The 288,358-nt window shown below is 36.8% G+C and overlaps 1 protein-coding gene and 1 non-coding gene across 3 annotated transcripts; one reads left to right on the top strand and one right to left on the bottom strand.

Moving 5' to 3' along the window:
* Positions 1-47,853: 47,853 nt before the first annotated feature.
* LOC111758100 (small nucleolar RNA SNORA2/SNORA34 family) lies at positions 47,854-47,990 on the bottom strand. The gene has a single exon (XR_002792333.1). It is a non-coding gene; the product is annotated as a small nucleolar RNA SNORA2/SNORA34 family (small nucleolar RNA).
* Positions 47,991-54,860: 6,870 nt separating this feature from the next.
* Pik3c3 (phosphatidylinositol 3-kinase catalytic subunit type 3) lies at positions 54,861-174,146 on the top strand. 2 transcript variants are annotated; one of them, XM_003474000.5, is made up of 25 exons: positions 54,861-55,050; positions 59,253-59,441; positions 61,526-61,669; positions 70,666-70,795; positions 87,943-88,029; positions 90,500-90,595; positions 93,971-94,042; positions 95,586-95,690; positions 97,989-98,081; positions 103,879-104,064; positions 111,133-111,287; positions 113,492-113,582; positions 115,417-115,484; positions 126,508-126,613; positions 128,083-128,199; positions 130,688-130,819; positions 133,564-133,692; positions 134,509-134,578; positions 137,197-137,261; positions 137,868-137,952; positions 139,619-139,693; positions 151,201-151,369; positions 158,084-158,174; positions 164,312-164,437; positions 173,140-174,146. In XM_003474000.5, exons 1-25 carry the CDS (start codon positions 54,983-54,985, stop codon positions 173,152-173,154), a joined length of 2,664 nt encoding a protein of 887 aa, XP_003474048.3. In that variant the 5' UTR covers positions 54,861-54,982; the 3' UTR covers positions 173,155-174,146. The 2 variants fall into 2 exon arrangements, with proteins under 2 accessions (XP_003474048.3, XP_063087831.1); XM_063231761.1 differs by lacking the exons at positions 158,084-158,174; positions 164,312-164,437; positions 173,140-174,146 and having other exon boundaries at positions 151,153-151,310.
* Positions 174,147-288,358: the final 114,212 nt, after the last annotated feature.

The raw sequence follows: 288,358 nt of genomic DNA, 5'->3' as shown, positions 1-288,358 counted from the left end.
AAGCCCATGATATAAATAATTTAAAGAGCAAAATAAAAGACAGATAACAAAGCACAGCAAAACAGATCTTTTGCAAATAGGAAAGGCACCAAGAATGGGAGGGCAGGGGTGCAAAAAGAATTAAGCTGTGTTAAGTGCGTGTACCAACTTCCTGTGATGAATGCAATCATTATGTTCCACAATCACGTACTTGTGAAAGTTTAAAATTAAAAGAAAAAAGTCCAACTCCTATTTATTTCCTCTCCAAATTAAACACATTTGGCTCTGTTGAAACTGAAGGTTTCTTCTGGTCATGCATTAATTTTATGTGGTTAGCACTAACTTTTAACAAAACAAAAAAGTAGACAGGCTAAGCAGTGGCTCCACAAATGAGAGAGAGAGAAAGAGCTGTCTTTGGCACTGCTTACCAGAAACATGCATTGCTACCATTCAAATGTGATTCCATTGCTTTATCAAACTCATGTCTCATCTACTGTTAAGATTGCAATCTTCAGTTGGAATTATTTTGTCAAACTTCTTCCCGATTTCATAAAGCTATTTGGAAAAGAGCTGGTAAGCTTCAAATAACCAAGAAGACCAGAGATGCCACATTGGAGGTCAAAAGCACGGGACCAGAGACATCAAAGACGGCTCCTAAGTCTGCTCTAGCCTTTCCCCTGGGCACACACTTCTATTTCTGATTTCCTTTGCCCTTACAACCCAATCTGCCCTTTTCTTCTTGCCCTTTTTGGATTCCCTGGCCTTACCCTAATCTTCTTTCGGACACATGTCCCTATCCTATCAGATCTGGTGATGCTTCAGAACATACGCTTACAGCAGCTTAGGATAAACAGGAGAAAGCTGAACTTACTGAAAGGCCAAATCAAACAAGTCCTGAGAGAGATCAGCATCAGCTCACGGGGGATGAGCTAATGGGGCTGGCAAAGCCGAGACTGGCAGATTGCCAGCCTCTTGCCTCCTGGGAAAGGATTTTGGGTTTCCTGGGTGATGCTAAACGTTGATAACAGCTGCAGCGCCAGAGAAATGGGGGGCACAGGTTAGGCAAAATGCAGTGATTCTGGACACTCATCGGAATGTCTTAAGTCAGAGGGGGTCTGCTTACGGACTTGCCTACTTCATTGCTGTTCTTTTGGGGGGAAAGTGGAGAATATTCATCCAATACCAATTTCAGTCCTACAATTGTAGATGATGTTCACAGTCACTATCACTGTTTGCATCATTAGAAAATGACCAGACAAGGAGAAGGCAGCTGTGAACAACTAGGCAGCCAACTCTCATAAAGATGAATCCGACTAGGGTGATCTGATAAGACTTGTGAGATCCATTTTTTCCCCCATCCTAACGGGTAAGAGTTATTATACCTTCTGAAATCGTCAGTGTGATAAAGTAACCAATTGGAAGACACACTATTCATGCTTCACCCAAATGCACTAACTGGGTAAACAGAGAACCATGGCTCACACCGGCAACAATAAATTTAAAGTTAGTATTTCAGGTCTATATCTAAAGAATGACAGAACATCATCTCTCCTGATTCATCTAGCAAGAATGCATCATCCTTTTTCTCCGGATCTAATCAGGAACACTACTGCCATGTTCATTTTTCTTTATAAGTGAAAAGGCACAGAAAAGATTTAAGCTTTCTCTCCTACACTTTTTTTGACTTAGGGTAGGAGAGGAAGTGTGCTGTTCAAGAGAGAAACCTCAAATTCTGCTCACCCCAGGTATCCTTGTTTTAGCCAGAGTCCATTTCAAACGCTGTACACAAGTGCCATCTAGTGGTCATCGATAAATTAGCATGGCTCTTTAAGAAAACGAAGATTTTAAAGCTTTTCTCCAAAAGCCAAACATGTTTTTCCTCTCTTTTATTTAAACAGAATGATTTTTCCATATTTGCATTCTTTTTAGCGGAAATTATTTCTTCCATCTGTTTTTTTTTTAGTTGCAGTTGAAGCATCTCGACTCATTTTCTGTCAAAGTAGGATTCCGACCATAAAATGTAAGCTGGGGTTTTTATTCACAAGGAAACTTGATGAGAATGTTTCCCTTATTGCCAATCACTACTCTGCGGAATCAAATTGAGCAAACACGCTGCTTTAGCAAATATTACAGGGTTGAGTGGTGGCTGAAATGAAAGGAAAACGTGAGAATTGAAGATAGAACAAACCACAGTCTTCACCTTTTGTTGCTGGATCCCCATGACGTATAGAAACAGACACTCTCATCCCCAAATCAAAGGTCCTCCTGTCAGACTCAAACTCACTTTTCTAGCCTGATTCTCCTTTTTTATTCTACTATAAAGTTTATCTCCATATCAGTCTACACTGCCTCCTGTAGAAGGATGTATTTTGGTCTCTCTTCACTTGTTACTGTTGCCCCATTTCTTCAACCTGATATTTTTTCCTTTCCCTTTCCTGCTTATGCAACCCTAATGCTCCTTCAAGTTATATATTACTCTATCAAGATGTCAAAATAAACAAATTTTAATCTTGATTTTCATTGAGAACTGTATCAGTTAGTTGATGCTGTATAACAAATTCTCCCAAAAATTAGTGACTTTAAGCTATAAGCTTTTATTATAATTCACAAACTTGTGGAGTCGGAGGGTAGCTCCAGTCTCAGCTAGGTTATTCATATGTCTGTGCCCACCTGGAATGAGGCAGGCATCTGCTATTCTTGGCCTCAGTTTTCTCTCATATTTGTTGGAAAGTGGAATGTAGATCTCTAAGAGAGCCACAGTTAGGACAACTGGACATTTTCCTTTTGTCTTTCATCATTCAGCACACTACGTTTGTTCACACAGTCATTTGAGGTACCTGACAGAGCCAAATCATTCCAAAATATTTGGAAACTTGGAAGTGTAGGCTTGAAACTGTTGCTGTGTCAGTATCTTACTCAGTGGCCAAAAAAAAAAAAATCTGAGTGTGGAGAAACAGACCTCACTTTCTGATGATTTAGTATGAATTTACACTGCATGGTGTTTGGGTAAGTAAAGACAAATGGCCATGTGGGCAATCAGTCTGGCTCAAAGATAGTAAGTGCTTTGTTTCACAGTGAGGTGATCTCTCCACAGAACCTTACGGGGTATCTGAAACTGAGTTTGTAGTTATTAACTTATCATGTTCCTCAGAAGTTGGCAATTAGTGTAGATGCTCCTTCCCCACAGCACAAACACCAAGATTAAGGAGCAGAAGTCTAGAAAGATAATGTAGTGAAGCATCTTAAAGCCCTTGAGAGACATACATATAGATATAGCTGTAGGTATAGAAGATATAGATATAGATATAGATATAGATATAGATATAGATATAGATATAGATACCTGAAGAATGCTCCAAACAGTTGCCTACCTAATCTTGATAAATGTAAATATAGGTCATTTTGAAAAATGCTGGGTCACAAATACAAGACTTCCTATACAGCAGATGTGAACCAAAAGTCATGGAGACATGGTATGAACTTGTCTTGAATCTTTGACAAAAGGCCAGTGAAAATGTGAGCAGGGAGAGAGACTGAAGCAAAAGGAAACAAAATGTGTACAACAGGATGCCTAAAAGAGAGAAAACTACCCATTTTGAAGGATCTGATGTTCTGATGAGGTCGCATGCATTCAGGGTCTTGAACTCGCTTATTTAGCCCAGGCTAACCTCAAATTCACAGCAATCCTCCTGCCTCAGTCTCTCACATGCTGGGACTACAGGTGTGTGACAACATGACTAGCAGTTACTTCTTCAAAGTTAGTTACACCTTCAACAATTTTGTATGCTGCTACATAAAAATACATTGGCTTATTGTGCATTTTGAGCGTATTTTTTAGCCATGCATGATTTTATAATGTTATGTATTGGTCATTTACAAAATACTGATTCACTGAGTTATACAGATCATTCAAATCCATATTTAGTTACACTCTACCAAAAGAATCACATAATTTCACCACTGACACCATCAGAAAACTTTTTAAGTATTAAAAGCTGTCTTGAAATATGTAAGTGGCTCACACTGTTAATGTTTCTTTAAAACCTCAAATGTTGGCATTCATTGTTTTCTTGAAGTGACTTACATTGTTCATGTCGCTCAAATTCTCAACACTGAATAATTATAATTTGCCAGTTTGATTTCACACAAAATGTTTTCCCATTTTTAAAAGAAGCTGTCAGTTAAACAATGATAAATGTGTGTTTTTATGTAGAAGGGAGTGTCAGGAATGTTGATTACACTCTGTGTTCCTCTGGGTCAAGTGATAGTGGTGGCCTGGGGTCACATATCACAACAGGAATTTTATTTTGACCTAAATTATCCAGAAAAGCAGAGGTGAGACTTTCAAATTTAACAAATCCCAGCATCATACCATGATATACTAAGAGATTTATGCTTGCGTTTTTTCTGTGGTTTTTGAACAAAGATCACAAAACCAAGTAACAGCCACTGTAGGACAACTTTCAGTATAGTGTTTGGGCTTAATACTTGGTTAACAGAGTTTCTATAGGAGTCTTAGAAACATAGTCATGAGTGTGTTTTGTATGTTAATAAGGCGACTAGTGGCTGGGACTCTCTAGATACCTTCAACAGGAGGGCTGTTTGCCAAAAAGATCAACATATGTCTTTCAGCCCTAACTCTCCCAGGATTCATGGGTGTTACAAGTGGTCACTGATTTAATCAATTATGCCTATGAACTGGAACCTCCATTAAACGGCCTAAAAATATCAAAGCAAGTGGGTAAACACATTGAGATGCTAGGTGTACAGCAGGCCTTGAGGAGTGGACATACTTCAGTCCATGCATTCTTCCATTTGTCTCTTCCTCCATATCCTGTGTATTAAGCCAGTGGTGGTGATAGTACGTGAACTGTTTTCCTAAGTACTGTGAGCCATTCTAGCAAATTCTCGAGCCCAAGGACAGGGTGATAAGAACTCCTGCTGCACAGCCAGTCGGTTAGAAGTACAGGGGAGCCTGCAATTGACTTCTGAAAAGGGGGCTGACTCATGAGACAGCGCTCTTAACCCGAGGGGTCTGATGCTAATTCTGCAAATGTCACGATTGAATAATTATAATTATATATAATTATAATAATTGTTGGACACCCACTTGGTGTCCAGAAGGTTGAAGAATTGATTATTGGTGTGGAAAAAATCCCACATATTTTATAAGAAGGGTTGGGAGTGGAAACAATTCACCTAGAATTAGAAAACATTTTAGGCATCATCTAGTCCACTCTAAGAAGAAACTCTCTCCAGCAGACTTGACATGAGGTCATTCAGCTTCTGATCAAGCACCTCCAGTGATGTGAATCTCATAATTTTCTAAGCAGTGCATTCTACCATTCTCAGATAGCTTCAATTATTATGCAGATCTTCATATTAAGCCAAAATGTTCCTTGGTTCCATGATGCAGAAGAGAACGAATCTATTCTCTCTTCCGTAAGGCTAACTTTCAAGTACTTTAACTTACTTCAAATTTCAAAGACACTTTAAGCCATATCCTTCCTTACTTCACACACACACAAGCACACGCACGTACACATGCACACACATCCCATCGTGACATACCTTCCTTAAGACAGAATCTGGTTTTTTAACTACTCCTCCTCGCACAACATGGTTTCTAGATCCCTGCCACCCTATATCCTAGACCTTTCCTCCTCCCTCCTATGCCTGTGAAAATAAACACCACAACGCTATTTTAAAAGGTGCTGAGTTAAACATTTCTAGAGCAGAACCCATCTCCTCCCTGTACATTGATAGTGATGTGGTTTGTTTCTATGTTTGTTTTTCAAGAACCACATCAAACTGTGAGCATATGTTGAATTAGTCTCCAAATCAAGTATCCATGTCTTTTCCCATATGACCGTTAATTTGGCTTTGCTGTTTGATATATGCTGAATTAATTCTTTTAAGCCCATATGAAAGAATTTACATACCATATGGATAAATCTTGTACATTTAGGCCTACTCAGAAGGATCTAGACTATATAAATTTTTACTGATTTTAATTAAAAGACAGTGCGTACTAGGAACCAAAAACTAGTTTTTCTTCCCTGGCCATATGACCAGATTACCTTTCTCAATCTCTGCTGTTCTGTTTACAGCAATACAGCTGTAAAAATTATATCTAGCCAATTGAATATGAATAAAAAGGGTGTATACTTTAGAGAGGCTATTAGTCCATTTGTGCCACAACAGCAAAATACCAAAGAGTAAGTATTTTATAAACAACAGAAAGTTACTTCTCATAAATGTAGGGGTAGGAGTCCAAGGTCCTGATACTAAGGGGGTCAGTGTCTGAAGAGAGTTGGTCTCTCCTTTTAAGATAGTGCCTTTTCCTGCACCCTCCAGAGGGCAGGAGTGCTGTCTCCTCGCATGTCAGAAGGCAGGTCAAAGGGACAAACTCTGTCCTCATGTGTTAAAGGTAGAAGGGTAGGAATCTTCTTAGTACTATCACATCGATGACCAAGATTCAACATACTTTGAGGAACACATTCAGAGGACAGCAGGGAACTTTAGGGCAGTCGTGTGCCTGCTTCACACTCTCTTCCCAATTCTAATTTTGAATCTGACCATGCTGACAGCCATAACTATACTGTTAACAGGGAGGTCGTGGACACAACAAAGCCATGAACAGAAGGAGCTGGTTCCTGAATCTCTTTGCAGACAGGAGCTTCCTCCCCGCTGGAAAACTCACCCTGAAACTGCGTGAGCAAGAAATAAACCAAATCAGGGGCCTGTTTCTTTCAACGGCATAGCTTATGTTAATAAATACGATAGACTGCAGATATGAACTAAGATAATGTCTTTAGCCATATGTGGACACCTCTTCATCCTCATTATTTTTTTTTTTTTGTGCTTAGAATAATGGTGAGAAATGTAATATCCACTAGTAAAATTAAACTTTCCATATGTCCAGGCTACATTTCAGGTTAAGATATCTATTTTGTTTCCTAGAAAGTGCCCTACATCCCTGATTCTGGCCAGATTGTGCTTTTATCACAAGTAGCCCCTCTTAAATATCCTGTCCGTCTTCCCAAGCAGAGTCGACACTCTTCTCTGCCCTGCTCACACTAAAACACTGCCTGAGACTTATCTTTCCACTAACACTGTTCGCCTGTGTCTTTTCATTAGATTATGTGTTCCCAAGGAGAGAGATCAGGTGTTAATTATCTGTGTGTTCTCAGTGCTGGGTCACAGTGTCTGACACATACTAAATATTCAATAAATGAGAATCAATGAACAAATAAACACATAGGAACTTTTAGGTTGGACTTGTAAAAAAATATCAAGAGATGATGGCTTTAACATCATTAAGTTTCCAGCAGTGACAAACAAATCCTAAGTTTCTGAGCACAATTTATAGGACAATAAAGTAATTGTTTAACTCAAGGGTCTGTCTGGCATTCTGAAATCTGTGAGTTTTCTTTAATCCTAGTTTTGATGTCTAGAACTAATTATGGAGTCATAATTATCTGTAGTGAGTCAAGTTTCATATCACAATGAACAAGATTCTGAAAACCACAGCATGTTTGTAAAACTTTGCACAGCCTCTTAAACTCAAGATGGAAACTACTGTCTCCTTGTATTTTTTACTTGGTGTTTGATTTATTTAAGACTATTCATGACAGCCAGATGGTCCACACTAGTTTCAGGCAATTTATCACAGTGCTCAGCTGTTACATTATATCTATTTTTTAAAGGAGGAAAAAAAACACTTATAATTTTAACAGCGATAGAATAAGGACATAGGCCTACATCATAGCCTAGATGTCAGCTCACAAATCCCTGACACTTTAGGATCATTATCTGTGACTTATATAAGAGACTCAAATCCCATTCAATTATCTGTGAAAAACCAAAGCCCTCACCAGATTTTTCCCTAAATTTTGAGGAAGATGAGGGTAAGAGGAAAGAGAATACATGCGCATGATGATTTCTTGCTTGGAGGTCGTGCTCCTTATCTTCTCAGATATGCATTCTGTATTTTGTATCAAACTAACCCAAATGTAAAGCTAAACTCTTATTTTTCCCCTCAAAATTCTACCAGATGTTACTGATGATTTAGGGGAAACAGGAAAGGAAGCTTACTCTGAAGCAGCAAATGACCTTAAAGTGAATGTTAGCTTTTTAAGTATTGCTCTTAAACACTGTTTTCTCCCCTCCTCAGGAGCTGCTTTTACCTGCCTGTGTATTCTCCCTGTATATTCTCTCTGACTCTGTTTTCTTTCTCTCTCTCATCTCTTCATTCTGCTGACTGAATTTTTGTTTTTAACTCAGAAAAATGCATCTGTCCCATTTGTCGCTTGAGTTCCTGCAGACCCTATTAAAAGTCTCACCTTCTCTCTGCATCTCACCAAGATATGTTCCTAAATAATGAAAAAAAATTATGGAGAATTCTGGCACCATCTTTAAGACAGCAAAATTTTAAGCCTCATATGCAAATATACACTGGATAAAAGATTCAAAGAGGAAGAGGCAGAGGGAAAGACTGATGCTGCCTAGACTTTACTAATTTTCTACAGAAATTGGTCCAGGAACCCGCTAAGGCTACAGAAGACAGCCCTGCCTCTAGGCTCCCTGACCACTAGTCAAAAGCTCTCATCTCCACAGGTCCAATCACCAGCTTCTGCCACTGTGCAGTGTCGTGGTTTGGGTCCTAAATGTCCCCCAAAGACCTATGTGCTAAGGCTTGGCCACTACCTGTGCCCTGTCACTATTGGGAGGTGAAACTCAATGGTAACAAGTTGGGTCATTTGGAACATGCCTTCAAAGGGACTTTTGACCTGGTCTCCTCCTTCCCCCCTCCCTTCTTTCCTTTCTGTCCTCCTTTCTCTCTCTCTCTCTTTTTTTCTGTCTCTCTGGATTCTGATGGCCATGAGTGCCACAGCCTCCTGCTGCCACAGTCCCAAAACTGCAAAATCATGCAAGCATGGATTAAAGCCTCGGAAATGTGAGCCAAAATAAACTTTTCTTCCTTTTAAGTTTTTAGCTGAGGCATTTGTCCCAGCATTGGAAAGCTGAGTAACACCTGGAATAAGAACATTTTAAATTATTCTCTAAGCCAAATTAACCCCTTCTGGTCTTCATTTATACCTCAGTCTGGTACAAGTTTGCCTTTCTTGTTTCCTGATTCTGTTTCCTAGCTTTACGACCTATCGATACCTCCATCCAAGCCTACAGACTGTAGCTAATACCCACGTGTCTAGGATGAGGATTGCAATACCAAGTTTCACTAGGTCACTACACCAATTACCATATCATATTTATAATTTTAAAAATATCAGATGTTTTACATCTTAAACTAAATTCCTTTTTTAAAATCCCTGTAATACATCTTCTTACCTTATTTCACAGTTAGCAGAAAGAAATAGGTATTTCTTATCTTTACTTGTCTGAATTCACTGAGAGTGAAATGAACCTTGATAGAGTTTTAGATGTTGGAATAGGGAGGTCAAGAAAAGCTAGAAGAAGGTATATTGTTTAATAAACCATAACAGGGAGGAAATGCTGAATATTCACAATTTAAATCAGGTTGAACATTAAGTGATTAGCATTCAGGGATATCCTGAAATAGAATTATCAACATTTTGTCATAAGATAGCATACAATATGGATTAACATAAATATTTCTCTAAAGTATATCATATACACTTTAAGCTTAAAAGTTGGGCACTTCAAGAGGGGTTCATAATAGTTTAAACATGACATCGATACATCTTCTCAAAAAGTTCATAAACACACACATTCCAGATGTGCTGTCTTCCTGTTCCAGGCACCTGGTTGTTTCAAATCCTGGGTGTGTGGCTCCCTGCAGCAGGAACATCTGGGTGATCCACTGCATTCCTCCCTATTCATCCAAAAGTTCTGGCAGCTAGTAGCAGACAGATTGAAATTCTTCTCTTGAAATGAGCAAGAGCAGCCTCTGTCAGCTGAGTATTGACAAAATCTGTGAGGCTTTTACCCGCCCCTAGCTACTATCAAAATGTTATTTTCCAGCTGCTAAGTATCAGCTTTTTATATTATACCTTGAGATATCTATATTCAGAAAAAAATCAAAAATATGTTTAGTGAAATACACTTAGAGGAGTTTGGATTCCAGATAAAGGTATGGGACCATATACGGGGCAATCTGCTTGTGAACAGTGCACTATTTGACATCTGAAAGTATCTCTCATACTAATTTGTGCTTTGTGTAAGTAGGAAGAACTAGATCTGGTTATAGCTATTAACAAATCTATCGTGGTTCAGATTTGAGTGTGTCCTTATATTCTAATGGACAATGGAATACCAAACTAAGGAACATTCTGAGTTCTAAAGAATAAACATGTGTGATAAATTGTTAGATCACCTTGCACTAGAAACCTCAAGTAAATTACTTAAAGCATACCTATCCAAGAGCTGCAGTGCTTGCCTCTGTCTCCCCCAGCCACATCAGGGAAACTCCACGACAGCAGAGGAGAGGATGGAATATAAGGTAACAAGAAGTAGATACAAAAGAAGACAATGGAAAACCATCAGAAACCCACTTTACCAACTTTGATAGAGGTCTGTGAGGCATATTTAAATTACGTCTCTCTTTCCTGTGTCATGTGACACCCAAGTTTATGTCTTCACTCACATTACTGTGAGACCATTCCTCCACCCACCAAGTTCAACTCCTGAATCTTTTATTTCTGCATTTTTCAAATCTGTGTTTCCTTAGTTTCTAGCTTTCTTCTGGCTTCTTACCCCTTCTTGATTTCCCTCTTTTGTGAAAATTTTGCTAAATTTTATCATGCACTTCATATCTTAGTCCTTCATAATATCCTATAAAGATGCTTGTGTGCGCTTCAGTATCAACCTGTAATTCAGATCAACGCTGCTTCCACATCTTAGTACCAATCCTGTAGACAAGGCTGTGTACTTGCCAGCCTCTTCCTAGCTTCTAAATATTTATTTCATTTTCAGAGCAACATAAAGGACACTATTCGGTTAAAAAACAAACACACACATATATATATAATTTATAAGTATTAAAAATACAAACAAAATCAGGTGTAATGCTGCACTGTTGTAATCCCAGAACCTTGAGAGGCTCAGGCAGGAAGATTACAAGTTTGAGCCCTGCCTAGATAATTTAGTATACTTACTTTGAGTGGTGAGAGTTAAGACAGGGTCTTGCTATGTAGCTCAGCTTGGACTTGAACTCACTATGTAGTCCAAGCTGGCCTCGAACTCATGGCAATCCTCTTCCTTCAGCCTCCCAAGTGCTAGGATTATAGGCATGCACCATCGTGCCTGGCTCCTGGGTAATTTAAGGAGACTCTGTCTCAAAATTAAAAATAAAAAGTGCTGGAGATATATCTCAGTACAACCAGAGAACCCTGAGTTCAATCCCTAATACTGCAAAACAAAAAGGAAAAAAACACAAATAAAGCATGCACCTTATAAAAGCACATAGAAATTTTTTAAAAGGTTTATATTACTCAAAATAAAGTTTTCATACCAATATTACATACCAAGGGGTAGCTCCAGCCTGTGTATATAAATGAATATCTGCTTTTCCAACCCTGATTTACATGTCTCATGTCTTAATAATGAATGGTATATGCAGGATAAAATACATTTTACAAAAGCCTGAGAATATTTATTTAAAAAAAGATTAACTCATTTAAAAAATATCTTACAAATATTTGTTGAAAGATATTCTTTGGTTTTAGTGTTTTGCTTTATTTTAATGCTGACAACAACAACAGAAGGCCATCAGAGCAAAGATACATGGTGTTCTTTTCTGTGATTCCCAGAATTTCAGGGTCTCATGATGGCAATGATTGAGCTAGCAATGTTAATGACAGTAATAATGTTGAAAGCAGAGATATTCAGCACTGGTAAAATGAAGAATCTTATTTTTGAAATGGGTCTTTTAAAATTGTCATTCCTTTTTTCCCTCCCTTTCTCTACTGACAATAATAGGTAGCAAATCACGAATAATTTCAAACTGCATTATGTTTCTTGACACAGAGGACTGGATACTCAATCACCAGCTCTCATCCAAAGTGTCATGACACCCTCATCTGTCCATAACAGCCATAAAGCATTTTAGTCTCAGCACATGTAATCAATATTAATAGGAAAACTACTTTAAAATGTGATTTTTAATAAAACAGTATATTTAAGAATCTACTATAGACAATATCAGTTTCATTCATTTGCTTTCAAATTATGTTCTCCTAGATGGAAAAAAAATGAAGATATAATTAGTGTGCTAAAAATTGTATACACTATCTTTTTCTTTTGTCCACACCACAGTTCCATGGTGACACACTTTCACGTATCCTCATTCCAAATGTCCTATCATCTCATAAACAAGCAAAAAATCCCAGCATTCACGTCTGTCAAAATCTGAACTTAACAATATGCTTTCCAGTGGCAGAACTGGCACAAAAAATCTTTCATCAAAGTCTGGATCCTGAATTTTTGTTTGCAAAATATGGCCACCATAGAAATCTGCTAAAAGTGTTTGTTTTATCTAAAAGAAAAACAAAACCAGAACATGACTACATAGGGATTCAATCCGATATAAACCAGGTATAGACCAATCCTTTGAAAACCAGATAATTAAAAATACTCCTTCGTCACAGCCGTGCGTTAGAGTATGTCTTCCCTTTCCAAACTCTTTTTAGTATGTCCGTTTTCTTTTTAAAAAGGAGAAACTGCAAAGGGCATCCAAGCTTCTAAGAAATTATAAGACCAAAAAGGGAGACATTTGGTTACATTCGTACCTGCAATAGATTGCCCTGGATAAAGAACTGCCGATTTCAGTTCACACTGGGGAGAGAGAATGGGGACATTCTATAGGTAAAAAGGAATATGTCACATTCACACAAAATACTCAAGTTAAGTGAGGAAAAAAGTGATCGGGAAGAAAAGGAGAAAAAGGGCCAAAGAAACCTGTAGGTGCCGGGGTGAGACTGAAAGAGCAGAGACTGAATTGAGTTTTTAATTTTAAGAGGAGTAGGAATTAAATTCTGCACTAGAAAAATAAATCAAGGGAACTTTTATAGGGTGAGTAATACATTAATAACCCACAGAAAGAGCTGAGCTCTCAGGTGAAGCTGGTTCAAGGACAAAAGGGCAAGCTCCCACTCTCTGAATACTGTCAAGGGATCTCTAATGAATGCACGGAGCCAAGATACAGAATCTGGAATTCTTAGAGATGCTCGTCTGTGTCCTGAAAGTCTCTTGTGTACATCTCTGAAAGGCCTTATTATTGACTAATGAGCTTGTCTGAAACACCTATTTGCTTTATTATTTGCAAGCAAACATGCAATTATGCCTGAGCTAATATGAGATTCCAACTTTTCATTTTTAATGCTGCTTAGTTAACGCATAAAACCTTTCACAGTGTTCATGACAGAAGGTTGTTCTTTATTCTTTTGTGCTGGTGATTTTTTCAAAGGAAGCTTCACTGGATGTCATTTGCTCTAGAAACTTCTTTTCCCCTCCTTCCATTAGTGGAACAGTCTAATTACTGTATAATCAAAAAGAGAAGCACACACGGCCGCCTGGCTTCACCACGTCCACACAATGGTGCGGAATGCGTCTTAACAGTCCACTGAAGTGTCAGCGGCAAAAGTAATTGGAAATCAGGGGCTATTTCTTCTTGCACTGGTAGTGGGAGTTGTTCTTGTGCTTTGTTAATAGGCAAATCACTCTCAGGAGGTTGGGAGTCTAGACTTAGTTTGTAAAGACTCTTTATAATGTTTTTATAAAAAAAAATAAAGACACTGCCTTACTCCCTCCTAAAAATTTTTTTTCAATTAAATGACTTGGCATTTGAGGTAATGTTATCTAGTGTTAATTCACCTGTTAGGAAATTGCCTCTCTCTAGAACTTAGGGTTAATAGAGTGCAAAAGACCATTCTTATCAAGGGGTGGGAGAAAGGCGATTAATTTACACTATAAATTAAAACATAGAAAATGGAAAGAAAACAGACTCTGAGTTCTGGCCTTGCTCCTAAAAAGCTATTATGTTTTGTTGGGTTTCTTTCTGTTTTTAATTTGTTATTTTTATCCACGTTAGCAGGCCTCTAATCATTCCAGGCAGAACACACAGCATGGATGAAACTATACATGAAAGAATATGCTTCAGAAAGCAAAATTAATTGACATTGCAAGGAACATTTTCACAGAGTTCATGGAGTTACAGCTGTGTGGCTTCTATTCACATCACAGTAGAGTCATTTGTCTGCTTAATATTTGCAAAAGCACATTTTGAAAGGAAAAACTATGCAGTGCTAAGTAGCCTTGTTGACAAGCATTAATCCTCTCTGTCATATTTCACCTTTAATAAAAATAGTGATGCTAATAATGATTAAAATCCATCTGTACCACATTCAGAATCCTTGCAAAGCAATATAGGTCAGGTCAGAGGATGACCACCAAGAAGCAAACCTGGCAGTAATTATTTGTGGACCACTGCTATTGCAGATCAGTTATTAGAAATAAAGTGTCTTGTCAATTAACAGTAAAAATAACTGAAGACAACTACATAAGGTATTCGTTTTCATCACAGGAACCAAGTCTTTGTTCCTTACTCCACACACCTTCAGCATCTAATGGTCTTGTCCAATGCAAAACCTTAAACTTTTTACCTTTGTCTTCCTCAGCTTCTGAGTTCCATCTTCCATAATAGCGGGATAGATGCCTTCTCAGAACCCTAAAACTATATGCTTCAAGTCAGACCTAACCATTTTTCTACTCTTTCTCTGGTAATACCTGTGTTTTCCTCTTCTTTTCTTTCAAGGCTCTGACATCGGTAATCAAGCACAATAATCTGGTCTGACTGGCAACTGCTCACTGTAGAAATCAACTGTATAAAATGTATAATTGAGCAAATGCTCACCACTTACAAGTTTTGTACTCTTGCACATATTGCTTAATGTTGCAAGTCCTGATTTCCTCTTTTGTAAACTGGGTTGATAACTCATGAAGGCATAGAAGAAGATGCACATAAAGTACGTATCCCAGCCTTGCACATAATAGATACTCAGTAAACATTAGGCATCAGACCATTACTCCCAGAGTCAAACATAATCCCTGCAACTAAATACATACTTGTTGAACAGAATGAATGAATGAAGACGAGTTAGGCCAGATTGCCATCATACCTGGAACACCAGAACGAATCATCAATCAAGTAGCAAATTATTTTATGCATAAAATATCATGCAAGCATCAACATGATTTCCAGAGGAACACAGCATCTAGAACTGGTTTAGATTCCTCAGCATAGATTACACAGACCAAAGAGGGATGTTGAGTGTTTTCAGTAAGGTGTTAGAGAATATCACAAATATTAACACTCAAGGAAATATGGAATTGTTCCCATCATTGCTAATGGGATTGTCTGACTGGAGTTAGTTAATGACAGTTCACTTTTCCTGACATTTTCAAACTGACCCATGGCCAGTATCTACTTATTTACCCAGTGTATTCTGTTTTTAAAAAAAAACTTAGGAAAGGAAAAAAAAGAGAGAAGAGAAAGTGAGAGGAGAGGAGAGGAGAGGACAGGAGAGGAGGGGAGGGAAGAGAAGGGAAGCAATCTGTCAAGACTGTAGTAAAAAGTATTAGAAGACAGAAGAAAAATTTGTCCATGCTGAATTTGAAAAGTTGTAAGAAAACATTATAAAATCAATGAATCAATAGGATCAACACTACATTCAGAAAAATAAATGAAAAGAAATAACCGGACAGAAGAAAACTGCTTGGGAAGTGGGAGGGTCATTTAAAAATCAATTCGGAGCAGGGTGTGGTAATGCAGACCTGTAATTTTAGCACTCAGGAGGCTGAGGCAAGACGATCACCATGCCATGCGATTGAGGCCAGTGTGGGCTACATAGTGAGTGCAAGGCCAGTTTCAACCATATAATGAATATTTAAAATTATGTATTAAAAAACTCTACCACACTGTAGCTATGTAACTTTATATGTCAATTAACTTCTGTCACACTGCTGCCTAATCTTTGAAACAGTAATTTTAATACCCATTAAACATCTAAACCAAAAGTCTGAAATTCATAATACTACAAAAAGTGGAATAACCAATACCAGTGAGGATGTGAGAAGAAGGATCTGCAATAAACACTTTGAATAGCCGTTTGCAGTATCTAGAAGAGAAACTGGTCCTCAGATGCTGTGCACTGATAACTTCTCCACTGGAGAGCCCATCACATCCAAAAACTAGGACACATCTACAGCATTGCTTATAGTAAAGAAAGGAAAACTTGAATGTCTATCAAAAGAATGGGTCTACAAAAAAATATATATATATATTCATTAAATGGACTGTGCTAGAACACTTAAATGGAGCTACATGTATTACCATGAATAAATCTTAAAATTAAAAACATTGCACTGAGAAAATACATTACCAAATGATAAAAAGATATATTATTTTGTAAGCGTCCTAGAAAAGTACAAAATCATGAAATCATACACACAAAAATTAGGGTAGTGGTTTTTTGTCTGAATAAAAACAACAATAGCATCAACAAGGAGTGGACAGTGTGATATATGATCTCTTTCAAAAAAGTTGAAGCACATATGATAAATGAATAAGAGGTCTTACACTTGCTACTATGGAAACAGGAAGGCCTATAAAATCACATCATGCAGACCACTGTCTGGGGCTTAGAGTCACCATCTGTAAAATGAAGTGATTGCACCAGCTAATAACCAGGTTCTAGTCCAGCTGATAAATTGCACGGTTTGTGATAAGATGGATTCATAATGATAAGGTAAGCCAATGAACTTGTTCTCTGTCAGAGACGGAAGATGGCAATATAAACATAACAGGGAATTCTACAAAGCTTTCAGTATCAAGACAGGGTGGAACTGACATAGAGTAGACCTGTAGACCAATGTAGTAAGAACCGTGAACCCCAAAGTAAAACCTTACATGTATGGTCAGTTGATTTTCAACAAGGGTGCCAAGATTATGCAACGAGGAAAGAACAGTCTTTTCAGCAAATGCTACTGAGATAACTGGATAATTTTCACACAAAGGGATGAAGTTGAACCAGTATCTTAAAACTAACTCAAAATATATCAGAAAATAAAGGTCTAAGATAAAACTGTAAAACTCCTAGAAAAAAATAGGAGTAAACTTTTGTAACCATAGATTAGACAATTCTTAGCTATTACACCAAAAACTAAAGTCATAAAAGAAAACATGGGTACCATACAAATTTAAAACTTTAGTGTTTTAATGGACACCATCATAATAGAGGAAAGATAAAACGAGGAATATAAAAAAAGTTTGCTAATGATATGTTTTTACTTGGAATATATAAATAATTCCTATAATCTAGTGGTAAAAGTGACTATACAAGTTTTCAAATGGGAAAAATATTTAAATAGACATTTCTCATTATACTAATGAGCAATAAACATATGAAAAGATATTCAACATTATTGGTTATTGGGGAAATGCAAAATAAATTTATAATGAGATATGACTATTATATCTATAATCAGAAAGATAAACAAGTGTTGGCAATGATGAAGAGAAATTGGAAACTTCATACATTGATGGGAATGTAAATTAGGCAGTCACTTCATTTTTTAAGACAGTCACTTTACAAAACAGAATGGTAGTTCTTCTAAAAATTAAATATACTTTTTTCATATGAACAGAAGTTCAACTGGGTATGTACCCGAAAGAAATGAAAACGTGTGCCTGTGCATAATTTGTGCACACTGCTCATAGAAGCATTATTTGCAATAGTCAAAGAATTTGAATAAACCGAATGTTTATCAATTGTTGAATGGAAAAACAAATGCGGTATATCAATAAAGTATTATTAATCACAAAAAGGACTGAGGGGTTGACATATACTCTAAGGCAGTAAACCTTGAAAATATCACAGTGATTAAAACAAATAGAACATAAAGGTCACTGTAAGAGTGTGAATGTGTTCCTTTTAAATTCATATGCTGAAACCTAACCCCATGGTGATGGCTTTAGAGGTGGAGATCTTGGGAGGTGATTAGACCGCAGCGCCATGAAATGGATTAGTATTCTCATTAAAGAATTCTCAGATACTCCTTGTCCTTTTTATCATGGGAGAACATACCACCTTTGAATCAGGAGACTCTAGAACTATCAATGTCTTGATCTTGGACTATCCTACACAGGTCTGAGAAATGAAAGTCGGTTGCTTATTAGAGATAAAGTTTATGATATTTTCATATAGTAACCTAAATGAACTAATACAATCACATATCATATAATTCACTGTATATGACTCTCTCAATTGGGTAAACCCATAAAAAAGAAAAATAGTTTAGAGATTTTCAGAGAATAGTGGAAGGGGGAGGATAGAGTGATTGATACTGGGTTTCTTTTTGTAGTTATAAAAATTCATTAAAGTTAGCGATAATGATTAATGTGCAATTCTCAGCATACTAAAAATAAACTAAATTATGTATTTTAAAGGGTATGCTTAAGGATGTGCTTTTTATATCTTGATAAGCTGGTGCAAGCAGTGATTGAAAGATACTGTGAATGTTTAAATTTTAAAAATTATTGCAGAAAAGATATCTTGTTAAGAATTAGGGGCAAGTATTCGAAGGGGAAATATTTTGAAAGGAATTAACAACAATGTAATGTGTATTTTACTGTAATAATCACCCTTCATTGATCAACCATTTATGGACATTTCTGCCAAATAAAAGCATTGTATTGTGACTTCATCCACCTTATCAGTGGATCTGGCACCATCTGAATTCTGACTTTTCCCCAAAGTCAAAATGACCATGAAGGTGAATGTTCTGAATTGATGCAGTTATTCAGACAGCACACCTAAGACACTCATGAAACAGGATTTTCAGAACTGCTTCAGAAAATGACAAGGAAGATGGGATCAGTGTGTTCAAACTGGGGGTAGGGGAGAGGGATTTTAAAGGAGATTGATGGCAATGTGTCCTCTACTGTAAAATTTTTTAAAGTTAAATAGTCCCTATATTTTTTTTTAACACATCAAATACTTAAAATTTAAAGGAGAAATATCTAGGTTAAGTTTTACCAAAAAATAACTCAATTGTCACAACTTTTAGAATAATTAGAATTTTCTCAGAAATCTCCAAGAAAATACCTGGTATTATTGCTAGACAGAGTTTCATTCCCAGAAGAAAATATGTTACAATCTATCTTTACACTGATAGACATATTTTTTAATCTGTAGGCATGAGACAGGGTATCAGATTTCTTCCAGTTTTATTCAATACTGAACCTAACACTTCTATTATCAGATATTGATCTTTCTTACATTTCCCTCTTGGGCTTTATTTCTAAACACAAGATGTATTTTCTTTTTTATTTGATTTGAGGGCAACATGCAGTGATGCCACATTCCACTGTAATCATAAAGGAAGAAGTTGTTCCACATAGGTAGGCATTAAAAAACAACACATTTTTCTGCACCCAAACCCATATCACATTTTTCTTAATCATACTTGATCAGAACAGGGTTGCTGCATACATGAAATTCCTGCACTTGGGAGGCTGAGGTAGGAGGTCACTGCAAGTTTGAGGCCAGGTCTACATGGAAAGTTTAAAACCAACCTGAAATACATAGAAAGACACTGTGGAGGAAAAAAAAATTAATTGCAATACCTCAAAAATACTTAATTTCTCTAATTTTTGAAACATGGAACAATAAACATACCTATCTATGCCCATTCTAACCAGGCATGGTAGTACATGTCCATAATAACAGCACTTGTGAAGCTAAAGCAGGAGGATTGCCATGATTTCAAGGCCAGTTTGGGCTATATATATAGTGAGACCCTACCTCAAAACAAACAAACAAATAAATACCCACTCTCAGAAACACTCTCCATACACTATCTGATTCTGTACTGAGTAGGGATGTCATGTCTTTCCAAGTACAATAATCATGTCTATTGTCACTGAAGAATAAATTCTATTAGAAATTTATGCTTTCCACCATCCTCTTACTTAAAATGATAAAGATATGGGGGATGACTTTAGGGACTAAGGAAGTACATAGAAGCCAGGAACAGGATTTCTACTTTGACTTATTTCCTCTACTATATAAGTAGAAACATAAGAAATTAATGATCATTCTATTAGTTTCTTAATCTTTTTTAGGGATATAGTTTAAATAAAGTTAAAAAATAAAAAACAAGTAAATAAAGTTAGCACATTCATCTTCCTGTATCATCCTTACTTAACAAGACCTTCTATTAATTTATTTAACACTTTTTATCTTTGACTATTACATATAAAGCTTGGCTTCAATTTTTTTGAAGAAGGGGAAGAAAAATCTGCTGATAAAATTTTACCCTCAAACTAGCTAACATTCATTTTCCTTCTACAGTCTCCCAATATCTCAGTGTTAAAATATCACAAGTTGAGATCATGAGTTCAATCCCTGATACCAAAAAGCGAACAAACAAATATAAATATCTATAGCTATCTATCAATATATCTATCTATGTATATATATAAAAATCATAAGCAAAACTTCAGTTTTTTTTCATGTACATGGTAGGAAATAATCAGATTATCAAGTACTAGAGTAATAAACAAATACTTTGGAATCTCAAGGTTCATGGTCACATATTTCTTTACAGGTATGCTATACATTTGAGTATACCTGCTGTGTTGACTCTACATAAATAAAAATTATTGCTACAAATTATGTAAAAAAATCTAATCTTAGTAACTAAGGTAACTCTATGTTATGGATGCAGTAGTTTTTTGCATTTTTGTTTGTTTTATTTCTTTGATTTTTACTGAGACTTTCAAGTACTTGTCCTGCAATGACGTATGAGAGTGAGCCATGATAACCCTATCATAAATGGAGCACGAGCAAGAAATAAAGATTTGATAAGTGGCAGATAGCTCAAAGTGATTTTTTGCCATGTCACCTACCAACTCTGACTAACACAAATTTTGATTCTAAAGTTGAAATAAACCTCTATGAAAAGGATGTGTAAGTATTGAAGGGACTTCTGGGAAGATGGTGCAGTGGTGGGCCTGTCCTTAGGGTTTGCATCTAGATGCCCCCCCCAAGCCTCATCAGTCATGGGAGTGGGATTCTAGAATTAGTAACTGATAGTCCAATGACAAGTGTGAGTGCTAAACCCACCCTGGGGCAATAGCCTACATACACTACAAGGGAGGGAAGTAGGCTTGCTCTCTTGCTTCTCCCTCTTTGTGCTTGTTGTTTTTGCTATCTTCCACCACCATGAATTGTTTCCCCTCCCCATGCCACCCTGCATTGCAGCCAACTGATTATGGACTGAAACCTCTACAACAATATCCTGCACAAGTCAAGCTGAAGAGCTAGAGTCCATGGCAATATCCTCCATAAATCCAACGGGAGGCCTAGAGCCCACAAGAATATCTCATGCAAGTCTGTATCAAGGATCTGCACTGGGAAGGCCAAAAGGTCAGTGATTAAAGCTAGGAAATCTGTGCCAGTAGGATGAAAGATCTGTACTACCAGACTAAAGGATCTGCACTGGAACCAGAAAGTAATGCTCAAGATAAGAACCAGAGCTCCCCTGAAGAGAATAGCAACCATCCTTAGTGACAGTGAAGACCCAAACTCACTTGATAATAGAACAGGTAAGATTATATCAGGAAAATCAATGTGACAAGCTTCTCCAGGACAATAAATATCATCTTCCCTCCAGTTTGTATGCTGTTGGCAACAGGGACTTCCATACTCAGAACCACACTGATTCAGTTAAGCTGGGTGTTGCAAGTTGACCATTAATTAGTCCACCATATACACTGAGAGTCAAGGGATGAAAAAAAATGCTCCATATGACAGGAACCCAGGAAAAAGCAGGTTAGCTATTATATTTGCTGACAAAATATATTTGAAGCCAAGACTCATTAAAAGAGACAAAGAAAGTCACTTCAACCTTGTAAAATAAACAATCAAGCAGAAGAGATAACAATCATAAATATATAGGCATCAAATATCAGAGCACCTAACTATATAAAATAAATACTAATAGACATGAAAAATCAATTAATACAATTGTATTAGGGGGTCTCAGTACTCTACTGTCACAATTAGACCGATCAGTTAGACAAAAAAATCAACAATGAAATATTAGAACTGAACCAAACTTCTGCTCAAATGGACTTAGTAGATGTCTACAGAGTGTTTCACCCTACAACATAGGAATGCATATTCTTCTCAGCTGCACACAGCATGTTCTCAAAAATAGACCACATACTAGATCACTGAACATACTTAAGTAAATTCAAAGGAATTTAAATTATACTATGCATATTATGAAACCACAGTGCACTTAAATTGGAAATCAATGTCAAAAGAAACTACAAAGGGGCCAGGGATTTAGCTCAGCTGCATAAATGCCTGCCTGGCAAGCACAAGGTTGCGAGTTCAACCCCTGGTAGCAAAAAAAAAAAAAAACCAGAAACCACAAAAATTCATAAATAGATGGAAATTAATTAACACTTTCTTGAACAACCAATGGGTCCCAAATGAAATTAAAGAAAACAGCAGCTTTCACAATGGCATGAAAAAAAAAAAAAAATGAAATCCTGGGAATCAATCTAATTAAGGAAATAAAAGAGTTCTACATTGAAAACTGTATTACTCTTTAAAAAGGAGCTTGAAGAGGACATCAGAAAATGGAAGGATATCCTTTGCTTTGGGTAGGAAGAACCAATACAGTGAAAATGACCATACTTCCAAAATTGCTATACAGATGTAATGCAATTCCAAACAAAATTCTAACAACGCATCTCACAGTATTAGAGAAAACTCCTAAATTCCTAAAATTCATTTGGAACCAGAAGATACCTAGAATAGCTTAGAGCAGTTCTGGGAAAGAAAGGCAAAGCAGGAGGCATCACACTCACTGACTTTAAATTATACTACAAAGCTACTATGGTTTTCTGGGGTTTTTTTCCAAATCCATTTATTTCAAAGAGAAAAAAGAATAAAATTTCAAAACATGTCAATCAAGGGAAAACTACTGTGTTAAAACAGCATGGTACTGGCTAAAAGCAGACCTGAGGATCAGTGGAACAGATTAGAAGTTGCAGAAACAACTCCAGACATACTTAGGCACTTTATCTTTGACAAGGCACCAAATACCTTCACTGAAAGAAAAATAGTCTCTTTAATGAATGGTGCTGTAAAAACTGACTTTCTACACACTGAAGATTAAAACTAGACCCATATACTTCACCATGTACTAAATGGATCAAAAATCTAAATATTAAAGCAGAAACACTATATCTTTGGGGAGATGGAATAAGTAAAACAAAACATTAGTGTAGCAAAGGTTTTATGAAGAAAACCTCAACTGCACAGGAACTATCACAAAGAATCAACAGCTGGGAACTCATTAAAAAGCTTTTGCATACCAAGAGAAACCACTAACACAGTGAAGAGACAATGCACAATGTGGGGACAAATTTTTGCCAGTTGTTTTTCAGACAAAGGGCTACTACTTAGAGTATATAAAGAGCTCAAAAAAATCAGACCCCTCTAATTTAAAAACTCAGTCCAAAATGGGGATCTGAAATGAATAGACATTTCTTGGATGAAGTAGAAATGGTAACTAAATATATGAAAAAATGTTCAATATCACTAGTCATTTGAGAAATGCAAATTAAAACAGCACTGAGAGTCCATCTCACCCCAGAAAGACTGACTGTTATCAATAAATCAACCAATAACAAATGCTGGTGGGGCTGTGGAGAGAAAGGTCCTCGTGTCCACTGTTGGTGGGAATGTGTACTGGTGCACACACTGGAAATCAGTGTGGAGAATCTGTAAAAAAACTAAAACTAAAGGTTTCATTTGACTCAGCTTTCCCATAGTTAAGCATTTCAGTCTCAATTGTTTGCTATGTAACTTTCCAAGCCATGAATAATATATTTTCTCACATTTTTATTTCAAATTTACATCCTCTTTGGATTCAGTCTTGCAAGGGAGATAGTTTAATGAGGTAAAACAGGACTAGCCTGATAAGTAAGAAGACTGCTCTGAAAATGTAATTTTACTGCTTTTTGTTTAGAGACTTTGAGCAAAGAACCTATCCAGTTTGACTATCCATACATATATTAATTTCTATGAACATTTAATAAACAGTGTTTCAAGCAACACCAGAAGAGATCATTTGGTTTCGCCTGGAGCCCAAAAGCAGAGAGTTGGCAGATACGTGTCTCAATGAAGGAAGGGAAGGTTTATTTCTTATAGCTCTTGGAGATTTCAGTTCATACTCAGCTGGCTCCAAGGCAGGGTGGCTTGGCGGGGCATCAGTTCATGGCTGGCTACAAATAGCAAGACAGAACTGCAAGAGAGACACACCTTCTTCCTGCCTTTACATCATATGCTGGCTCCACCCGTAGGTGGGCGTACGCTTACATCACCAATCCAAACACTAGAAAATGAGTCAATCACAAACACTAGATTTGATGGAGTCCATAACTGCAGGAGGCTTGGGGGCCACTGACATAAACCATGACAGCTGCCAAATTTTAATAATATGTTTAGACCACATATTTTAAAATATATATTCTCCCATAAGAAACAAAGCTGTATTAGTGTAAACCCCAACTTTGTTGGTCACAACTTTTACTGATATTTATCACCTGGTCATACTAATGTTGATCTTTCCTATAAGAACTCTGTGATCCTAACCTGGAGGTAATTTGCCTTTTTCCTTTTGGTGCCACTTGAACATTTTAACTAGATACTTAATAAATTCAAATGGGATAAATTAAGCCCAAACTGTTTCCTTGTTTCAAAAAAGCATACCTAAAAGGAAGAATGAAAGAAAAGGAAGCAAATATTTCAGAAACAAAAGAGTACCTGCAAAGAGTACCTTGAAACGTAATTTACAAGTGGACTTCAAACTGCCTTAGGGGTCTGGGAATGTGGTTCAGTGGTAGAGCTCTTGCCTTGTACTTATAAGGCCATGGGTTCAATCCTTGGTCACTACAGAAAAAAGCAAAATGCTCTAGCATTTTTTTAATTTAAAAAAAAATTGGCTTGAGGATTTAGCTCAGCAATTCAGGCAGCACCGGGTTGTGAGTCTGATCCCAGGCACCAAAACAAACAAAAAACAAATAGGGAAAGTTACACATTACAATGTACTTTTTCTCTACCTGGATACTTTTGTTTCTTTTAGCCAGTACCTATAATCATAGACAGTGTGATTCTTTGCACTCATTTTAGTTGGTATCCACTCATCTCTTTATAGGTTTATAACTTTCACCAAATTTGAAGATCATTCAGCCTTTATTTCTTTAAATAGTTTTTCAGTTTTTCCTCTGTTTTGATGACTCTCATGATACAAAGTTTATCTCAGATTCTTGAAACAATTTATCTTTTTAAACTTTTTTCTTTTGGTTGTTGTTGTTTGTTTGTTTGTTTGTTTTGAGACAGGGTTTGTTTCATTATGCAGTTTAGACTGGCCTTGAGCTCACTTATGCAGCACAACCTGACATCAAATTTGCAGCATTACTCCTGCCTCCTCAGCCTCGTGAGTCTGGGATTACAGGTATGCATCACACCTTGACTTTCAGACTATTTTCTTTTTGTTAAAGTAAAATTTATGATCTGTCCTCAAATTCTCTAATTCTCTTCATCATCTCTACTACTGAGTCCATGTAGTAAGATTTTAATTTCAATTATTGCATTTTTCAGTTCTTTTACACTCCAGTCTTTAGTGTATTTTATGAGCTTTTCTTTTTTGGTAAGATTTTTCTGTATTTATTATTTGCTTCAAGAGGATTCATAATTGTTGAAGCATTTAATGATAGCTGCTTTAATGTCTTTGTCAATCAATTTCAATATACCATTTATCTCAGTATCCATACCTGCTGATCTTTTTTTTTTTTTTTTTCATTTAGGTTGTAATTTTCTCTTGATATAAAGACAGAAGATTGGGTTGTGGCAAAGCTAGGTGTGAAAGTAGGCACAGTCTGTTAATCTGAGGTCTTGGAACACATGCACAGAACAGTTCCCAAAGTCGTGCATGAGGACTTCTCATGAGAACTCAGGTGATCTTCCGTAGGAAGATTTAGACCCAATATCAGCTTGAAGTGAGAGATCCCAACACCATCTCTCAGGACTCACGTTCTCATGGGTTTCCTCAAGATCTGAGTAGTGTAAAAAGACACAAGTATGACAAAGAGCTCACTGTCATAGATTTCCTCATAATAACCCCCTCTGTGTCCTCTAGGGTATACTTTTATCTTGTTTTTCCTCTTTTACTCCACTAAACTCACTCTACAAAGCCAATTTCTTCTTCATTCTTTTTGCTTTTTGAAATAAAATTTGCCACTACTTTTTTCCTTTTTTCATTAATTCTTTTTTTTAATGTGAGAAGAATCTGGAATCCAGCTCCAGAGGAAATGTGAGAACCCCAAAATGTGGCACTGCTGTCTGAGCAAGCCACTTTTAGAAAGAAATGGCCTAATAACTGCATGACAAATTACTTTTTAACTACTCTTGTATTTGTTGACTATTGTAACATTCTGGATCCTACTTAAACTTTTCGAGTCATAAGACCAACAACAGAAGTGTAGTGAGAGGGCCAGGTGAATGTCTACATCCCACTTTGCTTCTCCCATCTCCGCAGGCCCACCCCTGCACAATGCAGAGCGCTGACTCTTGTTGCTTCTTTGTAGAGAGGTGTTCATTTATTTCTTCTGATGGAGAAGAGAATTAACAAAGTTCATCTCTCACTCTGATCAGCCTCCAATGGGACACAAATTTAACCCAACATAAGTTGGGTCTCCCCTGACCCCAGTTGAGTGTAGGAGAAAGTACACAATGCCAACAGTGCATGCGTCCTACCAAGTCACTTGTTCTTGTTTGATGCCAGGTTTGGGAAGGGGAGTGGCAGGGAGAGAAATAGGGTACAGACTAACTTTGGTTTGCACTGACTTATTCAGTCTCATTAGGAATTCTTCATCTGGCCTCAGTGGCAATAGCTGGGCTGTGGAGCAGGGAAGCACTGTGGTCGCTGAACCTTCTGCTCCTCCATCTCACATGCTCTCATTAGGTCTTGCTGCTCCCTGGAAGGTGGAGGCTTAGCCTGCTGTTGGCCTTGCTACAGAGTAAGCGTGCTGCCTGCTTCACTAGGCAGGACATGAAACATCAGCCTCTTATTCAGTCCTGAAGGAAATCTAAAACACTGCTTCTTGTTTTCACAAACAGAAAGGTGGGACTAGGCAAAAATCAGCTTCCTGCTCTCTGTCCCTCAGAAGTCACAGTGGGAGTATGCGTGATCTTTTTGTTCTGTACACCATCGTTTTCCTAGTTGTCTGAGTAAAGGAAACAGGTTTTTCTTGGAGTTTTTCTACCTTTGCGTGCTGACAGTTCCTGGTTGGAAGTTTCTGCTGTGCCTCTTCTAGGATATATAAGAATCAAAAAAGAAACACAGGAAACTCACCAACCCTCAAGTCTCAAAGTCCCTCTCAAAATTCTTCCCACAATTCAGAACCCATCGCTTTCTTCCCTTCATTCAGAGTCTTTTTATTCTTGTTTGTTCAGTTATTTATAGGATTTTCCAGTGGAACTATTTTGGCCAGAATCAGAAGTTCAGCCTGTAATTCTTTAAATCAGACAGCTGACACATTCCCCAGATTCATGGGCGGATGCCAGCCTGAGTAGCAATCTCACCAAGCAGACTTTGAAGAAATAAATGAACAGATGAGCCATGCAGTCTCAATCGCTGACACTTGATTTATTTATGCATTTTTTAATTGTTATTTTTTGAGTACTGGGAATCAAACTCAGGACCTTGCACTTGCCAGGCAGGCATTTGTGCTGCAGAGCCATATCCCCAGCCCTGTCACTTGATTTAAAGAGAAGTTTCATCTCATTGTCATCTGTTTTCATGTGATTTAATATAAACACCTTTTATTTTCACTTTGACACAAAAAAGACATTTTACCAACAGAACTAGACAGAGAAGCATAAAAACATTCTATGTTTAATTATAATATATATATAAATATATTTCAAGATACTAAAAATAAATTGCTATTAACCTAGTGTTAGACTTTCCTTAAATCTAATTTAAAACTTTTTGTTGGTGGTGGTAGTTTTGGGGAGGTTTTGACACAGGATCTTGCTATGAAGTTTACACTGAGTTCAGGCTGGCCTTGAACTCACTTATGTAGCCCAGACTGTTCTGAAACTTACAACAGTTCTCCTATCTCAGCCTCCTGAATGCTAGAATAAAACTTTTTTTCTTTAACTTTTAAAGAACATTTTATAATTTTATTAGACAAGAAGTACATCTTATTCTAGAAAACTTAGAATAAAGACTAAAGAGAAATTGAAATACCTTTAATATTACTATTAATATAATGAGATATTCTATGTCTCCAGTATTTATTTATTTATTTATTTATTTTTTTTGGTCTATATACATACATTAGATTCATGTAGTATGTATAGATTTTGGGGGTGTTTGTTTTGTTCTGTCTGGTAGTGTGGATAGAACTCAGAACTGTTGCAGTGAGCTACAAATCCAGGTTTTTATTGTTTTTATTGTTTGCTTGCTTGATTGATTCATTGATGATTGAAACAGGGCCTAAATTGCCAGTGTGGGCTCAAATGTATCAAGTTCCTACCTCAGCCTCCCAAAATGCCAGGATTACATTCATGCCCCACCTGCTGATAGGTAAGGTTTTAAATTCTGCTTTTTTTTTCATCCAATATTATACCCTCAGTATTTTATTATGGAACTAAAAAATATTGAGAACACTTATTTTATTTGCCAGTAGAGTTATCTTACAGATGAATCTGATTTTTTTTTTTGAACAATCCTCTTTTGAAGTTTCCTTGTTTGTTTATTTATTTACTTTTATTTTTGAGACAGAGTCTCTTGATGTTGTTCAGGCTGGCCTTGAGCTATTGTGAAGCCAAAGCTGGCCACCAATTCATAGTGTTTCTCCCACCTCAGCCTTCCAAGTTCTGAGATTACAGGGGTGTTCCACTATCTCCAACAATTATTTTTATTCTTATTGCTATGAAAAGTGCTGCAAAGTATAATTTTGAGCAAATGCTTATCTTTATAACATTGTAATTTCTTAGGACAGATTGTTTTGCCTTTAATCTTTATTCTGAAGAGCAATTTTACCCCATATTGTTAATCCCAGTACTTTGGTCTGTGGAGTAAAGGTGCAGAAACAGTTAACTTCGCAGTTTTGACAACATAAAACATTCAAAAATATATGTAGTTATATTGAGAGTGAGAACTTTATGTTTCTGGTGCATATTTAAATCATCATTTCTATGTCTCACAACTTTGATAGTTTTTTTTTTTTTTACTGCTCTCTACGATTATTCTGAATTGGTGATGAGTTGTCTCTAACAGACACATTTGATTCTTGCTCTGAGATATAACATTTCATTTTCCTTTGACATAATAAATATCACCTTTAAAATGCCCTAGAATATGAGCTTGTTGCTTTTCTACTTTGGGTTTCTCTTGTTTGTGGTTTTATTTCTTTATGATTTCATGAGAAAATATATGCCATATAAATATTTCTGTAAGAAATAGTCTGTAGGAGAAACATTGTTTTACAACGTGAGAACAGTCATAGGTACAATGTAAGTCAGTGGCATATTTTACTTATAAGAACTACATGATTCTTGAAGGCAAAATTGTTTATCATTACAATAAGCTTCAGTGAAAGTGGTATGAGAAATATCACAATAAAAATGAGACAAATTGTGTGCATTCTGATGATTTGAAGATGAAAAGAACCTGGTTGTAGATAAAGTCCTTCATCTCCTAAAGTGTTTCATGGTAGAAAAATATTTGGGAAAAAAAGAGTTTAAAGATTAAATTGTTTTTATTTTTCATTGGTCTTTTCTTCCCTAGGAAAATAAAGGCAATATGACTGTTTGTAGCCGCAGACCTCTGCTGTAACTGGAATGATAAATAAGTGGAGCCAGGCAGAACCCAAGGTGGTTTGGCGTTTGAGCTGGGAGTATTGCGTTTACACTTTCCAAGTTTTCTTTCTCAACTTGTGACTCTGGGGCTGAAATAATGATCTCTTTTTTCCCTTTAAAATAAATCTTTCTCTGCTTCTAACTACCAGGGGAATATTATAAAAACATTCAGAACTAACATTACAGAGCTAACATAGCTAAAAATCGTGCATCAGCACTGTGAAAAGGACTGTAATCCCAGAGAGCCAAAAACTCCAAACATTGTCAGCAGTGCAGGGCTCTTTACTGTTGATTCTGAGAAACAGTAAACTGGGGTGAGGGGTGTAGTTCTTGCTGCACATTTAGCAAAAACAAACTTACAGGAGGGCAGGATGGAAAGAGAGGGAGCGGAAACACAGTGTATGAGAAACACTTTCTGGTGTCCCTGTGTTTCTCCTCACCTTGTTTTCTCACAAGGTAACCTGCACTCCTATAGCGATGAGATTTGGCACGAGGGAAGGTTAAGAAGACAGAGGTCAGCTAGAGTGATGTATCGGTAGAAATTTCCAGACTTCTGGGGCAGTCTCTGTGCTGTTTCATTCCCCCAGAGAATATAGTGAATGGTAGACTTTAATTTTACTCCACTTGCTTTCTTAGTAGATGTGGCCCTGGGCAGGGAAGTTTAAAGAGCTCATGTTGAAAAGGCAACTGGGACTGTCCTCCCCACCCCACTCCACACAGCTAAACTAAATGCTAAACTAAATGCCACCATCTTACAAGTTCTCTGGCTCCGCTTGCTATTGTTTCTTTCACTGAGTTTGAAAGTGTGCTGCACATCTCAACCTCAACACATCCCAGTTTTGAGGTTGTATTGAGGCCTTTGCACTGAGTTACATCCATAGTCTTGTTTGTTTGTTATTTTGAAATATAGTCTTGCTAAATTGCTGGATTGCCCAAACTTAGCTGGAACTTGCATTGCTCCAGCCACAGCCTCCCAGAGTCCTGAGATTATAGCTTTGCACCACCGGTGCAGGTGAAGGAGTAGGAATTATTTTTTGATTACTCTTCACCTAATAGAATCTTTGAAAAGATCCTTGAACAGTGGCACAGCTGGGGAAGACAAGGGACAGATGAGACTGTCCACAAGTGACACATACTTTGGACAAATCCGAGCCACATGAATTCTATCTAGGCCACTGTCCTTGAATTTCTGCTACCTTAGATACTATCTGTCATGTAGTAGGCATTCAACAGTAATTATAACTGCTGATATTTACTGAGCAACTACTGAGCCCCGGGCATTGTTAAGCAATTTTACATGGATTAAAAAAACAAAGATGTACAAGAGAAATGTAATTTGTCCAAGTCATCAGTTAGATGGGAATAGTCTAACAATAGCCCGAGTCACAACTGTTACCCTCTTGTTCTCTGCAACCTCACCCCACACTCTTGGTGAGCACTGATGAGAGGTGTTGGGACCTTCCATGTCACACTTTCCAAACAGATGATGACTTCTTTTGATAGGTGTGATCCAGGACAGCTTTTAAGTTCCTTGTAGGGGAAGCTAAAGCTCTTATGTCCCAAGACAAAGTTGTTCTCTCAGCTCACTTATAATTCAGTCATGGGGACCACTTCCTGTCCCCCCAAAAACACACCTCTGGGGTGCCTGGTTCATAACCTTGGTGCTCTTGGCCTCAAGAGGGCTATAAAAAACAAAAAGCTGATCCTTTACTTATACTTTTGCCACAGTGATTGCAAGTTGGCAGAAACTCCTTTACTTTTAGGCCTTTTTCACTTTGTGGACATGTCCTTCTCTCAATCTGTCTTGAATGGTGGCCCAAGTACTTCTGGTTCACTCTGGTCCACCAGCATCTCTCTCTACCTTCCCACTTGACCCCTTAGATGATGCACATCCTGTCTTTACTGCTCCTCCTGCATTTCCCAATTCCAGGCCATCCAGTCCTTTAACCACAGGTCTCTGATCTCCATTTCATTCTCTTCCTGTTCCTCACCCCCAGCAGTCTTTAACTCTTCCTTTACTCCCTCTCCCCAATCTCAGACTCCTTAACTCAAGCCATTTATCCCATCAAATGGGTCCTCTTCATTTCTTTCTCTCTGCTCCTGTATCGACATTCTCCTTGCTGCCTAACCATAGTCGGTCTTGAGCGATTAAGCCACCTAGCAGGCCACATTCAACCATCATTTTGCAACCCCATACCACATGGTCTGCCGCAGCCATCTTGCTGCAACTCACATGAAGGATGGTTACCATCTTATGGTTTTCTGCCATGTGACAGTGTGCCATCATCTTGTGACAGGTCACAGAGTAAATGGTCACCACCTTGTGGTTCCTCATCATGGGATCAGCAGCAGCCATTTTGTTGCAGGTCACATGATGACCAGTCCCCTCTTGTGCTCGCTCACCATATAATCAGCAGCAGCCATCTTGTTGTGGGTCTCATGGTAACCAATCCCCATTTTGTGCTTCCCTCTCACATGGTGACAAGTGGGCATTTTGTGGTCAGTCACTCAATAACTGCCCACAAATGCATGCTTCTCAGTGGCTTCTCAGTGGCCTCCCACTCCACAGCCTTCTCAGCCTCTACCCCTATTCTCTCTGTGCAACCAGGCTAGTCCTAAGGGACTAGTTCAAACTGATGTCTCCTTTTCCCTTGCTGACCTACCTCAGATTAACCATAAATTCGGTTCCTTTTCTGCTATTCTTTTTTCAAGAGATCTCTGTTAATTAACCTACAAAAAGGTTCACACTAGTCTATTTATTATAGTTCAAATTGGCCAAATATATTTGAGTACACTCTGATTTTGTAAGATGTTTGTCAGTCTGTATGTCTGTTGTCTGTCTGTCCAGTCTGTTTATACTGTGCAGATCATCTGTACATGTTAGTCCACTTGTCTGCTCTGCAAACAGCTGTTCCTTTTTATTTGAGCTCAATAATCTTTCTCTTTTCCTTTTTTTTTGCATTTTCAGATCATTCAATCAAGGTTTATTTGGGTTTTAGATTTAAGAAATATGCTTCCACCTAGGTTGCCACTAGCTCAAAATGATGCTAAAATTGATTAAGCAAAATCCCTTAGGATGAGGAGAGATTGGAAAAGACTTCAATTGATGGATAAGAAAGCAGCTTCCTGGTGATTTTAACTAGTTCTTGTTCATTAATTAGAGGCCCCAATAATCTCCATAGCCTTATGGGAGATACCCCAACTCAAGTTCATATGGCTAAGACAATTTATTGTTGCTGATCGTATGGTATATTCGTGCCTTCAAATGTAAAATTGGGATTGTTTATGATGGAAAACATTTTCTTTCAGATCCAGACATTTGCCTTTTTCATGTACTCCAGCCAGGAGATCCAAGTCAAACTAACATGAGGTCACCAGTCAAATGATAATTTTTAAACAAAAATTTATGTAATGTATATGTTACATATATGCCACTAAATGTAGAGATGCTTAGATATTAAGGAGTCCAAACAGTGTCATAAATTTCTTCAATGACATCCTATTATAGAACACGTGTTACAAAATGTTATCTCAAATGTTAAAACACCCATGGTTAATTTAAAAAAGCAGTTCCTTTTAATGTTCCAGGTTAAGCTTATTGCCTCTACTATACTGTACTATTATCGATATTTTTTTCTGGACAACTAAAATTTAGAGATAATTATAAATTCCTTTTAGATTTCTTTGACTGAGACCTACCATATCTTTTCCCCAAAAAAGGTTATATGATACATATTTAGACCATAATTAACTATACTCAACAGGCCTTAATTGACATTGTGGCTGATCTCTCTCCTAAATAAAAAAAAAGGTAAATTTAATGAAACAGGCCATCTTCCCAAATCAGATGGCAGTAGACATTATAACAGCACAAGAGATACTTTTGCAATTGTAAAGCCTAAATATGTGTATGACAAATCAATGGCATCCCTGGACCTTATCCTTTTCCTCCTTATGGGAAGCCATTACTAAAACAATGCTCATAAATATCCTGTTGATTCTATTATTTGGCCCCTGCATACTTAATTGATTCTTTGTCTTTGTCTCCTCTAAACTTAAAGCTGTTCACCTACCCAAGATGAAAATTCCTGCTATCTACTAATTAAAAGCTCTGCAAGTATCCCTGACTGCCTTACAGCAACTTCAACCCCCTTATGCCTAAAGAAGCCAGATCGGTCATCTCCCACTATCTCTCAAGGTAGTTTGAGTTATTTCATCAGAGGAAAAAAAGGTACAGACAGCTGAGTCAGTTAAAAATATTTTAGGCAGTCAGACAGGGCTAGGGCCTCAAAGGAGCCAGCACAGAGGACCAGCTGTCTTGTAAACTTGGAGGATACAGATACTTCCCACTGTGGACCAGATCACAAGACAAGAGGTTAAATTTGGCCCTCAAACCCCACAGGGATACCTCTTAACATGGCTTTTGGTGTTTTTAACAACAGAAATAAAACTCTGAGAGAGGAAAAATAACAATCTGATCTTTTAGCAGTGGCACTTGGAGCTCTAAGACAGGTAAACTGAGACATAGTGGAGCTGCCTGATACCCTCCTGGACCATGCTTCAAGTGTGACAAAGTGCTGGTTAAGAGAATGCCCCTTCTGCATTCTCAAGGTCCATTGGAAGAGCAACTGTCCTAGCTGCCAGAGAGTGGTAAGCTATCCTCTAATTCCTTGCCCTCACAGAAGATCTCATCATCTTGTCACTGGCTGATCTACTTGGACTTGCTGCTGAAGACTGATGGGGCTGAGGGCCCACAATGTCCATTAAGGTAACCTTCTCAGAGCTTCAAGTCTCACTAGAGGTCTCAGGTAAGACATTCTCTGAACTTGTAGACATGAAGTCCATGTAACTTCTTCCTGAGTTTTCAGGCCATTAGATTAAATCCTCAGTCTCTATAGTAGATATTGACAGCTGATATGGATTAAAAATTGGTGGTCAACAACACCAGCAGAATTAAATCACCTGAGGAAAGTTTCCAGCATAAATAAAGTCATGGTGGAGAAAAAGAGCAAGGTGTTGTGGGTTTTCCTATGTGTTGCTGTTTGAGATGTTGGTTCTCCTGGAGGAGCTAGCTCATCATGACTAGCTTCCCCAGTGTGAGTTTAACCATTGTCATCAGAGGAGCTCAGGACCTTGTTGATAAGAGTGACTGTAGTTCACTTTGGGAGAGCTCTGATCCTTACATTAAGCATCTGGCTCCAGAAGGGAAGACATGTGCCATTTAATCTCGAGGACAAACTCATTATACAGGCTTTCTGGCATGTACTTGACTGTGCTTATCATCGGAGAAGCTCAGGGCCTCTGTGTCACTGAGGATGGCTGTGGTGCTTTTCAGGACAGCCCCAGTTCTTTATTATGAGCATGACTTCTCAGCTCCAGTGTAGAAACCTCAAACTACCAGCACAGCTCCTTCACCCTGCTGACATAGACCATCTAGCTTCTACCACTGACCTTTGGTCCTCCCCAGCACAGATCCATAAAACAGACTGGCATGTGTCCCTCACGTGGGCTCTAGACCTCCAGTTGGATTTGTGGGAGGCATTTTCATGAGCTCTGGGTCTTCATCTGGACTCATGCAAGAAATTGCTGTGGGATTCAGGCCCTTGGCTGAATATTCTATGTCTTCAGTGTTGTGGATAGATTTCCTGCACTTTCTTGTGTTAATTCTGGATGACCATTATAAATAATAGTATAAACTATGTGTCCTGATTCTAATTGTTCTTTGCATAACCCCTGACTACAACAACTACCAACCTACACAGCCTGTACAAACAGGGCTTATTCTCTGCATGTTCCAAACTCTCTTCTTCACCCATAACCTTCTGATAATAGCAACATATCCCACACCTCTTTTCGGTAGGGTTCTTCACCAAAAGCTTAACTTCTCCTTTACCTTCTCCCTCCCTACAGCTCCATCCTCCAAACATCCTCACAGTGCACCACAAAGCCATTCCCTCCTCTTTCTTCTTCTCTGGTTGATCCCACAGTTTGGGATACCTCCAATCCCACCTTGCACTACCTATATTATACCTAACTTAATTTGTCTCAAGGATCCTTCAATTTTTTCCTTGGGTACCCCAATATCCTATAGCTGCCAAACATTTATGGGGACTTAAACCTATAATCAAGTGTCTTTTAGACAATTGTTTTCTTATACCTACCCATTTACCCTACAATACTCTCATTATCCCAGTATTCAAGCCTATGATTTCTATCATCTAGTATAAGACCTTAGGGTAATCAATGACATTGTTACCCCAATTCACCCTGTGATGCCACACCCTTATACTATGCTCTCTCATATACCTCCCTCTACCACTCACTTTACTGTTCTAGATCTTAAAGATGTCTTTTTTTAACCATCCCCCTACAACCTGATTGTCAGGATTCCTTTGTATTTATGTCGATTGGCCCAGACACTCTCAGGTCTCAACAACTTACTCCGCCTGTCACCTCTGTATTAGAACCTCTCCTCAGGGACACACACCACCCCTTTCTTTTCTACTCATCAATTTCACAGACACACCCCTGGTCAGGACTGGCAGATAGATTTTGTACACATGCCCTGCCACAAAATTTTCAAATATCTTCTTACCTTTGTCTGTACTTTTTCAGGATGAACAGAAGCCTTTCCTGCAACCAGGGAGACTGTTGATGTAGTTACTAAAGTCCTGTTAAAAAAAACTCATTTCAAGGTTTGGTCTACCTCAGAGTACCCAGTCAGATAACAGTCCAGCCTTTACTTCTCAGATCTCTCAACAAAACTACAACCAAAGTGAAATGGGCCTATCTGGTCTTCCTCAGAACTCTGGTGGTCAAGGTTGCTAGACTGTCACCCTTGTTCCATGTCACTCAAGCTAAGCAGTACCCTCCCAACTCAACACATCCTGAATGGTCATCACATCTCCTATCTCCCTCCCATCTCCATCTCACCAAGGGCCCACAGCCACAACTTTTAGGCTGAGTCATGTTTTGTTATCCTATTTGGTTCTTACTCCTTTACATGAGATACTCCCCGGGTCTAGGCTCTCGTCTCCCTTATAGTGACACAGACACAGCCCTCCCCATCCCTACTCTATAATTTCCCAAGTACAATTCAACTATCAGGCCTTACATTTCTCACGCTTTCCATTCTCTCCAGCTCAACCTCTGGACCAAAGACAAATCCTACCTACACATTTACTTTTACCCTTTCAAATGGGAGAATAATTGCCTCCCTTAACTTCACCCCTCCCAATTCCATGCTCATTTTTCAGAATCTTCCTCACCATGACCCTGAAGGAATGACACATTCGTAACAAGGGTACCTTTCCTTCTACCTGTCCTGGGTCCTTTCATTATGATAGTGATCTGCCTCCTCATAGCACCTTGTATTTTTTATTTCTCCAATGATTAACTCCTTGTCCTGCCTAAAACACTTGGTACCACCTTCTACATGGGCATCAACCTTGGTCCCATCCACCCCTAGGCCCAACACAATGTTCCTGTCCAGCAGGAAGTATTAAGAGACAGTCTTCACCTTTTCCTAACAATACAAAAATGGGAATGAAAGGTTCTAGTCCTAGTATAAATTACTGTAAAATTATGGCAGTGGTCAAATATGGTGGAAGACCAAAGAAGAAATGGTTACCACTTCCTCCACAAAGAAAATTCCAATCAGTTCCTCATACATCAATGAGCATCCCATGCTCCACTTCTGATCAGAGATGCCTCTTTGTATCCAGTCAAAGACAGTCCTACCACTATCATTTGTGTGTTCCTTTTCATGCCTTCAATAAACCTGTTCTTATCTTTTTTTTAACTCTTTGCTTCTCTGTTGCCCCTGAAAATTATAACATAATGAAAATAGGTAGTTATCTTGATCTCTCCTCATTGTGATAGCTAACTGTGATTGGAGCTAACCAATAATCTTAATGTAGGATGCTAAAGAACCATTCATTTTATCATCATCAAATTGTACTTAAAATTTATTTATATTGAAGTTCTGTTATAGCTTGTTTTGCTCTCTAGAAAGCTAGAGCTATTTTCTGAATTCCTGAGTTAATGATCTGAATAGTGAGACTTAATCCTTCCCCCTGTGAACTTGCTGTTTTTCATAAGACTGACTAGCCTGATTCTATCACAGGCTCCATCCCTTACTAGCTGCCTATTTATAAGCTAAATAGCCAACTATCTCTTATAATGATGGGAAACTTTCCAAAAGTTCATGAAGAGCCCCATGTGCCAGTGAAGGTAAAAACAAAACACACAAGATTACTATCAAACTACCCAAAGCTAAAGGAATAGAACGGATCAGATTTTTGCTCATAATTCCAGTAAGAAACCTACCATGTGACTCCCTGAACCTTCAGAACAATGAAGCAGTCCATTTCTATTGTTTATGTCACCCCATTTATGTTACTTCATCGTGGCAGCCCTGGCAAACTAACACCCACCCTTTCCACTGTGTTGTATCTCTTGCAAGCCATCTTCCCTTGAGGAACCCAGACTGTCTTCTTTGCCCTTCTCTTTTCTTTATCTGCTCACCATAATTATAAAGTACCATGTTGATGCATTCTCATGGAGCTTTACTTCCCACCTTTATCATAGTTATTTACAAGTGATTTTTGTTTTTTGTTAAAGTTATGTACTATAGAGTAGTTGTGAGCATTAAGTTAACAAACAATGAGACAGCATTTCTAGGGGTATTACAATGGAAGATTTCTGCAAGTCATTGGTCATATTTTCATTAAATGATATATTATATATAACCTTGTTTTAAGTATGTTTATGTTTATGATTAATGATAACTTGTTTAAACTGTGTAGTTCATGAACTAATATTGAAAGCCTGGTTAATAGTGCTGTACTTAATTCCTAAAGAGAAATAATCTAACACAAGTAATTTCTCCATAATGCATGTCACTGCCGTGTTATACTTAGTAACATCAGACTGCCGTGTTCTGTAGTTGGTCATTTTAAGCAGCAAAAGTTCTCAACAAAAGACACAAAAACAAAAAAGCAGAAAATTTTTTAAAAAATAAAATGGTTTAAAATGTTGTGAGCACTGAAAGAATCAGGCCAAGTTTGATCTTCTTTGGAAACATACACATTGTCAAATTCTTTGTTGTTGGATTAGAGAAGATGGCAGCTTGCTAGGTTGCTGGGTGGAGAGCCTCTCTGGAAAAACAGCTCAGATGCTGGAATTTGACAGCATAGGGAGGGCCAGATGAGTGGGGAGGGACTCTCATGAACCCAGGAGGAAACTGAAGTGAAAAGAAAAATAAGAAGAGGAAGGAAAATCACAAGTGGAGGGCTGGACCCCAATGCACTCACTGAGACCGGTCTGTGCTGTGCTAGGAGCACCATGGAGTTGGGCAACTCAAGGTCGTGCTGAAGCCACAGCCTCCAATAAGGAGAATTGGTGGGTCCTGGGCCTTTGGCAGGAGGATGAGAGGTGCAGCGTGGAGTGGAGCCAAGGTGGAGAACTACACTGATTCCTGGTGAGTGCTGGAGACTGGGTCCAGCAGTGGATGTTGCTGGCTGGAGGACATCTTGGAGTGGGGCAGAGCCTGGTGCCGCGGTGGCATCAATCAACTGACCCCGGCCCAGAGAGGACTGGTGGGATCTGCTTGGGCTGAGCCACACCCCTGGTTGGGACCAATAGCCAGGGACAAAACTGTCCCAACCCTGTGACATCCACAAAGCACAGGCTAAGTTGCTGAAGGCATTTGTGGATTGACTGGCTCAGGGGCTAGAAGCTAGCCTGCATCATCCCTGTGTGCACCTCAGATAACAGCAAATTGCAGAGGGCAGCAAAATCCCAGTTGTCACGCTTCACAAAAACCATAAGCAATATGGAGAGGGCCAGGGACCTCCACAACACACCTGTCTGAAAGATAGCAGAAACATGACAAGAGATAGAAATTTTAAAAAGCCTCAAGCCACTGACCCTGGGAAAATAATCCCAAGAGAGGTAAACATGTAAGAGAACCCATGCAGCAATCATGCAATATTAGCCACAATAACAACAGACATAAAGAAATACCTTTATGACCTCATAGATGAAATTCTAATTAAAACTGAAATTCTAATCCAAGTGAGGCAAGATATAAAAAGATTAATTAAAGAAATGCTAAGCCCCTCCCAAGAATACACGGATAGAAGAATGGAGGAATCCAGAAAAGGAAGAGAAACCTTTGATGAAGACTATAAACAAAACCTAAAACACATGAAACAGATCCAAAGAAATTACCAGGAAACTAAAAACTCCATTGAAAGCTAGCAAAATGCCTTGACAGAAACTAAAGTTAGCCTTTTGAAACTTGAAGAGAGATTTATAATGTGTGATTGTGAAAGAAAAGACCTATTACAAACAAAGAACCAGGAAGAAACAATTCAAAGTCCAGAAGACGACAAGAGGGTCTATAACTTAAGAATAAAAAAACATGAGTGAAGAGTAACCAACCACAAATGAATTACAAAGACTATTCACAGAAATAATTAAGGAAAACTTCCCAAGCATAGGAAAAAGAAATGATATCCAGATAAATGAGGCATATAGAACTCCAGCCACCTACAACCAAAACAGATCTACATTCAGACATATAATAATCAAGATCCCAGAAATCCATCACAAGAACAGAATATTAACAGCAGCCAGAGAAAAGAAACAGATCACCTATAAAGGAAAAATCATCAAAAGAATGATAGACTTATCAACACAAACTCTCAAGTCAAGAAGAGCCTGGGAGCAGAGCCCAAGCCCTGAAAGAAAATAACCTCCAACCCAGATTGATGTACCCTGAAAAACTCTCTCTCAAAATTAATAGAGAAATAAGATATTTCCATGACAAGGAGGAACTGTGGGAGTTCATGGGCCACCAATTCAACCCTACAAAAAATACTGAAGGACATTCCAGAGAGAGAGACGAAAAAAAAAAATACCAGGATTTCAGCAACAGTGACAGAGAGGTCTCAATGAATGAGGCAGACAGTGAAATGAAGGAGTAAAGTAGACAAATAATAGCAAAAACATAGAATAGCTGAGATGAGGCAGACAAGGTAAGCTATAATCTTTAATATAGATAGCCTTGATACACTAACAAAAAGGAACACAGGCAACGTAGATTAGGAGGTAGGATCCAACAAGATGCTCTGAATGGAAAATACACTCAACCTGAAAGAGGGTTAATAAACTGAAAGTCAAAGATGAGAAAACTATACTCAATGTGACAGGGAACCAGAGAGAAATAGGGACAACTCATCCAGCAACTGCAGATAGGTTGGAAAGTCATGACACTTTTGTGCAGTATAGAACTACACAGCTGGAAGGAAGGAAAACCTTGTGGCTTTAGTAGGTAAAAGAGTACAGCTCAAGATCAAGTGCAGGGGTAAAAACGTTCAGTAACACTCAGATAGATAACAAGTTGACCCTCTAATCTAAAAACTAAAGGAGCTAGTGGGACCCAAAATATACAAAGCATCCTGAAAAGGGGAAAAGAGAGAAATTGCCTTAAAAAAAGAAAGCAGAGGACATTGTTAATAGTGTATCAGGGTTTAAAAGTCACAGTAGTCTTATCGCTCTGTTTAGTTTGATTTTATTTTGTTCTGGTCTGTCTACTCATATTAGATTTGAGGGAACAGACATCTATCCCGCAAATAGCAGGTTATACCATGGTAACTATCCTTAATTTCCTATTAACTTAAACTGAAACCCTGTATTACTTACATTGTCTTACTAAGACTGATATTTGAAGCTGGTTTTTTAGGCTGATGTTTTGCCTTGACTGTTTTTAATTTGAATTTGGTGTGCTTGATAGTAGCAAGTCTAAGAGTAGAGGCAACTACTCTGAGGATGACAAGATGTAAAAGATACCCATTCTGCTTTGATTATTAACTGCTTTCAAAGTCCTACAATGTCTGCAAAGTTGTGTTTTTAGTAAAATAGCTATGTAATGCTATGTTCAATTATATTATATCTGATGATGTAGACAATTCGATTCAAAATAACAAGAGAAAGCATAGTAACTACTGTAGATCACCTAATATTGTGGTCTTATATGTCTTTTGGGTTTCATGTGTTTATAGGAATATGTTTTGTTTCATCTTGCTTTGCTTTGTTGCTCCTTCTAATATAGAAAGGATAGAAATACATGTTAAGACTCATGTATGCATACAACCAATAAACAGTTTATGAGAACTGATATTATGACACATTATGAAATGAACAAATACTTTGAAGAAAAAGAGACACTACAGTACCCAGTGCTGATCCAGGAGTATCATAATGTGAAACCCAGCAATGCTATTATTCTTTGCTCAGAGTGATTTTTTTGTTGAACAGAACTGGTTGCAGTCTCCCTGTTTGAAACCCCACATTAATGCTCCAGTTTCATATCTTTGAATAACTATTTATAAGAAGACAATATGTAAATATAAACTAGTGATTTCTTACTGTTTATTCTTTCTTTGAAAGTATGTATTATTTCTACCCATTTTCTGTTTTGTTTAGTCTTTCTTTAAATAAAATTTTTTAAAAAAGAGCAAAAGGAGGGAAGGGTAGAAACTACTGTCAGTTTCTTATTGTCTTATCTTGAACTCTTCCATTGTTTACATAATTTTATTTCGTTTGTCTTTGTTCTGTCTTTTGTTAGATTTTATGCTTTCAGATGGTAAGGGTAGGTATTTTGAATATAATGGCAAATATGGTAATCATGGTTTCCTATTATATTGTTTTGAAGTCTTATAATGCTTTCATTCATTGGTCTGATTTTATTTTGTTTTGTTTGACTTTATTATGTGAGATGGTATGAATGCTATTTTGAAGAAAACAAGACATTATGGTAGCTATTGTTGATTTATTATCATCTTGTTTTGAAGTCCTACCATGCTTTTGTTCTTCTGTTTTGATTGGTTCTATCCGGTTGTGTTTTATTTGATTTCATTATGTATGATGTTATAGACAATTTTTTTGAGGAAAATGAGGTATTATAGCAGCCATTGTTCATTTCCTGTTATTTGGTTTTGAAGTCCTGTAATGCTTTCATTCTTTTGAATTTTTTTTACTATATTGTTATATTTGATATTATTGGGTTTGAACGTATGCTCAACTATTTCAAAGAAAAGAGACATTATGTTAGCTACTAAAAATTTTTTTTGTCATTTTGTACATGTCTGTGAATAACTACAAACAACTTCACTACTACACACAAAGTTTAGCAACTTGGCAAATTCACAAGTTAAAAAAAATCCATGAATAATGAAGCTCAACTACATTTGTGTATCACAACAGTATTTCAGTAAATGAAATAAAACATATATGATTATAGTCCCACAAGACTATTATGGATCTGAAAAAGTCTCACTAAATAGTGATGTCCTAGTTCTTAATAATGTTGCTGCATAATTGTCTTAGTTACTTTTTATTTATTGTAGAGACAAAATACCTGACACTCAAAGTTAGGGAAGGAAAGGTTTATTTCTTACCTTGGAGGTTTCAGTCCATACTCAGTTGGCTCCAAGCAGCAGGGTGACATGGTGGGGCTGCCATTCATGGCTGGCTGCAAACAGCAAAGCACGAACCAGCAAGAGAGAAAGACACGCCTTCTTCCCACGAGTGGGCAGGTGTAGCGTTTATATCACCAATATGAGCACTGGACAATGAACCAATCAAAAATGCTTGATTTGATTGAGTCTATAATTTATCAAGTGTTAGTGGTGATACTGGTATAAACAAACCCATATCATATTGTGAATTATGTAGAAGTATAGCATATAAAAATCCAAATAGTACATAATACTTGGCAATGATGATAGAAACTATATTACTGGCTTATGTATTTACTATAATGTAATAATTATTATTATTTGTAATATACTCTTATTTATAAAACTATTTTATTGTAAAACAGTATGAATGTTACACAAACAGAAGCCTTGTATAGTTCATGTTTCTCAGCATCTCTTGATTACATCATTTAATTTAATATCACCTTTTTTTCTTATGGGCCTAAGAGCAACAGTGTGTTTGTCTATGTGAGTCATGGGTGTGTAGCAGGCTATACCATCAAGATTTGGCTAATTCTGCATGTGTTGCACAATGGCATTATTGGAGGGGGGTAATCAAGAATTGAACTCAAAATCTTGTGTTTGCAAGGCAGGCACTTATGCACTGAGCTATATCCCTGGCCCCCACAAAAAACAACACTACCCAGCATCCCATTTATAGGAATGCCACATTATTAAACCAATTGTTTACTAGACTTGGTAGTTTTGTTTTCTCTCTGAGATTATTCAGAGAGGACAAAATCTATACTCATCTATCTATTTTCTTCCCAGCTCTATGCCTGACCCACAACAGATGCCCAAGAAATACTTGTCAAAAAAACTAATGTGTGGCAGGTGCAATAAGTGTGTGTGCTGTTGTGCTATAGTAAATACAAAGATAAATTAATTTTGATTCCTGCCTCCTACTAACGAATGCAGACATGCACTATGCCAATAACTGTGGGGTTTCCAGAATTTGGTCAACTTGTGACTGAAGATCAAGAGGGCTAAATGGAATGAGCTGGCTCTTGAAGTCAGTGAGAAAATGATAAAAGAGGAGAACATGTAGGGAGAGGATAGAACATAATCAACAGACATGTGTGGAAATCTAGCTGGTACAGAAGATTGTAGTTGGCTGGAGTTCAAAAGGAGAGTCCACTATGGGAAGCAATTGTTTAAAATGCAATGATATGAGATGAAGTAAGAATCTGAATGACTAAAAGTGACAAAGCTTGATTGTTATTCCATTAATGTGATTAACCATTGAGCCATTGAAGGATTTTGAGCAAGGGAGGGATGAAACCACTGTGATATGTAGATTCTGATAGATAGATAGATAGATAGATAGATAGATAGATAGAGGAAAGAGAAAGAATATAAACATGGTAGAAAGGATGGAATAATCTCTTATCAGAGCTTTTTAGAAACCCCTGTCTGTTTTTGTTTCTGTTTTTTTGAGACAGGATATCACTGTGTAGTACTAGCTGGCCTTGAACTAGTTTACATACGTAGTCCAGGCTGGCTTTGAATTCACAGCAGTTCTCCTGGCTTAGCCTCCTGAGTGCTGAGATTACAGGCACGTCTCACCATACCCAGTCCCTGCCTCTTTTAAGAAGCTTAAAATGGCACTTGAGGGATGGCCTTCAAGAAACTCAAAGACATTTGGAACAGGATGGAGAAAGGGAAGAGTAGAGCAATGAAAGCAGATCACACCTGTCTAGGATCCTTCAGTCATAAACTCACGTAGGTCCCTGTTAGTGCTGCTGAAGTCCTTCTCCGTGAAGTCTTCTGTAGACTGTAGCCATGCACCAATCTGAGTTTTCAGTATTACCCTTTGAAGTTCACTTTATTTGCTATAGAATGACATTTCTGCGTCTTTTGATGAAAGGAATGTGTGATAAAAATAAGTGCTACTCAAGGCAGGTACGGTCTCACTCTCGAGAAAGGGAGATTCAGGCCTCCTGAACAGGTTCACAGCTACTCAGAGCCTTCATTTCAGTAAGAGCCCCTGGTGAACTGCTTGCTTTCTGACCTGCACAAGTGTTCCCTTCCCTTCTGAGAACTGGGGCAGCTGATGCTCATTCTGCACAGGTTCCATGACTGAGAGTTCACCTACTTGGCAAAATTGATTTACAACCCCATCCCAGCCATGTGTGAACTGTGCCAAGTGTCAAAAGTTTGCACCTGCCATGTGTGTTCCAAGCTGAGGTCAAACAAAATCCCTCTATGCCTACTTTGATTCTCATTCTGTGAGCAGGTATCCTCCTTATGCGTTATTGATTGTCCTGTATTTGCATTTCTGTACTTTATATTGGTGATATCAATATTTTACAGTGGGCTTTAAGTGAGGTGCTGACGTGCTGTCTGGTGTGTCCTTAAGCATAAAAGATTGTGAGGTGTCTTGTAGAGAAAAGACTTGTGTTAGAAAAGCTTCTCTAAGGCATGAATTAGAGTGCCATTGACCATTAGGCTGAAGTTAACCAACAGAATATATTAAATAAGATGTCTTTATATAAAAACACACATAAGTTTATGTAGTCATCATTTAATAAAAATATGATAACAGGAGGTTCACAGGTATGTAATCCTTTATTTCCCCTGCAGTGGTGTTTCAAGAGTTGTTAATTCAGTGTTCACTATAACTTTGTGGAACACAACTAGCACAAAGTCTGTCAACTGTGCTACTACTGCTAAAGGCAAAGGTATGTGCTGAAGAATATAGGAAAAGAGAAGGTATATTACTCAAGCTGGTATCTTCAAATAAGCATTTAGAGAAAAATAGTGATCATTTAATTAGCTGAGGTAACACCTAGCTAGGTAGTTCAAGCTGGGTTTGAACTCACAATGCTCCTCCTGCCTCAGCCACCCAAGTGCTGGGATAATAGGCATGTACCACCACATCCATGAAGTCAGGGGTCTGGAAGAATTACTGTCTTAATTACTTTTTACTCATTGCTGAGACAAAATACCTGACGATCAAAGTTGGGAAAGGAAATGTTTATTTCTTATAATTTCTGGAGGTTTCAGTCCATACTCAGTTGGCTTCAAGGCTGGGTGGCATGGCAGAGCCCCAGTTCATGGCTGCTGCAAACAGCAAGGCAGAAACCAAAAACCTTTTTCCTGCCATTACATTACATCTTGGCTCCACCCCTAGGCCAGTGTAGCACTCACACCCCCAATCCAAGTGCTAGACAATGAACCAATCACAAATGCACAATGCAAATGCATGAGGCCTGGGGGCCACCAACATAAACCATGACAATTACTTATGCCAGTAATTGCTATCTATGAACTCAGGGACTTGGATTTCCTCTTTTGTTTCAGAGATGTGAATCTGGCCTAAATATACATACACAAGCAGAAAGGCACACAGGTCAGGCCTATAAAAGGTGTGCAAAAAACAAGAGCCATATCTCTGCCCTGTGGATTGTGTAGATACACAAGTAAGCAGAAATCAAAACTGCAGACAAACAGAGTATGGGCCCAGGACATATTCATTGCAGTGAATGTGTAATGTCTAAAGTTATTATCATTATATAATATTTATAGGATAAATTAAGTAAGTCTCTTTCTGGCCTGAGATCTTATAGGAGAATTGCATGATGACATAAAAGGGATATCAGAAACAATACTGCATGTGGACAGGCTATTTTCTCCCTGGTGACACTGAAGAGGCTAGTACAGTACTTAACATAGTTGATGGGACATTTTATTTATTTTTTTAACTTTTATTTTTACTTTAAAAGGGGTAAAATTAAACACAACGAAACAGAACAAAATAGGACATAAGAAAGCACTGTAAGAGATATAAATTTCAAAGCTAGACTACCTGAGATCTTCACTATCTATCATATTGTCTCTTGTTTTCTTCCAGATAGTTGTCCATGTCTTTGCATACAGAGAATCCATACAAAACAATATAGTGTGAATCTGATCTGAACAGAATGAGGAAGGTGTTGTAGGTCTTCAAAACCAGATAATAGGGAAGTCACTAATGGCTGATGTAGAGTCTCTCATTCTCTTCAAAATAGCTGTCCATACTTTCATGTATATTGAAGTTCAACAAAGCAAAACAGGCAAGGAGGGGGGGGGGGAAGGCGTTGCTTGGTTTCCTGGTGCTCCAGGTTCCAGCATGGCACAGGTCCCAGTAAACAACAGTGGCTCCCAGCCTGGGCCACTGAAGCCTGCCATGCTCACAGCCGCTCATGGAGGGTTGGGGGGGATTGCTTGGTTTCTCTGGTGCTCCATGTCCCAGCATGGCAAAGGTCTCAGTAAATGCTGGAGGCTCCTGTCCTGGGATGACATTGCCTGCCATGCTCACAGCTGCTCAACAGCAGCGGGGAGGGGTTGCTTCAAGCTGTTTCTTTCTGATGAATTGACCATTTTACTGCCCAAGTTCTGAAATGGCCAACAGATCATAGAAAGACATCTCTTTAGGCTCCTGCTTGAAACCAACCATGTCAGGAAGTTGCTGGCCTTGATTCAGGGACAGCTGATGGGACTATTTAAAAATTTTTACTTCTTCCCATTGTATTTATTAGTGTGTGTGTTTGCAGTACATAATGTTTACATGTCATGTGTATAGTCAGTCCATGTACGTGACACATTTGATTACTTTTTCCATCCCCTTTCCCTTCCCTTCTTTCTCCCTCCATCTCCTGATCAAATGCTCATCTAAGAAAGATCTGTCTCCCTACTTTCTATGTAACCATGTGGTGAATTTAACAGATAGATTCCAAATTCTCATATATGGCAGGTAAGATTGCAAATCAAACACTCAATGGTGGGGGAAAAGCAGCTATGTTTATTAAAGGCACTAACAGAGAAATGGTGCTAGGATGATCGAAAAGGAACACTTACACTGCATAAATAAACCAGGTTTTTAGGCTCAAGCACAAGAGAAAAAACAAAGTGGGAGCATGTGCTTTGGTTGAAGATTCTACAGAATGTTCCTAGGGTAGTGACTGAGCTGAGTGGGTGGACAGAAGTGCATTCCTCAGCACCAATAACCTATCTATACTATTGTCATCTTACTTTTATTTTGCTTTTTATTTATATTTTGGGTTTCACATACAAGAGAAACCATGCAATATTTAAGTTTTAGTGCATGATATATTTTACTTAACAATATAGTCTCAAGGTGTATCAACTTTCCCATAAATAACTCAAATTTATCTCTTATGGCAGAGTAGTACTCCATCGTGTGTAAATATCATATTCTCTTTATCCATTCCTTGGTTAATAGACATATAGGCTGCATCTAGGATGTGGCTGCTTTGAACTAAACATTTAGTTGTTGATTTGTGCTGCTATAACACCTGCAGAGAGGTACACACCACACTGGGCCATGCCATGCCATGCCACTGCTCCGCTGGAACATGTATTCCTGGCCACCCCAAACCCAGAGTTGGTAAACGAAGTAAAGAAGTGGAGTAATTCAAGTTTGCAGCAGAATCAGATAATTTAGTTCTTTTCATGCTATCAAGATTTCACTGGTTTGGAAAATCTGTTTCACATCAAACCTCATGCTTATTGCTGAAATTATGCCACAACCAGAACACTTGTGACAGTTTATCTTACTGCTACCTTCTGCTGATGATTATAGATTTCCACTTCAATGATTATGGTTTTTTATTGTTTGTTGATATTAAATTTTCTTTTCTTTTTTTGGTACCAGTGACTTTGCACTTATCAGGCAAGCGCTTGAGCCACTAAGCTAAATCCCAAGTGAAATTACATTTTCTGTAAGTTTCAATCATTCAATGACAATTGTGCTTAGGAACAAATCAAATCTGGTCTTTTGGTTACATGTTCAATTATAGGTCAGTAATCATGTTTTTGTTAGCTTATATTGTTAAATTTTCACTTGTATAATTTTTTTCTTTAATAATTAAATTTGAGAACTTACCTTTGGCTAAATATTGTGCATTGGTCAATTTTTCTTTTCCATATTAAGTAGCTCTTTACCTTCCAACTTTTCTTTGAAAGTTTTTTTTTCTTGTGACTCCTCAGTATTACTGCAATTTGAACCTATTTTGATGATGTCCTTCTTAGCTTCTGCTAGGTTTTTTTTTTGGGGGGGGGTACCAGGGAGCAAACTCAAGACCTTACCTTTGCCAGGCAGGCACTTACACCACTGAGATAAACCCGTGGCCCAATGATGTCCTTCTTAAAATGTGGCACTTAGGGCAGAGCAAAGATGGCAGATAGATAACAGCTGGCTACAGAAGCTCCTGAGATAGTCAACTTAGAATTCAACAAAATACAGAGTGGGGAGCCCTAAACAGAGGGAGATGAATTCTCTCGTCCCAAGAAGAAACTAAGGTGAGAAGAACCAATCAAACATACAGTCCTGGTGCTACTATTGGAACAGCAAAAGGTTCAGTGCTCCCACCGCAGCAGGTGACTTGCCGAGCCATCTGAGGTCCTGCTGCTTTGACTCCCTGGAGGTGCAGTCACACTGAGTTTGGGGGTCAACCAGCCAAATGCAGAGCTGAGTTAGCGGGGAGCCTGCATGGACCTGTGGTGAGTGATGAGAGTGGAGCCATTCCACAGAAAGGGGGGCTCCGGAGGATGAAATTCTGGGACTGGGCAGGACTGGCAAGTACAATGGGCAGCAGTGACTTCAGTCAGTTGTTCTTTTCCTGAACAAGATTGGTGGAGTGAGCTAGGCCTGAGTCACACGACCTGGCTAAGACCCAATAGGTTATCCAAGGTCAAGTCCCTGCAGCGGTGGTGCACACTAACCACACTATAAAGCCTCAGAACTTTGGCTGATGTGGAGGGGAGGTGGTACACAGTAATACAGTGGAGGCCTCAGCAGTTTGACTGATCCGGAGGGGAGAGACCAGCATACACTGCCCCTGTCTGCAACTCACTAGCACACTATAGTGGGAAGGGTCACCTAGCCAGTGTGCTTCAGAAGAATTGTAACCAATGAAGAAAGAACTGGGGCCTCCTGGAAGAAACAAAAAAGATGGGAAGAGGAAGCAACAACAAAAAGTCCCCAGGTCCCAACCCTGAGAACATTGACCCAGGACAGGAAAATACAAAGGAGAATGAGAACAGCAAACAAGCAATATCAGACATGGCACAAGTGGACATAAAAAGATATCTTATGGACCTCATAGATGAGTTCAAAAGTGAAATATTAAGCCAAGTAAAGCAAGATATAAGAAGACTAATAAAAGAGATGCTAAGCACCCCTCAAGCAAACACAGATGGAAGAAGGGAGGAACTCAAACAAAGGAGAGAACCATTTGATGAAGAATATAAACAAAATATAGAATACATGAAGCAGATTCAAAGAGATTACCAGGAAATTAAAAACTCTATGGAAAGATGGCAAATCAGCCTGAAAGAAACTAAGGATAGATTATCCAAACTGGAGGACAGGTTTGCAATGTGGGAGTATGAAACAGAAAACTTTTTAAAAATAACAAGCAATCAAGCAGTAACAATACAAAGGCTAGAAGATGACAAGAAGATCTACAACCTGAGAATAAAGAATGTGAATGAAGAAGCAGGGATATAAACAAAGGAACTACAAAGGCTATTCACAGAAATAATTAAGAAAAACTCCCCAAACATAGGAAAAGGAAATGATATACAGATGTATGAGGCATGCAGAACTCCAGCCACCTACAACCAAAACAGAGCTACACCCAGGCATATCATAATCAAGATCCCAGAAATTCAATATAAGAACAAATATTAAAAGCTGTTAGAGACAAGAAACAGATAACCTATAAAGGAAGGCCCATCAGAATAATGGCAGACTTCTCCACACAAACCATCAAGTCAAGAACAGCCCACTGTTGTTCTTGACTTGATGGTTCTTGGAGAGAAATATTCCAAGAAAGAAAATAACTTCCAACCCAGATTGACATACCCTGAAAATCTGTGTCTAGATATTAATGGATAAACAAGATGCTTCCAAGACAAAGAGGAACTTGGGAAATTCGTGACCACCAATCCAACTCTACAGAGAATACTGCAGGGCATTCAGAGAGAGAAAAGTACTAGAATTCCAGGAAGTGGCAGAGAAGCCTCAATGAATGGAGCAGAAAACAGAATGAAGAAGATAAGCAGACAACTGATGGCAAAAAAAGAGTGTAACAGATATGAGGCAGAGAAGGTTGGTTGTAATCTCTAATATAGATGGCTTTGATACACTAAATTAAAAAAATAAAGAACCACACGTGTAATAGCTCAGGGGGCAGGGTCCACCGAGATGCTATTTTTGGGAAAAATAATTAACATGAAAAAGAGTACATGGACTGAAAATCAAATATGAAAAATAATGCTCTATGTGACAGAGAACCAGAGAGTAATAGGGGCAACTAGACCAGCATTTGTGGGTAGGTTGGAAAGACAGGCTTTAACAGGTAAAGGAATACAATTAGAGATCAAGTCCAGGGGAGAATAGGTTTGGAACCACTTAGCTAAATAGCAGGTTTCCCCTCCTCCCCATTTAAAACCAAGGGTCTTGGCCACACCCAGAAAAGCACAGTGTCCCTTGGGGAAGTGAAAGGGGAGGGAGAGTCTTTAAAAAGATTGCAGAAGATATTTTTAATACTGTATCAGGATATAAAACCCATATTACTTGCACCACTCCACTTAGATAGATTTTATTCTTTTTTTGGTAGATTTTATTGTGCCCTAGTTTGTATACTTACATTAGATTTGAGGGCACAGACAGCTATCCCAAAAACATCAGGATATAGCACAGTAATCATCTTTAATTTCCTGTTATCTTAATCTGGAGGCCTGTATGATTTATACTGTTTTATCATTACTGATCTTAGTTAATTTTGGTTTGTTTGATTGCCATTTGGTATCAACAGATTTTATTCAAAACTGATATGATTGATGATCTCAAGTCTGAGAGTATTGGGAACTACACTGAAGATGACAAGACTCTGCAATACACATTCTGGTTTGATAACTGCCTGCTTTTGAAGTTTTATACTATATACAAAGTTGTGTTTTTATTAATACTGTTATGTACTGATACATTCACTTATACTATGCCTGATGATATAACCAATTCTATTGAAGATAACAAGAGACAACACAGGAACTATGGTAGAACTCCTTGTACAACGATCTTATATGTCTTTTTGGTTTCATGTGTTTATAGGAATATGTTTTGTCTTGTCTTGCTTTGTTTTATTTCTCCCTATTAATATAGAAAGGATAGAAATACATGTTAAGACTCACGCATGTGTAGAATCTATAAACAGTTTATGAGAACTGATCTTATGACACATGATGAATGAACAGATACTTTGAAGGAAAGGAGACACTAAAGTACCCAGTGCTGATCCTGGAGTGTCATAATGTGACACCCAGCAATAGTATTGAACAGAACTGGTTGCAGTCTCACTGAATCCCCACTTTATATGCTCCACTTTGGTATCTTGAATAACTATTTGTAAGAGGACAATCTGTAATCATCAACTAGTGATTTCTTAGTTTTTTTTCCTTGAAAGTATTATTTCTACCTGTTTTCTGTTTTGTTTAGTCTTTCTTTAAATTAAAATTAAAAAAAAAGACACTATAGTACCCACCTGATCCTGGAGTGTCATGATGTGAAATCCAGCAATATGATTATTCTTTGTTCAGAGTGATATTAGCCTGCTTTAATTTGTTTAATCTCAACATAAATGAAGATATGGATTACTGCATGTATGTTTAATTGTATAGGATTGACAACCACATTACTAAGTTTTTGTTGGATAGTTGAACAGAACTGTTTGCAATCTCGCTGCTTTAATTCCCATTTTATATGTTCCACTTTTATATCTTGAACAACTATTTGTAAAAGGACAGTATGTATACATTAACTAGTGATTTCTTATTGTTTTTCTTTGAACGTATGCATTACTTCTATCCATTTTCTGTTTTGTTTAGTCTTTCTTTAAATAAAATTTTTAAAATTTAAATAAAATTTAAATGTGGCACTTAGAAATAAATATACAGAAAATGGAGAATTTTATTCAATGTTATCAATAATAAACAGTCAGTAGGACTTTATTAAATTTAGCAGTGTATTAGACTGAGAGGAGAAAGCTACTAAAGTATATGGCATACTATTCTTGTATTCAAAATTTTACATTTAATCATAAATGAAGATTACAACCTTAGATTATATCAAATAAGAAATATAAGCATTCTAGGAATTCAGAGTGTTCAGAGATCTATGTTCTGGAAGTTTCTAGGCTCTAATTAGTGTTGGGTCTTGAAAACTACATTGGATCTGAATATATAGAGAGTGTGCAAGCACTATAGCACTTCCTCCAAAACAGAAGTATTGTAGTGCCAGAAAAGAAACTCAAATTTTTGTGGGGAGGTCCAAACTTTCCCTCCTCATTAGTGCAGAAAGAGAAAATCTTTGCAATAGAAAATCTGTGATCAAATCTCCATTTTGGAAAGGCCAGTGTCACTGAATTTGGCAAAATTCTCTTTTTTAAAAATTTTTTTTGTCTTTTTTGAGACAGGGTCTCTCTATGCAGTTCAGGCAGGCTTTGAGTTCACTTTGCAGCCCAGGCTGGTCTCGAACTCAAAACGATCCTCCTGCCTCAGCCTCCCGAGTTCTGGGATTACAGGCGTGAGCCACCACACCCGCGAAATTTTATTTTTAATTTTGTGTGTGTGTGCTACTGGGGATTACACCCAGGACCTTTGCACTCAGTTAAGTCCCCTGTCCCTTCTCTTTTTTGTTCCTTTCCTTTTTTCCTTCCTTCTTGTAAGTAGCTACATATATTGAAGTTTACAAGACAGTAACGGGAACAGGGAAAAGGATGCTGGCAAAGAAGGAAAAGGAAAAAGGGATTCAAATGCAAAAGAGAAAGAAAAGGGCTGAAGTGTGAAAGGGGAAAGGGGCTGTAGTGTTTAAGGAAGAGGGAGACTTATTTATTTTTATTTATATTTAGTTTTTGTATCTGCAATCAAACTCGGGACCTCGCGCTGGTCAGGCCAGGCACTTATGCCATCGAGCTAAATTCTCATCCTAACTTCTGTAAAAAAATTTTTGGAACACAATATCGCTAATTCGCAAAACCTCCCAGGTGTGTGTGTGTGTGTGTGTGGGCGCGTGTGTGTCGGAAGAGTGTTAGATCTATCTGTCCGCCTCGATTTCAAATACAATTCAAGCGCAAACGACGTTCTTTTTCTTAAACGGCAAAAAAGTTTTGACAAGACAGGAAGGCTGGAACCCTGGAATTTTGAAATGTAACCGGATAGCTTTATTTCCGGAATCGCATTTACCCTTAAGAAAGATGGCTCCAGGGCACGCATGCGCACATAGGACGCTTGGGCGGAGAGTTCCGGCGCGTCCCATTGCGCTCCGCGCAGTGATTGGCAGCCGGTAGCGGAGGGGCGAACCGGAAGCGCCGCTGTAGCGATACTGGACTGGTTAGTTTCTGGCGTCTTTCCTCTGCCCCGCTTGCAGCTGTAGTTTCTGCGTCTGCCTTGGTTACCATGGGGGAAGCCGAGAAGTTTCACTATATCTACAGTTGTGACCTAGACATCAACGTGCAGCTGAAGATGTAAGAGTAGCCTGGGGACAGGGCGGGGGGCTGCTGGGCTGGAGCGAAGGAGGCAGGGCCCTGGGCTGTGGGGAGGGAAGGTGCTGACTCCCTCAAAGCCAGGACCGGGGGCCAGCGGGAGTGCTGTGCACAGGGAAGCGGATTGTAGAGGGTCTGGGGGGAAAAGTTTGAGGACGCGGCCTCTGGGAGGAAGACAGCATTATGAGTAAGCTCTTGGTGACCCCTCCCCTCCGCCCCATAACAAGGAGAAAAATCTTAGCTGGTGATATAGTCCAGTGGCACAGCGTCTATCTGGCAGCGTCTATCTGAGGTTCTGAGTTTGAATCCCGTTACTGATACAGGGGAATGAAATTCCCGACCTACTGTGTGTCCGGTACGAGTTCGTGTTCTCTAAAGTCGAAGAATGAATTTTAGGAACAACGGAGGTAAAGAGTAGAAGTATTTATTGAGTGAGAGAAAGTTGTCCGAAAAGAAACAGAAGGGGTCCCGAGTGGGTTGCCAAAGATTCTGTATTTTCTCCGGATTTTTATAGAATAAAACCAAGAGGTAAGGCGGGTGTAAAGTTGGGGAAAACTGGGAACTGGCAAGGCATATTGGCATGAGATGGGAGAGAGCTATGGTCAACCAATAAGATTGATCGTTCAGGTAAATTGGGGGGGGGTGACAAATGGGGAAGCGAGTCACATAGAAGGCCGGCATTCTTAGAGCAGTGACACTTCCCTAGGGATTAGAATGGTGCCTTCTGACTTCTCTAGGTGATGCAGACTTACTCTTTTAAGGATTGTACTTAAGGGTGTGGTTACATTTGTTTTGCCTTTTGTCCTGAGATATGGCCCACAGCAAGAAGAGTATGTCTCCTCCAAGGTCATCAGACATCTGGTCCTCTTTGCTGGCTTCTTCCAGGGCCTAGCCCTGTCTGACTGCCTATAATATTTCTAACTAGCTCAGCTGCCTGAAACACTATCCCCCCACCCCAAAACAAAACAACCCCCTCAAAAATCATAATTCGAGTGTTTGAAATTGTTCAATGCAATTTGCTTTTCAACCATTTGAGGGAGTTATTATTATCTCATATTACACATGGAGGAATTTAGGTGAAGTCTTAACAAAAATAAGGGGAGGACGGGCTTTACTTTTGAAGAGAGTTAGCAGGTGGAATGGACTTCGTATACTAGTGGGAGACAGAGAAGTAGATGATGATAGTTGAGATTAAGATATGCAAATGCGTGTAATGGTAACAACACAGGAGTAATGGAAGAATGGGTTGACAGGCTTGTTTGACATTTTTTAAGGCGGAGAAACTGAGAGGGGGTGGTAGATGAAGATACCAGTTGCAAAGGAGCCAAGTCTATCTGAAGAAAGAGTCTTGGCAGGAAAACCTTTGGGCATCACTTTTAAACTGAAAAGTTTGTTTTGGTTGTTGGTGATACTGGAGCTTGAACCCAGGGCGTTTGCACTGAAATGCATGTCCAGCCTTTTTTTGTTTTGAGACCTTGTCTTAGCAAGTTGCTAAGTGGCCTTGTCTGGGATTGAACTTGTGATCCTTTTTCTCACCCTCTGAGAGAGCAAGAGCTATGAGCATGCCATCTTCTAATGAGAATAATGAAACAAAGGTAACAGAGTTGGAAATTGTGTTCTTTAGTAGGTGGATGGATAGGAGATACTGTCAAAGCCTCATTAGGTTATTAATCACAACATAATTCATAATCAACAGTTATTACGTATTTTTACTTAATATCAACAAATACATGTCAAAAGGCTATGTATTTGACATACATGATAAATACATCAGTGCTGACAAGACCTGGTTGCTTCAGATGTATCAATGCACTTTTAAATAAGACAACTTGTTTGAAGTTGAACTCATCTTTAGCTTAGTACTCTCTGATCTTTCTGTATTTTCTTTTATTCTGTTTTGGTGATTGTAAACATGATCCATTAAGTTTGTTAAAACAGAAAACTGTGAACCATAATGAGGCATCTTACCTTCTCTGTTCAGTTAGTCACGTAATTTTCTTGAATGTATTTGCTAATCTTGGTTGCATTTTCCCCCATCTCCAGTTTTAGGATATTCTCTTCATTTCTATTTTGATGGCAAGCCTTGTAACTTGATCTTCTTGCTTTAGTCTCTCTCACCTTTGTGGTATGTTCTTTTATTAGCAAAAGTATTATAAAGACAGTCTGGTTACATTGTTTTCATAGTTCATTTCATTAACAGATTTTCAAACTACTATTTATGTCGGGCTCTGTGCTGAATTTGGTTGCTGTTGTTCATTGTCTGAGCTCATCTCGGTCTTTAGCTTCTCGTCTTTCATTCTCATCTTTAGCTTCTCTCCCATAGCTTTACCTATGCCAATTTGCAGTTCTCCAGACACATCATCTTGCCCATTTATCTTTGTATATGCTTTTGGTTCTTTTTTAAACCACTTGATTAAAAAGTAATTGAAACCATCCAATTAAAGAATAATTTTTCTTCATTGTGATATATGCTATCTGATAGGAGTTAATCCTAGAGGATGAACACTAGACTTAGCAAGGTGCCTTGCTGGGTGGGGATTATACAACAGCACATAATAGGGTTTACAAGTGATAATCCAGAGAATATTCTTTGAAATAGTGGCTCATATTAAATCTCACTCATGTAATAATAATGATAGCGGTAGTGGTGGTAGAAGAGTTCCTAGGGGTGATCACTTCAAAACAGAGACCAGAAACACTTGTATAGGTGAAGGTTTCCTTTCCAAGCAGAGTCCTAAGGTGGTGCAGGGTATGACCTGAAGATACAAATGGTGTATGTTTTATGTTCCTTTGAAGCACCTTCCGATCTCTTCACTCTGGTCTCCTGTAGTGTTTGTGCTTACTTCAGATATCTGTCTGGGACACCAGGCCCCCGCTCAAGGTCATACTGGATGCTTCTGAGACTTTGTCTTTCTCTGGGGGGAAGAACATTGCCTTTGGGGTCTTTGACCTTCTTGCTTTTTATTGTATCTGTTATTTATTTTGTGTCTTTAGAAAGTAAGTTTGATCTGTTAGTCTCTACTGTCTCATTTTTAAAATGAGAATACGCAAAAATTAAGAAAGACTATATCAAATGATCAGCATAGTATCTGACATAATCTTGATGTCCAAGAAATATTTTTACTTCTTCAATAGTGTCCTGTGCATATCTGTGATGACTTATAACAGTGTACTTTTAAAAAATTCTAAGTAAAAGTCAGATAATGCATGAATATAATAAAAAAATAGACTATAAGAATGTTTTCTCCTCAGAATCAGTGATTTAACATTTTCCTTAAAATATTTTGTTTTTGTCTTTTAGAGATAGGGTCTCACTATGCAGTTCTGGCTAGCTTTGAACTCACTTTGTAGCCCAGACTGGCTTCAAACTTGCAGTAATACTCCTGTCTCAGCTTCCCAAGTGCTGGGATTGCAAGGATATGCCACCACACCTGTCTTGATTTTGTTTTTGCAATTTTTTTTTTTTTTTTTTTGAGACAGAATCTCTATGTAGTTCAGGCTGGTCTTGAACTCACAGTGGTCCTCCTGCTGCAGCCTTCTGAGTGCTGAGATTACAGGCAGGCATCACCATGTCTGGCAATTTAACATTTTCTTACAGTATTTTGTTTTTCATTTCTGGGCTCCTGTGTTTACTATAGCAAACATTTGTTGTTAAAAAAAAATAATAAAGATAAGTGATCAGTTTGAAAAAAATGAAACTTAAAGCCTAGAAAGCTGATGACTTCTTGGAGTTTGATTGAGTTGATGGTAGTATGATAGCTGTATAATCCCAGCACTCTGTGGAGGCTGTGAGAGGAGGAACACAATTTTCAGCTCAGCCTGGACAATTTAGGAACATAGCGAGACCCTATTTTAAGAGTAAAAGGGGTGAAGATGTAGCTCAGTGCAGAGTTCCTGGTTTAAATCCCCTGCCCTGGAAGGAAGGAAGGAAGAAAGAAAGAAAAAAAAAAACCCAAAATTGGTGGAAGGGTAAAAAATTAAACCTATCATAAGGAAATATGATGATGAAGATAGATTGAAACCTTTATCTGATATAAAAGTGATTTTAATTTTATTTACAGGAAAATGTTCTTTAGGTAGTGTTGTGGTACTTTGATAGATACAAACTTTTTCTTAGTCTTTCTTGTGTATAGTATGTGCTTTAAAAATATTTGTCTAAAACATTGTCACTGTTGTGTTTTCAGAGGCAGCTTGGAGGGGAAGAGAGAACAGAAGAGTTACAAAGCCATCCTAGAAGACCCGATGTTGAAGTTTTCAGGGCTGTACCAAGAGACCTGCTCTGATCTGTATGTTACTTGTCAGGTGTTTGCAGAAGGGAAGCCGCTGGCTTTGCCAGTGAGAACATCCTACAAGGCATTTAGTACAAGATGGAAGTAAGTTTTTTTTTTAACATGGATTCTAGACCATTCATCCATTTCTTTGTAGATTATGCTAATCGGGGCAGTTTAATATGGATTACAGAGGAAATTCTTAATTTTATACCCATAGCATTGGTTAGTATAAAGCAGTAGCATGCTTAAAGAGTCGGGCTTCGTGGCGCACACTTGTATTCTAAACACTTGGAAGGCTGAGTCAGGAGGATTGTGGATCAGAGGCTAACCTGAGGCCAGCCTGGGCTGCACAGAGTTCTAGGCAAGCGTGGACTACTTAACAGGACCCTGTCTCAAACAAGAAAACTATTAAACCTATAAGTACTTAAAATTGCAGTTAGAGCAGAAACAAATTGATGTTTGTAGTCAGTGTATTATTTTGATATGTCTAACCTGATATCTGAAACTCAGATCTGTTGACATTTGTTTGGATAAGATTTTTATTATTTTCCATGTGAAATTTTTTTTTGGTTCCTGGTTTTTTCAGCATTATACATTAGCAAAACACTGTTGGGATGCTGGGTAAATGTAGCTTTATGAACACACACATGTTCTTTTTCCAGGACAGTACTGTGGGTCCTTAATCTGATCTCTTGATGCTGCTTATTGAGTAGACTGGGTAGGGAGCTTGCAGCATTCAGGCAGTATTTCTTAACACTTGGGTAGTGGCAATGCTGGATACGATTGTGTGCTCTTAAGGAAGGAGCTTGCACTCACAATGTGTACCAGAGGCAGGGCATGGCCACGAGTACGATCATACTGTGCCTTCGCGAGTAGGACCTCTTTGTACCATTTATTGCCCTGTCTGGGCGGGAACAGCATTTTGGAAGGAGCAGAAGCCTGAGCCTTGATCTGGCTCTGTCAAAACCAATTACTATACTACTGCAATTTCTTTGGTAGTCTTTTTGTATCAAATAGTATATGTGTATCTTATGTCTATGTATTTATTTATGTTTTGGTTTTTGAGACAGAATCTCATGATATAGTTGGAACTCACTGTGTAGGCTGAGCTGGCCTCAAACTTGCTGCAGTCCTGCTTCAGGCTCTTGAGTGCTGAGATTACAGGTGTTATGCTACCACACCTAGCTATATTTTGGGGAATTTAAATGCCATGTGCTGTTTTAGGGAATAGAAATATGCTCTCATTACTATACTATTAAAAATAAACATCCCTTAGTGAGGTAATATATATTGAGGTATTTTGAAAGCCTAAAGTACTAATAGCTAAGTGTTGGACAATATTAATGAAATAATTTTAGGAACCAAAACATCTCTCATAAGATATTACACATCTGTCTGGAGTAAACTGGTAACTTCTTTATAATATAAAAGTGCTAGACAAGCCAAGCATTGTAGCACATACTTGTAATTCTAGCACTCTGGAAGCTGAGGCAGGAGGCTCGCCATGAATTCAAGGCCAGCCTGTGCTACATAGTGGATTTAAGGTCAGCCTGAGCTATATATTGAGACCTTGTCTCAGTCAGTCAATCGAGATAGACATGATTAAGAAAATGACTGTTTGGTTCAGAAATTTCTAACACATTGAAATATTTTCTCAGAATTTTTTTAAGCAGTTTCCTTCTGTCTTTTTTTTTTTTTTTTTTTTTTTTAGGTAGTGGAGATTGTATCTTGGCCCTTCACATTGAGCTATATCTCAAGACTTTATTAAAATGTAATTTATTTTTTATATTAGTACATATTTACATTCATCATGAAGATGTAGTAGATAACACTTGTCTTTTTTTTTTTTTTTTTTTTGGTATTTTTGAGACAGGGTTTTACTATGTAGTTCAGGCTGGCCTTGAACTCACTTTGTAGCCCAGGCTGGCCTGAAACTCACAGTAATTCTCCTGTCTTCACCTCCCAGGTGCTGGAATTACAGGCAACCTATGTGTACCACCATGCTCTGCAACAGTGTTACTTTTTATGAGCTCTATTGAAATGTTTCATATCTTATATTTCAAGTAGCAAGATTAAGCTGACTACTAACCTAATCTTTTTGGACCTCTTCCTCTGGTCAGATCTTTTGTGTGTGATTGGTTAATTAGAAAAACATACATGTGCTTATGTCGACTTTATTTCTATAGCTGGAATGAATGGCTCAAACTGCCTGTGAAGTATCCTGACCTGCCCAGGAATGCCCAAGTGGCCTTGACCATATGGGATGTGTATGGACCAGGAAAAGCAGTGCCTGTTGGAGGAACAACTGTTTCTCTTTTTGGAAAGTATGGGTGAGCATTCTGTTCCATTAATATTCTGGAAAGTTGTAGCTTTCTGCCTCTTTTGTCTTCCGCGGGGCTTTAAGTGACTTTGCAGTTTGGTTTTCTACATAAATGCTGAGTAAGTACATGGGATTTTTTTTTTTTTTTTTTTTCTTTTTGAGACAGGGTCTCGCTATGCAGTTCAGGCTGGCCTTGAAGCTCACTTTTGTAGGCCAGTTGGTCTCAAACTTAGAATGAGCCTTCTGCCTCAGTCTCCCAGTTGAGATTTCAGGTGTGTACCACCTCACTCGGCTAATTCAGGAGGCTAAATTTCATACATATTTTTACAGAATATGCAGATAGATTAAGAAGCAATTTATAACACTGCCCTCAGTGCTTTGTAATGTTATTTCTATTAAAAAAGAGAAGTCATCATGAACTGGGACCATGTTTTGGCAGATGAAAGTATCTTGTGTATTGTAGCTGTTTTTTTACTGTTTTTTTCTGCTTTGTTATAATAATGGCAAAAAGGGTTATAAGTGGATTTAAAAGTCAATTTGCTGATGACAGTTTGATTGTAATTAAGGATTTTCTTTTTTCTTTTCAAATAATAGAAGCTCATCATTAAAAAACAAGAACTCATCGTCTAGAAGGATATTTTTCTTTTCCTAAGACTGGGGAGGGGGTGAGTTTATTTAGGGGATTATTAATATTCTATTATTATTTCTGCATTTATAGATTAGACTCTTTCCCTGAAGAACTTGGTCTTTTAAACAGTTAGTTATCCCAATATATGATTTATATAAAAAGGTATATAAGTACTTAAACCCTCTTTCCTATTTACCAGTTTTAAGAATAATCAGTGTATATTCTGGTGACCCACAGAGGTGATGATGATTGATGACTTTTTTGTGCTTGACACATTCAAGACAAGGCTGTGTTTCCTATGTCTTGTGGCTGGGTGGCTCTGGTTTGAAAGTGTTATGCTCTCCCCCAGCTTGAACAGAGGTACATGCATAAATGTCTCCTTAGGTGACTTACTAATTTTATTAGTAAGAAGAATGATACAAGTGATTAGATGGGACAGTGGTTAGTGATTAGATGGGTGGTTCAAGCCAGTAGGAAAGGGTTCAGTTTCATCATGAAGTTTCAGTCATAGATATTTTGAAGCTTGTTTTAGTCCATTGCTTTCCTCATTCTTAGAAGTCCTATTTTTGATCAGCAAAGCAAGGTTTCTCAAGTCATCAGTTTCAGAATTCCAGTGTACATTTTGGTACATTTTAAATACACAAAATGATAACATTCAGGGAATTTGTACCTGTATATGATACATCTTGCTTCTTTTTTTCCCATTTCCTTCCCCTCTCTATTCAGCCTTCTCTGTATTTAAAAAGCTTTTTTTCCATTTTTTTCTTCTGTTCTTTTTTTGTTTTCTTTTCTTCTCCTTTGCTTTCTTTTCCTCTTGCCTTCTCTTGTGCCTCTTTCACTTGAACATTTTCTTCCCATTTCCCAAGATCTATTGTACATTTTGGTCTTTATTACACTTTTCAGTTTCTCACACCAGAGAAGCAATGCAGTATTTAAACATGTCTTTCCAGTTAATTTCACTTAAGAGTGTGGTCTCAGGGTACATCCATTTGTCTCAAAATACCTCAAACATATCCTTTATGGCAGAGGATCATTCCATTCTGTAAAAACTCATATCTTCTTTATCCATTTATCAGTTTATGGGCATTTTGATTGTTTACAAGATTTAGCTATTACTAACTGTGCCACTACACATGGGTGTATAAATATCACTATGATATGATGCTTTTAATTCTTTTGGGAAGATATCAAGAAGGAGAATAGCTTTATTGAATGGAACCTATAGTTTTAATTTTTTGCAGAATCTCCACACTGATTTCTACAGTGTTTGCAGCAGTGGTAAAAGGTTCCTTTTTCCCCACACTCCTTCCAGCGTTTGCTATTGGTTGATTTCTTATACTAGCCATTCTTTCTGGAGTGAGATGGAATCTCAACATTGTTTTATTGCCATCTCTCCAATGACTAGTGATGCTGAACATTTTTTCATATATTTCTTTTCCATTTCTATTTCTTTATCTGAGAAGTGTCTATTTCAGATGCCCATTTTTGAATTAGGTCTTTAAATTGGGTGAAGGTCTGATTTTTTTGTTTTCTCTAATTCTGTGAGATATGCTGTTGGATTTTGTTTAGGAATGCATTAAATCTGTATAACATTTTTGGAAGTATAGCCATTTTCACTATATTAGTTTTTCCCACCTAAGAACAAGGAATATCTTTCCATTTTCTGATATTGTCTTCAGTTTCTTTTTTTAGAATACTATAGTTTTCAACATAAAAATCTTTAAAAACAAAACAGAACAAAACAATATAAAGGTCTTTGACTTTCTTCACTAGTTGATTCCTGGATTTTATTTTACTTTTTTGGATGCTGTTGTGAAAGCAGTTATGGTAATTGCTTTCTCAGTGAGTTTGTTTCTTGTTACTGTTTGTGTACAGGAATGCTCTTTATTTTTGAGTGTTGATTTTGTGTCCAGCTATGCTACTCAATTTAGGTTTTAACAAATCTTTTGGTTGAGTTTTAGGGGTCTTCTATGTAGAGCATCATGTCATCTGCAAACAGTGATAATGAAACTTCTTACTTTCCTGTCCCTATTCCTTTTTTTTCTCTTGACTGATTTCTCTGGCTAACGTTTACAGAGCTATAGTGAATAAGAGGGGTGTCTCCTTGTCTTGTTTCTGCTTTTAGAGTGAATTCTTTCAGTTTTAGTCTATTTAGTATGATGTTTGCTATTGGTTTGTTATAGAAGACTTTTATCAGGTTAAGATAAAGACCGTCTATTGCAATTTTCTGTATGATGTTTATCATGAATGGGTGTTGGACTTTTCAGTCACTTTTTCTGCATCTGTTGAGATGATCATATGGTTTTTGTCCTTGGCTTTGTTAATATGATTTAGTATATTTATTGATTTGTATTTGTTGAGCCATCTTTACATCCTGGGATACATCCTACTAATCATAGTATGTAATAATCTTGATGATTTGCTGCAGTCTGTTTGCCAGTATTTCATTGAGGATTTTTGTGTCTGTTTTTTAGGGAGATTGGGTGACAGTTTTCTTTTTTGGTTGGCTACTTCTCTGGTTTTGGTATCAGGATAATGCTTCCTTCCAGGAATAAATTTGCAAGTATTGCTCATTCTTGGAATCTCATTAAAGAGTTGGAGGAATAGTGACATTAGAGCTTCTTTAAATTTCTTATAGAATTCAGCAATAAATCTGTGTAGGCCTGGACTTTCCATTGTTGGTAGGTTTTTCATTATATCTTTAATTTTACTGAGTGATATTGGTTTATTTAGAATTTTTATATATTCTTTTTTTTATGTAGTACTCATACTTTATTAATTGTAATGAACGAGTTAGAGATGCTTCCAAGGAGATAGAATGTATATATAGATTTTATGTCGATGCTATGTCATTTTATATAGGCATGACAGTGTCTGTGAATTTTAGTATACTGTAGGGTGTTGTGCATACTCACAGTCTTCTTTCTGTTCACTAGGGCTGGGCTGAGGCTTGAGAATCTGTATTTGATCCACAGGAAGCTGGATCCTAGGCCCCAGGCAAAGAAGGAGAATTTTTATATATTCTTCATTCAGCTTTGGTAATTCGTATGTATCTAGGAATCTGTCCTTCTACATTAGAATACAGGTTCTCAAAACATTGATCTGGATTTCTGCAGAATCTGTAGTGATTTCACCCCTTACATTTCTAATTGTATGGATTCAAGTCTTTCCTTTTTTTTGATAAGGTTAGCTAAGGATTTATCAATTTTCTTTAATTTTTCAAAGAATCAATTCTTTAATGCTTTGGTTCTTTATATTGTTTTCTTTGAGTCCATTGAATTAATTTTTGCTCTGATCTTTATAATTTCTTCCCTCATAGGAGTTTTGGGCTTAACTTGCTCTTGTTTTTCTAGAAGTTTGAGGTTCAACATTAGATTGTTTACTTGAGCTTGCTCTGTTTTTTGATATGAGAATTACACACTACAAATGCCCTCTTAGTACTGCTTTCATTGCATCCCCTAAGTTTTGGTATGTTGTATTGGTGTTACTATTTCATTGTAGAAACTGTCTAATTTCTTCTTCAATTTCATCTGTGATTTGTTGATTGTTCAAGAAGATATTTAATTCCCATATATCTACGAAGTTTTATGGTTTATTTTTGCCATTGATTTCCAATTTCATTGTGTGATGGTTTGATAGTATGCATTGGATAAGTTTGATTCCTTTGCATTTACTTAAGCATGTTCTATGAGCCAGTATGTGGTTGGTTTGAAAAACACTCTATGTACAGCTAAGAAAAACTGTCTATTCTGATGTCAAAAAGAAACACTGTAGACATCTACTAAATCTATTTGTTCAAAAGTTTAGTTCAGTTTTAATATTTCTTTGGTGATCTTTCTTGTCCAGTTTATCTTTCTATTTGGCACAGTGGGGTATTGAGATCCCCTAATATAATTGTATGAGTGCTTTTTTGATTTTTCACATCTGTTGTTTTATATATAACTGTGTGCATGACATTTCGTGCATATACGTTTGTGATTATTATCTGTTCCTCTTAGGTTGTTTGTTCTCTTTACAAGGATGTAGTGACCTTTTTCTTAATTAGTCTTGGCTTGAATCCACTTTGCTTTTTTCTGTTGCATAGAATATTGTTTTTTTATCCTTTGACTTTCAGTATATGAATTTCTTTTTGAATGAAATGTGATTCTTGTCTACAGCATTTTATTGGATCTCACTGCTTGATCCATTCTGCCAGTTTCTTTTGTCTTCTGTTTAATTACTTGCCTTGCCTGGTGGGTCAATTCTGTATGAGTCGTGGATGTGAAGTCCTAGTTATCTCTTGGGAGAATGTCCTTCAGAATATTTTGGAGCGCTGATTTGGTGCTCATGAATTTCCACAGATCAGGTATTCTTTGTCATGGAAGTATCTTATTTCTCCATCAGTTTTGAAACATAGCTTTCAAGGTACATCAATCTGAGTTGGACGTTGTTTTCTTTTAGAACTTGAAACACTGCACTCCAAGCTCTCCTAGACTTAAGGGTTTGTGTTGAGAAGTCTGCCGTGATTCTGATTGGCTTTCTTTTATGGATGATTTTTTTTTTTCTTTTCTCTGACTGCTTTTAATATTCTGTTCTTAAGTTGCATTTCTGGAGTCTTTGACTGTTATATGCCTTGAGTAGGTTTTTTGTTTTTTGTTTTTTGCACCAGGGATCGAACTCATGACCTAGCGCTTGCCAGGCACGTGCTTATACCACTGAGCTAAATCCCTGGCCCTTAATGTAGTTTTTTGATCATGGCTAACTGGAGTTCTATGTACCTCACTTACCTTCTTTCCTGCCAGGGAAATTTTCAGCCATTACTTCTGTGATTACTTCTGTTCATGCCATCCTTGCTATCTCCTGCTTTTTCATTGACTCCAGTCAAACTTATGTTATCCTTTGATGCATTATCTGGCAGCTGTGTGATTTGTTTTTCATTGTTGTTTGCTATTTTAAAGAGATCTTTCTTTTGCTAACTGCAGTCTGGTCTTCTATATCTGAGGTTACTAAATGCAATGGAAACAACTATGTTACTCAGTTTTAGAAATCAAAATAATGAAATCAGTTGATTTTTAAAGTAATACTAAATCTTTTTATTTTGCAAAATAAGCATAGTTGCAAAAACTATTCTTAAAATGGTTCTGTTTATATCTAGTCAGATGTATGGGGATTTCATCTCACTATCAATTTAATGTGATGAGATTTTTTTACATTAACATATTAGTTTTTTTTTTTTTTTTTTTTTTTTTTGTGTCTTTTTCCTTTTTATCGGTACCGGGGATCGAACTCACGACTGCCTGCTTGCAAGGCAGGCGCTTATGCTGCTGAGCTAAATCTCCAGCCCCTACATATTAGTTTTTTATTTTGTAAAATTTTAATTAGGTAATTAATATTTTTTGAGTCAGGATCTTGCTGTATAGCTCAGCCAGGCCTTGTACTAGCTGTGTAGCTCAGGCTGGCCTTGAATTCATAGCAGTCTTCCTGCCTCAGCCCTCTGAGGTTTGGGATTACAGGAATGCACCTCCATGCCTAGCAACATTTTCTTTATTAATCAGTCCAGGTTTGGCCACTGACCATATTATTACATTATATTTTCATATAGGTATTTGGATACTTTGAACAGTGGGGAAGGAGCAAGAAAACAGTAGATCACCAAATCTAATTCTCCAGGGGCAGGCGCTTAGATTCCCCTTCATCTCTAGACGAAGGAATTCTAAACAACCCTCTGAAGCAACTTCTTTCTCTCTCTGTGTCCTTGGGCCTTCCCTAGAAGGTAACGTGAGTTGCAGTAGAGACAAGCCGGGCCTTCCTGTGAATACCGTGCACTATAGCGCCTGTCTTCTGGATGTCCCATGATAGAGCAGTGAGTAGACATTCACTTGTGCTCCTAGGTTACTGTTAATACTTCTCTGTGTGGTGCTGCTGATGGCCCAAGAAGGCAAAACACCATGAATCTTCTGAGCGGCCTCGGCAGGAAAGCTGTAAATATTTTTACCACCCCTCATCAGAAGTCATGTCACATGCCACCACAGTTCTCTTGCCTTAGACTATATTTTCCTCAGATGTTTTTAATGCAGTAAAGTGTAATACCAGCGCGCCCACCTTTTCCCCTAACGGCTCCTAGTATGCACTTAGCAGCTTGTAAAAATGGTGCTCAAAGCATCTATTATTGTAATCTTGTGACTACTAGCTCTTCATATTTGCTGATATGTGTTTTGTATTCTTGACTCTATGAAAGAGAACTTCTTACAGTGTATTTAGTGGTTGAAAGACTGACCTGTTAGGATAAGGCTAGAATGATGTAAGGTTCTGCATTTGCACATCTAGCTTATCAGTTGTGTAGTGGGTAGCAGATGGATTGATCATCAGGCTGCCGTAGTCGAACTGTAGGTAAGTTTCAGCATTCTCGTGCAGATGGTTTTTCCAAATGTGAGTTGTGAAGTCAAGGCAGTTGCTGCATTAGTGGCTTGGCACTGTAAGCTGCAACAGCAGCAGCTGTTGCTGGGGCCTCTCTTGGAAGTGAAGTAGGGAGCACTGTGTGTTCTGTCTTGCTCATTTGGCTTAATATCCCACATGGATACGGTGCCCTAGGCATCTTCTGCTTTGCCACCTGAAGTCTGTGTAACTCTGCAAGGTCCATTAGTGTCAAAAAAATGTAACATGTACCCTTGATCAGTGTAGTCACTTGGCATCACCCTCCCCTCCCCATTCCCAGTCTTTAAATCTCTTCTCCAGATCCATCCCAAGATACCTAAATCATTTAGTGAACTGACTTCCTGCCAGATGTGCTTATTTTTGCTTCAGTTAAATTCATCCAGTCAGAGTATTCTCAAGAGGCCAAAAGGTGGGGAGAAGGAAGGGAAGCCTTCTGTTTCTGCAGGGACTTCATCTAAAGTGGTGTCATAACCTCACCACACTCACAGCCTTAAAGACTGCTTTCTAAGCAGGTCTACTGGTCATTGAATCTATTACAGTTGAAAGGGAAAGAAAATTATAAAAAACATGTGAATGTACTTTTCTTGTAATTAACTCTAAAAAATTTTTAACATAAAAATTGGGAATTTGATTCTTTATAGTACCTTGCATTTTAAAAAATTTAGTCTATAAGCTTTCAACAATATAGTTGCTAGATTACCTTTTTTATTGCCAACTTTAGAGACTTTATAACAGATATGGTCCTTAATTTTATTGTACTAATGTGCTTGTAGCTTTATAGCTTCCTATCTAAATGTTTATGGCACTTTATAAAAATTCCCTTGATTATTTCCAAAATTTTCCTTTAGTCAGAACACTGTAAGTATTAAAAATTTTACATAAATGTTTTGCAGCTTAAAACTTTCTTATAAAGGCTGAACAAGAATTAAGTTGAAAATGTGTCTTTCTTTAAAAAAAATTGCTAAATACATGATTATGTGAAATGCTTTAAACTTCATGTTCTCCTACACATATTTCTAATGTTTTTCTTCTCATTGCAGTTAACAACTTGATCATTAAGCTTTGGTGGATATACTGTTGGGGTAAACTTACATGAAAAGTGTTACTTAAAAACATTTGTAAAAGGACAGTATGTGATCTCTAATTATTCATAAATACAAAATTCAGAAACTTTATATTGGCATAATGGAATCACATTTTTTTTTTGTTTGTTTAGGGTTTTTTTTTGTTGTTGTTTTTTTGAGACAGGATCCTGCTATGCAATTCAGGCTGGCCTTCAGTTCTCTTTGTAACCCAAGCTGGTCTCGAACTCACAATGATCCTCCTGCCTCTGCCTTCTGAATGCTGTGATTACAGGCCTGCACTACCACACCTCATTTGTGCTGTGTTCTCAGTGCTTTTTAATCTAAAATGATTTATTTAATTTTTGTAGTTATTCTGTGAGGTATTCTCTTATTAATCTCACTTTGTACACGAGAAAACTGAGATACTAAGAGGTTAGATTACCTTACCCTAAGTCGCATGTGTAATAGATGGTGTGGTCCTGACTCAAGCCATTGTACACTGAATTGTCACAGGAAAAAGTTGCTTCCAAAGGTTTTCAAATTTTAATATCAGTCCTTGTAAATGTGGCATTATTTTGTTGCCTAGCAATCTCGCCTCTCTTATGAAGATCTCCACTGAAACAGTGAAGTGGCACATGATCCACTGTCAGTCCTTTGCCCCTTCCAATCAGGTTCCTCTAAAATAGTTCTGACAGCTTGAGGGAGACAACAATAGTATGAGAAAATGAATGTTTTTGTGGGTTTTAATTGTTTAGTTCATTTCCATAAAACCCACCGGGGGCTGAAAGGTTGGTATCAGAGAAATGCACTTACTGTGTAAAATGCTTTGTTTTCAGGAATCTAAAGTTTTCTGTAATGAACTGCTTTCACTTACCTCTTCCGAACGCTCTTTTCCGCTAGCATGTTCCGTCAAGGGATGCATGACTTGAAAGTCTGGCCTAACATAGAAGCAGATGGATCAGAACCTACAAAAACTCCTGGCAGAACTAGCAGCACTGTATCCGAAGATCAGATGAGCCGTCTTGCCAAGGTAGAAAAGACTTTTGAAACTAGTTGAATGTTCTAAATGATGTCTGCAATAGCTTGCCACAATTTTATGAATTTTGTCAGAGTTTTGAAAATGTAAATTTTAACTCTTTAGTAAGAGTTTTATTGAAATATGATTCACATCCATAAAATACACTCTTAAAATGCACATCACATAGTTGTGTAACCTCTGCTGTGTAAGTGTAGAGCCTTTTCATCACTCCTAAACTGTCCTCATTAGGAGTCACTTCCTCTGCTTCTTTTCTTTATGCTCTGTGAGTTCCAGACATTTTATATAAATGGAATCACACACTGTGTGGTCTTTAGGTCTGGCATCTCCTCAGATGTGAAAATGCAAATCTCTTTGGTGATAGTTTCAAGATTAACCATCTACGGTTTCTGGTGACATTGTCTTGAAAACTTTATGGTTAAGTAGTCTAAAGCGCCTCTATCTTCATTTTTATAAGCAGGTTGAGTTATTGTCTTTTTCTGAAGTTTTCAAAATAAAAACATTTCAATTTTTACTTAAATTGCAACAATTTATTTTGTGCATGCTCTTATGAAGTACTGTGTAAGGTTGCTTAAAGTTTCTTTTATAGTTCTTTTGTTAAGACTTTCTTTTAATTTCCACATGTATTTTTTTCCTTTGCAGTCTTATTGGTGAATGACTTTTTAATGTCTAGAGGAAGTTTTGATGCCAACCTTTTTAATAGCTTTTTGCTTCTATCTTCAAAGTAGTACTCAACAACAAAAATATTTGTGTGGGTAGGCTTTGTGCTTCAGTGTAAGAATTCCCATTACCATGTCTGCTTTTTATATTCTTTTAAGGAAAAAGGATCTCATATCTACCTAATAAGCATATTGAACTGACTACTGATCTTCTTACTCTGTATTTAAAATTTATAAAATTTAATAAAATTTAATGCTCACCAGCTTTTCATTCCAAGATCTTGATTGCATTCTTGCAAGGCTGTAAGGAAAGTTCACAAACTTTTTGTATGTGTGTCTTCTCTTTGGTTTTATGTATGTTGTCAGTGGTCTTTGATTTAAGCTATTCCCTGTGACTTTTGTAAATGTCAAGTAGTTATTAGACATTTTATTAGAATCAGCTATTTATAAACTGTTGGTTACAAATGTGTGAAACATAGTTACATCACAAATACTAGAGGAATGTGGATTATACTGCAGAAGCAGAAGGTCTTAAATTGTCTTTTTTTTTGAGACAGGGTTTAATAGCTCAGACTAGCCTTGACTCACTGTATAGCCTCGGCTGGCCTCAAACTCAGCCTCCTGAAGGCTGCGATTACAGGCATGCATCATCACACCATTTAAATTATCATTTGAAGGTTGAATTATAATTTGTATTATAGATGAAATTCTAAGTTTGAGGAAGGAAGGGCAAAGTCAGGAGATGTAAAATTGTATAGTTGCACAATTTATGCACTTCTCAAAATATTTGGGTTTATGTTTATATGTTTTAAATTTCTTTTTCCTGTTTATTTTTGTTTTCTTTTTTTTTGTTTTTTGAGACAGAGTCTTACTAAGTTCAGCTGGCCTTGAATTCACTATGTAGTCAAGGCTGGTCTCAATCAAACTCATGACAGTCTTCTGCCTCATCCTCTCAAGTACTGAGATTACTACAGACACGTACCATTACACCCAGCTTTTCCTAATTATTTACGAAGGAGAGTTCAAAAATAATTTTACAACTGGCATGGTGGTGTATGCCTGTAATCTGAGAACTCAGAAGGCTGAGGCAGGAGGATCTTGAGTTGGAGGCCAGCCTGGGTTACATAAATGAGTTCAAGGCTAGCCTGTACTACATAGTAAGACAGTCTCAAGAAAAAAAAAAAATTATATGACTACAACGTTTTCAAGCATCAGTAGTATATACTGTATAAATCATTGGAATTTTTATTAATTGAACTTTTGGTTTTTTGAATGTAGCACAGTATTACAGTACATATTTCTCATTTTCGTATTTTGACTGAATGTAAGAGACATCTTGATAATTATCAATGTGTTTCTGATTCAAGCACTAACCCATTAAGAGATATAGAGGTTCATGTTTATACTTTCAGTTGTCTGTGCACATTTGCAAGACTAGATAGTATGACTGAGCATAAAGAGAGCTAAATAAGATGTTGGAAAGAAGCCCTTTTAATATTTTTGTTAATTGCTAACAATTACCATCAACAGTCTTTAGGGTATAGCAAGTTGTATCCCACTTTTTCAATAGATAGTTATTTAAAGTTTATGTGCTGTGTTATTCATAATTGTTAACAGTTTTCATAAATCTTTACTTATAAATCTTTAAAAGGGAGTAAAAACTAAGAGGAATAAACATGTTATTTTTTTTCTCATAGTGATATAGGAGAATGAAACTCTTGACCAGTATTGTATGTCCAGTACGAGTTTGTGTTCTTTAAAATCGAAGACTTAATTTTAGGAACAATGGAAGTTAAAAGTAGAATATATTTACTGAGAGAAAGCAAGCTTCTGTCTGGGAGACAGAGAGGGTCTGTAGTGGGTTGCCAAGGACTCTGTCTTTTCAGGGACTTTTATAGAGTAAAATCATGAGGTTAAATGAGTCAAAGGTGGGGAAAAATGGGAACTCACAAGGTATGCATAAGGCGGGACAGAACTGTGGTCAACCAATAAGGTTAAGTGCTCAGATAAAACTGATTAAATTAGGAGCAAATGGGGCAGCAAGTCACTCAGTAGGCAGGCATCTTAACAGTGCTGACCCTTCCTGTAGGGGAGTAGGATGCTGCCTTTTGATTTCCTCAGGGTGATAGGGAACTATTTGGACTGTGGAGGCTTAGGATGTGGTTCTATTTGCTTTGCCTTTTGTCTTGAAATCTGGCCCACAGCAGGAGGTGATTGTCTCTTCCAAGGCTACAAGGTTTCTGAACTTCAGTTCTGGCTCCTTTGAGGGCCCAGCCCTATCTGACTGCCTATAATATTTTTAACTAACTCAGCTGCCTGTAACAATAGTAATGTGAGCAAAGTATGCTTTCAGATTCTTTGAGCCCTAATAGAACTGTACTTTTAATTTCTGAGTGAAGTGGAGACACCAGATGTGATAGTTTGCTGTAGTGTTTACTTCCTCAAAGACTAAGAAGAAACCATCAAAATGAGTAATTAAGGGAGAAAATGGGTCCTTTTTGTAGCATTGCTAAGGAACTACCTCCTTAAAACTATTTATTGCTACTTTTAGCTGTAGTAGTTGTTTTTTTTCAAGGAAGCAGCTGATCATGCCTTTGAAGAAAAATGAGTCTGAAAAATGATTTAGACTTGATAGGATTGGAAGCTTGGGCATTTGGAATCACTTTACAGTGAGAAGAGTAGTGTAGTATGAGTCAACAGTTTGGCCGTTAACAGTTCAGGGAAAATTATTTCTGAGCTGATAAAACCAGGAGTTTAGAATGAATGATTTCTAGAGTCTGGTGTAACTCCTCATATTCTGTGAGTCTGAAAGTAGCGATACAGCTAACTATAACGGGGATTATTTATTTACCCCAATTTATAATTATCACCTTGCAGAGTAGAGTTTTGATTATCAGGTTGCAATTGTGAGTGTGTTGGACTCCTGTCAGTTCTTTGCTTCTATGGTGTGTAAGCCCGAAGTGATTTACAAGGCTTTCCTAATGTGAATGATGTGGTTATGCTCATAGGTTTTGTTCTTGTTTAATTAGTGACTGCTTTACATAAATGTTTTTCACAGGCTTTCAGAGTAAAAGCTCTTTCTTTTTTTTGTCTTTTTCCTTTTTACCGGTACCAGGGATTGAACTTACGACTGCCTGCTTGCAAGGCAGGCGCTTATGCCGCTGAGCTAAATCTCCAACCCCTAAAAGCTCTTTCTTTAACCAAAGCATGATCCATTTGGCTTGCCTTGTAACAGAGAAAATGTGCTTTGATACTTGTTGTCTTAGTTACTTTTTACTCTTCACTGAGACGAAATACCTGAAGCCCAAAGATGGGAAAGGAAAGGTTTATTTTTTACAGTTTTTGGAGGTTTCAGTCCACACTCAGTTGGCTCCAAGGCAGGTGGGTATGGCTGGGCCGCGATTCATGGCGGCTGCAAACAGCAAACAGGAACCAGCAAAGAGCAAGACACACCTTCTTCCTGCCATTTCATCACATCCTGGCTCCACCCCTTTGTATGTGTAGCACTGACACCATCAATCTAAGCACTAGACACTGAACCAATCACAAATGCACAATGCAAATTCATGAGGCCTGGGGGCCACAGACATAAACCATGACACTTGTTATGATCTTAACTTGATAACTTATCAGACTATACTTTGTGTGTGTTTTTTGTTGTTGTTATGAGCCAGGGTCTTGTTCTGTAGTTCAGGCTGACCTTGAGCTCACTGTGTAGCCCAGGCTGACCTAGCTCTGTGGTGATCCTCCTGCCTCAGCCTCTTGAATGCTAGGATTACAGGCATGCACCACCACGTTCTGCTCCTAATATTTACATTTTTATCTCAAAATTACACTTATTTTTTTCTTAATATTGTGTCACTATAGTGTTCCTAACTCTCTCTGACCTTTAAAAACAATTTCTTGTTACAGTGTCATTCTCTTCCTGAAAGCATGAAATTGGCTTTATTGTAACAGTCTTTTAAAAACTGGGTGTGCTTCATGCTTTCATTTTTATACCAAAGGAAAAGAGATGATAGATGTGATGCTTATATTTTGTACTCTACTATTTTAAGAAAAGAAATTAATAACTAGGTGTAAGTGGTTAGAACTGGATGACTTATTTCTGCTAGACTTTGATTTTCCAGCCCGTGAATTTACTATGATTGTATGTAATTGTTGAGAAGGTAGTAGGCTTCAGAGTAAAAGGCGTGCATAAATCTAAATAATAGCAAAGTGTGGTTGCTCTGCTTTATACCATGAGCCCAAATAAATATCTTAGTGGCAATTTTCAAACAGTAGTTTGAAAAAGTTTATTCAGTTATAGACAGCTTCAGTTTTGATTGCCTAGGGATAATGAGACAAGCAGGCTGTGAAATGAAGATTAACTATTTAAATGGCCTGTGAAAAGATGGTATTAGGTAATTATTAAGCAAAGAACTTCAACTCCAGGCTTGACTTAATATTCTTACTCTGATTTATTGCTCAGCAATGAAAGTTGAATTCTAACTACAATATGAGTAACTGAAATTTAAAAACCTGCTTTCAAAGTTTGAGGGTTTTTTTGTTGTTTTGTTTTTTAAGGTCATGTATATTTAGAATGCTTTCAATGGAATTAATTTCTCTAATGGCTTTATTTTATGAATATGTTTAGTTTTTCTTTGAGAAAATGTGAGTATGAAAGAGGAAACAAAACTGAATAACATGCAGGTTAGGTCTTATGTTCTATAACTTGGATGGCCTAGAGTTTTAATAGAGAGCAGCGAGAAATAAGTATATTAAACTATATCCCTCTTTCCTCATTGTCTTCTGTTTCTCGTGTCTAAATTTTCCTTATTTTTTTAATGAATAAAATGTGTTTGAGTTGATGTGTAAAAATCAGTAACCAGAGGACAGACTTCTGGGGCACTTGCTAAGCCTTTAATGTCTATGAGTGAGACATTTCTTGATTGGGGGCATTTTTGAGACAGTTTGCATCCTGTTCCTGTTTACTTCATTTTTCAGCTTTGTCATACAAAAATTGTATAGCTAGGATACATATACACCTGGGGGTTTGGGTGTGGCTACCAACTTTAGTGTTTGACTTATGATTGAATACATGTTTTTAGACATTAAAGGTTAGTACAGAAGCATATTTTTTCACTGTCTCTTTTTCATTTTAACTTTGTTTAATGTCTTTAGAATGTGCTTTAGTTTCTGCCTGTTGATTAAGAGGAGGCCAAGATGAAGTAACAAATAGATGAGAAATACATTGTATTTTCTGTGACACAGATAGTTTTGGGAATATTAAGGAGAATATAGATAACCTGAAAATGTGGTAATGTGTAGGGATTTTGTGGGGCTGAAATTCTGAGTTCCTGCGAGTTCTAGGAGTGGAGTTCAGATTAACCAGTTCTTGTATATTTTTAGTTCAGCCAGGGATAGTTTCTTGAGATTAGGCCCATACTAACCAATTTGAGAAATTATCTGTAATTTAGAGCTCCACTGTCTTGTATGATAGCCATAAATCACATGTGGCAATTTAAGTTAGTTAAAATGAAGTAAAAAACGTGGCTGTTTTGCCGTCTCCCCTATTCTAGTGCTTAGTAGCCACTCACAGCTAGAAGTTGTCTGTTACACAGTGAAGATTTGGAACTTTGTCATTATTGCCAAAAGTCCTGGACAGTACTTATCGGGCGTATAGTTTCCTCATTTATAATTGGTGAGTATTTTTTAATAACCATATTGTTTACGACTGGTAGCCAGAACACTTTTTAAAGATACCTTGGAGGTAAAACTAGTCTTGAAAACGTTGATTTCTCAGTGAGCCATAAAGAACTAGCCTGAGGAGCTGGAAAATTTTATGAAATACTTCTCTCAGCTTTGGGAAATGTTAGAAGAATTTTTTTTATAGTTTAGAATTGACAATTCATAGATACTTTGAATATTACGAATAATATTTACAAATAATAAGTAAAAACAGTAGAGATAAACATAGCAATACATTTCTTGTCTTAAATTAATTTTTTTAAAGAGCGACTAAAGTTGTTTGTTTATTTATTTACTTATATTTTGGTATTCCAACTCATGATTTTGCACTAGCCAAGCAGGCACTGTGCCACTGAACTGTATCCTTGGCTCAAGTTGTTTATTTAAAATTTTTAAGAGTATTGTTTGACCCATTGCAGCTTTTGCCCTTGAAAGAAAACACTTTGCATTAAATGAGTACTGTTCTGAGGTGTTAATTAGAGAAGCTCAAATGAAATTTTAACTTTATGGATATGGACAAGTCCCCTTCATTCCTGCCAAAGTTCACTTTTGCAAGTGAAAAACCCATTTCTAAATATTGGGGAGCAAAAGAAGTATATTTTAGATTCTTGACTGTCATTATTATTAGTACCATTATGAACAATAATAATAGGTATGTTGATGGTCACAATGCACCTAATGTATAAAATGCTCTAATATCTACAGAACTCCTTAGCTTAGAACTGAAATGCACAGGGTTTATTATGGTTTATAGCTGAATAATTTATAGCTCAGATCCTTGTGCTCAAAGGTGAGGATTTGAAAGGCAAATGAATTATTGGGGCCATTATAGCTGACTTGCTGTTGCGGGAGGCCAGAGGTAAATCACTGTGGGTATGACCGGAAGGGTGCGGCTCCCTTCCTATCTCCTCCCTGATCCGATGCTTCTGGGCTGCCTTGATGTGAGAAGTCCTTTCCTGCACCTGCTCTCTTGCCTTGGGGCCTGGAAAATATGGACTGAGACTTCTATGGACTGTGAGCCAAACTAAATGTTTCCTCCTTTAATTTGCAAGAATTGAGTATTCTATACCAGTGAGTAAGAAAGTGACTAAGACAAAATTTAAGGTCTTGGCTTTGGAAACCTTTTCTTTTTCCAAGTCCCAGTTACGTTTTCTTACTTAGTTGTAATCTTGGACTAGCTGGTTAACATTTACTGACTGAGCCATAAAATCTTCATTTGTCAAGCAGAAAGGTAGCAGTATTACTTTTATGGGTTATTAAGAAGACTAAATTAATGTGACATGAAATATTTGGGTTTTTTGTTGTTGTTGAGTTGAAGTCTTGCTATGTAGCGCAGGCTGACCTCGAACTGGTAGCAATTCTCTTGCGTCAGTCTCTTTTAAGTGCTGAGATTACAGGTGTACACCCAGTTATTTTACTATTTTTGCTTTAGTTTTAGCTGTATGTTGTGGGAGACATTTTATTTTATCCTCATCTTCCACATTGTTGAAACTGATATCAAACCTAATATTGCTTACTCGCTGCTGATGTTTGAGGGACTAAAGGAATGCAAAGAGATTTTGTGTGGAGTTGGGGATTGAGACAAGGTCTCACTTTTACTTATTATTTGTCAATTCAGCCTGACCTTGAATTTATTAGGTAGCATAGGCTGGCCTTGAACTTGAGGCAATCTTTCTGCCTCAGCCTCCCCAGTGCTGGGATGACAGTTGTGCACCACCACTCCCAACTTGGAAAGCAATTTTTGGTAAAAGTAAGGCTTGCCAATTTGTAGTTTTAAGAAAGATGATTGGTGATGTGAGTTTCATTCTAAGATGGATATCGTTTCTTATTAGAAAGCCTAGAACAGATTATCAAATTGATAATTTATATGATTTTAAATTTAGGCCTATGTGGTGTTTTTTTTGGTACTGGGGATCAAACTCAGGATCTTGTGCATGCCAGGCAGGCACTTGTGCTGCTGAACTAAATCCCCAGCCCCTGCAGTTAGATGTTAAGGCAGCAGGGAACTTGAAAGTGTCCAGGTAAGTGTTTTGAAAAAAAATGAAATCATTAATTTTTACTTTAGTGTTTTATAATTAATAGAACTATCAAAACTAAGCAAGATACAAATGCAGTACTACATTTTTTAAAAATAGGAATTTAGCCAGGTGCAGTTGCACACACTTGTACTCCCAGCACTCAGGAGGCTGAGACAGGAGGATCCTGAGCTTGAGGCCAGCCTGAACCACATAGTGAAACTCTGCCCCCAAAAAAGACCAAACTATATATAAATGTGTACATATATATATGCATTTGTCTCTTTATGGATATCTCAGTTGATTTCCTATCTTGATTATTGCAAATAGTGCTGCATTACCCATGGACATACAGGTGTCTTTGTGACATGATTGGTTTCCTTTTTGATATGTGTCCAATGGTAGCATTTCTGGAGTATGTGGTAGTTTTATTATTAATTTTCTGAGGACTCTCAAACTTTTTCATAATGGTTGCTCTAATTTACGTTCAAACCAATAGTATATGAATTCCCCTTTTTCTACATTCTCTGCTGTCTTTGTCTTTTTGATATAATGGCTGAGGTGAAATTTTATTGTGGTTTTGATTTGCATTTTCCTAGTGAATTACTTTCAGTTGATTCTCTATATTAGGACTTTTCTTAAAAAGCTAATATTCTTTATAAGAAATATCTGTATTTGATTAAATCCTTAATTGGTTAGATATTTCACCCAAAGAAGGTATCTTTTTTTTTTCTGTAGTTTGCCCACCTAACAGTTTAAGTATATAATTGAAATAGCCTGATAATCTTTAGTTTTCCACCTTCCAAATCAGTTTAACTTATGAACTGCCATCAACTACGATGGGAATTGTATATACAGTACAGCAGTGGCGTAGCTAGAGCAATTTGGTAGTGTGAATGTATTGTCCATGATCATATAACCCACACCTAGGTAAACATACAACAAACAAGATAATTACAGTGGCTATACCTCTGTGTATTACATTTATCACTTATCCACAGCCTAAAACAATTGAGATTTGACTGTATAGCAATAAGTACAACTATGAAGAATTTCATTTCCTCAAGAAATATAAATACACCTCTATGTATTTTGAGTGCAGTTAATATATTTAATCATGAATAATAATCTCTGCTTTTTAAATATTTGTATCATAGAGGAAGGAAAATGGTGATATAAGAGTTTACAGAGAAATATGTTACTTTACAAACGAAAACACAGAATCCTGGGCATAAAATTTGGTTTGACAAAAGAAGCTCATGTTGTTTTACTTCCTATCTCAGATGTATTATAAATAATATTAAGAAAACTATGGTAATTGTGGAAGTTTTCCAGGGTTATCAAACTTTTCAGTGGCATCCTTGACATAATCCAAAATAACTCTTCAGTGTCATAATTTTAAACAAATTATGTTAACTTTTAGAACTGTAGCTTGTTGGATTTGATTTTGTAGTCATCCTTTTATGTTATAACAGAAATGTTTGGGAATATCTTGTAAATTTATTTCTTATACCAATATTTTTTTTATTAGTAGAAAACTAGCTTGGCTTAGTAACTTTTGTCTAATGCTGACAAAACTTCCAGATTTGCCTTTATACCAGTGTTATCAAGTAAACTAAATTAGTTTTTCCAGTGTAGCATTGAGCCCTAAAAGAGTATTGATTTATATTCTGAAAAATCTATTGTCTGTCCTTACAGCTATAGTTCCTGCCAGAAAAATAGAAAATAACATGGTTTAAAACTAGATTAATTGTTGAGAAGTTTAACTAAATGAATTTTTTATGAGGGAAATATTACTCTTCCTGAATAATAAGATTTATGTGTTTGAGAGTAAAATTGAAAATTGTGGCTAAGACTTCATTAATCAGGAAGATAGAAAATCCTAAAAGACTCCTCTGTATGCTGTAAGTTGAATAGGCATGTGCAAGCTCTAGTATATATATTTATGTACTCCTTTTTAAATCTTAATTGCCAAAATAAATTCTTAGCTACAACTGCATTTTATCTTGTTATAAATTACTGCATAGCTTGTATTTGATTTGATACATGTAGGACTCAGTGTCAATGCTTTTTGAAAAATTACAATGTTTAATTATTGAAATCCATGAGAGTGCTGTAACATGTCTTGCAAATATATTGGCAGGCCAGTAATGATACTCTGTTTAAGTATTTATTAATCTCAGTTCTATTCTAGAGCCGTGGAGGTATTAGAAGAGTTGAAGCCTTTAACTTGAGGGAATTTAGAGTAACAAGTATGAAATGCAGCCCAGTGTAATCATTCTAGAAAAGGTAGTCCTGGTATGGTAGTGAGTACCAAACATTGTCATTCAGGTGGCTGTATTCGCATATGTTCTGTGTGTTCCAGGGTTTATTTCTATCAGGTGACAGGCACATTAGTTTTGCTGCTCCTCCCTCACCCTCGCTTCCCGCCCCTGTCTTCCTCTTGCCTCCCTCCCTCCCTCCCTTCTTCCAAAGACTCACTGTGTAGTGCAGGCTGACCTTGAACTCACTGTGTAGCATAGGCTGGCCTCAGACTCACAGACTCAGTCTCCTCAGCCTCCTGAGTTTTGGGTGTATAGGAACTGGGCTGCTTTTGTTTATTTTAATATATGTACTGCTAAGTGTCCTTAAGTGTCAGGAAAAAAGTTGAATAAAGCACAGCAATAGCCGATTATGGTGGTATATACCTTTAATCCCAACACAAGAAACTGAGGCAGGAGAATTTCTGCAAGTTTGCTGCAGCATTAACTGCATAGTTAGGCCCTGTCTCCAAAAAATTTTCAGAAAGTACCACCTTGTTAATTTTTTTTAGTTTTTTTTAGAAAAGCATATGAATGTCCAAATCAAGTATTGTATCTTTCGCATTACTTTTTTAGTTATATTTTTGAAAGTTTATTTTACAACTCAGATCTTGACATAAGGTTTAATGCCTAACCATGTAAATTTATACTTCTATGAAGTTTTATTAAAACACCTTGAAAAAATAACCTTATATGGTTATATGCTTTTATAGTTTAAACTAATTGGACAGCCCATGGAAGAAATAAGTAAAGAGAAAGAGAAAAAGTGTGCAGTTGTGTTAATACTTGGTTTTCATTTTAAATGGTCACGCTAAATTAATTATAGGCAGACCTGTATTTTTTGAATTTATTACCAAGGAAAATTACCTTAACATTATCCATATAAAGGCTATCTTTTAGCAGTTTTTTCTTGTTGTTATTGTATGGTTTTTTTTTGAGAAAGGACCTCACTGTATAGTTCAGACTGGGTTTGAATTTGCTGTGTAGCTCAGAGTGGCCTTGAACTCCATGACTGTCCTCCTGCCTCAGCCTCCTGAGTGCTGGGATTATAGGCATGGGCCACCACACGTGGTCAGCAGTTTTCTTAACAGATCTCTCCACAATTAATTTTTATTTGCTTGGTTTTTGGAGACAAACACTTACAGTGCAGGCTGACTTTGAACTCACTACAGTATGTAACCAGGCTGGCCTCAGACTTGCTGCGATCAATCCTCTTTCCTCAGCCTCCCAGGTTTTGGAACTACTGATACGTGGCACAAAGTTTGGCCCCCACAATTATTTTTTAAATAATTTTACATTTTAAATACCTTTTGTTAGTATTTCTTATTAAGGAATAAATATCTTCTGTACTGATTAAATGTTGTTAAACACAAAGCAATGAGAATCCCCAATTTAATAGCTAGAGACAAGAATCATGTATTCTAATTTAAATATTTTTACTGAATATCTAAATATTTACATGAATGTCTATGTATTTTTAAGTTCAGATCATAATGTGTTTGTGTTTAATATAATGTTATATTTATTCTTATGAGTACCTCAGAGTTGTTTTAGATCATTTAAAGTATGTCTACAACACAATTTGTACATATGAAGATTTTGCACATTATAAACATCTCACAGTCATTTCAGTGATCGAATTTCAAATTTTTTTCAGTTCTATGCAATACAGAGCCATTACTCACTTTACATTTTCTGTTGGTTTCAAGTGAAAAGTGAAGATTGTGTTTTTTAATTATTTTCAGGAGGCTGATTTATACTTATCTTGTATTTTCAAGTTATCAGATAGTCTTGAAATATATGTAGATATTTAAAATCATGATCAAAGTTTTAGGAACATCTTCGAATTCATTTAACCAGTTTTGCTGTTTCACATGCTTATATAAGTCTTATGTCTAGTATTAAATTCCTTGTACAATAATACTACTTAATAAACACAACTAACTTACCTTTTTATAGCATATGTGAGCTTGGGCATAGCATCTAGTCTTCCTTGATGAACACATTTGATTGATGGGCGCTGTAATGATGAAGGGAATGTAAGAAAGAATATGGGAGAAACTGACTAAGGTAGTTAAATGAAGTTGAAGATGCTTCTCTCCTATTTCCCTTTCAGTCTGTGTCTGTCCTTTGGTTCCCATTTCAGTACTTCCCTACAAAATCGTGGGCCGACTTGAAACAAATGTTGTTTTTCAATTCTTAGCACTCTTTTCTGTCTGTTTTGACTTTATTTGTAAAACCTTAGATCGTCATAAATTCAAGAAAGGTGATCACCAGTGTAACATCCTATGTTAGTATGTATAGATCGTCTTCCTCTCTAATCTGAACACATTTGATTTATTTAGCAAATGAATCCTGAAAGTTGCTATCCTATTCTCTGATGTCTGGGGAGATCGAGTATACTGACATGCTAGTCAACAAGCTGTTTCCTCTGCTTAGACGGTTTCATCCTGTTTGATGGCTGGTTCCTATTCTTCAAGTCTTTATTTAAATATTATACCTGTGGAAGACTTCAACACATACTCCCTCACTATTTTTCTCATGTCATTGTTTTGATGTGTAGTTACATCTTTCTGGACTTACCTTGTGAATGACTCACTATTCTACCCTGCAGTTCTATGAGGGCAGAGAACTTGCTTCATTCAACACCTCTGTTAACCTCCAGGGCACAGGATAGGATGGAACTGTTGCAACAGGCTCAGTGACGTATCTGTGTTGACTGTGTGGAAATACTGGGCAAAACTGACCAAGGACTGGAAACCTTTCTCCTATTTTCCTTTTGAAGATTACTGCCTTCTCCTAATTCTTCATAGCTCTTGGGCAAAATTCCAGAATTGAGAAATACTTATGTTCCATTCTGCTTGTCATTGTTTCACATAGAATTCCATTCACTAAATGTAAGTACTTACTAAAGGATGAATGCTAGATTTTACTGGTATTTATAGCTTAACACTTAAGAAACTTACACTCTAATAGGGCAGACAAAATAAAGACCAGGGAACTATGAGTTGTGATAAAAGTAGTCCTTCTGCTCCTACGGAGTGCTATTTGACAATCCTTTCCCCTGCTGTTCTAGTCTAGGTAGAGTACAGCAGCACGTTGACCTACTTTTAACTGTCTTTGGTACCTTTATTAAACACCTGCTGGTAAGAGGTATCTTCCTCAAGCACATATTTCTCTTTCTATTAAACCTGCTAATACATAATTCTTACTCTTAAGAAGTTTCCTGGGCATGTTGTTATTTGAGTCTGAAGATTCTTTTATTGAAATAGTTTGTACAACCCCTTGCTGTTTAGTCCTGGAAAAGTTAGGGCTGAATAATTATGACACTATTTTTGTGACAATGGACTTCTCTTCTGAGCTCTATGTGGTGTCTAGTGAATTCTTTAGAAACCTGTGTTCCTTACAAAGAGTGAATGGTACTTTTGCTGATTTTTTGACCTATCTCTTTGCTAAAAAGTGAGGATTATTTCTTCATAAGCAATTTGAAGCAGATTGCAGTGCTTTTACCCTACTGTTTAACAAAATGCAGATTTTTTTTCCCTTTGTAAAGATGTAGGTTACTGACATTTTCAAACTCTTCCCACCTGTCCCTTTGCAACTAAATGATGACTTTTCTAGTTGCATGTTGTTGTAACCCGCTAACCTAGGGGTGGTTTGTTAGTGATAGGTAACAGAACAAGTGGCTAAAAGACAGATTTTTCTTTTTTTTTTTTTTTTTTTAGAAGACATTTTGAATGATAATTACTCAGTTCTGCAAAAATTTAAAAACACTAATTTAAACAGAAATAGGTAGAATTTCTACTGTTACTCTCACCATTTTGTGGTTACTCTTGCTTTCAGCAACTGCCTTTCCTTATCAAGGCATAGATTTCCCTCATTCTTTTTGGATCACAGCATTTTAGAATGTGTATGTATTTAAATATGTATATATTTAAATCCTAGTACTATATAGTTAACAGTTCCCACTGTCAGTGGTTATTTGCATTCTTTTATGTCTAATTTTTTGTATTACAAATAATTTCACACAGATGTGAATGTCTCTGGGGTAATTTAAACGTGCATGTGCTCCATTATGACTACCAATTTAATACTGCCTTACTGATCATATATTCTTTGATAGCCTTTCAGAAGGGTGAGAAAGGTGATATTTGATATTTACATAGGAAAAAACTAGATCTATGCTGTGGAAGGAATAATATGTACATAAATTCTGAGACCAGCATAAATGCCTTTGAAACATTTCTGATTCGTCTGAATAATTTAGTAATAGAGGAAAAATTCCACTACATTCTCCAATATTTAAAGTTAATTTACTATTGCTAGCTCTTTCTACCTAGTAGATTAGTAGGGATCAACTATTGTATCATAAATATGGAATGTTCAATAAATGACAGAAATTAGTCAAGCATAACTCTCCAGTGGAGAGTAGATTGCAAAGACTAGTAGAGGGGAAATGGACTTAAAAAAACTGGGCTTTACATCCTTGCACTGTCACTTCATGGTGGTAGTTGATAATCTGCAGACTGGGTCAAACTGTCTGCTTTTAAGACTGTGATTATAAAGTATGCCACGAATTTGGCATATGTATTTTTTCTTCCTGTATAAATTACATAAATCTTTTACCGATTTATACTGTTATTCTGTGCAAGCAAAGGGTGTACCTTGATCCTTTATATTTTTATTTGTGTTAAACACTCCCTTGGAACATGCAGAGTGAGAATGTAAGCCTTTAATGCCTCATTAAATAATAAACTACTTATCAAGTTTTAGGTCCTTTCACTTATTTGAATTTTTAACATAAGAATAGAATATACTTTCATTTTATTGATGCTGGTTAAAAAATGACAATTTGAGCCTTAGGAACCCAGGTCTCCCTCTCAGTCTAGCACTTTCTTTTTTAGGTCACATTGCCTGAGGATCTTCTTTTAGTTCCCTTGTAACTATTTTCTGGTCTTTTGTGTTGTTAGCTTGTTGGTCTACTAGTCTATCATGGGTGACAAAATACTTAGTTTCATCTTTATGAAGAGAAAAATGCCAAGTAATTATTATGTTTTTATCTATTTTTATTTAGAGATTGCTTTAGATAGAAAGGAGTTTATTACTCTGAAGAAAACCAGATTGCTATTTTATATCTCAGTGAACCTCAGTCTTTTTGTTGAATGCTATTGTTTTATTTCTGAAATAATATGACCTCATTATGGTAATAACAAGGAAGATAAAGAATTTTGATGAAAATTTTTAGTTTATGACATCGAATAATTGATGGTAGTGTTTGATTATAGATATACTGTCATGATATGACCAATGAGGAGACAAGATACAGAGATTGATGTCCAGTTTTGCTTTATGCCATATTTGTTTAGGAAAAAGGTTTTGACACATTACTAAAGCTAGTATTTAAAAATGTGCTTTCTTATTAAGAAAAACTACTTATAATTTGAGGACTTAGAGAATTTACCTTTAATATTGTGGATTTGAAGAGTTGATATATTCTGTAATTTTTGAAAACTAAGGGTAAATTTATATATGAAAAACCTCAGGATTGTATCAACAGCAGATTTAGAACTTTGTCTTTTATCATTTTTTCCTAAAATAAAACCATATATGTATTTGTATGTGTCTAAATCCTAGAGTATTACTTTATGGGTCCCAGGGAAATGCTTTATTGTCTGTAACTATCATTTTTCATAATACTTCTTGTATTAAGAATGGGAAGAAAAGATAAAATGTGATTTATTTCCTTTAGAGAAGCTATTCTTACTATAATTCCTCTGTTCATACTATTTAAAATATTAAGTATAGAGCATGTATACAAATACTATTTAAAATATTAAGTATAGAGGATGTATACAAAATATTAAGTATAGAGCATGTATACAAATAAAAGTATTTTCAGGAAAGACTTTGACATATGTTATACCAAACATGTAGGCCTTTTAAAATTTTTTTAAAATTATTTTTTGTAAAAAAAAGAGAATTTTTTTAATCAAGTTTCTTAACTTGTTAGTTGTTTTGTTTAAGAATATTGCATCTGTGAAATAGAGTTTTATAAGTTGAGCATTCTTTTTCTGAGTTACTTGAAACCAGAAGTATTTTGCATTTTGGATTTTTTTTCAGATTTTTGAATGTTTACGTGTATATAATGAGATATTTTGTGATTGGGGACCAAGTATCAACATGAAATTTATTTTTTTATGTATACTTTACGTGTATAGAATGTAGGTAATTTTACATATTACTTTTAATGGACTTGTTTTGGCCATGAGATTAAATGTGGAATTTTCCACTTGTAATGTTATGTGGCCTTCAGAAAGCTTTGCATGCAGAGCATCACAGATTTTCAATTTTCAGACTAGGGGTCATTAACCTGTATCATTCTTTATCTTCCTTCCTGTTAGATCTATGTTAAGATTTTCTCCCTTTATGTTTTTCTGCAGCTCACCAAAGCTCATCGACAAGGACACATGGTGAAAGTAGACTGGCTGGACAGATTGACATTTAGAGAAATAGAAATGATAAATGAGGTGGGTAGGTGACTCTTTTCTTCCCAAATATTCTAGATCAGTAATATTTGAGAAGAATTTCACAAATGGGTTATTGTATGCATATGAATTATCGTAATAGATGGGAGACTTGGAATATCTGCCTTATATTTTAACACTGAGTTATGAAGTATGTAGTATATATCCTACATGTACTAAATATCATATAAGGAGAACTCGTGAAGGCATCATGCCTCACTTGCCCATTTTGATTATGGCCAGGCATGTTTAAGTTCAAGTCAATGGTGGCTAAGTTTCCCATCGGCATGTTGCCACCTCTTCGTTTACCACATAACACTTTTAGGAAATCCCGTCTCCAGTTAATGCATTGCTTGTCTTACATACTATGTATGACGGTACCTTTGATCAAGTTACATGATTTAAGGAATTGATTTTTTTTTTCATAATTAGGCCAGTTTTTTTCATCTAATTAAAAGCTGACTTCAGTGAGTCCTTCTAAAAATTACTTGAAAATTTTTGTTTTTAATATATTTACTCTAAAACACCAAATGTTTGGCCTATCAGTCTGTGTCTAGATAATAAAAATAACAATTAATTTAATTAGTAGAGAATATCTGTGTGTAGCTTATTATGACCAAAGTAGTATGTAACTTAATTTATAGTCTCTGAATACTTCTCAGCAAGTAGAAGGAGAAAGTTTTAATTTTACAGTGAACTATTGTTTTTTAAAAATGAAATAAGTGGTAGTTATGTTTATAGTTCAGTACATTAGATATCTTTTCTAAATTTATTCAGAATATAGTCTTAAGTCAGAAAAGTTTTTCAATTTGCATAGTAGTCACATTTGGAAAAATTCTAATCATACTACACAGTCCATTTTTCTGTACTTTGGCCTCAGTAGTCTGAGTGCAGGAGTTTTAAGTTGGGGACAGCACTTTGCCAGGCTTTTCTCACCCTCTCCTTTCACTGTCTTTAAAAGATAACAATCATTACCATTGCCACAGTAGACTAGTCGCCTTTATAAAGCTGAACAATCGAAGTAACCTGTTTAGATCTTTATGATTTCATTCATTAGATTTAAAGCTGTTTATAAAAGCTGTTTAGGACTAAAACTTCACTTTTTTATTTTCCTCAAATTCATTTTATTTCAAAGAGAATAAAAACTTTTCAAAATTCAAAACTTGTCAATCAGGGTGACAATGGTACATACATTGCACATTTTCATCCCCAAATCATTCACCCAGAACACAAGACATCTGAATTCAATTGTCTAAACAGTACCAGCATAAACTTTTCTCTTCAGTGAACTCAGAGAAATCAGTAGTATAACTATATATATATGTATGTATATGTATAGTTTCTTTCTAGCTTTTTTTAAATGACACACATTTATTTTTTCCAGTCAGATTGTACTGGTAAATTTTAGATACACACAATGATCACATTCATTGTAGAGAATTTGTACCTGTACTTGTACATAGTATAATTTGTTTCTCTTTTTTTACTCCCATTTCCCTACCCTTCCTTAGGACACCCGTTTATATAAAGAATCAATTTGTTTTTATGTTGAGTAAAGAAATAACTATCTCCAGTATGCTTAAAGTATTGATAAAAATTTACAAATGACAAGCTGTCCTAAGACCATTTTCAAATTGTGAAATGCTTGTAAAAGTTATGTTTAACTGTAATCCCAGCACTCGGGAGGCTGAGGCAGGAGGATCGTTGTGAGTTTGAGACCAACCTGGGCTACAAAGTGGGCTCAAGGCCAGCCTGAACTGCATAGAGAGACCCTGTCGCAAAAAGACAAAAAAAAAAAAAAAAAAAAAGTTATGTTTAAAAGGCCTCTTTGTCAGCCAGGTATTTAGCTCAGTGGCATAAGCATCTGCCTGACAAGCTCAAGGTTGTGAGTTTGATCCCTGGTAACAAAAAAATAAAAAAGGCCTTTGGTATTTAGGTATATAATTTTAAAAAAATATGTGATATCTTACACTTGGTTTGTCTTTAGTTATATTTTAAGGTTGAACACTTCTTTGCTTAAAATTTTTAAGTATAAAACATCAGCTTTAATTTTTGAAATAAAACATCTCAGGATATAAACAAAATACTTTGAAGATTTTATAACATAAAACCCAAACTTATGGGGTCTGTGGATTTAGCTCAGCAGCATAAGCACCTGCCTTGCAAGCAGGCAGTCCTGAGTTCGATCCCTGGTACCGATAAACAGTTAAAAAAAAAAAAAAAAAAAAACCCAAACTTATGAGTAAACCAAAAACTTAAACTTTGCTGGGGAATTCTGAGTAACAGATATTGCTGAATAGATGCTACCATTTTTATGTAATAAAATAATAGTATTATATAAAATAATAGTATATATAATGAAAAAATTGATACAGGTTGTACTTTGTGGATACATGTATGAATGAATTGGGGAAAACTGTTCACTGATCCTTTGAGAATGTTGAAAATGATCAGTTTTTGTTTTTCTTTTTAGAGTGAAAAACGTAGTTCTAATTTCATGTACTTGATGGTTGAATTTCGATGCGTCAAGTGTGATGATAAGGAGTATGGTATCGTTTATTATGAAAAGGTATATTCCTTGGAATTGTTTATGGTCTGTAAAGTAGAGGGGAGGGGAAACATTTAAAAAATTACTCTTGTTCCTGCTGAGATGAATTATTTGGTTGTAGGATAGCAGCAGACAGCTGTCAGCAGCAGCTGTTTATGTGAACACAAATCAAATCTTATAGCTACAACAGAATTACAAAAGCCAATCGTTCATGTAATGCAGTTTTGTGTTACGAAATTTAATAAGTACACAAGTGATTAAAAACTTTTTAATTATTATGTAGGTCAGTGAGTGGGACACTAATAGCTTCATTATAATTGTTATTCATTTGAAAAATAATAGTCATAGTTTTGAAGTAGTAAGTTCCTATCAAAGTTAAGAGCATGTTTGTTATTGGACTATATATAAAATATGTTTGAATTCTATATGTGGCACTAAGAAGTATACATATGAAAGACTTCATTAATGAACACTGATTTATGCACAAGTAAGAAACTTGTGTTGCCCTAAGACTAATTCAGTAACAAATCCACATTTATGAATTTGCTATGGTCTGCTTATTAGAAGAAAGAAAGTAATTCTGTTTGGTAGGTAGCTTCTTTATATCTGTCTTGAAGAGCCTCTGTTTAAATAATACAGACTTAATTGTATGTATATCAAAACCGCATAAGTAAATACCTTTTATTATCTTGGAAATAGTATGCAAGTGAAATAGACTTTCGATACATTTCATAATAGACTAATATTTCTTCTGGTATATAAATAAGTTTGTCTGCAGTGCATTTGTTCATTAGAAGCAAGACTTCGAATTCCATTTATACTTTAGTGTCATTTGTTAAGGCTGGCATAAATGATATTTATTTTTTTGTAACCATAGATTGCTATTTGAAAAGAATGGGGTTTAAATAGTTACAAATCACAAATCATGTTGTAGTATTTTCTAGTTAACATACATACTTTTTTTTTTTTTTTTAGCTTGTATCCTTTTCTTTTTAGTGAAAAAGTAGGAAAAGTTAAACTGTTTCAGCTTTTTATATATAATATCCCTTATATGGTATTCCTTAGTTATAAAAGATAAGATGATAGAGTATTTAACATTGTTTAGTAATTTATTAGGAAAACTGTCAAAGGAAAATATGAGTGAAATTTTTATCATCAATACTTTTTAATAAAATCATAGTTTGTATTTTATAGTACATGAAGTTTTATTGAAAAGCAATTTTACTGTTTATAGGGAGCTTAGCTTGCAAAAATATGCTAATAGTCATGGGACTCTTAAACATTGGAGATGTGAAGAATCTTTTGAAAGACAGCTTTGATAATAGATGAAATAATAACAGAAGAGAAATTACAAAAATTCCAAGTATTTTAAAAAGGTTCTTGACCCCTTTCTACTGCTTCTAGAAAACTGCTTATAAATTAATGCCTGTCTACCCACCCTGTCATATTTCCACTTAGTGTAAAGATTGCTGGGCCAGTGTATTGAATCTAATGGAAATAGACTTTCTTGTCACCTGTCTTTTGTGACAGATAGCCTTACTGAAGATTGCTTGTCACAGTTGGGCTGATAAATGTGTTTTCTGGTGTTGTGACTGAGAACAAGCCTGTTAAACAACAGCTGAGGGAATTGGTGGTTTTCTGTAAGACTCAATTACTGAACTAACATAGGTTCGCAATACTTCCCTTTTTTCAGTCTTTCCTGATTTTGTGCACTTACCTAAAATTGAAAATATACTGGCATTTGGAAATTGATAGAAAAGCTCAATGCTAGGTATATAATTGTGAGGAAATGAATTTTGACCTTAATTAGTTTAGCATTTTCCAGTGTATTTTGCAGTACATTTATTATACTCAGTTACCTTTCTTGTCTGAATTAGATAAAAATAAAGGCCAACATTCTTCAAAGCTGATAGTACCAAAAATATGTAACAGCTTTATTTCTTAATATTCTTAATATTCTTGTTATTTAAATTTACATTGCATCATGCATCCGAGAAGCCATATTGGTATATCTCTAGCTGTTGCATAAATTTGAGGAACATTTTAACCCCACACTTAAAATTCTGGTTCTTTAAATGAATCTCAGTTTTATTTTATCTGATTAATTTATTGTTGGTGTATAATTCTATTATTTCTTGATGTACACATAAATGGATCAAAATGCTTACTTTAAAAAGTTGACCCCAACCAAAAATGCAAAACAGGTTTCAAATTGTTTAGATTTCTCAGTATTCTTCTCCTAACCCTGAGGCAGAAGTCACATACTGCTCATTTACATGCTGGGATTTCTGACTCCAGTTAAGGGGCTGGAAAAGAAACTCCTAAAAATCCCCAGTAAATATGTAGAATTTTCTCCACAATAGCTTTATCTGGGAAGCCTAAAATCCTACCTGGAAGTGTTTTTATTTGTTTTTGCTTTGTTTTGTTTTTTGGTGAGTTTCTTATCGTGAGTCCAAATCTCCAAAAGCACCTTCAAAAAACAGAATCACCCAGGAATGCAAGTATGCCAGGAAGTCCAGTCAGCTGGATACAGGCACCATGTACATAATGGACAAAGAAAATTAAGGACTAGGTGGTGAGCCTTGCCCTTGTGTCACACAGTTGGAGGAAGTGGCTGCATCTTAGGAACTTCAGGTTCCACTATTTTCCCTGTCAGCCAATCTGTCTGCCATGTCTCTGCTAATCTGCCCAGCCAAGGTCCCTAGGCAAATCCTCCCCTCTCCCCAGGCACTGCCTCTTGTTCTTTGGCTTTCTTAGTGAATTGCAACTCTTTAGCTGATGACTCCAGCAGAGCATAGTCTGGCATCTTTCCAGAAACAGAACATTTTTGCTCCGCTTTCTCCTTTGAAAGCTCCCCTTTCTCCAGCCTAGATTCAGTGGTCCCGAGCTTGCTGAGTTAACTTGGGACGGATTTGGGTGGTGAGAGCAGTGCTGTCCAGAATCCCAGACTGAGTGGATTCGGCATGCCAACACCCAGCACCAGGAGCAAAGCTCCTCCCTCTAGGCACAGACACTGCTGCACCATGGAGAGAAGCCCCAATCACAGTTTTAATGCTTTATAAACTTATCAATGTCTACAGATTTTTCAGATTATACATGATCTCTTTTCATGTATTTTCATTATGCTGTGTGGTTTCTTATACTGTTTGAACATTAGAACTTAATAAAAAATACATACTATTGTAATATTATTTTGTTCAAAATCTTGTAAGTGTTGAAAAATGTGAAAAATTAACATTCTATGATTGAAAGACTATATGAATTTGTTAAGTGAATGATATTTATTAAACAGAATTAAAATATTTTAAACTGTAAAATACCATGTATGGTTTCATGAATTCAGTCTAAAGTTTGTATCTATCTCTTTATTTTGCTTTTTACTGTGTTGTACTCTAGGATGGTGATGAATCATCTCCAATTTTAACAAGCTTTGAATTAGTGAAAGTTCCTGACCCTCAGATGTCTATGGTAAGTTATTAGCAGACCTTTTTTTATTAAAACATTTTCTACAGAATAGCTTTTTAAAAAAAAAAAAAAACACAGGAATTGAATCCAGGACCTTCTGCTCTCTAGGCAAGCACTTTGCCACTGAAGTATATACCTGGCCTCTACAGAATAGTTTTAACTTAAATCCACACAATGCACTTTTTTAAAAGCCATTTCATTTGTCTTGAAATGACTTATAAATCTGTTTCAGCTATTTGGAATGAGGTTCAGGTAGAAATTTTCCAAGGAAAACTGACATCTGTCTTAGTTCCTTTTTTCTTATTCTGAGACAAATACCCTATCCCCAAAGTTAAAGGAAGAAAGCTTGTTTGGCTAATGGTTTATAGAAGTTTCAGCTCATAGTGTGCTGGCTCCATGCCCCAAGCATGGCAGAGGGGCAGAGCACATAGGCAGAAGGCATCGAGCAATAACATTCTTTCTGTCCCTTATATTTTGTGGGTAGCACTCGCACCCTTAACCCTAGTATCACATCCTTGATCCTAGATCCTTCACCCTAGGGCCAGCCTCCTTTGAAAAGCCCCACCTGTGACTACGTGGGGCTTTAGGAGGACATCTAGGTATAAGTCTAGCAACGTCCTAAAAATAAGGCCGGCACAATTATCGTGTTGGGCAACATTTTATCTGAGTTACTATGAAGCTTTTTAGAAATATACTATCTGAAAAATTAATCCTATAGAAGAAAAAATTGTATACTTAGGATTAGAGAGACAAAATGAATGAAAATTTAAGAGTAGTCAAGATTGTTATAAAATAAGGAACATTGTAGGTACTACAACTGTTCAGCAAAAGGTTAGTATATAAAGAATGCTTTCTATTTTTTCTTTTATTAGGCCACATTTTACGTATACCACCAACTGTATCCCCAGCCCAAGTATTACTGTGAAAGTTCAAGGACAAACACTCTGAAATCAGAAATTACAAATAGACATGAAGAGAATTCATACATACAATCAACTAATAAAATATAAGCATGTATAGTTGCTGTGTTGTCTTATGCAGTAATAGTGTGGTGAGAAGTACTGATTTTGGCCATGGATAAAATAGCAAACACTGGGTCTTCAAGGGCTGGGGAACAGTGTTCCCCATCTCGGAAACCGAGTATAGATAACTGTTACAATGATAGAATAATGAGGCCACAAGGTCTCCTGCAGCTGGATAGGAGGGAATGTTTCAGTCTGGGTTAAGGAACAGAGCAAAGGTGAGCATCTTGAGTGCGTAGAGAGTGGAAGGCAGAGGCTTTAAGAAGCTGGGATGACGTTTGTGTACTATCGTACCTAGTGGAGCTTAAGCCCTACTAAGTTCCCCAGTGTCAGTGCGTACCTATTTTTACAGTACAGGGCAATAGAATTGTACCAGAATAAAATCATAAGTATTATAATAAAATATTTCTAGGTAGATAACTGTTTACTTTTCCATTTCTGACTGGCTACTGAAGACTTGGTTGGTTGGTTGGTTGGTTGGTTTTTGGTGATATTGACACTCAATATTTTAAAATAATTTATAGGAGAATTTAGTCGAGAGCAAACATCATAAGCTTGCCCGGAGTTTAAGAAGTGGGCCTTCTGACCATGATCTCAAACCCAATGCTGCTACAAGAGACCAGCTAAATGTAAGAGTGTTTATAAAAATACAAATGTAAAAATAATACAGTGGCTATTTTGATTATAACTGGTATCTATGTATTTATTTATTTTCCAAATCAATTTCATTTTAAGGAGAAAAAGAAAAAGAAAAGAACCTAAAAATTTCAAAACCTGTCAGTCAGGGTCAACAATGCTACATATATTGTGCATTTTTATTCCCAAATCAGATAGCTTTTTTTTTTTTTTTACTTTTCAGATGTATGTTTTTTCTAGGGTAATCCACTACATAGTTTCAACAGTGTCACAGCTGCACGTATTACTTACCCTTCTGTTAACTGGTACAAAATACCCATGTGTATAACCATCCATTTCCCCTTTTGCCCAGGAATACTCGCTATCAGCACTTAGAACAGCATTTACTCAAACAACTCATAAATTGTAGTCTTAACCTTACTCCCACAGTTTGCCACAAAATATCTCACTTTTATTTTTGCACCACTAACATATCCAGAGTTTTTGGAAACAAAAGGTATTCTAGTTATTAGAGCTTTTTGTTTTTAGTGTGATATTTTTATATACAGAATATTTTAAGTCTTTTTGGGGTGGGGATGAAATAGGGTATCATTGTGTAGTTCTGACTGGCCTCAACCTAATGGCAAGATGTTACTCTAGCCACCTGAGTGCTGGGATTACAAGTGTGTGCCACCATGCCTGGGGTTCAGTTCAGTTCAGTTTGGGATACAGTCTCACTATGTAGTTCAGTGATCCTCCTGGGAGGCTGAGGCCCCCCAAGTACTAGGATTACAGGTATATTCCAGAACCCATAGCCAGTTATAATCTTTTTATTCCCCTTCCACACCAGCTGCCCTGGTAGCTTTTTTTTTTTTTTTTTTTTTTTTAATCCATCCTCCTTTCCTTTCCTTTTTCCTTTCCTTTCTTTGTTACTTTTTCCTTTCCTTTCCTTTATCCTAAACAGGAAATGTATTAAAGGAGAAAAGGTTCATTTTGACTCATGACTGTGGAGGTTTCAGTCCATGTTTGACTGACTATAAGTCAATCAGAATGGCAGAGGAAAGCTGTTCCACTTTAAGTAGCCAGAAAGCAGAGAGCAAAGGGAAGAGCTTTTGGAGGCAGGCCTTCAGAGACCTATTTCCTTCAGCAAGGCCAAGCTCTTTAGTGGTGTTGATGAGATTGGCTTTCTGTCATCTAATTACCTTCTAGAAACCCCACCTGAGAGTATGAACCTTTTGAGGAACCTGATCCAAAGTGTAACACTTGAGGCTTTTTAATTGTTTGGATACTTTTAGTAAATGTATTAGCTCTAGCTCTACACGGAGCTCTATGTAATTTTTACTCTTGTGATAGTATCCTTAGATCATAGCCCTAAAGACAGTGTTGTAACCTTCTAGAGTGCCCACACTGCAACCCAGTGCTCAATTATTTACCACAAGGCATTAACACTGCAGTTAAGCCTGAATGTTGAGGTTTTAGTTTAGAATAAACAACTGTTATCCTATGCTTGGCTGCTGGGATGACTTGGTTCGTGCGCTGACAGAGAGGGCTCCACTCACTGGAGTACACAGGCCATCGGTTTGTTGCCATGGCTCAGACTCTGCCCAGGAGAGAGGAAGTGGTGTGTGTAAAAATGCATTGTTGTGTGTATTGATTTCACAAGACAAGGGTTTGTTTTGGTTTTCCCTTGTTTTGTGATAGAGTGCATTAGTTGTTCTATTTTTAGTTGAATTAAAGGAGCTCTTTTTGCGGGGGAGGGTGCCAGGGATCAAACTCACAACTTCATGCTTGCCAGGCAGGCAGTTGTGCTGCTGAGCTATATCCCCAGCTTGCTTGCTTACTTATTTGTTTATTGTTTATACATACATACATACATATATACTTGGGATTAACTCATGACCTCTCACTTGCCAGGCAGGCACTTGCACCGCTGAGCTAAATCCCCAGGCCCTTGCTTGAACTTATTATATAACTGCGACTGGCCTTAAAGTCATGGTGATCTTCCTGTTTCAGTCTCCCAGGTGCTGGAATTTCAGGACTGTGCCACCATGCCAGCTGATATAGTTATACATTTTTATATGGAGTATGACTTTCTTTTCCCTCCTCTTATATCCTAATATTTTTATATCCTCTTATTTTCCCCCCCTCTTATATCCTAATGACATATATTTTGAATGGATAAGTACAGAAAACTTAAATCTTATTTGGCTGAAAAAACCTTCTCCATGGTAGTATAGTTAATAGACAAAGTTTTTAAATACAGTGGAAATATATAGAAATGTATTTGATAAAAGTACTTGTTTTTCTTGTAGATTATTGTGAGCTATCCACCAACTAAGCAGCTTACATATGAAGAACAAGATCTTGTTTGGAAGTTTAGATACTATCTTACTAATCAAGAAAAGGTGAGTTTCTTAAATATTTTTGTATGTCAAAATGATATACAGACTGCAACTAATGATCAAGATGAAGTAAAATCGAATTATTGTCAGCCTAAAAAATGTTATAGATCAATATATTTTTATTGCTATATATATATATATATATATATATATATATGTACTGCTTTGTTAAAAAGCTAAAAAGGTACGTACTTAAAGACATACATTTCTGTTTGTTGATTCATAGGCAATGTCTAAGTGGATTTTCAAGCCAGAGGCTTGCATTTGGTTTCTGACACTACAGCTTCTATGTGTTAGTAGACTAAGGCAGATTACCTTGTTCCTTGTTGTTCTAATGATGACACCTTGCTTTCACAGGCTGGAAAATATAGGTAAAATATCAGGTGAATTCTAACTGTAAATGAATGGTGATTCTCTTTTACTCTTTGAACCTGGGTGATTAGGAAAATGCATTATTAGAGGAACTGTAGGATTCTGGAGGAGATGTGCCTAGGGTGAGAGAGAAGGAGGAGTGTAAGTGAGAATGAGGAGGCTGAGTTGGGAGTGGCTTACAGCTCAGCCCACAGGATAAAGGCCAGGTGAGAACTGGAGGCTGTCTTTTCATGTTTTATTTTTTTAGGAACCAGGGATCAAACAAACCTCACACTTGCCAGGCAGGCACTTACACCACTGGGCTAAATCCCTAGCCTGAGATTGGCTTTTCATAATCAAGTCCTGAGTGGACAGAATTTCTGCAAAGAGAATTGTGATAAAGTCATCAACACTAGACTTAGATATGGTGACCTGGTTTTGAGTATTATCACTAAGAAGCTTTTGACTGCAGGTGAATTACTTCATCTATCTAAGCTTTAATTTCCTCATATTTAATATAAGGTGACTATATGATAGTGAATTTTACCCATCTTCTGATTCTGAAAATACTTTGTAAAGTCTTAGGAAAGGGCCAATTATTAACTCTTTTAAGTATAAAAATAATAGCCAGATTTATTAAACAACTATTGTGTGCTAGGTTTCTTTTAAATCCCTCAGTAGCCCTACAAGGTGCATATTACTGACAGTATGTGCCTTAGAGAGATTAAGGAACTTCTGCAGAATCCTAAAGCTTACGATATAAATATAATGTGCTTATATTTAGAAGTAAAAGAGAAGAGAGTCAGTGAAGATGGGAAAGAGAACTGTAGAGAAAACAGTAGCAGCATCAAGTACAAGAATCTGCTATTGTACTGGGGAGGAGCAGAGAAGCATTAAGAAATTAAGGTCTGTCAGGAAGCTGTTAGTAATTATGTCAAAAGGGATTACTGTATTTTACAGTATGTTTAGTCTTTAATTACTTTGGCTTAACTAGTTTTTCTATAGTTTCTAAAGATAAAAATCTGCTTATACCTTAGCTTAACTCTTTAGCTTTTCTTCTTTATCATTTGTTGAAGCCCCAGGAAACTATGTATGAATCATATTTATTCTTCTCTTACCCATAATAAGAATGACAGAAGAATTTTGTATTTATTTTAGATATGAATGTTATTTTCTTCATCTCTAAAAAAAAGGAAATATTGATTAGCAGAAACACAGGTTTGTGATTTTGTGTTCAGTGAAGATTGTGTTAGTATCGTGATCCTGTGTTTAGTGAAGAATAACCTTGGTCACAGAAATTACATCTTGAATTCAGCACAGTGTCATCTAAAATACACACAACAAGATACTGAATTAAGCCTGTTAGGAAGTATAGGTTCAGGAAGCATAGAATAGATTTATGGAGCAGAGCTGCCTTAGATAGAAAGGCTTGGAAGAAAAATTGTTTGTTTAAACAAGTAGTCATTTTCCACTGAAATACAATTACTTCCAGGTATGTGCAAAAGAAATAAAATCCTCAAGTGATATGAAGTGTGTGACAAGTTTCATTTAAGTAGTTGATTTCAAGTTTTCGAAAGGTGGGCCATGAAGCTTCAATTCTCAGGACACATTATAGTATTCTTACAATCACTAGAGTAGAGTGAATGATAATTTTTAATGTTCAGGACGCTCTTGAGAGTAAACGAAATGTATATTGGCCTGAAGTGACCAGAGGAATTATTCACACGGAACATTTGTAATAATGTAAAATGGGTTTTGTAAATACACACACACACACACACACACACACACACACACACACACACACCTATCTATATACTACCTGTTCATTTATTTAAATTCTTTAAATGTCAGGTTCTCAAAAATTGTCATTTAAGTTATATGGCATTTGAGCCCTGTGGCTGAAAAGCCTTCCCAGAGACAAAGCAGTGCTTAGAAAACAAATTGGAAGAGATTGGCTCTTATAAAGGTATACTTTTAAATTTTTGATAAAATTTGAGATTTTCTAAAAGTTATTTTTGTATAAAAATCACCTAGTCTGAAGAATGACAAAGTCAGTGTTCTCGAGGTGAGGGATGTTTCACAAAGGAATGGACTTAGTTGTGAGGATGTTCCAGTAATGTTATTATTTGTTGATCAGTATTTATGGGAAAGAAAAACATGAATGAAGCAAGTTGTTAGGCACAGGAAAAAGCAAAGTTTGAAAGGTTATTTAAAGAAAAGTGGCATCAAATGGGCTTTGAATTCTACCATTGGAATAGGATTTCACTGGTAACAGGAAACCACTTTAAGGAAGACAAACTAGGTACACTGGAGCAGTTTAAAGAAAAACAGACTTTGTTAAGGAGTCTGAACATAGGGATTTATACTGCAGCGTTGGAGGGCAAGGCAGTGAGAAGGGAGGAAGATGTTTAAGTTGTATTGGGTTAGGCCTAAGTCCTGGAAATAAGGGGATGTGATAAGTGAAAGGAACAAGGAGGGGAGATCTTTTCTTTTTATTATATTGGACTGAAAGTATTAGAAGTGTGGTAAAGGGCTGGAGGTTTAGCTCAGCGGCATAAGCACCTGCCTTGGAAGCAGGCAGTCGTGAGTTCGATCCCCGGTACCGATAAAAACGAAAAAGCCAAAAAAAAAAAAAAAAAAAAAGAAGTGTGGTAAAATAGAAACTTGTAATAATTGAGTTATATAGAAGTTAAAACTAAAAATTTACATGTATGTGATAAACACTGGGTTTTTAGCATTGAAGTGACCGAGATTCTAGAAATAGGAGATAACAGTACTGCAAGAGGTTGTCAGCATATTTTTATTGACAAAGCAAGATAATAAATATAGAAAAATTAATTATTTCATGGGAGAGTCAACATGTTAGAAATACAGTAACAGTAACAACTGATAATAAAATAATAATTTATCCAGTATTATATATGTGAAATGCTGTTTTAAGTATTTTACCTTCACTAATTTATTTAGTCTTCACCATAACTCAATGAGATAGGTGTATTGGAAGTTGCTCCAGATGACTCAGCTAATAATTCATGAAGCCAGGAACTAGGATTTAAACCCAAACATACTGAGTCTGAAGCCACAGAAATAAAATTGCATCAGAATCCTATATCTTTATATGGGTCATTAAATATCATCATCATTACCGTCTTCAAATTCTTACATTTTGTTTCTCATTCTTTTCTTGTTCCCTTCTTCATTCTATTCCTTATTTTAGTAACATTTAGCATTGTAAAGCTGAGAAAGTTTTTATACAGTGCCTTAAATTCCATGCCAGCAGCATGCTCTATAAATCCTACTAATAGATCTATAAATCTGAGAATCTCGTCGTTAGATTGTTTCAGTTATTGAATTGAGTACATTGGTGTGCTATAAAATTTGCTTATGAGGACATACCTGCACATTTCTATTAAGCTTGCTGATGTACTGTGAAATGGAAAAGTGTATACTTAAAATGTTACTTGGTTTCCACATTCAACCTAGAAATACATTTTAGAAGTGAAAAGTAAAGGCATGGAATGTTAGTAGGACAATCTGTCCTATGTGAAGAAAGGGAACGTTATTCTAAATGGTGTGATGATGGGATACACGAACAGTACAGCTGTCTGTGGGAAATGCAGGCTCCAATTGTAGAGATTGCAAAGCCAACAACAGCATTGGGCTGTTGGAAGAACTATTTAAACCACACTGGTACAGCCGAATCAACTGCTAAAGGAAGAGCTTACAACTTCAGAAGATAATTAAGTTTTGATGTGTTGACCTTAAGTTGCTGAAGAGTGTAAGGACGGATTGTAGACTGAGCCTCATGTACAAAGTGGGTCAACCTGGCTGAAGCATGGAATGGTGATGAGAGTTTATGAAGCACTTTAGATTGTGATGCGAAGTATAAATGAAATATTTTGAGAAAGAAAGGCCAAGAGGTTTTTTTTTTTTTTTTTTTAATATACAAAACCACATTATAAAGTTGTGATAGTCAGCTGCAAATATTGGGAGAGTTGTCTGAAAACTGACCAGTGGAAAGAAGTTACATAAAGATGTTTTTGTCCTCTGGCTTGTTTTGTTTTAAAAACAAAATAAAAAACGGTATACTGGTCCATAAATGTTACGGGTAGTTTCAAAGGTATTCACTGAAATTAAATACTGAGTCTGTTTGGCAGAGAGGTTGCATGGTAAATTTCTGCTAACAATAGATTTGTGTTAAGTTCACTTAAAAAGTGAGATTCTAGGAGTTTATGTGAAATATTTAGAAGAGAAACTGGTATTGAAAGTCTTTGAAGGCTCATTTTATTTTATATAGATTAGAATTTGTTTTTTGTGGAAGTGGACTTTTACCTGAGAACGTAATTAGTTTACTAAGAAAAAGATTTTACTTGGACAAAATCAGTAATTTACAGTTTTAAATTTATGTTTGTTTAAAAAAATGATCTGCAAGAAGTTAAGAAAAAGAGGAAAGTGTTTTTGGTTCTGCATTGAAAGTGTTGCCAGTAAAGAGAACTGGCAGTGGATTATACTGAATGAAAAATAAATCTGTCTGTTTCTTAAAAGCATATTTTTTGTGTAGCCATGCGTGTTATATGCAAAGTAATCTACATAATGGACATTATGTGAAAACTTCAGTCTAAGTAAGTCACTAAAGTGCTGAAGTCAGCCTAATCAGACTTTTCTGTTGCTATTTTAAAAATTAAATTTTTATTAGTTCATGTGTCCAGTATAGAATTATTACATTCATTGTGGGTGCTGGTGGCTGTACAAAGCACATCTTAGTGCTTCCCTTCCCTGCTGTTTCCTCCACCCCGCCATCTCTTGGTCCTTTTTCCATTTCCGGAAGCTTGATTCCCACTTCCTGTTATCTGTGTTACTGCTTCTATACTGATCATTTTTGTGCTGTTTGTTGAGCTTTTGTTTGCTAGCATTTTTCTTCTGAAGTAGTTACTTCTCAGAGAGACAGATGGTACTTATTCCCGTTTTCAGTCCTCAATTGTGACAGTGCAGTAAAGACAGTGATTATATCCTGGGAAGATGACTGAAAGTGAGACTGCTGCTGGCAATTTCTACCTTTGCTTGTTTGCAGTATTTTGTGACAAAGTGTAGATAGTAAAATGAAAATTATTTCCAAATTATCTTAGAGTTCATAACACATATCTCAACTATTTTCATGTTATGAGGGCTGCAGTATTTTAAAACAAGCAAAACGAATAAAAGCAAAAACAATTTAAAATGATCCTTACTTGCAGCATTTTTGACCTGGAAAATGTAAGATTACAGGGAACAAGTTTGCATCCTTTTCTGCAGTGTTTTGATTTTGTTTTTATATAGGAAGTCTGTTATTAACTTTTGACTCGGCCATCAAAAGCATTTCCAAGTTCTACCTGGTCACAATTGATCTTTCTTATCCCTTGCAAGAGGTGGTTGTTTCTAATGAGAAAAAATTTTTTTCCAACTTTAGGCTTTGACAAAATTCTTGAAATGTGTTAATTGGGATCTGCCTCAAGAGGCCAAGCAGGCATTGGAGCTTCTAGGAAAATGGAAGCCAATGGATGTTGAGGATTCCTTGGAGCTGTTATCCTCTCATTACACCAACCCAACAGTGAGACGTTACGCTGTGGCCCGGTTGCGACAGGCCGATGATGAGGTGCGCTGGGGTGTTCCGTACTCCACTTTGACTAAGTACATTTTAAACTGGAGCCTACTTATAGCCTGTGCGGGGGAGGAAGAAAGAGGAAGTGCATGCACAAGGGAAATTTTTAGATGGAAAGAGGATATGCTGCTTGTGTTTTCAGGAGTAAAATTAAAATATTCCTCCAAGGACTCCTCTGTGAAATGGAAATTTGCTTCCTGATCTGTTACGTGATAGGACAATTTCTCCCAAGACATTTACCTGGCAGCAGAGCTTGTACTGCTCTGTCTGGAAAAAAGAGTTCTAATGAAAAATGGTTTAATGCAGCACTATCTAGGGAATAATTCAGAACCCCTCTGTCAGTCAGTGTACAACAAGCCACATTTAATTATAGCCTTGCAAAACCATTGGGGCTGTTAAAGCACAGAGATGCATGGTCATCTTACTTTCCTTCATTCAAACTCCTCCTTTATACTTGCAGCTGCTGACAATTATGTGAACATGTAGATTTTTCCAGAGTTTGCTTTGAATCCTCTAGAATGCAAGGACTACAATTTTAAGCTGAATATTTATATACGTGTGAGGTCATTAGAAAAAAGAAACAGTGGATGGCGCAAAGTATTAACAGATTTTGAGTTTTTTAATTCCTAATGAATTAGGTTAGTGGAGCAATTTCTTAATTTTTCTAAAGCCTTGGTAGGCATATAAATAGCTATCCCATGAGTCACCTATTATTGATTTTCAAAAAACAAAACAGTATAATCATTTTGAATTAGTGACATCTGAATTTCAAGAAGTAAATGAAGCATTTAACTAAAGTTGATATCTTGCATAGTTAGTAAATTTTAAACAGTACCATGAATAGTATAGCGAACCTTCAAATTGAATTCACCTGTCCTCAGCAGTTGTCAGTTTACCGTATCCTGTGTTCCAGTATATTTTTTTGAGACACATGCTGACTGCTGACCGACTGGCTATTATCTCAGGGTTCTGTTGACTCCATCTGTGTGTTCAGTAGTTTGTTATAATGATTTACAAAGCTCAAGAGATATTACTTACTACTGCCTATAGTTACAAAAGATGTATACACATTTATACTACTCACTACATAGCTCTGAATTGCCTTAAATTTGTTATGTTAACCCAAACTGGTCTCCAACCCCTGCCTCAGCCTCCCAAGTGCTGGGTTATAGGCATGTGCCACCACAGTCAATTTAGAAGGACATTGTAAAGGATGGTGAGGTCCTGAACACCAGAACTTTTGTTTCCGTGGAGTTTGGGATATACCATCTTACTGTTTCAGGCACATATTGTTGTTCACCACCCCAGAGCTTTTTAAATCTTGCCATGTTAGATTTTTATGTGACCTCATTACAGAGATATGATTGATGAAACCATCGAGCAATGATATTTAAGTCAGTCTTTGATCCCTGTTCCTAGAATTTAGAGGATGGGAATAAGGTTATAACCCTAGCTGGGTATGGTGGTGAGCTTCTGTAATCACAGCACTCAGGAGGCTGAGGCAGGAGGATCCCCAAGTTCAGGGTCAACCTGGACTACTGTCTCAAAGAAACCATCAGTAAATAAAATTGTATCTCTTAAATTACCTGACTGGTTCCTCCAGGAACCAGCACACATCCTTAGGGGCTTTCCAAAAATCACTTCATTTACATAAACTCAGTGCAATTGGAAGGGGCTTGTTACTCTTCTTTCACCTTAGTGATCTTACCACTTAGCCGATCGTGAGTTTAAGGATCTTCTAGGAACCAGGGACAAAGACCAAGTGTATTTCACGTGTGACAGAATCACAGGTAATCACTTACACGTGCTTACATATATTCTCTCTGCACTTGCAAGTTTATGCATCATGTATAATTTCTCATAATCAGTGTGTATGTATGGAGGAAGAGAGAAGAGGTATACACACTTCAACAGTTCACCGTACTAACAGTGACCACCACTTTGAGCACCTCTTATAATTGTGAGGGTCAAAGATAACTTGTATTAATTTCATGGTTTCTCAATAAATTTGATATTGAAATATTTCTACAAGTTTTTCTTTTCCTGATGGATACATTTTTTTGGCTTGCCTCTCCCCACATACACACCCAACACACACACTGACTAAATTGAGGAAACATGCTGATATCCATCATGTAGTTAAGAATATATACTTAGTGTTGAAAACAATACTGTATTCTGAACTTTATGGATATCTTTCTCCTAATCTAGGTCCTTAGGGCTCGAGGAAAAAGAAAAACAAGCAAAATTTTCCACATAAATACTATGTGGCATGGGCATCTTCATAAGGAAATAAAGATTTAAAAAGAGCATGCTCATCCTAGGGTTCATGAAGACTAGAAAGTCAAGAACAGTGTGATAGGACAAAAGAGTTAGGGGCTTTGGGAGAGCAGGAGCTGAAAAGAACAGGCTGTGTCTTCTTGTGCTTCTCAGTGTCCCTCCATTTGCTAAGGTAGCAGCCTTGGTGTGGGGAGGACCCTTCTGACATGACGGTCTTAGAACCTGCTTCAGAGGTAGACACAGTCATTTCTAACCTGCTGTTTTTCAGGATTTATATATTCTACCCAAATATGTGACCTAAAATATTTGAATGCTAATGTGCTGTGTTTTGGTGCAATTTATTCTAAACCTTGTTACCATAGAGGTTTCGTATGTGTCTTAAACAGAGGTGTAATGCTCTACTGTGAGTTTATTTTATAATATACTTGAGCAGTAAACATCTTTGGAAAGGGAATTATTTGCAGTCTTTTGCTATAATTGCATTTTAATGAGCAGACGTGTGTGTGTGTGTATGTTTGCATATTTATCATAATCTTGAATGTATAGCTTGTGTTGAAATCACTGGTACAAAAGAAACAGGCTTTTTACATTAGCTGATGATTCATGCCTTGTAAGTCTTGAGTTGTGCTGGTATTAAACTAAAATAGCTTCATAATACTGTGTGATTAGACAAATTCTTTTTCCCCCCACAATTTACAATTTTTCTACTTATTCTTTCCTTGAAATTTATCACTTTAACCCCACAAAACTCCTGAGTTAAAATTACTTACACCTTTATGATATTGAATCTGCTCTCAGCAACATGATTTATTAGTCATGTTTGTTTTATGAAAACTTGATGTATTTTTAAAAATTAGGTTTATTCTATGACAATTGTAGTACATCCTTTGCTATTTGCACTATTTCACTGCTTTGCTTATTTATATTTGTGCATGAAAGGTAAAATGAAGGAGTGGCTATGGAGAGAGAATGAATGAAATGTCTTTTCATAATTGGAGTTAAGCAAGGAAATTGAAAAGTACAAAAAGAGAAAATATTTCACATTGGAAAGAGTTTGGAGTATTTGTAGGTCGTAACAAATGCATCTCTTAACCAAGCGTGTCTATGTGAAAAGTACTTTAATTCAGTAGGAAATCAAAAATCAGGAAGTGATTCTGGCATGGGGTTTTGCCTTTGCACTCTGAAGCATTAGAATTAACTTATTTTTAAGAAAAATGGTGATCTCTATCTATAAAATTTCGCGGTTCTTGAGGAAAAGATTTACTGAATATCTGAGTTAGAAATGAGACTGTGTACTTACAAACACACATATTTACATATATTGCTTTCTTTTGTTTACTAATATACCTATGTACTCCATGCTGGGAGAAATTTTATGTATTACAAGATATGACTATATAATGAGAAAGCAGGCTTATTCTTACTGTTGTTATTAATTTATATACAGTTGAAGGAAAATATACAGTAGTTGAAACATAGAATACCAAATGATCAAGAAAATCAGATAGTAATAATAAATGACTCTAAAAAAGTAGTCTTTTAAAAATTTTCCTTCCTAGGAATTTAATAATAATGCAGCCTTTTGATTTAATAAAAGATTAAAGCTTTTCTCTGCTTGGGAAAACACCCAGGTGACACATTTAGCAGTTGGTAATGAAGACTAGCAGTAAAATTGAATGAAATGTTGTTGTAGTCAGGGGTTGTGAGGAGAACAATTAGAATCAGGACACAGAATTTATACTGTCATTGTATGATGGTTACCCAGAGTTAATAGAAGGAAGTGCAGGAAATTACCCACAACACTAAAGACAGAATATTCAGCCAAGGGCCTGGATCCCACAGCAGTGTCCTGCATGAGTCCAGATGAAAACCTAGAGCCCATGATAATGCCGCCCACGAGCAGGACTCATGCCAGTCTGTTTTACAGATCTGTGCTGGGAAGACCCAAAGGTCAGTGTTGGAAGCCAGAAAGTTTATGACAGTGGAGTAAAGGAGCTGTGTGGTAGGTTGAGGGTTCTATGCTGGAGCTGAGAAGTCGCGCTCAAAATAAGAATCAGGGCTGCCCTGAAAAGTACCACAGCCATCCTCAGTGACACAGAGGTCCTGAGCTCCTCCAGGGATAAAGCACAGTCAGGTACATCCAGAAAGCCTGCATGATGAGTTTGTCCTGGAGATTAAATGGCACATGTCTTCTCATAGAGAGCCAAGAAGTGATACTCAATGTAAGCACCAGAGGCTCTCCAACAGCTCAAACAGCAACACTTAGTGAAATCCAAAATGCTTAGCTTTTCCTTCTCCATGTCTCTATTATGATGGCAACTTTCCTCAGGTGGGACATCTACGCTCAACACCCTGCTGATTTAATCCAGCTGGCGTTAAGTTGACCACCAGTTTTTAATCCATAACACATGTCCAGAAAAATGGCAGTTGATATTATTAATATTGATCACTTTTTATTACACAGTATACTCTTTTTTTTCCTGAGGGAAAAAACTTAGAGTGATTGGATGCCATAAATCTCAAATATGGTAATAAGTTTATTAGAAACAGAACACTTATAGAAGTGCTTTTATACAGTGCACTTGATTCTCCTGACCAGTGACTCTGTCATATGTAAATAAGAATTAATCATTCAGTTAACTGTTTAGTACATGGTGAACATCATATGTAGTACTCTGTTTGCTTAGAGATTAAAATTTTTACTGTGTTGAGATGGGATTAAAATTTTGAGAAGAGAAATGTAGAGAAAGTAAGTTGCTATGATGCTGTCTCTGTCCTCATGGAGTTATGGAATAGTGGAAATGACAGTGTAAATAAACAACTAATTGTGCGTACTGTAGATACTATACATAGGCAAGGAAAGCATAGGCCATGAAGAATTCAGTGGACATTGAATGTGGGTTATAGAATAAAAGAGGAGATTCAAGTTGAATTGGTAATCTCAATACTCATAAATACCTGCTTTTGAATTTCACTGACTAAAATTAGGTGAATGGCAGTTGGAATTGTAAGATAACTGATACATCTTTTTCCTTGCTTTCTTTTTTTTTTTTGTTTTGTACTGGGGCTCAAACTCATGACCTTGCACTTGCTATGCAGGCGCTTATACTACTGAGCTAAATCCCTGGCCCTACATTTCTTAAAAGTGTATATTTTGCTAGTTTATTCAGTTTTTAATTATTTTTGAGTAAATTTGCTAGCATTTCCTTAATAATACTTGAGAGACTGCATTTATAAAATAACACAGGAAACATTTTCATCATTACCTTAGTCTTTACACTCAGAGAAACTTAGAAAAGTAAAGGCTATGTTGTTGATACATTTTTACCCTAATAAAGCATGTGGAATTTAGGTTTAGCCATTTATTTTCTTTGAGCTTCTTTTGGGAGTTGGCAGAAGCAAGCATTTCCTTAAGAGTATTAAAATGTGTTTTATAGAATCTTCCATTTAAGTTGCAAAGTTCTCTAGAAGTGAACTTTCAAAGAAAAAAATCAAAAGCTTAAAAAAGCTTAATCAGGAAAAATCATGACATAGAAATGTTTTTAGAACTTGAAAATTTGAAGTCTCTTATGTAATTATTTGAAGCATACAAGGTCAGATTGAAAAGTAGCAATGAATGTTTAAATAGAAAGTTTAGTTGCCTGCTTGGCAAGGGCAAGGCCCTGAGTTTGATTCCTGGTACCAAAAACCAAAAAAACATTTTATTATAATATTGCCAATAATTCCTATCAAATGAATGCTCCTTGCTTCAAACATACTCACCCTTTCTGAAGCAGTTCTGGAATATTTTGAGTGTGCTTAGTCTCACTGGCACAGCTGTCTTACTGCCCTGAACTGATTCACATGTCTACCTCTCTCGGTCATTTTGATGTTGAGGAAGTGACAGAGCCAGAAGTCTCATGTTGGTGGATCTGGTGAGTTGGGTAGATGAGGACCCACTGGGATGTTTTCACGAGAGGAGCCTACCTTTCTCTTGGTGGCACATAGCAATAGTGTTTACCATATTTCGTGATCATCTGTTCACAAGTGAGGACTTCAGAGCTGCTTCAGAAAATGGCAAAGACTATAGAACAAGAGTGTTCAAAGAAAGTTAAGGTTCTTTGAGGGGATTAATAGGTCTTTTATTGTGTTTAAGTTTTTATATTTAAATGTTTACTGTATAGTCTGAATCTTTTATTTAAATAGTAACTATACTTTGATCACACTTTGTGGAATGTATTTATCTGTTTCGCTGGGGGAAAGAGGATCCATGTTTGATTACTGTTTTATACAAACTATCTCCATCTGCCACTGTTTTTCTGGTTTAATATTTTAGCTTTTCAGAGGCCACTACATTACACTGGTGATTAGACAGCCACTTAATTGTGTGCCACTTTCTCTTCTGTAATGTTCTTTTATTAGCTGCCTTAATCCTCATGACTTTATCTAAGTTTTATGCTGTTGTGTTCATTTTGTAGCTAAGAATGCACTGGGTGTCGTGGCACATGCCTATAATCCTAGCATTTGGGAAGCTGAGGCAGGTTGATCACCATGGGTTTGAGGCCATTTGGGGCTACATAGTGAGTTCAAGGCCAACCTATGCTGTATAACAAGACCGTGTCTCAAAAAAAAAAAAAAAAAATGTTATGAGGCACCAAGAGGTATTAAGTAACTTAGTAACATGCCAAAGTTAAAATAGCTAAAGAGTAGTAAGTAAACATAAAACATTTAGAAATAACTTGTGTCTGTATTCTGTTTTTGTTTTTCTAATGTTTGCCTATTTTGTTGTTGTTTGTGTTCCAGGATTTGTTGATGTATTTATTGCAGCTGGTCCAGGCTCTCAAATATGAAAATTTTGATGACATAAAGAATGGATTGGAACCAACCAAGAAGGACAGTCAGGGTTCAGTGTCAGAGAGTGTGTCAACTTCTGGAATAAGTTCCACAGAAATTGATAGGTATGGATATTCAGTAAGGATATATTTCAGATTTTTTCACTGTTTTAAATTGTCTTCTCAGACTTTTTCTCTAGATGTGCCAAAATTATCAATGAATATAACATGTGCATTTATGAAACACAACTTAGTATATTAGTGAGCAGTATTGTGTATGCTATCAAATCCAAATACCTATAGTAAAGTCTCAACTCCACTGTTTATTATAAGCTATACAGTTTTGTTTTTGTTTTGTCATTGTCGTCATCATCGTCATCATTATCCTAATGCCCCTCTGTCCTGTACTGGGATTGAATCCATGCTTTGTGTTGACCTACATCTCCAGCTCTTTTATAATTTTGAGACAGGCTTTCACTAAGTTGCTACGTTGCCAGGACTAAAGTCAAATTTGTGACCCTCTTGACTCAGGCTTCCAGAATGCTGGAATTAGAGGTGTACACCACCAATCCATCTATTAGCTGTGCACAATTATTAGAGTATTCTTTATGTAGCTCCACATTTCTCCCCTTAAAAATACAGTAGTAGTAACCAATCCTTATGGATTTTCTGAAGATTAAATAATTTCAGACTAATTTACCATGCAGAAAATTGTCTAACACAATGTGTTCAATAAGTGTTAGTTACTACTATTCATGTTCACAGAAAATGAGGAAAGGGACATTGTAGTGGCCTCAAATAGTTATGAGAAGTTGTATATTTTATTAGCTGCTTTCACTTCTTCTGTAGTCATACTAAGCATATAGCATATTATCTGGGTTAGAAGCCCGCTATTAACAATAACAGTTACCAAAGCCCAACTGTTATCCTTGACCCTATGCCAAGTGATCCACATGCATTATATTTCCAGTGCAACAGTTGAGTGCTAACCAATTGGCCACCAGAACATCCCTCATTGTAACAATCTCTAAGGTTGGTATTCATATCCTTAATTTACAGACAAAGGGCAGGATGAGAAATTAAATAAATCACCCCTGTCTTTTTCTTAACAAATATTAATTGACTTCTAAATGGAGGCAACTTGAGGATATCCTCATAAGTGAAATAAATCAGACTCACATTTGTAAATATTATATTGTCTCCCTTGTGTGAAAAATTAATAATAATAAAAAACTGAAAGAGTAATAAGACCCAAAAGGTACAATGGGTACTGTAATAATGAAAAAGAAAGAAAGTGGTGCTCAAAAGGAAAGAAAACTGGGAAAGGGAAGGGAGAAAATGGAAAAGATTGTATGTATGTAAGTCCACACATATAACTGTATGTGTATGTGTGCAAGATAGATAACTATACTACTAATTCTCTGTTATTCAAGACTTTTTGACAGGATGAAAACTAGACCATTTTTTTCCAAATGTGAGGAATGCATAGGAGGAATCAATAGTAGAATTCTTGGCTCCCAAATTGTGGTGTGTTGTTCATGAATTACTCTGTGCAATTTTTTAAGAAGATAAAAGAGGTGGCGGGTCCAGGGATTTAACTCAGCAGTTTAAGCGCCTGGCTGGCAAGTGTGAGGCCCTCGGTACCCCGCACCCCAACAGAGAGGTGGAGGTGGCCATATATACTTGGGAAATGCAGATTTAATGTTAAATAGTCTTGAAAAAAATAGGCCCCATGTGGTGGTACACACCTATAATGTCAGCACTCTAGGAGGCTGAAGCTGGAGGATTACAAGTGTTGTCCCTGTTTGGGCAGCCTGTCTCAAAATGGCAGAGAGGTATAGGCCGTATAGTATGAAGGCCCTGGGTTCAATCCCCTGAGCCATCCAAAAGAAAAAAAAAAGGAAACCCAATACTCATACTAGTTATTAAAACCTACATTAATATATGCATTTGTTTTTACTCTTGATATTGCTGTGTAATCTTTAGCATGTAGGTCTTTTCCCAGAAGGTAGTATGTGGCTCATGTTGAGCAGGACACACTAACCATATGCGATTAAATTGAGCTATGCTAAAACATGTTGTTTTCAGCCAGGCACACCTTAAGCCCAGCTAGCTGGAGGCTGATATGCTAGGATCACAAGTTCAAGCTCAGCTCGGGCACCTTAGTAAGACTCTGGCTCAGAATTCAAGAAGTAAAATGAAACGTGCTGCAGATGTTGTTCTGGGCAGAAGTCCCGTGTTCCACCCTCAGCACCCCCAGATGCTCACGTGTGTTTTCTCGTACAGACAGAGTGTCTTGCATGTCAGTGATGTTTCCTTTTACTTTTCAGCTCTCAGATTATAACCAGTCCTCTTCCTCCTGTGTCTTCCCCTCCTCCTGCCTCTAAAGCAAAAGAAGTTTCAGATGGTGAAAATCTAGAGGTTAGTACAAAGCCTTTGAAGCTGACTGTAGGAGAGACCCTACCAAATAAACATCTTACTTTGGTGTTTAAAGCCTTGATTTTGATTAATAGACTAAATATTATAGCTTTGTTAAATAACTTGTTTTATGTTGTACATTTATAACTTCTCCCTTCACTATAATGTACCACATATCTTTAATTCACATCATTTTATTGGTGCTGTGGGTGTATAAATGAATTCATGTGGATTGTGAAAATGAACTAGGCTTAAATATTTTATTAGACTCAGAATATTTACTTTTTAGCATATTTATGAGCATTACTGTAATTGTCATTGTTCATGATTACATTGTACAAATATATGACTTTGATACCAGGATAATATATGAGATCTTTTTAAAACTTATACAGATAGATTTATTTTTGAGGTTAAACAGGCTTCTCAGGGTAGAGCTATGTTGAAAAGTACGTTAGGAAGTACACTGCAACACTTAACCTTGTATGTACTACCCAATTTGTCCTCAAGACTTCTAATTTAATATTCTAGTGTCCTAGTGATGAAAACTCTTAATACATGCTTTGATGTTAAAAGTTCAATTTTTACATATATTAGTTTATAAATTAATAACAGTGAATCTTTTTAACTACTTTGTACCTCTTGATGTAACAGGCATATTTATCTAAGGAAAGAATTTTTAATCTGTAATAGAATCCTTATGTGAGTGCTAAGAAACCATTCTATGGTGGGCTAATTATTTTGCCTTTTCAAACTAAACATTCATTCGGTGATTAAATCAGGCTGTCATCCATGCATAGATTTTGGTCCTTGTATGATCTAGGCACTAGGGTTGATGCAGCAGAAAACAACACAGTCCAGCTATGTGGCTGCGCGAAGCCAAGGTCCTGGTGCTGCATGGATAATAGTCATACGTCTGTTCATATTAGAAGGATAATGATGCCTCTTTTATATTTTGTTTAGTTTAAAAAGTTTTATTAGTATATGTTTGCAGTACATACTAAATGTACCCATTACGGGAGTTTGAAACATACATATAGTGCATCTTGATCCTTTTTTTTATTCAATCTTGATCCTTTTTATGTCCCTTACCCCTCCCTAGCTTCCCCATGCCTAGATCCATTTCCTACCCCCGAGAATTTCTTAAATTTAACTTCTTGTTGCCTACACTCTCACCATATACTGTCTTAGGTAACTTTGATAGCATTTTCAACTAATCTCAGGTTTGTACGTCTCATAATGACCAGTTATTTTCATAAAGTATAAGTCAGGCCATCTTACTTTCCCATTAAGATTTTTCTTCCCATGTCTGCTGCTTTTTAAATGAAGTTCATACTCCATATTGTCAGCTTTAAAAGGTTTTATATAATTTGACCTTTGTCTATCTTTACTTTAGTATTCATTATATTTTAGCTATACTAAAATATAATGGGCCCTTGAAAAATTTTTTGAACAAGCCAAACTCAGGATCTTTTTATATGTAGCGTTATCTTGGACTCAACCTAAATGTGATGTCCTGTTTACTCTCTTTTGTGACCTATTCTATATTATTTCAATGACCATTTCTTCAGTGTCTGTATCTCCTACCAAATATTAAGCTCTTAGGAAGACAGTTAACTGTAAACCAAGATATCTTAACCTCTTACATATTGCCTGATAAACACTTGGTGGGTGCATTGGTGGATGGATGAGATGGGTGGGTAGCGAGGGTGAAGAAAAATGTGGAAGAGTAGACAGACAGTTGGAAATCTGCATTACAGCATAGGATATACAGAAGAAAGCTGATCATTCCAATTAGTAGTGGGTTATTATATATACATTCCTTTAATTCTTTCAGCAAGATCTGTGTACCTTCTTAATATCAAGAGCCTGCAAGAACTCGACGCTGGCTAATTATTTATACTGGTATGTGAAAATAGTTTTTTTTTATTTTCTTATTTCCAAAGACTATTTTTCCCATTCTTCAAATGTAATGACAATTTAACTTTAAATATAGGCAATCATAAAGAGCCTAGAAAAAGTATTTATGTTTACTTAAGTTCTTTTGTAACTGTATTCACAGAATAATGCTTTTTAGTATCAGTACTTCTCTTCTGTTTACTAAATTTCCACGAGCTAGGGTAACATATTTTTATAGTTTGGTCTGTTTGATTTTTATGCTCTGTAACTAATGTATGATCCTTTATAAGTTTTCAAAAGTGTATTTTCACTTTATTTACCAGAATATTGGAATTATGCAAAAATACAAAGTCAGAGCTCAAAATTACCTTATTTCCTTTTCATGATGAAGAAACTGGCAGAGGCATGCTCTAACTGAACTGAAGCCCTGATCTAGGATTAGATCATTTACCACTTTATGGTTGGCAGAATATTTTCAGTGACCTTTTCTCATATTTCCTTCTGTAGTTACATGGCTAAGTATGACCCTCTGTTTTACATGAGAACAGTATGCTCAGTGAGTTGAAGAAAAGAGCGAACTAAGGCAAGAGAGACTAATTGAATTCCAGACACAGCTGTAGGAAACTTGGTTTCACTTATCTGTGACAGATCCTCCTTAAATGTTAAAAGATAAACAGCTTAAACCTAAATGAGAGATATTTTGGCTCAATAGAAGTAAACACTAGGGTTCAATACTATTTATATGAGTCTTACCAGTTTTACAGAGAAAAACAAAGGGCAGAGCCAGTTGGGTGAGCTTTACTAGAAGCCTAGAAGCCTTTTATATTTGAGAGAATATTGAAAGCTGTGTATAACTTTTTAAACTTCTTGATATACATAGCTTGTTTAATTGTAGAAGTGATCTCTGATCTTATCTTACTGCTTAATTTACAACCTTAATTTAAATAGTATAAATTAATTAGTGGACATCTGTTCTGAAAGCTTATTATTTTTGAATAATAATGAGGCATTTTGCTTTTCATGGTGAAATTAAACAAAACACTCTTTTTAGACTTGGTTTGGAGAAACTGTTAGGAGTCTAGTCAAGCTTTAACTTTGTTCTCACATTTTCCATACAGTGTTATTCTAGATACTCTCCTGTATCCAAAAAATAACTAAATCAGATCACTCTTTTTAACAAATATAGTGCCCATTAAGAGTGTTTGTTTGCACCTTTATTATTCTGTTTACAACAAAAGAAAAGTTACTATCAACAGTTTAACTGCCAAATCAATCATTTTTTCCCTCTTCTGGAACCTGTGATTTATCCCCTCTCCTCTAAACTTCAGTAGTGGGAAGAAAAGTAGTTGTTTACTTTAAGTTAAAGTTTAGTATTCATACAAATGCCTTTCCATCACATTAAATTTTAGTATACCTTTGAAAATATTGGCAGAATATTCTGGCTAATTGGTATTCTAATTTTCCTTTGAAAAAGTTAGCTAAGGGTGGTAGCACACACCTGTAATCCTAATCCCAGCATTCAGTAGATTGATGCAGGGAGGATTGCTGTGAGCTTCGAGGCCAGCCTGGCCTACAAAGTGAGTTTAAGGCCAGCCTGAACTGCTTGGTTTCAAAAAGACCAAAAAAAGAAAAGTTTTCCTTAGAAATTCTCATTACCAGCTGGGGATTTAGCTCAGTAGCATAAGCGCCTGCCTTGCAAGTGCATGGTCTGAAGTTTGATCCCCGGTACAGATTTAAAAAAAAAAAAAAAAAAGAGCTCAGAAATTCTCATTACCAAATTGCTGTAGCATTTATTTGTTTGTTTTCTGAGACAGGATCTTGCTTATGTAGCACAGGCTGTCCTCAGACTCACAGCAGTCTTCCTGCCCCCGCTTCCAGTGTGCTGAGATTACAGGTGTACCCCACGAGGCATGTGGCACATGAGTAACCAGCATCCTGGGAGACTGAGGCAGAAGGATTGCAAGTTCAAGCCCACCTGGACAATTTAGTGACCTAATAAGATGCTGTCACCAAACAAAAAGTCGAAAGGAAGGAAAAAAAAACATAAAATAACTAGATGTTAGCTAGCTAAAATAACTAGATGTTAGCTAGCTTACTGTGAAGGCTAAAGGTCAATCCCTCATACCATCCCCCACCCCCCAAATAGGGCCTGGTCACAAGTTTTTAAGTACTTGAAAGCTTCGTGGATGTTTCAAAAGTTACATTTTATGTATTCTTTTATTCCTGGGAATTGAACTTAAAACCTCACGCTTGCCAGGCATCCCCAGCCCTTTATAGATATTTTTGTTTCCTTACAATATTTGTAGAAAGTTTTCTCTGTGGAAAGTAGCCAGTACTAGACAAACTGTATGTTTATATACTGATCATGTGGTGTTTTGAAATTATACATATTGTTGGATTTAATTGTAGAACAGCTTTCATTGTAAAATACGAAATTAGTTTTGATAGAATCTTTAATCTGTTATTTTATGTAGGAAGAGTTTTCATATCATTCTGAAAGCAGCTGAACAGGAGGAAACCACTGCCATAGATGAACACTTTTCAGCAATGCAGCAGTTTCTGTTTGGGAAAAGCACTTGATTTTTTTTCTATAGTTAATAAAATGCTGCCCCAGTTCCCAGACTAGGTACATTCCATCAGACTGAGATTTGATTTGTGTTTTCTCCCTGTATCTCTGATTCATTAGAGTAATAGTATGTGCTATGTCTATTCATTCTGTAAGGGATAATTATTTTTCCCATATTTGTAGTCTGCACATTACACATTTAGAAATACTCAAGGGGAGAAAATATGTTGGTGTGAAATCTTGATTTTGGTAGACATACTGCTTTTGTGAATGTAGGAGAATAATATGAAAAATAATTTTAAATGGTTTAAAATGATCATTCTCTATTTGAACATGGAAAAAAGAATAGTATAAAAATGTTAATGAGATGTGAGAAATTAAATATTCCTCAGTAGGCTTACTCTATTATAATGAATGTATTAAAATATAAACCTAACCAATTGTATTATTTCCTTTGAACATTTTGAAGCCCTTTTTTCATTTGTTCCCTTTCCAGTGATTTAAACATGATTCCAGCTGTAGCTAAATCCATAGGGGTCTGTAATTGTGGAGACACTCTTTTTAAAATGAATTGTGTCAACCTTTTAAGCCACAGAGGGGAGTTATAGTCTTCAATCTGTAAAATGTTGGGCATCTGAATCTATAAATTGTTCCAGTTTTCTTAGTTTCATAGTCATTCTAGTGCGTCGAAATTGAAAGTAAACTTTGGATATTTTGACATGTTTTCTATAACTTCTAAAACCTTTCAAGGTACTAAAAGTTATTTACTCCACAAAATGAAATTGCCGGGAAATGGGTAGCCTCACTGATGTCATCCTACAGTGACTACCCAGACAGACTTGTCTGCATTCTACTTTGAGGTGACAGCTTTCAAGGGAATACTCGAGAGTGCTTTCTATAAGCTAGACTATTGGTGTGAACAGAGAACTGAGAAATGTTTCAAATCTAGGATCTCTCTCTTGATCTAACCTTTCTCATATTTGGAGATGATGCAGTCATTCATATTTCAGATGAATTTGGTTTTTGTGGGTTTTTTTTTTTTGCAGAAGTTTGACTTGAATAATTTTTAGAGGTGTTTGCTACTTGACCCTTATCTTGAAGACCAGTGTGTACTTCAGTCACAGAAAATAGTTGCAACCATACTGTTTAGTTGGTGGCCATGAAGATCAGAAGACAGCATACCACAGTAGGGCTTGTATATTGTAGCCATCCATATATTCGTTTGTAAATGAGTCTGCTGTATAATGAAAAGAAACAAATATGCAAATTTGATGGAGTCAATCAGGAACTTCAACCAATCAGGATTGGCTTTGAATAAGGGTCATATTGCCATTTTTATAGTTTAGAACCAAGGTTTTTTGACATTCTTAGGATGTTGTTCTTAAATGACCAAATACTCTAAAATATCATGAATGGAAAACATGTTTATTTCTTAGCCATTTGAGGCTCATTAATGTAGTTGTCCAGGAGAACTTTATGCAATTATGTAAATGATGCTCAGTGCTGTATAGATACCTACCGAGCACTTGAACTATCTAGAATATGACTGAGAAACTGAACTTGTAATTTTCATTTAAATAGCCTATGTTTATTGACATCTCTGGAAGGTCTGAGAGCATACTGGATTCAAGAGTTTTTTGATTTTTTAGCTTAGAACTCTTGGTGGGAAGATGATATGGTGGAACCAGTATTATGGTTCAACTTCTCACACAGTTACAGCAAATTCTGGGTTATACAGGTTTGCTAAAACATGTTACTAGAATACAATATTGTTCTGAGAAATGGAGGGGCTCATTGCCTTTGTTTAAGATCATACTGGGTATATCTAGAGATGCTTAGTTTTTAAGAGTGTGGCACCTGGCATCACTTTCCAAATAACCTATGTAGAGTCCCAAATGTGCAACCGGCAGACTGGAAACCATTATCTCACCACAAGCTGTATGAGGGAGAGGCTTAGCCTGTTCTGGGAAGTTAGAAAAGGAAGAGCTTGTTAGCATCTACAAAGACTTCCTGGAGAGACAAAATGCCAGCTGCGCTTGAAGAACGGTGTTGTAGTCAGGGATTATGAGAACAGTTAGAATCAGGACACAGAATTTATAATATATGTTTTATGATAGTCTCCCAGAGTTAAACACAGAAAGTACAGGGAATCTGTCCACAACACTAAAGACAGAATATTCAGCCAAGGGCCTGGATCCCACAGCAGTGTCCTGCATGAGTTCAGATGAAAACCTAGAGCCCGTGACAATGTCTCCCAAGAGTCTAACTGGAGGTCTAGAGCCCATGAGGAGGACTCATGCTAGTCTGTTTTACAGATCTGTGCTGGAAAGGCGCAAAAATCAGTGGTGAAAGCTACAAAATCTATGCCATTGGGATGAAGGACTTGTGTTGGATGGTTGAAGTTCTATAGCAGAGCTGACAAGTCATGCTCAAAGTAAGAATCAGGGCTGCCTTGAGAAGTACTACAGCCATCCTCAGCTACACAGAGATTGTGAGCTCCTCCAATGGTACAAACAGTTGAGTACATACTAGTAAGCCAGCATGACAAGTTTCTCCTGGAGATTGAACAACACACATCTTCCCTTCTAGAGCCAGGAGGCATTGCTCGATGCAAGGACCAGAACTCCCCAAAAGTGAACCACAACCATTCTCACTAAAAAGGTCCTGAGTTCCTCTGATGACACTAGTCGAACTCCCACTGGGGAAGCTAGTCATGACAAGCTCCTCCAGGAGAACTGGTGGCTTAAAACAGCAACATTTAGGAGAACCCACAACTCCTCACTCATCTCCACGTTTCTATGCTGGCAGCTTCCCTCGGGTGAACAATCTACACTCAGCACCATACTGATTTAATTCAGCTGGTGTTATGTTCACCACCAGTTTTTTTTTGTTTTGTTTTGCTTTTAATTTAGGAGAAAAAGAAAAAAAAAGGGTACAATTAATACAAAATTTAAAAAATAAGCAGTAAGAAATCACTAGTTAATAGATTACATATTGTTATCTTAGAAATAGTTGTTCAAGTTACAAAATCAAAGCGTATAAAGTAGACTTTCAAACAGTGAGAGTGCAAACAGTTTTGTTCTATGATCCAAAAAAAACAGTAATATAGTTATCCATCTTATACACCTAAACATATATGCAGTTATAACCATTAGAGCACTTTCTTTTCTTTTGTACAATGACAGTTATACATTTTGGGTTTTATTACTCCCATAGTTCTTATATTACTTTTTTTAAAGAGAGTAATACCAAATGCGACATATCAGAACAGAGTCAGTCAAATCAAAAGGATGGACACAATAGATAATGGAAAAACAAAATACAAGGTGATCAACAATGGTTACCATACTGCCTCTTGCTATTTTAAGAAGAATTGCCAGTTATAATAAAATTGAACAAAACAGTAAAGAATAAAATCAACACATTGGAGACATTACAGGACTTTAAAAGAAGATAATAGTCAACCAGAATGGGTGTCATATTGAATCTTACTGTCTCCACAGTTTTGCCTATACTTTCGACTTGGTACTATCAAGCAAAACAGAATAGGGGATAATCAGTCAAAACAAGATGGTGAGGGCAATACAGGATTTCAAATCAAGTTAATAGGAAATCAAAGTAGGTTACTATAATGTATCCTGCTAGTTTTTACTTATTTTCCCTTAATTAAAAAGATAAAAATAAAAAAGTAAATAATTTTAAAAAGGGGGGAATTGAGATAAGAGAGGGCATACAACAGAACAGCGCAGGTCAAAATTTAACCATTTAAGCAAAATAGTGTTTCACCACAAGATATCCTGACATAAAAATAGTTACCACAGTGTCTCTTTCCTTGAAAACTTTGAGTATAACTTCGTATACTGTAGCACCAAACATATCAAGACACTATAAAACCATTCAAGAGAATGACATTATTACAGGGTATTTAGAACCAATTAACAGAAAATGAACAATGGTTTCTGTATAATCTTGTCTATAAAAGTTTTTGCTTATATTATCATGTATAATAAAATCCAATAAGATACAACCTTTTAAGACCGATGGAGGCAGAAGAATACAAGTTTGATGGGACTTCAAAACAAGATACTAAATTAGCACTAGCTATTATGATGTCTTGTTTTCTCCAAAATAGCTGTTCCTACCATCCGATCTTCTCTGCCTCGTTTCTGTTGAGCTCTTTTTCTGTCATTTGTTGTCAGTTTGTCTTCTTCATTTCGCTTTGTGCTCCATTCATTGTGGCCTCTCTGCCACTATTTCTGGAATCTTGGTATTTTCCTTTTTTAGAATATCCTGCAGTATTCTCTGTAGAGTTGAATTGGTGTTTGCAAATTCCCCTATTTCCTCTTTATCCTGGAAGCACCTTGTTTTTCCATCAATTTCTAGTGACAGTTGTGCAGGATATATCAATCTTGGCTGGAGGTTATTATCTTTCAAAGCTTGAATTATTTCCCCCCACGCTCTTCGTGATTTGATAGTTTTGCCGAGAAGTCTGCTGTGATTCTGATGGGTGTTCCCTTGTAAGTGATCTGTTTCTTGTCTCTGACGGCTTTTCATATTCTGTTCTTATATTGGATTTCTGGAATTTTGATTATTATATGCCTGGGTGTAGCTCTGTTTGGATTGTAGGTGGCTGGGGTACTATATGCATCATACATCTGAGTATCTTTACCATTTGCTAAATTAGGGAAATTCTCTTGGATTATTTTTGTGAATAGCTTTTGTAGTCCATTTGTTTGTGTCCCTACTTCTTCTTTTATGTTCTTAATTCTTAAGTTATAGATCCTCTTATCATCTTCTAGCCTTTGTATTGTTGCTGTTTGTTTTTTTTGTTATTTTTAAGAAGTTTTTCATTTCATGCTCCCATATTACATGTCTGCCCTCCAGTTCAGATAATCTGTCCTTAGTTTCTTTCAAGCTGTTATGCCAGTTTTCGATAGAGTTTTAGTTTCCTGGTAATCTCTTTGAACCTGCTTCACATATTCTATGTTTTCTCTATTTTCTCCATCAAACAGTTCTCCCCTTTTTTTCTGTTCTTCCATTCCACCATCTGTTTTTTTCTTGGGCGGTGCTTAGCATTTCTCTAACTATTATACTTATATCTTGCTTCAGGTCATTAATAACTTCATTCCTGAACTTGTCTATGAGGCTCTGGAGATAGCGCTTTACGTCTATTGGTGCTGAGTCTGATATTGCATGTTTCTCAAGATTGTGGGCCGAGGAGCCTTTCTTGTTGCTCTCTTTTCCCATATTTTTTGTTCCTTTTATAAAGTGTATGTAGGAGGTCCAGTTTCTTTCTTTGTCGGTTACAGTTTGTTTGAATTACGCTGGCTAGGTGTTTCCACCCACTGCAGTGTACTAGGGAGACACAGACCTGGGCAGCCTATGCTGGGCCCGCCCCTCCAGGTCAACCTACTGAAGGCTTCACTGTTAGTGTGCACCTCCAGGTGCTGGAATCTGGTTTGGGCTAGCTTACTGGGTCTTAGTCAGCAGCATCACCCAAGCCAGGCACTCCCCACCAATCTCGCTTGAGCGGGGAATATGTGACTAAAGTCACTGCAGCACCCTGTTCCGGCTAGTCCTCCTGATCCCAGTATATCCTTTGCTGAAGCCTCCGACTCTATGGAAGGGTCCCTGATCCGATCACTCGCCTGCAGGTCGATGCAGGGCTCCCGGCCAGTTCTGCTCTCAGTTCCATTCACCGCTTCCCACTCTCAGAGCTTTCGCGCCTCTGTCCTTTCCACGCAGATTGGGACGCAGCAGCGGCTGCAGGAAATTCAAATCGTGGCTTCCAGTGGCACAGGCCCCAACTTCCATGCTGAGACCTTATCTGTTCCTGTTATATCACTGGGATTGCGTTTCCACTTGGTTTCTCTTAGTTTAATTTGTTCCTGGGTTGGCAAAGTATATCTCTCCTTGCTTAGGACTTCTTGCCGGGCACCATTCCTGCATTTTAAGTGCGGTTTCTCAGAGAGCCTCCGAAGCTGCTGCTATCTATCTGCCATGTTCTCCCAGAAGTCTGACCACCAGTTTTTAATCCATAACACATATATAGAGTATAGAAAGATGAAGAAAGAGGAAAAGTTATTTCTGGATGGAGCTTGAACAAAAGCATAAAGTACATGCATAGGTACTTTACCAAGTTGACCTGCCTGAGGTAAGAGTGAATGCCCTGGACATTGAGGAAGGTTGGAAAAGAATATTGTCTACAAAATCTGTTATAAAATAGTAGAAAAGGGTAATACTGATGTTCTCGTTCATAATGGTGGGAAATAATGAAAACATTTTAAATAAAGGTTTAGGATGATTAAACTGAGTAATAAGTAATTTTCTTTTAGAGTTTAACAGGACAAATATCTGCTGTTTGATACCAGGTGGGGCAGCATAACACAGAAGCATCCTTAAGAGGCATTTATTAGGAGGATTCAGAAGGATCTGGTGAATAATGGAGTATAGATATTGGAGGCAGCAGACAGTCAACTAAGTTTGGCTCTGAATCACGGATCACAAGTTGAACACAAAGTGTCAACCTAAGTTTAAAGCAGAACTTGGTCCTCTAGCTTGAGTGCAACCCCTCTTTTCCATTTTTTTTTTTAATATTCAGATGATTCAAACATATTTCTTGCCTGCCTTTTGAGAAACATAAGTGGTGAATTCTGCTATTTGAAAATTTTCATCCCAAGTGCTTGGAATATTCATAGTACTTCCAGTCAAGGTAGAGAAAGGTGCCATTTAGTTTGATGAATTCAGTTTTATACATACTCTGTTAAAAGGGAGCAGCCGTATCTTGAAAAGAGGGTCTCATGTAAGAGCAGACTGCATAAAGATATGCGAAAATAGACCTGAGGTGTATCTTGGAATCTTCCATTTACTTAGCAATAAAATAATCATTATTATAAGTCAGACATAGAAGAGCTGAGGGTATAGTAGAGAATAAAACAGTTAAGCTTTCTACTGTTAATGAAGTTTACCTTGTTACATGAATGAATAGAGCTTTCCCACAAATAGTATACTAGGTAACAAAAAGCATCCATGATTCGAGACTTGGGAAACATTATCATTTTAGGAGGGTTGTTTTTTAAGGATAAAACAGGGTGAGAATCAACTTAGTAGTATGAAAAAGTTCTTTCGTGGGACCCCAGAGTCCTGAGTTCTGGTTTCAGCTCAACAATTATCTTGTGCCGTATGGGCAAGAAAAAGTGTTTCTCAGTTATATTGTTGACAAACTATGGAAGTTGGTGTAGATTTGTATTTTTTAAGTTATAGTCCATTGAAAGTATTTAAAATTTAACAACTTTGCATTTGTTATTTAACAAAAACAAATAGAAAAGTATTTTTAAAAAGTGAACATTAAATATTAGTTAACATTGTTCAGAGTATTGCCTTTAGTTTTATGTATCTGTGTACACACACATTGCAGTGTGTATCAGGTTGTGATATCAAATGTTATTTGCTATAACAGTTTGCTCCCATCAGTACATTTGGAAGCCCTTGATTAAATGACCTCTGACTCAGATTATTGCTTGTTTGATTTTTGTAGTTGTATAAGGAGTGTAAGTAAATGTTTTTATTATCTATAACAGAAGTAGAAGGAACTTTCCTAGAAAATTTGAAAACTATATGTGAGTTTTCGATAAATGGGGAAATTGGATAAGAAAAGAAAAATTAAAATTTTATTCGTCTTTCAAAAATATGCTGTGAGAGAGAGAGCTCCAGAATGATTTTCAGAACAAGAAAGCTTTTAAGTAACACCAAAAGTATTACAGTTGTAAAAATAGTATTTTTTCTTGAGGTACTTACTCTATATGTGGACATACATGATTTTGGAATATATTACTGATTTGTTTTGTTTGTTTATTTGTTTTGTCTTTTTGAGACAGGGTCTTGCTGTGCATTTCAGGCTGGCCTTGAGCTCACTTTGTAGCTTAGGCTGCCCTGGAACTCGCAACAATCCTCCTGCCTCAGCCTACCCAGTGCTGGGATTACAGGCGTGAGCCACCATGCCCAGCTGAATTACTACTCTTATGTACCTCATAAAATAAGAGGAAGAAATGCTTTGCCTTGATGGAAGAATTTTTAGAAAATTTAGGATGTTGCACAGTTAAAAGCGTTACTACATTAACTTTTTATTGATGGTTGTATATGTTGCTCATTAATTTTTCACATTTGTTTATTTACTCTTATTTGAGATAGGGTCTTGCTGTGTAGTTCAGACTGGTGTTGAATTCACTGTGTATTGCAGGCTGTCCTTGAATTTGTGATGATCCTCCTGCCTCAGTCTCCTGTGTGCTGGAATTACACATATACACTACCACGCCTGGCTATTTTTCATTTTAAAAGAAGGGTGACAAGCTGAGTTTCATTACCCACATTTATTTTTTGCAAATATGAATTAATGTATTTTAGTGAAAAAGTATACTTACCAAGTGAATCTGAATTTCTTTCACATGATCCGACTATTTTTAGGTACGTGATAGTGGAATGTGAAGACCAAGATACTCAGCAGAGAGATCCAAAGACCCATGAGATGTACCTGAATGTGATGAGAAGATTCAGCCAGGCACTGCTGAAGGTAGCTGTTTAATGTGAGGCGACAAATTGCTGTACATGTGCCATGCTGGTGCACTGCCTGTTTTATTATGTCCCACAAATGAAGAGTGGCTTTTACATTTTCAGATGGTTGAAAGTCAAAAGAAGATTGGTATTTTTGATACATGGACTAACTTTTAAGTTCCCATTTTATGTAATGTTGATACTTTATCAGTACGTAATCACTCATTCATTTACATGTGGTTGGGCTTTGTTTTTCACTGCAGCAGCAGCTGAATAATTGGAATAGAAACCAAAAGGCCAACAAGATAAAATATTTACTCTTTGACCCTTTATAGAAAACTTGTTGATTCGCTAGTGAAATAAGCCTCTATGTGGAGCAAAAGGAAATAATATACTCGCTTTTAAAATAATATACTCGCTTTCTGTTTTCTTTATCCAGACTAGGTACCTTCTCAGAAATCCAGCCGTAATCATCTTGCAGATACTGTCTGTCCTTTGTTTCATCTACAGGTTTTAAAAGCTTCTGAGGCTGGTTTTCTTTGTGCTTCTAAGTTTTTGATTCTGAAAGCACTGTCACAGCCAGCCAGCAGAGGGTGCAAGGGCAATGAACACAAAATGCATTCATTAATCTGGCTTTTCTTCAGAAAATTTTACTTTATCTTTTGTCTAATGTTTCATGCTTCAGGTTTGCAAAAATTTATCTTATTAGTCACTTTGAGACTAAGTTTGTAAGTAGTTCTCGGGGCACAGAGCTTTTCACTATCAAACTGATTGACAGATTGGCCCTTGGTTCTGTCTTGTAACCTCACTTTTCATCCTATGAAGCCATTCCAGTTTCTCTGAGCCTAAATTTTGTCGTCTTTGGCATGGGGATATTTCTCCAACTGCCTTTACCAGATTAATTGCGAAGATTAAATGAGAAAATATATTTGCCAATGTTTATGAACTAGGAATCACTATATAAAACTTAACAGATTTTAGAGGTGTTCCCCCTACCCACCCAACATGAAATACACTGGTATTTGGCTGTTTCCCTTTCTTACATAGATGATTTAGTTTCTTGAAGATATCTTTGTTTCGGCCATTTATCACCAATTAGGGTAATAACAATATCTCCCTAATGTAATTACAATGAGGAGTAAAGTATATCAATTCTAGCACATTTCTAGCATTACCAGTTTTCAGATATTTATTGAATCAGCGAGTTGCAGCATTTTGTGTAATATGAATTCTGTCTTGTCAGGTAGTTATGCAGTGTGTTGTTTTGGATTGATCAATGGTCTGAAGACACAAATGACTTCCAAGTGTGAATGAATGGATTGGTGATGCTTACTTAAAATAGTGGGTTTCCCATTACCTCTGATCTCTGAGTCACAGTAATTAATAACTTTCAGTTTTGCTTTGTGTTGAAGTTTATGGCTATTACAAGAGCTACAAAGATCATGATGGTGCATAGAACTAATTTTCCTTTGCTTTGATTCCCTTCAGGGTGATAAATCTGTCAGAGTTATGCGTTCTTTGCTGGCTGCACAGCAGACATTTGTAGATCGGTTGGTGCATCTAATGAAGGCAGTTCAGCGTGAAAGTGGAAACCGTAAAAAAAAGGTAAAACTGCAGTGTGCTTTGTGCTTATGACTAAAAGTGACATAAAGTACTCAGTTTTGAACTCTATTTCATTGGGTCAGTACAGTATACTATATGAATTGGTATGTATTTGTAATTACAGAAACACTTAAACACTGATTATACCTGTTTCAGTTTACATATATTGATATACTTTACTCCTCATTGTAATTACATTAGGGAGATATTGTTATTACCCTAATTGGTGAAGTAGGAAGCATAGAGAACTTAATTTGTCCAGTGCTGTACAACTAACTATTACAGTGTTGGGTTTATGTGTGCGCGTACATACTGAATCTGTATTATTGATTCATAGTGCTTTATTGGCTCTGTCTTAAAATCTTTGCATTTTAGAATATAGTGTATATAATATGAAAAAGTCCACTATAGATTGTGTAGACCACAATTCTGAGACAAAGAAAGTTCTGAATAATTTGCCTAAGTTGCAGAATTGGTTGTTCTTGAGAACACCTGGCTTTGTGCCAGTTATCCCAGTCACGGCATTGATCTTCCAGGCCAGATGAGTAGAACAGTATCTGTTCTCAGCATCTGTTCTTTTTAATGTCATGTTTTCTGTTTAGTAGCTTGGGTTACAAGAATTCACTAGATTTTTTCTTTCCTTATCACATTAAGTAATAGGCAGATCTTTCTTGATGACTTTTGTAAAACAAAGCAATATATCTCACTGTTCCTCTCTAGACTTGCAAAAGAATACTTAAGAAAGGAAAGGATGAATTGAATCAGAAGTTCAAAGCATGGGGGCAGACCTAAACAAATGCTACTAGAGATAAGAACAAGGAATAATTATTTACTGAGATAGAAAGTACACTGAGGGAAAACACATTTTTATCAAGCTGTCCTTTTTTTTTTTATTGAGAAGAATCCTAAACCCTGGGCAGGTAAATCAATCTTGCCAGCCATCCCCTGTGTGGTACCTTCCTGGTGGAAAGCAGTGTGATCCCAGTGCCCACCAGTAGAGGGCGTGTCAGTGTGTCTTTTCATGTTAGCTGCTCCACTCTGGTTGCTTTTGATGAGATTAGAGATCACAAAGTGAGAAAGAATAGTGTTCAGGACCCTGTTGCAGTAATGAAAAAGAAATGGATATGTCCATTTGATATTAAATATTCTATTTTAATCAATTTCTAAGTGATGCACTGACAAAAGTTAAAATAGCTGTATATTTCCTAGCTTTGGTATATGTGACCATCCATTTGAGTAGGGAGATTTATTGACTTTTTCATAAACCATATATAAAAATTCATACCAGTTTTCAGTTGATTTTTATATTGAACTTGTCATTCAAAAGGACTTATGGAATATTACTGAAAGAACATTTCTGGGTAGTTCTTAAAACAATTTTTTTAAACTTCCATCTCTCACTGATTCCAGAACTCATTGCTTTTATGCATACAACTAGCATTACAGTTGAAATACTTTATGCCCCGGGTGTTGGCAGTTCAAGTTTTCACTCTTGCAGGCACAAGCTCAGCTGTTAAAGAATACAAAACTCTCCTAGCTTTCAAATGAAATGGATTCCTCCTTAAAATTGAATATAAGGGATTCTGGAGATTTCACCATGACTTGGACTTCTCGGTATCTAACATCTTGGCTCAATTTAGCATGTACAGGTTCTAGAGGAAAAAGGAATGATAATGCTATCTTAGGAAAGTGGAATTAGAGAGTCTCAGTGAAAGTAGGAGATAGAGCTCATCAGAGTCCTCCATATGAATTCAGTTTCCTCTTTAAACCCCAAAAATGCACTGGGATAAACATAATGTAATTTTCAGATAATATTTTGTCATGCCAAATTAAGCTTCAAAGGAAATACATTTTTGTCTGTAACTTTGTAAATCCTTTGGAAAATATATTGAGTCTTTTAAGCCCAGCTTGAGTATATTTCTTGCTCTTTCCCAACTGCAGCAAATGAAATGTTTTCTCTATTGCTCTTACAAACTTTACTTGGTTAAGAGATTACTCCTTTTAAATAACTTTGCAGCTGTTGTGTGGGTAACTTTTTTTTAAATCGGTATCGGAGATTGAACTCATGACTGCCTGCTTGCAAGGCAGGTGTTTATGCAGCTGAACTAAATCCCCAGCCCCTGTGTGGGTAACTTACAAATGTTTTTTGCATACATACGTTTGTTTTCATATACTTTTATGGTGCTTTGCACATATTTTCAAATTAATCTCAGAGGGTCACCCCCTCTCCCCCGATTCCTTTTTTGATGCAGTCTTACTCTGGAGTTCAGGCTGGCCTTGAACTCAATATGTAGCCCAGGCTGGCCTTAAACTTGCAGTGATCCTCTTGCCTCAGCTTCCTGAGTGCTAGAGTTATAGACATGCACCTCCACATCTGGCCTAAACTCAGTTTTTATGTCTACTATGTAAATGCATAAACACTACATATAAAGTAGTTTAAATGTAAAATGCTTTCCCTTTTAACCTAATCACTGATTTTAACTTGCTGTAGAACGAGAGACTTCAGGCATTGCTTGGAGATAATGAAAAGATGAATTTGTCAGATGTGGAACTTATACCCCTGCCATTAGAACCCCAGGTGAAAATAAGAGGAATAATCCCAGAAACGGCCACTCTGTTCAAGGTAAGTGTGCCAGATCTTTAATATAAGCGATTGTAACCTAATTCTTTAAAAGGAAAACAGAAATACTACCTTGAAAAATTAGTACATTTTTCAAGGAATTTGCTCTTTCTCAAATTGGGGAATATCCCTGCTTATATTGATAGAGTAAAATGCTAAATTGAAAAAGTACCTTTCATTTATTAAGACTTTCTGTGTTACAAATAACAGGCATTTTAAAAAATGAAATGTGTAAAATATTTTTAACCATAGAATTCTTTGAAGTAATGCTTAATCAGAGTCATTTGTTTTCTCCATTTAGGCTATCTTGTTTTTAATAAAACAAATTGCAGTGCAAAACTTACATATGCGTTTAGTTCATAAGTTCATATGATTAGGTTTGGGGCCTAGTTAATCTTTTAATATTTCTCAATGCAATATCTATTTCAGTGAACTTTAAATGTCTTTCTTACATTTTCAAGGGCAGCTCTCTTTAGCTTTCTTTTGGCTGTCCACAAACTGCCCAGAGGACATAGTAGTGCAGTTGCCTTTTCTCAGCAGGGAAGTATCACAAGGCAGTGCGTCACACCCGCTGCGCCACGCTGTCTGCTGCACTGAGCGATCCAAGACGTGGTCTCAAGACTCCAGTGTTGGGAAGGCGTAGGTTATGTTGAACATTACTCTGCATCACATAGTGCAGGGGCTAGCGTTGCAGGAGAAAAAAGTTCAGATACTTATAAGAGGTACATTGTCAGGGCCACCTGTTACTGTAGCCCAGCTCATGCACCTCACGTACCTGTGTATAGGTTTCATAAAAGAAACTAACCCTGCAGTACATTAGGGAGTGGTAGTTTCCATTCTTTAAAAACAGTTTATAGTTTCTTCAATTTTTAAATCTTTCTTAAAAACCATGTCATTTGTTTTGAACTTCATTAGTAAATTGTCCTCTGCAATTTGAAAAGTCCTGGTGTCACAACAAATGTATTGAACTAAAGAAAGCTGTGCACAAGGCAGTGTGCGTGCATCAACTGGCGTGTCTTTGGGTAGCACCGACTGGCTTCTAATATTTCTGTTCTTTCAGGACTAAGAAAAGCAGTGAATTTAAAAGGGTAGTTTTATCACTTCTGTTTCATACAGGATTAAAAAAGAGTAAGAGGCTGAGGCAGTAGAGTGATCATGAGTTCAAGGCCAGCCTGAACTGCATAAGTGAGACCCTGCCTCAAAAAGATCACCCCCCCAAAAAAAGCCAGTTGTGTAGAAAATCTTTATTACATAACTGTATCATTCTTCATCATTTGCGAGCATGTATGGCTTTGAGAATCTGGTAAAAGTGATGAATTATGCATTGTAAATTGTCCAAATCTTTATACATGCAAGCTCCTCAGCGCTGAAAAGGTCAGGGACCCTTTTTTTCTAGTAGTTTTCAAGAATATCATGGACATTAACCTAAGCACCAAAGCTACATCTTCACAAAGAATGGACTGTTTATGGCGCTGAAATTAGTTCAAGTACGTAGGTTTTGTCATCTGCTCACTTTATACGTCAAGTGCAGAGAAATGATGGCAGTAACCCCCCTGCCTGTCATTTGTCTTTAGGAAGATCTCTTCCAGTGGCTCTTCTTGAGCTGTTGAGAACTAGAACTCCAAGTATTTATAAAATACATTTCACTAGGTGTGATGAGTATATACAACTTTAAGATCAGAATTTTAGTTTCACTAGAGTTTATGTGTTCTAAAATACATTCTCTGAAGTATTTTCATGCCTTTCCCCTCATTATCCTCTAGGAATGTTTTAAAGTATACATCACATGAGAGAATTTTCTAGTAGACAACTATGTGCTTCCCACTTCATCCCATCGTTAGCATTTGGTTTTGCTTTTCCATGTATCTGTTCATCTCTTATAATACTTTTGGTGCTGTGATTTTCTTGGCTTGTATAAATTAGTTATTACTATTTGATTTTTTATTTAATTATTTTCTTTGGGTTAGTATCAATTTCTTCTTACTATGATTTCCTCTCAGTGGCCAAAATCCATAGGTAGTTTTCCTCAGAAGTTTTCTGTTTATGTCACATAGTGGTCTCAGGATGCCACTTTGTATGAGGTGTTATGTAGCCTGTCTCTGTGAAGAGAATTTTAGGGGTTGATTTAAACATTCGTAAACTAATTTAGGGATTTCAAGCAATGAAGAGAAAGATGGTGGAGAAAATATAAATATGAGAGATCTGACCTTATAAATGCAGTTATGAGTCTCAGAGCTGCACAGATAATGACATGTAATATCACTGCAACCAGAGTCGTTGCTGTTCACTTTTTGTGCTGCATTATGTTCCCTTACTTCCTGTAGTGTATCTCAGTAATACAGACAATGGTGGTGTGCAAACATCCGTACTCCTGGGATGTCCGCTTTGTGTCAGCCATAGTGCCAGACCTTTCACCTCTGTGGTTTCTCATTTCTTCAGCAGAGTAGATATTTTCTTTACTTTAAAGACGAAGCAACAGAATATGCACAGGATCATTCCAACTGTACCTGACAGAGCCTGGGTTCGTGACTGTTTGAGGCAGTGTTTGTTCTCTTTCCACCATTCAATCCTCCGTTCGCTAGTTCATCATTCTCTTCATGGCTCCCTACTAGATCTTACTGCTATTTTGTTTCTTTAGTTCCTGTTACTGTTCTGTTTACCTTATGTGTCAGCATTTCCTCTATGTGTAATAAGTCTGCATTCATGAATTTGTATCCAGATTTTAAAACATTCTTTTCCTTTTCCAGAGTGCTCTTATGCCTGCACAGCTGTTCTTTAAGACAGAAGATGGAGGCAAATACCCAGTTATATTTAAACATGGAGATGATTTACGCCAAGACCAGCTCATTCTTCAAATTATTTCACTAATGGACAAAGTGAGCATAACTTTTATGTCATATAGGGACACTTTTCATTTCAGAGAACTGTGGTTTAATGTGTAGGCTATTTACAGGAACAGAAGTGTTTGTAATGTTGTTACTATATTCAGTTGACCTTGAAAAATCTGTTTTCATGCAGTATTCTTTGGAATGGCTATGATGATGACTGTGGAACTGCATGTATTCCATAAAACTGTTTCCAAAGGCCAGGTGTGGTGGAGCACACCTGTAATCCCAGCACTTAGAACACTGAGTGAGGAGGATCACTGTGAGCTCGAGGTCAGCCTGGGCTACAAAGTGAGCTCAAGGCCAGCCTGAACTGCATAGCGAAACTCCTGTTTCAAAAAGACCAAAAAAAGTTTCCAAAATAGTTCTCACATCAGACTTAGTAATTCCTAGTAAGTTTATTACGCTTTTTTTTTTTTTAATGAAAAGCCTTGTATCTCTGGTGTTTGAAAGGATGTGCTTCCCCTCATTTGTTTGTTTCTGAGTTCTAAAATATTTTAAGGACAAAAAAGAGTGCATAAAATAGTAGAAATCTTACTATCATTGTTGAAAACTGATAATAGAAGTTCAGAGATAAAAATCTTGGCATGCAAGCGTCTGATGACAGGCGCAAGGTCCTGAGTTCGATTCCTATTACCACAAAAAATACTGTCATGCCACCAAAAATTAGTGTGTTCTAATGATGAAAGTTAATGAATTTAGTTAACATTACATTAAGTTTACCCCCTAAATCTTTATTAAAGTGTTATAGTATTTCTGTGCAAAACTATTTCATTGGCTTACTGTATTTTATCTTCTGTTCAAAAGCTTTTACGGAAGGAAAATCTGGACTTGAAATTGACACCTTACAAAGTACTGGCCACTAGTACAAAGCATGGTAAGTTTATGATTGTTTATTTTAATGTCCAGTGAGTGTGCTTTTTTTTTAAATTCGAAAATGCTTAAGAATGATAGGGATTTAAGATCCCCTGGGTCAGCCTGCCTTCTTTCCATTCTTTTTCCTTTTCTCCCTGTCTTCTGTCCTTCCCACCTTCCTTTCCTCTCTCCCTTCCTGCCTGCTTTTCCTTTTTGATCTTGTCCATCTGTTTGTTTTCCCCTTCCTCCTTTCCTAACCCCCTTATCCTTTCCCCATTGTCTGTTGCCTCCCTCATCTTTCTTTCTTCTTTCTTTCCTTTCATTTTTACTTCTTCAATTATAAAGCAGCATACTAGAAGAAATAACACTGTTTGTATTTCTTTAAATTCAAATAGGTGCATTTCATACTTTTTGCATAATTGGCTACAACCTTCCTGGAAAAGCTTTTCACTGTCTTCTGCTCGTAAGAGCCACAGCTGAATTCATTTTTATGTATTTCAGCTGTGTATGTAGATGGGTGTATTTACATGTGTATATGTGTGTGTATATATATGTAGCACTGTGAGTCCTTTTATGATTAAACAATCCTTGAAAGTTCGGTAAAAGTTTCCCTAAGAATGTTTACCTGATGTTTAATTTTATAGTCTTATGCTTTATGTCTGTAGTTACTTGGAGAAACAAAATAGCAGTTTTACTTGTTCCCCTTTCCCCAGCCACCACCAGATCCATTTGATTTTCATCACCCTTTTGATTTCCCCTGAGGATGATATTTCTAAAGGGGCACATGTGTTTCTTTTCTGCGTAAGTTATCTACTAGCTTTCAAGAGACTGGACCTAACTTATTTATCTGTTTGTTTGTTTGTTTGTTTTAAAGAGGGTAAAGCAGAATAAAACCAATGAAAACAAATCAGTGCAAGAGATAATAGTCCTAAAAACATTACAAAATCAACAGTAGTTACCATAATGCCTTTTGATGCCTTCAAAACAGCTGAGGGTAACTTCGGACATAGTAAAAATCAAACAACAGAATAGACAAAGTAAAATCAAGACAATGATGCAATAAAGGACTTCGAAACAAGCCAGTAGCAAATCCAAAATGGCTACCATTATGTATCTTGCTTTCTTTGAAGTAGTTGATCCTGCCATCGGATTTTGACATAATCAAATGAAACAAAAGAGAATAAAACCCAACCCAGCAAAACAATGGAAATGATATAGGACTTCCAAAACAAGACCATAGGGAGTCAACAACAGCTACAACCCTCAGGAGATCCCTCCTAGATGCCACACTGCGTGTCACTATCCTCTGAACTCATGATCAGACCACTGGCCCTAGATCTGCAATGTCAGTGAGACACCAAAGCACCACAGGCATCCAATTGCATTTCACCTCCATAGCTATCATCACAGCCGTGTTTCTCTGAACAAGCCATTTGCTTATAGGGATGTGGAAGTCTGTGTGGGTGGGCGAAGGTTGTGGGATGATACTTCTTGTTTGCCAGTCCCTGTGCCAGAAGGATCTGGCTGTTCCAGTTCAGCAGGGGTCTGTGCATGACACTGGTTCCAGACTGGGTTTGCTCACTGATGTGTCCTTTGTTCTGTCTACCCATTGTCTGAGAATGTCACAGACTCATAGGGAGAGGCTGGGGTCTGACTATGAAGGGGTCCATGTGTGGTGCTGGTTCCCAGACTGTGGGCCTAACTCTGAAGTCCTTGAATTGTGTGACTCCCACCTGCCCACCTAGATAGAGCCTCTTTCATTTTGGCATCAGAAAGCATCAGCCACCCTAGCTCCAGTCTGTCTTCTCTAAGACACCATCCTCTTCTGTTCTCAAACCTCCAGTCGAGTTAGGGTCACTGTCAGCCATTCACTCTTACACAGCTTTTCCCATTGGCGTTACTATTCTTGGAGACATGCCTCAAGTGTCAGGTACCCTTTGTTTCCTCTGGAACTGCAATCTTCAATTTCATGGTACTTGGTAATTCATGATATTTCTCCAAGTAAAGCTTTCTAAGCATTAAAAAACGTAGGCAGTGTTAAACATCTAATTTTGCTTCCTTGGCATGTGTCTTGCTGCACCATAGAAAAACAGTAAATACCTGGTAAGTTAATGCAGCGTATTCTGTGTTTGTGACATGAGAATAAATGAGATATTTCTTACTCAGAGTGATTATAATTTTCATGCAAATTGTTTTAAAGTAAGGCTCACCCATACCAGGTAATTGTCTATAATCCTGAAATACTGTTTTGATTTTTTTCCATATATTATTTTATATTCCTGATTTCTCCATATTTATCAGACTTATCCTCATTCATGCTCACATACTGTTCCCTTCTAATTTGTTCTGTTAGTGTAAGGGATGTATACTTTCTTGGGTCATTTCCAGGAAGGGGCAAAAGATGGAGTGTGCACTAATGCAGCCAAATGAATACATATTAGGTTTTAGGATTAAGTGATCACATATCAGATTCTAGATCTTTCGGAGTGATTTTAAATTTACCCCAAGCAATATTTGTGATTTCTTGTGAAACTGCAAGCTGTTAGAGCTGTTAGATGGGGAGTTACCGTCCTAGATGAACGCGCTTCTCGGCGGAGCCTGCTGGGTCCGCTCACTGCGCTCCTTTCTCCGTGTCTGCAGGCTTCATGCAGTTCATCCAGTCGGTTCCTGTGGCCGAAGTGCTTGATACAGAGGGAAGCATTCAGGTACAGTATCAATTTTAAATACTTACACAGTGCATAAATAATTCTTTCTGCCAGTACCCACTTTTTATGAAGAATATATGCAGTCTCTATCCTTTACAAGTTTCATTTGCTATTTTTGTTTAGAAGTGAACATTGTTCAGAGTTGGAAAATCTTCCATACTGGTACAATTCTTTGACCAGTGCATGGCACATAATTGAGGATCAAGAGTTAATTGGTGAACCATAAAAGATAATAAAAGAGTGAACTGAATAAAAAAATTTAAGGATGTGTTGTTTTATATTTCAAAGTATAGAAACACTGTTATTTACATATCATTTGACGTTTTTATTATTTCCAATTTTTGTTATTTCAAATACTGCTAAGTGACATTCTGACTCATACATTTTTTTTTTAAACTGCACTCGTATGACCACAATCTTTATTTGTTTGGAATAGTGTGTCCCATCAGAGGAGAGTCTCTGGACACTCTGGTGCAACTGTTGAACTCATACCGTTCTTCTGTTCAGTCAGCATCTGACTGTCTTGACTGCCTTTTGAATTAGATACTTTGTTGATCATCACAGTTTCAGAATAGTTCATTTGTAGGTAAATAATTGTCTTTTCAGAACTTTTTTAGAAAATACGCACCAAGTGAGAATGGACCAAATGGAATAAGTGCTGAGGTCATGGACACTTACGTTAAAAGCTGTGGTAAGTTGTTCAGGCCGCCACTTTGCATGTATATGTTTGAATAAAGAAAAGCTGGCCAGCCCGATATTGCTGTATTCGTGTGTACTGAGAACATGTTAAGAGTTAAGTGTTCCATAGAGGAAGAACATAGGAGGCAGAATGGTGGTAAAAGAAGTCAATAATTAGCATTTTGACGTAATAGCAAAGACAAGGTTAAATTCTTTAGTGTTTCACCTGTTTTGTAATCACAAGTTATCTCTGCCTAGCAGCTGTTAACTTTGCCCTAGGGTTTTCCTGTTCTTGAGGAACTACAGGTAGGCAGACTATGGAGAAAGTCTGTAAGAAAACAATGGATTGTGCTTTAGTTAAAAACTTGCTTGAACTAACAGCACTGTGTTAAGAGAGAGCCTCTCAGAAATGGGGTTTTGGTGTCAGTACTTACACTCCATCCTTCGGAGTAAGAAGTAGCGTACTGATGGGATTAATTTATATTCTTCTATCACGTGTGTTTGTCTTCATGAACATATTAAGAATTTAAAAAACTAAATTTTAGTTAACTAAGCTAAAATAATTTTAAAAACTAAGAAAGAATTTAAAGAAGCCAACCCTAGAATTAAACTTTGAGTAGTATGTGGCATATGAGAATTAATACTTGTTTAACATAAATGCAGTATTTAGCTTTGTGCCCATATTTATATGCTGCTGCTTAAGCAAACAAAGCTAAGAGAACAAGTTGGACATTTAACAACTATCTTTAAAGCTGCGTATTATTTTTTCGTTTAGAAATTGTTTTCGTATTTTATTTGATTTCACATTCCTGTGATGTAACATTTAAGATAGTTTTGAAACTCATGGAACCTGAGTCAAATGATAACTTTGGTCATGAACATGTGGTCAATCTTATTTTTATAGATAAGCTAAAATAAACTTACTTTTGTAAACACTGTTTTACAACACTAGAATTTTATAAAGGCCATTACATAGTTTTATATGTTTGCAAGTTATATTATTATAAATTTTCTAATAAGAAAAATAGGTACAGTATGAGAAAATAAGCTACAAAAAATTGGCATTTGCAAAATTCTTAGTTTAAATAATGGCTAGACTTCTAGACTTTAATTGAAAATGGCAAGCAGATGCCCAGCATTGATAGTGTAATTTTTCTTAATAATTTAGAAGATTGTTGTGTGAACTTAATAAGTAGTAAAGACTACTGAAGAGAGTGCATTTAGTTTTCTATCTGGTGGCACATCATGATTGTTTTTTGTACTAACCATTTTTTAAAAACGTTTCGTTTACTTTTGTTCTTTTGTAGGTTATACAGTTAAAGATTTTGAGCTGATTGACAGCTTATTATATAGTTCTGTAAATAAGTCTTCGATGTCATATTTTACGTATATTCAATCTGAAATGAGAAATACTAGACACATAATTAATTTTTCTGAAAGCTACCTTAACTTTTGATACAGATATCTTTTATAATTTAACAAAATTCAATAACCCTTTTTTTCTGTAGCAGACAGTAATTCTTTTTTGAGTTTCAAATGATAGAGTTTTAATAGATCCAAGCGAGTTATAGATTTGAGAGTTTAGGTGAGAAGTCAGAGATAAAAGGAAAGTAACCAGGTTGCTTAGAAACTCACTGGAATGTCTCACCTGGTTTGTGTTGCTTTCCCTGCTGCTGCAGCTGGGTATTGTGTGATCACATACATACTCGGAGTTGGAGACAGGCATCTGGATAATCTTCTGCTGACAAAAACAGGTAAGAAATAATGGCGATCAGCAAACATTTGTATGCCAGTGACTTAATCCAGAATCTACTGAATGAAGTAAGTTGAACGAGTGAAGCTGAAGCACAGCATCTTTAAAAAGTCCCTGTGGGTGCTACTGTGGAAGAAAATTTAGAGGTCCTCTCATCCCCTGGAAGAATCACTTTAGTAACATAGCAATCCTACAGATGATGCCCTAGACCAGTAGTGGCACTTGTGCCACAGTGGGCACAGAGAGGCTTCTCTGTTGGCACATGAGCCAACTCCAGCAGCCAAGCATCAAATATTCAACTTTAATTTCTGGGTTTGCAATTTGTAGTAAATAAGTTGGTTTGGGGTTGAGTTTTAGCACTTGGTCTCTAAAAGGTTCGCCATCACTGACCTAGACTTTGTTTCTATATTTGCAGTGTATCTTTGTGTAGAAAGCCCATACTCTGTGCAGAGTGCATTCTCTTACTGTGCTTTCTCCTCCCAAAATATGCTTAATGCACTTTGAAGTCCGTCTTTGGTTATTTGCTTTTCCTCTTGGAGTTCCATCATTCTTAAAGCTCCTTCTTGCTGATAAGTCGTTAACCTTATATCTTTTGACATGGTATCTGCGCACACAACTTCTAACCTTGAAGTTCTTTGTGTGAATCCCTTGTTTTTACTTCAGAATTAATTAATCCAGTTGCATTCCTGAAATAGTAACATATTAGTTATAAAAACTGCCCCTCAGAGCTGGGGATTTAGCTCATCGGCATAAGCGCCTGCCTTGCAAGCAGCCAGTCATGAGTTCGATCCCTGGTACCAATAAAAACGAAAAAGACCAAAAAAAAAACACCTGCCCCTTTCCCCTCTATCTCACTAAAACCTCTTCCTTTCTTCCTTTTCCCGTATCACTAACAGTATCATCCGCCGGATTGCCTAGAAGTGAATCTTAATATCTCTCTTGGTCTTACCTCACATATCAAGCCTATTGGAAAATCTTATCTACTTCTCACCCCAAGAGAAGATCATGAGTTTGCCTGCTGTCGGGTTTCTGCCACGTCAGCACAGCTCTTGAAATTCCTGGTATTGAGGGGAGATGGAGGTTTAAGAAATGGAGACCAGTTAGAATGCAGGTGGAGCCCTCTCTCCTGATGGAAGAAAAGGAACCATCCAATGACTGCAGAGCATTTATGTATACAGTCAGCAAGAGGTTGATAATAGGTGAATCCCCTCTCCAGTGGGAGAAGGACCTGCCTAACAACTTGTTTATCTAGCTCGCCTCAGGCACTCTGTGTTCTCAGGCTGGTCTTGTGTTTGTTAGCCTTCATATAATTGAGCTCCCGCTCAGCTGCTCCCTGCTCGTTTCCACCATGCTACCCTGTTTGAAGCCATCAGTATATCTCCTCCTTTATTCTTATTACTGCATTTTCTTTGTAATACTTACCATTAACCGAAAGTACAGTACTTTTTTTGTTTAATTCAACAAATGTTTACTGAGCATGTGTTAGATGCTGGGAAGATAACAACAAGGACAGAAATCCTCCCACTATTGAGTGTGACTGTCATCATCTCCCCTGCAGGATGTAAGCTGTGAGAGAGAAGTTATTTGTCCTTCCAGGTTAACCTCTGTGCCTGTGATCCATGAACAACACTGTTAAAAGTGTTCAGTAAAGCACTGTTGAAGTAAAAATGAGTAAATATTTCTCAGCTTCTACAGAGCTATTTTTTTGTGCTAATTAATCCAAGTTAGCTGTTCTAAGTACTACTAAAGTTGGTCTCTCAAGTCAGGTGTAGGGATGCACACCTGGAATCCCTGCACCTGAGCTGAGGCAGGATTATTATGAGTTTGAGGCATGCTGGACTACCTAGTTAGTTCAAGGCCAGCCTGAACTACATAGGGAGACCGTGTCTCAAAAAAAACACACAAACAAAAATTAAGTTGATCTCTCATGTAAGGACATTTTTTTTTGAATTCCAAATTATAATAGCCAGAATTTAATGTAATATTTCAAGTGTAGTCTAACTACTAATATAATCACCCTATTAATTTTTCAGGTAATATAACACCTTTTTCTTTTGAATTTTGAAAAGTCTTCTCTGTGTTGGTACTAGTTTTAGGAGTAAAATTTGGAAAAAGTAGTTTACTTACTGTACTCTTTTGGCTTAGGTCTCAATTGTTTTTGAAAATTAAACTGTCAAATTTCAGAAGCAGAGGTTTTAATTAGGCCATGTATGGTGGCACATGTCTTTAATCCCAGCACTCAGGAGGCTGAGGCAGGAGGATCACTGCTAGTTCGAGGCCAGCCTGGACTTCATAGTGAGCTGAAGGCCTATCTAAACTACATATCAAGACCCTGTTTCAAAAGTTGAAAAACAGTGGCTAGGAATATAGCTCATAGGGATAAAAAGCTTCCTGGCAAGCATAAGGTCCTGAGTTTGATTTCTGATACCCTCCCCCTGCCAAAAAAAAACTTTTTTTTTTAAATTTTTCATTTTAAATGATGTTTCACATTTGTTTCTAAATATCAAAAACCTTAAAATATGCTACATAAGTGATATATTTATTTTCTTTTAAAACAGTAGTTCAGGCAGTTCAAACAACAAAAACCAAAAAACAGAAGTTCTTGATTTTATTAATGTGCTCTTTAATTATTTCATTCATATACATTGTGCAGTTAGAATTTTAAGTCTTCCTTACTAGGAAAAAAGCTCTCAAATTCTCAATTTAGTTTGAAGAAAAGTAGACTACAGGAGATAGGCAGATCATGCTAAGCTGAATACAGATATAATCCAGTTATCAACTTCTGACCATTTATAGTTGAAATTTTGTGTGTAGGTATTTTATGCAGCAAATCAGTGTTTCAAAGTAGATCCATGTTATACTGATTGTATATATGTTATAATGAGATGTCATATAACTTCCCTAAAGTGAATTTTGCTTCTGGTTTATTGTAGGAAACATATTTCAGTGCTTTTACTTAAAAAAACCTCAAATGTTTTGATGTTTTGCATCCATGTGCTTTTAAAATTGTAAATTGTGGAGTTTCTTAGGTAACTGTCCAACCTTTAAACAGCCCGGGGACATTTTTTAACTTTATTGAGTGATGTAGCTCCCATTCTTCAAAATAAAACATCTTCGTCTTCTGCTCTCAGTTGCCACCCAGGGAGGGTTAAGAGTGTGGCTCTGCTTCACGGTGTAGTGAATGTAATTGAGACCAGCACTGAGCCCTCTGTGCCCTGTGGCTGGCCTGAGAGATGCTCAGACGAAGGACACACCCAGATTTCATTTCACCGGTGTCATTTGGGGCCTTGCCCTTGTCAGACTATTCTCCCTGTAAAAATAGAGGAGACAGACAGGATCCAGCTGAGAATTGTTGGCACACGTCAATGAAAATTATTAACTGAATGGAGCATTTCAAAATCAATTCAAAGGCTGTGTGCTAAAAAGCCATGAGGCTCAGCCACAGGTTTCCCACAAAAGTTTCTTTTGCCCCCATTGTGTGGCTTTGGATGCTTTTAGGTTCGTGGGACTATTCTCAGCTTGTGCAGCAGAGGGCACTGTGTATCCACCTGAAAGTGGCAGCCTGGCTTTTCGCTGCTGCTGTGTGGTCAGTTGCAACAGTGTTTTCTTGAATCAGATTTGAAGCAGATGCTGTTTTACTTTTTAATGAATTACTGTAGTATTCTTTCAGCAAGAAGTTAATAAATTTAAAGTGGTGAGGAATTGGATGATGACTTTCTTCTTGGGCTTGAGATCTGTAAAGGAAGCCTTAAGTTTGTTCAGAGTAATCAGTTGTATTTGGTTTGGATTTACTCTGTTTTTTTTTTTTTTTTTTTGGTAAACATTTTATTTTGAGGATTTGATGGGGATAAAGGCCAGGATAACTGAAAAACTTGTTTATTGCTCATGGTATACAGATTTTAAAATTGAATTAGTATATAAATGATTTTTTAAAAACTCACAAATGAAAACAGGGAGCTAGTGTCTTTATTAAGTAAAAATAATCAGTTGTAGATCATCCTAAGATTGTTATCTCTTTCAGAGAGAAATAAAGCCTTTTTGTGTCTCTTGGCACTAAAGAGGAAGATATTTTGAGTATTTTTTGTTTGGGGTTTCTTTTGGTGCTAGAAATCAAACTCACAACCTCATGTTTGCCAAGCAGGCACTTATGCCACTGAGCTAAATCCCTGGCCTATCTTGAATATTTTATAAAAAAGTTCAAGGAAAAAAAAAAAAAAAAAAAAAAAACCACCAATGCCATCCTAATAGGACTTTTTTTTTTTTTGGTACCAGGGATGGAACTCATGACCATGTGCTTGCAAGGCAGGCACTTATGCCACTGAGCTAAACCCCTGGCCTAACAGGACATTTTTCTCTAAGTGTCTTCTATTCTGATTATTATTATTATTTTGGTACCAGAAATTGAACTCAGGACCTTGTTTTTTCCAGGCAGGTGCTGTGCTGCTGAGCTATATCTCTAGCCCTTCTATCCTGCTTTTTAAATCATATTTTAATATTATGTAACATAGATGGACTTTTTTTTTTTTTAATTCTGGGAAAAAATTCCACATCACAGTTAACGTGTGAAGCTCACTTCTGGATAACTTTGTGTAACTTATGCCATATATGACTTTCCTAAATGTATGAATAACACTAAACTTTTCTCCTGGTGGTGTTTTAAAAATGAATAAGTAAATTATATTTTCCATGTTACCTTTGTTTGCCCTTAGGGTTTCCATGAAAATGTTTCATGTCTAAAAACATAGTTTACCTGTGGCCATGCTGTTTACCCCTGTAGATCCATTATCTGCAGTTGGTATCTACATAAGAAGATTTCCCTTGCCATCATTCCTTTTTCATCCACAAATAATTTTCACTAATCAGTTCTTTCAGGCTTAACAATTAGACCATATCTTTATATGCATCATTTTCTTTTAGTCATTATTTTTAAATCTTTGATCTATTGAACGTTACTTGAATATTGGGTTTAGGAGAGTCAGTTGTATATTTACTGAGACCTGGCGGGAAGGATGTCAATAGTTGTTGTAAGGGTGCTTTTTAAAAAAAGTTTGTTATAAGAAAATGTGATTTCTTCCCATGTGAAGCAGTAAAATAAGATAGTTATTATACTTCATACACCTAAGAGCTGAAAATCATCTTATGGAGAAAGTAACCTAGGCTAGGTTACAAAAGATGTACTGGACTTGTATGGAATGCAAAGGGAGAATAACATTCATTCACTGAAATAAGCATTATCTTCCCACATAATATGTAGGCTAATTGCAGTAATTTGAAGTCCGATTATGAAGGAAAGTCAAACTACTTCTTTTTGGATCAACTTCTGTATGACATAGCTTAATTAAGTTATGGGAGTGAAACTATAGACTTAAATATACTATACATTTAAGTTAGATGATTTTTGTTTTACTTTTTTTTTTTTAGCACAGTATTAGAAATGAACCTGAAGCTTTTGCACTGCGCTGCATCCCGCCTGTTTAGTTTGAACAGGGTCTTGCTAAGTTGCCTAGCCTAGGCTCATACTTGTGATCTTTCTGCCTCAGCCTCCCAGAATGCTGGTATTTCAGATCTGCCCAGCATACTGGACTAGGCGATGTATTCTAAAATGATTGTGGATACTGTATTTGTTTTGCTTTGCAGTGAATAATTTTTGGCTGGGTGAATTATAACCTCCACAAAACTAACTAAAGTTGTGAGCTGTGTTAGTACAAACAAGACTAGAAGTGCCCAGACTTCAGCCTATGCTATAATAATGTTCTCCCAAGTTCTGTATTTTATAAAAATACAGATTCATGAGCACCAAGCTCAGAGTTTCTTGACCTATTTAAATTTGCTTTTATACCAAAGAAAACTATCTCTAGTACTCTAAAGTTATTAGAATTCTCTTTCCTTTTAAAGTCTGTGTCTGTTTGGGACTGGATTCATTTCTTTTGGACTAAACAAAACAGCATACAGTGAAAGCAGGAGCAACTATGAGAATCCATCTTTCTTCCGACAATGCCCACTTCATGTGGTTTCAGAAACTATTTTCCATAAAAGGATTGTTATTATTTTAAAATAAATTGATATTTTTAAAACTCACTTTTAATTTCAAATGCAGTAAATATTCATAGGTACAGTTCATATAGACAGTGTTTTGCGAGATACTCAATTTTTTTGTTTTAAGAATGAAAAAAATAACAATATAGAGTTTCAAAACAAAATAATAAGAGGTTAACACTGGATAGTATATTGCATATTGTTATCTTCTGGGATCCTGAGACCACTATGCTTCACAGTTACAAATTGACATCACTGTGTTTCATCTTCAGGGGGTTATTGCTCTGCTTTAGACATTGAAGTAGTTCTTTAGAAGACAGGAATATTGCACGACTAACTCTTTATTGGTTTAACAGTGAGAAAAAATGAAAATGTGTAACTTTAATAGTTTTCGTGAATGGAACTAGAGTAGTCAGTTATACCAAGTAAGACATGTTTCCCCTTTTCATTAGTTTAATAGTTTGAAACAATTAGATAATTGAAATGTCTATACTAATCTTAATTTTTGTATACTTTAAATTGTTTCTGAAAATACATTGCATCATTATTGTGCTTTTGACTGTGAGAAAACCTCCAGCCAACTGTAATTTAAAGTTTGATATGTGTTGGGAGTAGTGTGACTGTGATTTTTAGGGGCTGGGGATGTAGCTCAGCGGCACAGTGCCTGCCTGGCAAGCATGAGATCAGGAGTTTGATTCCCAGTACCAAAAACAAAACAAAAAGATGCTGAGGTGAATGTGGTTTCTATAGAAAATGTTTTGATTTCAAAATGTGTGTTTAATTATAACAGTATAATTCTTTGCCACTGTCTGTCTTACTTTTCTAATGCTGAGACAGAATGCCTAGCACCCAAAGTTAAAGGAGGAAGGGTTTTCTGTAGCTCAAAGTTTGTAGAGATTTCAGCTCGTAGTTGAATGGCAAGTAGTTACAGCAAGTGAGGACAACAGCCCTCTTTCTGTCCCTTAATTCTATTCAGGCTTGCCTATAGTGAGAGTAGCCCATATCAGGATGGACCACCCTTAATCTTGTCAGTGCACTGTGAATCAATCTCTGCATCACACATTCCAGTGACCTCTGAAAAGCGACCTTTGACTGCATGAGGCATTCGTTGCATGACATCCAGATCTGAATTGTAATAGCCACCCTCTTTGTTTTTAAATTTAGTGGCAAACTGCAAGAAAGGTACATTCACATAAGAAATTAATGAATTCTTAGAGGAAAATTGTAATCTAAATGTGAAAGTCGAGGTTTACCATTAAATATTTTTAATTTCTATAGTATATTTGCTTTCATCCAAGAATTTCAAATGTCTTGAGCTACAGGTTTTTTTTAGTGTTTTGAAGGTAGTAAAATACTACAGAACAAGATGGAACAAAGCCAATTGAGACAATGCAGTGAAATTGGTATAGAACTTCACAGCAGGTAACTGGGATAACAATAATACCACATATATCTCTTCATCATCACAATAGTTGTCCTTTTAATCAGGTGTAGCAAAATCAAACGAAATACAGATCATTATAGAACTTATCAAAACAGAATATTGAATAGAGCAATACCACTAATGAGAGCAAAGCAAAACAGTGTTTTGCCTTCAAAGAGATGGGTAGAAGGCAATCCCCCTTATTTGCTGTATTGCATATGGTCAGACCTCTGGTCATTTGCTAAGGGGGGTGGGGGGAATGGGATATTTGATTCTCACCCAGCTTGCTGGTAGGCTCACGGCCGTGCACTAGGGAGGCGAGCTGCTTGCTTGGTTTCCCAGAGCCCCAAGTTCCAGCATGGCACAGATCTCCAGTGACGCTGGTGGTTCTCACCCTGGGGTGGCCTCAGCTTGATTGAGCTACAGTTTTATAAATAAGTTTATATAACTTACACAGATAACAGGACTATTTATTAACACTTCAGTTTATATGTCATGTTGGGGGAAAAAGATGGTAATTGTAGGCAGCAGTTTGTTTCACATAAGCTTTACTTCTTGACTTTTTAGGAGGAAAGATTTGAATAAGTCCTTCTTTAAATTTTTATACATTATTTTTATATTTCATAGAGTACATTTTTTAAGTCTTTCCAAGTTACGTTTACAGATAATTAACTTCTGAAAACAATTCTTTCTGCTATGTATGAAGATGAATTTTCTTAAGACATTAATATTCTTTTTTCATAATACGTGGCTCTTTGAACTTGTAAAGCATTTAATGGTTTCACTGTTAGATACTAAATCTATTTTGCCTTTTAATGAGGCCATATTCCCATTCTTTTGGCATTTTATTCTAAGAAGAATAGAAACATAGGTCGGAAATTTAGCTCAGGGGTGTAAGTACCTGCCTGGCAAATGCAAGGTTGTAAGTTCAATCCCCTGGTACCCCACCACCACCAAAAAAAAAGAATAGACGTATACCCTTCATTTGTAAGCAGTGATACATAGCCAATATTGGAATTACAGTAATACTTGCAATGGAGTGAAGAAGATTGGACTAGGTTCCATATTAAATGTGTGTTGCCCATTCCTTAAAGCACGTGTAACAGCAGTTTTGCAAAAAAAAAAAAGAAAAAAAGGTTGATCAAATTGGCCATCTACTCAAGTGCTCAGTATCATTAGGAATTATACCCATAACAAAACAATATTAAATAATAAAATAAGCCAGGCATGGTGATCCATGCCTGTAATCCTTGGGAGGCTGAGGCATAAGTATCTCAGTGAACTTGAACCCAGCCTGGAGTACACAATGAGCTCAAGGCCAGCCTGAATTGAATAGTGAAACCCTGTCTCAAAAAAACCCAATACATACGTACATACACATGTGCATGTATGCTATACATCAAGCTAAGAAGAGTTCATTTACATGTGTACTGTTGTGAATTTTACATCCCTTTACTTGAAGGAAAAAATGGTATATAAAGTTATACAATTATTGGGAACTCTGAAATGAGAATTGAGCAGTAAGTGATACGCTTTTCTAGTTGAACAAAGAATAAATATGTAGTTGAAGGCCCTGAAATCCTTAACAAAAGTTGATTGTTGACTGTTTGGCAACTCTTGAAATATTAAAAGAATAGAATACCATCCCGTGGGAACTCGAAGAGAGCAGATGATACTTTTAGAGAGCAATACAGTTACTAAATTTTGTTTTCTAAAACTAGTTTCTCATATTTTTGGAATCGTAGACTTTCTACTAAAATATGTTATATCTATGGATTTCTCAAAACCCCCATTTCGTTGTGCTTAGACAACTACTAAAGCCTATTTGGGGGTTCTGAAAGACTTCCCTCCCCTGCCCTCCCCTTCCCTTCCCCTCGTCTTTCCATCCCTCCCCTCCTTTCCCCTTTCTGCCCCTTTCCACCCCTTCCCTCCCCTAGTCATTTGATAGTAGGATTGGAGATTGAACCTGGAACTTTGTACATTCTAACCATGTGCTTTACCAGTGAATCAAACCCATAGCCCTTGCAAAGCAGTTTTTCATTTGTGAGTGATCCGTAGGGAACGATGCACATTTAAAAGGAAATTAAAACCCCTAGGGCATTGGTGATGAACAGATGATTTTGGTACCCAAGTGAGCATACAGAGCCCTCTGTGGGCAAGTGAGCCAAGTCACTCCAGCATTGTCTCAGTTGCCGAGCATCTCAAAACAAAACGCCAAATGCAAGCTTTTATTTTTCAGTAAAATCTGTATCATTGAAAGCATTGTTATTATGTTTTAAGACTAACGATGTTAACCTTTGAATTATTTTTTCTGAACTAAAACCTTGGTATTCAGGTTGGTAATTGCAGTGGTGGCACTTTGTGATAAACAAGTCAGTTTCATAGCAGTTGGGTGCTTGGTCTCTAAAAGTTCAGCAGGGTGCTATCTTTCATGTGAGTAACATAAAACCTGATACCAGCTTCTTGCACATCTAAAAGATTGATGTCTTAAATGTGAGTACCTTAAAACTAGATACCAGCTTCTTGCACATCTACGTGTAAGAATGTAAAACCAATTTATAAATGTAATGGTTGATATACTGCGTCAACTTGAGAAGTTTAGAAGCTTAGCTAAGTGACTCAGCAGTCCTACATCCTAGGATGCAGAGGGCATGCCTAGGGCAGCTATTTACAGCTTGGCCTGGGATGTTGTAACATTGATTGTGTCAATTTGAGAATTTTTTTTAGAAGTTTAGCTAGTTGACTTTGCAGGAGCCCATGCACTTCACTCTGTAAGCACCCTGAGCCTGTGTAATAGGAGGGCATGGAGATGATGTGAAGGCTGCATCTGCCTTGGGAGGGGTGGCCTAGATACAGTATAAGGGAAAATGGCAGAAATGCTCAAAAACTCAGTAAATTTAACTCAGAAAGAAAGCTTTTGCTTAGCACAGTTGAGTGGGAGAAATCAAGTCTCTAAAATATAAGATGGAGGATAAATTTCTATATGAAATATATCATAATGCAGTATCAGAATGACAGTAGGCAGATTTCATTAGAAAACATTTTGATATAGCTTTTTAAATTAATTCATTCAGTAATGAGTCCCTACCATCGGTCAGAAACCATATTGAGGCTGGGGATACAATACTGTACAAAATAAGACATAAATCCTGAGTCTCTGCCTTGTAAGGTCTTATAGGATCCGTGCAATTGTTTTTGTGTGTGTGTGTATTTAAATGTATCTGTACTGTATGCCTACTTGTAAATCACAGCAAGTGTTAACTGTGCTGAGGTGAGTGATTCCCTAAAGTGATGTATGACGTTCTTCCGTATCTGTCCTGTGAAGTTAGGACTTCTTTTGACAGGAACGGCATACCTGTCTGTGTTCAGGTCTTGCCAGATGTCATGCTGTGTGTGGTTTCCTATTTTGTGACTAATGAGTGATACAGATTAATTGAAAATGGTTTAAAAGAAACTAGCAATGTAATTTGAAACTTGAGGGGTTTTTTGTTTGTTTGTTCATTTGTTTTTTGGGTTTTGGGGGTTTTGGTCATTTTGAAGGAAAGATTCACTCCGTTCAGGAATATGTAAATAAAATAATAGTTTTCCAGGCTGGGGATATAGCTTAGTGGCAAAGGGCCTGCTTGGCAAGCACAAAGTTGTGAGTTTGAACCCCAATACCAAAAAAATAAGTCTTCCTCTACATGTCACGCAGTTCAACTAAATTGATTAGCGCAATAAATTTGCCACTAGATTTTAATTATACTGATTGCTCAAAAAGTTGTACATAATTTGGTTTTAGAGACCTAAGTTCTATAGGATTTAAATTTTAATTATTTTTGTTTGAAGATTTTAAGTTTAATTTCATTTGACTATGACTTATATTAAATTAAAACATGCTTTGAAAGACAGACTCATACTTGGAGAAACAGAGCCAGATGATTAATGGGCTTCTTTATGAACTAATATATTTTATGAAGAGGCATTGCTTATACCAATCGTATTACATATCTCCTTCCCAGTTTTTAAAGATTACTCTGGAAACAAATGAGTTTCTTGTCAACATCCAGGCAAACTATTCCACATAGACTTTGGCTATATTTTGGGTCGGGATCCGAAGCCTCTTCCTCCTCCAATGAAGCTGAATAAAGAAATGGTAGAAGGAATGGGCGGCACCCAGAGTGAGCAGTACCAGGAGTTCCGTAAGCAGTGTTACACGGCTTTTCTCCACCTTCGAAGGTAAGCTAATGGTTTGCTTAACACGTAAAATTCTGGTAAATCTGTTTTACAGAGCAAATGAAAGTGTTATTCATAAGTGTGCACTCACTAGCCTTACTTTTTCTAAATGCTACAGGTAGCAGTATTTTTTAATGTGCATTTTGTATTTATCTTAGTAAAGAAAAAGATTCAGAATGTATTGATTTCCCACTAATTATCCCATTGTAAAAATGGGATTCCAGCTGGGAAGCTAGAATCATACAAAAGAAATCAAGCAGGCAGGTGAAAGTCAGGGGCTTGACACCATTTTAATGCCATGCGTTTTTTTTTCATCCTTTGAGCTTTGGGAAAGAGAAAGAAGATGACTTTCTCTTCTATTCAGATCTTCTTGAAGGCAGTCCTGCAGGGTTATTGGCAACATATTGGCTCTTAAAGAATGAAGCATTTAAATTATTTGCAGTAATATTAGTTCACTCATTTTTGTTCTTTTAGTGCCTTTGTGAACCTCAGTTTTAGATGCTCCTCAGGAGCATTTATAAGTTTGTTTAATGATTAAATAGTAAATCTAACATATAATTTTGTCTTTGATTTGACACCTTGTCACTCAGAGTACTATGAAAAAGTACTGATTTTTTTCCTGCCTCCTTTTTTTTCCAGTGCATCTATCTCTGCTTCTTTATTGAACTTTATTTAAGACTGAATATCATGTAGCATCAGGAAAAATTTATGTTTATTAATCATGGCTCTGATAATTAGTCAAAAATGACAAGATCATTTGACTTTAATATTTTTACCCTCACTATACAAAATAAATTTTCATAGTCTAGCAGAAAATTTATCTTCCAGGTAAAAATACAACTAATATGTAGAATCGTCTGTGCCTGTAGGCTATTTCCTTATCTTTGTAACCTCAGTTGCTTAAGTAGTGCTTGGAGCATAGATTCATTGGACATTTATTGAATGAGATCTCTCAGTATTTCTATGAGAAGCTTCAAAAATGCTACACGGAAGTCATGTTTCAGAGTGGTTAATGTTGCTTGTCCCAGGATAATTACTATCCTTTCCTAATCCCATTTCATTTTTGTAGTTTTACTTTAAACTCAGAATTTTTCATGTGTCTCAACCTCTATACCATATATTTCATATTTTAGTTAAGTTATTCTGTCTTAAATAGAAACTGCAAGTTATTGGCAGTAGCTGTATTCACCCACATTATTTATGCTTTCAGTGGCAGAATGGCACAATTTCATTACTCAGAAATAAATACTAAAAGAATAATGAGAAAATCAGTAGTTTTTCCAGTTCGCTTGGAAATGCAAAAATACTTTCAAACGATTCTCGGTACAAAACAAAACCGAAAAAAAGTGCTTTTAGAGAAATGAGAGTTCTACTTTATTATTTGAAATTTTTAAATTTAAAGGTAACAGGATAGTAGATGGAACCCTGATGATCTCAGTGAAGAGGCAAGCAAGACGTTAAGGAATAATGACTGAGAATGTCAAAGGTTTGATAGTAGAAAGAAAACGATATATTTTGTAAATCACATTGCTAATGAATTACTAGTAACTTAGTAAAATGAGAAAATAAGCAGGTTATCAACATAGAACTCAAGTTACCTTTCATTACAAAGGATTAATTAAAATAATTGAAGTTTTCTATTTTAAAAAAGTCACTACTTTAAGTAAGATGAGGTTGATTAAAAGTTTGATCAGCACTTTTTTAGCATGAAATACAGATACTAAACAATTTGTGTTTAGGATATAAAAATTTTCTTGTAAGTTAAAAGTTTGTTTAGAGTTCCTTTTGTACTAAGACTGAATGGTTACTGTTGTATTAGATGAAAAGAATTAACTTGTTAGGTAAAAGTTGGTTTGGAGTCCCTTTGAACTAAGTCTGTGAATGATTACAGTTGTGTTAGATGAGTAAACATTTAGTAGTTTAATGATTTTCATGTAATAATATTTTACCATTTTTTATTAATTAGTACGTATTTAAATTCTCATGACAACAGTAGTAATACTGAGACATTTTCAAATGTATGTGTCTAAGGGAAACATTACCTTTTATTCTGTTCTATCCTTATGCAAATAGAGCTTAATGATGAAAACATACAGTATTTTTTGGTTAATACCAGCCAGGCACGATGGCACAGGCCTGCAATCCCAGCACTCAGGAGGCTGAGGCAGGAGGACATTGCAAGTTCAAGACCAGCCTAGGCTACAAAGTGAGCTTAGGGTCAGCCTGACCTACAAAGTAAGACCCTATCTCAAAGCAAACAAACAAAACCTTGCAGTACCAAAAGTAGAAAGTCATTTAACCTTATCAAGTAAGGTTCTTATCTCAGAGGATATTTGACAGGTAACCAAATATCAGTGAATTTGTTCTCATTATCTTCCTCTTTTCATTAACTGCCTGGTTTCCTCTCCTTGAAATAGAGCACTTACTAAATAAATGATGTTATATTATTCAACTAGTATGTATTAGATGAAAGTGAATATCATGTAGGGGAATTAGCCTGTGTGCAAACACCACTTCATATAGTTAAGTTCATTCCTCTTTTCAGTATTGAAGATTTTTCCTGGAAAATTTAAACTATCTGTACTTGACAAATGTGACCATAATTGTTGGTATAAACATGGGTCAGAGAGTAAGTACATTTTTCATGAACTCTGTACCAAGTCTCTTCTTTTTCATGTCCCTATATAGAGTGCTTGTCTATGGCTTGGCTCAGTTTTGCACATTTTCCCACCCTATCAGTTTTTATACTTAAGGTTACTTTGTTTCTCCATACTGGCTTTAAAGATTTTTGGTAATCTTTGAATATCGTTTGCTGTGGAGGATATTAAATGAGTACCCTACTTAATATAGACGTTCTATTTTAGTTCAGTTATTCCATCTTGAATGGAAAATGCAAGTTAGTAGCAGTAGCCATAAAAGAAACACACATTCTGTTTTCGAAAAGGCAGATGATTTAACATAAACCCTGGCTGTTTACTACCTGGAGTCTGGGGCAGTGAGAGGGGACACTTCAGGTCCCCATCGGATTTAATTAGCCTAATATTAGGGCGAGATGTTGATGTCTTAAGAAGTTTCCAAGGTGAATCTAATAAGCAGATGGTTCAAAACTGAGTCTTTTATTCTCCACCTCCCCCATGTTATCCTATGGTAGATTTCTCAGGTTCCTCTCATGACAAGATGGGAATAAAATTTATAATCAACAGAGTATGAATAATTAAAGATTAGATTGTCAGATGTGATGTCACAATCATCACATTGTGACAGCTAGCACATTTCTTGTAGCCTTGTCAAGTGGATCATTTAATTTTCAAGGAGAAGGGTTGGGTGTGGTGTACCTGTTGCTCCTTATGGCCGCTTCCAAACCATTTCTTTACTAGCATTCTAGAGAAGAAAGGCACGCGCGCGCGCGCACACACACACACACACACACAGCCCTCTATTGAAAATCACTATCAGACATATTACCCACAGCTAACCTCCGCCTCTGTCTCATCACTGACAACTTCATCGTCTTCAGCATACACAAGGGATTGGCCTCTTGGGAGTTGACATCCTTCACAGAGAAGCCTTGGCTACACCTTCTAAACAATAATAGTAGATCTCCTTCTTTCAAAAAGTCTCAGTCTCAGAGTTTTTACTCTTAAGTAATACTTTATGTCCGCCACCACTGTTTTTGGTTGCTTACTTTCTTGTTTTTAAGACAGAGTCTCCTCGTGTTGCCCAAGTTGGTCTCTGATTCCTGGCCTCAAGTGATCCTCCTGCCTTTGCCTGCCAAAAAGCTAGGACTGCAGGCTTGCACTCCAGCCCTGGTTTCTTAGATGTTTCCTTATTCTACTTCATTGCTATGTGCAGCCTGGTCAGTTTGCTACCATTTATAATCTGCCTTATGTTGTCTTGTTTACTCCTCTGAATTTTATGGCCCCGATCTATAATCACTCTTCTTACCCTTTCTTCTATATTCAGGAATTTGCATACATCCTTATATTCTCAGCTGTGGAAATCCTAAGTCTCAGAACTTAGACTCAGAACTTTCTACCTTCCTACTTCAAGTGTCCTAAAGAATATCTTATACTACTGAAGAAAATCCAACAGTCTTTTCATCCTCGCTGGGTTTAAATCGGTGGTTTTCAGTTTGAGGGTTTGTGAACTTCCCCCTCCCCCTGGGGACACTGATGAGCATCTGAGTAGGTCTTTGCTTTTCCTACTGAGTCAGCCTGTTGCATCCCTGAAGAGACCAGCAGTGTTGCTGAACAGTGTACTGCTGCCCTGATGCTCCAGGTTCTTCACAACATGTCTTCATTGACTTCTTTTTTACTCAGCCTTCTTCATAAGGTTTCCCTGCCTATTTTGTTAGTAGTCTCACTTTATCAAAATCAATAACTTACATCAAATCTGTACCAAATGTTTTGCTGATTTTTTTCCCTCTTTTAAAATTACTACATACTGACCCGTGTAGAAGTTTCTTTCTTACATAGGACTTGATGCTGAATCTTTTCTTTCTCATTAAAGTTTTTCCTTTCCATTATTATCTAATACTGTCACTTTAAGTATGATTCAAATGCAGATTCAAAATCATACAGCCAGCTCTGATAAGCCCTGTGAGGACTATTTAATCACTTAATCGACATGTCTACTAAGAATACCGTGAGCATGTTAAACTTGGTCAAAAATGGAATTTTTGTTTCCTTGCCTAAAATTTTACTCCTTCCTTCAGCATATTCTATTTTACTGAATAACTAGTGTCAATTATTTACACATTATCTTTGGTGACATTCAGTCCTTCTGTCCTCTCACCCTGTCTCCACTAAAACAGTCTTATGTAAGTATCAATTAATATATCCTCAAATGTGATCTGCTAGCCTCTGTATTGTTTCTTTTCTGCTTGAAGGTCTGTTTTATGTTTCCTTTCTTCCATTTGTGTTCCCCACAAAATGCCCAGTTGAGATTGTTTTAAATGCCTGTCACAGTTTGTTCCTGAACTCTTCAAATTCAGTTGTTTCTCATTGCATTTGGAATAAGACTACACCTTCTTCATGTGGTCCTCTGTCTCCCCACGCTACCAGTCTCCGACTCATTTTCCTCATTTTGTTTTTTGGGGCATGGTTTTCATTTTCTTTTAAAAATCTTTTTATCAAGCAGACATAAAATTGTATTCTTAATCAGTTTATTGTATGACTTCTTACCTGTAGAGACCTTGTTTGTTTGCTTCACCACTGTGTCTTTAGTGCCTGGAACAATGTATATAGTGACCACTCAGTAAGTATTTGTTGGTTGAATGAAAAAAATTGTAATGGTAAAAGTGGAACACCTGTGGTTTACATATATCAGTTCTTACAAGGAAATTAATTTAGAGGTACGCTAAATTGTTTATACATGATCCTAACTATTTCTTTAAGGGTGTAAATGGATTACAACCAATTTGATTACAAGATTATATCAAATTGGAGATTTTTATTAGAGGCCCTCTTGACTTATGGGTGGGATACAATTTAAAAATTATAAGTAGACCATTTAAAACTCATTTATATATATAAAGTCATTTTTATGTACAAATTCAATTATCATTTTAAGTCAGTATTATACAGCTTTTAAATAACAAGTTGCACATTTTAAAATTATAGATAGGAAATGGCTGGAAGAGAAGTGATGCAGCACTGAACGTGTACTGTGTCCCCGGAGAAGACAGTGCAAGGCACCTGTAGTGACACTTGTCCTGAAGTTGGCTAAGAAACACTGTCTAAAACCAAAACTTCCTAACCTCACGTCCATTCCCAAAGTCAAACCTTAATTATTTTTATCATGACTGACCCAGAGCATAAGTCCAAGGGAAAATGAAGTGATGTAAGCCCCATATAAGCTCATTTACTTGTTTCCCAGGGCAGCTGCACCTCCATAAATATAGTAAGCATTTGAAATAATAATCTTCTTGTTCGAGAACAAAGGAAGACTTTTGAGGATTAGTGAAAATAAACTGTTACTTCCTATTAGAGGCTAGCAAAGATATTATTATTTCGATACCTTATCCAATTTTAATATGACTGGGTATATTAAAGTTTTTTTTCCCTTCATTTGGAATTACTTAACATCCAAATCAGACTAATTCCTAAAACCTTGACTAGTACCCCCAGAGTGTGGTCATGCTTGGCTCCATGAGCTGTTCTGTCTCCCTTTCATTCATTTAATCGACATGATCAAGAAGTCTAAGGGAAGTCCCTGTTTGTCGTTGTTTACCAAAGATGGATCTTCAGTAATATCAGATGCTAATTAAATCAAAACTGGACTATTCTCTGATCCCATCTAGAGTGTATTTCCGTGTATGTCAAAAGTTTGTCCATAATAAAGGATCTAGATTGTAGTGCTCTTAAAAGACTGAGAAGAAGATATTTTTTTCAAGACTTTCATTGAAAAATCTTAATTGTCAGTTTCGAGTTGTTTTCTGTTGAAGCAATAGTGAGTATTCATTAGTAAAATCCAAGTGTTACCACTTGTAGAATTGCAGGGTTGTTTTGTTGGGTTTTTTGAAAGAGGATCTCGTTGTGTAGTTCGGGTTGGCCTAGAACCCACCATGTAGCCCAGGCCAGCCTTGAACTGGTGGGGTGGTCCCTAGTGCTGGGTTACAGGTGTGTGCCACAATGCCTGGCTAGAAGCATTCTTGATAGTAGAAAGAAACGCTGAATTCTAACTCATTGCTATATATTTTTTGTTGCTTTTCTTTAGGTATTCAAATCTGATTTTGAACTTGTTTTCCTTGATGGTTGATGCAAACATTCCAGATATTGCTCTTGAACCAGATAAAACTGTGAAAAAGGTAATTTTTGTATATCTTTAGGTATCACTGTCTGCTGTTCATATATAAAACATGTTAGGATTTTAACAGCCATTTCCCCTTATATCCCAGCCCGTAGATTATTAACTAACATAAATTCAAAAAACTTCCTTTGTATAATTTTTTTTTTTTACATTTCATAACGCAGTCATCTCTCACGTCTTCTGGAAGCACTTCAGTTGTGTTCCTTTCACTGTCTGCAGCCATAGTCACAGGAAGTGATTGCCGTATGTGGAAAGAGAGCTCACTACTAAAATTGTTCCTTTACCGTGAAAGTTTTAAGTTTTTCTTTAATTTGCAAATAGATACTTGATTCCTGGTATCCCCAGGTGAAACATACGAAGCATATGGTAACGTAGATGGGAAAATAGAAATTCTATCCTTCCCATCCGTACTCTTGTTATGGGGGCTTCTTCCTGTGTCAGAGGCATAAGAGACTTGCTTCTAAACTCGGCCTAAAGAGAGAGCAGCAAAGGAAAGCCAGCGTGTGGATGATGAGCTATTTGCTGCTACCTTAACCTTGCATTCTGTCAAGGGATAGGAAGAAGAATGGATATGTAAAGCACATTTTTTACCCAAAGGTATTATAAAATGGTGCTAAACACCAAGATGATTGTCATACTGAACTTCAAAGAAAGATAGTATAGTTTTTGTTTTGTTTTGTTTTAACTTACAGAAGGGTGAAATCTCTGAAGGACAGTAGCAGTGTCTGAGATGGAGTTGCTGTGATGTTTGAAAATATTAGGCGGCACCAGAAAGCCCTAATTTCTACTATGACTGACTTTGAGCATTGTTAAATACCTCTATAATTTACCATGAACAAGACTAATTTTTTTCTCAGTTTATACATCTTTAGTAAGCAATGAGAGAAATTTTAAATGTTTTGCTATTTAACCACCTTAGGAAGACTATAATTTTTTAGGATTCTTTTTTCAATAAAGCAAATAAAATACTGATTTTTTTCATTTATTCTTTTATCCACTAGCACTAGTCAATAAAATTTTCTTTTCCTCTAAGAGGAAGGAAATGGACCACTTTTCACACTCATTTTTTGGCATGTCCTATTTTTTTGTCATTTCATTAATGTTTATTGATTAATGCTCATCTGTCAAGATACAAAGTTGGTTGGTGAAATTTTCCTTAGCTATAATCAATGACTCCACCAGATTGCAAATGTGGTTGCTGTTTTTGTTTGCATCTGCTCTATTCAAAGTCTGTGTTCTGTTTATTTTAAATCCATTCATCTTATCTCTGTTATACATTCACTGTTCCCTGACTACAGAATATTCAGAAGTCATTTATGAAATTTTAACAGTATTTGTCAAACTGAGTCAGACAGTTTCTTTGGCCAGTTTTATTAGACCTTTGCAATATGTCTATTCTAGGAGATTCTGATAATTCCTTTTTTTGTTACCAACTATAGTACTGTCTTTTAAAACATAAAGCAATTTATTTTATGAAAAAAAAGTAAAAACAAAAGCATTAATCATTTGGCATACTAGCACTCTTCATATTTTTATTCTAGTTTCAATAAAGTTAAAGCATTTTAAAAGTATATTTTAGTATATGTTTCATTAAAGGTTTCTGTGCTTTCTGATATTTTATCAAGAATGTGAAATAAGCAATTGTACCTAAAGGTGACATTAAAATCTGAAGAGTATTAGAAAATTATGCTGGAATTAGCTGATTTTTGTGCTTTGGATTGATATTTTATTCATGTAGATTTTTTTTTACTTGGATAAAATAATGATTTCTGACATCATTTCAAAAGGTTACAAACTGGAAAATTTTTTGTCTTGGTCTCATGAATCAAAGCCAGTTAAACAAAGCAGTGTCTTTGAGACTGAAGCCTTGTAACAAGTACAGACTCTTCAAAATGAGTGATCAAAACGAAGTTCAATAATAATCTTTTTTCTTTTTAATTTGGAGTATTACTTTCTTTTCAGTTTTTTAGAAACAATTTTATCACAGGTGTTTTTGTTAATCAGAGTTGGTAGCATGATTGTCCAGAAATACCAAAAATATGAAATTGAGTTAGTGAGAGTCAATCCCAAAATACAAAAATGTGATCAAAATATTTAGTGAATGTTTAAATATTTTTTAAAAATAATAACAAACAAAGACACCTTCTTATCACTTCCTGCTTCTTTTACACACACCTCTCCCTTCATTCCTACCACTGTTGAAGCAGTTCCGGAAGTCAGGTTCTGAGCAGCCTTCCTTGCCCTCTCACAGCTTCCTCTGTGGCCTGAGTCAGTTCAAAATGTTCAGCTCACATGGCTGTTTTGACTTTGGAGAAAAATGAGAAGTCCACGGTGCCACACTAGGTGAATAAGGCCATTTGGCAGAAATTGCCGTAAATAGTTAATCAGTATGGCATGATCTGAAAGCACAGCAATTGTTTATTTATAAATAAAGATTACAGTAAAAAACTTTGCACCATTAGTCCACTTCAAAAATATTCTTCCTTGCTCTGAGCACTTATGCCATTATTCTCAGCAATGCATATTTTACTATAAGTTAAAACATTTCTATGTATGGCTCCCTAAAGTGTGGAATTACCTCAGCTACCAGAATGCAAAATCTAAAATGAATAATACCAGTTACCAAAGATTTCTCAGAAGAGCAGAATGAATAGCCAAGGCTCTTGTCTTTTAATGATGGTTGTCATTCAGAACATCATATTAAATTCTCAAAAAAAGATTATAGTTTTAAATTAACCTTCAAATTAGAAAACCCTGATCTATTTGATAATCATTATATATTTACACATTTTTAAAAGAAAAATAAGGTATTGAATTTCTGGTTTGTAAAGTGTGTCCAAATTGAGGTCCATGAAGTTAAATTGGACGGAAATTTGATAAGGCAGATCTCTGCTTTTAAAGTAAAAATATCCAATGACTGATTATTACTTGGTAAGAAATAAGACCTTTCAGTTAGATCGGAACACTCATTGACATAGAACTAATAAACTTGAGAAAGGTTCTCTATTCATAAGTAAACTTGAGAAAGGTTCTCTAATCATTCATAAGTAGCCATTCTAAGGTCCTTTGGTTATTACAGATGAATTGTCCAAGGTTTCCTTTAAAAGTTACGCCACCAAGGGTATATTTTTATTAAGCTTTCTTTTGGGTGTGAGGTGCCAGGCTACAATGAAAAACTGTTATCTGTAATTAAATGGTGTTAAGTGTAAAAGTCATCTGAAAATGGGACTTAAATACTCAAGAGATTTGCTATTGTTGCTTAAAAGGTCATGAACAAAGTGTTCTTATTTGCAGTTGCTGTAAAATTATTTTGCTTAAATGTTAGAAGATTTTACTTAAATATGTTAAGGGAAATACAGTAGTGAGGAAGTTAAAGAAATTTTGAACAAAACAATGAAAGCCACTGAAGTAAGCCCATCTCTTTCCCAAATCCGTATTAAGTTTTTACAAATCTTACAATGCAAAGCTATGCAACACTCAAGTTCTCATCTGATGGAGAAGCCACAGCCAGGAACTTACTGAGCAGAACATTCAGCACCATTCAGTGTTTGAATTTGATTTCAGTGAGTTTAATTGCCTGCTAGAATGAATTTACAGTGTCTGTAAAGTACAATTCAAGTTGTATAGCATATAGTAATCGCTAGATTTGTGAAGAAACACTAATGTGACACAAAGTCAATGGATTAAAGAAGCAGTCAGTAGAAAATCACCCTGAGGTGACCAAGATGTCACAGCAGCATACCAGAAAAGTTCTTTAATGTACCTATTATAAGTATGTTCAAAGTTTTAAGAGAAAATAAATGTATGATAACTACATATGAGGATCTCAACACAGCAAAACTGGAAAGAAAAAAGAGAAATGGAAGTTCTGAAGCTGAAAGTGTAGTAGCTAAAATTAAATGTTAATTGAATAACAGATTGGATGTGCTGTTAGAAGGTATCAATAGTCCTAAAGATAAGTAAATAGAAATTATATAAATCTGAGGGAAAAAGAGAATGGAAGTTGAAGTAATTCATACTGAAGTGGATTCATAAACAATATAGGAATCCAAGCAGCCAATTTGATAAATTTTAGAATTTTATTAGCTTAGTTCGGTGACCACTCACATAGACCCCTGTTTCAGAGTCCAACTGAGTAGCCCTGAACTGGAGGGTTGTAGGACATTTAAAGCAGAAAATTACAAAATTAAACATACCTATTGGAAACCAGTTAGCTAGAATCTTACATATTAATTTTGGTTGATACTGGTATTCTGCTTCTTTGTTTAGCAGATTAATTTATTTTTTAGAAGATTAATTTTTTTCTCTTATGGGTACAGCTCATTCTGCTTTTCTCATGGGATTTGTACCCTGAGTAATTTTTCACTCTACTGGGTCAAATACAAGGCATGAGTCAAATACACAGGCACAGGAGGGCATCAGTTATGCCAGGCTACAGCACATCCCTTAAGAACCTTGTGGACAGTAGCAGGTAACCTAATTCAGTAAATGGCATACCAAATAACTATTTATATGTCATTAAACCTCTTTAAATAAGATGTTTTCATTTTTTAGTATTAAGTACATATTTGCTGTGCATAATTCAGGCACACAGTTACGTAAAGGTTGGGTAAGTCAGGTTAAAGTTTTGTTTGGTGTTTTCTTTCTTTCTTTCTTGTTTGTTTGTTGGAGATAGGGTCTTGCTAGGTAATTCAGGGTGGCCATGAACTCACTGCATAGGCCAGGCTGGCTTCAAATTTATGGCTGTCCTAGTGCCTCAGCCTCCTTAATGCTGGGATTATAGGCGTGTACCACCATGCCTGGTTTGCTTTGATTCTTGGGCTCTGTAATTTTTTATATCCTTAAAAATAATTTCAAAACTGTCAGACATGCCGTTTGTATGTAAAAATCAAGGAAACCAAAAGCTTAAACTCAAGGGACATGGTTACCATTATCTGAGATCTAAAATGAGAGCAGGAAGTGGCTGATGACAACCCTTAGCTCCAGCTCCACTAAACTGCCCTTTCCTTCTTTCCTTTGTATCTCTTTTATCCTTTGGCTGTTGACTGTAGGGTCATGTGGTATATATATTTCCATTCAGTACACAGAGTTGGGCTATAAGTCGCTAGACTGTGCCTCCTTGTATCTAACTTTCTAGTAGTTAAATCCCAAACTCAAAAGAAAGTGCTAATAGATCATATTTTATCTCCATGGGAATTCTTAATCTACTTTTCAAAAACTTGTGGATGATTTATAATAGGAAAAAGGAGTAAAATATAATGGTTATATATAATGCTATGAGAGTGCCCCTTATCATCACTGAAGTGGCCTTTGAATGGTTTCATAAGTTCTTTGCTGCAATTTCTTGGCATTACCTGCTTCTGGGCCATCTGGGAGTTGAATGAAATCTTACATGTATAGTGCTTTCAAATATACATGTTTTGTACAAAGTAATCATTAGTAACCGTGGTTTTTATCTTTTAGGATATCAAATATACAGATACATATACACACTAACTTTTTTAGTACTTGATGCAAATTAACTATAAATGTGAACTAAAAGAAAAATTCCCCTATCATTGGAAACTAGACCCAATGAGCTATCTTTTGCAGAAGTATAGGGCACTATGATAGTAAAGGAGATGTTTTAGAAGATCTAGTTTAGTGTATTTTGCCACAATTGACTAGTTCTTATGAACTATGACAGAGAAAGTGGGAAGAATGTTAATATAATCTCATCTTGTTACATCCATTTCATAATAACAGTGATAAAGTAACAGACATTATTCATAACAGTGCCAGTTTGAATCACACAATGTTTCTAGATCTTGACTTTTTTGGGGATGGAGGAACCAGGAATCAAACTCTTGACCTTACACTTACCAGGCAAGTGCTTGAAGCCACTGAGCTATATCCTTGGCCAAAGATCTTTACCTTTAAAGTCTTATCTTTGGATTAAAACCATTTTCTCTGATTTTGAAAGCAGTATGCTAGCTCAAAAGGCTGGCATTTAAAATTCCGTTTTTAAAAAAGTTACAAATTATTTGTTTGACATAGAAATAACTTACTTTACTATCTGTCAGTTTTGTTCTGTCTGTTTAAAACATTATCCTTGTTTTTCTTCATTAGAAAGACTAATACACAGTTGCCTTGTAGGTTCAGGATAAATTTCGTCTGGACTTGTCGGATGAAGAGGCGGTGCATTACATACAGAGTCTGATTGATGAAAGCGTCCACGCTTTGTTCGCTGCGGTGGTAGAACAGATTCACAAGATTGCCCAGGTGAGTGCTCCTCTGGCAGCCTCTTCCTCTTGGTGTCTCCAAAAACTGCTCCTGAGTCTTCAGAGGGCCACACTTTTCACCTCTCAGCAGCTTGCTGAAATGAAGTCCTATGTGTGCGAGATCAACTGCAAAACATCCACTTTGCTTAGCAGTGACTAAGTTGAGGAAGACTCACATAGACAGGAGTGATGGGTATGTCTCCCTCTTGGGAGCAATTTCAGGTTTAGCAGAGTCCTTGGCAAGTTAGACATAAATCATAGCTATGATTATATAGGGAAACTGTTTCACACCAGCTTGTAAGGATGATCATCATTGGCCCAAGGATGTAGCTCAGTGGCACAGCACCTGCCTGGCAAGTGCAAGGTCGTGAGTTCAATTCCTGGTGCCAAAAAAAAGTTTTATTTATGAATTTCATAATATTTATGAAAATTTTTAACAAACAGAAGAATTAGACTGTTTTCCTTGTGAACTCCTTTCTGACTCTATACATTCACTAAATATATTTTCCTAGTCACCTAAACTCAGCATGTGTGTTATGATTCTCCAAATTCAGTCCAAATTCATTATGTCACCAAACCTTTTCAGTTCCTTTGATCATTTCTTTATGTCTGTCATTTTCTGACTCAGTGATATGTTGGATAGTTAAAAGTTTTTATAACTCTTCCCTCTATTTAAGTCTGTTTTTGAATATTTATTCTCAATGTTGTGACTTATTATATTTTGACAAATTGATGATTTTCCTTGCTTTTTAAAAGTCTAAACATTGTCAGTGTTTCTTCATGACCTAATAATGATGTCCAGTCTCTAACAAATGAGGCTTTCTAGCGTGCTGTGTTCTAAGGTATTTCCAGGCTGTTCACTGATATTCTCTTTGAATATCTTGTTCTCTTTTTCTCTTTTTTATTTTTTTCTCTTTTTTATTTATTTCAAGGAGAAAAAAAGCGCAAAATTTCAAAACATGTCAACACTTTGTCTTTCATCTCAGTGATTACTTTGCATCTGCCATGTTTTTAGCTCAGAATGTCCATTTTCTTTTTTTGTTGTTTTTGTTTTTTTATTGTTTGTCTTGTTTTGTTTTTTTGAGACAGGGTCTTGATATGTAGTTCAGGCTGGCCATATGCTCACTTTGTAGCCCAGGCCGGTCTCTAATGGGAATGATCAGCCTCCGCCTTTCAAGTGCTGGGATTACAGTACAGGAGTGTGTCACCACGAGCAGCTCCGTTTTCTGAATAACAAACTTTCTATAAATTTGTGCTCGGAAAAATCCAGAATGCTGTTCTTAATTAAGATTCGTCTTCCTATGACTCTTTTTAGTCCTTTACACCTTCAACATTTCATGATAAGGCTGTGATTTGATATCTCAGTGCCATGAGACTCAGATTTGAATTCTGTCATCCTGCCAGTGTGAGCCATTAGTCAGACATGCATGGCTGTCTTAAAAAATAGGTGCCACTGTAGCTGAAGAAGCAGTCAGTACGTTGACATTTGGTGTACGCTGCACCGATCAGCTACCTTTATGTTAAACTGTTTTAAAGAATTTCAAGAATATAAATAAATTTCTTTTAATGTAATGAAAGAAACTTGTTCATTAGTGTAATAATTTTAAATTGGTATGAATAGTATTAATATTTATATTTGGGCAGTAATTAAATTCAAGCAACTAACAAGATTTGGTCCATTTGTAGCCTTAATTAATTTTATTAGTAAGAAGACCAATTAAAGTGATTATACCATAAAGTGTTACAAGCTACCCAATGGGACAGTCTCCATGCGCCATGGGTAATTCAGGCCAGCACAAATTTTTTAATAACAATTCCACTAATATTTGGTTTCTACTATAGATATTTGGGTTATATTTTAACTCCTAAAATGTGAAGTTCTTAATTGCTAGAATTTTTCTTTCTGGCTTGAAAAACAGTGTATTTTCCCTGAGCAATCTGAATTCTGTTTATATATCATAACTGCTACCCTCTGCTTCATGGGTCATAAATCCCAACCATTTAGCAAATGTAAACTGTGACTCAGTAGGACTGACTTGTCCAAGTCAGTCATTTTTGTTAACTAATGGTAGATTTAGTAGAGTATTATACATTTATTGGGGTAGGGGGTCCCAGAAAGGTATAATGATTTACTCAGTATCATATGATTAAAAAGAGGCATGAGAACTAGGTATAAACCCAAAACTTTTGACGGTTACATTTATTATGTTTGAAACTATTTCTCTTGAGCTATGTGTGGTGATTCACATTTGTAATCCCAGATCCCAGTGCTCTGAGGACTGAGGAAGAATTGGGAGTTCCCACACATCCAGGACAATGTAGCAACTTACTGAGCCAACTGTCTCAAGAATAAAAATAAAGAAAATAATAAGAGCAGGGAATGAAGTTCATTGTAAATGACTTCGGTTCAGTATCCAGTACTATGAAAGAGAGACAGATGGAGAGAGAGAGAGAGAAGGAAACAGGAAGGGAGGGAGGAGGAGAGGGAAAGGAAGGGAAAAGTCATTCTATTGGATTTTGTTAATTTTCATTATCTTGTTCACCACTATATTACCTGTCAGAGAAATTTTTCTGCTTGCACCTTCCATCATCAAGTTAATTTCCATCTCTCCGTATATGCACTTTTTCTTTTAAGCTCAACTAGTTATAATGTACTTGGGGTCAGAAACTTCTTTTCTTCATGTTTCTATATCAAGGGATTTGCCCTTCACAGTTATTTATATTTTACTTTACCCAGTCCTTATCTACAATTGTACACATTTTTCTTCTATTTGATTTTCCTTGTTCCATACTTAGAGGTCCTAGTTTTTCTCCTTCATCTCCTGGTCAGTTACAATAAATAAAAAGCTAAACCTTTACACATGATATTAGTGCTGATGCCTACTGCCACATTTCTGTTATCAGTTGCTGAGTAACCAGCTTAAATTCATGGGCTTAAGAAATAATAATGCTTTATTATTTCTTAAAATTCTTCAATCAGGAATACTACTGAAGCCCAGCCATGGAGTGATTTGTGTTGTTGTTCCTAGTGATCTCAGCTGGGTTCAGTTGTACAGCTGCATTCAGCTGGTGGTGGGTGAGGCTTTTCTGGAAGGCCCAGCTGGGATGTAGCCACATGTCTTGTGGCATGGTGGTGCTCCATGGAGGGCCTCTTCTGCTTCTCTCACTTCTTAGTGGTCTGATCTGAGTTGGTGCATGTGACTGACTTCCCCGAAAGTGAGTATAGAAGTGACGGGCCTCTTAAAGTAAGTCATAAGGACACCTACATTCACAAGGAGAAGAAACAGAATGTGCCTCTTGATGAGAGGGGAGGGTTTGTATGCAAGGGAAAGGAATTAAGTGTGGATCTTTGAAGATTTAACTGCCATTCATTTAATATGCTCCAGCGTAAAATTTGAACCTTCAAATTCTCTTAAATGAGCTAGTGGCTGGCTGGCTGGCTTGCTTGCTTGCTTTCTTTCTGGTACTGAGACTCGAACTCTTAACCTCATGTTTGCCAGGCAGATGCTTGTGCCATTGAGCTAAAACCCAGCCCAAGGCATACTTTATTTTTATGGCCTAGAAATTCTGTCACTAATTTGCATAAAAACTTAACTTTGTTAGCAGATCTCAGAATACAAGAAATAATTTTGTTAATTGTATCAAAGATGGAGTATAGCTGGGCTCAGTGGTGCATGCTTACAATTTTAGCACTCTGGGAAGCTGAGGCAGGAGAATGTGCAAGTTTGAGCCAAGGTTGGGCAGTTCGGTAACTTAGATTCTGTCTCAAAATTGAAAAATCAGTCCCCAACACGGGGGAGGGGGAGCCTGATTTAAATGGGGCGACATCATTATTTGGGGATAGTAGTAATAAAGAGGGTCTTGGTTTGCCAGTATCTGTGGGCCTTAGTTTCTACATCTTTGAAGTGATACATATAACACATCTTAACTCTTTTTGTGTCCTGTTTCCTTCCCCTTTCTTTCCCCTCCCTCCATCTTTGGTTCTCTTCCTATTTGCAAAAGTCTATTCTCCGTATTTCCTATTATCTGTCTATACTTTATAAAGAAATACATACAAAAATATATGATTTTTTCCCTTAAGAATTAATAGTAATCAGACATGGTGGCACATACTTGTAATCCCAACACTCAAGAGGCTGAGGCAGGACGATTTCCATGAGTTTGAGGCTGTTCTGGATTACACAGTGAATTCAAGGCCTGCATAACAAAACCCTGTCTCAAAAAAGAAACAAGTAATGCTAATAAAATACACACACTCAGATTCTGTTGATCAACTGATTTTTGTCAGTCATACTGTTTATTATAATGATGCAATATTGCTAATTGATTAACTGGTATATATTTTAACACATTCTAATTAATATTGTGCATTATTCATCCAAGTTACTAAAAATGGGGATAGACTGATACGTGTTAACAAAAGTTAACAGCTATTTCAACATTAGAAAATTATATCCTAAGAGAAGAAAAAGAATTGTCAGATATAGCTATTACCCGAAATACTGAAAAGGCTATTTTCTTCCATCATGCAATTTCTTGGGAAGGGTAGAGATTAAACACTGCAATATTAGTTGCCTAGCAACACCTGCCTATTAATAGTATAAATTTTCCACTGAAAAACATTTTATTTGGGTCATTGTCTTTGAAATTATATTATGAGAATTGTCTTCTCTGCAAAATGATATTTAAAGGGCTGGTCTTCTTAGGAGGCATAAAGGTCTCATCGTGTGTATTACCTACAGTTGTAAAGCATATTGCCGTGTGTTTCCCCTCTGTGTGATTTTCCATCTGTATCTCTCTTCACTGACCAAAAGTGTGGTGCGTGAAGTTGGCTTTCATTCATCATACTACATATTAAAACTAATTGAATCTCTGTAGATTAGATCAGAGGTGCATTTTTATACAGAATGATGGTAAAACAGTATGAGTACATTGAAGTTAGGAAATTTGCCTGATTTCTAGTTCAAGATACTAGAACACATCATTGCTGACCATTTACAAGAGTCCTTAGTCAGGACCCTGCTATATTACAGGAGGAAAGTATAGGTCCAAGCAGAGGGGCACAGGAATACATAGTCATATGTTCTTAAAGACCACTCACCTTAGCTTAAAGGGAAGAGCCAGTGTTGTGGGGCTGGGGGTCAAAACTAACAAAAATGAGAGGGAAAACTAGAAAAATGGTGTGGCTTACTCTGCTTGAATTTCTCCCTGGAGAGCCTGTGCTCTGTAATCAGTGTGAGAACTATGTATACACATGTGTCTTCATTTGAACTAGGTTTTTGTGCACCTTCAGGAAAACACTGACCTTTCAAAATTAGTACTTGTACTGATAATAATCTTATATTATATTTTAGAATTTTGAGTTACTATTTCATGGGTCAGAGAAATTTCATTTTAAATGTTTTCAATAATGACAAATGTAATTAACAGTAAATATTAGTTATACTTCCCGATCCTAATTTTTTTACTCTTAAATAAAATACGCCATAATATCTTTATTTGCGAACCTCATTCGATGTTTGGTTTTGCATGATAAATTAATGAAACTAAGTACCATATATAAGCTAATACCCTCTGTATAAAAGAAAAATTGTTACAAGGAGTTTCTTGAGGGTCATATGTCAGCTAATGCCCACTGTATTAAAGGAAAATTATTATACACAAGGATTTGTCTTTTCTTTCTTCAAAAATTTAAAGTCCCATGTTTTATTGTGTGGTATTATTTTAACTCCTGATGGTAAGCAAGCAGGTAAGTAATAAATATAGTGTCATTTTCTGCCTAAAGCATAAACCCACTTTTAACAAACATATAATTAGCTTAATAAAATGTCTGTAAAACCCCATTTCATTAATTTATCATCCTCCTTTAAAAATGAAGTGGCATTTACGCTTTAGCTGTGACACAGCTATCTGAATGTGTAAATGCAAAACAAAAGCATTACACATTTAAAGCATTATTAATATTCCTGTTAAGTGTAAGTATAGGTCTCTCTGTATTTTGTTTTTGCAATATTAGCTTTCTATTTTTTTCCCTTTTTTGATGACTCACACATGTTCATGTTCTCTTGTTTTTGTTTTTTGAAACTTCTGTGTATCTATAATTGATCTCTAAAAACTAACTCCTAGGTACCTTACTTAAGTGCTTTCAGCTAAAGTCAAAAGCCATATATCCTTGAGTACTGCCAAGTGGCCTTTGCTAAGCCAGCGCTGTGACTCCATGCTTAATATGTAGACTCTCTCTAGTCCTCTTTGTCTTGGCCTTTGAATGTGTGCCTCTGTATAACAACTAATATCTGCTTGTAAAATCATGTTCCACTCTGCCTGCTAAATGCAGAATGACCTAACAAGAAGAGGAGAGACTGTCATTTCTGTGTTTCCATTATATGGTCTTCATTTAGCCATTAGAGAACAGGACTATAACATACTTTGTGGACCAAAACAAAATCACTGAATTCTGTAGCCATATAAAAATCCTTCCTTAAAATTAGTTTTTAAATATAGTAATTTTCCAAAGAGCCAGATGATTCCCCTATTAGTGGTTTAAACAATGCATTAACCATTATATCATTCAAGACTATTTTATGTCATTTTATATCTTTTCTCATTTATTTGGATTATTTTGATAGGAATAACAGCAACAATAATAACTAAGAAAACATTAAAAATGACTGCAGCCTGTTGAGTATTTCTGTGTACTGTCAAGTACACTTTCTGTGTCTCCTTCTCTAATTCACATACTCATGAAGTAGTTATGCACAAGGCCTGCTTTACAGGTGAAAAAACAGGCTAATCTGCAGCAGAGCCCAGATTCAAGCATAAACCTGGAATTGGGGAAATACATACAGGTCACTGCTCATGTTTCTCTTCAGTTTATAACTAAATTTTAAATCATTACACGTAACAGGTTTTGTTATGAGCGGTGTTTTTAAAAATTTACTTGTAAACTTAACAAATGATCTCTTTATCTTTTCTTTCCTTAATCTTTTATCTGATCTTCAAAAGAAAAAAATGAGCTGCTCAAACAGCCAAGAAAGTATGATATATAAAGGGTTCACTGGGAACAGTTAATCTGCAATAAATATAATACATAAGAGGTAGCATTTATCCTGCACATTGGCCCGTGCAGCTTATCTTGTTACACTGCAGTTGGCGCTGCTGCCCAGCTGCTCATTAAAACCCAAACAAGCAGGCACTGGCCACAAGATAAGGTCGAGGTCCTCTGACTAGTTAAGTATTGGAATAGCAGTCAGTGGACTGCTTGTTTTCAGCTGAAATGCATTACCAGTTTTCATTCATGCTCCTTGGCTTTTATCTTTCTAAGAAAGGTTTTCTAACCCGCAAGTATATTCTTTGGTACGGTTTGGCCCTGTGTGCTTCACTGATGGCTTTTATTGGGATCAGTTTTATACTAACCATTCCTTTGCCCACTGTGTGTTAGGTTAAACCTTTAGTAACACTTCAAATGTATAGGAATTGGAGTGTTTTGGGATTGACTTTGCTACACAGTATTAATTTTTCCCATAGACACATTTTGAGGTGTTTAAGAAACACATGAGAGACCATCTATTCAGGAGCAGCATTTTTCTCTCTCATACAAACATACTTATACACACATGCAGTTTTTACTTCTAAAGTGCTTCCAGGATATTCAGACTAACAGCATGTCACTTTAAATTATTTTTATCTTGAGGCACGGTCTTCCTAAGTCACTTTGTTGTTCAGGATGGGCTCATACTTGTAATCCTTCTGCTTCAGCTTCCCAGAGTGCTGGGATAAGAGACATGTACTAAGTACATCTAACAGGTCATTTCTTTAAGAATCTTATTTTCTCTAATACTACATTAGTGAATCTACTTAACTTGCAAGTTCCATGTATTTGCGTTAGAAATAAATCTTGCCATATTCTTTCTCAAAATTGCCATTTTCAATGGTATCACATTAAAATCAGTCAACATCTTGGGTAATGTTTATACTTTTACATAAACACAAAGACACAGACACATTTGTCAGCAAGGCTTTTTTCCTTCACTTTTTCTCTGGGATACATAATAAGATGAAGTTCATAGAAACAACAGAAGAGCGCATGCAATGTGGATGACTTCATGTTTTATTCACCAAGACCAAGAAATGTTGGTTAGTGTTACTTCTGTCTGGTTCCCTAATATTAAACACTGTTACTGTGTTGGCCCCAAAATAACTGTTCTCTGGACTTCTTCAGTGCTTTCAATACTACCTACTTTGTTTTCATTTTCAGACCATGTGTGGAATTCAGTGGTCACACTCTGGAATCACTCTAAAACAGTGCAGTGGGAGCACCTACACACTGCCTACTGTATCGGTCATCTAGCTGCCACAGACAGCTGTAGAATTGTGTCTTCCTGATGCTGGATGTTAGTCTGTCTGTCTTTTTTCTGTGTGTCTGCCTTTCTTTCTTTCCTTCTTTCATTTTCCTACCTCGTCTTCTTTTTTCTTCCCACATTTGTGTTATTTTGAGCTCACAATCAGCAAACAGCTCTTCCCTCAGTATTTTCTTACATAAATTGATTTTTAACCCCTTCCTTGGGGAATCCTGTACATTACAGTTAATCACAATTCACTTTTCATTTTAGTAGAAGTCTTTTAGAAAGTATAGATTACTGTTTATCTTTCTTCATGAATGGTAATATGAATTATTTTCCTTTTATTTGTTTTTAATTTTTGTAGTACTGGAGGAAATGAACCTGGATTTGGGCTATCAAGCTGTTTGGATCAGTAAGATAACATTAGAAGCAACCAGTGTCTAATGAAGACTTCGGTGTAACAAAGAAGGAAGAGAAAACTTCTAGAAGTGACGCGTTGCCTGAATTCCATGTCCTTGGACGTCATTGTGTAAATATGGTCCTAATGGACTTGCTTTAAAATTTGTATATATTTGTTTTTTAATGTATACATTGTTAATAAAAGACGTGATAAGTTTATTCCAGGATTATATATATATTATGAGAATTTTGGAGGAATTTGGTGTTGAAATAGTAAAGCATTTGATGTCTAAGCTTCAGGTGTCATTGTCACCCCCACATTTTTATGTCAAGACATCAGTTACATGAATGTGGATTAATTTTTCACCTCAGAATTAGTTTTATTTTTCTTTCTCTCTCTCCTTCCCCCCCCCTTTGTTAACTAGTTTTTTGCTAATTTACGTATTAAAAGCTTTATTTTTAAATTTACTTAGGTTTTCTGCATTGTATCTCATTCTTTTTCAGTTGAAAGATTGCCTAAGACTTTGAGGGGCTCAGGTGCTGTCTGCCATCATGTGGGTCTGCACTTTGCCGCCCTGGGCCCTGGCCCTGTAAACCACTGCCACAGCAGTGCTGGGCCACTTTGCGACTCTTTGTGCTGAGATGCAGCAACCACCGGGAGAGTCGCAATTCAGAGAGAGCTGTGTGGCTGCCACATGCAGAAGTGGAGAAAGAAGGCCAGTTAGGGGCATCCAAGCAAAAATTACTTGTATTTCAGAAAGGTAGTCATTTTCTTTAATACTCTATTTTTTTGGACTACTGTTCACAGCTTTCCTCAGTTAATTGTGTAAAGAAGAATATGAAAATGTAGTAATCTGAATATCAGACCAAAAAGTAGTATGGCCAGATTTTAGTACTGAGTGTGATATTTTTACATATTCATGTGAGAAAAAATAAATTATCTTTCTTCAATAAATTCTTTTTTGATGCAAACTGAGTTGTGAGCTTTTTGGAATAACTTACCTAGACATGTTAATGTAATACATGTTGTCATAAGCAAAATAGTATTTATCTTTTAAGACTAAAGCTTCACTAATCAATATGACTTTTTCGCCTCATGGTACTTCAGAAAAAAGGAATATTACATAAATGATATGAGCAACCCAATAATTTTTATAGCTTAATGTGTTGTATAATCATATGAGTTTGTCTTAGAAAAATAATATTCTTATACTGCTGAATAAATGTTAAATTCCAAATGGCAAGAAAGAGGGCAGCTTTCTGCCTTTCTGTCCTTTCTTACAGGACAGCTTCTGAGAATTTCATCACTTACAATAATGTTTTCTCTGAGCTTCCCGATTAAAATAAGATTACCAGCTTATGATTGCAAGATATCCTAGAGACATGTGGCATATAAAATATACATACAGGTTAGAAACATGGTAAAAGACCTTTGTTAACCATCTTAAGACAGGCCACACGAGAAACTATTCCAGTCTGGGACCCAGTGCTCTGCGAGGCCCACCACCAGACTGAAACAGCCAGACCCCAGCCTCTTCCCATGAGTCAGCACCTTTCACAGACCAGGGGTGGAGGCAACGAGACCACACCAGCAAGCAAGCCCAGTCTGGGAACCAACGCCACATGTGGGCTGCAACTGGACTGGAACAGCCAGACCCCAGCCTCTCCCTGTTACTCAGTGCCATTCTTGGACTGGGTTAGAGAGAACAGGACCACACTAGGAAGCAAGCTCAGTCTGGGAACCAGCAGCACGCGCGGGCTGCTGCTGAACCAGAACAGCCAGACCCCGGCCCCTTCCAGCACACGGACTGGCAAACAACAATCCCCCTCATCCCTTGCGCCATAAGCAACTGGCTTATGGAGAAACACAGGCTGTGATGATAACTATGAGGTGAAATGCAATGGGATGCCTGTGATGCTTTGGTATTTCACTAACATTGCAGGTCGAGGGCCAGTGGTCTGATCACGGGTTCAGAGGATAGCAGTGCCCTATGTGGCATCTAGGGAAGGATCTTGTTGACTCTCTGTGGTCTTGTTTTGGAAGTCCTATATCATTTCCATTGTTTTGTTGGGTTAGGTTTTATTCTCTTTTGTTTCATTTGATTATTTTAAATTCATTGACAGGAATAGCTATTTCAAAGACAGCAGGATATATTATGGTAGCAATTTTGGATTTACTGTTGGCTTATTTGAAAGTGCTTTATTACCTTCATTGTTTTGTTTTTATTGTTTCTATTCTGTTTGATTTTTACTGTGATCAAAGTTATTTGCAGCTGTTCTGAAGGCATCAAAAGGCATGATGGTAACTATTGTTGATTCTGTAATGTTTTTAGTCCTGTGTCTCTTACACTGGTTTGTTTTGATCCTCTTTTAAAAAAAATCTTAAAGAGAGTTTGTATCTAATTAGCAAGATCTATCCTCCACTTTGCTTTTTCTTTCCTTCATTTATACCATTTATGTGGCCCAGTTTTTGATCCTTTTATGTATTCAATTCTTTTCCTATTTTGTGTTGGCATATCCTCCAAAAATTTTTTCTAACTTGCTCTGTTAAAAAATGATCTTTTTATCTTCTGAACTTCTGGAATTATTTATAGCTTTTTAACTAGCATTTAGTGAAATTGGATATTTTTGTTATAATAGTTTCTCATATTTCAGATTTTAGTAGACTTTTGCTAGCAAGGGCCAGCATAGTAAATATTTCCAGTTTTGGGAAGCCCTCCATCTGGGTAAGAGCAACTCATCTCTTCTGTTAAAATGGAAACACAGCCACAAACAATAAACAAGTGGGCACAGCTAGATATGACCAGGCTGTTACTGGCCCTTTCTTTTTAACTCTTTGTAAGGTAAAATTGTTAACCTTTATAAATTCCAGAATTTGCATGGATATTACAGTAGCAAGTATTTCTAGTGGGAAAGTCCAAATAAATTATTTTATACATTACTATTAAATTCTGGTAAGGGCAAACATTGAAAGAGCATTGATCACAAGTAAACATTGTATTCCATATAACTTTATGAAAAACAACATGAGAAGAATGTGAAGTGCATAGGAAATCAGTAGTCTCCCAAATCTTTAATTTCTTCCCAGGCAAATGTTGCAAGGCCCCCCAATTCTGAGTAGGGAAGTTTCCTTGTTAAGTTTCCTTGGTTCTGCTCCCTGTGGCAAACCCCACAGTTCATATTCCTGCATGCAGTAAAAACATAGTGACCAAAGCAGAAAGTTACCCTTTTGTCTGATGTAGTAAGGGCTCATTGCCTACTTTTACTCAGCAGAACCACAGTACTGTCCATTCTTCTTTACTCCTCACCTATCTTCCTTCAAGAAAGCTTATCATCCTTATAATTCTTTATCAAAATCCCTTTCTGGAAAACAATGTGCAGTGGATGTACCATTGTTGCCCCTGATTGGCGTGCTTTGAAATTTCTCTTTTAACTTTTTCTTCTAGAAATTACAAAAAAAAAAAAAAAAAAAAAAGATTTGGAGGGAAAAAAAGAAATCCTCTTTTAAATGCAATTGAAAATTTCTTGAGTTTTTTAAAGCTTAATTAAAAACAGCAGACAATATTGCAGTTCTTGTACTCAAGAAAATGAGAACATGTCCACATGGAAGACTCACATAATTTTTCTTAGCATGACTCATAATGGTAGAATAAAAATGGAGCAATTCAAATGATCATCAACTGGCGAGTGAATAAAAATAATGTGATATATTCATACAATAAGATAACAGTTACCAAATGAAAGAAAACCACTGAGTAATTAAGAATTTCAATAAATCTCAATATATGTGTTTTTGTTGTTGTTCTGAGAGTCTCGTTGAATAGGGCAGGCTGGCCCTGGAATCCAGGTGATTCTCTGCCTCAGTCTCCTGAGCACTGCATTACAGTTGTATGCCTCCCTTCCAGTTTGTAAATTTCAAAAGTATGGTGCTAATATTTTAAACACACCACCCACACGTAAACAAGTTTTAAGTTCTTTTCTTTCAATCACTTTCTAGTTACTAGATCCAACACTGACACACACAATTAAAGGAAGAGAGGTTTATTTTAGCTCCTAGTTAGTCCATGGTCATGGTCAGCTGTCTCCAAGGCAGAAGTGGGATGGCAGAGGCTCATGTCAGAGGAAGAAGTCGCTTTATGGCTGTCAGGAAGTGGAGAACCCAGAGGAGAAGACCGGAGGACATAATACAGCTGGGGTCGGGCCCCGCCCCTAACAGCACATCCTTCGCTGACTCCAGGAGGAGGACAGCACCCATGTTCTGGCTACCTTCCACACACACCCAAGAATTTGTGGGGATGTTTATGTTTAAACTGTAAAGCTCAAAATGGTAATATGAGGCAGAAACCAGGTTCCAGATTGTCAGCGGCTGGAAGTGGGAAGAAAAATAGACTGGGAAGTGTGTTGGTGGGACTTATGAAGAAATTCAAACTGCTCTGGTGATAGTTGAACAATTCTACATTAAAATTCATGGAATTGTTCTCTTAAAAATGGTTTTTTTTTAAAATATGGGTGTGTGAATTGTATTTTGACAATCTAGTTTTAAGAAAATAAAAATGTTGCCTTTCTGTTACATAACAGCCAGGCAGACAAGGGAGCCGCAAAGTCTTCGCCTCCACCCATGCTGTAGCCTGGGCCACCCTGCGGGGACTCCCTGGCCCTGGGCTTTGCCGCCTCTGCTGTGTCTTGTCTGGTGTTCCTGCATCATCCCCTTCACTCTTGAATAATTCTACTTTAAAATTCATGGAATTGTTCTCTTTAACAATAGGTGTTTTTTTTTTTTTTTTTTTTTTTTTACTATGGCTGTGTGAATTATATTTTAATAATCCAGTTTTTAAAAAAATAAAAATGTTGAACATCCCAAAGAAATCTTTGAAGCAAAAGTTGAAGGAAATGTAAAGTATAAGAGCATTTCTGTTAAGGAAACTGAAGAAAATGGTAGGAAAGGGATTAATAATTTTGACTGAAAGAACATTCTGCTCCTGTGACTAAGAATGATGAACTTGTAACATTTCAAAGATGTCGAAGTTCTCAGATGTTGGCTAGCCCATAAGTTACACATTTGAGTTTCACAATGGACCGCATGAATATTTTAATACTGCTGAGGAAGACATACAAAGTCTTGACCAGCATTTAAATAAAATCCCTACCGTTTTCTAGGATTTGAAATTTAGAGCTTTGTAGAATGTTAAGTAGATTGGAACAAAGGAAAGCCTCCCTGTGAAAACCATTCAAAAGGTGAAATGCTATGTAAATGGAAAAATTCAAAGTCACTGAAATTAGTGGCAATGACCCACATTTTAATTGTTTCAGAACAGAGCTAAACAAGGATACCTGGATGGAAAAAAAGCTATCCTTGCTGAGGACTTTAAAATAATTCAACATCCTCTGAATCTTTTCAATCCAAACATTAACAATACAGAGAAAAGCCTCAGTATCCCTTTCCAACCCTCCTTTTCTACCTCACATAGAGAGTGGGGGTCAGCAGTTTGATTCTGTCCCTTTCCGATCCCCCTTGTATGCATTTATATGCGGGTTGTACCTCCATGTGTCTTATTAAACAGAATTTTTACAACTGCTTTTTGTATAATCAAATTTTTAAATTATATTACTTGAAATTCACTGCATTTTGAAAGGTGACTATTCTGTAACATATGTAGCAAAACTTTTTAAATGTACCACAGGAACACAGATCCTTTCCAAATTTTCTCAATTATAAATAACACTTCAGTGATCATTCTTGTACATCTTTTGTGCATGCTATGAATATTTCTGTAGATAGAGTTAGTGAAATAGAATTTCTCATAAAAACCATATGCGCAGTTAAAATTTTGATAATTCCAATCTGCATTTCAAAAGGCTATGCTAGTTTATACCTTCACACTTCATGAATATGTCCTTTTTCTTATATACTACTTGATCAGTGTCTGTAAACTTTGCCAATCTGACAAGCAATTTATATTTGTTAATGTAGTTACCTCTTAGTTTTCTTTGTATCTTTTATTTACTAGCGTGTAGTGCAATACCTGAAATAGTAAGACTCAATAAGTAATTATTGAATGAATAGAAGAAAAAAATCAGGTTTTACATGAGGGTGGAATCACCAGATCTGTATGTTATTTGATGGGAAGAGCTTCTCATGTTTCCCAAGAGGAGTCTGGTTAGACAAATAGGGCTACAGGAGGATGAGAAGGATATGATGTACAAATTCTAAAGGAATATGAAGACTATATAGCTAGAAGTCCATAACCTACAAAATATATTGTATAACTATGGTTATAACAATTTAAAGGCCACAGCTATTAAGAATCCTATATTTTTTTTTCTCTTGATGTACATAGTTTCACAGTATGTCTTTTAAATCACTAATCTCCTTAGCTTTTAATAGTATTAGTTACTTCAAGGTATACAGTAAAGTCCACAAAATGGATCAGTTTTTTTCCTACATACTTAGTAGCATAAAGTGCTTTTATCAAGTATCAACTGGAGTATAAATGCAAAAGTTGTATGAAATATTAACTGAGGTGTATAGATACAGATATTGGGTCAGTTGAAGATCTTTTCTACTAAAGGCATAGATACCTTTGTTCTGTTAAAGCAGTGTAGTGATTTATTCAGCCATAAGGTAGTTTGCCTTTTCAATTTGTTGAATCAATTACTAGTCCATATTTAAGGATTCCCATTAAAGTGAAAGTTAAGGTTAACTTTACTTCTTTATGGTTTTTTAATGTGACAGTAATCTATAATTAAACCATTGTGAGATATTTACTACTACAGTATTAATACAATGTTCTTAAATATTTGTTTAATATTATAGTAGGTGAATTACATGAGCACATTTCGTTCGCAGATAGATCTTTTATTTCATTGAAATTTTCATTTGACATATTTAAATACCATTCTACAAGTTGTATTCATATTCTTTTATTGCTCTGAAATGTCAAAAAAATAAAATGAAGGGATAAATCTATGAAAGAAGATCAGCCTTAGGAATCAGAACAATATGTGTAATTAAAATCTATGAAAGGAGATCAGACTTAGGAATAAGAATAATATGTACAATTAAAATCAAATTTTTTCTGTATTATTCCATAAACAATTTGCCTGAGTAGATAAAATTTTACTTTCTTTTTTGGTCTATTCCCTTGTAAATTTCAAACAGTAGTGAAATGATAAAAAATATGAATGTGGTGAGAACATATAAAGTGAATAAACAGCTGCCACACAAAAATTTGTACCCAGTTATTCATTGCAGCATCATTCGTGGTAACCAAAACGTGAAGCAGAGGACTTCAGGGAAGCTGGCAGAATGGAGAGCATCAGAGAAACAGCCTCTCCAGTGTTTGGGATCCAGACACTGGAACATAGCAACATGAAGAAGAAAAAGAAGGGGGAATGAGCCTCCAGAACCCAGCCAGGGTTTGAAGGGAGAATTAGGACCCAAGAGAAGAACCATCACACAGAAGAGGGCATCGGCAAGCAGCGCTTTCTCCCTGAGCCGGGGCTGGTAGAGGGCAGAAGCTGCAGATGCGTGGTGATTAGAGGAACAATGGAAAAGAGTCACGGACAGTGGACAGTGCACACTGCAGCAGCTGTTGAGTTATTCAGGGTCAGACGTCTCCCAGGAGAGGACTGCTGACTGCCCGGTAACCATCTTGGAAAGGGACAGTGGCAGTCAAGCAGCTACAGGGTGGCTCCATCTAGTGGTTCAAAGGGTCAAGGTGGGGTGCAACTGAGTTCAAACTGGCAGAAGGTCAGGGAGCCAGTTCAAGCCAGCAGGAGACAGAGTTGTGGGTTAAAAAATTCAGATCACAGCCTAACAGTCAGAAACCGGAAGCACCCTGAACTTCAGTGGGAACGAAAGGCCCAGGTTTGCCGGGATTACTCACCAGGCCACAATGCTACTGCAGGCTTGCTGGGATCAGTCAACATGCATTTGAGCTCTGCATGCCCACTCTGTCAGTCAGTGATAGCAAAGACACATCCTGAAATGGACTTTTTTTTTTCCCTGCTTTTCTTCATTCTTTTGCTTTTTCTTCTCATTTAAAAAATATTTTTCTATTTTTCTCTTTTATTCATTGTTCTTGTTTTTATGAGTGAGAACATTGTTTCTATTTTTTGTTTTGTTATGTTCTTGTTTCTGTTTCTTCCTGCTTTCTCACCTGTCAGTTCACCAGTTCCTCAACTGCGCATAATCTTCCTTCTAATCTCTTTCTCTTCTATTTCTGTATTTTTTTTCATGACCTCTTTCAAATTTTCTCCACTGCAGATAAAATCATCATACTGAGGGGATATTTATTGTACACAATTTTCTGGTTTGTTGTAGATTTGGTTATATAACTAAAAAATCTTGTTCATATAGTTAAAAATGGCAAAGTAATAGTTACCACAGAGTGTCATTTTCTAAGCTATGCTTCATGCTATTGTTGTTATTGGTAGTATTATTTTAGCCAACGTGACATAATTGTTCTAATCAGTTATTCTTCCTTGTATGCCAAAATTGATATTGCCTGAGGGTCATAAACAATACTATAGATAGTGCCAAAGAACCAGGGGCTAGGCTAAATAGGTAACAATTTCTCATCCCTATAAATTGAAACAGTAAGATCTTACAGCAAACTCAAAACCCAAAAGCCAGCCAGCTACACCTGAAAGACGTCTCTGGGAAGTCACCATTTCCTAATGATTCTCAATAATAGCAACAAAGGTATCTACCATAAGTAATTTACACGAATCAGCATAGGAATTAGAATACAAAAAAAGAAAGGAAAGGAAGGAAAGAAAAGGAGAAGCTATGACAGCAAGATGCAACCTCAAATATCCAGGACACCAAAGGCAAATCTAGCAGATATTGAGGTGGAACAATCTGAAAGCCACCGACCTGGACTCTCTGAAGTAGTAAAGCAAATGAATGAGGATCTAGGAAAAAAAAAACTCAAATCAGAAATAACTTCTTTCTACCTACAGAGATGATGACTGTAAGACCCCACTATCAAAAATAAACAGATCAACTAAAAAAATTACAAATATCAAAACTGAACCAAATTTTGAACAGACTTAGTAGATGTCTACAGAGTGACCCACCATACATCAGCTGCACATGGAATATATTTCAAAATAGACCATATACTAGCCCATAGAACATGTTTAAATGCAAAGAAACTGAAATTATTCCATGAGTATTATCAGACCATAGTGCAATGAAATTGGAAATCAATGGCAAGAGAAACCACGACAACTTCATAAACACACTGAAATTAAATAACGCTCTCCTGAACAATCAATAGGTCACAGATGAAATTAAAGAAGAAATTAGTTTCTGCAGTTAATAATGCTAATACAACATACTAAAACTTATGGGATGCCACAAAAGCAGTCCTAGGAGGGAAATTTTCATTGATAAATTCCCACATCAGAAAACCAGAACAACCTCAAGTAAATAACATAATATTGAATCTCAAGCTTCTAAAAAGAGAAGAGGAAGCCAATCTCAAAGCTCATAGGAAGGAAGAATTACAAAGATGAGAGCAGAAATTAATGCAATGCTGACTAAAAAAACATTACAGAAGATTGATGAATCAAGGAATTTGTTCTTTGAAAGACTAAAATCACCAAACTCTTAGATAAACTTATAAAAGTCTCAAATTCATGCAATTAGGAGTGAAGAGTGAAATTACAATGAATCCTGTAGAAATCCAGATGACCATTAATACCTACTTTGAGAACCGAGAACACAGAATAGATACATCCCTTGTTACACATGAATATCACAGGTGAATCAAAAAGATACAAAGATTATAATAACCCAGTATCAGTCAATGAAATTGAATACCTACCAACAAAGAAAAGCCCACACCATGATGGATTTACTGCTGAATTCTACAAGAAATTTGAAAATATCTAATGCCACAGGCCTTTCAACTTTTTAATGAAATTCAAAAGGAAGCAGTTATTTCCAAACTCATTCCTGGAAGCATTACCTTGACACCAAAACCAGAGAATTTAACCAAAAAAGAAAACTACAGGCCAATCTCCTTAATAACTTAGATGCAAAAGTCCTCAATAAGATATTGGCAAACACAGTGCAGCAAATCATCCAAAAGATTATTTCCATGATCAAATAGGATTCATCCCAGGGATGCAGGGATGATCCAACATGTATAAATCAGTAAGTGTAATACACCATAGTAGCACAGGCAAGGACAAAAACCATATGATCATCTCAATAGATGCAGAAAAAGGCTAACCCACTCATGCTAAAAACTCTACAGAAAATTGGAATAGATGCTCTTTATCTCCAACTGCTAAAAGCTATGTATGACCAACAACAGCCGTATGATTCTAAAGCTGGCGTTGAACTCACAGCAATCTTCCTATCTCAGCTTCTTGAGTGCTGAGATGACAGACATGTGCTATGATACCTGGTCATCAGTGTTTTCAATAGCAGAGTGAATTTTATTTTGAAATGAAATTTTAAATGAGGAGATGTAAATAAGAAAACACTGCCTTTAGCTAAGAGAGCAAAATTATTGAAAACATAGATTCAAATATAGGCACAGCTACACAACTGAGTTTTAAAGTTCTATTTTAGTACCTATGTTGAAGTGTAAACATTTTAGTAAGAGAGTTAGGATGTCCTGCAGGAGAAGATTTGGAACTTTCTCAAGTCCACTGGAAAACTTCACAGCTGAAGAGGATGGTACCACATGGATGCAGACTATTGCCTTTTCCACCTTGTTTTTGATTTTGTGATATATAATAAACAAAGACAATTTGCAACAAGTTATTTAGAATGGAATGATGAAAAATAGAAGCAACAATTAAAGGGGAGGAATTAGATACATATGATTACCAAACCTGAATCAAGAAGATATAAAAATCCTATATAACATATCAATAAATGGAATTAAAAACATCAACAAAGAAAAGCCCATGCCCTGATGGATTCACTGCTGAATTCTACAAGAAATTTAGTGAAGACCTAACATCACTACTTTTCAAACTCTTTAATGAAATTTCAAGGGAAGCAATATTGCAAAATTCATTCCTGGAAGCAAACATTACTCTGAATCCAAAACCAGAGAAGGACTCAACTAAGAATGACAAATACAGACCAATCTTCCTAATGAACGTTGATGCAAAAATTCTCAATAAGGATACTGGCAAACAGACTGCAGCAAATCATCAACAAGATTGTACACCATGATCAAGTGGGATTCATCCCAGGGATACAGGGGTGGTTCAACATATGTAAATACATAAATGTACATCATCTTAACAGAGCCAAGGACAACAATCATATGATTATCTCAATAGATGCAAAAAAGCTTTTGATAAAAGTACAGCAGCCATTTATGATAAAAACCCTACAGAAAATTGGAGTAGATGGTCTTTATCTCAATCTGATAAAAGCCATCGATGACAAACCAACAGCCAATATCATACTAAATGGAAAAAAACTGAAAGCTTTCACCCTAAATTTAGGAACAAGACAAGGATATTTATTGCCTCCACGCTTACTTACTCCTGGAACTTTAGCCAAAGCAATTAGACAAGAGAAAGAAATAAAATAAATAAAGATAGGAAAATAAGTTTAAACTATCATTATTTACAGGTGGCATGATACTTTACTTAGAAGATCCCAAAAAATTCCACCAAAAGACCTAGTAGATTTAATAAGATTTAATAAGCAAATTCAATAATGCAGCTGGTTACAAAATCAATACTCAAAAATCAGTAGCCTTCATGTACATGAATAACAAACTCACTGAGCGAGAAATCAGGGAAACAATACCTTTTATAATAGCATCTTAAAAAATGAAATCAATACCTAGGAATCAATCTAATGAAGGATGTAAAAGACTTCTACATTGAACACTATATTAGTCTGAAAAAGGAGACTGAAGAGGATATTAGAAAATGGAGAGATATCCTGTGCTCTTGGGTAGGAGGAGCCAATATAGTGAAAATGACAATACTTCCAAAACTGTTATACAGATTCAGTGCAATCCCAATCAAAATTCCAATGACATGTCTTATAGAATTAGAGAAAACAATCCTAATATTCATCTGGAATCAGAAAAGATCCAGAATAACAAAGGGCAACAAAGACAAGTCAGGGGCGTCACAATCCCTGACTTGAAATTATACTATAGAGCTACTGTGCTGAAAACAGTGTGGTCCTGGCAAAAAAACAAAACAAAACAAAACAAAACAAAACAAAAAACCCACAGTCCTGAAGATCAATGGACTACATTAGAAGATGCAGAAACAACTGCAGACACAATAAGCTACCTTATCTTTGATAAAGGTGCCAAATACATCTCCTCGAAGAAAGATAGCCTCTTTAACAAAAGGGGTTGAAAAAACTGGCTTTCCACATGCTGAAGATTAAAACTAGACCCATATCTTTCACCATGTACTAAGCTAAAATTAGAATGGGTTAAAGTTCTTAATATTAAAACAGAAACATTACACTTTCAAGAAGATAGAGTAGGTAAAACTCTTGAAGACACTGGTGTAGGCAAAAACTTTATGACTAAAACCCAGATTGCACAGGACTTATCACAAAGAACTACCAAATGGGAGTTTATCCTTCTGAAAAGCTTTTGCACAGCAATAGAAACCAACAGAGTGAAGAGGCAATCCACAATGTAGGAGAAAATGTTTGTGAGCTGTTCCTCAGAAAAGGATTACTACTGAGAAGATATAAAGAACTCAAAAAAAATATCAGTCCTCCAGATTTAAAGACCCAATGCAAAAATGGACATCTGAGATGAATACACACTTCTCAGATGAAGAAATACAAACAGAAAATTAAAGACATGAAAAAATGTTCAGCAGCACTGGTCATCTGAAAGATACAAATTTTAAAAAACACCGAGATTTCACCTCACCCTGGAAAGAATGGCTAGTGTTAAGGAATCAACCAATAACAAATGCTGGAGAAGTTGTGGGGGGAAAGGAACCCTTTCCATTGTTGATGGGAATGCAGACTGGTGTATCCACTGTGAAAATCAGTGTGAAAATTCCTCAAAAATGTAGGATTGGAGGTGCCATTTGATCCAGTTATTCCCCTTTTGGGTAACTTCCCAAAAGAATTAAAAACATCATACCACAGCGATATGGGTGCACCCATGGTTATAGAAACACAGTTTATAATGGTCAGATCTTAGAAACAACCTAAATGTCCATCAACTGAGGAATAGATAAAAAAAAGATGTGGTATTTCTTTACAATGAAGTACTTCTTAGCCGTAAAGATGATAAACTGGACAACTTTTATAGGTAAATAGATGCACCTTGAAAACACATTAGTAAAATAAATAAGACATACATGTGTAAACATCATATTGTTTCATTAATGTGACAAGCTGAAAGAAAAAACGTTTATATATGTATATATATATATAAAAACAGTTAAGATAGTTTTAAAAAGAGAAGAAGAATAATGGCCTCCTTTTCATCCACATGGCCTGGTCTTAAGCAAATTCAGTGCCTCCCTTCTTGGAACACCTCTGTAGGTTCTGCCTTCTCTTGTACATTTTGTCCCGGTCTTTGTCCCAGAGAGAATGACCTCAGTCTTTCCTTTAATTAACCCACGGTGAGCCATTTTGAGTTCTTTTTGATGTCTTAAGAAATTTTTGATCTGCTATAAGATTTGGGTTTTTTGGTTTTTTTTTTGCATGTGGATATCCAGTTGTTTCCATATATTTATTGAAGGCACAATCCTTTTTCCACTTAATTGCTTTTGCATCTTTGCCAGAAATCCATAATCCGTTATGTGGCTATCTATTTGTGGACTTTATATTGGTACCTTGGTGTATCAATGTCATTTTGTCATGATTGGTGTAACTTTGTGATAAGTTGTGGGGTTGGCGAGGGTTGGGGCTCTAATTTTGTTCCTTTATCAAAGATGTTTAGACTATTCTGAGTCTTTTGTCTTTCTACAGAAATGGAAGAATAAAAATGTTAATTTCTATGAAAAATGATGTTGACATCTTGATATGGGATTGTGTTTCTGCTCTTTATTATTTTCTTCCATTTGTTTTTGACTTTATTCTGTGTTTTATTTCTAATTTCTTAAGGGAAGATATGAAGGTATTTCATAACTTTCTGATTTTCTAATAAATGTATTTGGTGTTAAAAAAATAAATAAATAGCCTGAAATTGTCTAACCTTAAAAAAAATAAATAAAAGGGGAGGAAGAGTTGCCAAGGACTCATTAGGTATCCAGATATTGTCTCAAGGAACTTGAAAAATGAGTCGGGTTGCTGGAAAGGAAGCATTTCTCTTTGAATATGACTGATGGAGGAGATCAAAAAGCAAGTGTTAGCAGAGGTTTTTGAATCTAAATAAGCTGCTTAATGTTGCTGGGTAGAAAAAAATCTAGATAGATATTTTGAGCGTGCTTCCTAAGAAAGTTCAAATAGAGAAAAAAGATAAAGTAGCAGTGACAACTGCTTGTGGACTGAATCTGAACGAGGTAACTGATGAACAGATTTTTTAAAAAGGAAAACTAAAAATTTTTCCACCTTTATTGTAGTACATTTTGAAACTAGATTATGTTAATTTATTAAAAAAATCAATGAATTCTCAATCAACAGCAGTTGTGTAAAGGATTTATTTGTTGCATTTTGTTTGTTACATTTCTAATTAGATTAAGAAGGAAAATAGAGTGATTATTTATAGGAAAAGTTGCAGATTCAAAAATCGTAAGTGAAGAATTATGACACAGTAAAATGTCTTAATATTCTTAGCAGTGCATAATATAATCAGGATGAAGATTTGCAGTGTCAGTGAGTAAACAAAGTTGACACCTTGATGACTCTGATGGGACTCCAGAACTCTCTGCCAGACCATTTGTGTCTTCTTTTAAGAAAAATGTGTGCTCCACTCACACACCCCCTTCTCACATTAGCTTTGGGGCTGAACACCTGTGGTCAGTATCCACTCAAGACAGTCCAGGTGAAACTGTCACCTGACTATTCAGAGCCTCTAGGATCTGAGCTTTTTTCTTGTCAAATCTATTTCATTTTAAATAAAAAAAAGAATGAAACAAAATTTCAAAATACAGTACAGGGTTTCTTTCAACTTCTTGTACTAGTGAGACAATAAAATTTTTACACATGCATGTCCGATTTATTTCACTTATGAGTATGGTATCAAGTTCCATGCATTTACTTATAAAAGTCTCAAGTTTATCTTTATGACTAAGTAGTACTCCATTGTACTAAAATATCACATCTTTTTTTCCATTCCTCAGTAGTTGGGCATTTAGGTTGTTTCCAAGGTCTAAGTATTACAAACTGTGCTGCTATAAACTTGGGTGCACATATATCACTGTGGTGTAATATTGTTAATTCTTCTGGAAAGATTCCCAGAAGGGGGATAGCTGGGTTGAATGGGACCTCCAATCCTAGATTTTTGAGGAATCTCCACACTGATTTCCACACTGGTGCAGTGGTAGCACCAGTACACATTCCCACCAAAAGTGGAGAAGAGGGCCTTTTCCTCCATAGCCCCACTAACATATGTTATTGTTTGATTTATTGATAAGTCAGTCTTTCTCTCAGTGCTGTTTTAATTTGCATTTCTCAAATGACTAATGATATTGAATATTTTTTCACATATTTATTTGGTCTTTGTATTTCTTCATCTGAGAAGTGTGTATTTATCTCAGATACCCATTTTTGGATTGGGTCTTCAAATCTGTGAGGACTAATTTTTTGAGTTCTTTACGTGTTCTCCATAGTAATCCTCTGTCTGAGGTACATCTGGCAAACATTTTCTCCCACACCGTGGGTTGTCTCTTCACTCTGTTCGTGGTTTATCTTGCTGTGCAAAAGCTTTTCAACAAGATGTGATCCCAGGTGTTGATTCTTTGTGATAGTTAGGATCTGAATATTTATGTCTGAGTCCTCTTCTAAGTTGACAAGAAAGTTCTTGTGTGAATGAGCTTGGTTGTGCTGAGCACTCATTAAATTCAAACTGCTGCCCTTTGTAGGAATTTTTTTTAAGGCCCAGGGAGCAGGCTTCCTGTTTTTCCTTTCAGAGAGGTAGATGAGGAGCTTCCTCTGCAGTCTTTCAGGCCACCATGCTGAGTCCTCCCTGGCTGATGAGTATCTTATTGTTCCTTTCTCTGCTCCTGCTCTGTCCATCATATCTAGAAAGACAAAGTGCTGGGTTATGATACTCACCCTCATTCTCCTCACAGTGAATGATTTAGCCCTCCTATCTGGTGTTTTGCATCTGTAACCTGTGCAATCAGTCATGCCTTAAAGCAGAGAGGCCTGATCTTGGTGTTCTCTGTAAGAACTATTCCCTTTCCTATCCTCCAGAACCTTACATCTGCTAGGTAAATGTGAACCACCCAGTCAACACCACTGTGTAACCCAACCTGGACACATTCTCTAATTCAGCAAAAGATTTGTTAGAAATGACCAAATCTCCATTCTGTACTGTGAACAACTTGCTATGTGTAGATATTTCCATCTCTTCGAATTTAGTTTTCCATGCCCTGTTTATTGTCTTATGGACTTGTGCCCTTAAAAATGTAGTCCTTGGGCACTGATTTTCTCAGTTAATTTCTGAAAAGGTTTTGTTCTTTTGTTCTTTTCACTGTGCCTTGCAGAGACACGACTGTGATGGTGTAATGTGGTGTGTTTGTGTGGTCAAGTCCAGGCACACGTTTCTCTCTCATCAATTGCTGAATGAGTGTGGATGACCATAAATATGCGAGGAGTGAACTGTTTCATTTTCTTCCTTTAAAGTTATTTCTGGATTAGAGGATGAAATCATGAGCAAAAGTAGGTACGATGCAAATCAAGTTTTTCTTTAAATATATGCTAATGTGTCCTGGTATATTATTCAAAATTTCCATCCCCAAAGATCTTATGATCTGCTATTGTAGGCAGTGCCAATCCTTCAAAAGACTAGAAAATTTTACAGCAAAATTAGAGGGTGTATATATTTGAATTCTTGAAAAAGTAAAACAATCCATTATCGAGTCACATCAAGACACATTATCCATCTAGTATTTGCTTTAAAAATCGATTTAAATTAACTTCAAACATATATGCAATGTCCCACATATAAAGAATTCAGGCAAATATAATGTGCTGTGTTAGAAAGCAAGAGATGGAGTAAGAAGTCTGAGAAAATGATTAAAGGTGATTGTTGTTGAGAAAACTTAAAATTCATCAATCCCTAGAGGACTCTCTATTGATTTTAGAGGAGCAAATTGGAAAAGAAAGAAAAATTTCTTCTTACTGCAAGCCTCCACCTCAGGGGAGTTGGATGTGACATTTTGAGGTAAGACTGCTAGTGGTGTATGAGATTATTTCCAAAGGTGGACGCCATCCACGTCGCGTCTAGTAAATGAGGTCTGCTGAGCACTTTCTAAGCTTTGTTGGTGACATGCTTCAGTTCCTCAGGCAGCCTGACACCATCGGGGGGGGGGGGGGGAAAGGATGGTGACTCAGTGCTAGTCTGGATGACTGTGAGTGGCCTCTGGAGGGGTCAGCCTCCCTGCTGTGTGCAGCTCTGAGCTTTCCCTTCTGAGATCCAATTTCTTCATCTTTGAAACGAATCAGTAGGGGAATGGGCGGCTGACCACTTTCCATGTTGTTGTAAAGGTCCCTGAGTGGAAAACAGATTCTTTTAACTTTCTGATTTCTTAAATAAATGCTCAGCTTGTTTTAATAAGAGGGAAAAGAAAAATAGAAATTGTGTTTCAATCAGTAAGGGTGCAACCAGAGGAACAAAATTTGTAGAAAATGTACGTTTGTGTTACTGTAGGGAATTGGCCTACACTATTCTGTGGAGACTGGTGAGCCAAGTCCAAGAAGGGTGGGCTAAGGGTGTATAAGAAGGGTGGGCTAGAAATCTTGGATGAAAGCTGGTGCCATATCCCACAGGTGAAATTTCTTCTTCTGGGAACCTCAGTACTAATGTTAAAAAATGTAATTGAATTACATTTTTTTTTACATTACTTTTGCCTAAAGTCAACCGATAATGTTAATCTCATCCAAAAACTACTTTCACAGCAGCACTACAGGATAACAGCTCATGGAAAGTGACCACAAAGTGACAGCTCTCTTTTGATAGTGAATTCTGGGGGCAGAGTTTTCCTAGTGTGGAAAAGCTTCTTTCTGCCCTAACCATAACCACATTCTCAGAGGCACGCAAGAGAGTATGTGCATTTCTTTTCCAGCCCATTTCATCTGGGTCTCCTGGCAATGCACCCTCCTGGTTTGCCTTCTGACTTTTCAGTGGCTCCTTCTCAGCCTCCTCCTTTTCCACCTGACCTTCGCTTCCTTCTCTACACCCAACCTGGACTTACAGTAACTGTATCTCTGTTTTTTTTTCTATTTAATACGATTGTGTGACTTTTCCAATTATATCTCTGCCTTAAGACTCTACTTTAAACTCCTTTCAAAACCAAGTGATCATATTCCTCATCACCACCCTCAGGAATCTCCAAGTTAACATCACCCAGGGAAACCCCTTGGTCCTACTATTGAGTCTGCCTCTTCCCAACTTTCTCATCTTGGTAAATGGCATCTGTAATGTTAACCATGTGTCACCTTGCATAAGAAACACCCAACTCACTAGCTTTGGACAGGTCTGGGTGTGACTGAATAGATTTACTAAAGAGGGAAGCCCCACCCACTGGGCGCGAATGGCACCAACCAACAGGCTTGCAGCCTGAATGGGATAAAAAGGAATGAAGAAGGAAGATTCCTTTCTGACCCTTTGAGTGTGCTCCAGTCTTCCCCTTCACTGTGAATGTCCACCCCTTGGCTTCCAGCAGAGACCATGCAGCCCTCCAACACAGATTCTTCAGCTCCTTGATATGCACTCTCACAGCATTCCGTAGTGAGCTCCATGCCTTCATCTTACATTGTATCCTTCCCATCTCTGGTGTGCAGACAGACCTTTTACAGTTTTCCATACCTCATGTTGCAGGCCACCATTGTAAGCCAGTTATACTAAAGCTCTTTCTTTACTGAGCACTGACACACCACCACAACCCAGCATTTCTCCTATCAGAAATTATTAACCTCAATTTGATTATTATTGTTCTTTACTTACTACATCCGCATTAATCCACTTTTTTGTCACTGAAGTGCATTTCACATGCTTGTGCGGTCTTCACATATAACACGGATGCTCCCCCCTCCCTCAGTCAGTGTATTTCAGTTCCTTGGTTGCCCATATACCAGTTCTTGTTGCAGCTCTGGTTGTGTCTGTCTCTTTGAAAAGGCTGGTCACTATAATGCACATTGTAAGAATCAATCCCCAGTTGACAAACCATTCTGCCTCTGTGCTTCCTGCTTGCTTATCCCACATAAACCCTAGACCACCAGATCTTAGGGCCTGATATTCTGGCAATGATCCTGATCAGTGCCCATTGATGTAAATAAATCTGCTTTCAAATTCTGGATGTCGTTTTAATGTTTCTGTTGCTATAGCACTCTCAGAGGCAATTTTTCCAATAAAGCCTACTTTCTTTTATTATTCTTAAGACTGCCTTTGTCCTTTTTTTAAAAAAAATCTTATAGCCTTTATCATATTAGAACCTGTATGTGTCTGTTAGTTTTACATGTTTATCATCTGCATTGCTGTGTCCCTGGCTCACATTCAATTATCTCATGGGAGAAGATTGGAAATTTGACAGTGAATACAGAAGATGAGCACCAGTTCCTAGTTAGGTAATATGCTTCAAATCATATTAGCATGCGTTCTCAGAATTAAAGTTTTGCCTAACTGCTGAGTTGATTGAATCCTTTCTCTAAGCAGTTATTGTATGCTGTAACCTCTTTGTTAGTATTTTTGCAGGAAAATAGTATTACTTTTTAATGCTTATCTTAGTTCTCAAAGTTAAATTTGCCTGTCTCTGTCTTAGGTGCTGAGTCTGGTCCCCTACTTTGCTTCTCAACCACGAAAAAGAATATGGAACTAGAGAACAGTTTTTGTTCCAGCCTTGCAGTTGCTTTCCTGTTTGATTTGAGACCTCCTTCTGTGCATTTCTACGTGGTGGTACAGAGCATGCACAACTCCTGGTGTAATCATGACAGAAACTTCAGTTTCTCCTCCATCCTTTTGTTCTTGATCTATGGCTAATTCCTATGCTGCCCTTGGATGAAAATTTAACTAACTCTTGGGTTTTCATGCTTTGGTAATAAAATTTCCTACAGTCTTTTAAAGCACAAGACACAGATTCAGTGTAATTGCCAGGTACCCTCCTTCCAAACTGGGCCTGATGTAGGCAGAAACCCATAGCCAGGCAAGGGGGTGGAAGCCTCAACTTGTCCAGACACCTTTTCTATCAGATCTTGCAAGGGTAGATCTTCTGCCCTTCAGTGGTAAAGAATTAGGAAGGAGGAGAGACAAGGTACCTGAAAAGTCATTGCTTGGATGTATACTGTGGAGACAGCCTTGAGACACTTGTATCTGCTAGGCCACTGGGCTTCTCAGAGGCTCCATTAGGACTTTACTGCTGGTGCCTTCTTCCAGTTCATTGTATTATCCTTGAGACTTCTTGGCAATTTGCAGTCTTTCTGCTGGAACCCATCACTGTCCCCTCAGTCCTCCCAGCATTAGATTTTCTTTCTCTTTCTGCCCCTCCTCTCTCTCATTTTTGTTTTTGAGACAGATTCTTGCTGTGAAATTGAGGCTGTCTTGAATTTACCGTGTAGTCCAGTCCAGACTGACCTTAAACTCAGTGATCCTCTGGCCTTTGCTTCCTGAGTGCTGAGATTACAGTTGTGTACTACCACATCTAGCTTCTCTCATGAGTTTTAACAAGGCTCTCACTCTCTCCCTGATGATGACTGGTCTCTGAAAATCTCATGTATGTTTTTGCCCCAAACAAAGCAGGGAATATCTTTTACTCTTCCTCAACTGCCACAGGCCAGACTTCTCTCTTCCTCTGGGTATGCCATCCTGGAAATGGGCACTAGTCTACTGCATATTGTCCCATAGAATAAAAACCCGTAGAGATTTTATGAGTTGTGTCTTCATTTCACACTTACTTACTGGGTTGCACTATGCGAGAAGCTGAACCACAGGAGAAGCTGGGCCATATATAGAAGCTAGACCTTGGAAGCTGAGTGAGAAATACAAGCTAGACCCAAAATATCTACTTGTATTCCATCCTGAATAAATATCCATGAGCTAAGAACCTTTTATCTCCCCTTTTCTTAAACTGACCACTCCAGCAACAATCTAGACACATAAAATGAAGACAGTAGTTTCTCCCTCAAAGTTTTGTGTGTATGTTAAATGACTCAGTGTGTGTAGAGCATTTACAACAGATCTTGGCACACAGTAATTAGCACATGAGTATCAAGTGTTTTCATAATTATAGTGCCATGTTGATGCGTCCCTATTTCATCCTTCTAGTTCCGTAGCCGGTAGACAGAAAAAATGGTGATAGAGAAAAAGCAGAATAGGTTAACCTTGAACAGGAGGCTTGGGACACCAAAACTGGGGACACCCCCTGGGAAAGGTGGAAGACATAAGTATTTTAGGTTTCTTAGCTTGATAGATGAAAATTTAAAACAGATGTATTGAAATTCCTTAGCGCTAGGCTTCATGAAGAGGTCATGTTAAATAGGGCAGTACACTACGAAAACTACGTGTTTGGACAGAGTGAAATGAACAGTTGATGGGACATACAGCCTTGAGAAATGTAGACAATAATTAATCCTTTGCTCCATGAATACTAAAATAAAATCCTAGTTTATGCTACAGTGTCTAAATGACTTTGGCTGAGACTTCAAAAGAACCCTAAACTCAGCAGGAGTTAATTTGCAAAATCACTGCGTCTTAGGCCATCAATGTCCACCTGTTAATATTGTCTATTTTGAGCATCAAGTTGCTGCTGATTTCTGTTTTCTTAGGCCCCTGAAAGGTACCACACACATGTGCCCAGTGGAGGTAACTCGTGGCAGGGAGGTTCAAGCATCCATGGGCCTATGATGCCACCTAGGAGTCTATTTGCCCCTTCCATAGAAGTCCTGCCAGGTTTTAAGAGCCCCGTGTTTTCCAGGAGGTATAAAATTGGCTCATTCTTCCCCCTCAGGAAGAAGTCTCCACCAACCGGAACCAATACCCACTGTATTCAATCTTCAGCTGCTTTGATTGTTTATTCCACTTACTTGTAGGCTCGGGTGCCCCATAAGCTCTCTTGGCCTCTGAGTTGCCAGTTCCAGGAGATTTCTGACCAGCTCAGCTTTACAAGCTTTTTCAGATCCCTCTGGCTGCACTCCCGTGTAAAACATGGGATGCGGTTCACATTTTAATTTAGCCACATTGATTCCATCGATGTCTTGTCACATCAGCTGCACGGAGCAGATCAGAGATGGGCCCTCTGGTCTTTTGACCCTGATTATTCTTTCTTTTTATTCTGATTTTCTTTTGGCACTGGGAAATGTTATGAAGAAGAAGAGCCTGGGGGGAAGGAATAAAAGAAAAGGGAGAAGCGAGGAGGAGGTCAGTGCTCATAGACTCACAAGAACAAAGACCTGCAAATCAGGGCTCTGCTTCCCTTTGGAACACTGGTGCTGAGCCATCTGTCAGCTCCCAGGTCAGGGTCCAGCTCCAGGCTCAGTTGGGCCAAGTGAGAGCTGCCTTGCCAGTCACTTGCCAGCCCTTCCAAGAGCTGGCTCTAGGCAACTACCCTGCTTTCTCCAGAGAGGCCAACCCATAGCCTTCAGGGCCTAACACCCAATTATTTATTAAGATGACAAAAGGAATAGTTGATGACGCTGTGGTTCAGAGAGCCACAGTTCAGGCTGCAGGGAGTCCTTTTGCTCAGCAAGTGTTAGACCAGGTTTATTTGGATAGACTCTTGGAAATTAATTTTATTTAACACATCCGAAAATGATATGTGGTCTAATTGCTTTTCCAGAGCAATCTTGACAATTCTGGTAATCTACTGGCTTTTAAAATTCAAGTCTTGGCACTGGAGGTTCTACAGTATTCGAGTCTAGTTTGTATGTGAAGGTGGGTTGAGGTTGGAGTGTGTATGAATAATATATGCAATTTGTAAACATCTGTAGAGCTGAAAATAAAATAGATTCGTTTTCTGTGTGTGTCTGTATGCAATGAGGAAAGGGGTAGTCTCTGTATTTGCATCCTATATTTGGAATCTAGAATTTTAAGTGCAAATTGTTGTCTTTATCTGACCTGTCAACATTATAGATGATATGATTTTATAAATATAGTTGTATATAGATATTTATAAATATGATTGCATATCTTTTATCAGATGGATGTTGTTAGTTGGTTTACTATTCCAGGGTCTATCTGGAAAATAAATTGGCATTTAAAACTAAGATGAAAAGTTTGGCAGATTTGACTCACTGCCAGTTCTAAGGGTTTTTAGCACTTGGGATCTGTGACCTTTTAAGGTCAGTGCTACATGTAATCAAATTAGAGAACAGAAGGTTTTCCATTTGTTTCTCTTTTGTGTCTGCCCACCTACAGGTGTATTCTGGACTAGCTGTATAATAATCATTTAAGATGCAACCCCTCTTCTTTTGTTTTGTTTTGTTTTGTTTTTGGTGCAGTCCCGGGGATTGAGTCCAAGAGATCCACACTGAGTTGCATTCCTAGCCCTTTCCCTTTATATTTTGAGACAGAGTCTCATTGTTTCTGAATCTTCCTCATTCTTGGGCTGCCTGAGATGATTTCACTTGACCTGGCCAGCTTCAAATATGAGAGACCACATACAAGCATAGTTAGTTTAGACAAAATAGGGTTTCTCGTGGAATAGAAAAGATGATCGAAAGAAAGGGCTGGGTAACTCTGAGAGCAAAAGTGACCAGGCTTCTTCATGCTTTCTCCCTTTAATTTCCCAGGCTTTCCCGCCTAGGGGTATTCGCACACTCTTTAAGTATAGGTTTGAATGAAGAGGGAAAATTTCTTTGTTTGAGTCTCCTTCCTCTTGCATATGTAAAGTGAAAAATTCTTTGTTTCTCAGGAGGGAAATTTCATTTTGCTGGGTTACTCAGGGTTATCTCTCTCCTCCTTCACTGTTTCTATCTGTCTGGCCACATTACTAAGTCACTAAATTGATCAGACTGGGCTGGAACTTGAGAGCCTCTTGTGTCAGTCTCCCAAAGTGTTGGAATTACAAGTGTGTACCACTATGCCTGGCTTTTTAAAAAATATATATTTAGAACACATTTTTGAGGTCCTAAAGCATCTGAGATTAAAAAGAGTAGAGTTCTATAAGAATCCCTACCATGAAAGTAAACTTGATGAAGTGCTTTCACATATATTATCATACTATGATTTTTCTATTTTTGTTTTTCTTTTTCTTTTGTGCACATTGGGGGTTGAACTCAGGGCTTCACATATCATAGACATTTGATCACTGAGCTATACCCCGATTTTACTTTCTAAATCCCCAGCATCTCAACTAATAGGGAGGACAAGTTTTATTATGAATGTTTTACACATACTGAGTGATATTCAGGGAAGCTAGAGAGGTAAAGCTGTGAGGTCCAGCTTCAAGATATGAGGGTTTATCTCACTAGAAATTCTTCTCCCCAGCCCACGGCATTGATATCGCAGCCTCTCTTCTTCTCTAGTCGTGAGATTTCAGACACTACAAGGGAGAGATTTTTGGTGTAAGAAGCTTACCTATTCTTTGAAGGATGACTTTCTGCTCTACCTCATCTCGAACAGCGACGTGGTGAAACTGAACTGACTTGAAGTCAGATAGAATTCAGTTCTTCATCAAGCTCTGTAACTTGTTCAGTGTGCGATCTTTGCAAGATACTTTATATTTCTGATCTTTAGTTTCATCTTTGTAAAATGGAAAAAACTTGAAGAATCCTGAAAATTTTCAATGTGTACATAATGTCGCTGGCTCACAGGGAATGATCAAAATCTAGCATTTCTCATAATTAACACTTTATAACTTCACACTTGCTTTCTCTACTTTGGAGACAAGTAAAGTTTAAATAAGAGCATAGCTCAGGACATACTTACAAGTGTTTACACACAATTTGACCTGGAGTTAATAAAATAAAGCTGATCTAATGCAAATAAGCAATGAATTTTTTATTACCAAGTAGCAAGTTGATTCGGTCAAGTTTGAATATTCCAAATAAGTTTTATACGAAAATAAAGCTCTGATTCATTTAGTTCTCAGGCTTCACTGCCTATTGCATCCATATGAAAGTCTACCCGAGAAACTAGAAAATATACTTACATGATAATAGAGGACCTACTGTTACTGGATTTTGGAGTGCTAGGGTTTTTTTCTGGAGTGGTTTCTGGGTTCCTTCTGTCCCGAGCAAGGAACTGGTCAAGACAAGTGCAAACAGTAATAAAGTTTTATTAAAGGCAGGAAATGGCACAGGCCCTGATGAGCAAGTTTGGGCCAAGTAAAAGTAGGAAAAACAGTATACCCTGCAGCATGAGGGTAGATCACCATGAAATCTCAAAGTTATAAAATCTCAATATGTACTGTCAGTTTTGAGACATTCTCTTCTCAGACTGACATCAGATCCGTGGAAACTTGCTCAAGTTCTCAAGGGAACTCCATATGTAGAGCTTTGGGAATGATTCTGCACACGTGTTCTGGAATTTCATACTTAACAGACCGCACCTGCTTCCCCAGCCACTATGCCATGTCCTAACCTTCTGCCTCTCTCTGAAGGGGCTGAGGGACTTGCCTTACTTGCAAGTGCATGAATTGGGTGACCACAGGTTCCTGCGAGTTGGCAGAAGATTTCAGTTTCCTGACTCAGATTATGCAGAGGGTTTGTGCTCACACACAGCAAGCAGCATGAGCTCAGGTTCACATCACTTTCTCCTGGCTTTGCGTCTAGGAGACATGGAGCAACTTAGTGTTATGCTGCATCTCTAGTAGTTTAGGTCACAGTTAACAAAAATCTCAAACTTAGGAAATTCTAGTATTGTAAAAGACTAGGAAATTTTCTCAAACTTTGTGGCGGAGGAAGTTGTTATCCTTAGTACACTGGCAGTAAACAAACATATTGCTGGCTCTGGAAGGAGAAATCTTTGGCTATACAAACCTCATTCAGGAGACAGGCAAGAACAAACGGAGTCACTGCCTGTCCCCCAGACACACAAACGAGGAGAAAGCTTAATAGAGAACTGTCTCCTACAAATGATACACACTCTTTATGGATGTAGAAACCCACGAAGAGCACACTGACAATTAGGCATTGTTTGTTTTCCGATGGCTCCATGATAGAGATCAGTGAATCATCTGGAGTTTGAACTTCTTGAACAATTTGTTTAGGCAGATTGATAAGCTTTTTCTGAACTGAAGTCATTTTCCCATGCTAACTCATCAGACTTTATGTTTTTTTAAAAGACTCTCCCCTTCTCAATATTAAAAACCCTCTACACTGAACACTTTCGGCATATCAGGAGCAGCTGACACTTCATTCAAATTGGCTCAATCCAGAATTCTGCAAGGTGCAGGGGAGGAACGCTGGATCTGAGCAATTCATGGACTTCATCGTGACGCTACTGCAAAACACACAGTGCCTACGTGACAGTAGGCTCCTCGTGGATATTGTTGTGTCTTGAAATTAGAAATGTTAACAAACCTGTGGCTTCTTTTATACTCAGTATGATTGTCAAATAAGCAAAGTTTCGGGGATATAGCTCAGGGGCACAAACACCTGCCTGGCAAACATAAGGTCCTGAGTTCTATTCCTGGCACCAAAAATCAAATAATCAAAGTTTTAGAAACAGGCTGAAAGTTCTATTCAGTGGCAAGTGAATGGAGAAGGGAGCTGAGGCTCTAACCCATCTCCTTGAGCTTGTATCTGGGCTCTGATTTCTCATGAGGACTGGGTTATGGGATGTGGTATGAGGGTTACTGGAACTTTCCATGGGAAAAGGAGCTTTCCAGGGACAAGGGCATCACCTCTTTTGTTTGCTAATTTTGACACAGGTACTTTGCTGAGCTCCAGAGTGCTGGAGTCTGTTTTCTTTCCAGAACAAAGAAATGAAGAAAACAAATATAAATGGTGACAAAGTTCCACCTTTATTAAAAGCGGGGAAAAAACAGTCTCAGCAGAGCAAGTTTGGGTCAAGTTAAAGTAGGAAAAAGGGGAGGAAACCCCACAAAACCTTTCTACGGTGTGGAATAGAAACACCATCGTGAGCGCTTAACGATCAGTTTCTTTTTATGTTTCCTCACTGTTCTCCTGTCTCAAGTTCATGTGAGAAGCTGGCAAGCAGGGATTTGGGAATGGCTCTGTGCATATGTCCTCATGACTCCTTTCTCACAAAGTTTTAGCCACACCCTATTGTGCCCCCTCAGTCAGACAAGACGTGGTGCCAGTGAGTTTTAATCTTTATAATGAAGTTATAATAAGTCCAAGATCATCTGAATTGTCATCATAGTGTCTGGACCAGATCAATCCAGTCTGGAACTCACTTGTCACATGGCCCTGTTAAAGTAGGCAGCCAGGAGCACGTGGTCATTGGTATGTGGTACCTTTAATTCTACAAACAAGTGGCCTCTGTAAGTAAACAGAACAACCAATAACAGCAATTTTCAGGCTTAGATTGCCTCTGTTTGCTCCATTTTACAGGTGGGAACTGTAGTCCAAATGCTAAGTCAGTTTAACTCAGGTCACAGGGATGGTGAGTGTCAGGGACTCCACTGGAAGGTATTCAAATTCTTTCTAATCCTAGTTTAAAATACAAAAAGTGAAGTGCATCTTTGATGCAGGTTTCTCTTTTGAAATGTGTTACTTGAGGAGGGGACAAGATATGGGTGGAGTGGAGAACGGAGAGGCAGAGACAAAAACTAGGGAAACAGTCTTCACATTTTATAGTCACCATTTAAATTGCTATATATGCAAAGTGTGCTTGGGGAAAGCTATAAAATAATTAATAGTGCATAGGAGGAACATTTATATTTCAATTGTCTACATTTAAGAAACACTTTGCATATCTGTTCAAGGCTTCCAATCGTGGTCTTGAATGTTAATGAGAGAGGAGGAAACAAAGGAAGTCCAGAGGCAAGAGAAAAGCAATTAGAGGGCCTCGGACAGGGCACATCAATCCTTGTAGGATCCCAGGCATGACCTTGTTGCCAAGCCTGTAGAAGCCCGAGTTCGTTTTTTTCTCTGAGATTGGGGTCTCTTTAGTGGCCTCCTTTGAGATTTACCCATGACTGTATCAGAGCGGTATCCGTAATTTTCCTTCATAATTGGCTTATGTGGGCTATACGCAGTAAAGGTTATTGGGCTCTAACCAAGTCACTTCATAAACTTTCAGATCCACTAATTAGTTTTATGTGTGCCACGATCTTAAAAGGAGAGAAAACCAATAGCTTTCAGCCCAATTTACAGTCATTTATAGGGCCTTGAGAATTCTTTTTCTTAGAGCAAAAATTAACTTGTATCTTTCAAGTACAGCTGTGAACAATAAAGACCCTCTGAGGCTTTGTACTACTTCACATTTTTAACCCCAGCAGCTAACAAGACAGGCAGAGCAGTCACTATTACCCCGTTTTACGCATGAGGCAGTAAAGGGCTTTCCAGAAGCCATTTAGCTAATTGTTGGTACACGAGAAACTAGACACAACAAGTGTCCACTAGATGGCGCTGCCCTCTAAGCCAGAAGACAGAGTCGGAGTCGCACTCCTTGCAATCCACAAAGCTTGCTTCTCAGCTCAGAAGCTTGCAAACAGCTTCCCCCGCTTTAGGTAAGAGAAGAAAGCCATGTTATATGACCTCGTGTCTTTATGACTTCTTTGCTCAGCCACCCTTCAGTGCCATTTGACCACACCTTCCTGCATAAGCTGCTCGCTCTTAGAGGATGAGAGTGTTGCTGGCAGAGTGTATAAATCTCTGAAGATCAAATTTTAAAATAAAACTTTGTATCAAGAAAAAGTATCAAGAAAAAAAAAGGTGCCACCTCCCAGACAAAATATGAAAGAAATCATGCCCTGTGGGTAAGGTTTTGGTAATAAGAATAATAACAATAAATCACAAAAGCAGGATTAGTTTGGAATTTCATCCTGTGTATGTAATCTGCAGATATATAATGAACAGTGTAATAGTATTTTGGTTTCTCTGTGTTAATATGCTCTTTCTATTCCAACTACTTTTTAAAAGTCTGTTATTAAATAAACATACATGGACTCTGTAATGGGGTAAATCTTTGCTACCTTATGGCTTCTTTGTTGATAAAGTACACAACAACAACAAAAAATTTTTTTCTACTTCCTGTTGTGATTTGCTTTTTCTCTAGTTTCTTCTGCTACTAATATCTTACTTTAGTGTGATACATTTGTTAATACTGATGATATAATAGTGAGATATATTATATTTTCAGTTTTTATTAGTACCTGTTTGCATTATGTAATGATTACATTCATTGTGAAGAGTTGGTTAGATGTGCATAACACATCTGAATTTTTTTCTCATCACTTCTTCCATCTCTTCTTTTGTTGACCCCTTTGCTATTTGAAAAAAAAAAATTCCCTACTTTGTATTATCTATCTTTTATTTTGTTTTTTATTTACACTTGAGTTTCTCACATAAGAGAAGCCATGTGATTTCTTTAAGATTCTGGTCTCTAAATGACGCAAGTTTATCTTTCATTATGACACAGTAGCACTGGGGTTCTGTTTAGAAGAGTCCTTGTCTCTGCCTATGTCTCCCTGAGTTTTACCAAATTTATCTTCTGGCAGATAGGTGTTACTGTTTTGATACTGAGAGCTTTGACCCATTTTGATTTTAGTTTAGTACATGGTGCTGTATATTGTTCTGTATTTAGCTGTCTCTGGGTAGACAGTCAATTTTCCCAGCATCATTTATGATGCGCATTATTATTAACTAAAATTCCTAGTTTAAGTAGAGTTCACTCTTTGCATTATACAATTTATGGATTTTAACCACCATGTAGTGCATGAATATATCATTGTTATATCAAACAGAATACTTCTATTTCACATTCTCCCTGCCCCAAGCTCTGGTACCTGTCAGTTTTTTTACTGTCCATATTTGTAATTTTTGCTTTTTTAGAATGGCACATAATTGGAATCAGAAAGTATTTCACACTTTTAGACTGATCTCTTTCACTGACAAATGCATTTCAAAGTTTTTAAAAAAATATTGTTTCATGGCAGATAGTGCTTTTCAAATGTTACTGAATAGTGCTCTATTGCATGGATGTGCCCTGGTTTGTTTAACTGTGTACCTATTGAAGAACTGCATAATTGCTTCCAATTTTAGAGAGCTATAAATAAAGCTACACTTATATGCAAATTCTTATGATTCATTCAGATAAATAAATAGGAACATGACTGCCAGACTATATGGTAAAAGTATGTTTAGATTTATTAGAAACTGCCAAAATGTCTTCCAAAGTGGCTCGACTGATTAACATTCCCAACAATAGTGAATGAAGATCCTGTTACTCCACATCCTCCCCAGTATTTTGAATTTTCAGTGTGGTGGATTTTGGCCATTCATTTAATCATACTGCACAGAGGTGGTTCATTATTTTAATATTTGATTCCCTAATAATGTATGATTTTGAGCAACCTTTCATATATTTATTTGATATCTATATATCATTTTTGGTAAAATATCTATATAGATCTTTTGCTCATTTTTAACTTGGTTGCTTGTTTTTTTTTTTTTTTTTTTTTAACTGAGATGTAAGAGTTCTTTGCATATTTGGATATTTTGCAGATATTTTGTCCACTCTGTGGCTCCTTTTTTAATCATCCTCAAAGGATTGTTTTTTAAAGACCTATTTTAAAACTAATAAGGAATTTTGATTTCTTATGTGCTTTTTTGTGGCTTCTTTAAGTGTAAGAAACATCTAGATTTCAAGTCAAAGCTCTGCTTCAAGGTAGGGAAAACTCTTAACATCAGTTTCTTTATATGTAAGTACAAAAGTTGAGTTAGATTACTTCTAAGGTTGCCTGTTCCTTTAACGTTTATGATTCCACTTGAAGACTTCAAATTCTGAACAGATAGAATTTTTGGAAACAGGCTTTCTCTAGGCTCTTAGTGGAGACTTTATGACTTTCACATACATTGGTATCAGAACTGGAGAGTTTATTCCTCTTTGGACTGGGTTCTACTCTCTTGTTTTAAAATATTTATAATTCTGTAGAGAATAGAGGATTAATTTTGAGAGGCTGCATAACTGAACTTACACGAAAGATGATGAAATGATCCAGTGACGGTGAAGGAAGAACAAACGACCACTAGAAACTGCAATAAGGTCTGTCATCCTTGAGGACAGCATTTAATGTTTTGGAATTGAGGAAGTTTTCTTCTGCCCTTCACACCAGGAAATTTGGGGTGTCAGACACATGACTTTATTGAATAAACAGAGGCTGCACTTAGAACTGCAAATATAGGAGAGCAAGTGATGCGGAGATGAACCACCAATGTACTCAGAGCATAGTTTGACCTCTGTCAGCAACGAGGATCCTCCAGATTTGACTTACAACTCTATAAATTTTTCCCTTTGCCTGAGAGGCATCTGTCCCTAACTTAGATGATGTTATAATTTTGGCTTCAATCATCAAATAAAATCTAAGGAGTCTCACGAGGAAAAGGATAGTCTATCCATATTTTTACCTATTCTGTTGTCTTTCTCAGCTTCAAGTCTCTTTGTGCAATTGGCTACTATGCTTTCAGAATTTCTTTTAATAACATTTTGTAGGTAAGGGTCATGCTTTATGCCAGTGGCCCCCAAGCCTCATGTAATTATGGACTCGACCAAATCTAGCGTTTGTGATTGGTTCGTTGTCTAGTGCTCTGATTGGTGGTGTGAGTGCTACACCCGCCTAGGGGTGGGGCCAGCATATGATGCAAAGGCGGGAAGATGCGTCTCTCTTGTTGGTTTGTGCCTTGCTGTTTGCAGCCAGGTCCGGCCTTGCCACGCTGCCTCAGAGTCAGCTGAGTATGGACTGAAACCTCCAAGAACTGTAAGAAGTAAACTCTTCCTTCTGTAACTTTGGGCGTCAGGTATCTTGTCTCAGCGACTAGTAAAAAATAAGACAGCAGGTTTGCTGTTAAAAATGCTTAGTTTTTTTTTCGGGATTTAGCTTTATTTCCCCTAGATATCACTAGATATCAAGTTCAGTGCTGACAGTCCTTCTGCGTCGACGCTTGAAAAACATGACGCGTTCATGTCATTCCTCTGCCTTCATGGTTTCAGATCTGTTGTCATCACACAGTTTTGTCCCCAGTAGCCAAGAAGAACTCCTCTGAAGAATGTTTCTGGCTGGGGATGTAGCTCAGTGGTAGAGTGCTTGTCTAGCATGGCAAGGCCCTGGTTTCATCCTCAGTACTATGGGGGAAAAATAACTTATTTGCTTTCCAAAGTTTGATTATGGTATGTTATGGTGTGAATTTCTCTATTCATTCAAATTAAATTAGATTTATTCTTTCCACAAAATTTGAGGATGTTTCATCCTTCTTTGAATATTTATCCAGCCTCACATGTTTTCTTCTGCATCTCAAATGATGTATTTTATTATCATTCCACAGGCCTCTGAAGCTTTGTTTATCATATTTTTCTTTTCTTCTTTTCCTCCTCCTCCTTCTTTTTTGTCTCCTCAGTTATCCACCCTGAGTAATTTCTATTGGTGGTCTTTCAACTCCCTGATTCTTTCTTTTCCAATTTACTTTTGAGACTTCTCAGTGAGTTTTAAATTTTGGTTATTATAGTTTTCATTTTTATATATTTTTTCTGGTTCACTTTTCAGTTCTTCTGTTTCTTTGGTGAGGTTTCTAGAATATTTATATTTGTTCATTGAAGAACTTTTATGATGGCTGTTTAAAAATCTTCATCAGATAATTCTAACATACCAGGCACCTCAGTGTTGAAATCTATTGGTTTTCTTTTCTTATTCAATTTATGATGTCCTTGTTCTTTTTTTTTTAATTTTATTTAAGGAGAAAAAAGAAAAAAAAACAGAAAAAGGGTACAAGTTATACAGAATTTCAGAAAAAATAAACAGTAGGAAATCACTAGTTAGTTACATATTGTCATCTTAGAAATAGTTATTGAAGTTACAAAATTAAAGCATATAGAGGGGACTTTCAAACAATGAGACTGCAAACAATTTTGTTCAATGATCCAACAAAACTCAGTAATATGGTTATCTATCTTATACACTTAAATATATATGCAGTTATATCTTTTAGAGAACTTTCTTTTCCTTTCTTTTGTACAATGACAATTACACATTTTGGGTTTTATTACTCCCACAGTTCTTATTACTTTTTTTTTTTTTTTTGAAGAAAGTAAAACCAAATGTGACATACCAGGACAGAGTCAGTCAAATCAAAAGGCATTTCTTTGGGCCCTGCTACCAACCCAGAGAAAGTGAAGTAACACCTATACCTACTTCTTACTTTAGTTCCCTGGTGGAGGAATTGAAGTGACATCACTTTCTTTTCTGGATAGATCTGGGTGATGAATTGTCTCATAGGCTCTATTGAAACCCTGGTAGGAGAGAATGTCAATGATGCATCCACTGGTGTTTGGTTGGATGTGATAGGGTGAAGCGTCAGTTTGACGGACTTTGTGGAGATTGGGAGAACACACTTCTTGATGTAACTGGAAAAGCCATGGATGTGTGGCCTTAGAGTCTATATCTGGTCTCTCACCCCTTCCTGTCTGTTTCTTGGCCATCATAAGCTAATTATCTTTACTGTGGAACACCTTTCCTTCATGATTCTTTGATCTTGGAAGAAGCCTACCATAGAGTCAAACTAAATTTCTCCTTTAAGTCATAGGTGTTTATCGTGGTGTCCAATGGTAGAAAAGTTGGCTAATACAAAAAATTGGTACCAGGTAGGAGGTTGTTAATATGAACTATACAGAACATATACTTTAGAAGCCACTGTAGTTGGTTTGCAGGAGTTTGGAATGAGGGTGTGCAGGCTAGAGAAGCCCAAAAATATTTTATTAAATTTATTGGTACATATTGATCATATTCATCATAGGGAATTTGTACTTGTACATGACATACTTGGTGTTTCCTATTTTTCTACTGCCTTTCCCTCCCTTCAACCCTTCTCCTCTTTATTTACAAAGCTTTCTTTCCATTTTGTTTTTCTTTTCTAATTTTTCTTTTCTTTTTTCTTCATTTACTCCGTCCCCCTCTTTAGTTCCCTGTTTCTTTTGAAATATTTCTTCCTATTTCACAACACTTACTATGCATTTTGGTTCTTATTTTCACTTTCAGTTTCTCACACCAGAGAGATATTGTGATATTTATGCTTATGGTCCCAATTTATTTACACTTTCAGTTTCTCACGCCAGAGAGATACGGGTATTTACACATGTGTGCCCAATTTATTTCACTTAAGAGTATGGTCATCCGGTCTATCCTTTTAGATATAAATATCTCAAGTATATTCTTCTTTATGCCTGAATACTACTCTACTGTTTTAAACAAAAACCACATCTTTTTTATCCATTCATTAGTTGATGGGAATTCGGGATGTTTTCAAGATTTAACTTTTACAAACTGTGCTTGTATTGACATAAGAAGCCCTAAAATATTGTAAGTAGAGTTTGATAGTTGATTGTGCTCAGAGCTCAAAAGACCAGAATGCCAACAGGATGGTGACAGGAAAGGTCAAGTTCAGGAGGTTCTTGTTGGGCTCCACTGGAGTTTGGACTTGAAGCCATGTGTCTTACACTGAGGCAGAAATTTTTAAAATATTTTTATTCATGTCCTAATATTTCAAGGAAAACTGGAATTAAAAGTGGTAAATTAATTAATTTGGGAGGAAATTGCAAAAAAAGCCCAACATTCAGGCTATGGTATGGGTACTGCTTGCTGTTTTTGTTAGATTTGTAGTGAGAAATTGGAACCAGAGACAGAGCAGAAAAATTTCAAAAAGTTAAATTTTGTCACAGAAAGAACCATGTGTAAAATTTGAACCAAAGAGCTTTGGCTATTGAAGAGATTAGTGACATGATGAAGAACCATGTACATTGTACATACAACGGCAAGATGAAAGATGCTTTGAGGTTATCTCAGAAATCCCAAGTTTCCATCAATTGCAGATTCAAGGTTTCAAAGATGTAACTCTTTTGAGAAACAAGTTCTTGGGATTCCTGCTTGAGAGGGACCTCCTAGGAAACTCCTAGGAAACATACTTAGTCATCCAGGCACTTAGAGAGTATTGTGACCATAGTTCAAGATGGCTTAGCTACTATTCAATTTGGCAATCAATCATGACATTGGCCCTGTTATAGTAGTTTTTACTAGCATGCAGAATGTAAGAGTTGTGGAGTCAAAAATAGCTTCTACCCAGGTTTTAAAGAAAGGCCACACAAAGTGACCCTCGTTAAATAGCATTTTAAGCTATAAAAATAAAATCACAGGTTGGGTGACATCCCCAGGAAGTTGGAGGTTGCTTTTTTTTTTTTTTTTTTTTTTTTTTTGTCTTTTTCCTTTTTATCGGTACCGGGGATCGAACCCACAACTGCCTTCTTGCAGTGCAGGCACTTATGCTGCTGAGCTAAATTCCCAGCCCCCGGAGGTTGCTTTTGATAGGTTTCCTGCAAAGGAATGCTGTTGACTGAGAGTGGAGGCCATATTTGCAACAACCATTGAGGCCATAGAGGTGGGAGTGCCCCAGGTGTCTGGAACTCAGATTTTAACAACATGTTTTGCAGATGGCAATCATGAGGTACAGTACTTAATGTCTGGCCCTCTGGGTTTCAGTCTTGTTATGATCCTACTCTCCCCTTATTCATCCTTTTTAAATGGGACTGTTTGGCCTTTAGAATCATGTAATTTTTTTTCTATTTTTATTTAATTATTACTTTGTTGCTATTTTTTATATAAAGATTCATAGCTAAGAGTTTGCCTTGAGCCTGAGGAGAGGCTTTGACTTCGAATTTTGAAAATCCTGGCATTGGTAAGATTTTGTGGAAGAGAGTATTGCCTTTTTGGTTGTATCCAGAAGTTGTATTATGTCAGGTAGGAAAACAAAGTTGCTATTGTCTTTATTTGGAGATTAAATATGGTTTATGGAGATGTATTAGGTGTGAATTTGACAAGAGGTAGAATATGGTGGCTAGGGTGGAGTGGCATCTTGATTGTCTTTAGAATCAGCCTTGGCATTGGTGGAGTATACCTCTGAGTAGCCCTGGGTGCAGCACTGAGACTTGGCCGTGGGGTCTGTTCCCTTCCTCCCTGGAGGTATTCTTTTCTGGCCATTGTGGACTAAGCATCTTTGCTCCACTACATCCTTCTTTTATGACTTTTCTGCTTGGGAATCGACTAACCCCTCTGCAAATATGAGCCATGTTAAATTTTACTTCCTTTAAATTTGAGTGTTGGGTGTTGTGTCCCAGTGATGAGAAAACTAATACACTGGTGTAAGGTGAGCATTGCCAATCATTTTTTTGTGCCCTGTTAAATTGGTATTTTCTGTGTCCTTTATCTAGGAGTAGCAAGGTTTTCTTGGAATTTATTTTGTTTACTTTGTGCCTGATTTAAATTTTGGCTTTCAGGTTTCTCTAGCATTGTCTCTGAAATATATGGAAGACAAAAATTAAGCACAAGGAATTCACCACTATACTGGTTCTTAAGCCTTCACATTTTTCCTCTTTTGAGATCTTCCTATGATTGCTTTTTTATTATGTCAGGAATTTCTAGTTGTTATAACTATTTTAATGTGCTTGTTTGCTAATTAAAATATTTGTTTCAGTAATGGGTTCATTTTTAGTTGATTTCTTTCTGTCCTCATTAGGAACTGTATTTTCCAGATTGTATATTGGGTGCCAGACATTGTGAATTTCACATTTTTAGATACTGGATATTCTTCTATTATTATCAATAAATTTGAATTATGTTTTAGTAGGCAGTTAAATTATTTGGGAATAGTTTGATCGTTTTAGTAATATCTTTTAATGTTTGTTATATGAAAATATATAATGTTTTATCTAGGGCTATTTATTATATACTAATGGAGAAATAATCTTATGAGAATTCTATATACTGCCTCATGAATTAATCAGTTTTTCCAGTCTGGCTGATGGGAATAGGTACTATTTCCAGCCCCATAAAGCTGCTCAGCTCTGTTCTCTCTAAACTTGTCTGATTGTTCTTACTCTATGCTCAGCTAGTTTTCTCACATGATATAAAAGGAAAAACCCTCTTGTGGTTTAAAATGTTTTTTTTTTCTGTGAAACTTTTTTTTTGTTACTGTGTCTTCTGAACTGTAGCTGCCCGGGATTTTGGCAAGCCCTCAGCTCCTCTCCTTAACTCAGGAAGTCCACTGAGTCCCACTGGACTCCACTCCCCTGTGCCACCACATGCATGGTGCATTGCAAGAAGCTGAGGCAATAAGCAGTACCTTTCTCTTGCATAACACTCTCCTCCATTGCTTGATGACTCATCTCTTTAAAGCCGCTGTTTTGTGTCCATTGGTCTTCCATCTTGACCAAAGCAGAAATCCTTGGACATTCTTTCAAGACAAGCAAAAAGTTAAGAAAATACAGGTTTGGGTAAAAGATGTGAGAAAATGAGAACAGTCATATGAAAGTGAAGTTAGAGAAGTTTACGATAATCTTTAAGAATTACCTACCATAAAATACCTAGAATATATCTTCCAAATGTGATTCCATCCTTGAATTAGCACTTATACCAACAGTGAGAGGATGCTAAAAGATACAGCTAGAGCATCTGACCAGTGTTTTCCGTTAGCCTTCTCCATGTGACAGTGGAAATAGATCAACTCTTTCCACTCATTTTCATGAAATCTCATGTTTCTTTTCCAAATATAAATTTAATTGCTCCTAGAGCCTTTCTAAAGCTAAACTTCCTTTTTTGTACAATAATTCCATGCAGCCAAAACTCAGAATGATTAATTTTACTTTTGTAGACCTGAAAGTGTTACAGTTAAAGGGGTTGTTAGTGATAAAATTTCTCATTTTATATACAAAGAAAGAAGACTTAAGTACATAGAGAATTGGCCCATGCAGGTCATAGTATCAAACACAGTACAATGGATGATAAGGAAAATACTCTTCATGTATCGTGTATTGGAAAACTTAGATGCATAGATATTAAATAATTTGCTCAGTGTGATGTGAAGTAACAGAGTTGGAGTCATTTGCTTGTAAAATGTGTATAGGTAAGTTTTTGTATACTTCTAGTCTTTTTTGAAAATGGAACTTCTATTTTCTAGTACTAGTACTGGACTCCTACAGTAACCCCAGAGTAACATAAACAATCCAAGAAATGTCTGATTCATAGGATTGTGAGAAATGTGGATGTCATGGTATTTTTATACAGAAGCCAGAATATTAATATCAGAACTCTAAAACAGAAAATCATGATTCATGCCTACATAAGAAAAGAAAACCCTTTCTCTCATTGCAGCATTTCTCCATACCCTATCAGTGTTACCTTCTGTATGCTGTAGCTACCTGACTGATGTGATCATTTTCAAGAGCTAATTGCACGCAAGGTTCCTCATACATGTTAAGGGAGAATAGGGCTTTTCCAAGTGCTTTAGCACAATTATCTAAGACTTGGAAATCTGTAGACTTGAAAAATACTGAAATGCTTTTGTTGTAAAAAAGAGAGGGGAAAAAAAAAGAAAGAAAGAAAAAGAGCTCTAACGGATATAACAGCAAGTGTGTTTAGGGGTGTTAAATAGCTGACTATATCAATGTTTTTGGATCATTGAACACAGCTGTTTGCAGTCTCCCTGTTTGAATGTCCACCTTGTATTCTTTGATACTGTGATTTGAGGAACTATTTTCAAGATGATAATATGTAATCTACTAACAGGTGATTTCTTACTGTTATGTTTTTTTTTGTTTGTTTGTTTTGTTTTGTTTTTTTGTAGTCCTGTATTACGTGTACCCTTACACCGCTTTGGTTTGTTTTGTGTTTTTCTCTTTTTCCTCTTAAATAAAAAAAAATAAATTAAAAAAAAAAAAAGAAAAATACTGAAATGCATCAATGATTTATGGTATACAAACTGTGTTGAAGGAGGGAAGAAATAAAAGCAAGAATTCCAACAGTAAAAAAGCAAAAATGATAGCTGGATGTATTTGTTTAATAGATTAAAATTATATTGGGAGAACATGAGAAAAACTACTCACCTTGCCTAGATTCCAGATCCCTAGTATGGATCGGGACTCCGGAACTCTCCGAATTTATACTATAGCCACATTTACCATTTTTCTTATTCAGAGTGAATATCATTACTACAAATGATTTGATAAAATAGAAAAAGTAAAATTTGAATAATGAATTGTATCTCTGTGTATCAATTGATGGAACCTTGAGTTAGAGGATTCAAAGCTTCAATATTTGGTAGTATTCCAAAGAACAAAATTCCCATGTGGTTTTAAAGTTCTTATAAATAGACTATTATTGACCATAGAATTTAATCAAGTAGGACCTTGATGACTAATTCAGTGTCTTTGACATGCAAGAAGTTTGGGCCATGTTTGTGGCTGACACAGATATCAATGAATTAAAGATTCTTACTGTCATACATGAAGACTATTCCAAACAACTGATGTTGGCTTGTGACATTTAGGCTGTGATGTCTATTCAGAGTGTACAGTGAGGTGCAGAGATCTAATGACTGTGATGTAAACCAACAATATGTCATTGGATTATCTGTGACTTCATATACCCATATAAGGGAGGGCTACTGGCTTCTTCCTTTGTTTTAACTTAAAAAAACCTCAGTAAAGTAGTATATGCATCTATTTTAAGAAGTATAATAGTTCTAAAATCTGCCCCCAGTTTCCCTAACCAGAAACAGCATTTTAGAGTCTTACATTTCTTTCTTCTGGTTTTAATATTTGTTTTCTAAGCAATACGCACGATGAATGCTAGTTTTCAAGATATTACAGTAAGATCTCCATCTCCATCTCATGTGCTGTATACACAACATGCAGCTGACACTTCTCTCATCAAGAGGTGGTGTCTTTGTTTCCTCTCTTTGAATCAAGGCTGGCTTGTGACTGGTGGATGCTCTGATTTTCTCACTTGAGTGACTTAGTCATAAGAAATGATTCATCCTCCTGCACAATTGCCTTTGGAATTTGGAGCTACTTTATTGATGTCTGGCATCTCCATGCTCTAAAGAAATCCACAGTGTCTAGACAGGCCACGTGTAGGTGTTAACATCTCCCACAAGGTCCCAGCCAACTGGCTGAATCAACTCTGTACATGAGAGAGAGAATGGCAAAATGATAGTTGTTGTTTTATACTGCTAATGTTTGGATATTCATGTATATTACTATCTTTCAGGTCATTAATTTTAGACAGTATCAAATGTGTACTTTTGTGGCAAATCAAGAATAAAGATATTGGGCTGGGGATTTAGCTCAGCGGCATAAGCGCCTGTCTTGCAAGCAGGCAGTTGTGAGTTCGATCCCCGGTACTGATAAAAAGGAAAAGACAAAAAAAAAAAAAAAAAAAAACCCAACAAAAAGAAGGTATCATATTATCATCAACTATTTCATTTCTTCTCCTTATCCTCCTGATATAATTATATATTATATATACTTGTTAATAATTGTGTTTATTTTCTTTTGTCTATAGTATATATTTTTTGTTGTATAACAATATTTAGTTTCATATTTGTTTACAATTTTTATAAACTTCCTTTATTACAATTATTTTGTACAAGCAATCCTTCAAAAGTACTTTTATTTTTGATTTTATTTTCTCACTTTAGGTCATCTGTTTGGAGTAATTTTCCTTGCTGAAGATCAAATTTTTGCAGATTTCTTACTGAAGTTCTGTTGGTCAGCTTTATTTTGTGCAAATTCTAAACTGAATTCTGAATATACTGTTCAAAAAAGGAATTCAGGAAGCACATCATGTCTGAAATATAGTATTTTTTTATTGTTACTATTCTTATATATTTTAAGTGATTAGCCTAGTAATTTCACTGTGATTTTTAATCTACTTAGTTTTTTTCCTATTGGTACTTCAATATTCTAATACCCTTGAAGGAGAGTTCATTATAAGGTCAATTCAAAGAAGTTAAGTATTAATTTCATTTTTTTTGTTCTTTTCCAGAGTCATCCCACCTGGAAAATACGATTTTTCTTCTATCTGGGCTTGTTTTTTCTAGGCATTTTGCCCAGCTGTCACCTTAGAGCTTCCTTTAACATTTCAGAAAGATTCTTTGATCTTGGTCCAGTTTTGATATTCTGTTTTCCAGATCTTGTTTTGTTCTTATTTGGTTTAATCTATTTATTTTTGTTAGGATGTAGCATCATATTAAAAAGATCGTACAACAGCAGAGGACAGAATAATAACCCTGAGTCAAATTGTCTCTGCAATTTAGCCTGGAACAGGAGTGTGAAACCTTTGGGATCCTTCACAAAGCTGAGAAAAGTCTTTTTAGAACTTAGTACTTAAATAATCAAAATTCCTTGCTAGCAACTTTGGTCTAAAGTTGAATGGAAATTATAAGTTTCTGGGCAAATTGAACCACTGCAGTAGATACATGTGTTTCTGGGACAGAGCTTAACTTAGACAAGGAAAGGAAGGCAAGTGACTGGGCCCTACCAAGAAGCCTGTAAGAAAGATTACTATTTCCTAGACTAAAGACAGGGAAAGCAGGTAAGCAGATTTGTGAGACTTGTGTGTGACATAGGATAGCACTGGGGCACTGGAACTGTTAGACTTCACTGTTGAGAATTCAAAATGATTCAGCCATTGTGGAAGATAGATTGGCTGTTACTCAAAAAGGAAAATGTGAAGTTATCACATGACCCAGCAGTTCCATTCTGCAATATCTACTCAAGAGATTGGAAAACAGTTGATTAAATACATACTGTGCAATACACAGATGTTTATAGCGGCAGTAGTCACCATAGTCAAAGGTTGAAAATAATCCCTCTCCATCAATAAATGTATGAATAAACAAGATGTGGTATGTGTACACAATGGCAGATATAAAGGGTTACTGAGTATGTGATTTCATTTCATGAAGTACACAACAATGATAAATCTATAGGGATAGAAAACAGATTGGTAGTTGCCAGATGTTAGAATGAGAGGATGCTTCACGGGTATGAGGTTTTACTTTGGAGTAATAAAAATGTTTTGTAACTAGAGAGAGATAGCAGTTAAACAATGCTTGCATTATGAAAGTACTAAATATCACTGAATTATGCACCTTAAAATGGCTTATTTTGTGTGATATGCATTTAAGGAGCTTAACTTGAACAAGAGAAGTAGAAAGAGGAGAAATGGTCCCTAATAGCCTGTAGGAAAGGTTACTACTTTGTAGACTGGGAGAGAGCACATAGACAAAAACATTTGTGAGGATTGCATGTAAGATAAACAAAAAGTGGGCACCATTATGAATAATTATGGCATCTATTTTTACTTTCTAGGACACTGCTGCCCTTAATGCTTTTTATAAAGCATACGCTTTGGATAGGAATATATTCTAGTGAAATAAATTCTGGCTAAGAGTTAGTATCTGAGTCCCACAAAAATAGCCATTGTAATTGCAGTTTAAAAAAATTGTGATCAGAGACAGAATATTTGAGAAAAATGATATTTAAGAATATTAAGTGCAAAATGATGTTTCTGGATGTCTACATGTAAAAGCAGTATTCGTCAAAAGAATAAAGAAAAACCTTCTAGTTAAAAGTAACACAACAAGAGAGCAGAGCCTTTGGCCAGGTGAGAGTCTCCTCTTGGGGGGCTCTCCTTGGCCAGAGAGGCGGTGCTGTGCCCCACCGCCCCACTAGCAACAGGGCCGTTATTAAACTGCAGCCTGAGAGCCTCCCGTTTTATTTTATTGTTTCTGAGATGTGAGCGTTGTACAATTCTTAGGCAACCTTCTTTCCAAGCAATTAAGTCTCCCATAGCCCCCATCTCAGAAGCCTCAGAAAGGGAGTAAATAAGAAGGCGGGGGGCAGCGGTTTGGTGGGGGCTTCTAGGTTATTTATTACTTTAATAAATTTGAGCTTCTCCCAGCTCGCCTCAGACTCCTGTTTCTGTCAAGCTCCTGAGGACAAACGATCGCTTAATTGTAGAGTTTGTGGGCCGAGGTGGGCGCCAAGCACAGTTTATTGTGCAGGAAAGGCTGTTAAGTAAGACGCTGTGATAGTGCCCTGGCCAATAAGTCATTAAGCAGAAATTAAAAGCAGAAAACTTCCAAGTACCTTTTCTCTAACATGTATTAACTCTTAAAGGAGGAGTGGAAAGAGTTTGAGGCCGAGAGGGAAGCACTGACTGGTGGAGAAGGTTTTTTTGAGAGGAAGAGGATCAGAGAAGAGCCTGGCTGGGTCCCCATGGATGTCCTGTGATCGGGAGGACCTGGCTGCAGCTGCAGAGAGGCGTCAGAGACACCTGCAGTGTGACTTTAGCTGTGTTCTGACCTGGGCATGTTACACCTTTGCAATATGTGGAACACAATGGTATCATCATCACATGAGAGGATGCCCGGGGTCCTCAGGACTTGCTGGTCCCCAGATGACCCAGTTCCCTGCTGCTAGCTGTTATGGGTGTCAATCTCAGACTGAAACTTGACTTCTATCAGGCAGTGTGATATTCTCTAATGGACCACAGCACAGTTTCTCCCTGCAGGGGTAGGCAAGAGAGTGACCGCGGAACTCTGAATAATAGTCTTTAAGAATTCACTGCTTGGAACAATATGACCAAAAAGGAATAAAAGGCAAGTGAATAAAGAAGGATGGAAATTTCAACCTGGTCTTACCCCTGCTTCTAATGACTGCTCTATGCTTGTGATTACAATAGTCTTCCTGAACTGTCCTTTGCTTCTGAAGCTTAGTTAACCATTGTTAGACATAGTCAGAAGATACTTGTAACTCTTAAGAAAAGGACAGCTTTCCAATAAGTTTATTGCAATTTATTGTTACTATTATCACTTCTTACTATGCTTAAGTTATCAATTTAATTTTCTTATATTTCTGTATATTCAGTGGAAAACAGTACATCTAGGGTTTGATACTATCTGGATTCCAGTCCTTGGAACATATTGCAAATAGATAACAGGGGTTACTCTTTTAGCTTCATTTTTCATTTACTCTCTGTCTCTCTAAAAGACTATTTCTGTGCAGTTTTGAGTTTACAACAAAATTAAGCAGACGACACAGAGATTTTCTGTGTTACCTCATTTCCTCTCTTAACAATTATCAATTCCCCGCCCCACTGGTTCATTTCTTAAGGAATGATCTATCTTGACACAATTATCATCCCAAGTCAGTACATTGTATGGTTTTGGCCAGGGGGAAGACAAAACTTTGCCTCCACCCTTTTAGACATCTTCTACAGGGACTGATGATTCAGTTGTCTTAAGACAGATTAATAGAAGAAAAGCACACAGATTTGTACACATATATAGAGAAGCGTGTAGTAAGATGACAACGTAAAGCTGCAAAAACTAGCAGGTTGGACAGAGTGGCAACTATGGGAAACAAAGATCCATCGGGAGACTAAAAAACACAGGTTTTTTTTTCTCAGTTTTTAGTGCATATTAGTAATACAGAAAAATGAGATTTATTTTAGTTTATTGATATATGCAGTATATTGGTACAAAAATGCATATGACATATTTTAATTATTTTTCATTCCCATCACCCTATTTTTCTTCTCCTCTCCCTTACCTGTGACCTCCTTCCCCATCTCTGCAAGTTTATCTTCTAGTTTCCAGTCATGTCTCTTGATTTTGTTATTTTGTTCTAAAATGGAAGTCTTAACAAAGTTTGTTTGTACAGATTTTCCTCAACCTTTGTATCTGTCTCCAGTAACAAGAATGCTTCTCCTTTTAGCTCAGGGAGTTTCACATGGCAGTTTCTCCCCATCTCTATTGATATAAGAATGTTCCTCTTCTCCTGGCACAGGACAGGCAGAGTGACCTTTCTGTAGGTGTTGGCTTTCAAATGCCTCTAGCTCAAAATAATCCTTATGTCTCAGTGGTATATTTTGAGGAGGTATATTTTGGCACTCTTCAAGATAAATATCTAAGGACATATGTCAGCCATTGTAGTGTAACACTGGATAATTTCACTATCCTAAAAATCTTCCATGTTCTGTCTTTTCCTTCCCTCAGCCACTGATAATCAGAGAAGTTTGCCATTGCTACAGTTTTGCCTTTTCCAGCACGTCGTATCGTTTGGAATCATACAGTACATAGCTGTCTCAGCTTGGCTTCTTTTGCTTAGTAATATGCATTTAAAACTCCTCTGTGTCTTTTCATGGCTTGATGGGTCATTTCTTTTTATTGCTGAGTAACATTTCATTGTCTAATGTACCACAATTTATCCATTCATATACTGAGGGGACATCTTTGCTATTCCAAGTTTTGACATCTATGAATAAAGCTGCTGTGCAGGTTTTTGTCCATCTATGAATAAAGCTGCTGGCATATGCTTTTTACTCCTTTGGATAAATACTATGAGTTGCAATTGCTGGATCATCTGATGTAATAAATTGAAAGTCTGTCTCCCTCAAGCTCATATGCAGAGGCCCTAATTTTTAGTGTAATAATATTTAAGGATTAGACCTTTAGGAAATAACTAGATCATAAAGTAGTGCCATCATAAATGGGATTAGTATCTTTATAAGAGGAGATATTCTCTGTCTCTGTCTCTGTTTCTCTCTGTCTGTCTGTCTGTCTGTCTGTCTGTCTTTCTCTTTCTCTTTCTCCCATATAACTACAAGATGGCAGTGGTCTGTGAATCCAGTTATGCTGACACATTGATCTTGAAATTCAGGTCCCTAAAACTTTAGAAAATAACTGTTTGTTGTTCAAGTTGCCTGTCTCAGTCACTTTCCTCATGGCCGAAACAATTCCTGACACCCACAACTTAAAAGAGGAGAAGTTTGTATTGGCTCTGATTCAGTCCATGTTCAGGTGGCTCCAAAAAAGAAACAATATGGCAGATGAGCATTTTGGAGAAAAGCTGCCTTCATCTTGGTGAACTGGAAGCAGAAAAGTGAAGGGAGGAGGCAGGAAGGGAGGTAAACTCTTCCGGGTCACGTGCCCAGTTTCCCACCTCTTCTGACCAGACCAGACCTCCTCACAGTAAGTCAGCACCCCCCCCCCCACCATGCAAACATATGAGGCTTTCGGGCCATTTTAGATCTTATCCATAATACTAGCAGTTTATGGTACTCTGTTACAAAGGCCAAACTGAATAAACCAAATGGTAAAAATGTGTCTTGTAGGAAATTGCCAAACAGTTCCAGAGTGACTACCATTTTGCATTCCTCACCAACAAGGAATGAGAGTTTCTGTTGCTCCAAATTCTCACCAGTGTTTGTTATTATCTATTCTCTGAGCTTTGTCCATGCTAATAGAATTCATTCTCAGCTCATCTCTTTCAACGCCTTTCCTTTCATATGGGGCTCTTTCTTACTCTTCTTCCTTGATAATCATGAACTGATTGCTGGTTCCTCCTTCCTCAGCTGCCCCTTCCTTGCCTCCTACTCTAATTTCTTCTGATTAATTTCTGTCTGATATTTTACTTCTATTTCTCCATTCCATTCCTTTCTATCTTTCATTTCTGTGGCCTTTTCTACCTTCTCTTGCTTTCTTTTATCCATTTTCCATAAACATAAAATTGAATAGTAATATGTATTTTGAGTTTGTATCAACTATATTAGTTAGCTCTTAATTAAAAATACCAAGTCTTAACTATTTCATAGTTCTCTCAGGAAATCCGCATCAAATTAAGTCAAGTTCCTTTTTGTATGTAGTTCATGATTTATTTTTTTCTATGCAGTTGGTAAATCTCAAAAGCATTTTCCTTTTGACTTCATACTCCATTATGAATCTGTTTGTAACCTACAAGGATTTTTAGTAAGTGGAAAAAAATTGATTGTCAACATACTTCTAATCCTGTAAAATATTGTGTGCTCAATACTATGTTGTTCAGTTTGAAACTGATTCTTGTTTTCTCTTATGCAATCCATGGCTAACAGTATTGTTTTGCTCCTTGTAATGCACCTGAGTGGAGGGCTGAATAAATGACCTAGTTATCCCCGTTCTTCTTTTGTTTTTAAAGATTGTTTCTACTATTTCTCTCTAGTTTTGTTGTATTGTTGCTCAGGAAAATTATAGAGAATTTAGAAGTAAAGTAGAATGATACTGTGTATAAACTCATTGTCATACTAGAGTGCTTTATAGAAAATCCACCCAAAGACCATCTTCATACACACTCTGCAGAAGGTTAATTTTATTTATTAAATTAAGAATCAGATTTTGTGAAGTTGGATGCTAAATTTTGCACAGTTGATATGTTGCAGATAATTTTTATTGGGTACAACAGACACCTTTAATGACTGTGGTTTTATTATCCTATAAGACATTAATCAGTTTTCACTATGCTTGCATTTTATTCCTTTGACTTATGTTAATTTCTCAACTTGTTTTTCAAATCAGCTTTACTAATGTACTGGTTCTTTCTTGAAGAGTAAAATGTATCTTTAACCTATAATTCTACATTTATGAGTTAACTCTGCAGAATGTTTGAATTCCTTCAAGGTAACTCAAGTGGCATACAGAGGCGTCTCCTTATTCTGCAATATTCAACTTGCCTTTCAGAGTTTTCTAATTAAAGATAATATTTCCTGCATTGACTAAAAGCATTATAGAGACAACCTATATTATATATTTGCTTTATGTGTAGGTCTTGTCTGTCTATGGCAGTAAAGATAGCCTTCTTAAACATTTACTGGATTGAATTGGACTGATCTGAATCTATCTCCATTGTCTTCAGCCTGAGGTTGGGTGTTTGCTCTCTCAGAATATTTGTTAATTGTAACTGTCTGTTTCTGGCTCTTGGGGATATCTGTGTTGGCTTCTGTGCCCATTGTAGCTGTCTCTGGCCCCACTTTTGAGCCCTCGCAGGAATCTTTGAGTTAGCATCAGAGTATGTTTGAATCGTTTTTCTTCACACACACCACTGAATTTTCACCTAGATTCCACCTTGGAGTACTGAGTTAAAACTGAATCCTTTCTTCTTCATTTATGAATTTTATGCACAATGGGCTAGATTCTGCCTAGGAATTAAATGTAATATAATATTTATGCCCTTCTTTTTTATTTTCATATGTTGAAATTAATGTGTCATTGTGAAGATTCTAAATAGATGGGGAAAGGTCAAGGTTTCTTTGTTGCTAAGTGTGTTTCCATGACAACAGAAATATGTGTGTATTATCAGAAAGCATCATTTGTTTAGCTGCTGGTGGGTTGTTAGAGGAAGGAGAAGCCCCAATGGTTCTGGGTGGTTTATTTCTGTTTTACTTTTCATCTTGCTATGAGAGTTGTAGTATTAGTTTCAAACACATAAACCTGGTGATTTTTGGTGACGGATTCCCACAACAGGTCCACACATGCATATAAATGATTCAGAACAATTTAGTTAAGACAACTGAAACTAAGTCAGATGAAGCAGTGAACAACCAGTATGTATCTGGGTTTTGCTTGTTTCAGAGACGCACGACTTTGTGTATAGCTGCCCCTCCTGTTCCCCTACTTCTTACAGCCTTCAAGTGATCCAGTATCTAGGGCATAATGGGATGCCTTATTTCATTTTGAGTATTCTGTGTGATACTGACCTTCTTACTTGTCTTTATTGTTTCTTGAGACAAAAAATCTCCAAAGCAAAGTGGGATTGCAGCACAGAGCACTTGCCTACCTGTGTTAGGATTAGAAGAACTGGAAACTTCTGTCATCTCTTCCAAGAGTACATCCCTCTGTCTTGGTCTTTTGGAGGACAGTTGATGATTTCTAGGGTAGAATTTTGATGTGACAAGAGGTATGTCTCAAGGAATGGCACTGTTCTCCTTTATTTACCAAAGATATAGGAAACCAGGACAGTCCTCTCTCTCTCCTTTGGTTTTTGGATTTCTTGTTGGTTCAATTCAGAGCTGATCTTAATGGACAGCCTTCTAGTGCCAAATGGCACAAATCATGGTCTTTTCAGTGTATCCTAACTCACTAAAGGGAGAAAATTGCTGCCCTAGTCCATTCATGGTGCTATAGCAGAACATTGGAGACTGGATAATTTATAAGCAATAGAAATTTATTTCTGTATTATTCTGGAAGGTTGGAAAGTTCCAGATCAAGGTCCTTGAAGATTTCATGTCTAATAAGGATCCTGGTAATTCCTTCTAAGACTTTGCACTTTGTTTATGCATTTTCTGAAGGGAACAATCTTGTGTTCTCATGTAGTAAAAGGGACAGAAGAACAGAAAAATGCCTGTTAGTTCCCATCCCTTTTATAAGGTACTAGCTCATTAACTGTCTTTCATATATCAATGAATATAGACATAAATGAATATCATATTGCATCTATCTATCTATCTATCTATCTATCTATCTATAGTCCATTCAATAACTTATCATTCCCCAAAATATCATATAACATAATACCATCACAGTGGAGACTAAGTTTCAACATGAATTTTTCAGGATACACACATTCAAACCATGACAGTTGTTTACTGTGAGAATATTAAAATGAAATGTATCTATCATTAGTTAATACCTTCAACTTATGCAACAAAGGAACTGTACATCCATCTGGTCAATGAGAAATGTATATCTTTTTTCCATCTCTTCTGCCACTATTTTAATCTGGGCCTTCACTATTTCAGCCAGTTCTGATTTATGTGTGCAACCAACTAGCCAGTCTTTTCTTCTGTGTATCAAGTTCATGGCTGCCAGAATTAATCTTACTAACACTATCATTTGTCTGCTTGGAAGACTTTATTCTATGCCCCACCACCCGCAGGATAAAGAATAAACTCATTAGCTCTCTGTTGAAAACCGTGCACAAGCCATCTCTGGTTTCTACCACCACTGACATAAAACAGATGGGCTGGGTTTTTACTTTCCTTCCAAGTAGCCATTTTTCCCTTCTTGCAAGTTTATGCTTTATGTGCCTTTTTGTAACCTGGTGCTTAGGTCTTAGGTGTGATCTAGCGTTTTGCTCACTGATTTATTAGCAGCAACTTGGCTTGCTTTTCTCAATAGAATATGGGTTGTACAATTTTATATTTATCTACCTAGAGTAGCAGAGCTATACCATATGTATTTTAGCTCTCAAATTCTGAGAATGTATATCTGAATGAGGAGAACTGACTATAGGTCTCTGGTCATGTTATTTCTGCTTCTAAAATCTTTATTCTATCTGTCTATCTCTATCTAATCTATCATCTATCTTGTGGTGTTGGAGATTGAAACCATGCTAGGCAAATACTTTATCATTAAGTTGTATCCTCAGCCCTGGAATCTTCATTTTTTTTCCAATTTTTCCTTTTTTAGTGCCTGTTTGTATTGTATGATTACATTTTCATGGGGATTTTGGTATAAGTACATAACACATCTCAATTTGTTTTTCCTCCCTTTTCTCTCCTCTCCCTTTATTCTCTATCTTTTGCTCCTCTCCTATTATCTATCTTTTGATTTGCTCTCTATTTATAGTTTCAATTTCCTCATTGTGAGTCCATCCTTTAAACAAACCAAAAGCCACAAAATGCACCCATATCACTTCTATTGAGAAACTTTACGTAGCTCTTTTTTTTTTTTTTCAGTACTGGGGATTGAACTCATGACCTCATGCTTGCCAGGCAGGCGCTTATGCCACTGCGTGGTTCTGTTCTAATAGCTTCACTGCAAAATGTCGGAGAGGACGCAGGAAGGCAATTCCAGGTATATCCCTAGATCTTAGCCTAGGCTTTTGATACATACTTGTAGGATGACTATTATTCATTTGTATTTCTAAGGCACTCTAAATTTTGTAAAATTCTTTCATCTGAATTATACTATTTGATCAAACAAGAATTTTATAAAAGTAGGGTAGGTACTATAAATGTTTTAAAACAAAAATACATGATGAGATTGAGACTCATATAAAATGGAACTTGACCAAGGACAGAAAATGAAAGCAGAGGATGTGGGATTCAAACCATTATTTTGAACTTGCTCTGAATTATTCTTCCACTGTATATGTAGTGAGGTAAATTCCTGAGTTCCCACCTCATGGGCCGTAGAATCCTGCGCTCCACCCATCCTCCAAGATGACCAAAAGCTTCAGTGTGACACACCTTCTGGCTCTCCCCAGACCTCTGCTGCCCTGCTGTCTGTTACTGCACACAGCCAGCTGCTTTTCGTGTGTGAAGAAAAGTGAAGAAGTTACCATTTGCTTGAGTTTCAAGATGCAAGAGTTTTCATCCTTGTACCGCTTATCTTTATAAATTTATATTTATTATAAATTTGTTTATTATGTATATAAATTAATGTTGCATGCTTTGTAAATTCTTGGTGTAAAGTGCAGGTCCTCAGTTATTCTTTGTATCAGCTTGTAAATAAGAGGAACTAGACTCACATTTCTGTTTTCTGGTTTTGATTCCATAATATTTCCATCAACCACACTGTCTATCACAGGAAGGAAAGGAGCTACCACATCTTGGATGTGAGTTAGCATATTCTTGTAACTGTGCTTGTAAAATTCCTTTTTTCTCTACCATTTAGTAATTCCTGTCTTCTGCTACAAAGCATAACAAGCAACCACCCCAACACAAAACATGAAAAAACATTTTTGGCACAATTTGTTTTTCATAAAACCAGAAAAGCATGACGTCTATTAGAAAATGCAATTATTTTTCATTCCTGTGCACAGGTCTGTTTCAAAGGTAACTTTATTTTGCAGGAACAGTGCTTTTGGTACAAACACTGTGTTCTTAGATGAAACCAAGCTCTATCAGGAGAGAAATGACAAGACCAAGAAAGTGTTCTACTGGAAATATGTAGTCAGATGCTGTTTTTGAGAGCTCCTTCTAAAGTGAGCAGTGATTTGTTTTGTGAAATTGAAGCCTTGAGATAAAGATGGTTCCTCCTAACAATAAAAAGAGAGTATAACATTTGAAATAAGAAAGCAAGGATATTTCAAAGCTATTCACCATCAGGCCAATAATGGTAGTTAGTAGACAGAATATGTTAGCCATGTTATGAACTGTGGGTTAAACTTATTCTGTATGCGAATCTTCTTTGGATCTGAAAGTTCAGTTTTTCCACATGATTACAAAGGGGCACAAATTTAAACAGAGGTTAAGTAGATGGTCATTTGTTTTGGAAAGCCTGAGAAATGAATGAAATCCTAGAGGACTAGAATCATTGATTTACAAGGGTGCAAAAAACCTTAGAAACTTTAGAAATACGATAAGTAAAGCAAGATTCCATCTCACTCCAAAAAAAATGGCTGTCACCAATAAATCAAATAATAACAAATGCTGGTGGAGGCTACAGGGTAAAATAGATGGAGGGAGGTTAAGGAAAGGAGAGGCAGAGGAAATAGCATGAAGATATATTAAGTACATGCACTGATTCCTCATGATGAATTATGTACTGCAAACTTGAACTAATAAAATAATAATTGTTAGTACAATTGTCATTGCACTGACAATTTAAATAATTTCCCTTTATTTTACTTGACTTTACCCTTTACAGCAAAGGATTTAATCCCTTCTTTATCTGCCCAGCCTTTTCTGGAGAGTCCTCCACTACCCCTGTTCTTTGTCACCAAGGAGTGACTGGTTTTAGAGTCCGTATCAGTCTTCAAACCACTGGTCATCGTCTTGTCCCTTAGCATTCCTAGACTTCTTGCCATCCTCTCCTTTTGGGCTGCTGTCATGTTGTCTGACTCTAAAGTCTGTAACTCCATAGTAGTCATCATTAACTTATGCTTTTAATTTACTATATTAAGTTGTGATCACACCATAAAGATAACTTTGCATTTGGCTTTTTTCTACTAATACTTTGAATGATAACATTCGATGATAATCAAATGCCTGTAGAAAGAAGAATCAGAAGTAGGGTGGTTTATCAGAAGACTCAGACTCAAATAATCTCTGTGTAAATTCCTAAGGGCAAAAGTAATATTTGTATGAAGTATGATCACAAATACAGTTAATGCTTATATTTTTAAAAAATTACTACAGTGAAAACATATTGCCATGATTTCCCCTCAAAATAATATTCCTTGATTTTAAAACACTTTTTCGGTCATTCTGGTCACTTTCTGAACCAGTCCTGAAAGTTCTCCTTAGTGTCTTTATTTGTACTGTTGTGGCTACACTGATGTCCTGAATCAATTCAAACTGTTTCCCTTTCACGATCATTTTGACTTTGGGGAAGAACCAGGAGTCACGCAATGCTGGGTCCAGTGAATAAAGTGAAGGCGAATGCACTGTATCGTTTTTTACAAACCTGCTTTCCCATTGGATGACACTTGGCAGCAGCACATGCCATATTTTTGATCACGCTGCATAAAGACACGAAAGGGGGCTTTAGAACTGCCTGAGAAAGCAGCAAGAATGATGGATAAGTGTGTTTGATGCAGGGGGAGTATTTTGAAGGGTACTAAATTTGTTTTATTTAAACACCTACCTTAGATTTTGATCAACCCTTGTAGAATTTCCCTGGCCATTATGTGTCAAGGTAGCTTGCAGTGAATACCAGTCTATTTTCCTGATTATTGCTGCTCAAGGAGGTGGCAAGCATCAGTCTGCAATTCCTTTCCGTACCCTCTCTCATGTTGAGGAGAGGAATGCATTGTCATCAGATGGTAGAGTAATGATTTGCTCTGATTGACCAATGCACTGTTTATGTTTTGGTCACATTTCAGGAAGAGGTAACTTCCTGTTTTGATTCTTGTATAAATAAAAACAAAGAGAAACTAACTCAGGCTGCTTAAAGAACAAGTTTTTTTAAATTCAAGAATGAAATCAATATTTGCTACTCACGTAAGAGGAGATATTATAATTTTTCTGCAAAGGCATCTGATTATATGAAAATAAATGAATTTAGCTTCTGGCTCTATTGCTAGGAAACTGCAGGTTTGGGATCATCTATTTCTTATATATTTGAACTTTAGTTTTCTACATCTGCTGCATAGAGATTTGTTAAGACCACTGGTTCTGACCCCTGAGTAAATGTCAGAAGTACTAAGGGAGTTTTAATAAACAAATTGACACGTGGGTTCTACATGTAGAGGTTCTGATTTAATTGGAGTTGAGTGAGGTTCAGAATTAGGTGTCAAAGAATATATGTTTGGTTTTTATAATGTGTATTCAGGGCTAGATGCCTGCAAGAGACTTGAAAGCAATGATATGTTATGATAATTACAACAAACACATAATTAGGTATTAGGCAAAGCAGTATTTTAGTTGTGTCTAGTACACAGCTCAAACTAAAATAAAAGAAAAAAGATAATAAATGACTCCTCACTTTATGTCTCTTTTTCTTACCAGTTTGAACTTTGCTTCCTTTGGTTTGATGTTATTTTCTGAGATTATTTGAATTTCTATGTGTGCAGAGGATGGTTAGCAGGACACATACTGGACTCACCTACTTCAGATTTTCCAGTGGAAAAATAGCTGCTTCCTGTTAGTGTCTCTTATCAATTCTAGAGAGATGTTCTAATTAGCCTTGCTTTACTCTGCTTGGTTAGTTGGCTTGCACAGCGAGGTGGCCCACTATATGATGCTCATGGATGGGTTCCATTTAGATTGTTCTTTCAGAGAACTGCTGTGGAAACATAGCTGATTTGTCAATTAAACTCAGAGCACCATTATGTCATTCATCCCAGACTAAGCTTTTAGATATATACCAGCACAGTGACTATGTTCAAACCTTGGGTGATGATGGATTCCTCATGGTGAGGATAAAGGGAAACCCTGAAGATGAAGAAATGAGAAATTTTAGTAGGGAGTAAAGTGGAATTTTTCTATGCCCTTTCAATGTTATCCTTATCAACTCTGTGATCCCATTGATTTTCCTGCAAGTGCCCTTTTAGCATTCATTCTTTCTTTTGGGAAAGATATTTAGCAGCCTGTTTTCCACACGTTAGCATTCCTGAGAGGAGTTACTCTTTAATCTGAACACGTTTTATAAGTTATTTGGTGTGAGTTATTTATCAGGTAGGCTTCCAGCTGGAAATTTGCAGGGTGGGGAGAGAAAAGGGCAGCACTGTATCCATTAATTTTGGGACAAAGAACAGCGAGGTATGAGGTGATACACAGATGGGCTTCTCTGGAAAACTGTTAGAGTCAGGGGGGTGAGCAGTGAGGGTTCAGTTGGGCATCATGGGAGGGATGGCAGGAGTAGCACTAGGGATATTTGGAAAAAAAATTAGGAGGAAGAGAGCAGAGGTTTTTTGCCTTGTTATTCTGCAAGGGCCTACCTTGGACTCTGCTTTGAAGGAAAATGTACAAAAGGTACATTGACATCCATAAGAACAGGTTGTCACAACTCCTCTGGATCTTTCCATGCAGAAGGAGGTTAACATCTCCTGCTGAGTCCCACTCATTTCACTAGGCAGAGTATGGTGATATGAGAATCTGTGCCAATCCTCCTCCCTGGCCATGCTGTGAGATCAACTATTCCTTATTTTCAAAACATTGAGCTGCTTCTGGGTTTGCTGTTTTTACTTAGGGAAATATATATAAAACCTTGTCCTCTGGACTTGTTCGATTTCCCAAGCCTGAAGGCAAGTCAGCATTGGCTTTTATCTATCCTCTCAGTCATATATTTAACAACGTTAACAACCATACAACACAGTTATAAGTTTATTTCTCATTTTCAAGGGGTAGTTACACATCCTACATAATTTGATAAAAGAAACCAAGAACTACATTGCACTGGGCAGGTATTATCACCTATTTGACAGCTGTCTGGCCCAAGGCCTGGAAACACTGATAAGAAGCTAGTGTTAGAAGCTAGGAGCTTTCCTTCACCTTCTTCATATGGGGTTCCCCTTCTGGCTAGCACCATAACTAATTTAATTGATGAAATAGTAGAGGACCTGAGGCACAATTGTTTGAGAGAATTAATGAGTCACCATGGTATGCAATCCAGACTGAGAGTCTACTGGTGTTAACAATAGGCACAAATGTTGGTTTTTGAGGATGCATAAGAGGATATATTATGTTCTTTTTTGGTCAACCAATACCCCAGTTGAAGAACCATTCAAGTCTTTGAATGATTACATACGGAGAGAAGAGTCTGCCATAGCCCTCAGATGGGACTAGTTGTGGGAAAACGAGCCCAGGGCTCTCTGTATTATGGTGAGTTGTATAATTCTTTCATTGCTTACTGCAATAGAATAATATCAGAAATAAAGCTCAAAATAAACATAATCTGTTTGATCAGTCTTGGATTTGAATATTATGGAGTAAGAATGTATAGTAGAAAGCAGACAAAAGTGCTAAAAGATTTATTTTACATATGAACTTAAGTGAAATACATAAGCATACTTAAATTTTCATGAATGCTGCTCATGAAATATATGAGAATGCTGAAAATTTCACTTTTCAATCTCCACATTCATTCTGATTGTCCTGTGTCCAGGCCACACTGGTTGGTCGTGTATTTAAACATTACCGTGGTTATGATTCCACACTTGAGGCTGCGTCATCTTTGAACTGAACTAGCTGCTTGGCATTAAGACAAGGGTTGACCAGAACTACTCCAGCTCCACTTTGGCTCAGATATCAACTATTCCTTGATTGGCTACTTGATTTGAATGTCCCTTAAGCCCCAACCCATCCATGCTAAGTCTTGGAGATGGGTTCAAGGGGTGGCACAGAGAAATCTGTGCACATACCTCATTTTCAATAATTAAGTTGTTGTAGAGTCTGAGAATCAGTGTATTACAGAAAACCCTAATAAATGAACATGAGAGAAATAAAAATGGTGTTACATGCTTTACACAGGAAGTTGGAGAAGTTATTGCATGTTGCTCCCTGTGCTACATGTATACCTGTCTATAAGCTTCTCGAGTGGAAGTTGGGTGCTACTGATTGTGAGATTCTTGACCTCCTGAACAGTGTCTGACCCATGGCGTTTGAAGAAAATGAGAAAACAGGGAAGTATATGTATTTTAATATAAACGTACAGAAGATATGTCCCATGGAAGTCCACAGAAATGAAGAAATTAAGTTATATTAAGAGATGATATAGCAAACTTCCATGTGGTCTGAATTGAAAGGAGAAATTTCTGAAGATAGAAGTAACAGCCATTCAGTGAATTACAAGATTATCATTGGTAGAAATAAGTTTTCTACCATGAAGTATTCAAAAGAAGATTATAAACTTACAAATCAGAGAAACCTTCTGCGCAGCATGTATAAAATATAGTAATCTAGTTTTGGGTGTAGTGTACACACATTTTCACAGTAATTTTTTTATCCTTTCATCTGATTCTATGATTATAATACTGTGAAAATTATACTACTTGACATTCTTTTATAAATATCCATGCATTAATATATTAATATTTATAACTCACATGGATTCTTTTAATCCTCACAAAACCTTGCGAAGCTGGTCAGTTCTGTTGTCTCTGTTAACAACACAGTGTAACTAAGAAAGCAAGAAGTTAAATAACTTTCGTGAACTTACATAGCTTGTAAATGGTAGACCCAAAATTTGAACACATGCCACTAATGTTGGCATCTGTACTTTTAAACACTGCCCCATGTAATAAAGGCTCAAACTCTAATGCCTACTGGCGCTGGCCTGAGACACGCACGAGTGACATGAACAGCTCAGAGGGTACTTGCCTACCCATAGGCAACAGACCATTGCTTCCACACCACTGTTGCCAGGCTGGAATGCATGCCAGACCTGATTTGTTGCCAGATCTCCTGAATTTTGTATTGGATTGTATATGTGGATTTATATGCACATATATACTATGAATGTGTATATATATATATATATATATATATATATATATATATACATGTATGTTAGAGCAATCCTCAGACCAAACTCAGAAGCTAATTCAAGCTTCTAGGTTCTGCATTGTGGTCTCTTAACTTATCTGAAACCTAGGCGTGTTCTACATTTTCTAGCACACCATATACAGGTGATAAGGGCTGATTGATTGATTTTGACTCTGAACATAAGAAATGCATGGTTTTATCTCACTGTTACATCTATTCTGTACCGTGTTTGCATAAAGATAGAGTGAAAACAGGAGCAGCTGAAGAGGGATTCACCACCCCTTCACATGGAATGTATCTCAACACCCCAGAGGCAGAGAGAAAAGGCAGCAGATTTTTTGCTATTTTGCTATTGAGAGACAGTGTCTGATTCTACTGCCCTAGTGATTTTCCTGACCAATAGAATTTGGCAGAAGTGATATTTGGTATTTCTGGGGTTAGCATTCAAAGCCTCGTAGCATCTGCCTGGGCTTCTGCTATCTTCGCTCTTGGGCTGCTTCCTCTGGAATCTGGCCACCTGCTGGGAAAAGTTCAAGTCACATGGAGAGACCAAGTGTCAGCTCTTCAGCCAAAACTGGGCTCTCAGCCACAGCTAGGCGCAACTGCAAGCATTTCAGCTCAAGTCTCAGAAACAGGAAAAGTCACCAGACTAGATACAAATCTTCCTGCATCAGCTGCCCTAGCCCTTTCAGTTAACTTCTGTGAAAGTTCCATGGTTAAGAATTCAATTGTTGTAAATTCCTCCCCTATAAAATTAGGGTTCAAATAAAATAGTTGTTTTAATACACTAAATTTGGGGGTACTTTGATATTCAATAATAGATGAGAATAGACCCTTTAAGCTGTACCTGGAAAAATTCTCCAATGCTGCCTCCTTTAATTTGGCCTTTTTCTTTTTCTCCTGTAAGAATTTCCCTTGTTACTGGGAGCCTACACAGGTCTGGGAATGCAGAGACATCATTTTTATGAAAGATGACTTGGGAGTTTCCGTTTTCATATTGAATGCATTTGTCATTTGGACACGGTCGACAGGTGGAAACCCTCAGAGAAGAAAGTGAGTGAGATATGAGTGAAATCCCAGCCATAGGATTTCTCACTTGTCTCTGTGGGCCTTTAGCAGATTACTAAAGTTGGAAGGATGAAAGGGATCTCTGTAATGACCCTGGGTGCTTTTAGGACTCCATCTAGATGCAGTGTTGGTTAGAACTGATAACTATGGAAAGAAAATACAATATACCCCCATAAAGTTGTGGTTTACTGTTTGCAGCCTTGGTCATTGGTGGATTTTTCCTTGGAACCTAATTAATAGTTGTTCAGGAAAATGCCAGAAAACTAAAAAATATCTTCCATAATTTTGGGGGACAGGGCAGGAGATTTGCAAGCAGCCAATCCAAGAGTGTCATTCAGTTCTCCTTGCTGCTGATTGGTTGCTGCCCTGTAACCTATCTCTGACAGTGTACCAGCATTCCTGCATCATAACACATTGCTGTATGACTTGTAGTCATCTCTAGTGTTCTCCTTTTTATTCTCAAAGCCCTAACACCTCTAGGATGGCACCAAAATGCACTGCACCTCCTAAGGCTTTATTATTTATTTATTTATTTTGGGGAGGTGGGACCAATAATTGAAGCCAGGATCTTAAACTAGTCAGGCAGTTGCTGTGCCACTGAGTTAAATCCCTGGCCACATCCTAAGGCCTTATTAATACACTGTGTTATTAAATTAAATTACATGACTGTGGGAGCCATAGCATATTTGGGGTTTAAATTATAAAAATAGGCATTTTTCTGACCATATCTGAAAATCATAGTTTTTCACAAGTGCTAGAGGAAAATCCGTATGAATTTCAGGGATCCATTGTAACGTGTGGTCCTGAGGTTGTGATGCCTGAGAACCTGACCCTGTATTTTCTCTTGGCAGAGGTGTTTCTGTCCACCCAGGGGAAACCCTCATCATCATCTCATACCAGCAAGTGCTAGAGCTCAGGAGATGAATGTGAAAAAAACAGGCTCAGAAAACTACGGCTGAACTGAAATGCTTGTATGTGTATACTTGGTCACACTCATACACACATATAATTCATTACCTGGGTTATGTAAAATATAACAGGAAATAACTTTATTTTTCTCTTGTCATTTCCATCTGTATACTTTTTTCTCATTTTACCCCCTTTCTTGTCTTGGGTGACATGCTGTCCAATCTTTTTAACCCTTTTGTGACAATATAAAACCCTTCATGTATTTAAAAAAAAGCCCATTTCTGTCTTTATAAAACTTTGCAACATTTTCTGAATTACTCCTTACAAATGCTGTTGCTCTTCCTGAGTCCCTAAAGTCCAGTTCTGCTTAGATGGTACTTGGGCCTCTGTGCTTCACTTGACTGTCCTGTTACCATGCACCCTGTGGCTCAGCAACACAGCGATAATCTCACCAGAGTGGGCCTCCTGCCTCCCCTTTTGCAGCCATTTGCAAAATCTATGAAGGATTCTCTTCAAGTCCCTCTCTCAGCCTTTTTGAGAAAAGTCCAGCACTTTTTATTACTTCTCTGAGTCTCTTTTTACATTTCTAGTGTTCTGTCACACAGTCTAACTGGCATAGTGATTTTTTTCACCATCTCCACAGAATGTATGAGTACTTTCTTGTCCTTGGCTTTAGGCCAGAATTTAGAATAAGAATGAAATGCAAACAATATGAATCATGTTGATAATCACTAAATGGAGTCCTATGCTAACCAAATTTCATGGAAGAAAGAGACTGGAAGGCCTCAGGAAGCCAGGCATCCCTAGAAGGACAAATGGGGTTTTACTGGAGGAAAGTGAGAGGGAGTTCTGGACAGCCAATGAGAAGGAGTTTGGTGACAAAGGTTTTGTGGGATGTTGAAACACAGCACAGGGCCAGCTGGGTCTGTGGCAGGGAAGGAGGAGGTGGAGACTGAAGGGGGGCACCTTTGAATTGAAGCGAGGAGTGTAGAACCATGGAAGAGCTTTGGAAAGGAGGATGAGGTGATAACAATTTCCAGTCCAGAAGTTAGTGTAGTTAACAGCTTCCTATCTGGTCCAGCAGCTTCTAATGACTTGGCTGTATGAAACTCAGAGTTATGGAGAGGTGTGTGTGAAATCTTTCAACTTTTATGTCTTTCCTAAGCACTCAATTGTCTTTTCATCTTCTATGTTCCCTTCTAGAGACGTAACAAATACTGATGGCAACATATTTATTTGGTGATGGTGATACAAGTTCATATGCCAGAGTTTGTTATGGTCCAAATGAAGGTAAAATAATGAAAATGTTCTATAACATTGACTCTTAGAAAATGCAGGAAGTTCTTACTGTTAAGCGATTATTATTTGTGCAACTCATTTGGCATTTAACCATGAACTACCTGTGACATTTCTTCTCTCATCTTCTGGAATTGTTATTTAAGTCTATAAATATATTTGCCCCATTTCTAGGCAACTGCTTCTCTCTTTCCAAGTTGATATCTTGCTGACAGGTAGATTAACCACTGATAAACTGTTAGCTGCTAACAAAGGAGGTAACCTCCAGTAATGCAAACTAGTTTAAACCAATTAATACTTAGGTTTCTTTTTGCAATAAAAAGTGTTTCAAACCCAATGTATTGACACAGACGACTTTTAACTGTAATATTTATAGAAGTGTGGTATGCATGAGATACATTGCATCAGACTTTTATTCAGCTTGAATAAGACCCCAAGCTTCCATCCTGTTGTCAGCCTGGCAGAAAATTAAATTTTAGGCTTATGAGGGTTTGTTGCTTCTCAGCTAACATGCCTATTAAAGGCTGGGCAAAGGGCTTGGAAGGAAGGTCTTAGGCAGTGATGAAACAGGTAAGCCATTGATACCACAAATCATCAGTGACCTTGTCTAAGTCTCCAAGGCAAGTTAAAGTTCACTCTGTGCTATGTCTAGATCATTTTGGGTTCCAGGAATTGGATAGTAGGATCCAATTTGCCAAGGTCCCTAAAGAGCCACCTATCCCATCTCTCAAGCTTTGACCAAGAGGGAGCAGAACATGGATTTCAAACATTTGAGGGAGATCTTTATTTCCTTGAAGACTGGAGTAAATATACCATCACATTCTGTCCTTCCTCTCTTCCTGGCAAGAGGCTTTGCCTCTTTTCCTGTCCTGCTACCACATTCAGTGTGTCTTCTTAGTAAGTAAAGCATTCCCAAGAAGTCCTGTGTCATATGCCCCACAAGTAGCTTTAGCTGTGACTGGAGTTGCTTGTGATGTGACAAAGCACCATCTGCTGCCTGGTGAAATGGAAGTGATGAGGGATGCAGCTCACAAAACACAGTTAACATTGCCACTAATTCTCCTCTCCAGCTTAGAGATGTATGAGTGGGTATAACTGTTTGGTGCTTTTAGTGCTTACCTCAGTTGTAAGCACAACAATTATAAAATAAAAATATAAAACCTAGTAAAATTGTTATTAGTGATGTTACTCATGTTATTTGAAGGAAAATCATTTTTCCTCAAATTGTTATGATTCTCATTGCTATGCATGGTCCTTTGGAGGCTGATATGGGTCACTATAATAAGTTGCATGAGGATTATTTCGTCTGTCCACACTTTCCTTTTCAGCTATTATAAGCTCTTTTCATATAACCAGCTCTGATGCTGTTGAGGTTTCAAATTGTACCAGAATCATTATTTACATAACAAAGATACTGTTCTTCTTTTTTATTATTTCAATAATTCAAGTAGTACTAATTAATTGGTATTGGTTCTGTCACCAACACAAACACAAGCTTAGCGAGATAAATTGTGGTCTAGCGTTTGGCTATTAGATGGCGGTTGAATAATTCCATATGAATTTCATATAAGCACTGAAGTTCAAATAGGAAATCAAAACCAATTCAGGTTAAACTTGGTGGTACATACCTATAATCCCAGCATTCTTAGAAGCTAAGGCAGAAAGATTACATGTTTTTGAGTCCAGCCTAGATAATTTGGCAACTTAGTGAGACCTTGTTTCAAAATAAAAAGTACAAAAACGCTGGAAATGTAGCTCAGTTTAGAAGCCCTGGGGTCAATTTCCAGGATATGCTTGAATTTAAAAAAAATGTTTTGATTGAATGATTAGGAGCTCAGACACATGTCCATAGAACTCCAGAGCCCATGGAAGCCAGTTTGGAAACACAGAGAGTCACAGACTTATGAGCTCTGACGCTGATCCAGAGGAAGCTCAGCAAGAAGATAAAACACACCTTCCATGAGCCAGGCTCCATCAGAGGGCTGAATTTAAACTCTCAGTTTCCACATCAGTTGCATAGAGATGGTGATAGTGCCTTTATATCAGTTTCCTAATGCTTCCCTAACAAAGCACTACAAACTTGAGTGACTTTGAATAAAAGAAATTTAATTTTAATTCACAAGGCTGGAGACTATAAGTATAGGAACTAGGGAAGAGTCTCCAAGGACCTCTTTCCTTGTCTTGAGTAGCCTCAGACATCCCTTGGTTTACAGATACATGGCTCCAACCCCACCTTTACATTGCAGGAGCTACACACAATGTCCTCCCTGTGTGTGTCTCTGTGTCCAAAGTTCCTTTTCTTTATAAAAGTGACTAGATGTTACCCTGATGACTTCATTTTAACTTAATTGCACCTATAACTTGAAACTTCTATCTTTTTTCTATTAAGAGCATCTTCTGAGATTCTAGAAATTTAGAACTTCAAAATATCTTTGGGCAAGGTAGGGTCACTTAGTTCAACCCATAACAGCTTCCTTTGGTATACTGAGCATTTGAGGTGATGGATCTAAACTGCTAGGCTCATTTCAACTGCACAGTAAGGAGGCATCCCTGTTTTTATGACAGGATGGCTCATGGCCCTCCCAGAGACACATTTCATGGCCATAATTATATTCAGCATACCGGCTGTGGTTTGGGATTTCTGGCACTGCAACATGTCAATGAGAGAAAGGCCATTTGCTACAGATCAAATTGCACCAAAATGTTTATGAACGCTCAAGGCTAAGGCTGTCAGGTTTCTTTATTTACTGTGTTAGTTTTCAGAAATCACTTTGCACCAGATTGTGTGCCTTTCAATCACATTGGCTGCTCTGTCTCCGTCCTCCAACAGCTGACTCACAAAGACTAGCCCCTCTGTCTTTCCAAGTTTAGGTTGTAAGTTTCTTTTGCTTGAAAGAAACAGACTGATATATATATATATATATATATATATATATATATATATATATATGTTTTTTTTTTCTTTGTCTTTACTTTTTTTGTTCGATTGAATTTTGGGACTGAGCCTGATTCTCCCACAAATGGAGAAAATTAATGCCAAGCTGGAGGCAGTGATAATGAGGAACATCTCAGAAAAAGGACTTTGATGGGGAGGAAATGTGTGTGTTGTGTTGTCATGGACATGGGAAAATCTGTCCAAAGACTTTAAAAGATTCTGCATTTAAATACTTGGCTGTCATATTCTGTGCAGATTAGATTCCCAAGGAGACCTCTGAATAGTGTCCTTTGCTTCCTGGACATAAAAGTTTTCTTCATGAAGTCTCAGGCAAGGAAAGAGACTGCTTGTCAGGCAAACTGCAAGTTTTTATGTGATGGAGGGAGAGTAGGGGGGACCAACTTTATAAAGTGCCCTATCAGGTAGATACACATTTGACACGAGAATGCTGAGTTATCAAGTTTTCTCCAAGGGCAATCATATATCTTGGGAATCCAGAGCCAAATTATACTTGACATTTCATTTAAAGCCCGAGACATCTTGATGTTAAACCAGAGTCTAAGAGTGGTAAAGCATGAGGCCATTCAGTTTGACAGAGCGGATGTTTCCATTCCTATCTCACCTGCATGGGTAATAGGCAAGTCCTGATAGTTCTTCCTTATTTCATCCTGATGAAATCACTGAGTTAGCTCTTTGCTGAAATGACACTAGCTCAGAGTCATTTTCTCTCTTGCAGTGCAGAGAGAGCATATCTGGAGTTATTTGGAAGCCGTATCATTACTAGTATTTTTTATGTAGTGGTTAAGAAAGCGACATTTACATGGATCACATTCCAGACTGAAGAGATAAAGGAAGATTTGGATGTGCATTAATGGGAGATACATGAGCACTGCGCACATCAAATTACATTTACATTGGATATAAGAAATGGGGCAGGGATGCTGAGAGAACTGCCATTAACCCAGGGTGGTGGTGATTCCTGCATCCTTTTTTCTAACTGGTGACAACTTTATCCTTGTCTGTGTGAATTTGGGAAGGGAAGAGGGAGGAGAAAATGGAACAAAAAAGGTTGGGTAGCCTAGTGATTCCTAGGGGGAAATAAAATAATTTATTGTCTAAATCATGGAGAAGTTGAGAGTGATGGCACACGCTTGTAATTCTAGCACCCTGGAAGTTGAGGCAGGAGGATTGCTATGAGTTTGAGGCCAGCATGGGCTTTGAAGTGGGTTCAAGGCCAGCCTGAACTGCATAGCAAAACCCTGTCACAAAAAGACAAAAAAAATCACAGAGAAGAGCAAGAAGAATGTGTTACATCACAAAGGAGTTGTGACAGAGAGGACTGTGTGTCCATCTTCTCATGCCCAGTTTGCGTGAAGCCTGGCAGGTAGCATGGGATAAGAGCTGCTGGGAGGGTAAGGCAGTGCATGCCCGAGTGAATATACAAATGCAAAGCATTTCAAACTTGAGCTAAGGGAAAAGTTACAATGGACAGGGCTGCAGAGAACTCCAAAGAAATTAGAAAAATTTACAAGCTGTAAGTTTATGTTTTAATTGGAAACTTTTATAAATGTAGGCAATTTTTTTGTTAAAGGTGCCCCTGGCCAACATTGGCATCTTGGAGGATGAGACAGACACCATAATCCCTTTATTGTCTGTCTACCATTGTTTCTCCTGCTCCAGAATACCTGATTTGCTTTGTAATCATCTTGTAAGAAAATAGAAAAAACAAAAATGAAAATAAAAGTAACTGTGCTCTCATGACAATATGTTACAGCACCCACAGAGGTTTGTCGTACTGTCCTGGAAACCTAAATCTGCATATTGTCATCACCCAGAGTCAGCACCCATTCACTTGTGTATCTAAACTTTTTAAGTCAAAATGGAGTTCTTCTTTATACACTATTTGCACTCTTCCCTTTTTCTAGTAATGATGTCCACTTTTCCACTTAATTAAGTTTTAAACTCATAACAATATTCTCCAAAATGACATTCAAATGACTTCCATAGCGAGTTTCTCCATTGTTAGTGCTGGAGCGCTCTGAGCCAGGCCTCTATGAGACCTAAGCAGTGGCCTAGGGTGGCTGTCTGTACTGTGCATAAGACTTAGCTGCCAGGGGTTCAGCAGTTTTATGGAAATGGTTGATATTACAAAGGTAGCTTGACAATGCCCCGCTGGAAAGATTTAAAACACAGAAATTAACAAATACTACAAATCAAGGCCTCCCTATCACTCTGAACTTGTAAAGCCTTCCCAGCATGCTTTTGACCCAAGTCTCTTTTACTCCAATGCAGTACCCCCCTTCATTTCATTTTCTGACAAAGACTTATTAACAGAAACAGTTAAGTTGTCCTACGGAATGTGTTACGTTTTTCATTTGTCTGGTGTGTGGTATCATTAAACTCATATGCTGCCTTTATTTCATATATATCCCCTGGAGATTGCGTTGGAAACCTAGTGGAGCCAAGTTAAACATTTCTGGCTTATTTTAGTGATTTTTAGCTAATGTGTTGTATTATACAAGAAGACACACAATATTTGGTTAGTACATCACTGGTGACACGGACCCCTACACTAAAGTAATAGCAATTCATTGGCCATACTTTTATCTTGAGACTAGCAGGTAAACTGTGTAAATATATTTCTGTAAAAAAATCATTTACCTATTAATTTTGACACCGATTGTTAATCCTAGTCTGCAGTAGTTAATTTAAGTACAATTTCTAATACATTTTAAAAATCCCACCACTTTTTTCATTAGAGATATGATATTTCTATGTAAAGAAGAAAATTTCCTTATCAAGTGAGCAATCTGGTGACCTGAAACCCCGTTTTTGCCAGAAGAAAAGATAAAAGGTCAATTCTATCATTTTATTTCTCATTTTTTCAAAGGGAAGAGTTATTTAAATATCTACTTCAAATGGCAACAAGTGAGATATTTTATATTTAAAATCTCATGACAGATTCAATTGATTTTACACTGAGTTCAATCTGATTTATTCCACTAAATTTATAATTTATTTTTGTTTTGCAATTATGTCCAGTGGTAAATCCTCCACATTGGCTCCTGAGTCTCTGAGTCTTTGAAGATTCTTTGCTTTCTGGCAAAAGAAGTCTTAGGCTTAATTTGCTCCATTTTTGCACCCAGATCTGAAACCAACTATTTCTTCAAGGACCCTGGATTTCTTTTCATGGATTTTTATTATAAGGCCACACCTGCACACAAGGGTTAATCACTATTTTAAGGTTATATTGTTTCTAGGATCTTTCACGGCTTTTAAATACATATTTAATAGATTATAAGGTTTAGTCATAATTTAAAATATTAACATAAGGTCTTAGATTACTTCCAAAATTTACACATACAGACCACTTTTGGTATGAAAGTTATGATTCTTAATATCATTAAAATGTCTATTTTTAATATGCATCATTCAAAGTAGATTGAAAATTCTAATATAAATTTTGCAACAAATAAAGTAGTACTGAGGGAAATTCAATTTCTTGTTTTTTTTTTTTTTTTTTTTTTTTTTACTTAGAATACCTCACATTACAGATTTGAATTAAAAATCCTGGGTTTTAAATCCTTTGAATGAGGGCTGAAAGATGGAGAATAGATAGCAACTGGCTACAGAGGCTCCCTGAGATAGTCAACTTAGAATTCAACATAATACAGAGTGGGGAACCCCAAACAGAAGGAGATGAATCCTCTTGTCCCAAGAAGAAGTTAAGGTGAGAAGAACCAACTAAATATATAGTCCTGGTGCTATTATTGGAACAGCTAAAGGTTCAGTGTTCCTGCCACAGTGGGCAACTTGCCAACCATCTGAGGTCCCACCGCAGCTTGCTGAGGTCCTGCCACACCTTGCCAAGCTGTCTGAGGTCCCGCTGCTTTGACTCACTGGAGGCTCAGTTACATCGAGTTCGGGGATCGGCGAGCCAAACTGACAGTTGAGTTGGTGGGTGTCTGCATCCGCCTGTGGTGAGTGGTGGGAGTGAAGCCACTCCACAGGAAGGGAGGCTCCGACAGACAACATTCTGGGACCGGGCAGGACTGGCAAGTACAAGGGGCAGCAGTGATTTCAGTCAGTTGTTCCCTTTTCACATGGGATTGGCTCAGGATTGGTATGCCTGGGTTACACGACCTGGCTGAGACCCAATAGGTTATCCGAGGTCAAGTTCTTACAGCAGTAGCACACACTAACTACATTAACCCAGTGAAGCCTCAGAAGTTTGACTGACCCAGAGGGGAGGCAGCACAAAGTAATATAGTGCAGGCCACAGCAGCTTGACTGACCCAGAGGGAGGGGCCAGTATATGCTGTACCTGTCTACAACTCACTAGCGCATAGCAATAGGAGGGGTCATCTAGCCAGTGCACTTCAGAAGAATTGTAACCAAGAAAGAAAGAAACTGGGGCCTCCTGGAAGAAGCAAAAAATATGGGAAGAGGAAGCAACGACAAAAAGTCCCCAGGTCCCAACCCTGACAACACTGACCCAGGCCAGGTAAATACAAAGGAGGATGAGAACAGCGAACATGCAATATTACATACAGCGCCAGTGGACATAAAGAGATATATTTGGGACTTCATAGACAAGCTCAAAAGTGAAATATTTAGCGAAGTAAAGCAAGATATAAGATAAGAGACACTTAGCACCCTTCAAGCAGACACAGACAGAAGAAGGGAGGAACTCAAAGGAGAGAACCATTTGATAAAGAATATAAAAAATATAGAATATATGAAGCAGATTTAAAGAGATTACCAGGAAATTAAAAACCCTATGGAAAGATGACAAATCAGCTTGAAAGAAACTAAGTATAGATTATCCAAACTGGAGGACAGTTTTGCCATGTGGGATTATGAAAGGGAAAACTTTTTAAAAATAACAAGGAAACAAGCAGTAACAATACAAAGGCTAGAAGATGACAAGAGGATCTATAACTTGAAAATAAAGAATGTAAATGAATAAGCAGGGGTACAAACAAAGGAACTACAAAGGTTATTCACAGAAGTAAGGAAAACTTCCCAAACATAGGAAAAGGAAATGATATTCTGATATATGAAGCATACAGAACTCCAGCCATCTACAACCAAAACAGAGCTATACCCAGGTGTATAATAATCAAGATCCCAGAAATTCAATATAAGAACAGAATATTAAAAGCTGTTAGAGACAAGAAACAGATAACCTATAAAGGAAGGCCCATCAGAATAACAGCAGACTTCTTAACCCAAACATCAAGTCAAGAAGAGTCTGGAGCAAAATATTCCAAGCCTTGAAAGAAAATAACTTCCATCCCAGATTGATATACCTTGCTAAACTGTCTCTAGAAAGTAATGGAGAAACAAGATGCTTCCAAGACAAAGAGGCAATTGGGAAATTCACAACCACCAATCCAACTCTACAGAAAATACTGCAGGGTATTTTCTAGGGAGAGAGAAAAGTACCAGGATTTCAGGAACAGTGGCAGAGAGGCCTCAATGAATGGAGCAGAAAACAATGCACAAGATAAGCAGACAACTGATGGCAAAAAAAGAGCATAACAGAAATGAGGCAGAGAAGATTTTATTCAAAACTGATATGATTGATAGTATCAAGTCTGAGACTATAGGCAACTACACTGAAGATGACAAGACACATTCTGGTTTGATAACTGCTAGTTTTTGAAGTTCTATACTGTGTCCAATGATATAGCCAATTCTATTGGAGATAACAAGATACAACACAGGAACCATGGTAGAACTCTTTGTGCAACTGTGTCTACAGGAATATGTTTTGTTTTTCTTACTTTGTTTTGTTTCTCCCTGTAATATAGAAAGGGTAGAAATACATGTTAAGACTCATGCATGTGTAGAATCTATAAACAGTTTATGAGAACTGATTTTATGACACATGATGAAATGAACAGATACTTTGAAGAAAAAGAGACACTAAAATACCCAGTGCTGATCCTGGAGTGTCATAATGTGAAACCCAGAAATAGTATTATTCTTTGTTCAGCATGATATTAGCCTGCTTGAGTTTATCCAATCTGAACATAATTGAAGATATGGATAGCTACATCTATGTTTAAGTGTATAGGATTGATAACGATATTTCTAAGTTTTTGTTGGATAGTTGAACAGAACTGGTTGCAATCTCATTGTTTGAATCTCCACTTTATCTGCTCCACTTTAGTATCTTGAAAAACTATTTGTAAGAAGACAATCTTTAATCATCAACTAGTGATTTCTTACTGTTTATTTTTTTCTTTGAAATTTTGTATTATTTCTACCTGTTTTCTGTTTTGTTTAATCTTTCTTTAAATTAAATTAAAAACAAAAGACACTATAGTGTACCCAGTGCTGATCATGGAGTGTCATGATGTGAAATCCAGAAATACTATTATTCTTTGTTCAGAATGGTTTTAACCTGCTTTAATTTGTTTAATCTAAACATAAATGAAGATATGGATAACTGTATATATGTTTAAGTGTATAGGATTGACAACCATGTTACTAAGTTTTTGTTGGGCAGTTGAACAGAACTGTTTGCAGTCTCGCTGTTTGAATTCCCACTTTACATGCTCCATTTTTGTATCTTGAACAACTATTTGTAAAACGACAATATGTAAACATCAGCTAGTGATTTCTTACTATTTATTTTTTCTCTGAGTGTATGTATTATTTCTACCTATTTTCTCTTTTGTTTAGTCTTTCTTCAAATAAAATTAAAAAAAATAAATCCTTTGAAAGATCCTTTTACTCAATAATACAAGATTAGGTTCATTTGTTTTCATTTATTATCAACTTGAACTTTATTTTTTTAATTTTGTTTTCTTGAAAATTAATATATTTAAATGATTAAAAAGTATAAAAATGTATTCCCATAAAAGTCTGACTTACATCATTTCTCTCTCTCCAATTTTATGTAATTATTATCTATCACATTGTTTTCCTCAATGACATATGTATTTCTGTGTCTTATTTTTAATTATTCAGTAATACTTACTGTTATCTTTCCTCATCCATACATGTACATTAACTTCATTACCTCTGAGAGGATTCCATCTTGGGATTATATAATACTTAATGCTGGATTCTTTCCAGTGATTTCTTTATGCTGGCAGCAATCGTGTATAAATTCCTTTTCATACTTATGCAGGTGTGAGTGTAGGACTAGGTCCTGAAAGGGTAAGTACAACGGAATAGTGTGAATCCATTTGCCATCTTGTTCAGTATTGTCAAATTCGGTATTAATTAAAGAAGAAAAATAAAAGTACCACACTGCTGCTTATCAGCAACATAGAACCAAACCCAACATCATCAGTATTCAGTACTTCAATTACACTGCATGTTGTGAAACTTTAGGTGGGAGATAATATCTTTTATTTGCATTTCTTTTAACAGATATGTGCTATTTAAAGTCTTTTCCTATGTTTGAAGGAAATTTATGTTTTGTTGTTGCTCTTTGCCTAGCTCTATTGAATTTCCAGGAACTCTGTCTAATTGTTGTAGCACTTTGCCTACAATGTAATGTATTTTTTTTCCTGCTCATCATATTTTTAACTTTGACAATGATGCTTTTTACATACAGGAGTTTTTATTTTTATGTATTCACATTTGTTATTCTTTTCCCTTATGGTGTCTGGGTTTTGAGTTATAGAAATACTTTCTCTGCCTGTATGGTTTTAAAGGAATTTGGTATTGTTTCCTGTTTTTTTTAAACATAGTTTACTTTTATTTGCATTTAGATATTTGGTTTGTTTTGCTCATTACTATCCAGCACATTTTTACAGTCCTTGACACTGGGCTCTCACCTCACATTCTAGCTCTCACATTCTCACTTCTCTGTGTCTCTGGTCACACGGCTCTTCTCCCCTCTCATGCTCTCTATGTACCTTTCAAAGTTCTACTTTGGTTTTAAGGCCCTTAGTGAATTCAATCCTCGTTGATGATACCATTGAACAACACAGCCAGTGTTTGCCTCCGCATTTTCTGGAGTTTCAGTACCATTCACTGCTGGTATTACTGGCTTGGTGGGATATTTAGTAATTCATATTTTTCAGTTGTGATACCTAACAAATAGTAAACCTCTTGAAATCGGGAATCATATTTTATTTTTCTAGTGGCCCTCTCAGCTGCTGAAAAAGCACCTGCCTGTGTCTCATGGCCTAAGACCTTTAGCCATTTGTAGCATCTCTAGCAAGTAAACGAATAGCATAAAGGCAGAGTGGGAAAGATCAGGCTGAATTATTTTTTCTCAGTGTAGACCTGATAGTTACCTTCTTTCTTATGGGGCTACAAGTTTCTGCAATAATTGAGTCCTCCTCACTTACTGTGGCAGTGTGAGCATGTGCTGTGCATGAGCCTGCAAAGAGAAGGCCAGTCTTTGTCAGGGCTGGCACCAAAGAAATCTAATGATCAATGAGGGACTGAGAGTTCATATTGTTTCCTGTATGGATGGAGACTTAGGGTTGATCTCACTGAAGTTATTACTGATGATCAAGTCTAAACTTCTACGCTTAATTGGCAAAAATTGGTTGGTACATAGTAAATAAATATAAAGTACATAGCCATGTTCATTTATAACCGTATTCATTTGCTTATTCAATATACAGTGGTACTTCAGTCTATGATGGCCACGTTAGTGTTTTTGAGGGAAAGATGCCCATGGTTGTGTTTGTCACTCAATGCAGTGTTTGCAAATAAAAACAAAATTGTGCCAAATGCTTCTGTTTGTGAACCACATTGTTCACAAACAGAAGTATTTGGTACTGAAGATACCACTGTGTATTTATTATCTGTATATTCCAAGGAATTCTGCCTGGTCCTGAATTTGCAAAGTAAAATAAGGAGAAATCTTGTTTTCTAGGATCTTTTAGTATAAAGTTATTGTCTACCAACTATTTTAACCTCACATCCACATTAAAATACTCTTCAGAATGCATGTTAATTATCCCTAGTTATACATAACATAGCATTTTACTATTCTAGTATTAATATTATAGAACTTACATAGAAAACCTTCAAATGGTTTATAAAAATATAAATCAAAGTTCTAATATTGTCATCTCCTAGAATGGCTTTGTAAAGGTTGTTGAATATAACACAAATACGTGTTTTTAAAACATGTTACAGAAGACTGGGGTGTAGCTCAGTGGCAAGAAAATGCTTAGCCTATATAAATCCCTAGCACCAAAAATTAAAAAGAAAAAAAAAGAAAAGAGTATAAAAACCTGGTAAACATCCTAGTACAATTTAGGCCAATTAAATCTAGTTAAGAGTTGCATTACTTATTTGCATCTAAGGAATCAAGATGTTTCTTCTTCTTTTTTTAAAATTTTATTTAAGGAGAAAGGAAAAAAAAGCAGTGAAAGGGTACAAGTTATACAGATTTACAGAAGAAAAAAAAATATGAGCAGTAGGAAATCACCAGTTAATGGATTACATATTGCCATCTTAGAAATAATTGTTCAAGTCACAAAATTAAAGCTTGTAGAGTGGACATTCCAACAATGATACTGCAAACAGTTCTGTTCAATGATCCAATAAAACTCTGTGATATCATTTTCTATCTTATACACTTAAATATACATGCAGTTATATAGTTTAGAGCACTTTCTTTTCCTCTATTTTGTACAATGGCTATTACACATTTTGGGTTTCATTGCTCCCACGGTTCTTATTGCTTTTTTGGAAGAGAGTAAAACCAAATGTGACATAACAGACCAGAAACAGTCAAGTCAAAAGGGTGGACATAATAGATAATGTGAAAACATAATATAAGGTGATCAACAATGGTTACCATAATGCCTCCCGCTATCACTAATAGAATTGCCTATATCATCAGTTATAATACAATTGAACAAAATAGTAAAGAACAAAACCGACAAAACCAAACCATTGGAGACATTGTAGGTGTTCAAAAGTAGATAAAAGTCAACGAGAATGGGCGTTATAATGAATCTCATTATCTTCACAGCTGATGCCTAAACTTTCGAACCTGATACTATCCAGTAAAACAGAATAGGGGAACATCTGTCAAAAACAAGATGGTGAGAGTAATACAGGGCTTCAAATCGAGATAATAGAAAGTCAAAGTGGGTTACTATAATATATCCTGCTATTTTTTCCCTTTAATTAAACAGATAAAAATAAAAAAGTAAATAATGGAGTGGAGATTGAGATAAAAGAGGGCATAACAGCGAAACAGCGCAGATCAAAACATAACCATTTAAGCAGAATAGTGTTTCACCACCAGATAATTCCTACCCAAAAGTAGTTACCATATTGACTCTTTTCTTGAAGTCCTTGAGTACAACTTCGTATACTGTAGCATTAAGTATATCAAAACAATGTAAAACCATTTAAGAGAATGACAGCATTACAGAGTATTTAGAATCGTCTAACAGAAAATGAACAATGGTTTCTGTATAATCTCCTTGTCTTTAAAAGATTTTTGCTTATACTATCGTACATAATAAAATCCAATAAGATACAACCTATTTAGACCATTGGAGACAGAAGAACAAAAGCTAGATGAGACTTCAAAACAAGATGATACTAAATCAGTATTGCCTATTAAGAGGTAATTTTCTCCAAAATAGCTGTTCCTATCATCCAGTCTTCTCTGTCTCATTTCTGTTGAGCTCTTTTTCTGTCAGTAGCTGTCAGTTTGTCTTCTTCATTTTGTTCTCTGCTCCATTCGTTGTGGCCTCCCCGCCACTATTTCTGGGTTCTTTGTATTTTTCTTTTTTTTAGAATATCCTGCAGTATTCTCTGTAGAGTTGAATTGGTGGTTGCAAATTCCCCCAGTTCCTCTTTATCCTGGAAGCACCTTGTTTTTCCATCAATTTCCAGGGACAGTTGTGCAGGATATCTCAATCTTGGCTGGAGATTATTATCTTTCAAAGCTTGAATTATTTCCCCCCATGCTCTTTGTGATTTGATGGTTTGTGCAGAGAAATCTGCTGTAATTCTAATGGGTATTCCCTTGTAAGTGGTCTGTTTCTTGTCTCTGACAGCTTTTAATATTCTGTTCTTGTATTGAATTTCTGGAATTTTTATTATTATATGCCTGGGTGTCGCTCTGTTAGGGTTTAGGTAGCTGGGGTCCTGTATGCCTCATACATCTGAGTATCTTTACCTTTTGCTAAATTAGGAAAATTCTCCTGGATTATTTCTGTGAGTAGCTTTTGTAGTTCACTTGTTTGTGTCCCTACTTCTTCTTTTATGTTCTTAATCCTTAAGTTATGGCTCCTCTTACCATCTTCTTGTCTTTGTATTATTGCTGTTTGTTTCTTTGTTATTTTTAAGAAGTTTTTCATTTCATTCTCCCATATTACAAGTCTGCCCTCCAGTTCAGATAGTCTGTCCTTAGTTTCTTTCAAGCTGTTATGCCAGTCTTGGATAGACTTCTTAATTTCTTGGTAGTCCCTTTGAACCTGCTTCACGTACTCTATGCTTTCTCTGTTTTCTCCATCAAACAATTCTCCCATCTTTTTCTGTTCTTCCATTCCACCATCTGTTTTTTCCTGGGTGGTGCTTAGCATTTCTCTAACTATTCTGCATACTTCTAGCTTCAGGTCGTTGATAACTTCATTCCTGAATTGGTCTATGAGGCTCTCTATATGGCGCTTTATGTCTATTGGTGCGGTGTCTGCTATTGCCTGTTTCTCAGAATTGGGGGCCGAGGAGCCTTTCTTGTTGCTGCCTTTTCCCATATTCTCTGTTCCTTATACATGCAAGCTTACATAAGAGGCCCAGCTTCCCTCTCTGTCAGCCATGTCAACATAGGGTCATCTAATTGGATTAAATCAAAATCAAAAGAATTTTAAAAAATAAATTTAAGGAGATAAAGACAGTGTGTGAAAGTGTAGTTCTTTTTTTCGGGGGAAAGGAGGAGTATATGCTCTATATACCATCCAGTTCATGCTGCTGAAATTGGTCTCCAGTTCATCAACCATAAGAAATTGGTGATGATCTAAGTGGTATGATTATGGAGTCAGTTTGTATTAGGCTTTGTGTCCATCTGGGTGTTCCATGTGCTGTATTCTTTTCTCTAAGAGTTAATGCAAATGGAGCTTGTCTTCCATTATGAAGGCATAGTCTCAAAATAAAATACTCAAAATAAAACCTTTAACTACTGAACTTCTATTATTTGACTTTGGTAAAAGATTTTCTGCTTTTTTCATAGTCTCTGAGGATCACTCCCTTCAGCTGTATGATGCTGTCAGTTTTTATAACTTGGGTGTCCTTGGTAGAGGAGATTCTCTGTGAATAGCTGAGTTAGAGGATGGAGGTGATGTGAGTAACTCCATTTCACAGATTTTCTGCCCTTCTTGAAGTCCTGGTTGAAAAGCAGCGAGTCTCCTCATTGTGCAGAAACACAAGCACAATGACATTTCTTGCAGATACTATTAAATATCACCATGGCAACTGCAGTTAGGACCCTGCATTAATCATTCATGTCCAAAATTTTTTAAGTTACAATAAGGTAATAATATTGGTGCTAAATATGAAAAAATCTTAAATGCAGATTTATTTCCCAAGTTCAAAGGAAATTTAATCAAAGTGTTTTCAAACATTCCATAGGAGACCTATTTTAGGAGATACAGAATGATGATTTATTTCCAAGGTATTTGTAAACCAATGGGTGCTACTAAAATGCTTGGAAATCATTTACAGATATTGTTTAAATATCTATCAATCTATCCTTCAGTAGTTTACTTTGCAATATTAAATTACTTAACAAAACTCTACTCATAGAATGCTTAGAAGGAAAAAAAAGAATACTTAGAAGGAAACTTTAGTTGTAGGTAGAAATATTCATATTACAAATATTACAATCCAAATTACCAAAGCCTTAATAACATTTAAGGTTTGCTATTGTCTTAAGGTGCCAAACAAGAAGAAACCTTATCTGGTGGCATGAGACTTTTGGGGCCAGGGAAGATCTCTGATGGAGGCCATGGCAGGTGCTCTACTCTTTTTTTACAGGCTGCTTAGCTCTGTGTGATTCCCCATTTGCAATATTAACATAATAACATGCACGTTCATATATTTATTGTGTGCCTCTTTTCCAAGGGGGAAGACATTATGATTAAAGCAAATATTTTTATTTCCCCAGCCACATTATGAAGAAAGTAATTGCTTTCTTTGTCTCTTGGGTGGAAGACCTCAGTTGTCTCCAAGCCACCCCATTACATTGGGAATAAAAGTGATTGAAATAGTGGCATCATTTTAAAGGAAAGGTCAAATAACATAACATTAATACAACTATTGGGATTAATAAAAATGAGTTCAGGAAGTTGAAATTTTCTTAAAGAGATTTCAGTTCATATGGCATCAAACATCAAAAAATCAGTGCCTTCATTAAAGGTGATCATAAATTGTTATTGGCAGCAGCATCTAAGAATAGTTTTTGGCTCCTAAATCAGTATTCTGAGACCTCTTAACCTGCACTTTTCCTTACAGCCCTTTACTATTTGCAGCATATGTTTGTGTGATTATTTTAGTAACGTCTACATTCCTTCAAGCTAATTGATCCATGAATGAAAAGAGCATCTCTGTATCAAGACTGGAAAATACAGTAGTAGTAGTGCTAGAGATATTTTGGTGGAAGGAAAGAAGAAGAAAGAAAGGATGAGAGAAACAAAGGAAGGTAAGGAAGCAGAGAGAGGGAGAAGGAATCAGAAGGGAGGCAAGGAACACGAAAAATACAATGGATCTCTTAGTTGGGGCTCTTGAAATATTTTGAAGAGGTGGGTATAGTTTAAGTTATTCAGAGCCTTCAGATCATGGGACATGTGTGTGGAGAACATGCTGTCATTTGCCTGCCTCTGTTCCCATTTAATTTTGATGACTTGGAACAATTATTTATCGCATCTGTTTTTTCAGTGTCAAAAATGTCTTTACTACATAGACATGCTATATGGGCATCTTAGCATACAATATGGAAACAGAATTTGTTGACCTGGAGTTATCTACTGGCCACTCTTAGTTCAACATGTACTTTTCAATTTTTGTGACATAGTTCCAGGCACATCTCTCACATAGATTGTTATATGCAGTGATTGATAAGGGTTGTTTTAAATCAATATATTTTGATATTTGACCTTTTTAAACCTTTTTTCCAAAGCATGAGCTCTGGCCCTAATTACTTGGAAGCCAAGCAAAAATGAAACAGCAGAAAAATGGGTGTGTTTCAAACCTCTTAGTGCTGAACTGAGTTCTCACTTAATTGTGACTTCCTGCAGCAACTGGAGTACTTGTTTTCATGACTGGGTAAGAGCAAGTTTAAAATGTTAGCTAGCAGATTAATCTGAGTTGATCTGGTTTGCAAATATCAAAACATTATGACAAAAAGAGTTCATTTGCTAAATCATCTGACTATTGTATTTATGTGGTGCACATTATATAGATATGAGATTTTAACAGCCAGTTAGCTCTGAGGGCTCACTGTTTATCTGATTCTTTCCTCATCGCTAGTGCTCATCTGGCTTCATGCTTCTCTGGGAAAGGCAGTGGGGCCAGAGCTGCCAAGAGTTTAATTGCAACTCATAGTGAAGAAAATTAACACTCAAATGAAAATAGAACCACAGCCAAGATGCTCAGATCATTATTAGCTCTGAATCTCATATTTGTGAGTAACTTGGGTGCTTATCATTTCCTAATTGTGACCAGTAAGAAACTGAAGATCAGAGAGGTCAGGGGACTTGCTGAAGGCCACATAGCTGGTGACTCAACAGTGTTACCTCTATTTCTTGCTTCTGTTTTATAGTTTGCAGGCAAAAATTGTACCAAATTCAAGTTTGTCTTGATTTCAATGCTGACAGAAACCAGTTTTTATTCCCCAATGAGTGGGATAATTGAAGAACCGCACAGCAGGCTATGGGAGGAATTTGCAGCCAGTCTGAAAAATTTGGGAGCCTGTTTGAAAGAGACTTTGGTTAATCACCAGCTATTCCTCTGCGTAAGTGAGGAGGAGATAGTGGATTGTTGTTGTTTCTTTGGTTGCTGTTATGGGTTGATATTTTGAACAAATATACCTTCTTCCCTTTCAAAGCTGTATTCTGGTAAAGTCCAACTGGGCCCTGAATTTGTGACATCCAGAGTCGGGGAAAGCTAGAAGCGTCCCTCTTTCCACCTAGATATAGATTCTAGGCCCCTGCTGTTTTACATACCTCAGATCATGTAGTTCATCCATCTTAATTACGTAAGTATTTGAAAAGATTCCGATATTGTCTACTTATTAAAGGTCTCTGGAATACACACCACACCCCTCTGATTAGGGGTGATTAGGGGTGATTAGAGAAATACCTGATATCAAACTGTTTTCACATTTCCTTCTGTATTGATTGTCCAGGAGGTGATTATTGTGGCTGCTCAGCCAGCTGTTCTCATTAGGGCTCCATTGATCGAGGGCTGGTTAAAGTTCCAAATGCCAGGCTAAACATACTGCTTTAGATTCACAGTGTATGACCCCAGATAAAGAAAAGAAAAATGAAGGCCAACATTTTATTGCCCAAGCTCTGGTTAAATTGTGCCATCTTCTTACTGCTTTCCCAGCTTCTTTAAAGAAACAATATTAATTCGACTTTTTAGCTATGCAGTCTTTGGAAGCAATTCCCTTGATCTATTGAAGGCTACATTATTAAAATTATCTTCTGTGTCTGTCCTTAATAAGGTCAAAGAAAGAATCCGTGAAAGCTGATTCATCACAAAGGCCCCAGGGCTACACATCATTGAAAAAACTGGTTTATTTTTCTACTGCAAGACAGAACAAGGTTACTACCTACCTTGTTTATTAGAAAGGTAAAGTCTAGAGAATCCACCATGAATTTAGAGAAAGGACTAATCAGTCTATCTGGGTATCTTTGTGGAAGAATCTTCAGAACCAGGCTGCCTGAGTGGGATGGAGAGGAGAGGGAGGGTTTTACCTCTCTAAGTGAATGATAATTACTCTTGGGAGATGCTTGTCAGAATAGATTTCCCTCCGAGATCTCAGACTACATTTCTTTAATAGTTATTAATGCCACCGTATTGGCAATGCTCTTCTCCTGCCATGATAAAATCTCCCCAAAGAGGATTGCTATCGTGTACACTCAGCAGGATTTAGGAAGATGTGATGCACGGGAAGAGAATTGATTCTTTTCTTTCAGGAGAGGACAATGATAGGGACATTGATGTGTCTCATATCACGAAGTCTGTAAATGGCAGAATATTATTCATAGCATCCTCAAAATATACAGGCTTTAAAATTGGCCTATTTTCCTTAATCTGAGCTTTTAGAATGAAAAACTAAGTACCTATTTCAGTTGTGGAATTTGAGAAGGTGACAACCAGTATAAGAAAAACATTGGTGGTCCGTACCATACTGCCTCAATTACAAGTATCTAGCAAATATTTGCTGAATTGTGAACGTGTTGCTAAGATAAAAAGCTGACATTCCCTCTGAGTTCATTTCAACATAGTTCTCATTTACAGCAAGTAATTAGAGCTGGATCCTTAATATAATATATTTATTAAGTGTAACTATGTGACTGTGAACTCAGCACTAGAGGCTTTCTAAGCTCTGTCTCATGTTAAATGCAGGCATCGATTCAAAAGTTGTAATCCAACCTCTGGGTTCATGTCAGGTTCTTTTTTTTTTTTCTGTTACAGAATTGCAGTGACATTTCTTAGAAAATGTTTTTACTCTGGCCAACTAAAATCAGGTGTATAAATAAAATGAGTGTTGAAATAGTTTCTTCTTCTAAGCCTTGGAAATCTTAGATCCCTGTTGGCTGTGGAAAGTCTTCCCTTTTAGGTCACCTTGGGGAATTTCATTTAAAGTACTAAAATGTGAACTTGGAAATTTCTAGAGAATTTTAAGCCTTTTACTTGGGTTTAAAGGTACAAAGATGACTAAGTAATCATCTTTTTTTAGTCAAGCCAAGTGATTAGTGAAATGTTATAGGACGTAAGAAGGACAGGGAGAGATTTTTCAGAATAAAGGACATTTTCCTCACAACAGTGGTAGTGATAGAGTGTGTATTCTACAAACACTTAGATATATGAAGGCACAAAATCCTAAAACACCATGGGCTATTGTAGAAATTTTTTCTGACTAAGGTGAGTGGTTGTAAGAAACTTATGAAGTGTTATGACTTGTATCTGAAAGTTCCCCCAAAACCTCATGCATAAGTAGGTAGGGTTTTTCAGAGGTGGCTGGACCTAGGGTGTATGAATGTGAATTAAAGGTGTGTGATAACAAAATCAGTCCACTTATTGGTTTAACCTAGTTTAACATAATAAATATTGACAAGACCCACACTGAGTGTGGGGGGCGTTAACAGGCTTGTACCCTGGCTGGAATATAAAGGGAAAGATGGAAGGCAGACTTGCTGCCTTCTACCTTTCATGCTATGAATGATTTCTACGCTATCATGCCTCTCTTCCATGCGGCCCTGCTTTTGAGCCGACTTACTATGGACTGAAATGTCTCAAACTTTTAAGATGAAATTAACCCTTCCTTCTTTAATTTTAGATATTGGATATTTTGTCTCAGCAACACAAAAAGTAACTAAGACAAAGTAATCAGGAGTAAGATCCTCTACACCTTGACTAACCACACTGGGAATGATATAGGGGAACGAAACTCCCGACCTACTGTATGTCCCGCATGAGTTCGTGTTCTCTAAAATCGAAGAATGAATTTTAGGAACAACAGAGGTTAACAGCAGAAATATTTAGTGAGAGAAAGAAAGCTTCTGTCTGAGAGAGACAGGAAGGATCCCCAAGGGGTTATCAAAGACTGTCTTTTCTAGGGACCTTTATAGAGCAAAATCATGGGGTAAGACAGGCTCAAGATGGGAAAAATTGGGAACTCACAAGGAAGATTGGCATAAAGTGGGACAGAACTGTGGTTAACCAGTAAGATTAATTGTTCAAGTAAAATTGACAAAAATAGGGAACAGAGTCACATAGAATACAGGCATTCTTAGGAATAGTGACTCCTCTTTAGGGGTTTGGGATGCTGACTCCTGACTTCCCTAGAGTGATAGAGAACTATTTAGAATATCAGTCCTTAGGATATTGAGTGCCTTTGTTTGATCTTTTGTCTTGAGGCCTAGCTCACTTGCAGGAGGCATCTGTCTCCCCCACAGTTGCAAGGTATCTGGGCTTTTACACTGGCTCCTTCTGGGACCAAGTCCTGTCTCACTGCCTCTAACATTCTAGCTAACTCAGCTGCCTGTAACAGGAATACTGGTGACTATCTGTATTGTCAACAGAGACATAAACCCAAGATGAGAAACTGAACTTTGAATTTAACAAAAAAGCCCCAAACTGACCATTCACAAATTCAAAGGAAAAAGCAGCAATTGAGGCCACAATATGCCTCATATCCAGAGTCTACCAAGGTCTGCCATTAGGCATTTTATTATTACAGGAAGACTACCTTTTTATATTCTCAATTTTTTTTTTAAAGAGGATACATGTCAGTTGGGAGTTCACTAATTTGTGTTTCTCACAAATCAGCAGGGAAAAATCTCATTTGTAAGGTTTTGGAAAGGTTGACTGCTCTTCACAAAGAGTAAAATATCTTGCACATTTTCTTCATTTGTTTCTGATTTACATAGTAGCTCTCTGTTCAGCAAAGAATCCTGGGCATGGCTGCTGATGCTGACCTGGATTTTATGCTATAGCTGCCCTAAATTGGGTTATCATGTTGTACCATTTGTTCAGTATTCAGCTTTGCTCCTCTGTAACTTAATATCATGATTTATTTCTGACTTGGCTTTTCTTTATTGAATGCTGACTTTTTCTAAAAGGTTCATGTGGAAATTTACTGCACAGGGGAAAAAAAACTCATATAGTTTGGCCTTAGGGCAAAAGCATGAATATTGACCCTGGGAACATGGACTTAGGAGGAGGTGGCATCAGAAGTAACCAATCAATTTAACTCATTGTTTGTCTTTCGTAGCTTCCTACCACTGTGAATTTTCTCCAATTTTAGCATAGAACATGAAGTGAGGAAGCAATTGTCATTCATTAGCAACCTGCTCTCTGATTTTCAAAGTTCACAATTTGTTTAAAAACTGACTTATTTTTTTCTCTGCCTTTGGAATCAAGTTTTATAGTATGCTGTGACTCTGATACCACTTAAAAAGCAAATATTTCTTGCAATCTACTTCAGAATTTGAATGAGTTCAAAGTAAATGACTCAGAGATAGATTAAATGTCCCTTGAAATATACCGAAGCTTAATAATTAGTAGAAGAGTGCTTGAATAAACACGTTTAGAGTGTTATTGAGCATATACAAGCTTGGATGGTCCATATTTTCAAATGGTAGTGAATCTATAGCTCATTCTTAGAAGCTAAGAAAATCACACTATAAATAAAAGTGCCATTTGCTTTATCATTCAGTTAAGTAGGAGAAATTCTTTCATACCTAAGAGGCTCAGGTAAGACTAATAAACAGATAAATGTAACAAAAAAAACAAACAAAAAAAAGAAAGAAAAGAAAGACATTCAAGAGTATGTAATCACTTTTTTCAGTACCTTGGGGATTTAAAACTTTTTTTTTTTTTGGTACTAGGGATCAAACTCATGACCTCGTGCTTACAGGCGGGCACTTACACTGCTGAGCTAAATCCCCAGCCCCAATACTTTTGTTTTTGTTTGTCACATCAAATTTTTCCCGAAAGCGGCAGATTAATGTACTCATGTCTATGTCTCCTATTATTCAACCAATAACATCTGTATGTGTCCAAAGCACTTCTTCCCATTTCCCCAGTGTTTGAAATCTAAACGAATAGATTGCTGATGATAGGCAAAAGGGTAGGAAGTGCTTTGAGGCACACAAGACTGAGTTAAAATTTTAGCTCTGTAGAGATTTCTTTCTCAACCTCATAGTGGTCCAGAAAGTTTGTATTTGTAATCCCATGGGAAAGTGGTTAGAATTCTAGTGAGTTAATTCTAGTCTAACAGTTCCAGTGTAACCCATGGCAAGAATAAAGACACTAAGACATATTTGTAAGTATGGACAGCCAAGGGGTTCGAGTATGACCCAGATGAAGGTTTATTGGAACAAAGGCCTGGACCCAGGACCTTATCTGGATTTTATTAATTCATGAAGGAGAGAGTGGCTAGAGGAAGAGTGGCTGTAAGAATGGTGGCAATTATGTGAGTACTGCGAGCTAGGCTAGCTAGGGGGCCAGAAAGCACTCTGCAATATGCAGAGAGAAGAATATGCAGAAAGAGCAATGTGCAAAACACAGTGGAGTTGTCAGTTAATGTTTAGGTGGCAGTGCTTCAGTTCTGATGTACAAACTTTTTCTGCCCTGGGAACTCATAGTCTCATGTCCAGACTGGAACCTGGAGTGGTGGCTCTGCATCCCATCAGGCTTAACCATGTTTAGGGAGACACTGGAGTGGGCAAACAGCAACTGTTTTTCATAATTCAGATTGTTCATCAGCACCTAGTTGGCCCTGTTTATAACCAGCTCTGTATATAACAGTACGTGGAGGTATCGTTAGGTTTAGCCAAAGTGGATGTAATTACTCTTTATTCAAGGAGAGTTATCCAAGCAGTCATCTACATAGCTTTGTCTCTTTCTTATTGTCTAATTTTGAACAAAGTACTTAGAATCTCTGGGGCTCAACTTCTACATTTGTAATTTAATGTATTAGTCTTATTTTGTGGATTGTATGAAGTGGGCAGGGAAGGTGCTAAGCCAGTGTTGTAACCCCACCTTGTTCTTGGCATCCCCTTTCAGTCTCTCATCCTTTGGCCCTCTCTGCTATATCCCATGTAGTCTCTCCTTGTTGTTGTGTTTTCCAGTTCACAGATACCCCGGACAGTATCTTAGATCTGTACGTATTGGTATTATTCCTCCTTATACAAACCTCTAATGATGATGAGATCTTGTAGAGAATCTATGAAGAAGAAATATTATACGGTAAAGACAGAAACAGACTCATAGGGAAAAGAAAGAGTGAATGTGATTGAAGATGAAATACTGTATTTCCTTGGGATACACATGAACAGCAATACTCATTTTTTACTTATAAAGAACCATGGAAGAAAACTGAAGTAACTTTCTGCCAGTGTTCTGGCCGTCTTAACCACATGGACAGACTTAGCTTCCCTTTGAGGGTGAAGCTCCTTGTGACAGGTCAGTGCTGTATGGTGCTGTGAGTTTCCTGCTGGTCCCGTCAGAAGAGGCAAAAGTCTTTGTTCCCACTGTGTGGCATCTGGAGGTATTCACTTGACTCAGCAGTAATTGGCTTTCTGCCAGAATTCCCCTTGCCAGCTTTCCCCAACCTAGTGAGTTTGTGTAACTCACAGCCTGCTCTGAGTCATTCTGGTCACCACTCTTCCTCTCTAGAAATCCCCCACTCTGCACGCATCCAATGCTGTTCTTAAGGGTCACTTCAGAGAATGTCTTGGGCTTCCTTGTCTGTGGTTACCTAGTGAGACTATTTCCAAAACTGTCTTAACCCAGAACTATATGTCCAGCTGGTTTATAATGTAATTTGTGTTCAGAGAATGCTCAGTCTCAAATATCTTTCAGAAATTCAACAGTAAACATCACTCTCCTGGATTATCCTGTAGAACAGCAGGGCAAGTGAAATCATGTTTTTATTCTTATTAGTATGAAACTCACATTGGGTTGGAGGAGTTTGCCATGAGTATGGGTATAAGAAGCAGACATATTAGTAAGAAACATGTCCATGAATGGACTAGGAAGGGGCTTTGGAGAGGTTTGTACTCTAGAAGAGAAAGACAAAGAAGCACACACATTTTAAGAAGAGGGTCAAATCAAGCTTTTTCTACTAAGCACTGTTGCCTTGAGCAGATGCAGGTTTTCACTAAGGTTTAGTGACACCAGTACTTCCTTGTGGAAGCAAAATCCCTTCTTATAACTAGCATTTTCCACTTATTTACAGAATGAAAGTCCCCTACGTGAACTAGCCTTCTCTGAATGGGGTTCGGAAAAGCCCAGCACCAGGATATTTAATATCAACTTTGAAGGTTATAAATCCTTCCTTCTATTAATTCATAAATCCTTTAGCTGCATGCCATTTGGGGGACATATGCTTTTCTTCCTCCCTCTAACTGTGGGAAAGATATTTCACATTTAATCTTTGTAGATATCTGAATGTGAAATCAGGTAGGGTTATCTTATTCTCTAATCCGAAGGTCAGCAGTTACCTACAGCTTTTCCATCTGTCCTCCAGCTAAATGCTGGCATTCAGTATATCAAAAATTACAAATTAGCAAACCTGACCGGCTCAATGCAGCCTAGCCTGGAGTCTTTGCCTGAAGTGCATATGTTTAAATATGGTTTGAAGGGAAGTTGTGGGTGAGCTCTTATTTGTCAAAGCCAAGGAATAGCAGTGTGGAAGATGAGAGATGTTCTCCTGCAGAAAAATGTCAAGCCACATGAGGAATGAGAATATTCATAAGATGATTATTGAATTTTGAGCATAGCTCTGAGTAGATTAGGTATATATTTTTTCAGATCAAAGGTGTAGCTGGAAACAATTATTTTCAAATTACTTCTACTCAGAATTCAGTTGGGAAGTTTGCGTAGATGTTCAGAAATTTTCCATGTATTAAACACAGTGAAATGGTGTAATCCTTAAAGTACACAGAAACATATGCATAGAATAATTTTCAAAGGGTAAAATGCTAAATTACACAGTCCAGAAAAGGAAAGGACGGTGACACTTGAAGAAATTGCAGAGATGCTTCACTAAGAACATAAGTTTTATGCTAGGCCATTAAAATTTTTTAAAAAAGATTTTTTTAAAATTGTGGAGATAGAAGAGGAAATTGAAGTGGGTAAGACATAGATAATGGCCAGAGTATACAATGGAGAGAGTGTAAGCATGTCCTGCTGTAGCTGTAAAAAATGCTGTGGATTGGTTGGGGAGGACACACTGTGTATTGAAGTATAGCCAAGATGTTTGGGGTTCACATATCAGATTAAAGAAACATACTGATGTTTCACAAAAATAAAGTGAAAGGAAAATAAAAGCTGTGTGTTAGTATATACCTGGTCATTAGCATGAGGCCAGGAAGATCATCTGAGAATGGTTAATGTAATAATTCATGCATGACGTCATGTGACTCGTGGGAAAGTGGAGAGAAGAGACAACTTGACAGTGAAAAACAAATAAATGAAAGACAACTGGTCTCCATGACAAAACAAATCTGGACTTCAGATGACTTAGTTTTACCCTTTTTCTGCATAGGAGTAAAGGGTTGTACCTCTGGACATGGTAGGACTTGTTTACTAGATGCAGCCTTCAGTTAAAATGTCCCCATTTTAGCCAAATTGCTCCTTATGTATAGGAATCTTGACCCATTATTCCAAAAGGTGTGTGACCCCTCTGCTTGTCCAAGTGGTTCAGAATTAGTTGATCCCTTTGCAGTCTTGATGGAGTGCGAATTTTGATGTAGCTGGGCATTGGTTGCTGCTATCTTGATGGAGCTCTGTGGGCTTGCTAAATAGACACGTAGTGGAGGTATGAGAGCTTCCTCAGGGTTTTGGATTTAATGCTTCCAGATTTGTTTGTTTGTTTCTGAAGGACACTAGAGATCTTTGGCTGCTTGTACCTGGTGTAAGACATGAATTTGGAACGCATATACTGAGACAATAACTGTGCTTCTTTTCTTATCACTACCCTGTGCATTGTGTCTCTTACTGAAGGTTAGGAGGAGATACTAAATTTGTTTTTCTTTTAGAATTTATTGCATTTCATACCAGAAAATTTATGCTCAAATGCTATTTGCAGACTTAGGAACTAGTACGGATCTGTGAACATATTTATGAGTATCAAAAGTGTGTTAGCATCATGTAGGGCACTGAATCTGTTTCTTGGTATAGCCAAGATGAAGTATGATGTCGGGAGATGTGGGAGGCAAAACGCAGAAGGAGCATGTGGGATTGGGGCTGTAGGATCAGGAAATGGACTAAACTGAGGAGCACAGAGCCTCGACTGGGCAGTTGAGGGAGATGCTCAGACAAAAGGAAGACAGCTGCTTTGCCTGAGACTGTTTGTCTGGAGCTGCCTTTTTTCAGCACATTTGCTGATTGTTTTCTGAAGGCTCCAGTTTGGGATGATAAAGGAGTGGGTAGCAGTGACTGACTCCACTGAAGCCAGGATTGGGTCTCTGCACTGAGGCATTTTCTCAGCTGGTAGGAGAGCCTGTTTTTTTTTCCTCCATGTGGCCCAGGGTTTCTGAGACTGTCAGATTGAACTGAATTCCTGAATCCCCAAGGCTGTCACTGTCTGATTTGGTCCTTGAAGCTGGGCTGAAGGCCCTGAAATGGAGCATGTAACTAGGGTTCTGATGCTCCTAAGCAGTCATATTCACACTTGCAAAAAATGATGTATTTTCCCAGGCTGGCAAGAGACTGTATCTAGCCGCCTTGAGCTAAGTGAAAGTATTCTCTTGGTCTCTGGGGAGCCTGATGCTGACAGATGGCCTTCCAGGATTTAGAATTTCCTGGGTTTGTTATTTGAGCCGAACGAAAGGGAAAAATCCATCCTGAATACAATTAGATCATTTTTTTTTTTTTTTGGTCTTTTTTTCTCCAACTCCTTTCAGAGAAAAAGAGAAATGTGAAGTACAAAGTTTTACTCCTGTCATTCATAATTTTAAACAAGGAAGAGGTGTGTGCATGTCCTCTTAGCTGTACTGCCCGAGTGTACTCGGAGTGAGAAATTCTTGGAACATGCAAATGAGGTAAAGGATATTATGATGCACAAGGCAATAAGGTGCTGGTATAGGCTTCCAGTGGAAGCAGTTTCAGAGCAGCTACAGCAGAGTGGGAGGGGTACTTTGCCCCTGAGAGCCATGCTAGGAGAGAACAGACTCATTGTCTGGCTTCACAAACAGCATCACCACAGTGCTGTGAGTATGGACTCCCAATCTTGTTACTATTAAAAGCACTAGTGTTGTCTTTTAAGTTAACTTTGCCAAGTTGTGATGTATATACAATATAACTGACCAATTTAAAAAGTACAATTGGTTGTATTTTGATGAAGGAGCAGGGCTATGAAATCTCCATCGTGATCCAGCTAGAATATTTTTTTTCACCCTAAAATATTTCCTGTGCCCTTTTCCAGTCAGTCCTTACCATATTCTGCACTACAAGACCACCACTGATGTATTCTCAATCACTATAGTTTGATTTTTTGTATTTCTTTGCTGAATTCGTGAGCTTACATTCTAAGTAATTACTGCATTGTGTTTTAAAATATGTTGATAAAACTCATTTTCTTTTAGCCAAATGTTTAGGACTTGGAACAGTTCTGTTTCTTTAAGGTAATTTTGCAGATTTCCACTTTTTTTTTTTTTTGTCTTTTTCCTTTTTTATCGATACCAGGGATCAAACTCATGACTGCCTGATTGCAAGGCAGGCGCTTATGCCGCTGAGCTAAATCCCCAGCCCCCAGATTTCCACTTTTTACTAAAAAGTTTTCATACATATAGAGAACTTTCAAGAATATTATATTTTGCCTCCATACACCCTTCATCTAAATGCAACCCATTTTTTAAGATTTTATTTTAAAGAGGAAAACTCCCAAAAATTTCAAAACAAGATAATAGGAGAGAACAATGGTTAATACATTGTGTATTGTTATTTTTAAAGTAGTTACTCAGAGTACGTGATATAGGTATTTAATTGTTCAAACAATATTAGCACAAACCTTTCTTTACAATGAACTAAGAGAAATTAGTAGTATAACTATCTTAACAACCTGTTTTTTAAATGCAAACCATTATTAACGCTTACCACATTTGCATTTATTATATAAAGACACTCAAAATATTATTCATTAAACGTAATAATTACTATCATTTTGCGGAACCATTTGAAAGTAGTTTTCAGAGCTCACAAGTCTTCATCCCTTCAGCTTGTTGCCTAGAAACATGGACTTTATAACAAAATTAACTGTAGCATACAGTAATATAGTACGCTCACTATTCACAAATTCTTCTGTTCACAAACAATTTACCTAGCAAACAAAAGTGGTCTACAAAAGTTTGTTTCTGCTTGCAAACTCTGCATTGGATGGCAAACAGGACTAGAGGCATCTTTCCTGCACAGACAGAAACATAGTCATTCTCCCCTTAGTCCTAAAGCAAATTAAATTTGTAAACCAAGGTATCACTGTAGTTCTCAAAATCATGAAATTTAACATGGATACATTAGTATTATCTAACATGCAGTTCAAATTTCTACCAGCTTACAGGCTAATAATGTAAATTAATTTCTTGAAAACCAAAATACTCAATCATGACTGAAAAACTAGTAGTGGGTCATGAGTTGCTACATGGGGCCAGAGAAGTGTCATTGGCGACATTGGAACTTAGTCTTGTGGAAACTAGTATTTGTTTAAGTGACCTAAAGTACTTGTGTGCTGATTAAAAAATATTTGCTCATTTTTCATTTTTATTCTTGGCTTCTGGACCCTTGTTGGTAATGAGTAAGTCTGGGCCACTTGGTGTTCAGAATACTCCATTTCAGCTCCTTTTCTCCAGTGACTCGTAATAGGCAGAACTACACAGAAGAAAACACCTTTTACTGCCCAAATTCATATCAATCAAAGACCAAGGAAAGGATCCTAATATCTTTTAAAAATGTTTTCATTTATCTTGGAGTTTAGTTGTCATAAAAACCGTATGTTTAAAGCGTCCATTGGGTGTAAATGATCTCATAAACTCTTGTAACTGAGTGACATGTGATAATGAAAGTACCTTCACAAAGAGCAACAAAATAGATCTTGTTTTTATTGTAATCATCAAATAGTGTGCCCCAAGGTATTGATTGAATTATACATAAACCTGATATAGAGCTATAAAAAGGATGATAGCATGCTGGTTCTAAACAAACCACATACAGATTAATCTGTGAAAATAACATTAATTCTACAACATCCATAATGTTTGCTGGAAGGATCATAAAAGAAAAATATTTCTAGGTGAAAATATCTTCTGCATGTATATAGACTTTTAGGATGGCTTTTCAGGAATTTTATCAATTAAAAAGGAGAAAATGCACATGCAAACAAGAAAGAGGTATGTTTACTTAGGGGTCAAGTCTAAATACAGAGGATGGTGGTGTTGAGAGGTCATTGCACTGGAATCAGCTATCAGAGAAAGTCAGGTCTGGAAAAACCAGGTGAATACTTTGTACATAAAGTTGGTCTGAACTGGATTTCCAGTTCTGTATATTTTCTACCCTAAATGTTAAACTACATCAAAGAAAAAAGCTATTTCCTTGCATTTCCAGTTGATTAGTTGAATGGATAGGATAGATGAGGCAAAATATTGGGATTTGCAATTTTGTTTTCACTGGAACATTTCCTCTCCAGCAAGACAACCCTTTAAATATCTTTATCTGCACAGAGCATTCTAGAATGAAAAATGTATCCCTGCACATTTTTCCTCTGCTTAAATTTTACTATGGCTATGTGCCCATGTTTTCTCATGCTCATGTCTTTGCTCATGCTTTCCACTCTGGAATCCACTTCTTACTTTTATTTGTTCAAATTCTCTCTTGTTGTCAAAGTCTACCTCAAGTCCTCTTTCAGTGATAACTCTGCCTGATTGCTTCATTTATAGATACTTTTGCCTTCATTGTGCTCTTTGAATGCTTTTAGCTCTACACTGGCCTTTACCACTTCCCACATTGTGTGCTGAGTGTGAATCATTTCACTAAGCTTTTCCAGGGGTAAGCTAGAGCCTGTGAAGTCCTCTAGGGTAAGAACTGAGCATGATTTTTGATACACAGTTTTTTTTTGGTGCCCAACATTTGCAATTATTAATGAACATTGCAAATCCTGATGTCACAGGCAACTGAGTTAGACAGAAATATTAGACACTTAGGGCTGGGCCCTCAAAAGTCAATACAGAATTACAGATATCTTGTAACTGTTGGGGAGACAAACACCTCCACTCTGGGCCAGACTTTAAGACAAAAGATAAATCAAATGTACTCACATACTTCCTAAGGATAAGCATCAGGAATTGATATTCTTAAAAAGTCTCTATCACCCTGAGGAAGCCAGGCATCACCATCCCAACCCCCTACAGGAAGAGTCATTGCTCTTTAAGAATGCCTGCTTGCTAAGGGACTCCAGACTCCTTTCCCCAATTGTCCCCAGTTTAGTCAATTTTACCTGAGCAGTTCATCTTATTGTTAGAACATAGTTCTGTCCCACCTCATGCCCACCTTATGAGTTCCCATGTTTTCCCCACCTTAGTCCTGTCTCACTTTCTGGTTTTACTCTATAAAAGTCCTTAGAAAAGACAGTCTTTGACATCTCACTCAGGCCCCCTTCTGTCTCTCTCAGAAAAAAAGCTTTTTTTCACTCAATACATCTATTCTTCTCTTAACCTCCATTGTTTCTAAAATTCATTCTTTCATTTTAGAGAACAAGGATTCATACCAGACTTGCAGTAGGTTGGAAGTTTTGTTCCCCTATATTCATAATCTGTCTTGAAGTTTTTAAAGGCAATAGGATTTCTCCTTGAAGGTAGATCTACACTTATATGATTAATTTATTTTTGACAGGGATACCATAGAGTTCACTGCAGAATGTTTTTAAATAAATATTGCTGCAATTAGAGAGCCATATGTAAAACCTCTTATTTTTTATATTACCCATGTAGAAAACTAACCTTGAACTTAATTATATTTCTAAATATAAGAGGTCAGTGATATAGAATATTAAAAGGACAGTAGAGAAGGAAATCTTAATGACTTTAAGTTTAATGAGTAACTCTTAAATAGTACATAAAAAGTACAGTCTATTAAAGAAAGACATTAATGAATTGGTCTCTATTAAAATTAAAAACTTTCTCTTCAAAAGACACTTATTAAAAGGAAAAGGAAAAAGCTTAGTGTAGGAAAAATATAACAAAACCTGTCTTACAAAGGACTTGTATCTAGAGATGTATGTAAAGTGCTCCCACAAGTGAGTAAGATGAAGAATAACACTTCTTTTTTTAAAAAAAGAATACTAGATATTAAACACAGGGCCTTCTCATTGAGTTACATTTCCAGACTTAAAAAATAAAACCTTTTTTTTAAATTATTTTGAGAAAGTCTCATTGAATTGCCCTTACTAGCTTTGTTTTTATTTTATTTTATTTTTTTGTCTTTTTCACTTTTATCAGTACTGAGGATTGAACTCATGACCGCCTGCTTACAAGGCAGGTGCTTATGCCACTGAGCTAAGCCCCCAGCCCCTCCTTACAGCTTTGAATTTACAGTTCTCTTGCCTCTGCCTCCCAGAGTTTGAGATTGTAGGTATGAGCCACTGTTCCCTTTAAAAAAAAGCCCTAATTTTCAAAAATGGGCCAAGGATTTTACAAATGTTTTGCCACAGAAGATGTGAGCATGAGAGATAAATACATGTAATGATGCTCAATGTTATTAGTCACTAGGGAAATGCCAATCAAAAACATTGAGATACCAGTACACACTCATTACAATGAATAAAACGAAAGACAATGTGAAGCATTGCTAAGAATGTGAAAGAACTAAATTTTCATAGATTGCTGATGGGAATGTGAAATAGTATTACTTTGAAAAACAGTTTCACAGATCATTAAAATGTTAAAAATACATCTTTCATAATATCCAAATATTCTACTTTTAGATATCTGCCCAAGTGTTGGGGAAGCATAAATCCATACTCAGACTTTGACAATATTTGCATAACAGATTGGTTTCCATAACACAAACTGAGAAATCACCTAAATATACATCAAAAGTGAAGGCATAAAAAATATTATAGGATATTCATACAATGGAATACTATTTAGCAATAAAAGAAGTAAACCATTGACACATGTATAAACACAGATGAATCTCAAAGTAGCCAGGTGAAAGGGATGTATATTGTATGATTCAGTTAATATGGAGTTCTAGAAAATAAGAACCAATCTATACTGAAGAAAATCAGTGGTTCTTATAGTGATTCTTAGAAGGAACAATACAATTAATTTCAAGTAATTATTAGAAAACTGTGGGGTGATGATTTTTGGGTGATTGTGAGGATGGTTTCACATATATTAAAAATTTGTCAAACCTCACATTTTTTAGTTACGTGTGTTATATTACCTCAATAAACCTGCTAAAAATTGCTTCCAAACTGATACTTTTGCAATCTGTTTTGTGTGGCCAAAATGTCAGGACTGGTCTGAGAGTGAGGACCTGAGAGAAGCTGCCTGATACAAACAATGGACTCTCCATTACTGGCAATAGCTTACCCCTGGTAAGAAAAGGAGGTGAGGGTTATAAAAGTTTAATTTAGGGGTAAGGTCACCCTGTAGTCCCCAGATGCTAGTACTAAACTGTGCTGATTACCACTACAGACTTAAACATTTTATTCAGATTCTTTGAGTTTCCCTAAAATTACACATCCAACCTTAAAACCTATATACACTCGGTTCCTCCCTTAGATGTTTGTCAATTTTCACTCTGATGTCAACCTACCTGTAGGTAGAGAAATAAAATCTGATCTTCCCCACAGCCTCAGTCTCTGGGAGATTCCTCATGTACCATTATTAAGATAAAATATTATTCTATGCTACTTTCCAAGTGGATGAATAACTAATATATTTTTTAAAAATTTTACAATCTTAGTTCCTTGTCTTCTGGAAAACAGGTATACTAAAGCTACCAGAAAAGCCAGATGTAAGATAACACAGGCCAGTGTAGTGATTCCCTGCCAAGTTGTTTTTGTAATGGGAATTGAACTCAGGACCTTGTGCTTGCCAGATGGGCATTTATATCTCTAAGCTGTATTCCCAGCCCCCTGAGAGATTATTTCCCCTTTCTTCTCTTTTTTTCTCCACAAAGCCAAGCACAAGCTATAACTGTACCTAATATATCTTTATTTATTTATTTAATTTTATTTATTTTTTGTTTTATACTCCTCATCTTTTGGAAATATTTTTTTAAATTTTATTTAAAAGGAAAAAGAGAAAAAACAAAACAAAGCGGTGTAAGGGTACAAGTAATACAGAACTACAAAAAAAAAAAAAACAGTAAGAAATCACCAGTTAATAGATTATACATTATCATCTTAGAGATAGTTGTTCAAGTCACAGTATCAAAGCATACAAAGTGAACATTCAAACAGAGAGACTGCAAACAGTTGTGTTCAATGATCCAACCAAAAACATTAATATGGTCAGCTATTTAACACCCCTAAACACACTTGCAGTTGTATCCTTTAGAGCATTTTTTCCCTCTCTTTTTTACAACAAAATTCACACATTTTGGGTTTTATTACTCCTTAGTTCTTATTACTTTTTTTTGGAAGAGAATAAAGTCAAATATGGCAAAACAAAGCTGTCAGTCAAAACCAAGGATAGACATAGTACATGATGTAAAAACAGAGTACAAGGTTATCAACAATGGTTACCATAATGCTTCTTGTTTCCTTAAAAAGAATTGTCTATCTCATTAGGTATTATAAAGTTGAATAAAACAGTAGAGAACAAGACCAATAAAACTTAAACATTGCAAACATTACAGGACTTCCAAAGGAGATAATAGTCAAACCAGAATGGGCATCTTAGTGAATCTTATTGCCTTCAAAGTAGTTGCCTATACCCTCAAACTTGATACTATCATACAGAATGGAACAGAGTCTAATCAGTCAAAACAAGATAGGGGGAGTATTACAGGACTTCAAAACAAATTAATAGGAAATCAAAAAAAGTTACTATAATATATCCTGCTAATTTTTTAAAATTTTCCCCTTAATTAAAAAAACCATAAAAATAACTAATTTTTTAATGAATAAGGGACAGATCGAGATAAAAGAGGACATAACAACATAACAATACATGTCAAAGCATGACTGTTTCAGCAGCCTAGTGCTTCACCACCAAATAACCCGACTTAATAGTAGTTACTATAGTGTTTGTCTTTTTCCTTGAAGTATTTGAATATAACTTCATATACTATAGCTTCAAATATTTCCATATCAAGAAGCCCAGAATAAAGCCTTTCCAATTAATAAGTGAAAACTTTATAAGGCTTCAATCCACATAATGGGGATTATGATTAGCACATACTTTTATATATTTGAATCATTATTTACATTAGGAAACTATTCTGTATTCACACATGCAAGATTGATTTATTTCACTTATGAGTATGGTCTCAAGCTGTGCCCATTTATTGATAAATATCCCAATATATCTTTATTTAAATTACTCATGATTTACTTGTTTCAATTCAGTTGGCAAAGACATTTAAAAACCTCAATGAAAATTATTTCAATCTTGTTTTTTAAGTCTTGGCATAAAACAAGAACAGAAAAGCTGGAGATGTAGCTCAGCGGTAGAGCACATGTTTAGCATGTGGGAGGCCTGGGGTTCAATCTCCAGCAACCCTCCCCTTCCACAAAAAACAACAAAAATAAAACTCCAGATCAGGAACATCCACTACATGTAACAACATATGGAATAAATTTGACCCCCTACCCAAGTGTATAGTCACCGAGTGCCATGACTTGCATGGATTTTGAGGTTCTTGGAGTAAAGGACCATGAGAGGATGAGAAAATAAAGAAGAGACAAAAGTTGGGGTCAGGTGGGACCCTTACTCTTCAGATGGGAGGAAAGAAACTGTCTCCTCATGGTAGGGGCATTTATTTATACATTTAGCAAAGTGATGTCCCGTGGTACCCCTTTGCTTGGATTGTCAAGGAACTTGGAGTTTTTCTGGGCTGAAGCAGCTTATTTACATGGTTCACTCCAGATGCTCTTTGTTTTCCAACTGGCTACTGCATGTGTGATCAATTTCCAGCTTCAGTGGCTCCCTACAACTAAGTTAGTTACTTGCAGAAATGTGACACCATCTCCATACTCAAAGTGACTAGTTTAGCTTTCATCATATTTCTAAAATGTGAAACTCTATTATATCATGAATAAAAATTTTGATTGGAAAATTTTACGTAACTATTTTGAAAGTCCATTATATGAATATGCCCAAACTATACAATGTCCATTTCTTTAATCAGAAAAGAGAAGATTTAACTAATTTAATAAAGCAGACATTCAGAAACTCAACAAGCATCTTCCTTAAACTTCAAGAAACTTCACGCTGTAGTATACCATTGAAGGCATTTCTTTCAAGCAGTTCCCTCTTACTTCCTCAGGCTGATATGAAAGCCCAGGAAGCTACTAGGGAAAAGTACAAGTATTCTATTTTTAAATCTCTTTAGTAAGGCCATAGAAGTGTTCTCTGGTAGCCTCAGGCATTCTGAAGCCTTGGTTGACATGTGAGGGCAGCGTGCCTCCCATGATTGATCTCAGACAGAAAGACCTTATATAGCATTAGGGAACCAGTAAGGAGTTATAGAAAGCTGCAGTTGCAGAGAAAACTGCAAAAAAGGCAGCATCATCAGCTGGAAAAATGTAAAGTGCTAAAATTCTCCAAGTTATTGTTTAGTGACCTTGTAAAATGCTATTGCCATTTCGAAAAGCAACAAACTAACAAACAAAAAATCGTCACAAATCATTCTTGATTAGTTTGGATTTTGTGTTGCTCAAATAGTGCTTGGATTGAAACTTGATTTCTTTAAAAAACTTTAGCCTCAGTAGTGATTTAAATAGAGATCATTAAAATATTTAAGAATATTGGCCATTTATGGACGGTGGGGGCAGAAAACCAGGCTTCAGAAGGAGATGGTACCTGCCTGGAAACCAGCACCATGCATGGGCCAGCCACTGCTGGAGGGGGCACAGCCACACCCAAGCCTCTCTCTGTGAGTCAGCACCTGTCTTGGACTGCAGGGTAGAAAAGAAGACTCACCAGGAGGTGATCCCCCGCCTGGAGACCGTATCATTTTCCATGTTTTCTTGGGTTATGTTTTATTCTCTTTCATTTTGTTTGATTATATAAAATCTGATGGCATGAGCAGCTATTTAAAAGACAGTAAGACATAATACGGTAACTATTTTGGAGTTACTATTAACTTATTTTTAAGTCCTTTATTGCATTCATTGTTTTGTTTTTATTGTTCTGCTCTGTTCTGTTCTGTTCTGTTCTGTTCTGTTCTGTTCTGTTCTGTTCTGGCCCGTCCTGTCCTGTCCTGTCCTGTCCTGTCCTGTTCTGTTCTGTTCAGTTCTGTTCAATTTTACTATGTCCAAAGGTATCTGCAGCTATTTTGAAGACAACAAGAGGCATTATGGTAACTATTGCTCATTTTGTAAGGTTTTGAAGTCCTGTATCACTTATACTAGTTTATCTTGATTTTTTTTTCTGTTTTATTTTCCTTGGTTCTATCCTTTTCAAATTTTTTTAAAAAAAATTTAAGAATATTGTTCAAGCATCCATATATGCTTTAAAATGTGTATGAAATTCTTAGACTTTTGTCAAACTGTGTGACTCAATTTGATCTCCTTCTAAAATATAAGTTGATGAAGTTTAAATAGGTTTTACAAAAAGAATAAAAACAATGAAAATGATACAAAATTTCAAAACAAGATAGGAAATTAACAATGGTTATTGTATCATATATTGTTGTCTTTAAAATTGTTGCTCAGATTATCAGATATAGACATGCAAAGTTGATCAAACAATATAAGCACTAACGGTTCATTTCAACGAAATATTAGAATGAGTAGTACAATTATCTTAGTTATCTGTATGTATACCTATATGTATATATATGTATATATGTGTATATATATTCTCCTTTCCATCTGTTTTTTTTTGAAAGTAAGTAATTCATGAGCAGGTCAGTAGGATTCTTCAGCTGACACTGTTAATTTCCTACCCACATCCTTGAGGCAATTTGCTTATCTTATGACTTCTCAAATTCTGCCTTCTTCCATGTGCAGCTGTGTCTGGGTCCTTTATCTGGCTACTGAAGCCAGCTTTGATTGCTGAGAGAACCAAAGCTGCTCATATTTTGCCTGCTCCTGTTTAGGTGAATAGGAACTGCCTCATCTTCTTTTGTGGGACAGCATGTTTTATTTTCTGGTTCTCTGTATGAATTAGCTCCCATTTTCCACAATGGCACAGCCTGCATTGCTCTTTTTATTTCTTATCTCATCTCCTCACTCTTTTACTGGTATTTTCTGAGCACAGTTTCCAAATAAACTTTTCCATTTGAATCTTCACCTGTCTTCTGCACAAATCTATGCTAAGAGAAACCTGCAAATTTTTGGTTTAAGCAGTTTTTCCTTAGGAGCCAGCTTTTAGAATTGACATACACTTGAGAAGGGAAATAACTCCCACAATACTTGGTGTGAGTCATTTATCAAAGAGTGAGTTCATGCACTAACAGAAAGGGTACTTGCCAAGTCAAAGTAATCAGGAAAGTTACACTCAAGAGCCAATTTTATTATTTTCACGACTCTTTGGACGGCATGACCATTAAGGTAGGTCGATTAAAATGGATTAAGATATGCCTAGCAGATTAAGAAAACACAATTCTGAGTGTGTCTATGGATGACTGATATGTAGACTTGACTAAGGGAGAAAGAGTCATCCCTGTTGTGAGTGGCACCAACCAATAGGCTCACGACCTGGATAGAATAAAAAGGGAAAGAAGGAAGTGTGCCTGTTTTGAAGAGTTCCAGGGTCTCAAGGTGTATCTTGTGCTGCTATTGTCATTGGACTTCTCTCTCCAAATCTCCAGTTCCTCAGTCCTCATGTGCTGGCTCATGCTGGAGACTCCCCAGTGAGGTTCCAGGCCTCTGGCCTTCGGCTGGGCCTGCATTCCTGACGTCTCTGGTTCTGCAGCTTGTATCTTCTTGGACTGAGCTGCTACAGGATCCCGTAAGTCTACCTAATACATCTTCTGCATAATTATACTTACATTTTCTGCCACTTATGTTCCTCTAGAGAATCCTAACTGATGCAGGTGAAGAAGACTTAGCACCTTCATTATGTTTGGGAAGGGCTTTTGGACACAGCATCTCTACTTTCAATCTTGGCAAGTTATGATTATAGTATATGTTGTGACATGTTAGTAGAGAAAGAGTCTCTAAAAATTAAGAAATAGCCCCCAAACAACCAGACATAATACAGAGAGAATATTTTGTGCTTCATGATATGTGAAAGTGTTGCTTAAAGCTAACCTCCAGTTATAGCCTATAAATGAAGACAACCATTTATTTATGTTGTGTGGTAAGACTTAAAGACTTGCTTACTGTTTAGAGGCGTAATGAATGTGAGCGGAAAATACAAAGGCATGATAATATGCCTATTTTCATGTAGTAATTATAAATTCAGTGGGTTTAGGATTTGAAGAATGATGGATGGAGGAGTATAAGATATATTGAACAAGGTGAAAACAAGGCAAAAGCTCTGTCTGATCGAATATGATGTGAATGAAACCACGGCTAATTTATATTTGGATAAGTTAATTTTTTTTTTTTTTTGTACCAGGGATCGAACTCACAACCTCGTGCTCACTAGGCAGGCAGCACTTATGCCACTCAGCTAAATCACCAGCCCTGAATAAGTTAATTTTATACCAAGAAAAAAAGAAGTTCTAAAACCCCAGATAGAAATAGAAACACCTAGCTTTTCATGTGATGCAGTGTAAATAGCATTTTGCTCCTTATTCATGTCAGAACATGAAGTGTTAAAAGTAGTTTATTTTTTCAGGAGTGCCATAGGATGCTTGTCCACTTTATCCCCAAATAAAAATATAATCTTTAACTCTTATGAATGGGTTTATTAGTCTATTGAAGCTGTAGACTATATTTTAGTCTAGATGACTCAGTAGGTATTTATATTTTATATTGTTGGTTCTGGAGTCTAAAATTCTAACACTGCGATGTGGCCAGGGTTCATTTCTGATGAGGGTTCACATTCTGTCTGGTGGTCACAGTCTTGCTGTGTCCTCACATCATGGTCTTTCCATAATGGGAGGAGATGGAGAGAGGGAGAGAGAGTGAGAGAGAGAGAGAGGCAGAGAGAGAGAGAGAGAGAGATAGAGAGAGAGAGAGAGAGAGAGACTAACTTCGGGTGTCCCTCTTTTTGTAGAGAAATCATATTCCTTATTATGACATTTCTTATTATGTCATTACCAGATCTTTATTATGGTATAGCCACATTATGCCATTATCAAATCTTTATTATGGTATAGTCACATTGGAGGACAGGGCTTTAACACACTAATTTTTTGGGAAAACTCAACTTATTCCCCAACAATGGGAGATAAGAATTTGAGGGTGGCATGTCTGGAATAACTGTTATTTTTCCCATGCCATACCTAGACTACTATCATTATGCATGTGTTTTGTGTACTCTGCAATCCAGATATTAATTTAGTGAATATTTTCTGAGTGGTAGCTTATTTGGTGAAACATTTTAGTTCCTGTAACAATCAAACCCCATTTAATTTTTCTTGACTTGGAAATTGGGGTTCAGAAAACTCAGTTACATGAGCCAGGATCCAAAAATAAAGTTCTCATTTATTCTACTCCATTACTGTGATTCTTCTTAGTGAGGAATTGTTTTGATAAGTGATTACGGTTCCAACTTCTACACTCTCTTGTGATATTCAGCTTTTATCAATTGTTAAAACCTAATGATAAGGCTTCTAGACAAAGATATATAGCAAAAGAACACCAGATTATTTTTAAAGTTATCCTTGGGTGACTAGTTATATATAAACAAAATAATTTAAATGTATTTTACAAATTGGTGAACACTAGCATTTAACAAGATGTTAATTTAGAAAGATAATTTTTCAGGATAAAATTTATGATAATAGAAGTTATTAGATAGGATGGATTTGCATTACATTCCACATGTGGAAATCAAAAAAAGCTGTTTCTATCATATCATTTATTTAATCTATTTTGTATATACACATAGTGTTCTTGTTTTGAGAAAGTTTTATGCTAGATTTTGTACTGGCTGTGCATTAGTAATGAATATATTGGAGGTATTTTATATCTAGTAAGAGGCAATAATTTAAAAAACAGCTATTGAAAGAAAAGTACAGTGATGTGGCCATGCTGTCTCTATACAGGGGGTAAAGCAGAGATCTTGCGGAGGCCGGTGGGCACCAATGCCAGTGGGGTGGGCACCTTCCAGCTCCTGGTCAGCATAGAGATGTTGAGTATCTTGCTGAATCCTCAAGCAGTTGGAATCATTATGGTCCTGTGCTGGAAACTGAACCTAGGCCTTACACATGCTTGTAAATTTAAAAGTTAACAGCAGCGGGCAGGGGAGAAACACAACCTTCACCCCACTGTGCACCCCCTTCCCTAGCAGAAGACCTGCCAGCCACTGGGGAGAAGCAGTGAGGAAGAAATGCATCCCCTTTCTCCCTGTGTGCCGATGGAGGATCTGCTTGCTGCCTGGGAGAAGCATAGGGAGGCAGTGTAACCCCATCCCCATCCTCAGGTGGAGGCCCTATGGACCCCTGAGAAGAAATAGCAAGGAAGCAATGTGGCCCCCACCTACTGTGTGCTGGTGGAGACCCTACTGGCCAGGGAACAGCAGCAGGGAAGCCGTGCAGCTTCTGTGTGTGCTAGTGAAGCCCCATCTGCCAGGGAGAAGCAGCAACAAGCCTCGCAGCCTCCCCATGTGCTGGTGAGGGCCCTGAAGGTGGGGGAGACGCACTATGGAAGCTGAGCAGCCTCCCTGTTGGCAGGGGAGAAACAGCAAGGAAGCGCCTCTGCCCCTCACCCACCATGTACAACCAGACACAACACAGGCTGAGAAGATAATAACTGAGGTAGGGAAGCAATCTGACATTTCTGTTATTTGATTGACTTTGCAGGCCTGGGGCCAGTGGTCAGGGCAACCATTTAGAGGATAACAATATGCAATATAGCAATGATTGTGGATTTCTGAATGTCCTATTACTGTTTTATTTTGTTTCATTTTACTGATGTTTTAATCTTTTTAAAAGAAAATAAGAACAACAACTTGCTCTAGATTTGAAAAGAAAAAACAACCAAAAGCAAGTTTTCTTTTATTTTAATTTTACCAGATCTCTTCCTCAACCTTCAGGTACTTTTTTTGTACTAGGGATGCATCTCATGATGTAGTGCTTGCCAGACAGGCACTTATGCCACTGAGCTAAATCCCTGGCCCCTACCTTCAGGCACTTTGAGGAGGCTTAGTATAACCTGAAGCAACCATAACTGTGATATAAGAAAATAATTGAAAATATCTAAATCATTAAATTTTTGTATACTGAAAATTGAAACCACTTTCAAGCTAATTTGAGTCCATCTCTATTTGAAGTATATTTTTCTGATGCAGTGGATACTTCAACTTCTATGTGAACATCTCCAAAGACAGATACTTTACTGTGCATTTGATGATGTTCCCCTTGCGACCACGGAGGAAGGATTAACACAAGCGCAACTGACCTCCTAATTGGAATTTTCAAGTGTTGGTTGTACAAGATTTTGTTTTGTTTATGTTTTTCCTCTCATCAATGTGGTATTTATTTGTATCTCCTTCCTTTTCCTCTCCCTGTTTTCCCCTTCTTCTCTATCTCCTTCTCTGCTTCCTCTTTCTCCTCCCCCTCTCCTCTCTCTTCTCTTTTCCCTCCCCTCTCCTCCTCTCCTTCTCCCTCCCACACTTCTACCCTCCTTCTGTATCTGTCTTGTTCACATGATGACTCTTTCAATTGCACAGATACTCTTAGGCCCACAACATTTGTCTCCTTTACAGAACTTAAAGAACTTCCTGCAGGAGTAATTAAGCTCTGAGTTGGTGATTGATGTCTAGAGTTTTCTGCCCCATTCACATACAACCATGTGCATAAACTTGTCCATATGGGTGACTGGCTCTTCACTGACTCATTTCACAATTCACATCTTAATCCAGGTAGTAATTATTAACAGTGACTTGCTATTAGGCTCTGCTTTAGAAGATAGTCTTCATTCTTAGGAAGAATAATGTGTCTTAGCATTCTACTCATTGATTTATATTTCTTTTGGCCCAAGGCAATCATACAAGTCTACTTCAAGATGGTAGATCTATAATTATATCATTTTTAAAATTATTTTTCGTAGTAGATAACCCACTATTTCTTCAGTTGCTGATTGTATCTCATGGTGCCTAAACTGATTATCATTGTATCTGGCTTTCTGGTTTTATTATTTATCAATATATATTCCAAAAAAGGGCTTCCACGTGTAACCACAGTCTTCTTACATGGTCCTTGACTGTGACAGTGGCATCGCTACCAGGCTTTGAGACACCACAATTTCACTAATATAGACTTAGATTATAAAAGCTGCAAAAATCAGCATTGCATAGTTGGTTAATTTTAGGATGGCAGCCAAGTAGGAATTTTCACTTGAACTTCAGTTAAACTAACCTAAATGTTAAGTGTTATTTGGTGTATTGTTTGGCTGTTCTGAGCTCCAGTATCACAAATACATCTATATGTCCAATTGTTATAAAGGATAAAGGAAAAATTTATGGAAAGTGTCAAGCATAGACTGATACTCTGTGTTTATTAATTAAACAGTAGATTGCTATGGCCATCTAGATATTAATTTATAAATAGTGGTAGAATATAATTCAAGGATCAAAATCTCTCTGTAGTATTAATTCTTTTTTTTTTTTTTTAATCAGTACCGGGGATCGAACTCATGACCGCCTGCTTGCAAGGCAGGTGCTTATGCTGCTGAGCTAAATCCCCAGCCCCCTGTAGTATTAATTCTAAATTTAAACTTTCAAAAATTAAACCTACTAAATTTGATTAACAAACACTTTCATATGCATCAAGTTACTTGAGCAATATAAAATCTGTGAAACAGGAGCAACAAGCATAGCCATACTTTATAATCATGGAAGTCAAATTGCAGAAAGGTTAAGCGAGTTTGGCATCATCATTGATGTTGTAAATGTTTAAACAAAATACCTTTCTTTTCATTATCGTTTAAGTGCAGTAAAATAAGATATATTTGTTGTTTATAGAATTTTCAATAATGCCCAAGAGCTAATTGTGTAGTTAAATGCATTTTTATTGCACAAACATAATAGTTAAATGAATTTTTAAAAGACATAAATTACTCTGATTCACAAATCTAAAAGAATAGCTGATTTCATTTTAGCACGTTGTTTTTCTTTCAGCTTTAGTAAGTATACAACCATATTTTATGTAGTTATAATAGAAATTATATACTTTTCAATTAAATTCTTAATAAACAATATGTCATCAACACTTTTCTTTGTAGTTAGAGAGTTCACTGTCATTTTAAAGAGCTATATATTTTATTGAGTTTAATAAAATATTATTAAATATGTAGTTTAGATAATGATGCAATTACTATTTTAAAATGTTGCTTCCTGTGTTAGTTATTTTTCTCATTGCTGAGACAAAATACTCACCACCCAAAGTTCAAGGAGGAAACGTTTTTTGACTCACAGTGTAAAGAGGTTTCAGTTCATGGTAAGCTGGTGCCAGGGCAAGGTGGCATGGCAAACAGTTATCATAAAGGAGAAACAGTCCGTGGTGAGCAGAAGTAGCAAAGCAACAGTGGGACCAACAAGCGTCTTTAACAGCTTCTTTCTGCCCCTTTTTACATTCTGTCTAGGCTATGGTGGTAACAAGATTACAGTGGTAACAACCTACCAGTGGGCTGATTTAGTAATCACATTTGCCTAATCCTAGCATCACACACTGTAGATTCAGCCTCGTCTGAAAAAGCCCCAACCTATGACTGCAAGATGGTTTGGGAGGACATTTAGACGTAAGCCATAACATTTCCTTAATATAACCCTGGAAGCCATTAGGGGAGAATTTAGGAATGTTGACCTTATTAGTATGGATCAAGATTCACATACTTTTATTGCTTTCCAAAACCTTATGTGTCAAGCTTGCAACAATGTAGCTGTGACTTAACATTATTATGAAAAAATTATTTATTTTATAATTATTTGGTAACTTTGATATAAAATACCATCACATTTTATTTGTTTTTTATTCATGGTTAGGTGAAATATTCTTCCATCTTTAATATACCTTTAGAAACACCACCTCTACTCTGTCAATTTACTTACACATTTTAAAATTAATGTCTTACCAAACACTTCTGAATTCTAATGATAGAAGGCCTTATCTAATCTTGGGTAAAGCTTGGGTTGTAGTCTTATCTTTAATGTTGCTATAATTAGGAGTGAAAACGAACATTTCTAAAAGGACATAATTTTCCACATTTAATGTATACTTGTTGGGGAAAATATTGTTACATAAGATGTGGGTGAATGCAAAACACATACCTAGTTGTGTTGAGAACTTTTATGATGTTGGCAGAGGGAAACATTTCAGCCAGGTGCACAAGGACATTCCATGGACTTGAGGAGAGGGACCATAGTCTTTTTTGTCTTTTAACAAGAGGACATTAGAATATCATTTGAAGCACAGGAGAAAGACTTTCTCAGTCCCAACTATGAAACCTTAACTGCAACTGTTTGCATCTGTGACTTTGTGAGAGATTTGGTTTGTACATAGTCTTGCTTAAAAACAGTACCTAGTCCCGGCTTCCTTTTTGTCAGTTTGCACTATTCAGGTTTCTAGGCCTGGTAGGAAGGGGCTCATTCATTGGAAAATATGGTTGTATGTCTACAGGACTCAAATGAGAAAAAGCCTTGTGGAATCATTTTGAAAAATAAGATTCTAGACCAGGTCAGTGTTCAGGTGATTCCTCGCAGGAGTGTTCATCACTGAAAAAGGAATAAGAATGAGTATTTGTAAGTCTTGATTAACTTCAACATGTGGGTGTGAAATGAGTTTTGGGAGGGAGGGAGAGAGAGAGAGAGGCCAGAAATCTGATAAATCACCCTATAATTATAAATAGAAGCAAACATTACCTACTACCTAGTCAAAGTATATTTGTGTAATAGATACTTATATGATGTTTTAAAGTTTGAAAATATTAGTTTTAGTATGGCAATAACTCCTGCCAATTTAATAGCTTGTCATTACAGGTATTACTCCAGTGCTCTATTGTGATATGCTGCTCATGATCTTTTTATTTTCATACCTATATTTCTTTCCTGTGATCAGAATGAGGTTAGAATCAAACAGACAAAAACTTCAAAATGATACTTTATTCTTAGGTGATTTACTTGAAAAAGAATTACTTTTATTTTTTAATTTTAAGCAGGCTTTCTAAGTTTAATGTACATGAAGAAAAGTGAATGTTGTTTATATATGAATTTTCTCAAAGAAACACACATGTATGAGTATTGTCAGATGAAGAAATCAAAGTTAGGCAACTCCATCAAAATTAATCATTGAGCTTTAGGATCACAGATTCAGTTTGGCTGTTTATCAAATTTATATACTGAACAAATGTGGTAAAATTTCTTTTGTGTTTGGTTTTCTAAATTAAGTAAATTTTGTAAGGAAATTTCCATATGTGCTGGATAGTTTATCTGTCGCTTTCAATAAATTTATTTTCTAATTATGTAAGCCACATGTGCAAATTATAGAAAATTTGAACAGTTATAAAAGGGTAGGCAAAGCCCAATCAAGATCATTTATATATTCTTTCTCATCACCTAAAGAGAAGTATTTTGGCATGTTATCTTCTAATATTTTATCTATGTATTTGTTAACTGATAAATTTGTGGAAGAAATTTTTTTTAAGTTTTATTTAAGTAGAAAAAGAAAAAACAGAAAAAGGGTATAAGTTATATAGAATTTCAGAAAGAATAAACAGTAGGGAATCATTAGTTAATAGATTACATATTGTTATCTTACAAATAGTTGTTCAGGTTACAAAATTAAAGCATATAAAGTGGACTTTCAAACAGTGAGACTGCAAACAGTTTTGTTCAGTGATCCAACAAAACTCAGTAATATGGTTATCTATCTTATACACTTAAATATATATGGAGTTATATCCTTTAGAGCACTTTCTTTTGTACAATGACAATTACACATTTTGGGTTTTATTACTTCCACCATTCTTATTACTTTTTTTTGAAGAGAGTAAAACCAAATGTGACATAACAGGATAGAGTCAGTCAAATCAAAAGGATGGACATAATAGATAATGTAAAAACAAAATACAAGGTGATCAACAATGGTTACCATACTGCCTCTTGCTATTTTAAGAAGAATTGCCAGTTATAATAAAATTGAAAAAAACAGTAAAGAATAAAACCAAAGCATTGGAGACATTACAGGACTTTAAAAGAAGATAATAGTCAACTGGAATGGGAGTCATAATGAATCTTATTGTCTTCACAGTTTTGCCTATACTTTTGAACTTGGTACTATCAAGCAAAGCAGAATAGGGGAAAATCAGTCAAAACAAGATGGTGAGGGCAATACAGGATTTCAAATCAAGTTAATAGGAAATCCAAGTAGGTTACTATAATTTTATCCTGCTATTTTTATTTATTTTTCCCTTAATTAAAAAGATAAAAAGAAAAAAGTAAATAATTAAAAAAAGGAGATATAAAAGAGGACATAACAACAAAACAGCGCAGGTCAAAGCAAAACCATTTAAGCAAAATAGTGTTTCACCACAAGATATCGTGACATAAAAAGAGTTACCATAGTGTCTCTTTCCTTGAAATCTTTGAGTATAACTTCGTATACTGTAGTACCAAACATATCAAGACAAGGTAAAACCATTCAAGAGAATGACAGTATTACAGGGTATTTAGAACCAACTATCAGAAAATGAACAATAGTTTTTGTATAATCTCCTTGTCTATAAAAGTTTTTGCTTATATTATCACATATAATAAAATCCAATAAGATACAACCTGTTAAGACTGATGGAGACAGAAGAATAAAAGCTTGATGGGACTTCAAAACAATATGATATTAAATCAGCACTAGCTATTATGATGTCTTGTTTTCTCTAAAATAGCTGTTCCTACCATCCAATCTTCTCTGCCTCATTTCTGTTGAGATCTTTTTCTGTCATTTGTTGTCAGTTTGTCTTCTTCATTTCGCTTTCTGCTCCATTCATTGTGGCCTCTTTGCCACTGTTTCTAGGATCTTGGTATTTTCCTTTTTTAGAATATCCTGCAGTATTCTCTGTAGAATTGAATTGGTGGTTGCAAATTCCCCTAGTTCCTGTTTACCCTAGAAGCAACTTGTTTTTCCATCAATTTCTAGGGATAGTTGTGCAGGATATACCAATCTTGGCTGGAGGTTATTATCTTTCAAAGCTTGAATTATTTCCCCCCACGCTCTTCATGATTTGATGGTTTGTGCCGAGAAGTCTGCTGTAATTCTGATGGGTGTTCCCTTGTAAGTGATCTGTTTCTTGTCTCTGATGGCTTTTCATATTCTGTTCTTATATTGGATTTCTGGAATTTTGATTATTATATGCCTGGGTGTAGCTCTGTTTGTGTTGTAGGTGGCTGGGGTCCTGTATGCCTCATACATCTGAGTATCTACCATTTGCTAAATTAGGGAAATTCTCTTGGATTATTTCTGTGTATAGCTTTTGTAGTCCATTTGTTTGTGTCCCTACTTCTTCTTTTATGTTCTTAATTCTTAAGTTATAGATCCTCTTATCATCTTCTAGCCTTTGTATTGTTGCTGTTTTTTTTTGTTATTTTTAAGAAGTTTTTCATTTCATGCTCCCATATTACAAATCTGCCCTCCAGTTTAGATAATCTATCCTTAGTTTCTTTCAAGCTGTTATGCCAGTTTTCAATAAAGTTTTTAGTTTCCTGGTAATCTCTTTGAACCTGCTTCACATATTCTATGTTTTCTCTATTTTCTCCATCAAACAATTGTCCCCTTTTTTTCTGTTCTTCCATTCCACCATCTGTTTTTTCTTGGGTGGTGTTTAGCATTTCTCTAACTATTCTACTTATATCTTGCTTCAGGTCGTTAATATCTTTATTCCTGAACTCATCTATGAGGCTCTGGAGATAGTGCTTTATGTCTATTGGTGCCGTGTCTGATATTGCATGTTTCTCAGGATTGGGGGCTGAGGAGCCTTTCTTGTTGCTTCCTCTTCCCATACCTTTTGTTCCTTCCGTACAAGTGAGTATAGGAGGCCCAGTTTTTTTTTCTCTTTGTCTGTTACAGTTTGTTGAATTGCACTGGCTAGGTGTTCCTGCCCACTGCAGTATACTAGGGAGACACGGACCTGGGCAGCCTCTGCTGGGCCCACCCCTCCAGGTCAACCTACCGAAGGCTTCATTGCTAGGGTGCACCTCCAGGCGCTGGGACCTGGTTTGGGCTAGCTTACTGGGTCTTAGTCAGCGGCATCACCCAGGCCAGGCCCTCCTCACCAATCCCACTTGAGAGGGGAATATGTGACTAAAGTCACTGCAGCATCCTGTTCCCGCAAGTCTGCCAGGTCCCAGTATGTCCTTTGTTGAAGCCTCCTACTCTATGGAAGGGTCCCCGTTCTACTCACTCACCACAGGTTGATGCAGGGCTTCCTGTCAGTCCCACTCTCAACTCCCGTTTGCCGGTTCCCACTCTCAGAGCTTTTGCGTGACTCTCTCCCTGCTGTGTCGATTCAGCTGCAGCAGCGGCAGTGGCAGGAAATTCAAATTGTGGCTTCCTGAAGCGCGGGCTCCAGCTTCCGTGCTGAGACCTTATCTGTTCCTGTTATAGCACAGGGATTGCATTTCCAGTTGGTTTCTCTTAGCTTAGTTTGTTCCTGGGTCAGCAGGGTACAACTTCCCCTGCTTAGGACTCCTCGCACCACACCATTCCTGGACTCTAAGTGGGGTATCCCAGAGAGCCTCCGTAGCTGCTGCTATCTGTCTGCCATGTTCTCCCAGAAGTTCTGTGCAAGAAATTTGAGAGTCTTCAGAATCAAGTAGAATTGGTTTTACTAACACTAACAACAAGAGCAAAGAAAATAAAGCCAAGGAGTTATTAAGATAGAGTTCTTACACTTGGTTGCCTGATAACAACCTTTACCAAAGATTCTTTCAGAGTGTAAACTTGCAAAGAGGCCACTATGACTTTGTAGAAAAAATATTACTGTAAGGATATCTTCACATCTGCAACTGTCACCCTCTGAAGGAAGCCACTCTCGGGCAGTGATTAAGACTTCAAAATGTTATACTTGGTTCTCACCATTTTTCAAATGTTATTTTAAAAGGGTTTCTCTAGAACCCTCCTGAGGAAGAGTTTAGAGAGAGGAGTGATGGGAGGGGAGAAGAGGAGGATACTAAAGTGTTCTAGTGATGGAGTAACAGATTCCTATATGTCACATGATGGTGGCCAAAGGGAATGAGCTGAGCTGGTGACTGCAGAAGTAAGGCCTTGGAACTTCTAAGCTGATTGTAGCTTGGGGCTGGGAAACTGTTGATGAGCAGGTGGCTAAAGAATGAAAAGTGTGAGTCAAGGAAGGCAGTAAACTAAGATGTAAATGTGAGGAAAATTTGGCTCAGGAAAAGAAGCATTGGGAGAAGAAATCATAAGATCTATGCTCTGAATGTGTTTCCTCCTACATTCTTACATTTAAAACCAAAGCCACATACAATAGATGGGGTGGGGAGCTTTAGAAGGTGATTAGGATGCGGGGTTGGGATCCTCATCAATGAGAGAGCTTGTTTGCCTTTTCTACCATGTGAGAACATATAAAGAAGGAAATATCAATGAAAAATTGAGCTCTTAATAGACATGGAACCTGCCTATCCCTTACTCTTGAACTTTCCAACCTCCAGAGTTGTGTGCAGTAAATTTCATGGTTTAAAAATTGTTCAGTCTAATATATTTGATTTTATTAGCTTGGATGAATTAAGACAATAACAGATGAGTTGTTTCTCCACCAGGAGTGTAACTCTAGATACCAAGCTTGGTCAAGGAGTTGAAGTTTAAAGGGTAAGTTATAGGTGCCACATATGCCCAGGCCAATCCATCTAAGGAGAAAGAGGAATAAATACAATAAGGAGGTTCTTGCAGCCTCATTTATTAGGACATAGGAAAGGGGAAAAAGGAAGGGAAAGAAATTAGATGATAAATTCTTCTGAGAGATTTAGACTTGAAGGAGGCGGTTGTAGGGCCTGTCTCCTTGATGAGAAAGCCTTCACACTTATCTATACATTCATTATCTTGGGAAGAAATAAACCTAAGTAGGAATGCAATCTCTGAAGCTAGTTGACACTTCAAATAATAACGTTAACAGCTGAGTTCAAGAACCATTAGTAATACCTATCATTTTGTTCGTTAAAATGGAATGAAAGCTGTGTAATATTAGAATTTATGAATCTTTTTCTAACCTTTTCAAAGACCATGTGACAAAGTATGTCTATCTGCGTTTTATAGATGAGGAAACCAAGTTTCAATTTGGTTAAGTATTCTGTCCAATAAGATTCATGACTACTGCGGACCAATCAGGCCTGCAATCTCCCAAATGAGTGGGTGGCAAAGGCTTAAATAAAAGAGACAAGTGGTGTGCTTTTAGGGCTCCTGGAGGATCAAAATCCTCTGGCAGAATTTTAGATTATCTGGGCACTAAGAAAAACAACTTCTCTAGGTGGCCTATATTTATGTGGATTTCAAACAAAGGAAGAGGATACTGAGAAAAATGAGCCAGAACTGAGCAGAAACTTGGGAGTCATTCCAAAGACTTTCTTAAGCAGTAAACTCTGCTAATTAGTAGTATTATCCTATCTCCAGGTTGCTATTTATTGCATGAGTGGAGTTTGCAGCTACTGTCTCTATTTAACTAATTGAGCCAGGTGTCCTCAGCTGTGGCCTTATCGAGTCCTTTAAGGCATCATGGCATCACAAGCCACTGCAGGCCTCAGCCAGAACCAGTGATTCATTGAGCTTCACTTACTATGAATCTGCTGCCATCTCTAGCCTCAGATCGACTCATGAATAAACACAGAAAGCCAACTGGTTAATTTTAAATCCTGCTCAGAGCTGCTTTGTAGTTGTCTCCATCTCATGGCAGAGGGAGTTTAAATGCCATCTGATTTTCCCATTAAGTATTTGGAAAACAAAAATGTTCCTCTTTGCAAAGAGCTCTTCTATCACAGTCGCCTCTGCTTAAAAAAGGCAGGTAGAAAATTTAAAGACAAAGCAAACAAAAAACATGAGTTATATCATGTACAGGTACATACTGTCTATGATGATTGTGATCATTATGTGTATCGAAAATATACTAATAAAACCTGATATTAAAAAAGGCAGGTGGAAGTGAGGGGCAGGGTGATCTCTCTCTCCCCTCCCTACCACATGAGCACCTTTCACTCTGAGTAGCTTCAGAACAGCTGTCCATTTGTTTTGTTACCAGAGGATGACCAACCTGGTGATGCCACAGACACTGCTGAAAGGCAGAGTTTCAGGAGCTGGGAGGAAAACAAAGGCTTCTCCTCCAGTGCAGGCGCTACATGCTTGCATAGGCATCACACAAATATCTTCAAAGAGAGGGCTTTGTCAGGCTTCAGGCAGCACCCCCCACCCCAGCCTGCCATGTTCAAAACCTGGTTGTGTGGCCTCAGCTGAGTTTACTTTTTAATCTGTTGAGAATTTATCACTCTAAAAAAAATCTTCATGAGCATGATAAATACTTTTAAACATTTAGAAAACCAGGTGAACTTTAAAGCTCTTTCTCCCCCAGGATGATTTTGTTTCAGGTTTGTAAGCTTGCCCCTTCTGTGATTTCTTTTTTTGCTTTTTTTTTTTTTTGGTCTTTTTGAGACAGGGCCTCGCTATGCAGTTCAGCCTGGCCTTGAGCTCACTTTGTAAACCAGGCTGGTCTTGAACTCACAACAATCCTCCTGCCTCAGCTTCCTGAGTGCTGGGATTACAGGCATGAGCCACTATGCCTGGCTTATGATTTCTTTTTCAGGGGCCTCTTTTTGAGGAGAAAGGAATCCTGACATTTTTAGGAGAATATTTGTATGGGATTCTGTGCATTTCTGAGGGTTACTTAAAGAAGTCTTCATAGGTTTTGTTGAAAACACTTCTTATCTTTTCCTTATACTATATAAGTATAACAATAATACATGCAAAAATGGAAGAAGTTAGGAAATAGTAAATATTTATAAAATTCCATATAAATTATTTTCATTTACTTTATTGACAGGCACAAGCTGTCTTCCATGGGTACAACTCTCTCTCTCTCTCTTTCTCTCTCTCTCTCTCTCTTTTAAAATTTTATTTAAAGAAAGAAAGAAAGAAGAGAAAATTAAAAAAACAAAATAGAAAAAATAAAAAAGTACAATACAGAATTCAAAAGAAATTAACATTATAAAATTGCTAGTTAATAGATTACATATTGTTATCTTAATAGTTGCTAAAGTTACAAAATCAAAGCATAAAAAGTGGCTAGGCACTCAAACATTGACAGTGCAATCTCTTCTGTTCAATGATCTAATAGAAATTTAGTATTATGGTCATCTATCCTCCACACTATACATACTGTTATCCTATAGATCACTTTCCTTCCCTTTCACTTTTACAATATCTATTATACTTCTGGGATCCCACTAATCTGTCAGTTATTATTATTTTTATACTAGAGAGACAATGTGATATTTACTAATGTGAGTCCTGTTTATTTCACTAATGAGGATATTCTCAAGTTGCCTCCACTGACCTATAAAGGCCTCAAGATCACCCTTTTTAATAGCTGAATAGCATTCCATTGTATAAAAATACCACCGTTTTTTCACCGACTCTGCAGTTAATGGGCATTCTGGTTGTTTCCAAGATTTAGCTGTTACAAATTGTGCTGCTATGAACATGGGTGCACATATATCACTGTGGGACAAGACCTTTTCAATTTTTCTGGGAAAATACTCAGGAGGGGAATAGCTGGATTGAATGAAACTTCTAGTTTTTTAAGGAATCTCCATACTGATTTCCACAGTGGTTGCACCAGTCCACATTCCCACCAACAGTGGAGGAGTGTTCCTTTTCCCCTACATCTTCACCAACATTTTTATCAGTTATCTTCTTGATGACAGCCATTTTTTCTGGGGTGAGATGACATCTCAATGCTGTTTTAATTTGCATTTCTCAAATGGCCAGTAATGATGAACATTTCTTCATATATTTACTTGCCATTTTTACATCTTCATCTGATAACTGTATATTCATCTCTGATGCACTTTTGGAGGGAGTCTTTGAATTTGGGGGGACTTGCTGTTTTTCAGTTCTTTATATGTTCTGGATATAAATCCTTTGTCTGAGGGATTGTTGGCTAAAATTATTTCCCATTCTGTGGGTTTTCTTTTCACTTTGTTGGTGATTTCTTTTGAAGTCCAAAAACCTCTTAGTAATATGAGAT

This window comes from Cavia porcellus, unplaced genomic scaffold (assembly GCF_034190915.1).
Source record: "Cavia porcellus strain 051 isolate PalLab524CR breed Dunkin Hartley unplaced genomic scaffold, mCavPor4.1 scaffold_20, whole genome shotgun sequence".
In the NCBI taxonomy this organism is placed as follows: Eukaryota; Metazoa; Chordata; class Mammalia; order Rodentia; family Caviidae; genus Cavia; species Cavia porcellus.
This window is presented reverse-complemented; position numbering and strand designations above follow the sequence as displayed.

What these genes read in the sequence shown, in the direction of transcription:
- Pik3c3 (XM_003474000.5), top strand. Translation starts at nt 54,983, where the DNA reads ATGGGGGAAGCCGAGAAGTTTCACTATATCTACAGTTGTGACCTAGAC. An exon ending in CTGACCCTCAGATGTCTATG is followed by an intron (nt 94,043 to 95,585) that starts GTAAGTTATTAG and finishes AATAATTTATAG; the next exon opens with GAGAATTTAGTCGAGAGCAA. An exon ending in CTGGCTAATTATTTATACTG is followed by an intron (nt 115,485 to 126,507) that starts GTATGTGAAAAT and finishes GACTATTTTTAG; the next exon opens with GTACGTGATAGTGGAATGTG.